The 288,358-nt window shown below is 35.2% G+C and overlaps 1 pseudogene; it reads right to left on the bottom strand.

Moving 5' to 3' along the window:
- Positions 1-65,362: 65,362 nt before the first annotated feature.
- Positions 65,363-259,482, bottom strand: LOC110197254 (uncharacterized; annotated as a pseudogene).
- Positions 259,483-288,358: the final 28,876 nt, after the last annotated feature.

Genomic DNA, 288,358 nt, shown 5'->3' with positions numbered 1-288,358 from the left:
TTATTATTCTTGACCTCTGTGTATACTCTGATACCATTAATCCCTACTGACACACTCTTTTCTCATCTCATGGTGCTGCTCTCTTCTAGTTTTCCTTCAATTCTCCTGATTACTTTTTTTCAATCTTCTCTGCTGGATGATAACATGGCTCCCACTAATTTCCTAAGTATCTATCATGTTCCATCTTTTCTCTTTCCTCTTTATTTTCTTTTTTGCCTTGTTATCTCATCATTATGCATATTTCTCCATCTCCATCTTTTTGGATAGACTACTGGGCCTGAAATCAGAAAGACCTAAGTTTAAATTGAGCCTCAGACACTTACTAGCTGTGTGACCCTAGACAAGTCACTTAAACCTGTTTGCCTCACTTTCCTCATCTGTAAAATGAGCTGGTGAAGGAAATGGCAAACCACTTAAGTACCTTTATCAAGGAAACCCCAAGTGGGGTTACAAATAGTAAGGCATGATTGAAATGACTGAATAACAACAACATCCTTTCTCTTTACTCCATTCTAATATGTATAATGATCTGCTGGACATTGTGAACTGGATATCTCTGAGATAATTTAAACTCATCATGTTTAAAACTGAACTCATAATCCTTTCCATTAAATTAATTCATTTTCATAATTTCCCTATTGCTTTCTAGGGCATCTTCATACTCCTAATCACTGGTTCACAACCTAAGTATCACCGTTGACTACTCACTACTTTTCACCCAACCCATATCCAGTTTATCCCCTAAAACCTGTCAATTCTACCTTTGTTATGTGCCTAATATATGCCCTATTCTTTTCTTTGACACTGCCATGACCTCACTGTAGGTGTTCATTACTTCACATCAAAACTGTTTCAGTAGTCTTCATGTTTGTCTCCCTCCCCGTTCCAGTAGTGATATTTCTAAAACACAAGCTTTGACCATGTCACCCTTTTGAGCACATCATCCTTTCACCACCACCCCCTCACTTCAACAAACGACAGTTGCTTTCTATTATTTCTTCCACAGAATATAAAATCATCTGTCTTTTATAGCTCTTCATAAACTTTCTCCTTTCTTTTTTCCCCAATGTACTTACACCTCGATCTCCTTCAAGTACTTTTCCATGCTATGACACTAGCCTCCTTGATGTGAAAATGACACTCCATCTTCCAACTCTGCACATTTTCATTGGCTGTCTCAGATGCCTGGGATTCACTTCCTTCTTATGTTTATCTTCTGGTTTCCCTGCTTTCTTCAAGTCTCAGGTAAAATACTATCTTCTGTAGGAAGTCTTTCCTATTCTTCTTAAATGATAGTGCCTTCCTTCTGAGATCATCTCCAATTTACTCTGTATGTATCTTATGTGTACATAATTAGTATGCATAAGTTTGTGTCTAGTTGTTTGCATATTATCTTCCCAACTAAACTATGCATTTTTTGAAAGCCTGGAATGATTGTACCTTTCTCTGTATCCCCAGTGCTGAGTGCATTGCCAGGTGCATAGCAGTTTCCTACCGAGTGTATATTGACTTGACTTGATTTCTGAGCTAGACTTTGAAAGACAAGATATATTCTGAAAGATGGAGGAGAGATGAGGTATTCTAAATAGAGGGAGAAGATTAGTATTCATACAAATCCAAAGACAAAGTATTTGGAAAGAGTTTCCAAGCATAAGTTATTCTCATTTCCACCAAATTATATGTATGTATACATGTTCATATATGTATGTGTGCATTATATATATATCTATACATATATATCTATATCTATATATATCTGTACATACATACATATACATATATATGTGCTCTGCTTTAAAACATTTGTCATCCATCATCTTAAAAGAATACCAAAATGAACCTTAAGCTAACTATAAATTCCTGACCTTGACAGTTGATAAAAATTCTGGTCTTGGAGTCAATAATAAAAATCTAAGAGTTGATTAGAAAGCCAGGTGAACTACTATGACCTATATCTGAACAGGAATTCATTATTTACCAGTATTCATATGGCCAACATAATGCAGAACTATACAATCCCTCAAGTTCTCACTAACTCTTAAATTTATATTCCCTCCTCTCACTGAAAGAGGAATTGGGTAACAAAGGTAGAGCGTCCTTTTGGGATCTAAAGTCTATCTAACCACTTGAGGACAATGGAGATGTATGGTGGGGGAATGAACCACACTGGAGAAGCAAGTTGGTTAGAGAATACGCAGGTGGCAGAAAGTCTGTCCAGAATACCCACTTAGTACTTCCTTAGCCATCAAAGATGGCACACAGTGACTCAGAACAGAGGGGCAAGAGGGCTATATGTGGAATGCAAGGAATATAAAGGAAGAGAAACTCAATGACTGCTGGAGACAAACCTGTCCTTCCAGAAGTTTTTAAATCACATCCCCCCCACTTCCTTTCCAACCTTATATGCATACTTTAAAGAAAATCTTTTTTGATATTAATAATCAGATGGATATCAAACACTATCTTTCCTGTTACATCTTCAAAAGAAATCTTATATGATCTTGATTTATGAATGGCAGACAACTTGTTGGAGAAAAACCTTTAATACTTTAATGGAACAGGTTGTTTTCATAAACTAAATGCCTCTTTATAATCATTGTACAATAAGTACCATGGTAACTTGTTTGCTCTATGCCTCTCAGTCAATTGGCTGAGTGTAAGATGTAGTTGTTGTAGATTTATTTTCAAAAGCCTATCTGTTCTCTTCTCACACTTCTCTCAAGGAAGCCTTCATTGTTGTTCAGTCATTTTTCAGTTGTGTCCAACTCTTTATGACTCTATTTGAGATTTTCTTTGCAAAGATACTGAATGGTTTGCCATTTTCTTCTCCAGCTCATGTTACAGATGAGGAACCAGAGTGAAACAGAATTAAATGATTTGCTTAGGGTCACACAGCTAGTAGGTGTCTGAGGCCAAATTTGAACTCAGAAGATGAGTACTCCTGACTCCAAGCCTGACACTCTATCCATTCAGCCAATTAGGTGCCCAATACATTCATAACATTTTCATAAACTTTGGTAGAGATGACAAAGTAGGCATATGGGTTGGTAATTAACAATTTTATTTGTCAGTTTGTGTGATTAATATAGTTATGTGGCTATGTGACTTCATTAAGAATATAAGAATTCATAATACAAGTTATGGAATGGACAATGGAGGGGCACATGTTGAATTTGAAGGAATTCATAAGAGATGGATGCCTGGAAAAGAAAGGTTGGTCTATGGTGGCAGAAAAGATAAGCAATAAAGAGCTTTCATGTTCCACTAATAACCATATATCAAATGACTTAGAGAAGTTAGAGCCTATGTAGTGGATTTATGGGAGGATATGGGCCAGAGACAGAGAAGATTAGGAAGCATGTATAGATCATGAACTGTTTCATTGGTAAAAATGAATTTTGATGGAAAGAACCAGTGGGGGGGGGTGGCAGGAAGGAAAGCCAGTTACAGCACATACTTGAGCTAAAACTTGAAGTGAGTTAGTTACCAAGTGGTGAGAAGATAGTAATCATAGGCATGGATACTGGAGATGGAATGAGGAGAGAAATGGCTCATTTACCTGGAAATTTTTGGAAAAGAAGCCATTGTATTTGGCCATTAGGAAATCATCACTCAATTTTGAGAAGAAGTTTCAGTAGAGATGTAAGGGCAGAAGCCAGATTTCAGACCAGATTCTAGGGAGCTGAAGAATAAGTTTGGTTGTTTGAAACTGAAAACATGTGTGCGGGTTTTTTATAATTAATTAATTTATTTTTAGTTTTCACAATTTTCACTTCCATAAGATTTTGAGTATTAAATTTTCTTCCCTTCCTCCCCCCAAGACACCATGCAATCTGATATAAGTTTTACTTATATATTCATATTAAGTATATTTTCCCATTAGTCATGATGTAATGAACAATTAGAACTAATGAGAAGAACCATAAGAATGAAGCAATAAAACAAAACAACAAAGGAAAAGGAGAGTAAATAGTATGCTTACACCTGCATTCAGACTCCATAGTTCTTTCTCTGGATGTGGATAGCAATTTACATAGTGAGTTTTTTGGGTTGTCTTATATCCTTGCATTCCTGTGAAGAGTCAAGTCTATCAAAGTCAGTCAAAGCACAATGTAGTTGTTATTGTGTATAATGTTCTCTTGGTTCTGCTCATTTCACTCTGCATCAGTTCACATAAGTCTTTCCAGGTTTTTTTGAAGTCTGACTGCTCATGATTTCTTACAGCACAATAGTATTCCATTACATTCATATCCTACAACTTGTTTAGCCATTCCCCAGTTGATGAGCATCCCTTCAATTTCCAATTCTTTTGCACCACAAAAACAGCTCCTACAAATATTTTTGTACATATGGGTCCTTTTCCCATTTGTATGATCTCTTTGGGATACAGCTTAGAAGTGTTATTGCTGCATCAAAGAGTATGCATAATTTTATAGCCCCTTGGGCATAGTTCCAAATTGCTCTCCAAAATAGTTGGATCAGTTCACAACTCCACCAGTACATTAGTGTTCCAAATTTCCCACATCTTCTGCAACATTTATCATTGTCTTGTTTTGTCATGTTAGGCAATCTGATAGGTGTGATGTGTTGCCTCAGAGTCATTTTGATTTGCATTTCTCTAACCAAAAGTGTTTTAGAACACTTTTATATGACTATAGATAGCTTTATTTTATTCCTCTGAAAACTGTCTGTTCATATCCTTTGACCATTTATCTATTGGGACCTGACTTGTATTCTTATAAATTTGACTCAGTTCTCTATATATTTTAGAAGAAGCCTTTGTCAGAGACAATGGTAATAAAAATGCATTCCCAGTTTTCTATTGCTCTCCTAATCTTGGATGCATTGGCTTTTTTGTGCAAAAACTTTTAAATTTAATGTAATCAAAATTATCCATTTTGAATTTCATAATGTTCTCTATCTCTTGTTTGGTCATGAATTCTTCCCTTCTTCATAGACCTCAAAGGTAAACTATTCCTTCCTTTTCTAGTTTGCTTATAGTATAAGTCTTTATATTTAAATCCTGTATCCATTTTGACTTTATCTTAATATAGGGTGTATGATGTTAGTCTATGCCCAGTTTCTGCCATATATTTTTCTGGTTTTCCCAGCAATTTTTGTTAAATAGTGATTTCTTAACCCAGAAGTTGGAGTCTTTGGACTTATCAAGTAGATAGTATAGATTAGTATAGCCATTGACTGTTCTCTCTTGAATACCTAACCAATCCCACTGATCCACCACTCTATTTCTTAGCCAGTACCAAGTAGTTTTGATGATTGCTACTTTATAATACAATTTAAGATCTTGGACAGCTAGGCCATCTTACCTTGCATTTCTTTTCATTAGTTCCCTTGATACTCTGGATATTTTGTTCTTCCAGATGAATTTTGTTATTGTTTTTTCTAGCTCTATAAATTAATTTTGGTAGTTTGATTGGTATGGCACTGAATAAGTAAATTAATTTAGGTAGAATTGTCATTTATTCTTTTTTTTTTAAATTGGCACTGAAAGGAAATAGATGGAATACTACACAACAAAGAATCAAGAATGAGAGGACATCTATAGTTTTAAGATAGAGACACATGCTTTCATGAAGGAAAGATGTTAAAAGATGCTTAGCAATATAAGGTCCAAGAAGAAGCATTTCACCATGAAATTAAAGAGAGAAGTAGATTCTTGGCACAGAAATGGGCCACCTTTTCCCCTTCTGAGTAAGTGTGAAAGGAAAATTTTCATGAATTATGATATTATTTTAATGAAGGGAAATTAAGGATGGATAGGTTAATAGTAGATGGTTTTAAAAGAAAAAGGCGGCTTTTAAAAGCTATTGGATTTAGAGAAAATGACTTCATTAATGATGTTTAGTAGAACAGTTGCAGTTGTTTGGACAGAGCTAAAAATAGATTGCAAGTAGATATAAGGGATGTGGAAGTAATGAGAAAGGACTACTCATTCTACATGTTTGGCAGTGAAAATAAGGAATGAGAACTATTGCAGGTAATATAATCAGGAGAGATAAGAGGACCATAGGTTAAGGATTGACAAGGAGCTTAGAAGCCATCTTATTCAACTTTTTTGTTTTAGACATGAAGAAACTGGTGATAAGACATCCACTTCTGGGAGCCAAGATGGCAGAGTGAAAAGGTAGTTGCTCTCACTCTCCCCTATCAACCTCTGAAAACCCAGAAAATATCACTCCAGAAAAAAACCCTTGACATTACAGGAAAAGACACAAAATCCTGCTACAGCGGGGGGGGGGCATTGTTTAAGCCTTACTTTCATCAGATTTGGCTAAAGAAGGGCATAACATAATCAGTTAGGTATAGAAATCAAACTTGCCCTATAGACAGTAGGAGGGAAAAGGGGAAAGAAAAGGGAGGGGGTAAAGAAGGGAGGGAAAAAGCAGTAAGAGTAAAGGGGAAGAAAAGGGAAAGGGATAATAAAAAGGAGGAGGGACTGAAGGAGGCAGTGGTCAAAAGCAAAACACTAGTGAAAGGGGGAAAGGAAAAAGAAAAAAGAAAAGCTTAAATGGGGGAAAAAAGGATGGAGAAAAAGACACAGATAGTAATTATCTGTGTGAATGTGAATGGGATGAACTCTCCCATAAAAGGGAAGCAGATTGCAGAATGGATTAAAAACCATAATCCTACAATATGTTGTTTACAGGAAACCCATTTGAAAAAGAGTGACACGTACAGGGTAAAGGTAAAAGGCTGGAGCAGAATATATTACACATCAGCTGAAGTAAAAAAACAGGGGTAGCAATCCTGATCTCAGACAAAGCAAAGAGATAAATAGATCTAATCAAAAGAGATAAGGAAGGAAACTACATCCTGCTAAAAAGGCACATAGACAATGAAGTAATATCATTACTAAACAATATGCACCAAATGGTATAGCATCCAAATTCTTAGAGAAAGTTCAGGGAGTTACAGGAAGAAATAGACAGCAAAACTATACTAGTGGGGGACCTGAACCTCCTCCTCTCTGCACTAGATAAATCTAACCACAAAATAAACAAGAAAGAAGTTAAGGAGGTGAATAGAACATTAGAAAAGTTAGGTATGATAGACCTCTGGAGAAAACTCAATGGAGATAGAAAGGAATATACTTTTTTCTCAGTACATGGCACATACACAAAAATTGACCATGTACTAGGGCATAATAAACTCACAGCCCAGTGCAGAAAGGCAGAAATATTAAATGCATCCTTTTTCAGATCATGATGCAATAAAAATTATATGTAATAAAGGGCCATGGAAAGATAGACTAAAAAATAATTGGAAACTAAATAATCTAATCCTAAAAAATGATTGGGTCAAACAACAAATCATAGAAACAATCAATAATTTCATTCAAGAGAATGACAATAATGAGACAACATACCAAAACCTATGGGATGCAGAAAGCAGTTCTTAGGGGAAGTTTTATATCTCTAAATGCTTACATAAATAAAATAGAAAAAGAGGAGATTAATGAATTGGGCATACAACTAAAAAAACTAGAAAAAGAACAATTAAAAATCCTCAACTAAACACCAAATTAGAAATATTGAAAACCAAAGGAAAAATTAATAAAATTGAAATTAAGAAAACTATTGAACTAATAAATAAACTAAGAGCTGGTTTTATGAAAAAACCAATAAAATAGATAAACCTTTGGTTAATTTAATTAAAAAAAAGAAAGAAGAAAACCAAATTACTAGTATCAAGAATGAAAAGGGAAGCTACCACCAAGGAAGAGGAAATTAAAACAATAATTAGGAATTATTTTGCCCAACTATATGCCAACAAATTTGACAATCTTAGTGAAATGGATACATATTTACGAAAATATAAATTGTCCAGATTAACCAAAGAGGAAGTAAAATACTTAAGTAACCCCATCTCAGAAAAAGAAATTGAACAAGCCATTGATGAACTCCCTAGGAAAAAATCTCCAGGGCCAGATGGATTTACATGGAATTCTATCAAACATTTAAAGAACAATTAATTCCAATACTATATAGACTATTTGGGAAAATAGGTGAAGAAGGAGTCTTACCAAATTCTTTTTATGATACAAATATGGTGTTGATACCTAAACCAGGAAGAGTCAAAATAGAGAAAGAAAATTATAGACCAATTTCTCTAATGAATATAGATGCAAAAATTTTAAACAAAATGCTAGCAAGTAGATTGAAGCAACTTATCACAAGAATAATACACTATGATAAGGTAGGATTTATACCAGGAATGCAGGGTTGGTTCAATATTAGGAAAACTATCAGCATCATTGAGCATATCAAACCAAAACCAACAGAAACCACATGATCATCTCAATAGATGCAGAAAAAGCTTTTGATAAAATACAACACCCATTCCTATTAAAAACACTAGAAAGCATAGGTATAAATGGAGTCTTCCTTAAAATAATAAATAGCATATATCTAAAACCTTCAGCAAGCATTATATGTAATGGGGACAGGCTAGAAGCATTTCCAATAAGATGGGGGTGAAACAAGGATGTCCATTATCACCACTGTTATTCAATATTGTACTGGAAATTAGCTTTAGCAATAAGAGAAGAAAAAGAAATTGAAGGCATTAGAATAGGCAAAGAAGAAACAAAGCTATCACTCTTTGCAGATGACATGATGATATACTTAGAGAATCCTAGAGAATCAAGTAAAAAACTACTTGAAATAATAAACAACTTTAGCAAAGTTGCAGGCTATAAAATAAACCCACATAAATCATCAGCATTTCTATATATTACCAACAAAGCCCAACAGCAAGAGATAGAAAGAGAAATCCCATTTAAACTTACTGTAGACATTATAAAATATTTAGGAGTCTACCTCCCCAACAAACCCAGGAACTCTATGAACACAATTACAAAACACTTTTCACACAAATAAAATCAGATCTAAATAATTGGAAAAACATCAGTTGCTCATGGGTAGGCCGAGCTAATATAATAAAAATGACAATCCTACCTAAGCTAATTTACTTATTCAGTGCCATACCAATCAAACTACCAAAAAATTATTTTATAGAGTTAGAAAAAATAATAACAAGATTCATTTGGAAAAAACAAAAGGTCCAGAATATCAAAGGAACTAATGAAAAGAATGCATGCAGGGGAGGAGGTGGCCTAGCAATTCCAGATCTTAAATTGTATTTTAAAGCAGCAATCATCAAAACTGCTTGGTACTGGCTAAGAAGAAATAGGGAGGGAGTGGATCAGTGGAATAGGTTAAATATGCAAGACACAGTAGTCAATGACCATAGTAATCCATTATTTAATAAACCCAAAGACCCCAGCTTCTGGGATAAGTACCCACTCTTTGAAAAAAAAAACTGCTGGGAAAACCGGAAAAGTGTATGGCAGAAACTAGGCATAGACCCAAATCTCATACCATATACCAAAATAAAGTCAAAATGGGTTCATGATTGGATATAAAGGCTGATACCATAAGTAAACTGGGAGAACAAGGAATAGTTTACCTATCAGATCTGTGCAGAACAGAATTCATGACCAAACAGGAGATAGAGAACATTATGAAAAGCAAAATGGATAATTTTGAATACATTAAATTGAAAAGTTTTTTTCACAAACAAAGCCAATGCAACTAAGATTAGAAGGAAGTTAGAAAATTGGGAAAGAATTTTTACAACCAGTCTCTCTGATAAAGGCCTCATTTCTAAAGTACAGAGAGAATTAAGACGAAATTTATAAGAACACAAGCCATTCCCCAATTGATAAATGGTCAAAGGATATGAACAGACAGTTCTCAGATGAAGAAATTAAAGCCATCTATAGTCATATGAAAAAAATGCTTTAAATCGTTACTGATTAGAGAAATGCAAATCAAAACAACTCTGAAGTACCATATCACCCCTATCACACGGGCCAACATGACAAAACAGGAAAATGATAAATGTTGGAGAAGATGTGGGAAAATTGGAACACTAATATGTTGTTGGTGGAATTGTGAAATCATCCAACCATTTTGGAGAACAATTTGGAACTATGCCCAAAGGGCTACAAAAATGTGCACATCCTTTGATCCAGCAATAGCTCTTCTAGGGCTATATCCCAAAGAGATCATACAAATGGGAAAAGAACCCACATGTACAAAAATATTCATAGCAGCTCTTTTTGTGGTGGCAAAGAACTGGAAATTGAGAGGATGCCCATGAATTGGGGAATGGCTTATCAAGTTTTGGTATATGAATGTAATGGAATACTATTGTGCTATAAGAAATGATGAACAGGTTGACTTCAGAAAAACCTGGAAAGACTTATGTGGTCTGATGCTGAATGAAGTGCGCAGAACCAAAAGGATTTTGTACACAATAACAGCCACATTATACGATGACTCATATTGTTAAACTGAACCCTTCTCAGCATTACGAGGATCTAAGACATCTCCAGAGGCCTCATGATGGAAAATGCTGTCCACAACCAAAGAAAGAACTATGGAAGTCTTATTGCTATCACTTATTTTTACCTTCTGTTGAGTTTTGTTTAATCTTTGTGATGGTTCCTCCTATTGGTTTTACTTTTTACTTACAACTTCACTAATGTGAAAATATGTTTAATAGGAATGTAAATGTAAAGTCTATATCAGATTGTGCGCCATCTTGGGGAGAGTCGGGGGGAGAAAAGGGGAGAAAAATTTTCAACTCAAAAGCATATGGAAGTGATTGTTGATAAATCAAAATGAATTAATAAAATTTTAAAAAAAAGAAATTGAGTCCAAGGAAGGTTAAATGATTTGCTCAACGTCACCAAGTAAGCATCATAGGTAGAACTTGAACCTAGGTCACATACACACATGTAAACACATATAGATTATGAGATATAGAGATAGATTTGGTATTAAAAGACCTTGCATATAGATATTAAAGGACCTTTACATGTTTGTAGCCATGCAGGAAGATGTTATTAGAGCGATAGAAATTGAAAATAAAGAAATTTAGGAGGGAGAAGAAGGGGGAGAGAAAGACAAAAACAGAGAGAGACAGAGACAGAAAGACAGAGACAGACAGAGACAGAAAGAGACAGATAGAGAGACAGAGACAAAGAGAGAGACAGAGAAAGAGACAGAGTGAAATACAGAGAGAGACAGAGATGGACAGGGGGGATTGAATGGAATAAGGTCTTAGAGGATGAAAGCATAGATAGAACAATTAACCTGGTTACTTAGGAGAGACAAAACATTTTCTGAGACTGAAGGAGAAGGGGAAGGAGAATGAAGATAAAAGAGAGATTTTGAGGCAAAATGGGGGTAAATTATTGTAGACCATGTCAGACTCATTTCCATCTAAATAGATAGCAAGGTCATCTGCTGAGTCATGTAAGGATTTTTTTAATGCGATTCACAAAAATAATGCTACCCATAATCTTGATAGTGAATATCCTACTCATTACTGCTATAAGTGAAATCAAAGTAACATTTTGAGGGAGAATCCCACCATCAATACCCTCTGTAGAGCAGGGAGGTGATGCCGTGTGTTTTTGTTGTCATTTATCCCTGTAGCATAAGGCACTTTTAGTGTCAGGGGCAGTTTTGTTCCAGGAAGGCCCATGTAGCATTGATAGCATACATTAGAATAAGAGGGGTCTTCACCTACATAACTGTAGAATGTGTTCTTTGGTTATAGGGTAGATTCAAGTTTGAACTAGGTAAATATTACTTACTCAGTTAAAAAAATGAAGAAAATTTACATAGAAGTAATAAGGAAATGAAAGACGAGTTCATGCTATTTGAAAAAAATTACTTTTGTTTGCTGAAAAAAGAAAAAAAACATGGAAATAAAATTGAGGCATTGAGGCTTTTGTACAAATACTTTCCTTTTAAAGAAGGAAATGAAGCAAGCACTATTTATGAGATGTAGGTCCTTTTCAATAAAATTTTGTCCTAATGATAATTACAATCATTATTTTTTCACCATGAGCATAATCATCATCAAAAGAAATTTTAAAAAGATATATCAGATAAATGTTGTAGTCTAGATTACCTATACTTGAGTGAAATATCTTAAAAGTTTCTTATATTATTATGGAAAAGATGGCTTGATACGGGTTAGCTTCCTTTCTTTGTTTCTTTGTCCTTCCTTTCTTTTAAAAAATTGCTGATTTAGTCAATGGTAATAATCACATGATTATCAAATTTGCAGATGACATAAAGCTGGGAGGGACAGTCAATATGATTAAGGAGTCCAAAGAGATCCAAAAAAGATGCTAATTGGCAAGCTCATTGGGCTGAAGCTAATAAGGTAAGGTTTAATAAGAATAAGTAAATATTACAATTAGATACAAAACCAATTCAAATTCATAATTGAAAAATGGGGAAGTCAAACTAGATAGTAATTTGTCTGAAAAAAGTTTTGGATATTTGAATGCATTATAAGTTTAATATTAAGACAATATAAGCAAGGTCAATATAAGTCATTATAAAAAGTAATCCAATTTTAGCATGCATTGAGAAGCAGTGTCCAGGACAAGAGAGGTCAAGGTCTTTCTGCATTTTGCAATGGTTAGGCCACATCTAGTATACATGCTCAGTTCTGGGTGCCACTTTTTAGAAGGAATATTGATAGAATGCAAGGTGTCCAGTACATGATGGAAATTTAAGCATATAAAAATTGATTTAGGAAATAAGGTTGTTTAATTTGGACAAGAGAAGTCTTAAGGGGAACATGATATCTTTAAGTGAGTATATGAAGGTATGCCATATAGAAAAAGAGATTAAATTTATTCTGCTTGGTCCTAAATGGTATAACTAACAACAATGGATGTAAGTTGCAGAGAGAGAGATTTAGGCTCAAGGATAAGCAAATGGATTAGAAATCAGAATCCAAAGGTGTTTTTCTGGGAAAAAAAAAAACATTTGAAACGTAAGGATTCATATAGGTTTAAAATTAGAGGCAAGAGCCAAAATGATTATACTTTAAGTGAACTAAAAAAAGTACTAATCTTGATTTTAGATAATTTATCATAAAATAAACATAAGAGGAAAGAAGCAAGGGAGTAACATTTTGCATAAGGCATCACTTAGTATAGATATACACAGGTAGACATCACAACTAAATACTTAAGGGAGAAGTTAGTTTAATTGTAGGAAGAAATAGTAGAAATTATAATAGGGGGAGTAGCCCTCAATATAGCCCTTTCAGATTTAGCAAATCTAATTAACAAAGATGAGTCATGCCTTACTATGTGTGAGGCATTATACCAAGCACTGGAAATAAAAAGAAAAGCAAAAGAATAGCCCATGCTTTTAAGGAGCTAATAGCCAAATCGGGAAGAATAACTTACTAACAACTATGTAAACAAAATATATGCAGGATAAATTGGAGATAATAGACCAAGGGAGGCTATTAACATTAATGGGGGAAAGGAAGGACTTCTTATAGCTTTAGCTTGAAGGAAGCCAGGGGGCATAAGGCAAAAATGAAGAGAGGATTCTATGCATGAGGGACAGCCAGGGAAAAGGCATGGAGTAAAGAGATAGACTGCCGTGTTCAAGGAATAACAAAAAGGCCAGATTCAGTAGCAGAGTACATGGTTATTTAGCAAATAGATTAACAAGAAAGAAAAGTTCTACTTCTTAGATCATCATGACACTGTTACAAAAATTGACTGTGAATTGGCGATAAGGTGAAACCTCAAAGAAAATTATAGAAAATCAATAATATTAAATATACCTTTATCGGACCACATTACAGTATAAAATATACTCAATAACAGGTCTTTGAAAAAGTACAAACAATAAATTTTAGGTTAGTAATTTAATTCTAAAAAACAACCCTGAGAAACAATATAAATTTTCATTAAAGAAAATAAAAACAATGAAACAACATACCAAAAATTTTGGGAGAAATTCAGTATTCAGGAGAAACTATTTCAGCTGTTTCAGTCATATCTGACTCTTTGTGACCTCATTTGGGGTTTTCTTGGCAAAAATACTGGAGTGGTTTGCCATTTCCTTCTCATTTTACAGATAAGGAAACTAAGGCAAACAGGATTAAATGATTTGCTTAAGGTCACAAAGCTGGTAAGTATCTGAGGCTGAATTTTAAGTCAGGTCTTCCTGACTCCAGGAGGTGCTTTATCCACTGTACCACCTAGTTACCTGAGAGAAAAGTATATGTGTATGTGTGTGCGTGTGTGTGTGTGTGTTGTGTGTGTGTGTGTGTGCACACGTGTGCTTACACATTCACATACACATATATGTACACACACACACATATATATATGTATACACACATTCAATAATGAGAGTAAAATGATGGATCACTGAATTGGAACTTCAACTTAAAAAAATAGAAATGTAATAAAACAAACACAACTAAGTGTGATAATAGAAATCTTGAAAAATTACAGATTAACAATACTGAAAGCAAAAAAGAAGTAAATACAAAAACCAAATACAGAATAAAAAAAACTAATTAAAAATTTGGATCCATTTTTGTTTTTAAAATGAATAAAATAGATAACAAATAGTCTGATTTTTAAATGAGAAAGGTGAAAATCAAATGGTTCACATTAAAAAGAAGCATTCAGAGCAACTAAAAATGAAATACAGGAAACTATTATACACTATTTTTCCAATAATATAAAATTAAACTAAAGAACTTAGATAAAAAGAATATTTACAGAAATATAAAATATAAAATTAACAAAAAAAGCACTGTATTATTTAAATAGCCCAATATCATTAAAAGAAATTGAATGATCCATATATAAACTCCAAAAAGAAAATGTAGAGGCAGGATACAGACAATATTATAAATGATTCCAGTGAACTTCAAATAGCAATTAACTTCAATATTAAAAAAACTGTGCAAAAATATGAAAAAAAATTATTCCAAATTCTTCATCTCTTTCTTTCTTTCTCTTTCTTTCTTTCTTCCTTCCTTTCTCTCTTTCTTCCTTCCTTCCTTTCTTTCTTTCTTTCTTTCTTTCTTCCTTCCTTCCTTCCTTCCTTCCTTCCTTCCTTCCTTCCTTCCTTCCTTCCTTCCTTCCTTCCTTCCTTCTTTCTTTCTTTCTTTCTTTCTTTCTTTCTTTCTTTCTTTCTTTCTTTCTTTCTTTCATTCTTTCTTGGCAGTTGGGGTTCAGTGCCTTGCCCAGAGTCACATGGCTAGTGAGTGTTATGTATCTAAGGCCAGATTTTAACTCAGGTCCTCCTGACTCCAGGGCTGGTACTCTATCCAGTGCGCCATCTAGCTGCCCTTCCAAATTCTTTCTATGAAAAAAATGGATCTAATTTTAAATCAAAGAGAGACTAAAGCAGAGAATTCAAACTACATATGAATAACCCTAATGAAGACTGACACAAAATATTAAATAAAACATTAGCACAGAGTCTGTAACAGCATATTTAAAAAAAACTATAAAATATATCCAGGATTGATTTATATTAAGAATGCAGGGATTGTTTAATGTAAGTAAAAAAATAAGCGTATTAATAACAACCATAATAAAAGCCACGTGACTATAGCAACAGATGCTGGGAAAGATTTCTTATTTTAAAAACATATTTTCTTTTGATCAGCCAAAATCACTTTCTCACCTACCCGCCCAATCCCCCCCCCAATGAGAACACAAAATCCATTATAAAGAAAAGGGGAAAAAAAGAAAAAAAAATCTATAGTTAATTAAAATAACTTTCTGCATTGGCTGTATCCAAAACATACTTTTATTATTCAACATTCTGAGTCCTCAATCTCTTTAACAAGAGGTAAGTAACATATTTCATCATCACTACTCAGTCCTCTGGAAGAATAATGGTTGGCCATTGTGAAAATAAGAGTTAAACACAATAATATACATACACATACATACATATATACATACATATGTACATATCCATATGTATGTGTGTGTATGTGTATGATTTGTCCAGACAAGTTTTTGAAAAAATATAGTGGTCATTTCCATTTAAAAAAAATTGGAAACCATAGGAACAAATTCACCTTTCCTTTGATATTTTAAAGTGTATTTATCTAAAATTAAGAAGCAACAGTATGTATAATGGAGAAAGGCTACAGGACTTTCCAATAAAACCAGGAGTAAAACAAAAATATGTTATCTTTTAGCATATTTCTAAAAATTTTACCTTTTCCAATTCCATTAAAAAAAGAACTAAGCATAGTCAAAACAAAAACAAACCTATCACTTCTTTGTGGATATAATATGTATCTAGAGTACACAAAAAAGTAAACTAGAAAAGTTGAAATAATATTCAATAAAGGTACAGGTTATAAAATTAGTTGGTATTTTATAGTAGAGTACAGTATGGTATAGCATAGAATAGCATAGCATAGTAAAAGTATTTATTGTTGTTCAGTCGTGTCTGACTCTTCATGACCCCATTTGGGGTTTTCTTGGCAAAAATACTGGAAGGTTTTGCCATTTCCTTTTCTAGTTCATTTCACAGATTAGGAACTGAGGCAAACAATGTTAAGTAATTTGCCCAGGGTTACACAGCTACTAAGTGTCTGAGGTAAGATTTGAACTCAGGTCTTTCTGACTCCAGGCCTGACTCTCTATCCATTGGACCTGCTAGTTGCCATGCTATGTTATGTTATGTTATATTATGTTACATTATGTTACATTATATTACATTATATTACATTATATTATATTATACTATGTTATGTTATATTGTTATGTTATATTATATTATATTATATTATATTATATTATATTATATTATATTATATTATATTATATTATATTATATTATATTACATTACATTACATTACATTACATTACATTACATTACATTACATTACATTACATTACATTACATTACATTACATTATATTATATTATATTATATTATATTATATTATATTATATTATATTATATTATATTATATTATATTATATTATATTATATTATATTATATTATATTATATTATATTATATTAATCATATTATATCATATTATATCATATTATATCATATTATATCATATCATATCATATCATATCATATCGTTATGTTATGTTATGTTATGTTGCATTGTATTTAACCTATAGTACTATACTACAGTATTTTTATACTATGAATTAGTATTTTGTGCTCCAAATAACTAGTATTTTTTCATGATTAACAAAAAAACTATAGAAAGATAAAGAATAATATACACAATCAGTTGAATATAGAAATCTATCTTTTCCAACAGGAAAGTAGTAAGGGAGGAGATCAAATAAAGGGGGGTTGGGGACTGACAGAAGTGAAGGCAGATTAGAGGAAGTGGTAGAAAAGTAAAACACCAGTAAGGAGAGAAAGAGTGAAAAGAGTGAGAGGGTAGACAGGAGGAAGAATAGGATCGAAGGAAATACACAGGTAGTAATCATAACTGTAATGTGCGTGGGATGAACTCTCCCTTAAAATGGAAGTGGTTAGTAGAGTAGATCAAAAAGGAGAATTCTACAATATGTTGTTTACAAGAAGCAAACTTGAATATTACTAACAAAGCCCAATAGCAAGGGATGGAAAGAGAAAATACATTTAAAGTTACTGTAGACATTATAAAATATCTGGAAGTCTACCTGCCAAGACAAACCCAAGAACTATATGAACACAATTACAAAACACTTTTCACACAAATAAATAAAGCAAGATCTAAGTAACTGAAAAAATATCAGTTGCTCATGGGTAGGCCCAGCTAATATTAATAAATATGACAATTCTGCTTAAATTAATGTACTTATTCAGTGCCATACCAATCGAACTACCCAAAATTATTTTATAGTTGTAGAAAAAAGTAATAAAATTCATCTGGAAGAACAAAAGGTTCAGAATATCAAGAAAATTAATGAAAAGAAATGCAAGGAAAGTTTGCTTAGCCATAACAGATCTTAAATTGTGTTATAAAGTAGCAATCATCAAAACTACTTGGTATTGGCTAAGAAATAGAATGGTGGATCAGTGGAATAGATTAGGTACACAAGACACAGTAGTCAATGACTACAGTAATCAACTGTTTGATAAACCCAGAGACTCCAACTTCTGGAATAAGAATTCACTATTTAACAAAAACTGCTGGGGAAACTGGAAAAATGTATGGCAGAAATTGGGCATAGACCAACATCTTACACAGCATACCAAGATAAAGTCAAAATGAGTATGCAATTTAGCTATAAAGGCTCATACTATAGGCAAAGTAGGAGAGCAAGAATCGTTTACCTGGCAAATTTATGGAAAAGGCAAAAATTTATGACCAAACAAGACCAAATTTATGACCATTATGTTACAAAATGCAAAATGGATTGTTTTGATTACATTAAATGGAAAAAGTTTTTGCACAAAGCCAATGCAACCAAGATTAGAAGGGAAGCAGAAAAATGGGAAACAATTTTTACAGCCAATGTCTCAGATAAAAGCTTCATTTCTAAAATATATAGAGAACTGAGTCAAATTTGTAAGAATACAAGTCATTCCCAATTGATAAATGGCCAAAGGATATGAACAGGCAGCTTTCAGATGAAGAAATTAGGGCTATCTATAGACATATGAAGAAGTACTTTAAATATTTTTTGACTAGAGAAATCCAAATTAAAACAACTCTCTATATAAACATATACATACATATAAACATACATGTACACATATATACATACGCATATACAATACATATATATGTACACATGTGTGCACATATGCATACATACACATGCATGTATACATACATATATACATATACATACATATATACATATATACATATATACATATATATATATATATACATATGTATGTATATATATGTGTGTGTACGTATATATATCTATATATATAGATATAGATATATATATGTACACACACACATATAAAACAACTCTACCATCTCACGTCTATCAGCTTGGCTAATATGACAGAAGAGGATAATACTAAATGTTGGAGAAGATGTGGGAAAATTGGAACACTAATGCTCTGTTAGTGGAGTTGTGAATTGATCCAACCATCCCGGAGTATAATTTGAAGCTATTTCCAAAGGGAAACCAAACTGTGCATACCTCTTGATCCAGAAATACCATTACTAGGTCTGTATCATAAAGAGATCATGAAAGAGAGAAAAGTACCCACATGTACAAAATATTTACAGCAGTCCTTTTTGTGGTGGCAAAATATTGGAAACTGAGGGGATATCTATCTATTGGGGAATGCTTGAACAAGTTGTGGAGTATGAATGTAATGGAAGACTATTGTTCCATAAGAAATGATGAACAGGCAGATTTCAGAAATAACTGGAAAGACTTGTATGAGCTAATGCAAAGTGAAATGAGCAGAACCAAGAAAACATTAGACACCGTATCAGCAGCACTGTGGGATGGTCAATTATAAATGGCTCAGCTCTTCTCAGCAACACAGTGACCTAAGACAAGTACAAAGGACTCACAAAGAAAAATGCTATCCACATCCAGATAAAGAACCAGTGCACTCTGAATCCAGATCAAAGCATATATTTTTAACTTACTTTATTCTTTCTCATGTTTTCCCCCCTTCGATTTGCTTTTTCTTTCATGACTAATATAGAAACATGTTCATGTGATAGTACATGTATAAACCATATAAAATTGCCTACCATTTTTCAGAAGAGGAGAGGAGAGGGAGAAAAAAATTGGAGCTCAAAATCTTATATAAATTAATGCTAAATTTTTTTTAAGATGTAACTAGGGAAAAAATGCTATTTAACAAATTATTATATGATACGACCCTTACAACCTTAGAAGGTAGGTGCTATTATTATCCTGTTTCATTTTAGGAAACTGAGGTAGATACAGGTCAAGTGACTTGCCAGGGTCATACAACTAGCAAGTATCATAGGCTGGATATAAACTCGGGTCTTTTGGACTCTAGGCTCAGAATTCTATGCATTGTGGCACCTAGCTGCTTGTAGTTAGATTGGTAGTTTGGTGGCCAAAGTACTAAAGAATTAATTTATGGAGCTAGAACAAATAATAAATTTCATCTCTAAGATTAAAAAGTCAAGAATGAAAGGGTTCTGGCAGTGCCAGATTTCAAACTCTACTGCAATGGATTAACCATTAAAATTATTCTGTATTGGTTAAAAAAGAGAGTGACCAATTGAATAGATATATATGGAAAGGGAGTAAATTTCCAAGAATAACAACAATTTTAAAATAGTAGTCAACTGTTATGAAAAGGTAGTTTCTAAAGGTGTTTATAATATTTGGTTGCTTAGTATCTTTTGACAATTAAGTAGCCAGATGTTATGAACAGGTAGTTTTCAAAAGGTAGACAGCTAGGTGGCTTGGCAGATAAGAGTCCTGGGCCTGCAGTCAGGAAGACTCATCTTCCTGAATTCAAATCTAAACTCAAACACTTACTCTCTGTGTGATTTTGGGCATGTCATTTAACCCCATTTGTCTCAGTTTCCTCATCTGTAAAAATAGCTGGAGAATTTGGCAAATCACTCCTGCATCTTTGCCAAGAAAACCCCGAATGGGTTCACAGCAAGTTGGACATGACTAAAAATGGCACTAATAACAAAAGAGTTCAAAGGAAGAAATCTAAGCTCAGAATAGCCATTTGATAAAAGCTCCAAATTCTTTTCAATTGAAACAAAAGTTAAAACAACTCTGAGTTTCCACCTCAAATTCATCAAATTTATAAAGATAACAAAAAATGTAGATGAAAGAAGAGGCTGTTGAAAGACACACATATCAATGCATTGTTGCTAGAACTGAGAATTGGCCCAGATGATCTGGAAGGCGATTTGAAACTATACCTAAAAAGTCAAGAAACTGTGCATATCCTTGATCCAGTGAAAGCTCTACCAGGCCTATATACAAAAATGATTGAAGAAGAGGGGAAATGATTCATGTGTTCAAAAATGTTTTAGTAGTCATCTTTGTAGTAATGAAGAACTTGTATCTAAGGAGGTACTCATCAGTTGAAGAACAGCTGAATTCAGGAATGCCTTGTGAATGTGATATAATATCATTACACCACAAAAAATGAAAAAAGAAATACTGATTTCAGGAAAACCTGGGAATATTTATGTGAACTGATGCTGAGTCACATGAACAGAAATAAAAGGATACATTATGTAATATCAACATAAAAACCCTCAAGATGCAGAACAAGATACATGTATTTGGATATGGCCAATGTGATAATTTATTTTACCTGGCTATACATGTTACAGTGGCTTTGTTTCCCTTTCAGTTTCTAATTTTGAGGGAAAGTAGAAGAGGAGGAGAGTGATAATGTAGAAAAAAGAGGAGTTTTGCTTCCAGAAGCCAAGATGGTGGAGTAAGAAGTAAAACACTTTCACCGTCCCTTATTAACCTCTGAAAGCCCAGAAAAAAAATCCCAGGAAAAACCCTGGAACATTTGAACCAGCAGAAGGATGGAGTGCAACAGTACTGTAGCCCAGGAAGCTTGAGGGATTAACAGGAAAGGTCCCTCTTGCCCTGGGGGAAGGGGAGCAGTACAGAATGGGAGATATCCTAGGAAGCTAGTGGAAAGCCCCCCCTCAGCATACCAGAAGGAGATCCTGAACCCCAGGTGGTGGAGGAGGTAAGCACCAGCACCAGTACCCTTGAGTGCCTCAGTACAGGCAGGGGAACCAGTGGAAACCAGCTCAGAAAGCCATCAGTTGCCATGGCATTCTCTGGCAGCCATATCCTGGTGCTCAGCAAAACTTTGGGAAGCACAGCTCCAAGGGGGAAAGCCCCAGGCAGAGAGACATATTTCAGCAGTGAAATATCCATCTGAGGAGCTGAGAAAAGCAAAAGGCTCAGGTGAGCAGGCAACCTCCAAGGGCCAGACTACCCACCCCAAACCCTAAAGTTCCAGTGTTGCTGATTCCAGCCCAACACCAGGTAAGCTGTCAGAATCCTATAGCTCCCAACTGCCAGCATTGGAGGCCCCATCACACAAAGCCAGTGAACAGGCCACTGGATCCCAGCATAAGAAAGTTGGGTCAGTGCCCTCTGCTCACCAGCAGGAGAGCTCAATATTTTTTTTGAAGGCCAGGAAATTGGCAAAAATCAAGAGCAAAAAGAAACATACCATAGATTCTTATTATGGGTACATTGAAGATCAAGGCAGAAATTCTGAAGAGGACAACATTGTCAACAAAACCACATCTGAACTCTCAGGAAGGAATCTGAACTGGTCTGAAGCCCAAAAAGCCTTCTTGAAAGAGATCAAGAAGGATTTTAAAAGTTGAATAAGAGAGGTAGAAGAAAAATTGGGAAAAGAAATTAGAGGTGTGAAAGAGAGAGTCTATAACTTGGAAAAGGAAAGACAAAAATTAACCATAGAAAACGAGTCCTTAAAAAATGCAATTGGCCAAATGAAAAGAAAAAGTACACCAAAGGAAACAACTCCTTAAAAATCAGAATTGGGATATACTTAGAGAATCCTAGAGAATTGAGTAAAAAACTACTTGAAATAATAAACAACTTTAGCAAAGTTGCAGGCTATAAAATAAACCCACATAAATCATCAGAATTTCTACATATTACCAACAAAGCCCAACAGCAAGAGATAGAAAGAGAAATCCCATTTAAACTTACTGTAGACATTATAAAATATTTAGAAGTCTACCTCCTGAAACAAACCCAGGAACTCTATGAACACAATTACAAAACACTTTTCACACAAATAAAATCAGATCTAAATAATTGGAAAAACATCAGTTGCTCATGGGTAGGCCGAGCTAATATAATAAAAATGACAATCCTACCTAAGCTAATTTACTTATTCAGTGCCATACCAATCAAACTACCAAAAAAATTATTTTATAGAGTTAGAAAAAATAATAACAAGATTCATTTGGAAAATGAAAGGTCCAGAATATCAAAGGAACTAATGAAAAGAAATGCAGGGGAAGGTAGCCTAGCAATTCCAGATCTTAAATTGTGTTATAAAGCAGAAATCATCAAAACTTCTTGGTACTGGCTAAGAAATAGGGAGGTGGATCATGGAATAGGTTAAATATGCAAGACACAGTAGTCAATGACCATAGTAATCTATTATTTGATAAACCCAAAGACCCCAGCTTCTGGGATAAGAACCCACTCTTTGAAAAAAACTGCTGGGAAAACTGGAAAAGAGTATGGCAGAAACTAGGCATAGACCCAAATCTCACACCATATACCAAAATAAAGTCAAAATGGGTTCATGACTTAGATATAAAGGCTGATACCATAAGTAAACTGGGAGAACAAGGAATAGTTTACCTATCAGATCTATGGAGAACAGAATTCATGACCAAACAGGAGATAGAGAACATTATGAAAAGCAAAATGGATAATTTTGATTACATTAAATTGAAAAGTTTTTTCACAAACAAAGCCAATGCAACTAAGATTAGAAGAAGTAGAAAATTGGAAAGAATTTTTACAACCAGTCTCTCTGATAAAGGCCTCATTTCTAAAGTATAGAGAGAATTAAGACAAATTTATAAGAACACAAGCCATTCCCCAATTGATAAATGGTCAAAGGATATGAACAGACAGTTTTCAGATGAAGAAATTAAAGCCATCTATAGTCATATGAAAAAATGCTCTAAATTGTTATTGATTAGAGAAATGCAAATCAAAACAACTCTGAAGTACCATATCACCCCTATCACACAGGCCAACATGACAAAACAGGAAAATGATAAATGTTGGAGAAGATGTGGGAAAATTAAACACTAATACATTGTTGGTGGAGTTGTGAAATGATCCAACCATTTTGGAGAACAATTTGGAACTATGCCCAAAGGGCTACAAAAATGTGCATACCCTTTGATCCAGCAATAGCACTTCTAGGGCTATATCCCAAAGAGATCAAACAAATGGGAAAAGGACCCACATGTACAAAAATATTCAGCAGCTCTTTTGTGGTGGCAAAGAACTGGAAATTGAGAGGATGCCCATGAATTGGGGAATGGCTGATCAAGTTTTGGTATATGAATGTAATGGAATACTATTGTGCTATAAGAAATGATGACTTCAGAAAAACCTGGAATGACTTATATGGTTTGATGCTGAGTGAAGTGAGCAGAACCAAGAGGACTTTGTACACAATAACAAGCACATTATACGATGACTAATGTTATTAAAGTGAACCCTTCTCAGCATTACAAGGATCTAAGATATCTCCAGAGGCCTTATGATGCAAAATGCTGTCCACAACCAAAGAAAGAACTGTGGAAGTTGAATCACTACCACTTATTTTTACCTTCTGTTGAGTTTTGTTTAATCTTTCTGATGGTTCCTCCTATTGGTTTTAATTTTTACTTCCAACTTCATTAATGTGAAAATATGTTTAAAAGGAATGTAAATGTGAAGACTATATCAGATTGTGCACCATCTTGGGGAGGGTCAGGGGGAGGAAAGGGGAGAAAAATTTTCAACTCAAAAGAATATTGAAGTGATTGTTGATAAATCAAAATAAATTAATAAAATAAAAAAAATCAGAAATGGCCAAACAGAAAAGAAAGCACAAAAACTCACTGAGGAGAACTCCTGAAAAAGTAAAATGTGCCAAATGGAGAAGAAGGTACAAAATCTAACAGAAGAAAATGATTTGTTAAAAATTAAAATTGGGCAAGTGGAAGGTAATGACTCTATGAGAGAGTGAGAATCAGTCAAACAGAAATAGAGGAACAAAAAAATAGATGAAAATGTAAAATACCACATTAGAAAAAACAACTCACCTGGAAAAATAGATCCAGGAGAGTCAATTTAAAAATTATTGGTGTACCTGAAAAGCATGATGGAAAAAAGAGCCTGGACAGTATCTTTCAGAAAACCATCAAGGAAAACTGCCCTGAGGTACTAGAACCAGATGGTAAAATAGCCATAGAAAAATTCCACCAATCACCTCCTGAAAGAGATCCTAAATTGAAAACCAAGTAATATAGTAGCCAAATTCCAAAATCACCAGGTCAAAGAGAAAATACTGCAAACAGCCAGAAAGAAACAGTTTATTTATCATGGAACAATAGTCACAATTACACAGGATCTTGCACCTTCTACATTAAATGATTGTAGGGTGTAGAACACAATATTCCATAAGGCAAAGGAGCTTGGATTGAACCAAGGATCAACTACCCAGCAAAAATGAGCATGATCTTTCAGGGGAGGAGATGGACATTCAATGAAATAGGGGACTTCCAAACTTTCTGATAAAAAGACCAGACCTCAACAGAAAATTTGATCTTCAAATATAAGACTCGAGAGACATAAAAATGTAAAAATGACAGAAAAAAACAATAACATATTATTAAGGGCAAACTGTTTACATCCTTTCAAGGGAAGATGACATTTGTAAGTCTTGAGAACTGTTTTGTCATTATATCATTTTAAAAGGGTATACATAGAGGAGGTGGGTATAAGCTGATTTTGATTTAATGCTTAAAAAAAAAATTAAGTGGGTTAAATGGATCTAACTAAGTGGATTAGTCTGACATAATTAAGGGATTGTACTGGGAGAAAAGGAAAGGAGGAGGCAGATGGAGGGTAAATTATGTTTTGTTTTTGTTTTGGGGGGGTTGATGTTTGGTTTTTTTTGGGGGGGGTTTGGTTTGGTTTTTTTTTTTTGTTCTTAGAATCTTTATTTCTTATTCTATTGATCATTCCCAAGGGAGATAAATACTTCCTATTCTTAACTCTTCATTTGCAAAAGGGATCCGGTTTTTTTCCCTTGACTTAAGTGGCTTCTTGGGTGATATGACTAACATACTGTTATGCTTTTTCCTTTTTGCTTATCTATACTATTTTGGTTTGAGAAAAAGGCTTTCATTTGAGCAAGGAAGGAGTGCTTGGGAAGTTACAGAAATTTTTAAAAGAGCTTCAACAAACATTTCACTTTAAAAAATGAATCAGCATAGCCTTTATCTAGAGAGGTGTCTACATACATACAAACACATATATATTTTATATCTATATAATCCAACATAAATTGCAAAACCTACAAGATTGGAGAGACCTGGCTTGTGTGAAAAACTCATCTCAACCTTGGAATTCCTCCAAAAGCTTTGGTTATCTTTTTTTTTTTTTAAGATTCATTAATTAATTAATTTTTAGTTTTCAACATTCATTTCCACAAGATTTTGAGTACCAAATTTTCTCCCCATCTCATCCTTCCCCCAACCCCAAGTCAGTGTGCATTCTGAATTCCCTTTCCCTAATCTTCCCTCTCTTCTATCCAACCCCCCTTCTATTATTCCATTCTTGTATTTTCCTGTAGGGCAGGATAGATTTCTATACTCCATTGCCTGTATATCTTATTTCCCAGTTGCATTTGAAAACAATTTTTTCACATTTATGTTTAAAACTTTGGGTTCCAAATTTTCTGCCTTCCTCCCATCCCAACCACCCTCATTGAGAAGGCAAGCAACTCGATACAGGTTATACATGTGTAGTCATGCAAAACACTTCCATAGTAGTCATGCTGTGGAAAACTAACTATATTTCCCTTCATCCTATCCTGTACCCCTCATTTATTCTGTTCTCTCTTTTGACCCTGTCCTTCCTCAGAAGTGTTTGCTTCAGATTACCCCCTCCCCCAATCTGCCCTCCCCTCTGTCGTCCCCCTGCTCTCTTCTCCCCTACTCCCCTATTTTCCTGTAGGGTAAGATAGCTTTCCATACCCAATTGACTGTATGTGTTATTCACTTCTTAAGCCAAATCTGATGAGAATAAGATTCACTCATTCCCTCTCACCTTTCCCCACTTCTTCACTGTAAAAGCCTTTTGTTGTCCATTTTATATGAGATGATTTACCACAGTCTACCTCTCCCTTTCTCTTTCTCCCAGTATAATACTCTTTCACCCCTTAATTTTATTCTCCAGATATCACCCCTTCATCTTCAACTCACCCTGTGCCCTCTATCTATCAATCTATCTATACAATTTTTTTCCCTCTAACTACCCTAATGCTGACAAAGGTCTCATGAGTTACAAACATTATCTTTCCATGTAGGAATGTAAACAGTTCAGTCTTAACAAGTCCCTTACAATTTGTCTTTCCTGTTTATCTTTTCATGTTTCTCTTGACTCTTGCATTTGAAAGTCAAATTTTCTAGTCATCTCTGGTCTTTTCATCAAGAATGCTTGAAAGTCCTCTATTTCACTGAATTTCCATTTTTCCCCCTGAAAGATTATACTGTTTTGCTGGGTAGGTGATTCTTGTCTGTAATCTTATTTCCTTTGCCCTCTAGAATATCATATTCCAAGCACTGTGGTTATTTAATGTAGAAGCTGCTAAATCTTGTGTTATCCTGATTGTGATCCACAATACTTGAATTGTTTCTTTTTGGCTGCTTGCAATATGTTGTTGTTGACCTGGGAATTCTGGAATTGGGCTACAATACTCCTAGGAGTTTTCCCTTGGTTATCTCTTTCAGGAGGTGATTGGGGGATGCTTTCAATGTCTATTCTGGTTCTAGAATATCAGAGCAGTTTTCCTTGATAATTTCTTGAAAGATGATAGGCTATTTTTTTTATCATGACTTTCAGATACTCCAATAATTTTTAAATGATCTCTCCTAGATCTATTTTCTAGGTCTTTTGTTTTTGTTTCTTGTTTGTTTGTTTGTTTGTTTGTTGTTGTTTTGGTATGAGGGCTTTGCAGAGCCATTTTTATTTTATTTATTTTTTTTAAATAATTGATTTTGATTTATCAACAATCACTTTCATATGCTTTTGAGTTTAAAATTTTTCTTCCCCTCCCTCCCCACCACCCTCCCCAAGATGGCATACAATCAGATATAGGCTATACATGTACATTGCATTAAACATATTTTCACATTACTCTTGTTGTAGGTCTTTTGTTTTTCCAATGAAATATTTCACATTGTTTTGTATTTTTTCATTCTTTTGGTTTTATTTTACAATTTCTTGATTTCTCATAAAGTCACTGGCTTCCAATTGCTCCATTCCAATTTTGGGGATGTATTTTCTTCATTGAGCTTTTGGACTTCCTTTTCCATTTAGCCAATTCTGCTTTTGAAAGCATTCTTCTCCTCATTGGCTTTTTGGACCTCTTTTGCCCTTTGGGTTAGGCTATTTTTTAAAGTGTTATTTTCTTCAGTATTTTTTGGGTCTCCTTTAGCAAGCTGTTGATTTGTTTTTCATGATTTTCTTGCATCACTCTCAGTTTTTCCTCTACTTCTCTTACTTGCTTCTCAAGATCCTTTTTGAGCTCTTCCATGGCCTGGGAGCAATTCATATTTTTCTTGGAGGCTTTGGATGTAGGAGCTTTGACCTTGTTGTCTTCTTCTAGTTGTATGTTTTAATCTTCTTTGTCATCAAAGTAAGATTCTATGGTCTGATTCTTTTTGAGCTGCTTGCTCATGATCCCAGCCAATTCCTTGAGTTATAAAATCTTTGTTGAGGTAGGGGTCTGCTTCCACTGTGAAGAATGTACTGTCTCAAGTTTCTGGGGTTTTCTGCAGCTGTTTTTAGAGATGCTTCTAGGAACCTGTAAATTTTCAGTTCTTCCAACATGCTATGATCAAGGGTGAGGTTTTTCCTGCTTTCCTGGCCTGTGCTCTGGTCTATGAGTGACCACAAGCACTCTTTTTTGCCTTGGAACTGTGAGGAGGATTTTATCTTTACAGCCACTACAAACTCTACCAAGCCAGCACTCCTCCTCGCCCCAGGACTGACACCCAGAACCGTGACCCAGATTCAAGTACGGGCAAAGCAAGAGAATCCTGTACCAGCAAAGAGATCCCTGCAATCCCCCTCTGATCAGCCACTTGATTCCCCCTCAGTTTATGATCCAAGAGCTTGGGAGGCCACTGCCACCCCAGGGCCATGCTCAGGGACTGGGCCTGGGACTGTGACCAAGCTTCTCTCTCACCCTCTCACTGAAGACACAGACTTTCCTACTGACTTTCTACATTGTCTTTGGTTTTCAGGGGTTAAGAAGTCAGGAAACAACCACAGCTACCTGTGATTCAGTCCTTTGAGGCCTGCTCCAGGTTTGCTGAGGCCTGCATACCCACACCAAACTGTGTTGTTCTCCGTCTGGTGCACCATACTGATCAACCATCCAGGCTGTCTTGGGCTGGAAATTTCTTTCACTCTGTCTTTTTGTAGATTCTGCTGCTTTAGAATTTATTTAGATCCATTTTTTACAGGTACTTGGAGGGGTTTGCTTAAGCAAGTCACTACTTTTACTCAGCCATCTTGGCTCAGCCTTCCAATAGCCATACTTTTCATGTGTTTTATTGGTGTAACTGAACAAAATATTTTCTAATGATTTTTTTGTTTCTTCCTCAGGAATTTTCATTCTACTTTTTCATTTTTGCTTTAGTTTTTCTCACTTTTAAAGACCAAATTGGAAGACAATATGTCTATTAGCCTTAAATAATAGCTCCTTGTTTTGTGAATTTAATGATTTTTAAATTTTCAATTTTGCTTATCCTGTGATTTTTGGAATTTCAATTTTGTTTTTGGTCTTTTTAAACATTGCTTTCTAGGATTTTTTAAATGTTGTTTGTCTAATTCATTGATTTGTTATATTTTGTAAATGAAGTTATTCAGAAGCATAAATTTTCTTTTAATGACTGTTTTGACCACATGCTTAAACTTTTGGTTTGCTGTGTCTTTGTTGTCATGTATTTGATGAAATTATCTATTATTTCTATAATTTTTATTCTTTAAGTCACATATTCTTTCTGGTTATGTTATTTATTTTTAATTAAATTTAAATATTTATTTTCAAATACCTTTTATTCACTGTTGCTTTCCTTATATTTGCCTAAGAAAGGATACATTTACTATCTCTGAATATATACACATACACAAACATTTGTTTATGAGGTTTTATGTCTCAACACATGGTTGTTTTGTAAATATCAAAGATGAGAAATGAGAAATATTTATCATCCTTTTAATTCCCCATTCAGTACAGAGTGAGATCTAGCATATCTTACTTGTTTAAATATCTATACAAATTCTTCACTTCTTTTTATTTTAATTTTTTTTATTTGAGTTATTTAAATTTAAAACAGGGACACTGGAGTCCCTGATTATTATAGTTTTGTAGTATATTTTTCTTCATTATGTGATTAGTATTTTTTTTCCCATTAAGTGTTTACATATCATGCCATTTGGGGTGTGTGCATGGTTGTGCGTGTATGCACACATATGTGAATTTTTTTATATATTCAAGCACATATATCCAATATTAATATTTTATTATCTATTAATTTTATATCCATAAAGCAATTTCCCTGTTTGTATCTTTTAGTTATACCTTTTAATATTATTTCTAAAATATTAGTATTTTTGCTTTTCTGAATTTAATCAATCAGTCAATATTTATTAAAAGCCTACTACTTATCAGGCACTATACTAAGCTCTGGGGATACAAGAGAGGGGAACAAAAGACAGACGTGCTCTCAAGGAGCTTACAATCTACTGAGGGGGACAACATACAAACACATATATGCAAAACAAGCTATATGCAGAATAACTAGGAAATAATTAACAGGGGGAAGGCACTGGGATTAAGAAGGGTTGAAAATGGCTTCCTATATGAAGGCAGGATTTAATTTGGGACTTGAAGGAAGCCAGGGAGGTTGGAGTGGAGGAGGGAGAAAATGCCCAAAACCAAGATATGAAATGTCTTTTTCATGAAATAGCCAGTGGAACAATGTCACTGGAATGAAGAATATAGGTTGGGGAATATGTTATGAGACTGGAAGGGTAGGAGGGTGCTTAATTATGAAGGACTTTGAATGCCAAACAGATAATTTTGTATTTAATCTTGAAAGCAATAGGGAGTCATTGGAGTTTATTGAGTAAGAGGGATGGGGTGTGTGTGACAAGATTGGACCTATGCTTTAGGATAATCACTTTAGTGGCTCAATGGAGAATGGATTGGAGTGGGGAGAGACTTGAGTCAGGCAGACCTATAAGTAGGCTACTGTAGTAATGCAATCCAGGTATGAAGTTATTAGGCCCTACACTAGAGTATTGGCAGTGTCAAAGTCTAGTGGATGTATAGGAGAGATGTTTTAAGGATGAAATCAACATATCATATTACTGGCAGAGGGATGAGGGATACTGAGGAATCCAGGGTGACTCCTTGGTTGTGAGCTTGAGGTATGGGAAAGATGTTATTATCCTCTGCAGTAATCAGGAAGGTAGGAAGGCAGGGAAAGGTTTAGGGGAATGATAATGAATTGTGTTTTGGACATACTGAGTTTAAGATGTCTCCTGGAATACAGTTTTAGATGTTTGAAATTCAGCTGGAGATGTGAATTTGAAGGTTAGCAAAGAGTTTTAGGTTAGATATGTAGATTTGAGAATGATCAACAATTTAATTAAGTTCACAGAAGCTGATGAGATCATCAGGTGAAGTAGAATAGAGGGAGAAGAGTTCCTATTATAGAACCTTTAGGGATACCTTAAGCAAAGGAGACAGAAAAGGAATGATAAGATAGGTAAGAGCAGAACCAGGAGAGACTTTTGACCTGAAAACCTAGAGAGGAAAAAGTTTCAAGAAGGACAGCATGATCAACATTGTCAAAGGCTGCAGAGAGGTCAAGGAAAATGAATTTACCTATTTTCTTGGCCTTGTCTGACTCAGGCCAGTCTCTGATTGTTTAGTTGATACTGTAACAAAATGAGACCCTTGTAAGCCATTCAATAATTAAACAAATATAGATTCACTTAGTTTTAGCAGGAGGATATTCAAGGTAGATAGACATTTGAAATACCATAATTTAGTTTAGCTAAGTAAAGCACTCTTGACTTAGTTAAACATTGTGATCACTCAGCTAAGCATCAGAGTGGCCCTTGACCTCCTGATAGCAACTTTATACTCATTCAACGAAGAAGTAATATCATCAATTCTAAGCCTTTAGTCCTGTGACCTAATTAAGTCTTGAGGAAGGTCATTATACCTTTTATGGAAAAAGGAGCTAACCTTGCATGGTATGGGGGTTAGGATATTATTCCTTACAAAAATTAAGCAATGATAAATTGTTCTCTAGTCCCTCAGTTTAAATTGGTATGAAAATTTATGTTTCAAGTGCGTTTATTTATTCATTCATTCATTTATTTATTCATTCATTCATTCATTCATTTATTTATTTATCTATTTATTTATTTATTTATTTTTAGGCAATTGGGGTTAAGTGACTCGCCAGGGTCACACAGCTAGTAAGTGTCAAGTGTTTGGTCTGAGGGCAGATTTGAACTTGGGTCCTCCTGACTTCAAGGCCAGTGCTCTATCCACTGGACCACCTAGCTGCCCCTCAAGTGCATTTATTGCAATAAGTAGATGGCATCCTCCATTTTATGGGTGAGTTCTACCCATTCATATTCACAATTACTGTTATTTACAAAAATATGTGTTATCTAACACATCTTATCATTTTCCCTCTTTTTCCTCCTCTATGCCTCTTAAAAAGAAAAAAATAAAATTAATATTATAAACACTTCTAATTTATAATTGAAGCCATCTGACCTTATTCTACACCTAATCTAAATCCCAAACACACATTTTAACATGTTTTTCAAATATCTATCCTTTTATTATTAACTCTCTGAAATTGTTTGTTTTAATTGTGATAATACTTCCCGTACTTCTAGCCTCTCCTACAGACTTTCTCTTTGCCCTTTTCTCTTTACTTATTTAATAAATACATTTCTACACCAACCTCTTCATGTATTTGTCCAATCCTTCTTTGCCAAGGTCAGCCGAAAGTGTGATCAATAATATGACCTTTCCTCCCTCTAGCTCCATATTTGTATATTCTTCTCATGCACACAAATATGAGAAATTATAAGCTCCTTTCTCTTCTTTCTTTCCCAGGATAATGAATTTTCCACTCTTTTCTTTCCCCTCTCAAAACCAACAAAAATGAACCATATAATAGTTTGACTGTGTGTTTGTTTTTCTTTACTCCTTCCGTGACCCTTGAAGAGAGTGAAGCCTCTAAAGCAGCATTTGTCACTTTTCCCCTTTTTGGAATGTAAGCACTTCATCATTATTTAGTACCTTCTAATTTCTCAAATATATTTACCTTTCAAAATATCTTTTTATTTTTGTGATTGGCAAAACTGAATTGTGAATACCGGAAACATAAAGTCAGAGCAGTGTCCCTATAAGCTGCCAAATACAGTGAATTAGGTTGAATCTCTGTTCTGTCAGTTTTAATATATATGACCTTGGGCAAGTCATTTAATTTCTCTGGGTCTCGTGTTCCTCATCTGCAAAATCAGGGGTTGTACTAGTTGACTTCTAAGGTCCCTGCCAGCTTGAAATCTATGATACTATCTTTTCTATTTTGGACATGTCATTTGTTGATGCTGCTTCCAAATAAATAGCTTTTCATCTTACACTAGGTTCCTGGCTTAAGCTCATGTCTCCCATGTTTGCATGCTGTGTTTTAGAGAGCTGTTCCTTAAAACAAGAAAGCCAGTACCTCTGAGAAAAGAAAGATTTAATGGGTTAAAAACTGTGTAAATGTTACTCTAGTTAAATTACAGCTTGTTGTTCAGATGAATACTCTCCACTTCTCATATCGCTTTAAATTATGGACAAATGCTTGCAATTGTGAACTCCCTACATTGTGGCTGCCTGTTCCCAGGCTTCATCAACCCTGGCTGTCCAATGGGATTACTGTAAGCTTTCACGGCAGCCTGCCAGCCACTGATGAGAAATTCATATCCCTGGATGTGAGATTGCTCTCTTTATTCCATCCTTGTGATAGCTGTGATTGCTGTCATGGTGTTAGGTTAGAAATTAGCATTTTGTGGCCCAAATTTTGCCATCCAGAACATAATCAGGGGGTAGAAATCAAAGTATAGTAATTTCATCTCTCAAAGAAGAAAATGCACTGTGACCATGGTACAGATGTCTCCAAAACTCAGGTCAGGAGATGTTGTGGTATGTAGGGTCCTATTTGGCCCATGCTTAGCCACTTGGTCCTTTTCTGGTATTGTAGACCCCAGTCTTGAGATTGAAGGTTTTCTAATGAAAAAAAAAACATTGATGAGATGGTAGTTGAGTTTCAGAAACTCTAAGATAAAAATGAAAAACATAAATAGTAGAATCTCTAGAAGATCTTTGAAAGGACATGCTAAATTAATCACAGGGGGCTGGTTAGTAGGAGATCAGAAAATGATTTCTTAGTATCATTTAAGAGTGATAGGGTAGCCTTTGTATTCTATGTTGTAATATCTCTTTTCTCATTTATTTGTCCTCCCCAGAAAAGAATGAATGCATATTTTATAGGATTGTTGAAAGGAAATACATTAGTAAATGTCAATAATTATAATGTATGCTTAAAGCATCATCTTTCATTAAATAATCAAAATTCTGCCTTGCTTCCTATCCCTGAACTATCAGTGTTCCTTAGGTATTCTCTATGTTTTAATGTTTCTCTCTGTTATATTTGCTTATACATCAGCTCATATTCAACAACTCAGTGGTAATCAGTGGTTTTCTCTGAGCTAGCCCTGTCATCTAAATAAGGTCTTATTTATTAATCGGCTACCTAAAGCATTCACTAGGGTTTCAGTGCCACCACATATTGAAAGCAATGATTTAAATTTTGGAATGAAAATAATAGAGGGCCTTAAAAGGTGCCTTCTGATTTCTTTCTAGGCTGTCCATAGACATGCTAATTTTTTCTGTCATTAGCAATGAGCAAGCTGGAAGTCTCCTGACATGTGAGGTGCACAGATTCTGTTTGGAGCCCTGATTTTTATCCACCCAAGCTTATCCGTCATCTTTAATCATGCAAAAAAGCAGGATTACTTAATCATTTCATTTTATTGAAAAGAAAAAGAAAGATTTACATTAAAATGATGACATGCAAGAAAAAATAAATTGAAAATGATTATGAAGAAAATGCAATGTGGAGCCTAAAGCTCCATTGGTTTTGTGATGCTCATTTAAGGCAATGATCGAGTAAAGGTAAGATATAAAAGTAATGATGATGGGAGCTGCTCAAGTATAACCAGCTTCTCTTTGCATTCTAACATGCACTCTGATGGCACGTTCTTAGTCAATTACATGGGCTTGCTAAGACAAAGACTAAAGGCCGACATCTCATGAGTACTTTGGTCCAGGGCTGAATGATGCTCTAATTAGAGTAATATAGAGATCCATAAGCACCAAGTTTAAGGAAAAGATTTGTAGAGGTGAATTTGCAATGTCACCTTTGTAAATATTCACTTCTGATATTATAAAAACACTATTCATTAAGAAAAGGAATTTGCAAGCTGTCTGGAGCATGATATCTAAAACATACAAATAATTGGAAAATAATAATTTTTAGAGTATATAGCACCATTGGACCTGTTTGTACAATTAAATGTTATTACTGAGTTGGTTTAGACATTGAAATGAATTATCTATTTGAACCACATTTATTTTCTCAAGTTCTTAAAATATTACTATTATGAGAAGGAACATAATAAGCAAATACCTTTCAGAACAAGAATGAAAGGGTTATAGGTCACTGAAGTCATCCTCTGGTAAGGAATGTGATTATTGCTTTTTCCAAGAAGATTCTTGTTTTCTAGACTATTGAAAGCACAGATGTTTTTAAAAGCACCTTTGAGGGTAACCAACAAGTGTTGATTTCTTTTGGAGCATAGAATACACCTTTTTTGGTTCCCAAAGGATTTTTAATTAGTCTTAAGTAAAATTGTGTTTGAAGTAGCCAGTAACATATTAAATCAAATTAGGCATTAATTATCCATCCAGTTGCAGAAAATTTATTAAAATAAAGTCTGTTCTTTTTTGAAAGACTATTCTAATTTCACATAGCAATTGTGTTTTCACCAAATTTGAAGCAATCTGAAAAATGCCCATAATTATGTAAGTATTCTGTATCATTAAGTTAATACAAACTTTCAACAGATTGGAATTTATTTGTAGAACCCAAAGGAATTGTCTCGAGTTTGAGAATAATGTAATTTTAGGTGATTTTGATGTGTTTATATTTTTTCCTCATGAAACCTTATAAAAATCAACAGAATAGTTAAATGTAATTGGATATAAAAGAAACCTGAAAGATTGAGTAACTTTGAAACTGTGATGATTACCTATGGTAAATGCAATTTTAAAAAGAATATATGCTATATAATTAAGTTTTACGAATATGTGGTTTTTGATTTCTTCCCTAAGGACTCAAGCATATTTTAAAAACTCAGCTAACTATCTTTTACTCTTCTGAAGTATTTTAAAACTACACACTGGGTAATTATCAAACTATATCAAGATTTTAGGGGGTGGGGGGGAGAGTTATGAAATAAATTGTGATCTCCACTTATTTGACTCTATTGAATTCTTTAGTGCCCCCACAAAGCTGGGAAGCTCACGAAGATTAAAAGACAAAAATGTTCAAAGAAAATGGCACATATCTTCACATGTTTAAATGTTCTCATAATTCATAGGAATACACTTACTTAAAATATAATAGAACATAAAACGATACAGTTAAAATATACATTACCTGGATATACTAGTATTTCAAAATAGAAGTATAATAGAAAAATTCTTATCCACTTATATGAAGTTGACAGGTATTTGCATAGAAAGAAGACATCAGCATACTGGGTTAACAGTAGGGTAAATTAATGTTTCTCATATTCTTCAAAATATTTGGGCTCGATATTAGATTTGTTTGTATTCCTATATGAAATAAATGTAGTTAATCTATTTCTACCTGTAAAACTAGAATGTAAATGCACAAAAATTAAAATAAAAAAAATCTGTTCACATAAATGTTAATCTATATATGTGTGTTGTCTTCTCAAATTAAATGCAAGGTCCTTGAAGGTGGGGATTGGTTCATTTTGGCCTTTATACACTCAGTTCGTGCAACAGGATCCAACACACAATGAGCCTAATAAAATATTGTTGATTAATTGATTATATTCAAGTGAATCAAAGAAGTTTGAGCTATATTAAGTAGTGCTTTGGGTGTTACATAAATTTTAACTATTGGTATGTTTCTTATTTGAATTAAGAAATGAAGATATAATGTCTTTAAGAAAAACATTTAGATTTTTCCAAATAATGTGTGTATATAATGCGTATAGTTGATACCTATTTCAAAGGGTTTTTAAGACACCTTTCCTGATTTAAATAACTTAAAATTTGAATTGAAAAGTATATTCCTGTCATTTGGACTTTAATGTGAAGCAATTTCCCTCAGTTTTCTATTGTTTATTTAATGATAAAAATGAAGCCACATTCCCCTGAAAATAGAGTCTACATAGAACTTATCACACTTAAAGCTTTCTCATAATTTCTACTTTCTTCATATATGTAGCTTATATTATAATGTAGTTTCTTTCCTTTAAACATTTTATTATGGTTTTTAAATATGTAACATGGGATCTTTAAATCAAGTGATCAGAAAATTTCGAAATATAGATCTATCATGTTAAAGAGAATTGGAATTGTCACAAATCAGGTTGCTATAACTTTATAGCAATAGGTGGCACTGTTACCTAAATACTCTTTGATTTGAATTAAGGGCAACAATACTATGTTTGTCTTGTACGTAATTATACAGACATGCAAGCACAAATTAACACTGAGACTGACAGTTTAGTAAAACTCCTACAAAAAGTTTTAAAAATCATGTTTACTAATAAAACCTTACACATATTAACTATACAGAATCTTTATATTCACAAAGATTATATACCTATCTTTATATTTAGATTTCCATATATAAATAGATAATATTGTAGGTAAGTCATAATAAACATACAGTAGTATTATTTATGAAAATATTCACTTTTTACATTCAAAGTTTGAGGTTCCCTTACCTCCTACCTGATAGGTGATAAACTTAAAATGCAGAAAGACATTTTCTCACATGGACACTGTGGGCTTCTATTTGATCCAGCTATTCATATCTATGATAAGAGTTTTTATTTGTTTAGTTTTGTTTATTTGGGAAGAAATGTACAAATGAATGAGCTAATAAATTTTTAAAAATTGCTCTACCACTTCCAATTTGAGGCTTAACCATTTAACTATTTATTCATTTGACCTTAGCAAGTTACTTCACTTTTCTGAAATGGTTTCTTTCTGTAACCTATGAATGTGTCCTAAATTTATTCCATGGCCAGGTCACCTCTCAGAGATTTCACACAGATCATATTTGATCCTGGGAGCCTGAATCCAAGAGGGTCACTTTCTCCTTGTGCCCTTACCCCAAAGTTTTGCTTCTCGTAAATCTCCAGAATAAGTGCTACATATAGCTCATGTCTACATTTCTCAAAGTGTGAGCAACAGGATCTCAAATTAACCCTGAGGAATTCGATGTCCTGAATGTATGTCAAGTATGGCTTTCCATTAAAAATGCGTAAAATACAAAGGATGCACAGAAGTCCGCAGATGAATGTTGAAACATAAACATTCTCATAAGACCTATTCTATTAAACCGCATCTACCAAGGTAAACACAATTTGGGGACTTCCTCTTTCCCGTCGACTTGCACTTTCTAATCAATTTATAACAGTAGCAGAGAAAGTTACAGGGTTTTACTCCTTGGGTGATGAGGTGATACTCTGTTGACAATACTCTTTTCTTCTGCAAGAATCACGGCTTTGAATCTTCTCCCTGTAATTGATCAGTGCCAGAACATTTTACCTTAGGACTACCCATGAAATAAAAATCAAGACAGGGAAGTCTACTCTGAGGAAGTGCACTCCAGGCACAATCTCAGGACAATTGAGATCTACTGAAATTAGCTTGCTTGAGAGACTCCCAGGAAATTCCTCCAGACACCTAAGGTTCAAAATAAAGATCTCACCTTATGGAAGTTACAGACACTCCCTCTGGATACCCAGGATCTGTTGGCATTTGCCTGTTCCTGCCTGGTGGAGTTTGGGGGGAGATTATGGTTCAGGCATTCTGTTCAACCACCCAGACTCCATAGAAGTCAACTTTTCAGCAGGCTCTACCCTTCCTCCCCTCCAAGTTTCTAGCTTTATGCAACTGCCTAATACCCTGAAACTACTCTACCAGGGTGAATTTTTATTGCTATTAATAATCTACTTAAAATCATTCATAAATGACTAACATGCTTCCACTCTGACATACACTTCCACATCCCATTGATTCTGAAACATCTCTATTAGCTATATTCCCTTATTCCCATTTTCTCAACCTAACCCGTCCCATTGTCCCACTCTAAAACTACCTATTCCTTCCACCATACACTGGAAGGCTGCTCTATAGGTAACACATTTGTCTTCATCTTAAGCCTTCCCTCTTCAAACATCTTCATGCACTCACTGAGACTTGATTTCCTGATTCCCCGATGGCACAACATCCCTAGTCACCCTTTCTGCACTTTCATCTTCACTTATATTCTACCTCCAACTAGCTGGTCCTAGTAGGGGAGTTGTAATAATCCTTGCTCTCCCAGCCACTTCCAGGCTCTCTGTCACCCTCTTATCCTTTGAAATTCAAATAATCCATATTTATCAATCAATCATGATTCTAGTAACTATTGTCTATAAACCTTTAAGGGATAATCTTTCCTTCCTCACTGAGTCTAGTGCTTGGTCCACCATATTTCTTTCCTCCTCAAATCCTGCCCCAATACTAGGGAACTTCAACATACATATTGATACTCTCTTTCTAATGCCCTAACCTCCTATCTCCTCAGCTTATTCATTTCCCATGACCTACTTTTCTATCCCATCTCAGCTACATACAAAGGTACTCATACTTTTCTCTTGCCATCACCCAAAAAGGCAACACTACCATGTTCATTAACTCCAAAATTCCTTTATCTAATCACAGTTTGTTATCATTCCATCTTCCTTCTGCCTTGCAACTGTAAACCTATTCTTTATCTTCATGATGACTTCTGATCCTTCCTCCCCATGGTTCTTTATCAGGCAATCATCATTGCACTGGCCACAGTCTGTTCCCTTCCCCATCTTGACTCCTTGGTCAGGTATAGCTTTATTCTGTCTTCTTCCCTTTAATCCCTTGACATCATATCCCTTTAACTGTCTTGTCCTTCCAAGCCTCACCCTTGTTTTACTGTCACTGTCTACCAACTTTACCCCAATAGATACTGCTGAACAAAGCTAGAAAAAATCATGAAGCTGGATCCACTAAAATTTTATGATACATAGTCTCAACCAGGTCTTCACTGTGGCAAGACAATCCTTTTATGCACTTTAATTAACTCACTATCCCAGTCACCACTGTGGTTTTCTTCACTGGTCCTTAAACCTCCATTTCACCTCCCCGTCTTCATTCTCTCAGCTAAGAAATTTCATATTTCACTGAAAAAAATCAAGACCATTAGCCAAAAGCCCATTCTTCTGCCCTTTTCCTCAATTAAAATCACTGAGATGTCTTCTGCCATTTTCTCCTTTCACATGAAGGGTGGCCCTTAACAAAGCTAACATCGCAACCTACAAAAGTAATCACATTCCATCCCATCTTCTTCAGTAGATTGTCCCCTTTACCATCCACACTCTCACTTATCTTGAATCTCTCCTTGTTTACTGGCTGCTTCCCTTGTGCCCACAAATAGTCCTTTGATTATGCCATCCACAAAAATCCTTCACACGATACATCCATTCCTACTAGCTGTCATCTTATCTTTATTTTCCTTTTTAGCTAAACTTCTAGAGAACACTATAATCAATTCCTTCACTTCCTTTCCTTTGAATCCTTAGGATTTATTTGAGAAGTCCTTAGAGTAGCAACAGTTTTTCTTGCAAAACATCCACTTAACTACCTATATGGCTAAGTGCTGAGGTAATATAATAGTGTAAGACACCCTTTTATTTTTTCATTGCTTTCATTTGAATATGGTTTATGTTGTTGTTCAGTTATTTTTCATTTGTGTCCAATTCTTTGTCACTCTACATGGGGTTTTCTTGGCAAAGATACTGGAGTGGTTTTTTATTTCCTTCTCCAATTCATTTTACAGATGAGCAAACAGGCAAACAGGGTTAAGTGACTTTCCCAGGGTCACAAAGCTAGTAAGTGTCTGAGTCTGGATTTGAACTGAGGAAGATGAGTCTTTCCTGACTCCAGGACTGGCATTCTATCTACTGTGAGACTTAGTTGCCCAAGCATGGTTTATAGTAAAGCAATATCATCTCTGTTGTTTTGCCTTCCTTCATATTCCATGGAGATATAGGATCTTATGGAAAGACAGCATATTGTAGCATATTGAGAAGTAGCCTGAGAGGGGCTGTTAGGTGGTGCAGTGGATAGAATACTGGCGCTGGATTCAGGAGGACCTGAGATCAAATCCAGCCTCAGACACTTAATACTTACTAGCTTGACCTTAGGAAAGTCACTTAACCCCATTGCCTAGCCAAAAAACAAACAAACAAATAAAAAAAAAAGAAGTAGCTTGAGAGATAGAAAGACTAAGGTTCTAGTCTTGCTTCTGTCATATACTTTGTATGTGATCTTGAGCAGTCATTCAATTCCCAAGTGCCACAGGCAACTAAGAGCTGAGACTCTGTCTACCTGCCTTGCTAGAGAAAGTTCCTCACCAGCACAAATAAAACTGAGTCCAATACCCAAACCAAGAACACATTTGGAGAAGATTAAATGCAAAAGCAATGAAATTGGCTACAAAGTAGAAACATTTATGAGACAAGTTTGGTAAAACCCCAAACTGACCCATAACTTGGGGTCAGTTGATCAAGAAAGAAAGAAACCTATTTAAAATTGTCCATTTTCAGTGCAGAATAGAATTAGTGGTATATTTTAAGGATCCCCTCAACTTTTGTTTAAGCAGAGGACTTTAATAGAAGAGAATGCTGGGAAAACTGCATAATAGTGCTATGTAAGAAATGAACTGCCTTATCATCAAAATCTTTATCAAATCATATAATTTCATTAGAGAAATGTTTCAATTTGTTTTAAGACCTATAATTTCAGAGTGCAAGAAATTGTGCACTTTCTATGACTTGCACAAAAACTTATATTATCACTATGAAGAGGACATCTCTGTGTGAAGTGAGGGTGATGTTAACCATAAGGCTTGCTGTTTTGAGGGTGACTTGCACACTTTGTATGTGGCCAGAACAAGGATAACCTTGGAAATATATTGCTTTAAATGTCAAGAAACCAAAAAGGACTCTATCATGTGTGTTATTAATATGTTGTATTATCAAAGGAATATTCCATTATGTAGCAGGAATGTCTCATTATGATAATTTTCTTATATCAAATGCATGCAGTTAGCAAGTACATTATGATAGTGAGTGGTCTAGAAGAAGAAAATTAGCTTTGTACTAAACTTCATGATGTACTAATGTACTAAAGTCCAACTGACTTTCAAAACAGATCCATATTTTAAAACTGTTTCCTTCCTACCCTTTGTTTAGTACTTCATTACCTTTAAATAATATGGCTGTGACTGCAGAACACAAAGTAAAAGAAAAATTGGGCTATTTTCCTTTTATTGGCATAACCAAAGTATTTGTTTCAGGACCCAAGGTAGTTTTTGAGGGGGTCTAAATTATTTCTTTTGGTTGTCTATGTCAATAGAATCAAAATTTGAGAATTGAGAGAAAAACCAGATTCACTAGTTTTCAAACCTCTTATCTTACAAATGAAGAAACTGAGGAAACAAAAGAATAAATGACTTTATAATAATCTCATTTCTGATCACTGGAAGAGTGAGAACTAAAAGCCAATTTTTTGTTATCCCTGCCCAGGTTACTATTATGTATCATATTGCATTTGCCTAGAAAGTACTTAAATTAATACCGTGAGAGCCAAGGTGGTGTAGCTGATAGAGAGTCAAGTTTTGAGTCTGAGGACTTGGTTCAAGTTCCATCTGTGTCACATATTGACAGTGTAACCCTGAGTGAGTCTCAACCTCTCAGTTTCTCAGGCAATCCTGCTAGTTTCAGAGTAACACTTCATCTGCATGTATTGACTGGAGATTTGTTACAGGCTTGGTAAAAAATAAATAAATATTATCTGAGTAATTTTGTGGAGTATTTTTGAGGAACTCAGCATCTTGGATAATATTGTATCATTGTAAGTAAAAAATTATGAATTTGTGTGAGAAAATGAATTATATTGTACATATTTAAATTATACTGGAGCCAGTTTTCTTTGGTTTTGATTCATAGTCTTTTGATTTTCATTAGCATAGACTTTCAGTGTATTATTTTTCCTTGACATGAGTTCCCACATGTCTTTCCAAGCTTCTATGGATTCTTCATTGTCATTATTTATTACAGTGTAACACTGTAATTGTTGCCCTCGAGGCCTTGACTTGCCCTGCAAAAGGCTTTGGCATGCAGATTGAGGGTGGATCAAAGACCCTATGCACAGTGATTGAATGAGAGACCAATATCAGTGGGTCAATAAGGCTAAGATGAGCATCAAACCCATTATAGAGTTATCATTTTTTGCAATATTGGCGAAATCATGGTCTCTGTCAATGGTGACAGGGCAGATAGAAGTGGAGGGCGAGGCAGAGACTTCATTGTCATCAGAAACAGTTGTCTTTGGAGGATGACATTGAATTGCAGCAAGCACATGCTTTTGTCATAGGTGGCCTCCAGTATCACTACCAATATCATCTGGCATGATGGAATGAGCACTCAGTGGTACCACTTTGATTTTGACAACTTTATATGTCTCTCTAAACACTTTCTCACTTTCCGGCCCCTGTATATCAAGAATAAGGTCAGTTATACCCAACTTTAAAAAGTGGCCAGTCTTACAGACAAAAGTGTACACTGAAGTAAGTAGATCATTCTTTTTTTCTGTTAGAACTTTCTCAGGAAATAAGTAATATTTTCTTTATGTTTTGGAATGCATAACAGTGGAGTAATGGAACCAGTTCATACCAACTTGCAAGAGCATTTTGTTATATTTTCAGTGTAAAAATTTGCACTTTGGAAATTGGCAAATGTTGAAGCTAGGGGTCACTTTACTGGTTGCTATTGTTGGTTGTTGTTGTTGTGGCTTTTGAAAATCCAGACTTAAGGAAGTGATAGAGAAAATGTTAAGAATGAAGACTAAATTTAAAAGTGTGCCGTGCATATATTATTTTTTTCAGAGCTGGTTGTTAAACATTTATCAGCATATCTTTGGCTATGAAGGGCATGTAGATGGATTTATTTCCTTAGAGCACATCAATCATATCACAGTATGTCTGTCTGTCTGTCTGTCTGTATGTTCCATCAGATTGGTCAGAATGCTTTTGATTACAACAGACTTTAACGGTGAGAACGATAATGAATGCACTAGTAATAAATCCATTGATGAACCCACAGGCAGCTAGGTGGCTCAGTGGATAAAGTGATAGACCTGGGGTTAGGAAGATCTGAGTTCAAATCCAGCCTGAGACACTTACTAGCTGTGTGACCTTGTGCTAGTCACTTAATGTCTGTTTACCTCAGTTCCTTATCTGTAAAAAGAGCTAGAGAAGGAAATGCAAAACTACTCCAGTATCTTTCAGAAAACTTTATAGACAGTATTGGCATGCCACATATGCTCCATGGGTCACAAAGAGTTGGACACAAGTGAATGACTGAACACCATCAACAAATAATGAATAGGTACTTGAAGAAATCAAAAAACTATTTCTGGGACAGTACTTCTTCAGAAGTAATAAAGAATGAGTAACATCATTTCCATAGCCCTTACAGATAAGTATCAGAGACTACCAACAGTGAATAGAAGGCCCATTATTCCATCTAGAGGCTGCTCTGTAAGAAACCCTTGAAGAACTTCTCTATCCCCACCCCAAGCACAAAACTTCTGTATTCATGATTCTAGGCATCTAAACATCAACAGTGGGTGGTGTTGTGGGTAGAGGAGCATGGACTTAGAAAGACCTGAATTTGAATACTGACTCAGACACTTACTAGCTGTATGACCTTGTGCAAGTTACTTAATATTTCAACTTCATTTTCCTCATCTGTAAAATGGGAATAATAATATTCTCTACCTCATTAGGTTGTTTTGAGGATCAAAGTAGATAATGTGTCTAAAGCACTTTTCAAAACTTAAAGCACTGCATACACATTATTCTTTTTATTGTTCATTTTATTGTTCTTAATTGTGTTAGTAATATTAAACTAGAGTCACTGAACAAAAAGGGGACACTTACCAAATACATTTTATTCATAGTAATATTTGCACTATACTTGCTGTCCCCTTCTTTCAGTCTGGGCTGAACACTAATAATGTTGTGTACATGAGCCTGATAATCCTCTCTAATGATTGGATAGATCTTGGGAAGATCTTGCCCGAAAAGCAGCCACTCCAAATTTCATAACTTGTGTGGGTCTGGAAGATAACTATGTTTTGTCTAATTATTAGCTCATCTCTGAGCTAGGGGGATTGGTGTATACCCAAGTATAATGAGATCTAGTTATAGTTGTTCATTTCCTCAAGTTTTATTACTTTTATCAAAATATTGCTTATTTTGCCTCTGCACACAGTCACCTTGTCATGTGCTACAATGGTATTACCATTCTGGAAGTATAAATAAAATGAGTAAAGTGAGTATTCACTAGGGTAGAATTCAAATATGGGTAGTCAGAGATAATTTTTTTACTTTGGAAGGTCAGAAGTTTGAATTTTGCCAGGAAGAAGTTGCATCAATTCCAGAATTAGGGTTAGTGATAATTAGGGTAAGTGTTCCAGGGACTAAGATTAGAGCCATCCAAGGAATAGTCCCAAGGACTAGCCAACACTTGTACTCTGACAATACCTTAATTTCTTTTCAAAATTGAAGCTAAAGGGAGTACTCAGAAAATGTCTTATTTAAGTTGTTACTGTGAAACTAAACCTGATTACCAGTCTCTCACCATTTCCCTTCTAGGATATATGCTTTGTAGAAAGAGCACTGAGTCTCAAACTCTTATGCATAATCCCTCTTAGATAAGGATCTGTCTAGTTCACAATTAAGGCATGTCCAGTTTCACATTTGCCTCAGAATTCATTCTCTTATATCACTAAATGTTCTTGTTGGAACTAGATATTCTTCTTCTTCTTCTTTCTAAGCTCCAACCTGACTCACTCCTCATGAATCACACTCCTTACTCTCTTTTGTCTTGGATAATTTCATATACCCTGGGACTGATTTCCTTGCCTTGATGAACACCAGATAAGAGTTGTCTTCATGCTTCTTAAATCATTCCACTGTGTTCCCTTGCCATTTCCAGTATACAACTACCATCACTGCTATCTGTAATAGGTATTCATTACCACTTGTTGGGACTATTGAAGTAGCCTCCTATTGTAAGAGGTACTTATGGGTCACATGACCAACTAAATGCAGGATTATACATTTTTTCCAGTCCTCAGGATCTCTCAGACCTCTCCAAAATTGAAATCATGTATAAGAGATAACAATTATGCTGAAGAGATGATGCAATTTAATCTATTTCCATGATCCAGGACACCAAGAATCCAAAAGAGATATCCATTCAAAAAACTAACAGCAGAAAAGGCTCACTATTAACTTCTAATGCATTCACTCAGCACCACAATACTCTGCACCACAGCTGCAAAACTAAAGCCAGGGACTTACAATAGAATTAACTGCTATACCCCACCCCACTTCCACCTTCTTCCCAATACAGTTACAAACAAAAGGCAGAAGATTGCTAAGGCTGGGACAGCAATGTGACAATGCTCTGTGCCACAACAGAGCTCAAGCAGACAACAGGGAGAACTGGGAAATGGAGTAGTATATGTGTATATGGCTGTGTGACACTCCATGAAGCCTAGGGGGAAAGTTCAGTATCCCACTAGAGACAATTCTGTTTCCCCAGCATTCTGTTGGAGCAGAGACTGAGTACAATGAACTGTTAATTTACAACTGTGGGAGGAGGCTTGGATGGCTTCAAGGTAGCCTTCATAGAAATCACACTCAAATGGGAAGAAGGCCAATAGTGAATGAGGAGGAGGTGGAGGTGGAGAAGGAGGAGGAAGAGGAGGAAGAGGAGGAGGAAGAAGAAGAAGAAGAAGAAAGACTGCAGTTGCCAAAGATCTCATAAGGTAGAAAACTCAATTTAAAATATTCAATATAAGTAGATGACCAAAAGGAGAAATATCCATAATAGAATATGCCTTCCATATCAGCCAAATAAGTCCAGAGATCTATGAATAAGTATTATGATATGAAGGAAAATGTATCAACATCTGATGAGAAAGAAGGCATAGAATCACAAGAGGGCGCTCCTGAAAGTTTTAAAAGAGAAATAACTATTATGAAAGCAAAATTTATAGCCTGCATGGCAGAGCTAATTGGCAGAATAAAAAATTTTGAATCCACGGTGATGAGCACAGTAAAGAAACAAAAGAGAATGACTGAGTATGAATTCATATATATGGAATAGAAGGGCAATCTGGAAGACAAGGAAAAAGTCATAACATTAAAAGCAAAGACTGTCTCCATACAAACCAAACATATTGATCTCAATGGACAGAATTCATGGAGACAACTTGATTTCTCCCAGAAGCGTACAGCAAGTAAAAAACAAAACAAAACAAAAACAAACAACAAAACAAAACAAAACAAAAACTTATAATGATTTAAGAAATAATACAAGAAAAATTTCCAGAACATTTGAATGCAGAAAGCAAATTACCAGTTGAAAGAATACACAGATTTTGTCCAGGAAAAAAAAAATTACTTTATGATTCAAATACCAAGGCATGCAGTGGTTAAATTCATTGGACTTTCAACAGCCCTTCTTTACCCTTCCCTTTTTCTCCTCCAAACCATAGTATGTGCATCACCAATTTTCTTAACTTTTTGTGTGAAATCTTGTCACATAATTCTTCTGCTATATCTATGAAATGAAAGTAATTATCTAATCAATAGACATCTACACTTTTCCTAGTAGTTTCCTACAATAAAAAGTATACCATAAATAATCTGATGAACTCTGTTTCTAGGCTTTTAGGCTGTTAGGTTATTTTTTTTCCCTTTCCTTTCCCAGGACCATGCATCTTTCTCAGCTAATGCCCAGACACGTTTATGTCATGATGCCAAAATTGTGGCTTCTCTCTTTCTAGTTCCCCATTATGGGTTGTCTTCCATCATTCGAATATAAACTCTTTGAGGGTAGAAATTGTCTTGCTTGTTTGTATTTGTATCCTAAGCACTTAGTACAGTGCTTTGGACTTGGAAACAATAAATGCTCTGATTTATCTACTGATCAATTAATCTATCTATGTATCCATATATGGCACTTCTTTCTATCTTTGCCCTCCTGAAGTAAACATCTAGCATTGTCTATAGATGCTTGAGTAACTTTTTAAAAAGTGCATAATTCCTAATTGCTATCTAAAGTTTGAACCAAATTCATAGTTCAACCAACATCTTAATGGAATGTGTGTCTTTCTACAACTCCTCCCAAGTTAATTATTTCTATTTTTATCTCTTCCTGTTTTCTGGATCTGGAAATGAGTACAAGTTGTCTTCATTTGGATTTCTCTTATTATTCATGACCTGATGTGATCATTCCTAGTTAATTATGATTTGCAATTCTTTTGAGAACTAATTTTTAAATTTTGAGTGGAGCACATCCATTGGTAATGGCTCTTAGTTATGCATATTTGCGTTTATTACCCATACATGTTGAATATAAGATCTTGATTAGACATATTTGAATCAATTTGTTTTGCCCAATAATTGCAGTTTCCCTTCTAGACTTAGTTTCATTGATTTTGTTCATGCAAAATCCTTTCAATTTCACGTAACTGAAGTAATCTTTTGTTTTCTTTTGTAATCCCCTTTCCCACTGTTCAGTTATGAATTCACCATCTAGTCATAGCTATGAGATGTATGTAACTTTGTTCTTCTGTGATTTCTTCAAATAAGGTGACTTTTTATATTTAGGTTACAGATCCTTTCCTTGTCATCTGTTTTACATTCATTTTCAAACCTTTGAACAGTTTCTATTTTGCAGCTTTCAATCTTATATGAATACTGGTAGCATATTGAGATTAAATGTATGGGTCTGTCTACTTTTAGCTACATACCATAAATTTCATTATGTTATATTATTTATTATATTAAAATGGTTATTCTCTGTTTTTGCTTTGTAGAGTTTTAGTTCGAATGCATGTTATTCTTTGTCAAAGTTTTTTTTTTCTTTGTGTTATTATGCGGTGCTTGGTATCTTTTTATTCTTAATATAATGAACTATGTTAATTGTTTTCTTAGTGTTGCATCTAAATTGGTCATATTGAATGCTTTTGGATAGAGTTCTGTGGGGTTTTTTTGATACAAATTTATCTAAAAATTTGCATCTTTTTTTGTTGATGTTTGTCTATTATCTTTTTTTCTTTTTACCTTGGCTGGTTCATATATCTGTCTCATGAAATTAATTTAATCTCATGCTTTCTTTCTCATTTTTAAGCATAGTTATAAATTGATCTTTAATGATTTGATATATTTAGTCTCTGTATATCTAGACCACACTTTTCTCACTCCTACTCCCACTTCTGCTTCTACTTTGGTAGTTCCTCTATATATTTTTCTATTTCATTTTTGAGATTGGATTGATACCTGTATTTTATGTTCTGGTAATGTTTTAATACATAATTTTATATATAATTCTCTATTTTTTAAAATTGCTAGCATATAATTGTATATAACAGGTATTGATAACTTTGGTCATGCTTCTTTGCTGTAATTCTCCCTTGCCATCTCTAATTTTGATATTTTGATTTTCTACTCTTTAAATCACTTTAACTAAACATTTATTTATCTTTTAAGCATTTTCAAAGAAACACATTTTTGCTTTGAATGTGATTTTCACAATATTTTTCTCTGATGATTGCATTAGTGACACCCAAGGAATTATGGAATGGTATTACATAAATTTTTATTTTTACTGTATTATGGTCTAAAAAGAATATATCTAACACATCAACATTTTTATATTTATTTAGAATGTCTATGTGCTCTAGCACATGTTCTATTGTAAAAGTACAATGGGGTCCTAATAAATATTTGTATTCTTTAATTTTTCCCTTTCAGATTACACAATAAATCTTTCAGATCTAACCTATGTAAATGTTTCTTCATTTCTCAATATTCTTCTCTTAAATTCATCTTTCTTTCAGATTTATCTATTTCTGAGAGAGGAACATGAAATGATCCTACAATTATTGTGTTATTATCATGTAAATGTGTTTTGCAAACTTATTTTTGCTTATTGATGTGCCATTTGGTGCACATATTTAATATTAGTAAAAGTTCCTTTTACTTCATTTCTTTGACAAAATATGGTTTCCCTATTTTACTTGTAGAAGAATGAATGTTGTTTTTTTAATCAGAGGACCTGGTTTCAAATCCTGGCTCTGTCACTTTCCACCTGTGTAAACTTGGTCCAGTCATTCAATCCATGTGGTCCTCAATTTCCTCACAGGTAAAATGATGGGGGTTAGACTGGTTCTACTCATAAGATCCTCTCCAACTTTAAATATACGACCTCTTCACATTTTAAAAATTACTAATCATTGTTTTGTTTGGTTGCAAGAGTATAACTAGGGCAGCCAAGTGACTCAATGGATAGTGTGCTAGTCTGAGAGTCAGGAACACTCAAGTTCTTGAGTTCAAATCTAACCTCAGAAACTTATTATCTGTGTTACACTGGGCAAGTCACTTAATCCTGTTTGCCTCAGTTCCTCACCTGTAAAATGAGCTAGAAAAGTAAATGTAAAACCACTCCCGTAAATTTGGCAAGAAGACCCAAATGGGTCAAAAAAATCAGACACAACTGAAAATGACAACAATGAAATAAGTACAACTATTGTCTTTTCTTTTTTAGAGTCACATGCATAATGAGGTCTTTTTTTCAGCCTCTCATTTTTATTCTGTCTTTATTTTTATGTGCTTTTAGTTTACAGGAGATGATTGAGTTTTCTTTTCCATTTTAATACGACTCATTTTGTTGCATCCTATCTATTCACCTTTAAACTTCTGATTTTTATGATTAGGTTTTCTCTTTCAACATATTTCACATTAATTTTGACCTTTCTTCTCTTTTAAGTAAGTACTTTGTCACCACAGACTTCATTCTTAAGATTGTTCACTTATTCTTAGTTATATGTTGCCCTTCCACTCTTTGAGCTATTTGCCTTCAGGGATTGAAACATCCATTCTTTTGGGCAGTTGATATTGTTACAGTCCTTTGTTAAAAAATACTTTATCCTAGTATGAAATTCCTTATAGGTGAAACTTACAATATCTGTCTTATAGAGAAAACATATAACTGTTTTCCCATGAGAATATTTTTTTTAGCAGAACATTTTCCTTTGTCTTGTTGAGGGAAAATTTTTCCTCTTTAACTCCCACATTCTAGGCCCTTTATCCATTGTTTTTATCTCCTTCTTTCATAGGCTCCACTTTTATTGAGAAAATAAATGAAATTATTAGTTAACCCTTCACGGTAAATATATGGCCTTGATAGGGGTACATCCCTGGGTCTCTTTTTTCTCTTACTCTCTACTCATAAAATTAATCATTTTTATGACCTCTTTCACAAAGGGCACTGATTCCTTTATAGAGGGTCATATGAAGGATTATTAAGACTTTCCTTCCTCATTTTTCCTTATTCTTTGAGTTTCTCTTAAATCTTTGGTCCATTAAATTCTTTTATTCCCTTGATGACTCCTCTTCATTCTTTTTCTCCTCAAATTAATCTCTTTTTAAAAAGTAGCTTATTTACCTTTCTTGTTTTTCTTTTGTTTCAATTCAGATAACCTGCTTACTTCTGACATTATAACTGCTTTTCAATAAAGCTAAAAAAATTATTTTATTTGTTTGAAACATCTTTTCCCATTGATGCTTAGGATCAGGCTTTTAAGGTGTTATTTTGCTTTATAATTTGAGTTTATTTCACCTTATGTCATTTACTAATTCATTATCTCCTCTGTTTCTTGACTGTAGAATATTCCTGGGTTATTCGAACAAATGCTATTTCACATCTGAAGATCTTTATAGTATCATATTATCATAGGCTTTGATCTGAAAATTGTCTTGAAGGTCAAATAATACAAGCTCCTCTTTTAAAGATAAGGAATGTGAGAAGCTCAGTGTTTAAGTGATTTACTCAAGGTGAAATAGATCAGTGACTGAATTCAAGTCTTCTAAGTCGTTTGAATCCATAACCAATAATCTTTCTAATATACTGTGCTTTCTTCTGGCTCCTTACAGAATTTGAAGTTGTGAAATTCAACCCCATTTACCTAGTAGTTTGAAACATATTTAGTTTTCTAGCAATGTATGAAATCAATCAATCAAAGCTTTGACTTCAGAATTCAAAGTTTTGGACTTTTTTCTGATTTTCCAAATTGTGGCTTTCAGAATTTTATATTTGTCTTTTTCTAGGAGATCTATGATCCTTAAGTTATTTCTTCACATGTTGCCTTCAAGGTTAATGACTTACATGGTAGTCACTAACCTTGAAGGTGGCATGTGCTTGCTGTAACCAGTCTGAGCATTATAAAATCTAGAATTTTTCCAGCCCTATATACTTGCCTGAATGAACTTCGTAGGGAAAGGATTGACCTGAGCTGTCTTTTCAGTAACTCTTCCTTCAGAGAATGATCCTTTTTTACCCACCCATGTTTTTCAGTGCCTTCTGACTTCCATTTCTCCTCAGTAACTCTCTTTTTTCTTCAGCTAGCTTAGGAGATGCAGCACCTGCCACCTCTTGTAATGTTTATGGCAGGTAGGTTAGAGGTGTTCAGGCTTAGTCATTGCCATCTAGAGTGTGGGTGTATACCCTTATAGTGTAATTTGAATTACAAGTATCCAAGCTTCCTTGAAGTCACTGTACCTGATATTTGAAAGATATTACAAGATGCAAAAGTGTTCTTTCATCTTCCACAATTATGAAATTCCTCTAGCTAATCAGAACTTCTTTTTCCTTCCAGCTAGCTCTGTACTTTCCCTCTCTAGCTTCATCATGATCTCCTGTCATACTCCACTTCTCCCTGCTTTCTTAAGTCATCACTCCTTACTTTGGTCTAACTTTTCTTTAAACATCTTGCTCTATAATTAGCCAGTTCAACTTTATAATATTCTCCTATTTCTGTTCATTTTTCTCTTGTTCATTATCCATTTAATATTCTTCAACAAAAACAAACACCACCATATAGAAAGGAGAAAAATATTGTTATAAAACCAGGGATTACTGTTGTATACAGTTTATTTATAAAGCATGTATGTAAAATAAAACATGGTAATAACAAAGAAAAATTTCCTATATGATTATCTCTCTCTGAAATTCTCCTAAATATATATATATATATATATATATATACATACATATATATATATATACACACACACATATATACATATATACACATATACATATATATATGTATGTACACATACACAAATATGAATTTGATGCTCTTCTCTTTCTTTTTTTGAATCTATCAATTATCAACTCTCTTCCCCTCAAATAGAAGTGCTCTTTAAAAAGAAAAACATAGTGAAGTCAAACAAAATCAGCACATTGGCCTTATCTGAAAATGTGTCTCATTCTGCACCTCTAGTTATTGCTCTGCCAAAAGCCAAGAGGTAGACTTTATCATCCACCTTATGATGTCATCATTAGCCACCAATTTACTGACCTCTGAAAACTTTCAAGGGGATTTTTCTTTACATTATCTTTTTTCCCCCCATCATTTAAATTGCTCTGGTCATGCCTATTTCACTCTGTCTCAGGTCCAACATATGTCTTTCCAAGATTTCATATTGGTGACTACAATTTGTCGAACCATTCTCAATCCAATCTAATTAACATTTATTAAGTTCTTACCATGTGCTAGGCACTGTGTTAAGTGCTGGGGATGTGGTTAATAAAAAAGAAAGACAGTCCCAGTCCTCAAGGACCTTTCAATTTAATGGAGGCAAACAATACACAGATGTAGGCAGAAAAGTAGAAGGAATGGAGGTGAGGGTATCAGGGGAAGGACACTAGCAGATACTCTATGCTGGGGCACTTTATTCCATGAAGTTGAAACCAGACAGAGCAGCAGATACAAAGTGGAATGATCTGAGAGTCTAGTATGAGCTCTTTATAAAGAAAGGCATTGGAAGGAATTTGGTACTTTATTCTTCAGCTGTCCAACTAGAGGGGAGACAAGACTGAGGTAGGTGGTGTCAATAGAGACTTAAGTTAGCAGAGATTAGAAGTGATGAACTTAACCTGGGAGGGTCTTGAGCAAACCATCATTAGGAGTAGCTGTGTCATATCTATATGCTGTGTAATAATCTGGAGTTTTGTATGCAAAGATAACTGTAGCACTGACAAAAGATCTTCCTATCAGGCTCCTTTACCGCCACTCTGTGCTGATTGGACATGTAGACTTACTACACCCTTGGTATGAGAAATGAACAATGTAATTCCCATTTTTGCTCTTAGTCCTATTTTTTCCATCTCTGGGAAACACATATGGGATTGTGATGTTAAAGTGCAACTGTAATACTTCTTTAATCCTTGATTGTGAATAAGTTTGTTAAAAAAAAAAAGACCTTAAAGATTATATCTTTCTTCTTTATTTTTCTGCCTCCATTTTTATCCTTAAATACTCATAGGATCAAATTATTTATTTTGGCTTCCTGCCAGGCCATTGTTGTTGTTGTGGTTGTGGTTGTGGTTGTGGTTGTTGTTGTTAATTGTGTTTAACTTCTAATTTTATCTACTTTGATGAGGCTAGGCTACTCATAATTTTTCAAATATCCCTTCTTACTAAAATTTCACAAATATTCCCATGTAAATAAATGTCTTTGGATGAAACTTTTCCCTTCTTCATAAGTAAGTCAAGTGTTGACTGAATGATGTGCTCTCTAGACCCTTTCAGTCTCCTTTTGTGCCAACTAATTTATAGCCATTAAACAGCTTTATGAAATTAGTATAATCAGTACCAAAGCCATTCTCATATATTCCTAACTTATTTGACTTGATTGGAATTGAGGTGTTTCAAATGAATGCATGCCCTTTTTCACTTTTATTCTTTATTTTAGCTTTGTGTTAATTGTGATCTTTGCTGTCTTTGGGTGCAAGATGAAACTGATGCTGCCAATACCTTTATGTTCCCCTCCATGGAATACCTGTCAACCATGTTTCCATTTAGCTACAACATTCTTCTTTTTGTGATATCCTTCATAGAAAGAATGTCAAGATTAATATGATCCAGTTCCTCCAGTAGTATGTCCACTCATTTATCACTAAACAAGAAGCTTACATTCTGAATACCAACAGGAAACTTAAAATTTATAGACAGTCTAATCAATCAATGAACAAGCATTTATTTATTTATAAAATGATTTCATTGCAAATTTAACAGCAATCAACACTAGCATTTCTGTATTCAAGGAAGAATAATAAATGTTTTCTAAAGCATTCCGACCTTCTGTAAAGCATATTTTAATGAAAGTGCATACATATATGTACATGTATATGTATATATGTATGTGAGTATATATAATTTAACAAGGTAATAAAACATTGCTCTATTTGTCTGCATACTATTCTATGGTTCTTTTCCATGTCTTTACAATGTATTTACAGGCATGTTTACACTGTTGTCTGTCATTAAAAAACTATTAAGTGCCTACAATATGCCAGACTTAGAAGTAGGCATTAGAGATACAAATACAATGAATGAAAAAAAACCTCTACTCATAAAGAATTTACATTCTATTTTTGGAGACAAGCACATGCAATTTATACAACAAAAATACAAAATGAATAAATAAAAATATAAACAAAGTAGTTAAGTACAAGCTAGTATGTGAGGGAGGACACTATGAGATAGATTTTGACTTTCTTTGTCTTCTCAGCACTTGGCACAATCCATGAAATATAGTAGGAGTATAATAAGTTCTTATTCACTGACTGACTGATTAACTGACTGTTTAGGTGGTAAGCAGAAAAGGCTTCATGCAGAAGGTGGTTCTTAAGTTTCATTGAAAGAGGGTTCTCTTTGGAGTGGATGTAAGGAGAGAGTTCCTTCTAGGAATTTCTGAGGAACAGTACAAAGGCACAGAGGTGGAGATTGATATTTGAGAAGAATTAGTATGTATGAGGAACAAAGAGAAGGCAAGTTTGGTTCTTTTACAGAATATAGGAGAAGGAATAATGTCTATTGACACTGGAAAGATAAGTTGGGATCAAATTGTGTAGGGATTTAAAAGTTAAACATAATTTATATTGTATCCCAGAGGCAATAGGAAGCCATCAGGGGCTGATCGAATAAGGTAGTTACATGGTCAAATCTGCATTTGAGGAAAAATACTTTGACAGCAATGTGTAGGTTGGACTGGATTGGGATAATATGAAGTAAGGTGACCAAATTGTTGAAATAATCTAGGTAAGAGGTGATGAAAGCCTGAATGAAGGTGGTAAATATGCAAGTAGAGAAAAGTCTTGGGATTTAAGAGATGTTGTGAATCTAGGAATGGCAAGATTTATCAAACTATTGGTGGGATAAGGGAGAGTGAAAAACCCATGATAATGAAAATATTATGACTTTAGAAAACTAGAAAGATGTTTCTTTAAAAACTATGGTTCTGTGGACACTTTTGCATATGTAATTTTATCACTTGAGCTAGCAAATTCATTTCTTTTCTACCAACAAGTATATTTTGACATTATCCACCATTTCTTCTTCATGGGATCATTCTAGGCTACATCAATGAAATTACATCCTTGAGCCCTTCTATAGTTAATCCACAAGATCATATTTGTCTCTTCCCCAATCTATTTTTGTATGTATGTATGTATATATGTATGTATGTATGTGCGTGTGTGTATGTGAGTTGCACATAAGTTAACTTTCAGGTTTTGATTCTTGACTATTTGTAAACTCCAAAATCCTATCGTTATTTCCAAAATTTCTTTCATTCCCAGTTCAACCACTTGTTTTCCTTATTTATTGCAATGAGAGAAAATGTTTTACTTCCTTTCTTTTTACAAAGATTAAATTATTAGAAATACATATCATGAATTTATCAGATATTCTGCTTTTATGAGAGAAAACCATCTGACAACTAGTCAGATAGCTTAAATCCCTTATCAAAACTTCATGGTATTATTAGGGATTCATTATGTGTTCCCTCCATTGAGACAAATGCAATTCACATTCAAAATAGCATTACTTTTGTTTTTCCCTTCTTTAACCCCCACCTCAATACTTTCCAATAATCTTCTTTCCTCAGATTCTTGGACCTCATAGCAGGTGAATACATTCTTGACATACAGGGTTATACTTATACCCCTTTATTTTCTTTTTCCTTTGGAAATTATTGTATCCTTGATTTTTTCCATTACAGACAGGAATCCAACTTAAGTAATTATCTGTGATACTGATAATGTCATTTAAGACTTCACATTCAACTGCATGGAGTTGAATAAAATTTTGGTCTTAGATTAATGCAGAATTGAATTCAAATTCTGCTGCAGACACTAACTAGATATATGACTCTAACTCAATGTCCTCTGTCAAATGGGGATAGCAAAAGCACCTAATTTAAGTTTTGTGGAGAGCAAATCAGGCAACATATGAAAACACTCTGTAAACCTTAAAACACCATATAAATAATAATAATAATAATTATTATTATTCTCATCATTGTTATTTTCCCATATTCTGTACAATAATGTATAAGAATCTGGCCTATTTTTCAGGGGTTTTTTTTTTTGGTCTGGAAAATACTAGCAACCTCTGATTTAGTAAATATATTTGGACATTTTTTACTTCTTTACTTCCACTCTCAGTTTAAAACCTCACTTTTCATAAAAGCAAGTGTCCTGGTCCTTGTTAGATGAAATCCATCCCTGAATGAGGGCTTATCAAATTTGCATATTTCATCATGGTTCAGCAATCCAATTGTCATTTTCCAATGCCATCCTCTTGGCAAACAGTTCATTTCCAATATTATTCTCTCTTTTTAAATTCCATGCCTTCATATGGAAATGTTAATGATAATACCACTTGTGCCCTGACGTCACTTAATTTCCTGCCTGGGACATTGCAATCTCTTGGGCTTTCCCCATCTCCCCCTCCCCAAGGTTTCTTCTAGTGGTATCATTACTCCCCACATGAATCATCAGAAATGGGTTAGTACTTGGCAGGCAAGAAAAGTCTCAGGGGGCTCTCTGTCAGGTCCCGGATACATGCCTTAGAAAGATAGAGCTTCTCTTGATTAATTATGTCAGAATGTCACATATAAATGCAACCATCTTTATATTCCTCAACCAAAAATCACTGAGGAGCATCTTATCTCTTTCCTAGTTTTGGGATTTTTTTTAACCCTGTGATGCCTATGATTTTTCTAATTATGCAATAAAGTATGGGTTGTTGCTAATTTCTCATAAAGCCCAAATTCATCCTTTGTGGGAAAGAGTCTGACCTACTAGGTAGCAAGCTTCAAAAAAAAATCAGTTTTTTCTACTTCACTTATTCCTCTATGTTATGTTATTTTACCTTCCAAGCCCTTGACAGTTGTTTAAATTCCCCTGAGGCTCTTGAGAGGTAAAGCCTTTAAAATACTTTCATGTCTCTCTCTCTTTTTTTAATAGTATTGTTTTTTCAATTACATATCAAGAAAAATTTTAGCATTCATTTTTACAATATTTTGAGTTCCAATTTTTTCTCCTTGATTCCCTCCCCTCCCCTCTTCTGAAAATGGTAGGCAATTTGATATAGGTCATACATGTGCTACCATGTAAAACATATTTCCATATTAGTCACAGTTGTGAAAGAAGAAACTGATCAAAAGGAAAAAAAATCATGAAAAAGAATAGTGTGAGTGAGAAAAATATGGTTACATCTGCATTCAGAGTCCATCAGTTCATTATCTAGATGTGGATAGCATTTTCCTTTTCAAGTCCTTTGTTCTTGTCTTGGATCATTGTGTTCCTGAGAAGAGCTGAGTCATGCATAGTTAGTTGATCATCACACAATGTAGCTGATACAGTGTATAATGTTTTCCTGGTTCTGCTTATTTCGCTTTACAACAGCTCATGCAAGTCTTTCCAGGTTTTTCTGAAATCTGCTTGTTCATTATTTCTTATGGAACAATAGTATTCCACTATATTCGTATACCACAACTTGTTTAGCCATTCCCCAATTGATGGGCATCCTTTCAATTTCTAATAATTCGACACCACAAAAAGGGCTGCTATAAATATTTTTGCCCATCTAGGTCCTGTTCCCTTTTCTATGATCTCTTTGGGATACAGACCTAGTAGTAGTATTGTTAGATCAAAGAATATATATGTACAATTTGGTTTCCCTTTGGGCATAGTTACAAATTGCTCTCCAGAATGGTTGGATCAGTTCACAACTCCACCTACAATGCATTAGTGTCTCAGTTCTCTTCAATATTTATCATTTTCCTTTTTTGTCATATTAGCCAATCTGATAGGTATGAGATGGTTATCTCAGAGTTGTTTTAATTTGCATTTCTCTAATCAAAAGTGATTCAGAACACTTTTTCATGTGCTTATAGATAGCTTTGATTTCTTCATCTGAAAACTGCCTGTTCATATCCTTTGGCCACTTGGGGAATGGTTTGTATTCTTATAAATTTGCCTCAGTTCTCTATTTTAGAAATGACGCCTTTTGCAAGATATTTGCTGTAAAAATTTTCCTGGCTTTCTGCTTTCCTTCTATTCTTGGTTGCATTGGTTTCATTTGTACAAATGAAAGAATATGTATATTAAAATTATATTAATTATATTAATTATATTAAATTAGTTATACTAAATATCATATAAAATTAGTTATATTAAAATAAAACATAAATTATTTTAAATTTTGTAATGTCTCTATCTCTTCTTTGGTTATGACTTCTTCCTTTCCCTATAGATCTGAGAAGTAGACTATTGCTTGCTCTTCTAATTTGCTTATGGTGTCAACCTTTATGTCTAAATCATGCACCTATTTGGATTTTGTCTTGGTATACATGTGAGATGTTGGTCTATACTTAGTTTGTATCCTATTGTTTTTCAGTTTTCTTAGCAGTTTTAGTAAAATAATAAGTTCTTATCTCCAAGACTGGGGTCTTTGGGTTTATCAAACACTAGGTTACTGTGGTCATTGACTACTCTGTCTTGTGTAACTAATCTATTCCACTTATCCACCACTCTATTTCATAGATAGTACCAAATATTTTTGATGATTACTGCTTTATAATGTAATTTGAGATCTGGTATTGCTAGGCCTCCTTCCTTTTTATTTATTTTTTATTAATTCGCTTGATATTCTTGACCTTTTGCTCTTTCAGATAAATTTTGTTATTTTTTCTAGTTGTACCAAACAATTTTTTGAAAATTTGATTGTTATGATGCTGAATAAGTACTTTGAACTTTCTTGTATTTTTTTTCATTCTTTTGAATTTGTCTGATTAATTCTTGATATCTCATAGAGTCATTAGCTTCCACCTGCCCAATTCTAAATTTTGAGGAGCGGTTTTCCTTAATTAGCTTTTACTCTTTCTTTCCAATTTGTCCAGTTGTGCTTTTTAAGGAGCTGCTTTCTTCAGTGTATTTTTGTATCTCCTTTTCCATTTGACCATTACTAGTTTTTAAGTAATTCTTTTCTTTTTCCAAGCTATTGACTCTTTTTTTTTATAAGTCTCTTCTGTCACTCCCATTTCATTTCTCACTTTTCTTCTACCTCTTTTATATGATTTTTTATCTCCTTTTTGACCTTTTCCTGACTTCTTTCTGGGCTTGAGACCACTTCTTGTTTTTCTTTTGGGATTTTACCCACACATGATTTGACATTGTTGTCCTCTTCTGAGTTTGTGTCTTGATCTTCCCTGTCACCATAGTATCTTTCTATGGTTCGATTTTTTGTTTTTGGTAGATTTTGCTCATTTTTCTTTCTTTTTTTTTTGGCCTTTTTCCATTTGTTTAAATTTGGCTCTGCCCCTGGGGTGAAAGGGACACCATCTCAGGCTTTTTGTATTGAAGTATTTAGGCCCTGACTATTTACCTAGTGCTGCACTGATAATGCCCTGTGGCCCATTGGGGACCCTCGTGCCTGATGCTTCTCTGAGGCATGAGGTGGGGGTGGTTGGTACTACTGGAGGCTGTATTAATCTGTTAGCTTACCTGGTGCTGAGCTGGGGTCCTTGTGGTGATATTTGGCATTTGCCGAGGACAGTGAGGTGTTTCTGCATTTCCCTGGGGATACAGTGAACTACCTGGTGGCCTGGCAGCTAGTGGTTGCCTGTTTGCCTGGGGCTATGCTGAAGCATGTGATTGGGCCTAGAGCTGGCAGCTGCCTGTTTGCTTAGAGGGTTTGTGTCTACCTGTTTGCTAAATTGAAGTTAGTGGATGTCTGGCTGATAGAGGTTGGCTATTTGTACAAGATTTCTCTGAATCATGTGACAGTTCTGAGATCTGGAGTCTGTCCATTCCCCTGGTGATGCTGGAGGGTCCTGGTGTTGGTCTTTGTTTGCTCCACCACACTGGGGCTCAGTATCTACCACTAGATTGCTGGGGTGGGGTTTACTGCTGGCTTTCTGGGATGCTTCCTTTCCTGGAGTACACTCTCCTTTTACCTGAGTGAAACAGACCTTTTCTACCAATCTTACAAGTTTCTTAGGCTCAAATATTTTTTCACTTTGTCTTTTTGCTGGTTCTGCTGTTCCAGGATTTGTTTAGGGGCAGTATTTTATGGTTATTTGGAGGTGAATATGGAAGAGTTATGGCAATTTACTGCTTATTCCTCTGTGTTGGCTCCTGGACCTTGTCTCTCTCTTAAGTCAATCTCTTCAAGGTTTAAAACACTCTTCTTTGGCTTTTATAATGAGTTCTTTGTTGGTTCTATTCAGGTTAGTATCTGATATGAGATCATGATTTTGATGTCCAGAAATTAAGAAAAGGGCCTGGAGACTGAAGGCAGGAGTAGACTGAGTCCTTCAACAACTTAGAGGTTTTCGAGGAATGCATCCAATGGAAAATGTGGAACAAGTCATGTGGAGAATTTCGAGAGCCCACAGAGGCCACAAAGAAAAAAAAATGATTAGACATGAGTTACAGAAAAGAAAAATTAAAAAAAATTGTACCTTTTACAAAATAAAATAAAATTTCATAACCTGTGGTAGAACAAGGAGTTTCCCATAACCAGATATTTTCAGGCAGAGTTTGAATGAACGTTCACCTGTTTGGTATATTTTCAGGAGATACTGGTTGAATGAGAAAACTTCTAAGGTCATCCGTCACATTATACTTTTGATTATATGAGTCTACATTTTAGGTTGTTATGATAACCGTCTCTAGCAACATGATGGGTCAGCATACAAGTTATTGGAAGCAACTGCTTATTCTATCTACTGAGAACTTAGGTGTATAAAACAGATCCATAATGGCAAGCAAGGAAATCTTTCTCAGCAATAAGAACTGTTAAACATCAAAGATCTTTAAAACAAACATAGCTACATACATGCTGAGAATCTGGATGCCATGCTACTAGTTGAGTTCCCTTCAATCTGAATTATTTTAGATGTTGCACTCCACTGATTATCAAAAGGATTTTTTTCCTTGAATGAAATGTCTAGCTAAATGCAGTACTCAAAATATTTTAAAAGGTCACCCCCAAAAATGAATCCCCCCAAAAACAAAATTCTCCCATGAACAATGGGAGAAATATATCTTTATGTAACAAAAGATAATGATATTTTGGAGGGGTTTACTTATATTTCAGCACATGTCATACTTGCCCACTTAAAAAAAATTCCTTTGGCCATATTTGCTATAAGCTAATGTGAAATTCAAATTAAATTAGAACCCAAAACAAATTATTCTTTCAAGCAACTTCCCACAGGCCACTTTGTAATGATGGGACAGAAAAAGGGAGTACTTTCTTAAATTATGCCCTTGAATTTTTAAGAAGATGTTTGCTTAGGGATATTATTTAATTATCTGAAAATAAAACAGGGCTTCTGGTAAATTGCAGTCTCTGCCATTTTCCTTTAAGTGGCAGTGAGTTTGCTGAAAGGTTTCCGAGTGATGGTGCAATGTTTTAAATTAAATATAGATTTGAGGTTCTGAGCCTGCTGAGTTGGGAGTGCTGAAAGCACGATAGGACCAATCAAAACAAACATAAGAGATGGTCATTGACTTGGTTGGCATTTGGTTATTTTGTAGATAAACAATTTGACTTTCTCTGTCTTAAACATGATGACTTTAGTTTTGTAAAGATCAATCTTTAACTTTGTCAGATTTTGTATTTAAAAAAAGGAAATTTTGGGTTGAATTAAAGTTACAATGAAACTTGCTGGTGGAAGGGGTTGGGGAGAGAGATTGATTGCCATTAATTGTACCTATGTGAATCTGTTCCACATCAAATTATTTTCCAGTTCTCATCTTGTGGTAATGAATGGACCCTCCATATCTCTAAGCCAAACCACAGTTGTCAGTCTATAGGGCTGTGTACCCACTCTATAAAATGGTCCCCAGTCACTTGCATATTGTCTTGGCTCTGTGTCTAAGAACCACAGATATCATTTTGTGCTCTGTCATGACCCATGATGGGCAGAAAAGGAATGCTCTGATGGTATACTGGAGTTGAGGTATAATTGCATGGCTGTGTATTACCAAAGACCTAATGAAGCCCATGGTAATGTCACCCACTCCTGCACTCATAGCACTTATCGTATTCAATTTTCTTGGCAATTTAGTCATATATTGCCTTACAGATTCTCTGATTTTATTCAATATTTGATGTATTTATGTCTTATCTCCAAATATGGATTTAAACTTCTAGATAACAGGTATGTATTATATATATATATATATATATATATATATATATTTTATATACATATACACATATATATGTATGTATGTATGTATATATGTATGTATATATACATACATATACACATATATATGTATGTATGTATGTATATATGTATGTATATATACACATACATATAATACAATATTATATTTTATATTTTTTATATATACATATGTATTCATATTACATTTTTGCATTTCACATTCACCAGACTGCAAGGATTTTTATAGAAACTAGACATTTTATACCTAGCTAATCATGGTATGAGATACTGAAACATTAGCAGTGATAAGAGATTGGCTAGTTGTGTTTGAAAGAATGGAGAAAAATGGGAATTGAAGGAAGGAATTTTGTTGTTCAGTCATTTCAATCATGTCCAACACTTTGTGATTCTATTTGGAATATTCTTAACAATGATAATAGAGTGTTTTGCCATTTCCTTCTCCGGATCATTTTATAGATGAAGAAACTGAGGCAAATAGGGTTTGGTGACTTGCTCAGGGTCACACAGCTATTAAGAGTCTGAGGCCAAATTTGAACTTAGGAAGATTAGACTTTCCTCACTCCAGGACCAGCACTCCATCCATTTCAGCAACTAGCTTCTCTAAAGGAAGAAAACAAACATATTTTAAAGTACTTACTGTGTCCCTGCTCTGTGCTAAAAATGCCATAAAAATAAACATGTTTCGTATCTTCAAGGAACTTACATTCTATTGGAGAAAGACACCATACAAAATGGAGTGAAGAAATTAGGTGGAGGGAGAAGAGATAGGTACCTGGTCTGAGACCATAATTTTTGAAGTCCAAAAGGTAGGAAAAGGGCCTTAGGAGTGAAGGCAGGAATGCCCTGAACCTTTCCACCAATTAGAGGCTCCAGAAGGAAAACAACAATGGGAAAATGTGGAGCAGGTCATATGTAGGAATATTCCAGGGTAGGAAAGCTACAGCATCATTACCATGTACTGCAAATAATAGAAGAGCCATAGGAGTCAGCCATAGGATTTGAGTTTGAATATCAGTTCTACCACTTACTGGTAGTTGACTTTGAGAAAGTCTCTTAATCTTTTTTGGGCCTCAGTTTCTTTATCTACAAAAAGAAGAGGTTGGATTTAGTGACTTCTAAGTTCTTATCAAAGTTTATCTGAGGTAACATGGATGAATCTCAATTATTAGCCTTTTGATTGAGTGGAATGTGTGCTGGATTTAAAATCAGAGGGCTTGAATTTAGATCCCAGTTCAACTTTATTCTACTTGTATGAACTAGTTGACTTTTTTTTTTTGTAGTAAAGAAGTGGTTTTGTCCTTGGGCTATGGCATTATAAACTTTGAACAACTCACAGACAAAAAGCTTAACCCAGCTCTGCAAAAAGTTTATATAACACATCCATCCAGTCAAAATCAACATAATCTTTCCCTTGAAATATAATCCAGGTTTTTCCAAAAAGACCTTTTGACTGCATGTTTGTCTTGAAATGTCCTCAGAAGGGTCTGTCAATGATTATATGGCAGGATAAAACCCCCAGGATCCATTGAAATAGCAGGGGAAAGGAGAATGGTACAGAAGCTATTCAAACTTGATTTTCTTTCCTTGTGGCCTGTTGTCTCCTCCTTCTCCTTGGCCTCCTCAGAAATCACCCAGACCTCCAAAGCCCCTCCTCACTCCTCTACTCCCTCCTTAATCTCCATGACCATCACTTCCATGACCACTACCACAATCTCTAAAGCCACTGAGCTAGTTCAAAGTTACTTTATTTCCATCAACCTCCTCTTCTTTCATGGTCTCTTTTGCAGTTTTAGCATGTTCTTCTGAGTTGAACTCCACAAAACTAAATCCCTGTCTTTCTACCTATCTCTCTGACTGTCTTGGCACAAACAGAGCTATCAAGCAAACTTTTCCATTTTTATTCTGTTGTGTCTTCAGACAGACTCTCAACAAACAAAGTTTTGTAGGACTGGCTTCTTGGTGCTGTGACTGTCTTCTCTCCCTTTAGCTCTAGCCTAGTAACTCTGCCTTCAAACATTACATTGTTACAAGAATTCAAAGCTCTTGCATTTTCTGAAGAGGCAACTCAACCAAGGTGGACCTTGGTTGATCCATGTCTCAAACACTTCCTGCAGACTTACTTCTGTGGTTCTACTGTCCAGGTTATTCAGCACCAGTGTCTTTGAGTCTTCCACATTGATGTCATTCCTACTCAAGGACTTATTCTTCCTACTTCTCCAATTCTCTAGTCCTTGACTTTTCTTTTCTGTGTAGTTCAGAATAATCACCCACCCATCAATCTTGGTTCCCTGGTTCTCTTCCAAGCATTTTTCATGCCTACTCCTATCTTAAATTCCATGTAGGCAATTTCTTTGGTTATCACATCCTTGGTTTAAACCAGTGTAACATCAGTAGCACCTTAAAGCACTTCTCTGAGCTCCTCCTGAGCTGCTTTGTAAGGCAGATTCTTGACAAAGAGCATGGTTGCGTCTCAATCCTTTTTTCCTTTTCTTTTTCTCTGATTCCTTGACTTTCTTAGCTTTCTTAGGGGCAGATTTCACAGAAGCAGCCTTTCTTTGGACAGGCATGATATCCATAGCTTCATCTTCAGAGTCATCCTCATATTCTTCATCCTCATTACTACTATCTTCCTCTTCATTCTCACAGTCTTGTTTGGCTGTATCTGCTCCCATATTTGGTGGCTTTGGTGGCTCAAATTCTTCATCCTCCTCATCTTCACTGTCTTCTTCAGATTCACTGTGCTCTTTATTGGCAGTCTTCCAATTTTTACTCCTTTATTGAGATGGGGTGCTGCTGCTTTAGGTAAGGTGGCTATTGTGTTAGTTGGAAAGACTCTTTTCTTGCCTAGTGTAATGAAAGCTTTGACTGAGGCAGCCATTTTCTTGGTAAGGGTCATAACTGCCTTCTTACCAGGAATCATGACTGCTTTCTTGGCAGGTCTGGTGGCAACAATGGCTTTTTTGGCTGGTGGTACCTTCTTTGCTGGTATAGCTACTGTCTTCTTGCCCTTCTTCTGAGGGACCAAAATTCTTCTCCATTGTTTTCTTCTTAATTTTATGACATGTCCTCACCCTCCTTGTCTTCTATTTCCTTTGGGCAAGAAGTCATTTTCTTGACTCACCATGATATTTAGCAGCCTCCTCAAGCTTCACTGCATTAGTGCTGGGTGGAGGGCACAGATTCTTTGGTAGACGTCCATCCAATATCAGTGGTGTTTTAACTTCCCTGAGCTTCTCTTAACTCATTGGTAACAAGGGAGGATCTCTAAACACTCATCTAGTATTACCATTAATCTTCTGATTCTCTGAAGTCAAAGCATTTTGTAGGTGGTAAGCACCACCTTTTGCAGTTCCTTCAAAGAAAAATGACAATAATATTGATATTTCATGGTCATCTGTAAAACCAATGTATCTCTTTGATTTATGATGACTCCAATTTATATCTGTGTTAGTGCTTCATCAGATAGGATTTGCTCAAACTATCTTTGATGGATCTTATAATACATTCATGGCATAAATTGACAAATTTCATAATACCAATAAAGTACTTCCAATTTCAATCAATTAACATTTATAAAGCACCTATTATGTGTCAAGCACTATCTTAAGTGCAGTTTTTAAATTGGTTTGTTATAAGTTTTTCGGTTTTGAAATTTCAAATTCCTACCTACTTGTTCTCTGTTGATAAAATAAAACCCATAATGATCTCTATAGCATCACTTGGTTATCAACTGGACAATGCTATTGATCTATGAAGAACTTTATATGCAGGATTTGGATATATTTCATTGACTGAAAATATTTAAATGTTCTATTCAGATTTTCTTTATTTTTTTCCAATACCTTGGGTGAGACTTGAGGTAATTTGCAAATTCTCCCCAATCTTCTGAATTTAAATATTGGCAAATCCCTTGTACAACTAGAGGTGTTGATGTAATCTCCCAAATAGAATAATCTGAGAAGTCTGTTTTGCTATTAATGAATTACAGAAGTGACTTGGAGAGAATTGAAGCACATAGAGACATTCTGTTCTTAGTTCTGGTATGCTAGCTACCAAAGTGTAAAATAAGCCCCTTTAATTGTATAATTGGTCAGGACTTAGGTCCATTCCAAAAGGCACTAGTCAGTAAGGACCAGTTCTCTTGTTGTGAGCTCTTTTCATACTTAGTCTCATTTGAAAAGGAAGACAAGCTGCTTATGTCAGGGGTCTTGGGCCCTCTGTCACATGGAAACTGCATGGAAAGCACACATCCTTGCCCTTGATTCTGTATTTGTTGAATCCATTCTTTCCTTCTTCTAGATGAAGGAGAAACAAGATGCTTATGTCTTCTTGAGCTTAAAAAGCTTAGGTGATCAAGCCATCAGGTGGTTTAGAGTGAAGTCCATGCAGGATTTTCTAGTTAGCCAATCTAGTGTTGAGCAATGACCTTCAAAAAGCTGTTAACAGTATCTGAGGGTAGAGATCCAGCAACAATACTGCATTTGGATATGGACTTAGTGAGCCTCAATTGTACATTGGAAACACTTTATGTCTAAGACCATATTTCCTAGATACCATGGCGGCATTCGTAAGAGACTGCCCTCTCCAGGACATTTGGAGGAAATGTTTATACTTCAGAGTTTCTTGCTATCTCTTCAAAGTAAATATCCCTCTATAAAGGCCAATCAATACAAATTGGTTAAATGCATCAAGAATATCAATTACTAGCATTTAAATATAAGGAGAATACAGAAGAATGGGGCCCAAGCCAATAACATTAGAGATACCTTCAATATCACAGGGGCATACCTGGAACTCTGAGAGGGACAGGTAGCAAGCATAGCTCTGGAAAGAGAAAAAACAGAGCCATTGCTACATGTGGCTGTTGCTTCTGTATTCATTTGAGTTCAAAATAATGAATGAAATGTCACTAATTTAAAATATTAACTAATTAATATTTCCCTATTTCAAAAGAGTGAGAATGCCCCTGTGTCATACACATTATAGAGGTAAGAAATCAATTCTGATAATATAAAAATTGTATTTTTGTATGACATGTGTTTGTTCATACTCCTTTCCAGTTTTAAGTCCAGACTGTAAAATCACAGAATAAACACTTCTAGTCTAGTGAAATAAAGGGGTAATATGTATGGAAGGGATGTTAAAAGGTGAGAAGGGATGTTTAAGCCCCCCAAAGCTCCTGTTTTGTTCACTATTAATCACTATTCTTATCAACATGTATCTCCTTTAAAAAGGAAACAGCACATTTGGAATGTCTTATATTGGATAACAGAAAACAGGCTACTTACTTAGTGGCCAAGAACACCCTGATGTTCTATGCTGCAAATTGAAAGTGAAGGTTACTTTCTTGTAGACTTTATCTTAAAGCAGCAAAACGGGTAGCTGCAGCTACAACTGCAAGTATTGATTTTGTAATTTCAGCAAATTAAGAACAAGACAGGAAACCTATTAAACCTTTCCACTGATTGCCAGGGTACTTTTTGGTGATTCTGGGGTTGACATTAAAATTACATACACCTGTCTTTTTAAAGCAAAACATATACATTTTATGGAAGATAGAACCAGTGGAAGAGGATCTTTGCAGGTCTGGGTAATTTCAGGTTTGAAAGTGGAAACTTCTGAAACTTGATGAGATGCATGTAAAACAGTATAGCTACTGTTCCCATAAACTATAGCAGTTATATGTACTTTTATATATTTTACTAAATTAAATTTTCATACATTCATGTGACTTTTGGAAGACCAGTAAGGAAAGCCCTAATAATATTATATCATATACATTATGAGCAATAGTTTTTACATTCATATTTATAATGACACATATATAAAGTATATCAAAAATTTAGTGTGGTTTTAATCTTTAAATAATATCTATGTATCTATAGAACTACATATAATGCTAAAAGACTAACTAGAAAGTAATCAAGTTATCATTCTCTTGTTCAACTGTAATCTAATATATTTTATTATTTGTCACTTATTTCTATTGTATGATAGACACCAAAATTGATTTATTTAAATTTATTTAAAATTTACATCAAGTAATAATAGTTGAACTGTATTTAGTGCTTTAAATTTTGCAAAGCACTTTACATTATTTGTCTCATTTGAGACTCACATAACTGTGAAGAAAGTAATACAGGTATAATGATCCATTTTTAGAGATGAAGAGACTGAGGTTCAGAGAAAGTATATGACTGGGTTCCAGAATTAATAAATATCAAAGTTGGATTTTGAACACACATCTCCCTGATGACAAGTACAATTTCATATCTCCTGTATGTTGTAGCTTCATAATTATTGACTGCTTGATGTTCTGAATCATTGATTTCAGTCAAAGGAAATTTAGATCTTACTAAAACTTTTTTTTCCCTATTAGGTGTTAAGTAATAATAGATCTTTTTTTTCTAAAGTGAGCACCTTTAGTGGTAATAGATAAATTGTTCCTTTATATGACTGCTATACGTTAACTATATATATTCATAAGACATAAATCTGCACCCCAACCCCAAGTGGGCTTAGTTTGAGAACAATTCATAGAATCAGAGTTGGAAGGGACCTTGCAGATCACCTCATTTGACAGGTGGTGACAAGATAGATAATATGCCACTTATGAAACCATTATTTAATGGTAGAACTATGGGAAACTATGGTATTGGATGTAATGGTCTGATTCTAGCTGAACCAATCGTCCACATGTTTAAAGCACGTAACAGCAGTATTTCAGTTGTTAATTTTATACCTATTCTATACATTATTAATGACTTTTCTAAAATGTGGCATCAAGTGAGGGAAGATAGCCTATCAGTGCCAGGTTTCAAACTACATTACAAAGTGGTAATCATGAAGTTCATTTGCTACTGACTAAGAAATAGAATGGTGGATCAGTGGAATAGATTAGATTGGTCGATTGGGTGTTGTCCTTTGTTCTCAAAGAGGATCAAAATGACATTACTATGTTGGAGGCAAGACTGTGGCTGTTCAGACTGGTATCAGCTTAAAAAGTCCAACTGCAGATTGGGCACAAAGAGTCCACGTGAGCCTTTGGAGTGGAGATGTCTCTAAATTTGTGTATCTCATATTTTTTTTTGAGCTACTGCAATTCTTCTTTGCATTGCACCTTCTTTGATGTGGGAACACTATGCTGGGTGCTCCTTTGCTAGTGTCTCCCATGTCATGCAACTAATTTCAAAGTTCTTCAGAGAGACCCTGAGAGAGTCCTTGTATGTTAATTTATTTTAATCTTAAACACTAAAACTTAAAAACAAAATAAGGGGGGGAAAGCATTGTCATGTGCACAGCAGAACGTAAAAGAGGAATCAAAATATATAGCAATCAATTTCCATTTCAAGCAAGCCTCTATCAAGGGTGGGGCATCTATGGCCTCAAGACCACATGTACCCCTCTAGGTTCTCCAGTGTAGTCCTTTGAATGAATCTAAACTTTACAGAACAAATTCCCTTAATAAAAGGATTTGTCCTGTAAAACTTGGACTCAGTAAAAAGGCTGTACCCAATGACCCAAAGTTACATGTGACCTCAAGGATGAAGGTTTCCCACCTGTAACTTATATAATAAACACTACACATTGTGTTCAGAGCTGTCCATATTTTCTTTGCTTCCTTTTAAGTTTTCTTTTGTTCTCTGCTGTGTACTCTTTCCCTTGTTCTTTTTTTTCCCTTTCCTCCCCCCACTCCAAGAAGGCTACAATTAAACACAAGAACAAACACATGTGCACACACACATATACATATACACATATGTGCACATATAAATATACATATATACATATATATTTACATACACATACATATAGTTCGATGTCTATAATGACACTCAAATAATATAAGACAATATTATACTTGTTTCTCCTCTGTTTCTCTGAGGGTAAAGATCTTCCTCCATAAGTCCAAGTCTTTCCATATTTTTTGAATTCCAACAACTCATCATTTCCTACATCACAGCAATATTCCAACCTTATACTGTCTAGTTATTTAAATAGTCTAAAACAATATTGATTAATATGGCTGACATATGCTATCGTTTACCTATTTTCCCCTTTTGATTGAATCTATTTTAGCTTTAACTTTGACTAAGATCATGATTACTACCCCTGTTTTTTTCCTAATAAATTCTACCCTTGATCTTTATTTTGTTTGTATCTCTTATTTCCTATCCCTCCTGACTCCTATACTTCTACCCACTACCTTGCCCTGCTATTACTTAAGCTCCTTTACTCCAAAGATCCCTCTCTTATCCTACATGCCATTCTTTCCTCTTACTCTCTTATTTCTATCTGAATTTAGAAGACTTTAATAGCCTTCTAAATAAACATATATATGTATATGAATGTGTGTATACATATACATATAAATACATATCACACACACTATATATATATGTATATACACACACACATACACACACACATATGTATACACACACACACACACACACACACACACACACACACACACATATATATATATATATATGTAGGATATTCTTCTAGGTTTTCCTCATAGGATCTCTTTCTGGTGGTGAGTGGTGGATTTTTTTCTGTATCTATTTTCCTCTATTGTCCTTCAGGACAATTTTCTTTAATTATTTCTTTTATTACTGCATCAAGATTCTGTTTTTGATCATGGATTTCAGGTAGTCAGATTATTCTTATGTTTCTCTTCTTGATCTGCTCTCCAGATCAGTTGTTTTTCTTATAGGAAATTTTACATTCTCTCCTATTTTTTTCATTCTTTGTATTTTGTTTTATTATTCCTTTTTCTCTTATAACTTCACTGGCTTCCACTTGCCCAATTCTAATTTTCAAGGAGTTGTTTTTTTCCTTAAGATTCTGGATCTCCTTTTGAGTTGATTGACTTTCTTTTCATAATCTTTTTTTCTTGGATTGCTCTTATTTTTAAAATAAATTCCCTCAATCTCTCTGATTTGGTTTTTAAAGTCTTTTTAAAGTTCTTCTATAAATTCCTTTTGGGCAGGTGACCACTTTACATTAACCTTTGGGGTAGGAGAGGCTTTTTTTGCTTCAGTATCCTCCTCTGAAGTTAAACCTCAGGCTTCTTTCTTCCCCTAGTAACTTGCTGTATTTGGGTTCTTTCTCCTTTGCCTGTTCATTTAAAAAAAATGTAGTGGCTTATTATTGTACTCACCTCTAGTCCTGGGATATAGAGGATGGTGCCTCTGGCTTCAGATCCTCCTTTCTTTCTCTCCTTTGGCCTGGAACTGAAACCAAGAACTCTACCATCCTGTAAGTGCCCACAGGCCCAGCAACCCTACCCCACTGCTTCTGCAGTTACCAGGTATGTGCTGGTTCCTTCTTGCCCAGGGTCTCATCTTGGCAGCACAGCTGAACCTTTTTGTCCCTTTTCAGCAGAGGTTCCTTCCCCTGCTCAGATGCCTGACTCTCTAAACCATCTAGGAGGTGAAAATTCCTGTGGCTGTGGCTGAGGCTACCCCCCAACCCAGCTGCTTGGTGTTTAAGTGGAAATAGACTGGAAGTATTTACACTTCACAGGGACCAAAGCTTGGTCTTGGGATTTTTCTTTGGATTTTCTCCAACTGTCTTAGGAGGACCACTGTTCTACCCCAACTCTTGCTTATTTTTACCACACTTTGTTTGCCCTGAGGCACTATTTTGTCTTGTTTGTGGGGGAAATCTGGAGTTTGACATTTTCTGACCTACTCTGCCATCTTCCTAGAAGCCTCTTGCCCTTGGCTCTTTCTGAAACCACAATGGCTTTCTGGTAGATGAATATCTTCCAGGTTAATGATAAACCTATTCAAGAAGACCCTGGCAAGAATCTTGCTAGCAATGACTAAGAGAGAGACTCTCCTCTCCCCATGATTGTCACAGGACCACCTATTCCCTTTCCATCATAGAGATAGACAATGAAGATATCTTTGAACTCCTGGATGATAATATCCTCTTGCCATATAATCCAGAAAATTTCAGTCAGATTTTTTTTATGAGCAGCGGGATCCCTGAATTGTAAATCTCAGCTGGAATAGAATCAGCACTGGACATTTTACCACATGCCAGGAGTCTCATTCAAAAACTCATCTTCAGTTGGAAGTTTGGCTAGAGAGGGATTAACTTCTACCTGAGGTATATGGTCATTGGCTTAAGCTTTGATTGGTGATGTTCTGTTTAGAACTCTGTAGAAGTATTCAGTCCATCTCTCCAGGATTAGGCTCTTACCACTAATCTATGTGGCTCCATCAGCACTGAGTAGTTAAAAAGCACTATGCATCTTTGGCCTACAAATAGCCTTCAGGGTATCATAAAAGCACTTAGGATAGTTATTATCAAAATAAAACTGAATTTTATCTGCCCTTTTACTGATCCAAGAATCCTGTATCTCTCTAAGCTTCACTTGCACTTTACTTTTGACAGAGTTAAAAAATGCCATCTAAGAAATAGGCACACTATCCAATTGGTAAACCCTGTGGAGTTCAAATTTTTTGTTTAGTGAATTCTGAATTTCCCAAATATTTTCATGAATCCAGTCTTGATGTTTGCAAGTGTTCTGGCCTCCATGAGTAAATGCAGTGCTCTATACCTAATCTCTGAAATTTGCCTTCTCCTTTTTTGCTTCACTGTTGCCAACCTTGTGTTAGCTCAGCTTTCCCTCCCAGTTAACAACGAACTATTGCTACTTGGAGAAAAACTCTAATTCGTTGACATTGTCTTGACAGTTGTCTTGCTTCAGGATCACTGCTTTTGTTAAATGCCAATATTTAGCTAGTGAGGATAAGTTTATAATCGGTCCAGCACTCTGCACCACACACTGTTATTGCCACTTTCATTTCCTGTCTTTTACCCTTACAATGATAATACATGTTAATTTTTCTCCCTTTCCTTCCCCACTTCCCTCCCCAAGATGGCATTCAATCTTATATAGGCTATACATATAAACCCCTATTAAACATATTTTCACATAAGTGATGTTGTAGGTGAGAATTAGAACCAATAAAAGGAACCACCAGAAAGATGAAACAAAACACAACAGAAAAAAAAATAGCAAATAGTATGCTTTGATCTGTTTTCAAACTCCATAGTTCTTTCTTTGGATGTGAATTACATTTTCCATCATGAGACTTTTGGAGATGTTTTAGATCTTTGCGTTGCTGAGAAGGATTAAGTTTATCAATGTTAGTTATCTCACTACGTGGCTATTACTGCATATGTTTTCTTGGTTCTGCTCACTTCACTCAGCAATAGTCCAATCAAGTCTTTCCAGGTTTTTCTGAAATCTGCTTGCTTATCATTTCTTATAGCACAATAGTATTCCATTACATTCATATACCACAACTTGTTCAGCCATTCCCCAATTGATGGGCATCTCCTCAATTTCCAGTTCTTTACCACCACAGAAAGAGTTGGTATAAATATTTTTTATACACGTGAGTCCTTTTCCCATTTTTATGATCTCTTTGGGATACAGCCCTAGAAGTGCGAGGTCAAAGGGTATGCACATTTTTATAGCTCTTTGAGCATAGTTCCAAATTGCCCTCCAAAATGTTTGGATCAGTTCACAATTCCACCAACAATGCATTAATGTTCCAATTTTCCCATATCTCTAACATTTACTCAACATTTCCTGTTTTGCTATGTTTTCCAATCTGATAGCTGTGATGTGGTACCTCAGAGTTGTTTTGATTTGCATTTCTCTAACCAATAGTGATTTAGAGCACTTTTTAAAATTATGACTATAGATGGCTTTAATTTCTTCATCTGAAAACTGCCTGTTCATATTCTTTGATCGTTTATCAATTGGGGAATGACTTGTATTCTTATATATTTGAGAAATGAGGCCTTTATCAAAGACACTGCTAGTAAAAATTCTTTCTTAGTTTTCCTCTCTTACATTCTGCTATGAACATGGCAATGCTTTTATTTCTTTTCTTATTTTGTATTTGTTTTAATATTTAGGTTTATAATATGTTTCTTTTTTCTTTTCTAATTGTGTACTTAACTTTTAGTATTTAAGTTTAAAATACATTAAAAAAGAAAAATGCAAATAAAACAACTCTGAGGTACCACCTTGCTTGTATCAGTTTGGCTAACATGAAAAAGAAGAAAATGGGAGCCAAGACGGTGGAGTAAAAAAGGTAGTTGCTCTCACCCTCCCCTATCAATCTCTGAAATCCCAAAAAATAATGCCCCAGAAAAAAAAAAAACCTGGAGCAGTTGAAAAAGAAGAAAGATGGGGAACAGCAGTGAAGCAGCCCAGCAAGCGGGTCTCCCAGTGCCTCAGAAAAAATAAAGGAAGCAGCACTACAAAGGGACCCAGGTGGATAAGCACCCTGCAGCATTCATCTGAAAGGAGCTGAAGAAAGCAACCTAGAGTCTTCCTAAAGTCCAGACCTTGCTGATTCCAACCCAACACCACCTAAGCTGTCAGAAACCTATAGCCTCCAACCGTTAACCAGTAGGAGATCCTGAAGCCAAGGTGGTAGAGCAGGCAAACATGAAAACCTGGACCTCTGAGTGCCTCAGTGAGGGAGAGGAACTGTGGAAACCAGCTCAGAAAAACACTAGGTGCCCCGGCACTCTACTGCAAAGGAATCTCCCAGTGCTTTCGCATAAATGAGGGAAGCAGCATTGCAAGGGACTCCAGGTAGATAAACACCCTGCGGCACCCATCTAAAAGGAGCTGAAGAAAGCCAAAGGAAAGGAAAAGCAGTCAACCTAGAATTGCCTGAAAGTTCCAGGCTTCCTGATTCCAGCCCAACATGAGGTAAGCTGCCAGAAACCTACAGCCTCCAATTGTCAACATAAGAGGCCCCAACAAACAAAGCCAGTGATCAAGACCTAGGCTCCCAACACAAGAAGCTTGGGTCAGTGCCCTCTGTTCCCCAGCAGGGGAGCTCAATCTCTTCAAAGGCCAGGGAATAAAGAAACCATGAGTAAAAAGAAACATACCATAGATTCATATTATGAGAAGAGTGAAGATCAAGACAGAAATTCTGAAAAGGACAACATTGTAAACAAACCCACATCTGCAACACAAAAGGGAATATGAACTGGTCTGAAGCCCAAAAAGCCTTCTTAGAAGAGCTCAAAAGGATTTTAAAGTCAAATGAGAGAGGTAGAAGAGTCCTTAAAAAATACAATTGGCCAATTGGAAAAAAATACACTGAAGAAACAAGTCCCTAAAAAACACAATTGGCAACTGGAAAAAAGTACACTGAAGAAAACAATCCCTAAAACACAATTGGCCAATTGAAGAAGGAAGTACAAAAACTAACAGAAGAAAACAATCTGTTAAAAACTAGAATTGGACAAATGGAAACTAATGTCTATGAGAGAGCAAGAATCAGTCAAACAGAAACAAAAAATGAAAAAATAGATGAAAAATAAAATACCTCATCGTAAAACAACCGACCTGGAAAATTCAGAGAGACAATTTAAAAATTATTGGACTACCTGAAAATCATGATGAAAAAAAGAGCCTGGACAGTATCTTTCAGGAAATCATAAAGGAAAACTGCCGAAGTCCTAGAACCAGAAGGAAAATAACCATAGAAAGAATCCACTGCACCACCTGAAAGAGATCCCAAATTGACAACACCAAGGAATATAATAGCAAAATTCCAAAATTACCAGATGAAAGAGAAGGTGCTGCAAGCAGCCAGAAAGAAACAATTTAAATACCATGGAACCACAGTCAGGATTACACAGGACCTTGCAGCTTCTACATTAAAAGACGCAGGGTGGAACATGATATTCCATAAGGCAAAGGAGCTTGGATGCAGCCAAGGATCAACTACCCAGCAAAAATGAGCATCTTTTCAAGGGAGGAGTGGATATTCAATGAAATAGGGACTTCCAAACTTTCCTGATAAAAAGACCAGATCTCAAAAAATTTGATCTTCAAGTACAGACTCAAGAAACATTAAAAGGTAAATGGGACAGAAAGATACAATATGTTGTTAATAAGGGGCTGTTTAATCCCTACAAGGGAAGATGACACTTGCAACCCTTGAGAACTGTATTGTTACTACACCATGTTAAAGGAGTATACATAAAGGGTATGGATATTAGTTGCTTTGATGTAATGATAAAAAAAAATCTAATCAAGTAAGTGGATTAGTCTGATCTTAGAAAATGTATTGAGAAAGGAGGAAGCAGACAAGGGTAAATTACATTACAGGAAAAGACAGAAAATCCTATTACAGCAGAGGGAAAGAAGGAGGGGGGAGCATTGTTTGAACCTTACTCTCATCAGATTTGGCTCAAGAAGGGCATAACATAATCAGTTAGGTATAGAAATCTAACTTGCCCTATAGGCAGTAGGAGGGAAAAGGGGAAAGAAAAGGAGGGGGGAAAGAAGGGAGGGAAAAGCAGTAAGGGTAAAGGAAGAAAGGGAAAGGGATAATAGAAGGGAGGAGGAAGTGAAGGAGGCAGTGGTCAAAAGCAAAACACTAGTGGGAAGGGAAAGGAGAAAGAAAAGCATAAAAGGGGGAAAAGGATGGAGAAAAAGACACAGATAGTAATCATAACTGTGAATGTGAATGAGATGAACTCTCCCATAAAAGGGAAGCAGGTAGCAGAATGGATAAAAAACCATAATCTTACAATATGTTGTTTACAGGAAACACATTTGAAAAAGAGTGACACATACAGGGTAAAAGTAAAAAGCTGGAGCAGAATATATTTTGCTTCAGCTGAAGTAAAAAAAGCTGGGGTAGCAATCCTGATCTCAGACAAAGCAAAAGCAAAAATAGATCTAATCAAAAGAGATAAGGAAGGAAACTACATCCTGCTAAAAGGCACCATAGACAATGAAGTAATATCATTACTAAACATATATGCACCAAATGATATAGCATACAGATTCTTAGAGGAAAAGTTCAGGGAGTTGCAGGAAGAAATAGACAGCAAAACTATACTAGATAAATCTAACCACAAAATAAACAAGAAAGAAGTTAAGGAGGTGAATAGAACATTAGAAAAGTTAGGTATGATAGACCTCTGGAGAAAACTGAATGGAGATAGAAAGGAATATACTTTTTTCTCGCAGTACATGGACACACAAAAATTGACCATGTACTAGGGCATAAAAACCTCACAATCCAATGCAGAAAGGCAGAAATATTAAATGCATCCTTTTCAGATCATGACAAAATAAAAATTATATGTACTAAAGGGCCATGGAAAGACTAAAAAATAATTGGAAACTAAATAATCTAATCCTAAAAAATGATTGGGTCAAACAACAAATCATAGAAACAATCAATAATTTCATTCAAGAGAATGACAATAATGAGACAACATACCAAAACTTATGGGATGCAGCGAAAGCAGTTCTTAGGGGAAGTTTTATATCTCTAAATGCTTACATAAATAAAATAGAAAAAGAGGAAATTAATGAATTGGGCATACAACTAAAAAAACTAGAAAAAGAACAAATTAAAAATCCTCAACTAAACAAAATTAGAAATATTGAAAACCAAAGGAAAAATTAAGAAAATTGAAATTAAGAAAACTATTGAACTAATAAATAAAACTAAGAGCTGGTTTTATGAAAAAAACAATAAAATAGATAAACCTTTGGTTAATTTAATTAAAAAAAAAGAAGAAAACAAAATTACTAGTATCAATGAAAAGGGAAAGCTACCACCAAGGAAGAGGAAATTAAAACAATAATTAGGAATTATTTTGCCCAACTATATGCCAACAAATTTGACAATCTTAGTGAAATGGATACATATTTACAAAAATATAAATTGCCCAGATTAAAGAAGAGGAAGTAAAATACTTAAATAACCCATCTCAGAAAAAGAAATTGAACAAGCCATTGATGAACTCCCTAGGAAAAAATCTCCAGGGCCAGATGGATTTACATGTGAATTCTATCAAACATTTAAAGAACAATTAATTCCAATACTATATAGACTATTTGGGAAAATAGGTGAAGAAGGAGTCTTACCAAATTCTTTTTATGATACAAATATGGTGTTGATACCTAAACCAGGAAGAGTCAAAATAGAGAAAGAAAATTATAGACCAATTTCTCTAATGAATATAGATGCAAAAATTTTAAACAAAATATTAGCAAATAGATTGCAGCAACTTATCACAAGAAAATACACTATGACCAGGTAGGATTTATACCAGGAATGCAGGGGTTCAATATTAGGAAAACTATCAGCATAATTGAGCATATCAACACCAAAACCAACAGAAACCACATGATCATCTCAATAGATGCAGAAAAAGCTTTTGAAAAATACAACACCATTCCTATTAAAAACACTAGAAAGCATAGGTATAAATGGAGTCTTCCTTAAAATAATAAATAGCATATCTAAAACCTTCAGCAAGCATTATATGTAATGGGGACAGGCTAGAAGCATTTCCAATAAGATGGGGTGAAACAAGGATGTCCATTATCACACTGTTATTCAATATTGTACTGGAAATTAGCTTTAGCAATAAGAGAAGAAAAAGAAATTGAAGGCATTAGAATAGGCAAAGAAGAAACAAAGCTATTACTCTTTGCAGATGACATGATGATATACTTAGAGGATCCTAGAGAATCAAGTAGAAAACTACTTGAAATAATAAACAACTTTAGCAAAGTTGCAGGCTATAAAATAAACCACATAAATCATCAGCATTTCTATATATTACAACAAAGCCCAACAGCAAGAGATAGAAAGAGAAATCCATTTAAACTTACTGTAGACATTATAAAATATTTAGGAGTCTACCTCCCAAAACAAACCCAGGAACTCTATGAACACAATTACAAAACAATTTTCACACAAATAAAATCAGATCTAAATAATTGGAAAAACATCAGTTGCTCAAGAGTAATAAAAATGACAATCCTACCTAAGCTAATTTACTTATTCAGTGCCATACCAATCAAACTACCAAAAATTATTTTATAGAGTTAGAAAAAAATAATAGATTCATTTGGAAAAACAAAAGGTCCAGAATATCAAAGGAACTAATGAAAAGAAATGCAGGGGAAGGTGGCCTAGCAATTCCAGATCTTAAATTGTATTATAAAGCAGCAATCATCAAAACTGCTTGGTACTGGCTAAGAAATAGAGGTGGATCAGTGGAATAGGTTAAATATGCAAGACACAGTAGTCAATGACTATAGTAATCTATTATTTGATAAACCCAAAGACCCCAGCTTCTGGGATAAGAACCCACTCTTTGAAAAAAACTGCTGGGAAAACTGGAAAAGAGTATGGCAGAAACTAGGCATAGACCCAAATCTCACATCATATACCAAAATAAAGTCAAAATGGGTTCATGACTTAGATATAAAGGCTGATACATAAGCAAACTGGGAGAACAAGAAATAGTTTAACTACCAGATCCATGGAGAACAGAAGAATTCATGACCAAACAGGAGATAGAGAACATTATGAAAAGCAAAATGGATAATTTTGATTACATTAAATTGAAAAGTTTTTGCACAAACAAAGCCAATGCAACTAAGATTAGAAGGGAAGTAGAAAACTGGGAAAGTATTTTTACAACCAGTCTTTCTGATAAAGGCCTCATTTCTAAAATATAGAGAGAATTAAGACAAATTTATAAGAACACAAGCCATTCCCCAATCGATAAATGGTCAAAGGATATGAACAGACAGCTCTCAGATGAAGAAATTAAAGCCATCTATAGTCATATGAAAAAATGCTCTAAATCATTATTGATTAGAAAAATGCAAATCAAAACAGCCCTGTGGTACCACATCACACTCATCAGATTTGCCAGCATGAAAAAACAGGAAAATGATAAATGTTGGAGAAGATGTGGGAAAATTGGAACATTAATGCATTGTTGGTGGAGTTGTGAAATGATCTAACCGTTTTGGAGAACAATTTGGAACTATGCCCAAAGAGCATAGTTTGACCCAGCAATAGCACTTCTAGGGCTATATCCCAAAGAGATCAAACAAATGGGAAAAGGACCCACATGCAAAAAAAAAAACATTCATAGCAGCTCTTTTTGTGGTGGAAAAGAATTGGAAATTGAGAGGATGCCCAAACAATTGGGGAATGGCTGAGCAAGTTGTGGTATATGAATGTAATGGAATACTATTGTGCTAGAAGAAATGATGAACAGACTGATTTCAGAAAAACCTAGAAAGACTTTTATGAACTGATGCTGAGTGAAGTGAGCAGATCCAAGAGAATTTTGTACACAATAACAGCCACAATGTGCGATGACTAATATTGATAAACTTAATCTTTCTCAGCAATACAAGGATCTAAGATATCTCCAGAGGCCTAGTGATGGAAAATGCTTTCCACATCCAAAGAAAAAACTATGGAAGTTGAATCACTATCTTTTTTTCCCCTCTTCTGTTGAGTTTTGTTTCCTCTTTCTGAGGGTTCTTCCTATTGGTTTTAATTTTTACTTACAACTTCACTAATGTGAAAATATGTTTAATAGGAATGTAAATGTAAAGCCTATATCAGATTGTGTGCCGTCTTGGGGGGGTGGGTAAGTGGGAGAAAAATTTTAAACTCAAAAGCATATGGAAGTGATTGTTGATAAATCAAAATAAATTAAGAAAAAAAGAAAAAGAAGAAAATCACAAATGTTGGAGGGAATGTGGAAAATTAGGACTCTAATGCATTGTTGGTAGAGTTGTGAACTGGTCCAACCATTCTGGAGAACGATTTGGAACTACACCCAGCAGGCTATAAAACTACATACCCTTTCACCCACCAATACTACTGCTAAGTGTGTATCTCAAAGAGATCAAAGACAAAGAAAAAGGACCAACATGTACCAAAATATTTAAAGCATCTCTTTTTGTAGTGGCAAAGAATTGAAAATGGAGGGGATGCCCATTAATTGGGGATGGCTGAACAATGTGGTATATGATTCTGATAGAATACTATCGTGTTTTAAGAAATGATGAGCAGGCTGGTTTGAAAAAAAAACTGGGAAGGTTTATATGAATTCATAAAAAGTGAAATGAGCAGAACCAGGAGATCATTAGACACAGTAACAGCAATATGGTAATGATCATTTGTGAGTGACTTAGCTATTCTGATCAACACATCAACACAATGACCTGAAACAATTCAGGACTTTCTTTTATTTTTGGGTGAGGCAATTGGGGTTAAGTGGCTTGCCCAGAGTCACACAGTTAGTGAGTGATATTTGTCTGAGGCCAGATTTGAATTCAGGTCTTCCTGACTCCAGGGCTAATATTCTATTCACTGTGCCACTTAGCTGCCCCTCTGAAAAACTTATGATTTAAAATGCTATCCACATTCAGGGAGAGAACTCATGGTGTCTAAGTGTAGATTGAAGCATACTATTTTCACTTTATTTTTATTGTTTTTCTTTTTTTGTGATATGGCCAATATGGAAATATGTTTTGCATGATTTCACATTTATAATTGATAACAAATTTCTTGTCTTCTTAATGGATGCAGAAGGTGTGAAAGGGAGGGACAGACTTTGAAACTCAAAATAAAAATAAAACAGCTTAGTAAAAATTAATAAATAATAAATTTGTTTTGGTTTTAAAGCCAATAAAATAAAATAAAATAAAATAAAATAAAATGCAGCATCAAGACCTGAAGAGAGTGCTTCAGATCTAATCTGAGCATCTTAAAGCATAGAAGGATTATTACTTCCTTATCCATGCCTATCATGGTTCTATCAATGTAGCCTAAGGTTGCAGTAGTTTTTCTTGATGCAATATTACACTATTTACTCATTTTACAATCCTGTAAAATGCTCAGATTTTTTTTGATAATTTTCTGTGTAGCCATGTTTTCTGCATTGTGAAGATGAAGTTGAAATTTTTAACAGAAACACAAAACATTATATTTGTCCCAATTCTAGTGGTAATAATCACAGGAGTTCCCTTTATGCCTTGAATCTGTCAAATTGGATCACCTCTCCAGGAGCTAACCATGTTCCCTAGCTGTTTCTGATATTTCTAAAGGAAATATGCAACTAGAGGTACAACACAACTCCATATGCTTAAACAGAAATTCAATGCACTTTCCTATGGGAAATATGTGGTTACAGTAAAGAGTCTTTACATGGCCCCAAGCGATCTCCGGGATTATTTTGCAAACAGGCAAGTTAAGTAGTCTCTGTACAACTTGTTATGAAGTAGACTTCCGTCAAACTGCAAATCTAGTTGTCCTCTGAATACTATGATTTCTCAGAACACTGTCTCTTTGTTGAAGGTCAGGACAATGAACTTGGAAATAAAAAATAATAATTCATATGTAAGATATGCATATTGATATAGTTAATTAATAGGTTAATGTAATGTTTTAAGATGCATATAATTTTAATAATATAATTTCATTGAATTCTGGGAAAGGAAGGAAATAAATTTTTTAATAAACATCTGTTATGTGACAAGGACTATGCTAAGTACTTTATAGATATCATCTCATTTGTTCCTCACAACAACTTTTGGAGACAAGTACTATTATTAGCCCATTTTAGAGTTGAGAAAACTGAGGCAGACAGAGGCAAGGCAGCTTGTCTGGTATTGAATAGCTAGTAAGTGTCTGAGGCTGAATTTAAACTCAGATCTTCCTGACTCCAGGACCAGTATTTGATCCATTGAGCCACTTAACTGCCTCACTTTGCATACAGCACTACTCAGGAGCACTTCATGGGGACATCTATGTGCTGACAATTGCTTGGGTTTGTATAGGGCAACAATGTTGCTCAAGTGAGACAGCTGACCAAACCTGGAAAAAATTGTTTTCCCATTTTTTATGTCATTGAAGCTTTGTGGGTTTCAAGCCAATCTGGCCTTTTTGAACTTCTGCTTTTCAGTCATTTCAATAATTTAAGCGTAAATGTGATCAATCAGTACATCAGCAATAGAAGTACACTACTTAAGGAAGTTGTGTTAATAACCACCAAGTTCTAGAAAAAGTCATTGGATAGACACCTAAGATGTTCTAGATGTGACCTATTCTGAAATATTTCCATTTCCTCTGTACCTGTGCTTACAGATGGCACAGGTGACCCAGATACTTGACAGTTTCTGCAGACCTGCTGCATGTCATCTGACAGCTTCAGATCATCTTCCTGTAATTAATTCAACACTTTTATCAGTATCGCCTCACATTAATCCAGTGTCTTCCCAAAGACAATGATTGCATCAAAGCATAGCAATAGTTCCAGGTAGTTCATGTCTTCACCCACTTTCTTCATCAGTCCTTGGGGCATACACTCAAACTAAGAAAATACAGATGGACAAATAAAACAGTGTTCTTGTGTTCTTTTACTACAGGAACCTGGTAGTAGCCATTAAATCAGTCTAATTCTAAGAACCACTGGCTATTGACTAATAGACCATCCAGCACACCTTGAATTCTTGCCACAGTGTACTATTTAATTTTACATATTATATATGTATGTGTGTATACACACACACACACACACACACACACACACATACACACACACACACACACACACTATAAGCTACTTTTTAAAGTCAGACACAGGAGCCAATTTTTAAAAGAGGGGATTTCTTAGGTCTTCCATGAGCTATAAAGAAACTTATACATGTTTGGGAGTCAGTGACCAGGAAACTGGATCAATCTGTCATTTGGCACATCACACATCTCATATCCTGCTCATGCAACAAGAACATCTTTGTCTTTTTCCCATGCTTCTACTTTGGGCAAGTCTTCTTTTCTGGCGGTGAAACATGACCAAAGTCAAGTATCCTGAGGTTTGAAGGCTGGCATTCTTGTGACATTCACTAATGTTACTTTATCTTCTGGTAGGTTTTTCCATAGACGGCATGGGTAGTAAAAATGTGGAGGTAAGCATAATGAATATATATACATACAAATATGTATATATATATATATATATATATATATATATACACACACACACACATATATGTATATATATGTACATATATATACATATATGTGTGTGTGTGTATATATATATACATACAAATATGTATATATATATATACACACACACACATATATGTATATATGTACATATATTTACAAATATATGTATATGCATGTATAACGGTGTAAATATATGTATACATATGTGTATTTATACATACATAATACATAGAATATTAATAATGATAATAATATAACAACAACAGCTTATATGTACATAGCACTTTATATTTGCAAAGGGTAGCTATTTGGTGCACTAGACAGAATACCAGGTGTGGTGTCAAGAAGACGGCCTGGCTTATCTTCCTGAGTTCAAATCTAGTCTCAGTCACTTAATAACATGTGACCCTAGGCAAGTAACTTACCTCTTTTTGCCTCAGTTTCTTCATCTGTAAAATGAGTTGGAAAAGGAACTGGCAAACCACTCCAGTATCTTTGCTAAGAAAAGCCCTAAATGGGGTCATAAAGTGTTGGACACTCCTGAAATGACCAAATAACAACAGCAAAAAACTTTGCAAAGTGTTTTTTTGTTTGTTTTTATTTTGTGAAGTGCAAATTTTATCTCATTTGATCCTTACAACATCTTATGAAAGTAGGTGATAAAATTTTCCACAATTTACAGATTGGGGAAACTGAGGCAATAAAAGTTAAATGATTTGCAAAATGTCACAAAGCTTGTAAATGCATAAGGCAGGATTCAAACTCAGCCTTTCCTGAATCTATGGCCAATGTTCTATCTATTAAGCTGCCTAGCTTCCACTTGGTCTACTTTGCTGCTTTCAGTTTCATCTAATAATTTTGAATAGATTGTGATTGGTTCTAATTGATAGTGATATCCCCAGAAGTGTCTGGTGGGTCACAACTATTTCTTTTATAAACCTGAAGATTACATACTGTTTTGTATCCCAGATATGGGGAGTCTGTCACAAAGTTCACCTAGTCTTTTATTATTTATATTTATATTTATCAGTCTTTTAGTAGGCTGCAACAAAATTGTCCTCAGGTATTTTTGACAGAATCATTGGACTATGGCGACATCTTAAAATGTACTTTCTAGCGTAGTAGTGAATCCCTTATTGTTTGCTGATCATGACTTTTTCTTCCAGACTGTTGTTTCTCCATTCTCCTTTTTCTTTCTCTTTTCAAGAGTAATTATTTATTCCATCTCCCTCTTGTGAGTTCTTTCTTTAAAATCTGTTTCTGTAAAGCAACATCTTTATTTAGCTTTCATGTCAAATATATGAGAATTTATTTCCCTAAAATTATTGGAGGTGAATTTTTGTAAGATTTTCTGTCTAGGATGCTCTAACCCAAATTCTCAAATGTTTTCACTTATTCTATCAATTTCTCATAAGTCTAAGGCTTTTTCTTGATAAAAATTATTTTGGATTACTCCTAAATTACATCAACCTCAATGTGTTTTTACCACTTTGGTCAATCTGTGCACATCTGCTCTTTCACTCTTTTTCCTACTAACCATGATAGACAATCCTACACATACATCTCAAAAATTTCAACAGCATTTCACCTTTGTCCTGAATGATATTGAAGAAGTTAATGAACCTAATCTCATCAGTTAGACTACAGATATAGAAGCAGTCAAGATTTTGCAGTTATTTGAAGTAGATCTGAAACTTCTCACACATCTTGCCTCACTCTTTCTTAGATGGTCCTGGTTGCACATAAGTTAGTGCTTACCCACTATAAAGGACAGCATTCATATTTTATTCCTGCACATGTGCTCAATTCAATGTATTGGAGAAGACTCCCCTTACTCTAGTCATTATAGAATAATATTGCTGAACCAATATTTTTGGTATGTAGTATAGTCCTTCAAGCAGCATAATTGCTTTCCAAACTTTTTTTACATCTCCTTTTCTTTTCTATTGGTTTTTTTCCCACTCTACCTTTAACATATAGACTTAATGAAATGATGAATTAAGAGCTCTATCCAGAACATAGTCATTTTTAGGGATATGATTTTAATATCGTGATTTGGTGCCAAAATATATCAAAAAGATAATTGACCAAGTAATACATTGGCATCAAGAAGTGTAAGTTAAAAGGGAAAGGTTTGAATCCGTCAATGTCACTGAGATAATAATGTAAAGCTCCTGAGATGTGCTTCAGGTGATTATAAGTAGTTATATTCAAGGTGAAAATAACTCTTGGATATCTGTGGAGAAAGACAAAAGTTGATAAGTTCCTTGATAAGAAGATTGTGCTAAATGGCAGGTGAGTAAGTATTGCATACTCTTGTACTAAGTAATGGTAACTCTGCTTTATGCAAGTTAAGACATAAAAAATATGTTGGATTTTCTAATAGAAGAGTGCCAGATGCAATCCACTGCAAACTTACAAAAGGGAAACAAATGGAAGTATCATTTCAATAAAACATTTTTGAAGTAGTTATTTCAAAAGGCATCAGCAAACCTGAAGAGAGAACTATGGCTCCGGTGACACTTGATGTCAACCTGTTCAACAAGGTCTTTATAGATATACGATTGAGGCAATCAGACAGAATTATATTCTCTTTGTCACTGAAAGGTACAGAAGATGTCTCTGTTTCTCATGAGACCATACGAGGAACTAAAGCATGGGGGTAATAAAGATGTTTTGACAGCCTACCTAACCCAGGTTTCATCTCTGTTACTAAACATGGTGCTTTTCCAAGGAACTAGAATATCTGGATTCTGATAACTGACATGAATGGGAAAGAAATGTACAGTTCAGAACCATGGCTGCACATTGGTCTATGACAAGACACTGTTCCTCAAGCCTATGTCATAACCAGATTCCTTCATCAGTCATATTTCCCTCCACTCTGAGGTTTGCATGACTGAGCAAAATTCTGATACAAAAGAACAAATGGTAAAATAATGATGTGGAAGTATCTACTTTTACTTCTTTATTGTATTTGGTATATGAATTTCCACTGCATTTTTAGGATTAAAATGTTAAGTTCAACATATGGAGTAACAAATATTATAGGGCATTTATAATCCTATCTCTGTATAGAAAGATGCAGTCATCCTCAAGGCCACTTCCAGTCTTATATTCTTTAACTTTTTTTAAGATGAATCTACTGTTCATGCATTTTTTTCTTTTTTTGTGACTATTTCAAACCCTTCTTACTCTGTTTATAACTTGCTTCTTTTATTAAGTTAATCTACTGCACTGGCAAAAAAAAATATTGATAAAGATTAAAACTGGCAGAAAAACATTTCTCCATTTGGAGAACAGCAGCCTTGTTTACTTTTAAAAGTTTAAAGCAAAATTCAATCTAATTGTACTATCATGAAACTGTCATTACCCCTTAAAAGAGATTCTTTCCAAATGGCAAGCAGCTAGTTGCAGAATTTCATAATTTGGGTTTCTGATAAAATAAGTTGCTACAATGGCATAAAAGGTAAATTTATGCTGAGGATAAAATTTGTGAAGTCAATACTCATGACTGCATCAGTTTTTGCACCCAGAAAATTATGAAGTAAAAATTGGCAGCTTTTCACAACTTTATCAAATTCTTTGTTATTATTATTTTCAACATTCAATAAATGGTGATTTGGAAATTTGACTCATCAGCTAGAAGTTCAATATTTGGAATATATAACATTTTGAGGACTCTCATCACTCTTCAGAAGTTTTTCAATTTTCTTTTTTTCCCTTTGTTTTCTTTTCCCAATTTATCTGAATCCTATTTTCTCCCCACTTAACATTCCCTTAATGCTTATTTTAGTTGCTGCATTTACTATGAAAAATAGTATCATCTAACTAAAAATTTTCCTTAAATTCTAATTTTGCCTTTATTTCCTGAACCTTTACCATCATTCTTGTGTAGATGTGATAGTCTTAAACGATGTGTTAAAAGATGCTATAAGATGAGTTAGTAGATGGTCTGGTTTGATCTGGGTTGCATGATTCTCTTAAACTGTGGGAGAAAAACAGACCTTATGATAGATGCTATATAATAGTCTACCCATGAATCTAGGGAATCCCCCCCCATGTAGATAATTACATAAATACGCACCTATAATGTCATATAATATATTATATATATTTAATATATGGTGTATGTGCATATGTTTTTGTGTACATACGTACACAAATAAGTCAAAATATTTTATTTCATATCCCTACATAGAATTAGACTAAATTAACAGCTTTGTTTTTGTCTCCATTTCTCATGTCCTTTGTTCTGAATTCATTGTGTAATTCTCTTCTTGGCATGAGTGCTGAGCATTTTAAATGGAAAAAAATGGTAGATCATCTAACAACTTCTGTAGAAATGGGTGTCTTTTAATGTTCATGTAGAAGAGTGATTCCATTGTATTCTCAGCAGAGTGATATTCTTTGAATCATTAGTTTCCATTCAATTTGAAGAAAATGACTTATGTAGAGCTCATTTTTTCCACTCAGCTCTTAAATATCCATGTCTTGTCCCTTTCTCAGCATCCTCCATTTTAAAAGGAAATTAGCATGATTCCTTTCTTCTGATCCCCTTTCATTCTTTGCCTCTCTGCTTAAGCATTAATTTCTGATAACTTAAGTGGAATCCTGGTGTTTTCTACAGCTTTAGAATGATCCCTAGTCAGGTTGTAACTGAAGAAGATATATTTGAATATAGAAAATATTTTTAAATTTCTTCCCATAGTTGATAATGATGCATATGTGTGCTGGTCATATGAACAGATAAAAATCCAATAAATCACTTTAAAATAATTACAGTATTACTAACTGCTCATGAGAAAAGTTGTTCTTACAAAATACATAGTTGAAAAGTACGTTGTGATAGTATTTTATAGAAATTCATGTTTAGAAAGAGATATTATGAGTTTTAAATTGAAAAAAAAACTTAAGCAGTTGCTTCTATGGCACTAAGTGAAGATCCAAGCATTTATTTATGAATTTCAGTAGTCAGAATAAATGGGCATTAAATGAGGCCAAAAGATTTTTGGAGATAGAGCACTCTGAGAAACAATCTCATTGCTAATGATGTTCCTTAGTTTTAAGGAATTTGTTGTTAAAGAAAGGGTTTTTTTCAGTATTTTTAAACCCTGCTTGAGATAAAAAAAGAAAATTTCCATTTAATAAGAATATTGAACTTGAAAAGGACACAAAATGGTTCTAGGCTCTTGTGTGGTTACATGACACAAAGCAATGGTAAGGCCATCAATTTTCCTGGCTATAAATGATCCAGACATGGGAACAGTATGCGTTCCCTATACGGTGGTCCAATAATTTATTTGTACTTTTTCATCTTATATCATTTTCAAATGAAAGATAAGGCTCTAAGAACCTTTCAAATATTTCATAGATTGATTGAATCTCAAAGTTGAAAGAAATCTCAGAGGTCATCCAGTTTTATCACAATCTGAACAAGATCCTCTTCTGAAACATTCACATCCAGTGGAATTCAGTTTTCCTTGGCTTCTAGAATGAAAAAGAAACTAGTATTTCTCAAGGCAGGGCATTTGACTGAGAAGCTCAAATTGTTAGGAAAATTTATCCTTTGAGCTATCTTATGATAAGGAGGAGGGAGAGAAGCATTTCTATGGTGTCTATAATGTTCTAGGTATTGTGTTAAGCAATTTTAAAACTAAATATTATCTCATTCAATATTCATAAAAGTCTTTAAGGAAGGTGCTTTCACCCCCATTTTACAGTTGAACAAACTGAGGAAAGTAGAGGTTAAGTGATTTGCTTAGGGTCCCACAGCTGGTAAGTCTATGGGACTAGATTTGAACTCATTTTCCTGACTCCAGACCCAGAGCTCTATCACTGTGCTACCACCAGCCTCTTGAAGAGGGAAGCATACTGGATAAATCACAACTCAGATGAAGTTCATGGGGAGAGATTTCTTTTTTCTTTTCTTTTTTTAAAATTTTATTAATTTATTTTGATTTATCAACAATCACTTCCATATGCTTTTGAGTTGAAAATTTTTCTCCCCTTTCCTCCCCCCCACCCTCCCCAAGATGGCACACAATCTGATATAGGCTTTACATTTACATACCCATTAAGCATATTTTCACATTAGTGAAATTGTAAGTAGAAATTAAAACCAAAAGGAGTAACCATCAGAAAGATGAAACAAAACTCAACAGAAGGTAAAAATAAGTGATAGCGATTCGACTTCCATAGTTCTTTCTTTGGATGTGGACAGCATTTTCCATCCCGAGGCCTCTAGAGATGTCTTAGATCTTCATAATGCTGAGAAGGGTTCAGTTTAACAATATTAGTCATTGCATAACCTGACTGTTATTGTGTACAAAGTCCTCTTCGTTCTGCTCACTTCACTCAGCACCAGACCATATCTTTCCAGGTTTTTCTGAGGTCAGCCTGCTCATCATTTCTTCTAGCACAATAGTATTCCATTACATTCATATACCACAACTTGTTCAGTCATTCCCCAATTGATGGACATCCCCTCAATTTCCAATTCTTTGCCACTACAGAAAGAGCTGCTATGAATATTTTTGTACATGTGGGTCCTATTCCCATTTCTATGATCTCTTTGGGATATACCCCTAGAAGTGCTATTGCTGGATCAAAGGGTATGCACATTTTTGTAGCCCTTTGGGCATAGTTCCAAACTGTTCTCCAAAATGGTTGGATCATTTCACAACTCCACCAACAATATATTAGTGTTCCAATTTTTCCACATCTTGGGAGAGATTTCTTGATAGCATAATCCATATGGGCTGAAAATTAATTGAACATCCCTAAGGAGAAGTAGATGAAGGCACTGTCAGAGATGGATGCAGGCTCAAAATTGGAGATTCACATCTAAAAGAATACTGAAGAATGCATCATCTGCTCAACAAAGCCCCTTTCAGCTAACGGACTCTTCATGTACTTATTGCCCCTTAGCCTCTGTGAGTATCATGGCACTCTAACTTTCATCACTTCCTGTAAGCTATGGCGCATTCCATTAATTCCATACTCCAAATTATCTATCAGGCAAGCCTGATTTTTTTTTTTTGTTATTTGGATACCTGAATCATTCTCCGTAGATATCTTATTTTTACATTAAGGAGCAGATCAGGAGAACCTGCTCAACTTGATGAGATATACACACATCCATCAGTAATGTACCTTAAAGGAGATAAGTCTTTTGGTTACTTTGAGTGCTACTCCCCATAGAAACCGTTAACGTGCATGTTAATTTTGAGTTTCTGTGGAACATCTCCTGAACCCAGATAATGGTGAAACACATTTACTCTGCTCAGAAGTGAATAGGTCTCAGTATTCAAGAATGATATGACTTGCTAAAACTATTTTATATCACAGCCACAACTTTGTTTTGGTCCTGTAAAAGAAAACATTTAGTCCTAGAGGTACAAATAATTACACTGTATTTGTGAATGAGCTAAATCTGATGGGTAGAGGTAGGGGAGAACACGGATGTTTATATGCATTGCTTTCTTCTTGGAGGTATGAGTGATGGGCTTGGAGAGACAGGGGCAGAAGTGTATTGAAATTGCATATGATCTAAACCATATTTACTATGAGATCTTGGTGAGAGGATGGAGCTGCATGACCAAGTTACCTCGAAGAAAAGGGAGTGCTTTGCTAGACAATGTCAAATAGCTAGTGAGTTTCTGAACCCAATAGAGAAGAAATGACTGTATAGTGCTACGATCTTGGAGAGAAGAGTATTGTGTACATATTTTTAAAGTTGAAAAAAACAGTAAGGGAAGGAGCCACAAAATGGACAAGAAAGTCTAAATTTTGTCCTTTTCAATAATAGAATACATATGATACTACAAATGGTTAATACAAGTTTGATTAGAAGATGGATGCCTTTCTAACAATCCCAATTTAATTTCATTAAGAGGGGAAATGGGAGGTGTTTTGACTATCAACCATAATATTTTAATACTGGAGGCCTGTATATGTCTTTGGGGGTAGAATTTGGGAAATATTAGGAAAGAGAAGAAAATTATACAGATTGTTTATCATTTACTACAACTCCTCTGTGCTATATTGCTTTTTCTTTTGGGGGAATTAAAAGTTGTTCTCTATCAGATATTCATTTTTGCCTTGTGAATTTGCAGGACAATATGGACGTTTTTATCTTAATCACTGGAGACAGAGAAAATGGCGTACACTATATTGTACGGTTCTAAGAGAAAACTTTGCATAGTAGAAAATGAGTCAAAACCATGTGATTTTGCAGAGGCCAATCCAAGATCATATGTAGTCTATATAATGCCAGAGTTTGGGGCTTTGGATGACAGATAATAATTAAAAGCCCTACAAGACATAAGATGATTTCAGATATTTAAAGGAACACAGAATTTGGAAAGAGGTTCTCATTCTGACTCTTCTACTTAATATCAGAATAATTTTGGGTATCACTTAACCTCTCTGTGCCTCATTCTTCTAATCTGAAAAAATAAGAATCTGAACTAGATGATCACAAATTTTCATTCCAGTTCTAAATCTAAAATCTTATAGTCTTGTAAACAGAGAATCTCTGAAGTTTTGTCTATCTCTAAATATATGATCCTATTATTACTTATATTTCTATTATGTGATCATATTTTTCCTTCTGTTCTCAGAGAATGGCTACAGGTTTATAAATATTGAAGAAGAAAACACAACAGAAAACCATTCAATTGCGGTAAAGTAAATTCTCACATAAGGAAACTCTGTTACAATTCCGATTGGCACACTCTCAGCAACTTATAGTCTTAGACAGCTGCTTGAAACACCAATTGTCAAGCTGAGTCAAGTCAACAAGCATTCATGAAGTGTCTACTTATGTGACAGGCACTTGCTCTGAGTCACACAATGTCCATCACAGAGACAAGACTTGATGTCAGGTTTTCATGACTTTGGACAGCTGTGTACCCACTCCACCCCATTTCTTCTTTAAGGAAGTGTGATACAATGGAAACATCACTAACTCTGGATTCAGGAAGGAAGGAAGAAAGGAAACAGGTATTTATTAAATGCTTACTGTGTGCCAGGTGTTGCATTGCACTGAGAACACAGATATGAGCAAAAAGAAAGACCTTTTCTACCCTCAAGGAGCTTACAATTTAATGGGAAAAAATAACCCGTAGAAGGGAGCTGAAAAGAAGGTTGGGGAAAGGTGTTAAAGGCGTGAGTCAGGAAAAAAGCATGGAGGAGAATAGAGACCAGTGTAACTTACAAAGGAATGTTTCTGGTAGAGAAGATTTTAGAGATAGTTGGATGCGCCAGGTTATGGAGGGTCCACAGATGAGAGAAGTTATATGATGAGATGACATTGCTTGGAAGTCTGTGTTCTAGAAATAGGGCTGGAAGTGGAATCAGAAGACCTATGATCAAATTATACCTCTCACACTTTCTACCCATGTGACTTTGGGTAAGTTATTTAAGTAGGGCTGGGCTGGGAAATGTCTAACAACTGGCTGTTCGAAAAAAAATGTACAAAGGACACATCTCTACATCTAATCTGAATTCTTAAGCCTAGACTATAAACAAAACAAATCATGTACTAATTTGTAGCATTTGCTTATATCTTAGTTGTCAATACTCATGCTGAAAATTTAACAGTTGACTCTTGAGAGTCAACATGAGCTGGCTCTAGTACAACTCTACAGTTAACCATCTTGGGCTTCAATTTTCTCATCTGTAAAATCATTGGGGAGGGAAAATTTATTTAATAGTCTCTGAAGGCTCTTTCAGATCTAAATCTATGAGTGATCACTTTATAATAGATCTATTTACACATCCCACAGTGTTTACAATTCTATAAAATTACCTTTAATTATTATTTAAATTGTTCTATTTTAAGTATACATACAGTAATTTTGCATATCAGATTTAATCCCAAAACAAATTTTGACACTCTCATATTTTACCTGATATGAGTAAATTAAAATCTCTTAGACACTAAACTAAAAATAATGCTCAACTATTTGCATGAACTCAAAATGCAAGTAATAAAAGAGTAAAATCAAGTAGAATATGTGATATTTTGGCGTGAATATTTAGGATATTGTGCAATTTAAAAAAGTAAACTATTACCTATATCTAAGCATTTAGATTAAAATGCTGAGATTATTTCAAATAAGAACTTCTTTCTAGCTTTTGGGAAACTTCTCCCAGTTTAGTTTCAGGTTAAGCATGTGTTGACTCACTTCATCCAATGCATTTGAAGACAAATGGTTCAATCCTATATCATCTGAAGCAATTTCAAAAAAAACTTTCTTAAGATCAGTCCTTTGGTCAGTGTTATGTTACATAGAGCTACTGTTTGAGTAGGAATGTAGATAGTGATAGCCTGAGATCTTTAGTATTAAACAGTGTTTAAGGAGAAAGAATTTTCACTAAATAGGATTAATGTCATTAATTTGGATTAGCATTTCCTCAGAAAAAGTCATAGTGAAGCAAACAAAGTAATGGAGGTTTTGACCCTTTAATTCTGTTAAAGGGTGGAAATTCTCCACAGGAATAATATTTAGTTAAAGCATAAAGTTATCCCCTAACTTTCTTTGAGTCAGGGGAACAACCTATTCAGTACAGCCCACATGTACTTTTAGATATTAGTCAAAAGGAGCTAGTTTCCTAATATCGCTATGCCCTGCTTTAGGTAGCGTGTACTCCTCATCCCATATACCTTTATATTTGTCTCAATTTTTTTGTTTGTTTTGTTTTGCCTAGTTGACCCCAAAGCAAAAATTCATAGTTATGTCTCTGAGGTACAGAAATTCATTCTTTGAAATAGTGGTCTTATCAGAGAAAATCTGAAATTTCTTTGCTGAGCTATACTTATAGACAATACACTTATATTGAAGATAAAGTTATATTTAACCCTTTTCATATCTGAAAGGCAGAATGTTGTAATAAAAAGAACACAAGATAAAATATTAAAAACAATTTGACCACAGATAAATTGCTTTAACTTCTTGAAACTAATTTTCTTTACAGGGATTCTTGTATTATATGCTTCAAAGAATAATAGTGCTATAGAAATTTAAATCCTGAGTGCATCTCTCCTTGGTTTGGGCAACAGAGTCATATTTATTTCACAGAAAGTATTTGTTAAGATGCCACATTTTTCTACTTTTGGAATGAATTTGTTATTTTGGAGATATGTATTCTTTGAAAGTTTGCCAGAATGCACTTCTGAATTCACTTGTATCTGGGTCTCCCCCCCACCCCCACCTCCTGCTTTGGGAGTTCATTTGTGGCTTGTTCAATTTATTTTATGAGACTGGCTTATTTAAATGATAGATTGCTTCTTCTACTAATCTATTATATATTTGCAAATATATATCAGGAAGCTAAGTGGCATAGTGGATAGAGTGCCAGGCCTGGAGTCAGGAAGACCTAAGTTTAAATCTTTCCTCTGACATTGAACAACTGTGTAACACTGGGCAAGTCATGTAATTGTTACTTCAGTTTCCTCATTTGTAAAATGAGCTGAAAAAGGAAATGGCAAACCACTCTAATATCTTTGGCAAGAAAACCCCCAAATGGGGTCATAGTCAGATACAACTGAAACAACTGAACAACAACACCAATAACAACAAATAAATATTAATTTAATTTAATTTAATTTAATTTATTATTTGTGTAGGGACAGCTATGTGGCATAATAGATAGAGTACTGGACCCAGAGTCAGGAAGATCTGAGTTAAAAATCTGTCCTCAAACACTTACTAGATTTGTGACCTCGGCAAGTCATTTAACTTCTATTTGCCTCAGTTTTCTCATTTACAAAACAGTGATAATAAAAGCATCTATCTGCCAGGGCTATTTTGAGGATCAAATGAGGTAATTATAAAGCATTTATCACAGTGTCTAGCACATAGTAAGCACTATATAAATGTTACTATTATCATTATTAATTTAATAAGTAGTAAAAATAGGCAAATATTGGAAATACTTTATTACATTTCTTCTTTATCTCTTGGGAGTCATTTTACTTTGGTAATTTGTGTTTCCTCTCTTTTTGGACTGATAATGGTTTGTCTATTTAATTTGTTTTTGCTTTCCATAAAAAGTCTTAATTTTATTTATCATCATTTTCAATTTTGTTTATTCATTCTTTGATTTTTAGAAATTCTTCTTTTGATTTCAATTGAATATTCTTAATTATTGCCTTTCTAGAATTTTTGAAATGAACATTCAATTCATTTATCTTTCTTTTATTGATGCAAATGTTAAATAAAAAAAAAAGCTTTTTACCCTAAAGACTCCTTTGACTACATCACCATTATTTTTGCATGTTATTTCATTGATGTCATTTTACTTAATAAAAATTTCAATTGTTTCTATGTTTTGTTTTTTGAATCATACATTTTCTTAACATTATGTAATTTAATCTTTAAGTTTGAAGTCTTTCTTTCAATGCCTTTTATGATTATAATTGCCTTTAGATCATGGTAAAAAAAAGATGTGTTTAATGTATCTGTTTTGCTATAATTGTCTAAGATATTTTTATGCTCTAATACAAAATAAATAATTTGAAACATGCCGGACAAAGATGAGAAATATTCCATTGGCTTCCAGTTATCTCTCAGTAGTGTCCAGTGAGCTATCATATTTAATATTTCTAAAACTCTCATTAGGACCTAAATTTCTTTCTTTTTTGTTATTTGGTAAGATTTATCTAGTTTTGAAAGGGGAATATTATATTCCTTATCAATTTTTCTTTCTCTGTTTCTCCTTGTAGTTTATATTTAATTCCATTTAGTGCATATTGAAGTTTTATGGTGACTTTAATCCTAACGTAGCTTCTTTTTTTATCTTTTTAACTATATCCACTTTTAGAATTGCTTTGTCTAAGAATCTGATTGCCTAAGACATATTCACCTGAAGTATATTTCAATTTTTCATTTAAACATATGTGAATGTTTATGTTTCAAGTGTTTTTGTAAAAATAAACTACATATTATTTAATTTTGCTTTATAAGCTATTTGGGTATTAGCCTCCATTTCTTATGGGTAAATTTTCATTCACATTTATGGTAATTGCTAATGATTATTTAGTTTTTTTTTCTTTTCATTATATTCTCTTTTAATTTTTTCTTTGTCTTTTACAAAGAAAAGGAGGCGAGGAAAGAAAGTAGTGTCAACATTAATAATCTATATTTGAAGTGGTTTGATTCTGGTCACCTTTCCCAACTTCTGCTTCTCTGAAAGGGCCAGACTATGATCACTGGTTCTTTTACTTCCATTCCTTCTTTTAAATCTGCCATTTATGATTTCTCCTCAAATAGCTGGTTTGTTTTGCTTTGTGACTATGCCCTTTCCAACTCTATTTTCTTGAAACCATGACTTCTCATTCCTCCATTGTACCTACCCAGTGACTATGCCCTTTCCAACTCTATTTTCTTGAAACCATGACTTCTCATTCCTCCATTGTACCTACCTAATTTCCTGGCCCATGTTTTTCTACACCAAACTCTTGTATGTACGTCTTTGTATTCCATGGTTAAGATAGATACCTGCTCTCTCAACTTCCTTCCTCAATGTCCATGTATAGGCTCCTGTTGAGATGCTGCTCATTTATGAGAAACACTAAGTTTTTACCCAATTCAAGTAATCTAGAAAATAATGTGGAATGAATCAAAATAAAGTTACTAAACAATGCATACCATCTGACATAGGGATATTGCTACAAAGTGTATTCCCTAAAAACATTAAAGATAGAAGGGAATAATTCATATTTATTAAAATGCTAATACTTTTTTTGTAGTAGCAAAGTACTAGAAATAAAGTAAGTACCCAACAATTGGGAAATTTCTTAACAAATTATGGAAATAAATATAATAGAGTGCTACTGTGCTATAATTAACAATGAAAACAAATTCAAAGAGAGTTGAGAAGAGCTGTATGGACAAATGCAGAGCAAAGTGACCAGAACCAAGAGAACATATACAATGACTACAACAGTAAAATGAAGAAAAAAAAACTCTTCTGTACAGTGACTTCAGGAGATTGATGACATGGCCTAGTCCTCAAATATTGGCAGAGATGTGATAATATTTTCAGACGTGGCCAATATGTATCTTTCTTTTGATTGACTACCTATATTTGTTATAAGGAAGGACTTTTTTGTGAGGCAATTGGGGTTAAGTGACTTGCCCAGAGTCACACAGCTAGTAGGTGTCAAGTATCTGGTCTGGAACTGAATTTGAACTCAGGTCCTCCTGACTCCAGAGCCAATGCTCTATCTACTGTGCCACCTAGCTGCCCGTAGGAAGGACTTCTTTTATTTTGTGATGGAGGAATTGTGTAAGTGAAGTCATTATAAAAATGAAAACAAAAAAAAAAAGAAAAGGAAATATCAATTAAAACAAAATAGATTTAAAAGAACACAAAGAAGTTCAGAAGAAAACACAGAGTAGGATACTTAGAGTAAATATTCACTTAAAAGCAAACTGCTTATAATAGAAATTCAGTTTCTTATGCAGCATCTATTTTTCCATATTAACATTTCATCTTTGTTCTTATCAAGTTCAAAATAAAACTAAATTTTAAACAAAAAAATGAGCTTTGTAAAGTGCTATAAATTAATCAACCAGTAAGCATTTATTTAGTTCCTACAATGTTCCAGGGACTATGCTAAGTATTGGGCTTACAAAGACAAAAAAATAAAGGTCCTAACCCTAAAAGATCTTATATTCTGCGCAATATGCTTATATTCTATGTACTCACATAAGTACATGTATGTACATATGTATCTATACATATACACACATATAAAAAACATGTATGCACATATGTGTAATTTTGAGGATTATTCATACATCAGAGAAGGTCTTATACAGTGTTTGATAGTATTACTATACTTTTTTTGTGCTCATAATCTGATACATTATTATGAGTTTTTCTCATTATGTAGGTAGTTTTATGCTATTTTTGTTCATATCTTTCCATAAATCTCCTATAACAGATCTATTCAGTCTTCTTGAGTTTGGGAAATAATACCATGATTATGGAATAGGGACACCCTTGCTGGTTAGACTCTTTTTACTAATGAAAGTCAATAACCCTTTGGTAACTTATTTTATGGAGTTACTTAGAGCCCTCAGAGCATAACACAGTATGGTCAGTAACTGGGTAACACCCAGAAGTTGGACTTGAAAGCAGATCTTGCTGAGTTTGGGGACATTTCTGTATCCATGGATCCATTTGCATTTCTTAGTCATTTTTTAGTCATGTCCAACTTTTCCTGACCCCTTTTGGGATGTTCTTGGCAAAGATACTGTAGTGGTTCATCATTCTCTTCTTCAACTCATTTTACAGTTGAACAAACAGAGGCAAACAGAGTCAAGTGACTTAAACCAGGATCAAAGAGCTAGTAACTGTCTGAAGCCAGATTTGAACTCAGTAAGATGAATCTCCCTGATTCTAGAGAGATAGCACTCTAAATATTGTGCCGTCTAACTGCCCCTCATTGGTCCATGCTGCCTCTCTTAGCGTGATCATAAGAACTTATTACTGTAAAAGTAGTTTTTATTAGGATTTTTTGTGCTTGTCTTGATATTTTAAAGAATTGAATTTTGAATAATTCAGAAATGAACTAAAGTATAAGTCATTCATTGCTGGATCTCATGGATGCGACTTTTTTTTTTTTAGTGAGGAAATTGGGGTTAAGTGACTTGCCCAGAGCCACAGAGCTAGGAAGTATTATGTGTTTGAGGCCAGATTTGAACTCATGTCCTCCTGACTCTAGGGCCAGTGCTCTATCCACTGTGCCACCTAGCTGCCCCAATGGATGGCACTTTCAAAGGAAGACCAACAACCTCTGTGGGAAATAGTGCCATGTTGTTATCCCCATTTTATGGATGAGGACATTGAGGATCAGAGAATTAAAGCAACAAATATATTGCAGCATTATATATATTTTTTCTTTTAAAATGTCCTTAAAGGACAAAACACATTGCCTTCATTTTAATAAATTACCATTGCTAGTTTTTAGTCTATCATAGTGATGAACTAGACTTAGGATCAAATTCTGGGTTCTCTCCTTACTCTCAATATGACTTGAGGCAAATTGTCTCTTTTCTCTTGGTCTCAGTTTCCTCATTTCCTGAAATAAGCAAATTAGGCTAGATGATCTTTAGTCACATAATAACCCTTTAGGTTATTAAATCATAATGCATTTTGGAAAAAATTCTTAATTATCAGTCAAGTAATATCTTCTTATGTCAAGATTAAGCACATAAAAAGATCATCACAGTATTACAATATCAAGAATCATAGCTGGAAGGGGCCTTAGAGGCCATCTAGTTCAACCCTCTCATTCTGCATACTGACATGTAGGGAAGTGACATGACTTACCCAAGATTACACAGGTTCTTAGCATTGGAGGTTGAATTTATGCTCAGGTCCTCTGACAGCTAAAGCCTATGGTTTTTCACAATGCCACAACAAACATTCTTCGAAAACTCAATTTTTAACAATTAAATAAATTGAAGCAAGGTAATATTTTGTATTTTCTTCTCCTTACAAAAAAACTGAAACTACAAAAATTCGTAAAAAAGAAAAAAAAAGATTTAAACCTGGAGGATACTGACAAAAGAAGATGAGTTGATATTAAAACTATTTCAGATTCATCCATTTATATCTATTTGGCATACACTAAGATGTAGAGTATATACCATCTATTATATATGTAGAATATAATTTTATATACTCCATGCTCTCCTGTGTGTGTGTGTGCACATCTCAATAGGTTGTAAATAGCTGTTATCACTTGTTAGGATAACTTAATTAAACTTGCTTATTAAAAACCTTTAATTCGTTAGTGATAAAATCTTGATTAGTACATTTTCCTACTAGGTGACCTTCTAATTTAATAGAAAATGAATTTTTAAATGGGGAAAAATGCCTGTGGCAGAGATTTTGTGCAAGTGAATAGAGTTTATAATACACACAGGGATATATTCAAGCCTAATTAGCAAGGGTGCAAATGAATTTTATTTCATACACCAGAAGTGTCATTGATGAGCCATAGTGAAGAGCTTGAAATGCATTCAGATTGGCAGTGTGGGACTGAAGTCTGTGGGAAAATCACAAACTAATTCATTGATTGCCCCTTGGAAATTACCGCTGTTAATTGTAAGGTAATTAATATGGAGCTGCAATTATATTGGCCTTAGGGGGTGATTAATGTTTCAACATGTCACATTAGCAGCAGTTTGGATTTTAAAAGCTTTTCTTTTCATATGGTTTAAGAGACAGATGGTATATTGTCTACGGAAAATTGTTTTGTCTTTCACTAAAGTTTACAATGAGACCAAGTGCAGTTTTTCTTTTTTTTTTTCCCCCACAAGCTTCTTTTTATAGGTTTGAATTTTAACACCACAGTCTGATGAATTTTATGAAATAATATTATTTGCTAATAATATTCTGGAAGACATCTACCTAAAATATCTATTTAAAAGTGAAAAGTTATTTTAATTTTATTTATCGGTGTACAATCAAAGCAGTTCTGAAATTGAAGAGTTGGCATTTTCCTTTATGACAGTCTTTAAATTATTTAGTGATGGTAAGAAGAAAAGGAATTGCACAATATCATATTTATTGCAATCAATATAATTTAAGCAGAAACCAAATAAACCATCCTGAACAAATGCATTTAGTAACAGTATTATAGAGTAGATTAATATCATTGCCCTTCAGTATTTCACTACCTCTGTCACTTTTATTCTTAAAGCCTTGTTCTTTGTACTCTTCAAAACATTCAATTTAACACTGATCATGTCAAAATGTACTCATTGGAACATTATGCTGAATCTAGCATAATCATCAGGACAATATTTGGCCTTAGGTGAAAAGGAATGGGCTAGAGATGTGTAGAGCCATAACTAACAATGTTTGAACCTATGGCTAGAAGCACAAAATGAACCCAGGGCCTTCAAATGAGCAATTTTAAAAGTTGAGAAACTGGGGCCACAGTGAGCGGGGGCAGGGGGAATGAGACAGACAGAGGCTTTCAGGACCTTAGCCATCATAAGTGATAAAGACCTAAGGACACCAACAGGTCACTACAGGAGAAATAGAACAGGATGAAGTTAGGAAGAAGCCAGACTGGAGTGTAGTCAGGTGGGAAGAAGGTATGATTGCTAGAGTGGGAGCTGTGCTAGCTTCCTATTTGCAATAATTATTCTTCTTAACTAGGTGCTAAGTTCAGTTATTTCTATAGCTGCTGAAGGAGTCCAAGTGCTGTCAGCACCTATTAAATTTCAGTGCCCTTGGGCAAATCCCTAGTTGTGTGGTTGATTATGTTCCAAAATGATGTCATGCCAAGTCAACCCTATATATCGAAGTTAGTCTGAGCTTATGGTCTCATAACCAGAAAGCTTTTCACTGTATTTTAGCATTGTAAGGCCCAGTATCCTTGGCTTTGTCTAATCAATCGCTGAAGTTGGTATGGCACCTGCTTTTGTACCAAAAAGTAGATACAGAACATCATATCCTAAACAAAAGTTAGAATAATGAACACATATTTGGGCAAGAATAATTAATTTATGTGACCATTTAGCTCTTATCAATTTTTGAGCTTAGATTTCTAGGTAGATACTTTAAAAATTCAGATTATCTGTTTTCAGTTGTAACTCATTTCTGGTGAATTAAAAAATACTTCATAAGTATTCTAAGTTTAATATACTTCATTATGACATATTACCTCCCATGAAAATATATAGACCTGTAGTACTTGCCAAAAATTCTCAGTCTCTAGGGTATGATTTTTTTAAAAATCCAATTAAAGCACATTATCTAAAAGGTAGAATGGACTCCTAGCAGTTCAAAGAGCAGACTCTTTTATAAAACATTACATTTTTTTTTTCTTGTTCTGAAAATCTAAGATATCTTTCTTGGTAGCCCCATACTGAGGCCTTTGTTATGACTCTAGTCACTTGCTTTAATATCGATTGTAACACTTCAGCAAATGACAGAAACCTTTATTATCTACAGCCTAGATGGCTATTAACTTTTAATGTCCATTAAAACAGAAAAATTGTGAAAGGAAGTCAGTTCTTACAATTGAGCTTTTAAAATACAGAAGTACAGAAATCTTGGTTTCATATAGTCCTATAGTGAGATCTCTGTACATTTCTTTTACATGCAAAATTGTTCATAATTCTTCAAATTAAGATTTCATTGTCAGTCTGACATTTCACTGAACTCCCTTTTTCTTTGTTCATTATATGTTCATAAAGTAGCTTTCTACTACGGAAATATTGGTTTTTGCAATTGAAGTATAAATGAAGAACAGAATTTTTTTTTATCAGAAGACAAGACTTCTCAACAAGTGCCCCTTTCTTGTGATAATTTCCTAATGACCTTGAACCAATGCAATCTATAATTTTAGATTATAAGGAATAAATATAAATGCACCTGAGAAAGTAGTCAAAGGAAACTGAATGGGATTTGCCTAACTAGTCATTAGGTGTCACTCTTGTTCCATTAAAATAAGATTGCAAATCTACTTTTATCCACAAATTAGGTTATTCTTAAAGGTTACCATTTATAGAAGGAATAAAAGGCACCCACAAATCATCAAAGGGAAGGAATGCCCCACAATAACACCCAAATAAAAATAAATTGCTAGAATTGGGAAAAGAATCACATACTGTTTTTTGCATTTATATTTTAGTATTGAATTAATACTAGTGATAGTATTACTTTGAATTTGTTTTGAACATTTCATTTAGCTTTAAGTTTTATGTATCTACCAAGCAATGGTGTTTTAATTACCTGAGCTGTGACATGATACAAATCCAAGGCTTTGAAAAATCAATCCAATTTGGCAACTTGCCATGGGCCTCAATGCAATCGGCATACAGTGAAACATTTCACCATTGGCTAAAACCATATGGTTTTAACACAAGTGTAGTGTACCTTTTACTTGATATTCACTTGATATCTTTTTACTTGATATATTTGGAGACTTTTCTTAGTTAGAAGACCTAACTTGAGATCTATCATAACTAGATGATGTAAAAGTAGCATGACTTTTTAAAAACATATTATTATACCTAATGTATGCTTTACTATGATATGTTCAGTTGGTATCCTAAAATGAAGAATTTCCAACTGTTTACTGAAAAAGGAAGGAAAATTGTCCATTTAATAGCAATTTTTAAGTGGGGAATTTTGAGAAAGCCCGGGCCTAACCCGTACTGAATCATTATATAGCCATGCTGTCTTTTTGGTGTCTTGCTATATTAAATTCTTGTATTGTACCTTAGTCACACCCACATGTGCACGCATTTGAGCACATATACATACATGGGCTCTGTGGATGGTTTTCATTATTGTCAAATATGATGAAGCTAAATTCAGCTATTAACTGCTAAAAGTAGCTAAAAGATGATCAAGCAACATTGTCCTTCCCATCTGTTATTATTAATGGTAATGATATCTTAGTTTTTACTTAGTTTTTAATTGTTCAAAATGTTTTCACAAACATTTATGTATAACTGAACACAAATCTAGGAATGCATGCATATACATTTATGTATACATGTACCGTGTGTGTATACATGCAGGTACACACACATGTATGTACATATATACATATTTACATGCATGCATATTCCTACACACACACACACACACACACACACACACACACACACACACACACACACACAACCCTACATACCCATCCCTACTGCCTGGGAAGAGAAAACAGAGTTGGAAACAATTGAACATAGGCTGCCATAAACAAACAAACAAACAAAAATCTCTAAGGATTCCTCCAGGTCACTGCAGGAGTGCCTAAAGGGATGCAGAATGGGGTAAGATCAGAAAAGAACTGAACTTAAGTGTGGTCAAGGGAGAGAAAGGTGTGACAGTAAATACATATGAAAACTATGTTTTTGGTATGAGGCTGGATCTGCTATTTACTAAATATGTGATCCTGGGCAAGTCACTTAATCTATTTTTTCCTCAGTTTCTTCATCTATAAGACCGGGACTAAAACAACACCTACCTTGCAAGGTTGTAATGAGGATAAAATGAAATACTAATTGTGAAGCACTTAGAACATTGCCTGACATACAGTAAGCAATATATAAATGGATGATGATGATCATCATAATGATGATGATATTTGAGATTCTTTTTGATTAGATTAGATGGGATTAGCAAGATATTAAAGGAAAAAATATTAAAAACAAAGATTCAGTTTGGAAAGAACATAAACCAGATTTTATTGTAGGAATAAAATCATATTTAGGACCAGTTATATCAGTTTGGTATTGGGGTAACGTAGATAAAGATCAGTAAAATAACTTCTACACAAGGATTAAAGCCAAATAATGTGAAAATTAGTTAAATTATTAAAGCCTAAACCTTCTATTTAATCTGAATATTATATGTATGTATGTATGTATGTATATATACACATATATACATATACATACATTGTATATATTATATATATGTGTGTGTGAATGTGTGTGTGTGTGTGTGTGTGTGTGTGTATTAGGATCCCAGAATCCAAAGCTAGATCAATTAAACAGAGCAACATTCTTATTTTAAAGATGAGGAAATTAAAGCTCAGATAGAAAATATGTTATGCCCAAATAACATGGAAGTAGTTAGTAGGGAACCTGGATCCTTTGAAGAGAGATCTAATATTCACTATACCACCTGGCTTCCCCAGTCAAACACTTCTTCAGATCTTCATTAATTAATTTCCTATTTTCCTTAGTTCATGTTAGTTGTACATAATTTATCCATGTGTATTTCTCACCCAACATGGTCTAGTTTATTGATTGCCAAAGAAATATTTAACGTCTTAATGAATTTCTTAAAATTAGTTCTAATTGTGTCTTCACACACACACACACACACAAAAACTGTAAGATTATTTGGTTACTAAGAAGAGAGAATTTATTCAGTTGTTCATTCTTGCATTTTTTTGAATAAGCATTTTTCATTATAGCAAAGGACTTGGAAAAAATAATAACCTGGACATGTCAAAATAAGAACTTAAAAATTAAAGAGCTGTCAGAATAGGCTATTTTTTTTTTAGACCTGCCAACTTTGAGAGAGTCTTTTTAAATGCTTTCTCTGGCCCCTGTTTGTATTTCTTTACCTCTGATTTATGTGCAGGCATTGGGCCTAAATAAGACTTTCTAGTCCCATAACTAAAACACTTCTCTTGGCTCCAGCATTTCAACCATTTCTAACAATCCTGTACTTAACTTTTCTCTCCTACTCCTATTGTTGACAATATATCTCTTACTATTGAGCCTCATTGCCGATTCCCTAAACCTCTTCTTCAAAATAAATCCTCTGACCTTCTATTTCTAATGTCTAATGACCAAAACAGGCTCCTCACCAGCTCTCTGAGTAATCTTATCTTTTCTGTCACTGACTGTATAAATCTACTTCTGCCACAGGCAAACTGACTTCAGTCATGTTCTCTGAATACTTACCACAGAGCCAGCTATCAATGTATCTTTTTATAGAATTTCCTGTATAATGTTGTTCAATTTGTCCCCCTTTTCCCTTTCTATCCAAACCTTCCCTGACTTCTGTCAACATTAGACTGCAATACATTTTTTCAGTATTTGAAAGGCTTATATGAAAACATCTTTTTTTTTTTCTACTTGGTCAATGGTATGTTTTAAGTAACCCTTTCTTTTTGATTGTCTTTCTTTACTCTCTCCTCCAAAATGGTTTAAAAATAATTATAAGGAAGATTATCAGAAATTGCAAGTTTTAAACCATCATTTCTCCATTTAGCATTGATTGTTCAAATTTTGTCACTATGAAATGGTAAACTTTTTGGCAGAAGTCTTTATATACAACTGGAAAAATAATGAGGGCTACTTATGGTAAGTTTCTGGAGACTTATGTTCTACATTAATAAAAATTCATTCTGGGACAACCAGTGACCTCAGGGATGTGTTTGTAGAAGTGGGTCATGATTGTTAAAAAAAAAAAAAGAAACTTCCTTGATTGTAAAAAGATTCTAAAGCTAGTTCACAGAATCCACTCGAGAAGACTGGTTTGATTATGAGCTTATTCTTAAAATTAAGAAAAAAAACTTCTCATGAACCATTGCTAGAAGATTGGAATGCTTTTGATTTGCCCTGTAAGCAAATGTCACTTTGCTGAAGTTAGGCAAAGGACTTGTTTAGGTTCTGGGTTCTTGAAATTCACTACCCTTTATGACCTTAGTTCTACCTCAGAAACTTGCCTGATTCTAATAAATATCTCGCCAGATCTTGCCAAATGGTTTCAGACCTCTTTGGCCTGTCAGACTTTACTCTTGGAGAAAAATGGTCAGCTCCTCCAGTAGTAAGCCTAAAGGCTTGTGGTCCATCAGACCAATGGCCATTCACTATAATAGTTGGTCCAATGGAACAGAGTTTTTCCGTAATGCATAATAATCATATATGTTTGATGCTTTGTGCAAAAGATATTAACTAAATTTAAATTAAAGTCATATGGGTTGCATAATTGATAAACTGCTAGACCAGGAATCAGGTAGTTCTGAGTTTAAAACCAGCCTTACATGCTTACTAGCTATGTGACACTAGAGACCCTTGATCTCCTAATTCCGGGCATTTCCACTGACAGTACCTCATGCCTACTACTCACTCTTTCTCAGTTATCACCATCTAGCTTCCCTGGCTTCTTTCAAGTCCTAGTTAAAATTCCACTTTCTAAAGGAAGCCTTTGCCATTTTCCCACAATTCTAGTGCCCCCACTGTATTTATTATCTCTAATTAATGTCGCATACAGCTTGTTCATGCATAGTTGTTTGTTCAGTGTCTTCCCCATTAGACTATGAATTCCTTGAGAGCAGTGACTATCTTTTATCTTCCTTTGTATTCATATCACTTAACATAGGGCCTTGTATGTAGTAGGCACTTAATTAATGTTTACTGAATGAATTAACTTCTATTTGTTTTCTCATATGTAATACTGGAATAATAATTGCACCCACTTCTCATGGCTGTTGTGAGGATCAAATGAGATAATAATTGTGAAGCTTTTTGCTAACCTTAAAGTACCACATAAATACTGGCTATTATCATTATTTTTAAAAATATTACAGAAGTTTGTTCTTCCACTGATTACTGACAGTCTCCAAAGAATAGTTCTGTTACTCATAATAAAGACCAGTCATTTCCTTACATAAAATATTTGTATGGCATTCATATATATGCACATGTGCAAATTGTTTTAAAAATTCTGCATAGTAAAGTTTAATCAAAACCTTTATGTTTGTTAAGTATAGAATGTTAACAATTCTAAGAGAGTTAAGGGAGGGGAAGCATGGCAGGAGTTCAGACACTATGTTGGTTAATCTGCAAATGAAATTGAAGAAGCATGCAGTCTTTCGTTGACCAAGATAGCTCACCATCAAAAAAATAGTGTGTTTAATTGTCTTCCAACAAAGGTGATGAATTTATGCTGTTCTAGGCATGTCCTCTTGCCCAATTCCTTTTTTTTTTTTTGACAAATGGCATAAATTTCTAAAACATCTATTCTCAAGGGAATGGTCTCTGGTCCAAGAGACAAAGAGATGTCAGCTGGCACATACAGGGAGAGCTGCCATAACCTTGGCAATATTTACACTATATCTACAAAGCTGAACAACCAGAGAACTACTTATCTCCTCAAAGGAATTTGCTAGCATTCACTAGAGTGATTTTTACTGGGCTAGGAAAGGGTACAAGGAAAGCATTTTTTTTTTCAGGCTTCAGCTTTAGCTACCTTGGTCATGCTCATAGATGGCAGCTGAAGCTTCAATTTCTAAAGTCAGTGAAATCATTCAAACAAATACTAGCAATGGAAATAATTCTGGTAAATACTACTGATGAAAAGACTTCAAAAGGTCAAGGCCGTCATCATTACTATTGCTATTTGTTGAGTGCCTGTTGAGCTCAACCCTTTATAAGACATATTGAAGGACATGGTCCCTGCCCTAGAGGCTTACAGATTAAATTAGACAGACAAGCACAATTGCATCAGCCAAGCAGGTGGTTAGCCCTAAGAGCTGAAGATTCCCAAACACTGATATTTGGTTTTATTTATTTTTTTTTACTCCTCATCTTTGTTTCTTATGCCTTACCTTTTCAGAATGACCTTCACTGGATCTATGGAAAATTTGATTTTGTGAAGAGTATTTTGTGAAAGGAAAGAATAATCTGAAAGTGGAAAAAAAGTAGGAAAAGAGATTATAACATGTATGACTAGAAACATGAAATCACAGAATCTTTGAATTTCATAGTCTGAAGGGATTCTTACAGGTGACCTAGTATAAGTCCTACTGCTCCCCAGCTCTAAAGCATCTCCATTACAATAAGCACAACAAATATCTTCAGAAGGAAGAAAATACATAGTTGGAATGAGAAGTAAGTGATTCACAGAAAAACAACAGTCTCAGCTGGAGAGTAGGGAATAAAAACTAATTTAATGAAGATATTTGCAACATGTAAAAGTTAGTTTTCTGTGAAAATAAACCTTTCTCAGTTCAAAAATTTTTTCAGGGACATCCCTGTGGATTCATGCAATCCATTTTATGGCAATAGCAAGTCTCTAAAGGAATGTTTTATTGAAGATATTACCTAGAGTTTTCTTCTTCCATAATCTTCTATTCTCCAACTTTCTTATAAAAATGAACATGTCCTAAAACCTGTAGTATCAAAAAAAAAATTAACTGGGTTTTCCTGCCCTGATATCATTTCTATAAATTTTTATTGAATAGAATAAGTATGCAAATTTAGGCCTCAGGTTGAAAAAAATACACAACTTAATTACACTTTCAAATTAAATTTAGCTTTTTCCATATTAATGCTTTTGTAAAAGATATTGACATTTCTTTGTTATGTATGCCAGGTGGAGTTTTCTAAAAATATTAAATTTCACATATATTAAAATGTTTTTTCCTTAATTACTTAAAACAAAGATTGAAAATACCCCCAACCAAGATGATAACAAATCAGAATCCTGGATTACACAAATATGTATTAGGAGAGTAAGAAATCACTGAGACAAAACTAATCATCATTTAGATTATCAGCAGAAGATGATTAATAAACAAAGGATAGGGTAACAAGGTCTGTGGAAGCTATATTTGGGTAGCCAAATGTTTAAGCTTTCACAAATGAAAAAAAAAAAAGGTCTAAGCAGCTTAGGGAGAGAAAAAATAATCATTCAAATTACAAATTCAAGAATTTCAAATTATATACTTCATCAAGTGTAGTCCATTACAACTTATTTAGTAGATTTGATATAGCAGAATGAAATAATGATTTGATGGTCTGTATAATGGGAATCCCTTTCCTGGGCTTCTAGGATATTGTCTGCACAAATTTTAGGTGGCTTACTGAAGTGCTATGGTTAAGTTAGTTGAGACACTTTCTTGGGTTCATAGTAACAAAAACATATGCCTCTCAATATTTGAAATTATGTCTATCCCTAAAATTAGAATTATTACACAAGAATTTCTGTTGTGAGGAAAAATCTGTTTGAAATGATTAATAGGTTCTGTTCTTCAGGAAGTCATTTTTGAAAAGAAAATCTGGGAAAGGAGAAGAGTCATATCTCTTTGTTTATCCTTTCTTATAAGCAGGAAAGAGAAATAGCCTCCAAAATATCTTCAAAGTCTAAATACTATGCAACTTCATTGAGAAGACCACTAAATTCCTGAAGAGATTTTTTCAGAACCATTTTTTTCAAGTATTTATTATATTCCTTGTTTAGGATGTTCATTGATATTGAGTGGCCGTCTCTGACAGACCTTCAAAATGCATTTGAAACTGGCACTTCACAAATCCTTTGGTAGTATTCCAGAACTGAGGCAGTCACAGTGGACACTATCATGTGATTCAGAAGCTTCTCCAGTTGCTAGTAACAAGTCTCCACTCATTTGCTCTATATGTCTTCACTCAATTTTTATGAGCACATTCTTTAGACTGCAATCATGACTGTGTCCTGTGCAGATCAACTGAAAGCAGCTAGTAAGTTATAGTTTCCTTGAACTTCAGAATTGTACTTACATACCAATAGGTTTCATTGTAAAAATGCCATTGTTTTTTGGGGCCCACTGTTCTTCATTCTCATAAAAAGTTTCCTGAAACTTCAATGAATATATTCAAAATAAGTGACATGTTTCTAGTCATCCCTATTTCTTAGACTTATTATATCATGAACTTCATTTATGTGATAATGTTAATGAAGTCTAAATTTTGATTCAGTAATAATCTCCCACCAAAGGATAAATATTGAACCAAAGCCTCAGCATCACTTTTTGTTAGTGGGAGACTAATGTCAAGGCATAACCACAGATTCCATTAACATTATTGCTATTACCCAAATGTAAAAATCTTGCATTAAATTAGGAGGGGAGGGGCTGGTCCTAGCATTAAAATATTAGTGAAACAAATTGGAGAAGAATAATGATGACTAAATAATGAAGAGAGGAGCTATTGTTTTTTAATATCAAATGTCCTAAATTAAATGAAAGTAAATCCATTTAAATTGTGTGGCTAGAATCTCTGATCTCAATAGCTAAGAGATGGTCAGAGTGAATTTCAGACTAATCCTGATAATTTATCCTTTTTTTTTACATTTTAAAATGTGCATTGTGGATTCTCATATAATTATCTTCATTTTGCTATTTAAAGATAGAATCCTCCCTCTTGACTTTAACAATATAAAATCCTTTGCCATTCAAAGCCTTTTACAACCTGGCCAGTTCTTATCTTTCTAGTTTTCTAATTCACTTGCCCCATGTACTCTTTGATCCCAGTGACACTGGAGCTCTTTCTTATTCCTCTCACAAAGAACTCCCTCATCCAAGTCCAGATAGTTTGACTGGCTATACCCCATGCCAGGAATTCTTTCCTTCCTCGTCTCTGCCATCACGCTTCTCTTTTTTACTTTAAGTTCCAACTAAAACTGCATGTTTTACTAGAAGTCTTTCCTCATCTCCCTTAATACTAATGCCTTGCCCAATATTTCCTATAAATATCTTGATTGCACATAATTGTTTTCCTCTTCACTCATTTGACCTAGTAGGTGTTTAATAATTGCTTATTGGTGAACTGACTCTACCTTGTTTAAGAAAGGTGGGGAATTATTTGTTACGTAAAATGACTTGGCTGAAGCAGAGCCAAGATAGATAAGTAAAGGCAAGGACTCACCTGAGCTCTCCCAAATTCCCTTCCAAACCAAGTTAAAATAATGTCTCAAAATGAATTCTGAAGTGGCAGAACCAGCAAAAGGATGACATGAAACAATTTTTCAGCTCAAGAAAACTTAGAAGCTCAGCAGGAAAGGTCTGTCTCATTAGGATGAAAGTGGAGCATAGTATAGTGCTTGTTTTGTGCCAGTACAAGGCACATGCCATGTTGGCATGAGGATTTGGGGGAGACTGAGTCTGTGGCAGCAGTTCCCAAAGCTCTCAGCCCACAGAAAGTCAGGGGGTCAGATAACTGGTCAAAAGGAAATTACAGGGGATCTTTTGCTGGCACTGGGAGCAGGAATCTGTTTCATTGTCCATACATGATTCTGGGTTACAGTCTTAGAATGAGGAAGAGCTCTAGCAGGACCACTGAAAAAGGGGAAGAGAGAGGTAGAATAGAGCAAATTATCTCGCATAAGAGAGGCACAAAAAAGCTTTTACTGGGTTAGGGGAAGATGAGGGGGCAACCTTTAAACCTTACTCTCATTGGAATTGGCTCAACAAGGAATAACATACACACTCAGGTGAGTATGGAAATCTTTTTTGCCCTACAGAAATGTAGGGGAAAAGAGAGATAAGAGAAAGGAGAGAATGATAAAAGAAAGGGCAGATAGAATAGTTAGTGGTCAGAAGCAAAAAACTTGTGGAGGGAGAGAGTGAAAGAGAGAGAGAGAAGGAGGATAAACAGAGGACAAAAGTAGGATAGAAAAAAATACATAGTTAGTAATCATAACTATGAATGTGAATGGGATCAACTCACCCATAAAACAGAAGCAGATAGCAGAGTGGATTACATAAGGGAGACATAAAGGGTGATACCACAAGTAAATTAGGGGATCATGTAATAGTTTACCTGTCCAGTGTATGGATAAGGATAGAATTTATGACCAGACAAGAGATGAAGAGCAGTAGGAGATGTAAAATGGATAATTTTGATTCCATTGAATTAAGAAGGTTTTGAACAAATAAAACCAATGCAGCCAAGACTAAAAGGAAAGCAGAAAACCAAGAAAAAAACATTTTGTAGCAAGTTTCACAGACAAAAGCCTCATTTCATACACACACACACACACACACACAGAGAAGAGACAGATAGAGAAGACAGACAGAGACAGAGAAGTTAGCCAAATTTACAGAATATGTCACTTGGAGCTCAATTTTAAAAATGAATATAAATTTTGTTTTTACATGTAATTGGAAAAAAATTTTAAAATATTGAAATGGTTCTCTGGGAGCACTTGGGAGAATGAAATGCAGGAGAAAACTTAAAGGATGTATGAACAATATATATTAATAAAATTAATTTTGTTAAGAAGATATATAGTCATATAAAAATGCTCTAAATTATTATTGTTTAAAAATACAGATTAAAACAACCTTGAGATATCATTTTACATCAATCAGATTGGCTCAATTATTGAAGGGGAAAGGAACAAATGTTGGAGGAGATGTGAAAAATTGGGAAGCTAATTTATTTTTGGTGGACTTGCAGACTAATCCAACCATTTTGGAGAGCAAAATGGAATTGTGCCCAAAGATTTATCAAATAGCATATAAATTTGGACCAGCAATATCACTACCAGGTCTATTTCCAAAGATAATTAGAGATAAAGGAAAAGAACCTATGTGTTCTAAAATATTTATAGCATCTCTCTTTGTGGGAGCAATGGACTGGAAATTGTGGGGGTGCCTGTGAATTGGGAAATGGCTAATAAGTTTTGGTATATGATTATGATAGAATACTATTGTGCTATAAGAAATGAAGAGCTCATTGATCTTAGAAAAGCATGGATAGACTTGCACAAAATAACGAAGGATGAAATGAGCAGAACCAAAACAATGTTGTATATGGTAACAGGAAATTTTTAAGAACAATTTGATTGAATAAGTCATTTTGACTATTATAAATACACAAATTAAATACAAAAGATATGTAATGAAGATTCTATCTGCATCCAGAGAAAGAACTGATAAATAGAATGTATAGAATGATTATATATATATATACACACACATATACACACACATACATACACGTATATTTTGTATGGTAGCTATCTCTAAGGGGGAGTAAAGAAAAAAGGGAAAAATTTTATAACTTTATTATTACATATTTAAAAATAAAAGCAAATGGTATTACAGTTTCATATGCTATCATCTTTTTATTATACTGTTATGGAAATAGTTATTTTATTCTATAAAATAAAAATAAAAAAATTAAAATATACTGCAAAAATATGAAAAAAGATAATTGGAGATGAACCCATGATCGATTTTTCTAAGCATTTGGGAGAAAAAATTGACAGTAAAATATATTTATATTTATTTTGTTTGGCTTGATATTTTCACAAGAATTAAGGCAAAAAAAGGGAGATGTATTATTGCCATATATTCCTTCCTCATTACACACTACTGCTAAGTTTTACTTTTTCAATTCAGTTTAATCAACATGTATTTATTTATGAAGTCTTATTTTGTAAAAATCTGAATTCCCTCTACTGAATGAATTTACTCCCTTGAATTTTTCCTTTAACATTTTCTTTTGAAATTTCAAGCATTGAGATCCAGGTAAGGGGAAGGAGGAAGGGAGAGAATTTGGAACTAAAAGTTTTATAGATAAATGTTAAAATTGTTTTTACATCTAACTGGGGAAAAATAAAATGCTAAATAAAAAAAGAGAAAAAAGAGCTAGATAATGTACACATTACTGCACAGTCAATTAATACTGCTTTATGATGATTTTGGAAAGACTGCTTTAAGAGTTGACACTAGACACATTAGACCTATCAGTTTAGAAACAGGGCTTTGGCAGGTTATGAGTCAAACCCTTAAATAATAAAGTTTATATACAGGGCACATCACTATTTATTTACCACATGCTGGAATGCAATAGCTATGGGTTTTCCCCTTTAACCTAGAAAGAGTTCAATATAAGACAAACACAAATACGTCTTACACTGGAGGGAGAACAGAAAAGACCATACCCAAAGAGCTGGTATTCATGACCAGCTTAAATAGGTAGAAGGAAGGATGAATAAATTCATGGATAATTATTGAATCACCCACTTTTCAACTATTTGTTACTTTGAGAACAGTTTGATATTAGTTGCTATAGACACAAACAATGCTAAATAACTTAACAAGGAATTTTGAATTTACTCATAATACTGCAAATATTTGTGGGGAGAGAGTGAAAGAAAGAGAGGAGGAGGGCGAACACATAAGAAAAGTAGAATAGAAGAAAATACACAAATAGTAATCATAACTATGAATGTGAATGGGATCAACTCACCCATAAAACAGAAGTAGATAGCAGAATGGATTACATGATGCAGACATAAAGGGTGATACTATAAGCAAATTAGGGAAGCTAATTAGTAAACGTTAATTCTGAGAGCCTCTCTTACTTGGCTTTTTACCTATCATTTTTCCTTAACCCCTTACAAACACTCATTCAATCAACAAGCATTTCTAGTATGAAAATCCTACTATATGCAGGGTACTGTATTAAGCTTTGGGAATAAAAAACATGTAAGTGAAAATTGTCCATAGTCTCAAGGAGTTTTAATTGTTCTAGAGGAAAACCACTGATCTACCCTGGTATTAAACACACACATATATGTGTTTGTTTTATTTATATTTCTGTTTATGTATACACAAACATTTTACATACATATGTATAATGCATATGTATATCTAATATTTTTCACATTGTATATATACATGTCTATATTTATACATATACAAATGTGATTGTATATATCTGTGCACATGCCTACATATACACGTATTATGTGTGTATATGTGTGTATAATAAGCATAACTATAGCTTATTTTGCTAACTAGAAAGATCCTATGAATTTGTCAAAGCAGTAAAATGTCCACAGTGGCAAAGAAGCCATCACTTTCAGGTACTCTCCTTAACAGAGAAGAAAATAGCCTAAGGAAGAAAAAAATTAAGATGCATTCTATATGTTCATTTTAGCATGAATTTTTAATTATACATTCAGGCTTTCCCCACTCCAATCTATCTTTCATGCTCTTGGCAGAGTCATTTTTCTAAAATGAAATACTTTCCATCTCACCCATCATGCCCTATCACTCCAGACCCTTCCCCCTCCCAACAACAAACACAGCTCAATAAATTTCAGTGGCTCCCTATTACTTCTAGGATCAAACAGAAACTTCTTAGTTTTGCATTTAAGTTCACAACCTGGCCCGTTCCTACTTTTCTAGCTTTCTTAAACATTAGTAGTCTCTATATATTTTATCTGAACATTACAGTTTATTTACTGTTGCACACAACTTAATCTATTTCCTTCCTTTGTGCCTTTGCCTTGACTGTTCCTAATGCCTAGAATACACTCCTTTGTCACCTCTACCTATTAGAACCCATCTTCTATTTGAAACTCTTACCTTGTATTCACTTTGAATGTGTGTATCTGTATCTTTATCTGTATATGTATATGCATATACATATGTATATGTTTGTGTATATATTTGTGTGTTCATATGTGTGTGTTTGTATGTAGAAATGTGTATACATGTATGTGAGGACACCTAGGTGGTATAGTGGCTAGAGTGCTGGGCCTAGAGTCAGGGAGACTCCTCTTCCTGAATTCTAATCTAGCCTCAGACAGTTACTATTTCTATGACCCTGGGCAAGTCACTTAACCCTGGTTCATTCAGTTTTATTATCTGTAAAGTGAGCTAAAGAAAAAAACGGCAAACCATTCCAGCATCTTTGCCAAGAATCTTTAAATGGAGTCAGAGAGTTAGACATGACTAAAAAATGACTGAATAGCATACACATACATACATGCATAATACGTGTATATGTAGGCATGTGCACAGATATATGCATCCCCACAAGTGTATATGTGTAGATACATACATGTCTATATACAATGTACAAAATATTACACATGCATATGCATTATATATGCATGCACATAATGTATGTATATACATATACACAAATATAAACAAAACAAACGTGTGTGTGTGTGTGTGTGTGTGTGTGTGTGTGTGTGTGTGTTTATTACCAGGGTAGATAAGTGGTTTTCCCCTAGAAGAATTAAAACTCTTTGAGACTATGGACTATTTTCACTTGTATATTTTTTTATTCCCAAAGCTTAATACAGTATCTGGCACATATTAAGATTTTAATACTAGACATGCTTATTGATTGAATGATTGATTGTAAGGGGCTAAGGATAAATGATAGGTAAAAGATCAAGTAAGAAAAGCTCTCAGACTTAATGTCTATTAAGTGACATCAAAAAAAATAAAAGAGAATTCTACCTTATTAGAGAACCATCTCCAAAAATAGTGGTTGTCTCTCAAAATGGAAGCCAGTTCTGTCAGTATGCACATAGAACTAGAAAGGGCTGCCAGATTTGCTTGTACACATGTTATTTGTTGGCTTTTGGAAAAGTAATTTTTTAGACTTTTCTACTCCAGAATAGAGTTGATCCCATTGTCAATGCTGTTGGCCTTCTAAATTGACAAATAGAAACACTTCTGTGGCCAAAACCACGCTAAAGAACTGTTTTCACTCAGGGCTGGAATCTTTCAAAGACTTGGTTGCATGACTCAGAAAACAAATAGAGATGTGAGGGGTTAGGTCAGAGTTGAGGTGGAAGTAATTTTTTCCAGAACTGTGTTCCAAAGAAATTACTACTGTACACTCCCAGAATATGTATGTCAGGAACTTTATAGCTTTTAGATTACTCCCTAAAATACTCAATTTGTGTCATTTCATGAATATGACACTGATTTTTTTGCTTTTGTCTCAGATGGTTTTTGTTTTTGCTGATTTTGTTGAAATTTGCTAGCATTCTTTATCAATATTTTTGTCATGACCATCAAGTAATATGATCTGATTCATTTGAATCATTCTTATTTTTCTTGATTTATTCCTACAGATGTTATACTGTTATATAACCCAGATTGCAGAGTTACAATTATTTTTTGCATTATTCTTATTTATCTGGTCTCTCATATTGAAAGCTGGAGTCAATTGCTTCCCTATCTCTAATATTGCATCATTTTCAAGTTTTATCAATTATACCTTGGCAACATCTATTCTATTTTTCCACTTCTCTCTGTTCCAAACTCCACTCCCGCCACCAACTACTACCATAGCACAGGCCCTGGTTATCGCCCTCTTAGACCATGACAGTTACATCTTCCCAGGTGTTTTAAATCAGTTCAACATGCAGGTAAGTTCTATCCTAGACACTAAAGTTACAGAGACAACAATAACAATACAAGATCGGCCCTTACATCTGCTGGGTGCCAATAATGTATACACAGAAAAGCAAACACACATACAGTAGGCATGTAGCTATAGAGACACATATATACATACAAAAGTACACAAAGCAGTTTTAGTGGAAATAACTGAAGGGATTGGACAGAGCTTTGCAGGGGGTGGGGTAGCACGTGACTTGAATCTTGAAGGATGCTAAGGACTCCCTGCTAAAAAAATAGTCCTCCTGCATAGATCTAGTCATGTCACACTATTCCTCAAAAGTCTTCAAAGGTTCTTCCCTATTGCCTATTTTGGAAATTTCAAATTCATTGGCTTTGTATTCAAGGCTTTGATTCTAATTTACCTTTCCAACCTTATCTTACGTTATTCTAGAAGTCTCACCTCTTTTCCACATCTGAATTTTTGTTCACACTTTTCCACATATGTAGACCAATCTCTCTCTCTCTCTCTCTCTCTCTCTCTCTCTCTCTCTCTCTCTCTCTCTCTCTCTCTCTCTCCCTCCCTCCCTCTCTCTTCTTGTCAATCTGTTGCCATTCTGTAAAGACTACCTTAAATGTTACTTTCTATTTTATGATGCTTCCCTCAACCCCTTTTCAATAACGACCTTCACTGTCAGACTTCATACAGAATTTTATTTTGTAACTCACTAATGCACTTTTTATGTGATTTCATATATAATAGTTGTCAGTATTTGTGTCCTGTCTCTGTACTAGATTATATGATATACAAGAGCAAGAACTATGCCTTAGCTAAACTTGTTTTTATCCCCAGCAAATATTCTGTATGTAAAAGTCAAACCAAGTCAACAGCATTTATTAAGCCCCTATTGTATTCTAGGAACCACGCTAAGTGCTGTAGATACTATGTAAAAAGTAATTAATTAGTGCATACTGAATTATTGAATGCTTGCTATTGTTATCATTGCCACTAATGATAATAGTACTAAGATTTTTTTGAGAGCCAGGAGCAGGGCAATTGCATGGCACTTGTTCTTGGATGTTTTGTTGGCACCTCAAACTCAAGTTGCTTAAACACATTCAATAGGCTATGGAAATCTGTCTTACCCTACAGGTAAATAGGAGGAGAAGGAGACCAGAGAGCAGGGGCATGATAGAGAGGAGGGCAGATTGGGAAAGGGAGTAATCAGAAGTAAATACTTCTGAGGAAGGACAGGGTCAAAAGAAAGAATAGAATAAATGGGAGGGCAGGATAGGATTAAGGGAAATAGAGTTAGTTTTTCACAACATGTCTACTATGGGCGTGTTTTGCATAACTGCACATGTACAACCTATACTGAGTTGCTTGCCTTTTCAATGAGGGTGGGTAGGGAGGGAGGAAGAGAGAAAATTTGAAACCTAAAGTTTTAAAAACACATGTTTAAAAAAATGTTTTCACATGCTACTGGGAAATAAGAAATACAGGAAATGGGGTACAGAAGTCTATCCTGCCCTACAGGGAAATAGAAGGGGAAGGGGATAAGAGAAGGGGAGAGAAATAGAAGAGAGGACAGACTAGGGGAAGGGATATTCAGATTGCATGCCATCTTGGGGTGGGAGGAGGGGGAGATGGGGTACAAGTTTGGAATTCAAAAAGTTGTGGGAGTGAATGTTGAAAGCTAAAAATAAATAAATTTATATTAAAAAAGAAAAAAAGAAGAAAAAGAAAAAAAAACTCAAGTTGCTTAAAGTTGAAATGTAAATTTATTTCCTGATTTCCCTATTTCTATTCATGGTACTAGCATTCTCTTAACTACTTAGGTTGGACACCTCGGGAACCATATTGGGCTCCTTACTGTCTCTCTTCCCAGATCCAATCAGTTGTGACATCTTCTGGATTTTTACTTCATAATCAGTCTCCTAATCTCCATTCCCATTACCTTCATTAGTTAGTCAAACATCTATTAAACTCTTATTATATATGCCAAGTGCTAAACTAAACAGTAGAAACTCATTATTTCACACACAAACTATTGCACCAAGTTCTTGTCTAATCTTTCTACAGTTTTTCTCCCAGGCCTACTTCTTCTCAAGAGACATAAGATTGATAAGCTTAAAGCATTTTTCCATACTGTTGCTCTCCTCCTCAGGAACTTCCATTGATTCCCAGTTGTTTACTGAATAAAATCTACCTCACCATCCTGACATTTTAAAATACCATCCACAGTTTGGTCTAACTGTACCCATCCAACCTTTTTCCTACTACTCCCTACATGATCCATCTACTCCAGCCATATTCATATGTTTGGTCTCTGTTTCTCCAATGTTTCCATCTGTGATTTTAATCCCTCTTGGACCCTGAAGCTATCACTTGCCTCTTCAATGATTCCTTTTCTACTGGCTCTTTTACTGTAGCATAAAGAAAAGTTCAAGTGTCTTCAATACTTAAAAAGCAAAACTTTCCATGAATCCTAAATTATCCTAATCCTCTGAGTAGAGTACCATCTCCTTATTTTCTTTCACTTCTTCATTTTTAAGAGAAATTAACATATACTCCCCTTGTTTCCTCATCACTGATTCACTTTTAACTCCTTATAATCTGACTTCTTTCCTTAACATGCCACCAAAACTACTTTTCTAAATGTCCAATGGTGTCCTTAATTGCCAGATTCAAATATTCTTAGCTCACATCCTTCTTGAATTATTTTCAGCATTTGACACTTGTGAGATACTCTCTTCCTTTGGATTCTATAGAACTGCCTTTAGTGACAATGACTACTTGACTATTGCATTTGTATCCATAGCACTTTACACAAAATTCATCATAGTTTAAGTTTTTGATGAAAGACTCAATTTTTAGAATGTTTTTCCCCTATCTCCTTCTATGTTTCCTTTGTCTCCTTCAAAGACACCTCTTTGATACCTCCAAGGTGTAGGATTCCCTCAATTAGCTATCCAGGGTCCTATCATATTTTCTCTGTATACACTTCATCAGCTATCTCCTCTACTTTCATGTCTTCAACACACATCTTATGTTAGTGACTTCCTAACCTACACATTTAACCTCAAGCTCTATTCCAAGTTATAAACCAACATTTCCAATTATCTACCCCACATTTCTACCAATAAATCTTAATGCCATCTCAAACTTATATTTCCCCAACTGATACTACCTTCAATTTATTGCCACCACTTCTCCACACAGCAAAATAGATCCACTTTGCAGTATCATTCATTTATTCATTCATTCATAAAGCATTTATTGAATTTCTACTACCTGGGGGCCATTATGATCAGCATTGGAGAAAAAGAGACAAAAATTAAACCATTTCTGCCCCCAAGAGACTTATGTCCTATTGTGGGAACCAATATGTACACATAGGGAGCAGCTAGGTGGGGCAGTAGATAGAGCACCAGCCCTGAAGTCAGGAAGACCTGAGTTCAAATGTGGCCTCAGACCAAACACATGACACTTAGTAGCTGTGTGACCCTGGGCAAGTCACTTAACCCCAATTGCCTAAAAAAATGTACACATAGAAAGAAATGCAATACATACACAAAACCAAAGTAATTTCAAGTTACAACTAAAGTAGAAGGTGGGAGTGTTGGAGGTAGACTTCTCTACTGGCTCCCCAAACTTAACAAGTTCAAAACTGAACACAGTTTGGGTACCATGTTTCCCACTAAAATGCAATTGATAGAAAGTTAAGCTAGAATTCTTTGACTCACTACATCTATGCAGACCTTGACAGAGTATAGATTCAAAGTGCTTTAGACAGGTCAGTAGAGCCAGAGTGCTGACTTCACTGATGATTTCCTCTATTTTCTTCCTGCTAAATGATTTTCATATTGATTAGCTAAGGACAAAGCTCTTTTTTTGTTCACATGAACTCCAGAATTCCTGCTTTACAGATCGGGAAAGTGACTTTCAAAGAAGTGAATTGAGAAAATTATATAAGTTATTAGTGACTGAGCCAAAACCAAATACTAGACTATGGGACTCAGGAGAGTTTTTCCACTATACCAAGTTGCTTCTCTGTTTTCAGTTACTTAAGTCCTCTAATGTCTAAAAACAGGTGACTATGATATTGTATAGTGTGTAGAATATAGGGAAGTCAACATTACTAGAACTAGGGATAGAATACATCAGTAAATCTGCAGATGAGATGCCTATCTGAAACTGTTGAGGTGAACCTTGAAAATGTCATTGCCTAGTGAAGCTCCAGTCTCTTGTGAAATAAGAAAGAATCAAGAGTGAACTTTGTTAATCTCTGCCGTTTTCTGAGACCCTCAGAGGTTAAGATGTCCACCAGGAGTATCAGAAACAAAACTATATTAAGTGTTCTCAAGGCTTGTTGAACTACATAGCTCTCACAAGTAATGAACCTTTAATCATAGTTCTCATAGACGTTGTAGTTCTGTGCCTATTAATAATCATTTTTTTTAACATTGCTTACATTAATACATTGCTTACAACTAGAGAATGGTGCAAAAACATCCAAATCTGCATGATAATTAGCAATAGGTGGGCACATAGAGTCCCACTTAGTGTAAAATGTTGTGTGAATGCTGCCTTCTTTAAGATACTTGGCAGGCTGAAACCCTGATGGCTCCAAGGTGATAGAGCCTTTCCTGTCTATTAATGCTTGTTTCCATCCTATTCATAGAAGCCTGTGGAGGAATTACTTGGCATTTTAATAAGTGTTTAGAGTCTGATGAGATGAAAAAGATTTCGTGGATGATAAGAGCTATGTTTCTGTAAAGTAGAATAAAATAGCTTCTAAAGCCTAACACTATTTCGGTGCCTTTTTCCCCACCATAGTGCTAGTAAGAAGTTAACAATGTGCTCTATGATTGACTACACTTACACAGCCCTTACCAGAGCACTGCCCTGTCAAGAATTTCAAGCTTTTGGACATACCACCAAAGCCAGAGAGTTGGTCTAGATCATGGTTTTCTCAACTTTCCTTCTGAGAAGTGCTTTTAAAATTCATCAGCTCAAACCTTTCCTGTGTTGATATGAACTTCATCATTCCAGGTTGGCTTTCAATTTGTCCTCTGGTTTGCCTGTAATTAAATAGTTTAATAACTTAATCACCTGCTCTGGCTTGATATGTGTTTCATCTGCCTTTCCTGAGATATGCAAATGTATGTCTGTTTGCCAATATCTTTTCTCTATCCTCTTTTCTGAAAACTGATGCAAAGAAGTCATTAAAATTGATAGCAATATCTACTTTTCAGTGAATAAATTACACTTCTCATTTCATAGAGGTCCTATTATCTCTCTCACTGACCTCTTCTTACCTATGTACTTGAAAGAATTCTGATTTATCTCAAACTCTTGTGTAATCTTCCTTTCATTTTCTACCCTTAATTTTCTTATCATTTTTTTGCACTTTTTACTTCATTCTGTAATCTTGCCAGTGCTTCTCTCTACCTCATGTTTTATACTGTACATTTCCTTCTTCCACGGCTTTGATTAGTTTTGGGACTTCTCTGCTCATCCACATTGACTTTTTTACTCCTACTACTGCCTATTTATTTCTAGATGACATACATAACCCTTGAATTGGCATTAATTTACCTTTCAGCACATTTCATTTACCATTTCGCAAAGTCTTTCAACTTCTCCCCCTTTCCTTTCCATTTAGTGTTCTCCCCTCCCTCTTTCTTTCTCTCTTTTTTCTCTCCCTCCCTCCTTTCTGCATCCCCTCCATTTAAGTATATGGAAGACCTAACTCAAAGTCCAAATTTATCACTCTCATATTTTTATCTGTCATTTTTTATCTTTGTGAATATCCTCTGTTCCTTAAACTACTTTTGGATTTACAATGAAACACATTTTCTTGGTTCTCTGGGAAATGATGGAAGAAAAGTACTTCTAGGAGAAGGGAAGTAAATGTAAGAAGTTTAGGCTTGGTGGAATCTTTGTTGGAACTTTCAGCATTGAACTTCATACACAAGAAACAACTAAATCCTCAAATAATGGAACCAGTTTCATTGTACTTCCTTTGCTGTACTGTCATCATGGTTGATCTGTCCCTATAGAATTAAGGAGTGCAGTACCATCTGAGAAATTACTTAATTTATTGCTCTGGTATCCAAGAGTTCCACAATTGTCTGGGTTCAACAACCTATATAGTTCTTGCCAGCTTAAATGGCTTTGTATCTCTTGCTTTATATTTGGAAACTACTGCAAATGCCATAATGCTAGAACATTGTGGTTCAGAGAAAAATTGTAGAAAAGTAATCAAAAGGATCCATAAAAATATCAGAGAAAGTCATCTCAAGTAACATCTGATCAGAAGGTCCTGGGAACAATTGCAACATTTTACAGTTGAAAGACATGGTGCATGCTCCAACTTGCTGCAAATACAGTGTTTGTTAGAGCCAGATGACAATAATTAGCACATAAGTAGATGTTCCTTCCATTATGAAATACATTATTTTAGACAGGAAAAAGTGCCTGGTTTAATGGCATCTGGTGACAGCTTCTATTTACTGGAAGACAGTACTACCTCATGTATTTTCTTATATTGAAACTTCCTACCACTTAAATGATGACATTCATTTCCAAAGACAAAATTCATTTACATTAATAATCACATATCCCATTTCAGTCAGACAATAAACATTTACTATGCATCTACTATGTACCATGCTCTGTGTTAAGTACTGGGCATACAAAGAAAGGTAAAACATATTAGCCACTCTTGAGGAGTTCACAATATAATAATGATCTAATAATCATCATGCAAATGAAATATGCTTATTAAGTGTAATTCATATCCTTTGATCCTGAAAAGAAGGTAAGAAGACCACAGAGTTGGTGTTGCAGGTATTCTTGACCCCATTTGACAGATTGGGAAGCTGTTGTTCAGATATAGGAAGTGATTTGCTCAAGGTCATACATCTGGGATATGGAAAAGTGAGAATTCAGATTTAAGCATTATAAATCCGAACTCAATACATAGTCATTTCATTTTAGTATTTTAAAAAATCTGTGTTTCAAGGACAAATTGGGAGAGATATGGCTAGATAGCAGTTCATCTGGGAAAGTTAATAGGCTTTCATTGCTCTGCAAACCAATGTATGCATAGTGGCATAGAACAGCCAAGGAAAGCCAAATCAATCTTATGACACGTTATTGGAAGCAGTGTACATGTCTGGAGAAGTGACAGTCCCCCTGCCCCACCCCCCTACTGATCACATGGGAAGCATTGTGTTTAATTCTAGGTATATCAGGTTTAAAAGAACATTGAAAAGTTAGAGTATGTCTGAAATAGGGCAAAAAGTACAATGAAGAGTGAATATGTGTCAGTTGTGAAGGAATTGTAGATATTTATATTGGAAAAGAGAACATATAGAAGAATATATGCTATTAAGCTGCAAATATTTAAAGGTCTGTGACATGGAATTAGACTTGCTCTTTAATGTACTTTGTAAGTGAAGGGTTTTTTTTTTTAATCTTTTAGGCTGGGATTTTGCTACCTATGGTGGAAAGGTATTGGACATTTAGACTTTAAGAGGTCTAGATTTGGTTCTTAGTTATAATAGTTTTTAATTATGTGACCATAGACAAATTACTAATTTGTACTAACTACAAATTACTACAAATCACTCTGAACCTCAGCTTTTTCATTTGTCAGTGCCAGCTAGGTGGTGCAGTGGATAAGCACTGGGCCTGGAGTCAAAAAGACTTGAGTTTCAATCTTGCCTCAGATATTTATTAGTAGTGTTATCCTGGGCAAATCACTTAATCTGTGTTTGCCTACCCTGGGTTGTTGTGAGGATCAAATGAGATAATAATTTTAAAATGTTTACCACAGTTTCTGGCATATAGTTGTTATTTTGTCCTTTATTTCAAAGAGGGCCAATGTCATCATGGGGTGATGCTTTGACTCATGCAGGAATTGGATTTAATTGAGGCCAAATTGCACAAACTAAACAGCCTTACTCTCTCTTCTAGTGTCACTGAAGTCCAGTGGAAGGATAAAAATCAAGATGACTCATGACGGCCCAAGATGAAATTGATGATTTTGGCATCTTTGATGCCTGATGAAGCTCTAAGTACTCCACAGCACCTATTTCAACTGCCTTCATGGCCACTGGAAAAAAAAATTGTTTTCAACCATCCATTTCACTGGAGAAAATCTTCATGTGCTTAGAGTTGACACCCCCCCCCCACAACTCACCTATGGGTTTGAGGCCTTTTGGCAAGTACTATATAAATGTTGTTATTATTGTTGTTGTTGTTGTTGCTGTGTTGAGAATAATCACTCTACCTAATTCACAGGGTTATGGGAAGAGGTTTTTTATTTTTATTTTTTTTGTAAACCTTAAAGAGCTAAATAAAGATACAAAAAATGATGGACCTGTACCTCATTGGTATAGGGAACTCCTAGAGGAGGAATTTCCTTCTGCAAATGAAGATGTACACTTTCTCAATTTAGTTGTCTTAGAGAGTTACCTAGATTACTGGCAGGTTAAATGTAAGTTATTAATATTGTTCTATTTCAATTATTTCTATAATTGTTAGTAATATACGGTATCAAGCAGAATCAGCTCTCTATGAGCTGACTTTAGTGGTAGATGCATTAAAAAGAAAAAAAGTAATAGTTACTGTTTTAAGCTGAGATTTTTTTTAACAAATGAGGTCTTACCATTTTTCATGCATTGCCCTTCTTTGGTATTCTGATGAATCCTGTGGACACCTTTTCAGCGAGATGTTTTTAAATGTCTAATATAAAATGTATCAGATTACAAAGGAAACCAATTATGTTGAAACAGTTATCAAAATAAAAACAAGAATAACAATAATTTTGGTACCTAGCTTCATTGTAACTGAACCAATCAACTTACTTAAGATTATATTTCAAACTCATCATAATGGAAAACATAGCTGATGATGGGTACAAAAGGTATGAGGCCTAGTGAAGAATTTGAAAATAATAATGAGAAGATGAACTACTCTTATGGATATAGGTTATGATAAGAAATATTACATTTCTAAGTTTTAACCACCATCACAACTAGTTAAAAATTTAAATATCAAATATCAAGTCATATATATGTATATATACATATATATACATATATATACATACATGTGTGTATATATGTACACATACACATATATAATTCATTTAATAACCATTAAAAAAATCTGTTTGGAAAAATACGCAAGGTACTGGGAGAAATGCAAATTAAGAGATGGTCCTGGTGCCCATTGAACTGAAAAAATTCGCCAAGGACATGGACATGATATGTATAAAATCATTATATCATATAATTATTACATAATAAATATAACCTAAACTATAGTGCATGATATAATTAGAGAAGGCTGTAAGTTATACCAAATGTTACATGAGGTTGAAGAACATAATTTGATCCCCACAATAACCCCATGACATAGAAATATTGAAAATCATTGCTTCCATTTTATAGAGGAAGAAAATTAATTCTTAAGAAGCTGTGACTTACTCATGGTGACTAAAGTAGTAAGGCTGATGTTTGAGCTTAGGTTTTCTGTATAGAGTCCAGTACTCTTTTGATTGCCCCACAATATAGGAAATGTATATCATCAAATGAATTAATTAACTCTTACAATTACTATGCCCCCCAAATCAACAAAATATTAAATTATGGAAGATCACAAAGTCAGTATTAACTGGGTCCTTTAATAGTATTCATTCCTACCCATTCACAGGAAACAGGGTAACTGACTTGTCTAAAATCTTACACAAAGGAAACAACAAACATAAGATTGAAACCCAGTTCCTTTGAACCTACAGTCATGGTTCATGTTACTGTACCTTATCCATAAGTAACATAGTCCTCTATTTGATAAAAATAAGTGGAATCAATTAATATGGTTGTGCCTCTTATGAGATATATTGCAAAAACCTGTGATCCAAACCATAAACTAATATGTAGCTCTGTCAGAAACACTAAAGCAAATGGGCTGAGAATAATAAAAATAGACCCCATTATTTTTCAACTAGGCAATTAAGACAATGTCACATGCACATAGTGGACAAATCAAAAATAAGGTCAGGAGGTTCTGGATGTGGTGAACTACAGATGCTGATCAATGAAAAACAAAACAAAACAATAAATTGACTTTACTTGAATGGATAGGAGGTAGGGATGGTTACTTAAGTGAGAACCATTTCTGACTCAGCTGTCTGAATATAACCAGTACAAGGTATTATTAGGGAAAATATAAAAATCAACACCAAATTAGAGGACAGTGAAAAAGTGAGATAATATATTCTACAGTTGAAACAATTCCAATCTGACCCATTTAAAAAGGCTATTAACAATAAAAATTGGTATCAAATATTAGCACAAACTATTACTATTTCATAAGGAGTTTTAATTTATACAAATCAATTGCCCCGAAAGAGGAGCAAAAACTAGCCTAGAAATCATTTCAGCTAACAAAAATAGACATGTTGCCAAAGAGAGAGATGTAAAATCCAATGGAAACATTTGTGTAGGTTGTAGAAAAGGAAGAAAGAGAATCCTGGGAAAATTTATGAAATGAGCATTAACCTACGGCACAGCTACCCATACGCTACCTAAAATAAGCAAGAGAAATAGTGAAAATGAAGCAAAGCATACATTTATTTAAATATACTAGCAGAAGGTAATTCTTGAAGAAATAATAAATTAGCTCCATTTCACCAGTGCATCACTCCAGACACTGCTTAGAAAACAAAACAAAACAAACAAAAAACAAACAAAAAATAAAAAACCTCATACCTTGCCTATCTGAGAGACATCAAGAAGGAAAGTGGTAATGGGATAAAAATAAAAAACCATGAGATTTAAAGGCACTAATCAGAAGGAGAGTAGGAGAAAAAAAGTAAATAAATATATCAAGATAAAAAAATACCATTCTTTACTTAATAAATCATTGGTCATATTATACAGAGGAACTCCTTTAGGTGGGGGAGAAATGCAGTGAGGAATAGGTGGCCCCAGGAATATACTGCTCAGAACTTAAGAGGAATATTGAAGAGAATTCTTCCAATTTTCTTTCCAAGTCTTTTGGGATGATGGGAGAATAGAAGATTGGATGTTGAGGGGAGGGACAGATAACAGAGAAATGACTGGAAGATGCGTGTTACCATCAAGAAGAGAATAATCTGGCAACAATTTGAAGCAGAAGCTGGAGAAGGAGAAAATAGAAAGTAGGCAATTTAGTAGAGAACAGTTTCTCTACACCAAGGTTATATTTCTCAGTACTAGCTTCCGCTAGGAGACTTCTTATTAAGAAGAAGACTAAGACAGAAAAAAAAATATATGCAGCCAATTCTCCTTTCCTGACAGCCCCTCCCACCTTGCCAGCGTTGTTCCAGGTCCTTACCTATTTTCAAGGAAATCTGTTGGAGGAAGACAATGCACAAAAGAAAGCTGAAAATGATTTTTTTTGTGAGTTGGAAGGAATAATACCCAGTATTAGAAGTGGTGGAGAAATTTTAAAAAAATACAAAATGAGTGTCACCAGAGATTTCAGACAGGTCCAAAATGAATGTAGCAGGTGGAAAATTATAAGCATAAGAAGTGATAGTATAAAATATTATGAAGAAAAGGGATGGTGAAGAAATGAAGGTCTCAGGCTTACACAATTTTATGAATAGGCAGTGTATCTATAATGTTTGGGAAGACCTTAGTTCAAGTGTCATTATCCTTGTGACTGGGCCTTAGTGCCTGCAAACCACTTTCCAAGTAGATAAATTGCAGGGCAATTCCTTATCTGTCTTGATAGAGAAGGATTTCCTCACTAGGAAGAAATTACATGCATAGGTCAAAATAAAATATAATTATATCCATTAAGGGGATGAGAGATGGAATGATAGTTGGATGAGGTAAGAGGTTCAAAGAAAAACTCTGAACTGCAGAGAACTGAGGGGATACTTAGGGAGTGGGAAGGAATCAAGGGAATGGGAGAAATTGAAGTTGAGTGTGAAGGAAACAGTGATTGTATAGTAGTTCCAGCAAGATTCTGGAAGAGTCCAAAGCCAATAGGATTGAGAATGTGAGTAAAGGACAAGGAAATGGCACTTGGGTAGGTAGAAAATAGGAATACTTTATACTCTGAGCTAGCAAGAATGTGGAACTTTTAAGGTGTGAGCTAATGAAGTTAAGTCAAATGGCCACAGTCTTACTGAAATCAGAAGCAAGTCCACCTGCTCCAAGAGTTTGTGAATAGACAGAGGGGATACAGTGGATAGTCAAGGTGGAGTATATCAGATGAGAAGTAGGGCTTTGGAAAAGTGCTATGTGTAATGAGACAGAGATTCCATTGGAATAGAGTTTAAGAATTACTAAGAAACCGTACGCACCAAGAAGAGTTTACAAGCCAAAAACGTATTGCATTTTCTGGTCATAGAAATAGAGGCAATGAATCCTTAAAACAGTCGGAGATTGGCAACAGCATATTAAGGTCTTATCTCAAAAACCTACAGAGGTAGACAAAATTTCTGGCTAACTTTTTATGTGAACTTCGACCTTTTTTGTAGTAATACTCTTCATTTTATTCAGGTTTTTTTTTTGAATGGTGATTTTTATTTCAAATCAAAACAAAAGAAAACTCCAAACTTTGGACTTGATATTTATTTGTAAAAGTGTTCCACTATGCCAATAATGCACATTGGAAGGGTTAATTCATACTATGTCTCAGCAACAGTATAAAGGGATATCATATAGATGAAGAGGAAACTGTATTACTTTACCTCATTTCTAATTTAACTCTTAGGTTCCTCCATTTTTTATTGTCTGACCAATAGGAAGAAAAGATATAACAATTACTTAACATCGCCGGTATGATTTTTTTTTCCTGCCTGAGAGAAATGGTAAGTATTCAGCAACCAGGGCATAATCTTTCAGCACAGCATGAGCAGATGAACCCATACTGAAGAGGACGATCCCAAGAAAATGACATCTGAAGCTCTACTTTTGGAAATTGGACTCAAGAACTATGGAGCCAGAAACAAAGCTATATGAAGCGGGAGAAACTAAATGAAACCCTGTAGTGCTACTCAGCACAAATTGGAAAGAGAGGATGAATAAGAAGGAAAGAAAAGCTATTCATCGAAGCTCAGCACCTCAAGGGACAAATGATTCTTATGCTTGAAGTAGATTTAACTCTCCCCAAACAGCAATCTCACTCTTACACAGGAAATGAAAATAAAAGCAACCAACCAACCAGGCAGGAAAAAGTCACCACCTTCTGAGTCTGGCCACCTGAGAACTGGGAAAATGTGGAATTCTGTAGGTTGCATGCAATTATAAAAACATCTGAATGGATCTATATGTCTGTTGCTTTTTGGAAATAACTTTTTTGAACTTTATTATTTTTATCAAATTCATTTTTTCTGACTCCCATAGGTAAGTCATAGCTTAAATGTTGCAGGCTGGACTTTCAGCAGTGGATTTTGTACTTAACATGATTTTATGATTTATACATTGAAAGGTTTCACTAAACTTCATTGACCCGAAGAACTATAACAATCATCATTTAGGTTGTGACCTGACAATCTGTAGCTAGAATTGTTAGAATTTGAAACTCGTTCAGATTCTGAGGTTCAGTAGTGTTATTTTTTTTGTAGTCTTTTGTTCATGCTTCATGGATGTACTTTAATTATATGCATTACTTCCCTAAGGGTTACATTCTTCTGGAAACATTTACCAAATTCTAGTACAATTGGTATTACTATAGCAATATTACATAGTATATATTATGTTTTGAAAATTAATTCCTGTCAGGTGTGGTGTTCTACATCTGAGATTCCAGCTCTTGGGGAGTCTGAGGCTGATGGATTGTTTATGTTGGGGAGCTATGAGCTTCAGTCAGGCTAAAGCTGGTCAGGTGCCTACACTAATTCTAGAAACAATAGCACAAGTTCTCAAGTGTAGGGGAGAGGGACACCAGGCTGCCTAAGGGAGAGTGAACTAGTTGGAAATCAAGCAGATCAAAACTTTCCTACTCATTGGCAGTAGGATTAGGTTTCTGAAGTATAGGTAACTATACTTCTAGCCTGAGTAAGATAAGAAGACTCAGTCTCAATAAAATAAAATAATTTAAAATAAAACAGGAAGGAAGGAAAGAAGGAAAAAAGGAAAGAATGAAGGAAGAGAAATAAGAGAAAAATAGTCACTTGGGTAGGCATTGAAGTACCCTTTCTAGCCCTATCAATTTTCCCATGAACTATTCTACAGGTTTAACAGATATGAAGTCCATATAATTTCATGTGTAGGTTTCAAGTAAGTTTCCAAAGAGTTTTCAGAATTCATGCATTATTTCTTAATCTCATTGGTAGGGAATAATTTTCTCTGTCCATGCTTAATTTATCATTCTGACTCCTTAAAAGATCTCTAATTTCATAAGTGTGGAGATCTCCACTATGAATGCAGCACCCAACACATCTATATTGTTTCAGGAGTTGTGATAGGTAAAACAGTTCTTCAGTTCACTAAATCACATCCAGAATTCTGTTAATCCTATCTGGACTTACGTTAATTTTGCACAACAGATACATAGTCCTTTGCTAGCTAGGTCTGTATCTAAAGCTTTTCCAGCATTGAAGAACCTAGAAGAACTTGTATGTCATAGTTATCTATTTTCATATTCTATGTCTTCTGTGAATGAATGAATGAATGAATGCATAAGAAAATATTGAATACCTACTATGTGTCATGAACTTTGTAGGTGATGGTCATAAAACTGGAAAAGATAGTCCTTGTCCTCTAGGTACTTATTTTATAATAAACAGACATAATATCAATAAGAAAATGAGAGTCAAGGAAAGTAGTTTTGATCTGCATTGTCTCAGCATTGTGAATGGAGTCATGGGGTGGTAGAATGTCTTGCCCTTTCTAGTAGCAATGATATTGATTTTCTTACTGTTCCAAAGCAAGAGGAAGATACATCACTTAATGGTGGAGGAAAGGATATAAATACTTACAATAATAGGGAAGATAGCAGGAGACTTACAGTGGGTAGGCCTTAGTATATTGGTGGATGCCTGGATTGGATATATAAAACATGGATCTGGGACCAGTCAGATATAGTTGGTTATGTAATTTTTTCACTCACTAATTCACCACTAATGATAACTCAGACCCAGAATGGAGTGTCAGGTAAAGTTGTACATACACCCCCAGGGAAATTTGAATATATAGGGTGGAGGGGTGCTTATCTCTGAAGGCTCAGGTCTACTGAGTCTCTGTTTCCATTGGAGGAAAGAAGGGAACAGGAGAAAATATGGCAAAATGATTGTGGTACACAGATCTTGGTTTCCTGATGGATGGCTACATGGGGAAAAAAAACTATATTGTAGGCTAATTGAGAGTGGAGTGTTATTATTTTTTTATCCCTCATGAATAACTTGAACACTTTTATTTCATTATTTTGGGGTTCTATTATTTCATTTGTTGACTTCATTGGTATGGTTACATTCTATACAGATGCAGATTAAAACCCTTCCATACCTTAGCAGACAGTCTTTGTAGAGTGACATGACTGAAAAATTTGACCCAGTGATAAACCTCTGGTAATGGGCTTCTTTGACCTTAGGCTAGTCTTCAAAAGACAGATATATTATCAACCGCTGGACATACTTGAAACCTTCCTATCATGGTGTGGTGGAGGGAAAGAACCTGACAATAAATCCTAGCTCTGCTATTTACTGCCTTTGTGACCTTAGGAAATTCACTTAATTTCTTGGGACTTCACCTTCTTCATCTGTAAAATAACATGTTTAGACTAGCTGATCTTCAAGAGTCTTTCTAGCACTAAATCTCACATCTTATCCTGACTTGTCAATCAGTCAATAAGTCAAAAGATCAAACATTTCTTAAGCACCTGCTATGTAAACCACTGTGCCTACAGTAGTTATAAAAGGAAAATAATGAAATTGTCCATGTCTCCAAGAAGCTTATATTCTATCAGAGATATGTAAACATATTAAGTATATTTTTTAAAAGTCTGAAGTTATGATTTTATCAGACCTATAAATAATGCTGATTAACTGTTTTGCCACTTATTTAGCCTTAGAGAGTGACTTGGGGCTCTGAAAGGTTAAGTTACTTGCTGAAGATTACATAGTAAATTTCATCAGAATTTGGACTTGAATCCAAACCTTCCTGACTGAGATTCTTTATCCACTATGCCACATTGGTTTATACACATACACATATATACATACATATATCCCGTCCTTTCTGATAGAATATTTATAAAGGAGGATGTATGTAAAGTAAACACAAAATGTTTGGGGCTGTGGGACAGCAGCAGCTGAGGGATTTAGGAAGGGTTTCATTTTAAGGGGGTACTTGAACTGAACATTGTAGAAAGTTAAAATATTTTACTGAACATGGCCTTTAAGAACTGGAGCTACACCAAATCATTATAAAACATTAGATTAATATTTCAGTAACCAGTTTATCATTTTTTTTCCTAGATGATACATTTCCCTTTATAATTCTTGGTATAAATTCTTCAGTACATCTGAAAATAAATTTTTATTTATATGAACTCTGACAAGTAATTTATGGCTAAATTAACATATATAAATGGGATAACAACATTTTTAGCATCACAAAAAAGGCATTTTTCCACAAGGGAATGAGATCTTCATCTCAATATAGTAGTAGTCACCCTTTCTTTGTAGTTAAATGTTGTAAATCAATAGGCAGTTCCTCCATGACTTCTTTTATTAGAAACTTTGGACAACCATTTTATCTTGTCAGTGATGCTTTCCCAAGTTCTGCAGCCTTGCTTGAAACCTTACTGAGAAGTGGTATTGAGTGCCTGTCAATATCAAACAAAAAGATTGTCTTCTCAAACACTCATTATAGATCTCACTTCCAGGGCAGATCTAAGCAATAATTACAGAGGCCTGATATTGTGGGATTAGAATTTTTAAAATCTACTTTTTTATTTTATTTTCTGGATTGCTGAGTGTGCTTGGGTCTTCTGTTCTATATATAATGACATATTCTGTCGAGGGAGTTTCCTCATCAAGTTTCTTAAGCCAATCTGGACCAAAGATTAAATAGACTGGTGATTTTTTTTTTTTTGTATTTACAGTCCTACAGTCCTGAAGGTATAAAAAGCTCATCTTCACTTCCAGGTATTGTTAAGTAGCTGGTAGCCCTGCAAAACAGAAACAACTCAGATAAATAAATGACAGTTATGCCAAACAAAGGATGAAAAGGAAGGGTAACTGAATGCAGGTATAAACAGGGACAAGGAAGTGGTAGCCAGTTTCTTCCTCCTCACCTTATTGTACAGAGTAGAGAGGGTCATGAGTTGATTGAAAAAAAAGCTACTAAGAGGAAAACACACAGGTCTCTCCTTCCCTAACAGCTAACACCAGGGCTCACCTGGGTGGGTTATAAGACAATGGGGTCTGAAAGACAAATTGCATAGAAAGATGGTCATGGAGCTCAGCCAAATGTGAAACAAATACCCAGGCTTCCAGCAGGCAGAGGCATGATTCTGCAGTATGGTAGAGTGGAAAGGGTACTGGATTCAGAGGAACTTGGTTCAAATACTGCCTCTGTTACTATCTGTATGACCAAAAATAAATAATTTAGGTTAGATTCTGTGGACTTCAGTTTCCATATCTGTAAAATAATGAGTGGATTAGATGAGCTTCTATCTCTATGGCTATGATTCTATAAATTTCCTCCTGGCTCCTATAGTTCAACACTATACTAACAATCTGATTACCAAAGAAGAAATCCAGGATAAGATACTCAGAGGTGTCAGAAAGCTACCCATCTTTGTACCTGTTGGTACAAGTGAGGTCCATCTCTGACCCCTCAGGGTAGAATAATATACCAAGATTCTTTGTCATCATCTTGGTATAGATGGAATCATTGGGCTTCCAGTCAACATTTTTATTAGTGACTAAGGTGAAGGTCTAGATAATAACCAAATACTGCCAATACAAATGCAGCTGATACAAAACATGGAAGGATAGCTAATTAGCAGGCATCTTCTCTGTGCCACTTAGTATTTTAGGTACTGAGAGTAAAATATAAAAAAATGAAACAATCACTGTTCCCTAGGAACTTACAATCTAATAATGGGAGACAGTAAATACATGCATGAGTATACGCAAAATAAGTATGCAGGTAAACTCAAATACATACATGGTTGATAAATACAATGAAGTTAAACATTGGGTAGTTTGGGAGGGAGTATATCTGTAATAAAGAGAATCAGTAAGGGCTTCATTTAGAAATATGTTGCCAGGTAGTGCAGTAGATGCTAAGTGGTATAGAACCTGTGATCAGGAAGACATGAATTAAAATCCAGCCTCAGACACATGCTATGTGACCCTGGGCAAGTCACTTAACCTCCATTTGCCTCAGTATCCTTATCTATAAAATGGGGCAATAATAGCGCATAGCCTCTCAAGATCATTGTGAGGATCAAGTGATATAATAATTGGAAAGTGCTTGAAATAGTGACTAGAACATGGTAAGTACTACATGGTTATAGAGTTAGCTATTATCATAATTAATATTAGCTAACCTGGAAGGGAGTGATAGATTCAATGAGGTAGAGGTGAAAAGGAGTTAATTCCAAATATAGGGGACAGCCATTGTAACAGCATGGAGTTGAAAGATTGATTGTTGTGTGTGAGTTACAGAAAGAAGGGTAATTGGGTAGGATCAAAGAGTGTAGGAAGAATGAGTAATATCACATGATCCAGGAAAGATAATTTGGGGCAAGGTTGTAAAAGGTTTTAAAAGCTAAATAGAGGAGTTTATATTTAATCCTAGAGGTAATAGGGAGTCATGGGTTGAAACGGTCAGATCTGTGCCTAAAGAAAACCACTTTGGAGTCGCTGCCTCTCCTTCTCCTGATGCTGTTCACTCTCACCAAGGAATCAGGAAGCCACTCTACCACCATGGCATTCAAAGACATTAGCAAGACACTTGTGGAGCTTGAAGTGGCCACTCACCAGAGCCAGATCACCCTCACCAGCCACAATGTGAAATCCCTCGAGAAAGTGTGTGCTGAGGAGTCAAAGAAAAGAACTTGAAAGTGAAGGAACCGTAGACTGAGGGGGAATCCAGTGGCTGATCAGAGAGGGATTGCAGTGATCTCTTTGCCAGTGCTGAGGCAGGAATCTCTTGCTTCGCTGTTTTTGGATCTGGGTCACAGTTCTAGGCGACGGTGCTGGGGTGAGGAGGAGCACTGGAATGGTGGAGCTTGTAGTGGCTGTGGAGGGGAACCCCTCCTCACAGTTACAGGAAAGAAAAGAGTACTTGTGGTCACAGACCAGGAAAGGAGTAAACACCTCGCCCCTTATCATACCACCTTGGAAAACTGAAAATTTACAGGTCCCTACAAGTATCTCTGAAAACAGCTCATACAAACCCCTGAAGCTTGGGACAGTACATTCTCCACATTGGAAGCAGACTCTTACCTCAACAAAGAGTTTAAAACTCAAGTAATTGGCTGGGATCATGAGAAAGCAGCGCAAAAAGAGTCAGACTATATTATCTTACTTTGGTGAAAAAGAAGATCAAAATATACAACCAGAAGAAGACAACAAAGTCAAAGCTCCTATATCCAAAGCCTCCAAGAAAAATATGAATCAGTCCTAGGCTTTGGAAGAGCTCAAAAAGGATTTTGAGAAGCAAGTAAGGGAAGTAGAGGAAAATCTGGGAAGAGAAATGAGAGTGATGCAAGAAAATCATGAAAAACAAGTCAACAGCTTGCTAAAGGAGACCCAAAAAAATACTGAAGAAAATAACACCTTAAAAAAGCCTAACCCAAATGGCAAAAGAGGTCCAAAAAGCCAATGAGGAGAAAAATGCCCTAAAAAGAAAAAGTGGCCAAATGGAAAAGGAAGTCCAAAAGATTATTGAAGAAAATACTTCCTTAAAAATTAGAATAGAGCAATTGGAAGCTAGTGACTTTATGAGAAATCAAGACACTGTAAAACAAATCCAAAAGAATGAAAAATTAGAAAACAATGTGAAATATCTCATTGGAAAAACAACTGACCTGGAAAACAGATCCAGGAGAGAGAATTTAAAAATTATTGGACTATCTGAAAGCCATGATCAAAAAAAGAGCCTAGACATCATCTTTCAAGAAATTATCAAGGAAAACTGCCTGATATATTGAACCAGAGGGCAAAATAGAAATTGAAAGAATCCACAGATCTCCTCCTGAAAGAGATCCCAAAGGAAAACTCCTAGGAATATTATAGCCAAATTCCAGAGTTCCCAGGTCAAGGAGAAAATATTACAAGCTGCCAGAAGGAAACAATTCAAGTACTGTGGAAACACAATCAGGATAACACAAGATTTAGCAGCTTCTACATTAAAGGATGGCAGGGCATGGAATATAATATTCCAGAGGACAAAGGAGATAGGATTACAACCAAGAATCACCTACCCAGCAAAACTGAGTATAATCCTTCAGGGGAAAAAGTGGTCATTCAGTGAAATAGAGGACTTTCAAGCATTCTGATGAAAAGACAGAGCTGAATAGAAAATTTGACTTTCAAATACAGGACTCAAGTGGAACATGAAGAGGTAAACAGGAAAGAGAAATCATAAGAGACTTATTAAGATTGAACTGTTTACATTCCTGCATGGAAAGATGATATTTATAACTCATGAGACCTTGATCAGTATTAGGGTAGTTGAAGGGAAAAAAAAATTATATGTATATATATAGATAGAAAGAAGGATAGATAGATAGAAAGATAGATAGATAGATAGATAGATAGATAGATAGATAGATAGATAGAGGGCACAGGGTGAGTTGAAGATTAAGGGGTCATATCTGGAGAATAAAATTAAGGGATGAGAGAGGATGATACTCAGAGAAGAAGAAAGGAGAGGTAGAATGGAGTAAATTATCTCACAAAAAAACAGAAAAGTGTCTTATAGTGGAGGGGAAGCAGGGGAAGGTGAGAGGGAATGAGTGAATCTTATTCTCATAGGATTTGGCTTAACGAGAGAATAACATACACATTCAATTGGGTATGGAAATCTGTCTTACCCTACAGGAAAGTAGGGGGAGAAGGGGACAAGAGAGCAGGGGGATGATAGAGAGGAGGGCAGATTGGGAAAGGGGGTATTCAGAAGCAAATACTTCTGAGGAGGGACAGGGTCAAAAGAAAGAATAGAATAAATGGGAGGGCAGAATAGGATTAAGGGAAACAGAGTTAGTTTTTCACCACATGTCTACTATGGAAGTGTTTGCATAACTGCACATGTATAACCTATGTTGAGTTGTTTGCCTTTTCAATGAGGGTGGGTGGGGAGGGAGAAGAGAGAAAATTTGAAACCTAAAGTTTTAAAAAACATATGTTTAAAAAAAGGTTTTCACATGCTACTGGGAAATAAGAAATACAGGAGATGGGGTATAGAAGTCTATCCTGCCCTACAGGAAAATAGAAGGGGAAGGGGATAAGAGAAGGGGGGAAAGATAGAAGAGAGAACAGACGAGGGGAAAGGATATTCAGAATGCATGCCATATTGGGGTGAGGGGAGGGGTGAGATGGGATGAAAATTTGTAACTCAAAAACTTGTGGAAGTGAATAAATTTATATTAAATAAATAAATTTATATTAAAAAAATGGAAAAAAAGAAAAACAATTAATAGGAGCCATTCAGTACAGAAACAGTATCTGATAACGTATACAACGCCTAGTCTTAGTAGTCTTCCTCTCATGTGCCACAAGGGAAGAGGGTTAAATAATTTGTTTTTAAATCAAAAGAAAAGCTTTTGTTTAGTGTTTCTGTTAAAGTTACACAAATGATTGGATGTCCTGGGCTTAGTTATATTACCATAAAAATGTTTTTTGATATTGCTTTAAAAAAAAGTGAAGGAACCTGTTCAAATGTCAGCTAAGACATTTTGAATCACAACTAGAAAAACTCCTTGCCATGAAGGTTCAAAGATTTGGGATCAGTTCCAGATGAGAATCCACAAATGCCTTATTGATTTGCATAGTCCTTAGGAAATTGTTAAACAGATCGCTTCCATCAGCATTGAACCAGGTGCAGAAGTTGAAGTCATCATTGCAGATGCCTGATTAATCATCTCTTTTAATTAATTGTTTGCAACTAAAAAAAAAAAAGAAAAGAACAAAAAAAGAAAACCACTTTGGCATCACCATGGGGTCCAAAGTAGAGGGGAGTGGGAGACACTCAAGGCAGTGAGACCAATTAGGATGTCGTTTCAAAGTCACCAGGTTAGACGTGATGAGAGTCTGCCCCAAGAAGATGACTAGGTTAGTGGAGAGAAGGGATCAAATTTGAGAGAAGCTCTTAAGGTAAACATGGCAAGATTTGTAATTACTTGGTCATGTAGTATGAGTTAATTGTCATATGACAGGAGTCAAGAGGTCAACAGGACCAGATCTAATGTGATGGAAGTTAATGGGGATAATTGTCATATCTATCACATTTTAGGAAGGATGACTGGTAAACTGGAGCATGTCAGAAGTGGGTGGTTAGAGAGCTACAGACCATACTTTGTAAATATTGGTTGATAGAATTGTGAATGTTTAACCTGGAGGGGAGAAGTCTTAGTGAAGATAGCTGTCTTCAAGCTATAATATAGAAGAAGCATTAGACTTGAGTAATTTTCCCCAGAGGGAAAAACTAGGCACAATCAGTAGAAGTTCAAGTCATTTTCCTGTCATTAACTATCTATATGAACTTGGGCAAGATACTTAATTTTTTTAGCCATCAGCTTCCTGCTATATAAAAAGAAGGGATGGGAAAGGATGACCTCCAGTGGCCCTTTGGTCAATTCTATTCCAGATAAGACCTTCCTCAGGCCAGTGCACTGATTCAGGACAAAGATGAAATGCAATGAAACACTGCGTCATAAAATAAAGTAAGAACTTTATCTATCAAAAGATTTAAAAGGATACAGTTCCTAGTTGCTAATTCATATAAAATGTCATTCCCCTGCATCTCTGCATTTCCAAAGAATGGTAATGCTGGATCAGAAAGTATCCCCACAGGACAATGGAGATTTATCTAAACCTCCTGAATGTTGGCTCCACATAAGCTGAAGATTTTATACCCTTTGTCCTATGTACCAATCTAGTTCTGCCTCCTTGCCGCCTTAGAGACACAGCATATGAACCTGTCTAAAATACTGATCTTAGGAAAAGCTCTAACTTTATGACCCTATGACCCCAAGTTACATGGAAAGAAAGTTGGGTTTTATATAAAGGCAAACTTCCTAACAACTAGAGCTTCACAAAAGTGGAGTAGTATGCTTCAGCAGGTAGTGAGTTCCTTGCTGAAAAGAATTTAAAACTGAGTCCATTGGCAATTTGTTGAAGATTTTGTGGACTGGATTCCTATTCAAGTTTGAATAAAGCCTTCTAAGATCACCTGAAACCTCAGTTTCTGTGCCTCCCTATGACTCATATTTAGTTCATTAGGGCCCTTGACATGATTCTTAAGAGACTATATCATACTTTTGTATTAGAACTGCCAAACTATGGTCCCTTCCTTTTTGTGATCTTCTTGCCCTTAAAAGAGCTAAAAAAAAAACACCAAAAAGAAATCCTTTATCATTCATCACAAAGCCTTCATGTTCCTGACATCCTAACCTGAGGACCTACTCATTCATATTCACAATTCATCACCATCAATTAATTTTCCATTCCTCTATCATTTGAATGTACTTCATATTCAAATGCTCAAATTTCCTTATTATCTCATTCTGCCAGCAATGCAAATTACAAGCCATATGAACTTACCCAGCCCTGGCAACTCTCACTCATTTCCTCCCATAAGTTTGCCACAGCAGGTCCACCCAACCTATTAGAAGCTCTATGTACATTCTTCCAATATTTCAAGGATACCAGTGCAGCATGTGCCTTTCTATTGCCTGCTGTGTGATACTCATATTTATTATGGATCTTTTAAAAATATGAGTTGATTGGCCTCTTTAAACAACTACCCTCTTGTCCTTCCTAATTAAAATAATCAGAATTTTATTCTTAGAAACATACCATTCCTCTCTCCATGTGCAATAAACTCTCAATTACCTCAAAATTGGAAACTCTTACTGATTCTCTCATACTTATCTCTTGATTTCCATTAAATTGTTTCATGACTTATTATGACCTTTATCACATAGAAGAGAGAAGAGCTAAAAAAATAAACCCTATGGATCACTTATAAAAATTTCATTTCTATATTTTCTTTCTTTTAAAGCTTTTTTAACTACACTTCTAAAATTACAGGTAAAGTAGCTATGAAAAATAAAAAAGTAAAGGGAGGTGTAATTGAATGAAAAGCCTTCTAATATGATAGAACAACCCAGAAACTTCCAATAGTACCTAAGGAAAGACGCTGCCTAAAATGATAGCTCTTCAATGGAGAAACATCACAGTTTCAAAATTTCAAGCTAAAAAGTAAGCTTAATTTTGTTTGGTGAGAACCATCTTTTCCAAAAGGTAAGTATTAAGACAGTAAACATTGAACATTTTTGTACCCACTAAGCATGGGGTTTATACAGAGGATTGTAGTAGACACTAGTGGAAACAGGAGTTTAGATCTTACAATGCCATGCTTTTAAGTAGCTTAAAATCTAATAGAAGCATATAACAAACACACAAAACATATAGTGCAAAATAATAAATGATATGCACATAAGAGAAGTGTAAACAAAGTGGTAATGTCACAAAGAGGAAATGTGTATTTATGACTTCATAGAGGATGTGGTATTTGGATTGGATTTTACAGGTGGGGCAGGAATTCAGTAGGAGGAAGAAGGCCATTCAGGAATTAAAACAGCATGAGCTAAAACCCGAGGCAAAAAAGTATGAGAATTATATGAGAGAGGGTGAGGAATTCAGACTAGCTAAAACAGGTAACATTAAGGGGAAAAACATGAAATAAAACAGAAAATAAAGTGTTGCTAGATTGTAGAAGGCTAGGCTATGGAGCCCTTTTCCGTGGGCTATACCGTAGGGAGATATGGAAAGGTTTTGAGCATAGAAGCAAAATGAACAGATCTGTGGATTGGAAAGGAAGGAAAACAGAAATGGAAAACCAGCTGGGAGGCTATTGAAATAATCCTAGTTGGTGATAATATGAATCTGCAGGCATTGGCAGCAGAACATATAGAAAAGATGTATACAGGAGCTGTTATTCACCCTTGGTTTTCAAAAGGGACCAGTGACATCATTGGGTGATATCTTGACTTATGTGGGAATTGGATTTAAGAGGCAGAGTTGTACAAAGTCATCAGCTTCACTATCCTCCAGAACCATCTAAGTTCAATGACAACACAAAAGTCAAGAAGACTGATCATGGCCTAGGATTCAGTGGATCACTTTGGCATCTTTCAAGGTCTGTGTAAACTCAAAGCTCTCCACAGCACCTGCTTCAGCTGCCTTCACAGTCATTGGAACCAATTGTTCTCATATGACCATTCAGCTGGGGGAAATCTTCACATGCTTGGGGTAGACATCCCTCTAACTCACCAATGGGTTTGAGGCTTGTTGGTTACCATCACAATAATAAAATAGAAAGAGTCATGGATTTTATATCAGAATGCCTCAATTTAAATCCTATCTCTTTTACTTGCTACCTATGTGACCTAAAACAAGTCAGATTCTCAGGGCCTTGATTTCTTTGTTTGTAAAATAAGTAGGCTTTATTATATGATCTCTAAGGTTACATTCAATTTCAAATCTCTAAAGTTCCCATACAATATAACTAGGACTTGGTAAATAGTTGGACATGAAAATTGAGGGAGGAGGATAAATAAGGAATTAACTGCATGAAAACTATATCTTAACAAGGATGTTTCTCAAGAATTTAGTTACTTTCTTGAAGAAAATTTCATGCCTGATTCACTAGACTCATAGATAAGTATGAACTCATTTAATATATCTATATCCATGTCCACATCGATATCCATATTCATATCTAGATTTATAAATACAATATCTATCTATCTATCTATCTATCTATCTATCTATCTATCTATCATCTATCAATCCATCTATCTGGAAACAGGACCAATAATCTGGGGAGGAGCTTATTTCTAGGGCTTTTTGGCCACAGGTGGTCTTTGGTCAGTGGGTGTAGTCGGTAGGCCCCTTTTACACAAAGCTTGTTACCCTTAATAATGACTGAGGGGAAGTAAATAGCACTGTCAAACATTGCAAATGGACTTTTTCTAGAAAGGGGGCAGATTAAGACAGAAAAAAATATATGCAGCCAGTTCTCCTTTACTGACACCCCCTCTTACCTTGCCAGTATTGTGCCACATCCTTATCTATTTCCAAGAAAGGAGTGTATCAGACATAAGATATATGAAATCTTTCCAGATAGACTTCATTTCCAAAACAAGACTCCAGAAGAGGGCTTGAGAGGAAATGGGAAGGAATTCAGCTGAAGGTCTAATAGGAGAGTGTTTTAAGTGAAAAAAAGTAAGCCAGGGTTGGGTAAGGGGTAGACAAGTAATAGACAAAGGAAATATAGCATATACTCAAGAGTAGAAACTTTCTTTCACACTTAAGAGTCAGCCTTATCTTTTTCCACTAAGCCTAAATTAAGTCTACCACTACTTGGCAGTTTTTAAGGGTAGATCCCTTTTTTACAGTCCTAGAGCTCACAACCATTAAAATGTTCCGGGATAGAGATGACAAGGTTAATGACTCTGGTTCTGTTCCCCATTGTGCTCAGTGAATTTGGTGTTCGAGTGAACTTCTTAACTCTAAGTGCACATCAAGTTTAGAAGAGAATATAAAAAATATTATTTTTATTATTGGTTTATACTATAAAAATGAATGTAATAGGTAAAAATATATAGTCAGCAGTCTGGCACCATTTTGTAGCGCCCAATGCTTTGCATTCTTATAAATTAAGAAAATGAGATGTCATATTCTTCAAATTGCCATTCAGAGAACAATTTTAAGAAAATTATAATACACTTCTTTCAATTATAGCTTGGGATGTTTAAAAAAAGAACAACCTTTGGACAATTAGAGCAAGTCCTGTGAAAGGAATGGGAATCTTTGTTGTACATGATAACACAGACAGAATTAAGAATCATGAGAATTGCAGGCATCATCTACTTTTAATGAATTCATCATCTGTTCTTATTGCTTAAAGCTGCAAGTACACATGCATTTTAATTTCATTGTGAATGGATTCATTTGCATAGCCCTGACAGCAGAGAGAGAAAGTCTGGGCTGTCAGGGACAGAAACCACAATGACTGCAGCTGAGTGTGCAGCAGCCCGTTTTGCATGAGGAGGCCAGAATTTTCTTGGACAGTCAAGTTCCAAGTAGAGTGGGTTCACAATAATTAGTATCCTGCACAACTCAAGAGATGGTTGTAGACACAGCTGTTGTTGTTTAAGGTAGCAGACACATCAATGGTAAGGCAGTGGGTATTGATTTGCTCAGTGACATCCTTCTAGCGATGTCATCTGAGTGAAAGAAGCCCCAAATTAACCAATAATAAAGTGTTAGAAGTTGTAGTAGCTGCCTCATGGGACTTGTTCTAGGGGAGGAGAGGTACTCCTCCCCCACCATAGCCATCAATCCTCTTGAAGGACTCCTTGTGGCACTAAATTGACCAAAAAGACATTGTCAGGACCACAAGAATGTAGCATGTCATCTGTTAACTTTTCTTTACTCCTGGAAAGAATCACATCCTGATAGTAAACATTACCAATGTAGAAATAAAACATTTGGAAGAGTAATTGTCAACCATACTGACAACTTTTATTAACACACACATGGCATTATGTTTATGTCTATTTGAAAGAAAGCTCCAAAGTGTAGTGATATTTCTATTAGAAGCAAATGTCAGATATTATTAGTTTTAATTTAATATTTATTTCTCTGATTGTGTATTCCATTTTTAACAAAGGCATGGGCTATATAGTGCATCAGATGAGAATATGTATCACTGGTGACAGAATAAAAGCATTGAAGTGAGAGCAGCAAGGCCAGTTAACATAATACAAATCCATGTTTTTTCTTGGTATCATAATCATTATCATTGTAATTCCAACTAATAAAATACAGTGAATAACATATTTATGGTATGCTTTACAGTTTACAAAGCACTTTCCTTACAGCAAATCTGTGAGGTAGAGATTATCACCAGCCAGTAGTAGTCCAGCTTCATAGATGGAGAAAAGGAAGCTAGGAAAGTCTGTGACTCACTCATTATAATAAGACACATTAGTGACAGAGGCAAGATTAGACTCCCTCTAACTCCACTCCAAATGTTTTAGTTATATCACAATGTAATATTTATTTTGGGTTAAGAACCAAATGAAATTTTTTTTCTCATTATATTGGTAAAAAAATCAGAGTGGGTTCTCTTTTCCCTGGTGCTAAACACAAACCTTCTGTGTTCTTTTTCATCCTGTGTGAGTCTTATGCATGTCTTTCCAAAATTGTTTTATGTAAAATATGTCCTACATGTTGGAAATTGCCCTCAGGATATTATGATACTCCTTGAGGTGTCCATTTCTGGTTCATCATTTTTGTTATTTGAACTCCCAACCTCCTCTTTCAGGCATAAATGTCTTTTATGGTATTTTTTAAAAAAACAACCAGCTATATTGATTAAGAATTACCTATTCATCAAGAGCAGTAGTAGGCCCTGGAGATACAAAGATAAGACAAAAACATTTACCATGCTAAAAGTGGGTATATTATAGAATTTTTAAGAATATAATGTAGCAGGGTGTTATAAAACTCAAAGTAGATAATGAGTATAAAGCATTTTGAAAAACTTAAAACACTATGTAAATGCCAGGTATTGATATTATTGTCAATAATATTATCATTATTAGTCTCCGGTTACCAGGCTTCAGTCTTAGGATGGCTGCATTCCCTGAGTCTTCTCCTGTAGTTCTACTGAGCTCAAGTGGTGTTTGTAGGGCAAAATAAGGGTATGCTGATGAATGTTTAAGGGGAGAAATGTATGCACGTACACTTTTATGCTTAATCTTCATTATTAACCCTTTCTGAAATCTACACAATCAACAGAAGAATAATGCCCTGATTTGTAACAGTTGGTGATTTCTGATTTGTAATTGTTCACACTGAAAATTTAACAATGAGTTCACACAAGGAGGTTAGAGCTAGCCTTAGTGAACTACTACATGAAGCCTACCTAGGTGTCTAATCTGACTTTCCGTTGCCTCCTACCAGGGTTGGGCCTCAAAGCTTTGTCTCGGTCTCTCTTCTCTTTTCTCTCCAACTTGTCTCAGTATTGGTGATCTCATTATTTCTCTTGAATTGAAAGATTTTCTTTATGAAGATGATAGTGTTTCACTCCCCTGAGGCCCAGTATCACATGACCCTGCCTATTGGGCATTTCAAGTTGGACAACCCAGAAACATCTCAAACTCATTATGTCGAAAGTAGAACTGTATATATCCCCTCCCAGACTCTCCCCTCTAATGAACTTTGCTTTTTCCATTGAAGTATTCCATTCTTCCATGCTCATAGGTTCAGGAACTCAACATTACTCTTGACTTCATTATCTCTCATCTACATACTAAATCACTTGACAGATCTCTCCATTTCTATTTCTACAACTTTTCTCACATTGAATTAGTTCTTTTTCCTCACAAATTTTGGCCCTCATCACTTCTAGCCCAGCCTTTCCCAACACCCTCCAAATTGTTCTTCCTACCTCAAATCTCTTCCCACTCCCACACAATATACCCTCTACATAGCTGCCAACATGATTTTATTTAAGAGAAGATTTGACCATTTCACTGCCCTATTCAATAAACTCCAGTGACTGTTTATTGCCTGTAAGATAAAACACATCCTCCTGTTTAGCTTTCAAAACTCTTCTCAGTCTAGCCCCAACCCATTTACTAATCCTCATTGGAAATTATTTCCCTTTTCGTACTATGTGATCCAGCCAAACTCTCTCTTTTTTCTGTTTCTCATGCAAAATATTCTTTTCTTTGTTTCTGGGACTTTGTACTAATTGTTCTCCATGTCTAGAAAGCAGTTTCTCCTCACCTCTCTTTCTTAAAATTCTTCATTTTTCCTCAAGACTCAGCTCAAGCTAAATTCTTGTCTTCCACACCAGTAGTATCAAACTCAGATAGAAACAGGGACCTATAAACCATACATAAGGATTCCTATTAATGCATATTGATTAGAAAAACACATATTAACATTATTTATAATTTGTTGTATTTTATTTTGTTAAATATTTCTCAATTACATTTTAATCTGGTTGGGCAACCCTGGAAATTATTGTGAGCCACATGCAGCCCAATGGTGGTATCTCTGACACCTCTGTCTGCACCTGATCCTTCCCAAGTCTTCTTAGTGAGGGAGAGTTCTCCCTCCCTATTCTTTGTATTTAATGCCTTTTTTTTAAAAAAAATTGCATATGTGCACATACATGTTTACATACACATACACATGCATACATGCATCCATAAGTGTAACCTCCTCCTTTTGGAAGCTCCCTATGAGAAAGGATTATTTTTTTTCTTCATTTTTCTTTTTTTGATATTTTTATCCCCAGAACTTAGCATGGTGATTGACACATAGTAGGTACTTAGTGTTTGTTAATTGATTACCCCGAGGGAATATTAAATCTTTTCTTAGATGGTAGTATCATATGGAAAAAGTGATATACCATCACTGGGAGAATAATTTATGTCCAAGAGACAGGATTTTATGGCCGCAAATGTTTTGATAATGTTGAAAATAATTTTTTTTGAAATGTAACCCAGTCCCAACTATCCGATCTCAATTCTGGGACTACCTCAAGAGTTACCCATGAAACATAGACAGAATATGTACTATTTTTTAAACAGGTTCCTTCATGCCATTCTCTTCTGTCAGGGAAAAGACAAAGTTAAAATGCAAAAAGAGAAACACATATTTAGATATAGCCAATGTCAAATTTTTTTTCCAGAATATTTGTTTAAGTGTTGAAAGTTTTATCTTATTAAAAAATATGGCAGTGATTTAAAATAATCTGTTTCTTATAATTGAATTTTAAATTATTTTAAGAGTACTTAAAATGATCACTTGATCCTTACTTAAACTATGGAAAATATTGACACAGGAAAGAGCTAAAATGTTGTTGTTGTTAACTGTTTTCACTCTTCTTTCAATGGCTAAAATGATCACTATTTCCATACTGGTTTAGACTCATGGTCCGCCACCCAACTTCTGATCGTGAGTCAGAATTAGGTATAGTTTATGAAAAGGCATGGTTGCCCTTTATGCTCCCAAAATTTAAAAGTAGATCCTTGCATCAAAAATTCCAATTTTCTCAGTGCAATTTGTATGTACAATAAAAAGACATTTAAAAATTAAACTCACATGTACAAATATTCATTAAGCACATCATATACATAAATTATCATTAGAAATGCAAGAATGACAAATAAGCCAGCCCCTTTCTGCTAGCTGATTTCAGTCTAATAAGTTAATTGAATCCATTTTCATTCTGGATGACTTTTTAAAGTTTCTGTGGGTCCCCTCAAGCCCTTTAGGAGTATATAAGGGCAAAATTATTGTCAAAATGATACTAGGATATTATTTGCCTATTAAATTATCTTCCTTTTTGTCAGCGAGTCAATAAATATTTATTAAGTACCTACTGTGTGCCAGGCACTGTACTAAGTACTGGTGATAGTATTTTCCAAGATTGATTATTTGATTGTTATATAGTTGATTATTTCCCATTTATCCTGTATATAGCTTGTGTACATGTAATTTTTTTTGCTTGTTGTCTCCTTCATGACACCATGAGCAAAGGTTGTCTAGCCTTTCTTTACATCACCAGCACCTAACACAGTGGTTGACACATTATGGTCATTTAAAAAATGTTTATTGCCTGACTGCCAGTAAATAAATAGTTGTTTGCCTTTGCATCAGTAACTTAAACATTCACCTACAAAAAATTAAGCAGTTGGATTAGTGGATCTTTAAGTTCCCTTACTATTTTAAATTTTAATGCCTCTGTTGTTATTTATTTATTTTTCAATTGTGTTCAACTCTTCGTGAACCCTTTTGGGGTTTTCTTGGAAAAGATACTTTCCCATTTCCTTCTCTAGCTCATTTTAGAGATGAGGAAACTGAGGCAAACAGAGTAATATGACTTGCCTAGAGTCACACAGCTAGTAAGTGTCTGAGGCCTGATTTGAACTCACAAATATGAGTCTTCCTGACTCCAGACCTGGTGCTTTATCCATTACACCACCTGGCTCCAGCATGCTCAAAGTTTCTACCAGCATGTAGTATAAGTTCTAGAAGCTACAACTAAGCTTAGAAAACTTCAAGTGTGATACCAGGTGCATACTGTAGGTCTGTGAGACTAACCTCATCTGGAGCCATATGTTCCATTATAGACATCACAATTTAAGAAGGACATTGATAAACTGGAGGGCATCTAGAGAAAGGCAACAAGGATGGTAACAGGCTTTGAGTCCATTTTATATAAAATTTTTGTGAATGGAAGAAACATGTTTAACCTGAAAGGAGAAAACTCGGAGGGAACATGCTAGCTGCGTTCAAGTATTTGAGAGACTATCAAGGTGGAGAAGTAATTAGACTTTCTATTTGGTTGCTATGGGCAGAAGCAGCACCAATGAATGGCAAGTTACAAAGAGGATAATTTAGGCTGGATGTACAGAGACACTTCTTATAAGAACCTATCTGTGTGTATTTTTCACAATGATATTGACATTTGATAGAACACTGGACTTGAAGTCGGTGAAGTCCTTAACTTCAGTCAGTAAACTAGCATTTATTAAGTATCACTATTTTTTAGGCCTTGTACTAAGTTATGAGATTCAAAGAAAGACACAAAAAGTCTCTGCTCTCAAGTTGCTGACACTCTAGTGGGGGAAAAACATGAAAATTACTATGTAAAGAAAATATACTTAGGAGAAATTAGGGATAATCTCAGAAAGAAGGCACTAAGATTAAAAAGGACTAGGAATGGTTTCTCAAAAAAAGTGGGATTTTTATTGAGACTTGATTGAAGCCAAGGAAGCCAAAAGAAAGAGATAAGGAGGCATGAGAGACAGTTGGTGAAAATATTTTAAGTAAAAAAAAAATAGTGTTATGTGTGAGGAATAGCAAAGAGGCTGGTGGTGCTGTACAACAGTGTATATGGAGAGGTGTAAGTTGTAAGAAGACTGGAAGGGAGGAAGGTGTTGGGTTATGCAGGGCTTTAAAAGAAAAATATAGATTTGTTCTTTCATCCTAGAGGTAATAGGGAGATGCTCCAGTTACTGAACACAGGTGGGGAAGAATGTGTGATATGGTTGGATCTGAGTTTCAGGAAGATGAATTTGACAGGCAAGTGGAGGTTGTAGTGGAACAATTCCATGGGCTATGAGTGAAGTAAGACTAATGGGAATTCTATACCTTATGTCATTACTTCACTTGAAAAAAAAAACAACAAATGTAATTTCATCCATGTGAGTACTACATCCATTGAAGCAGATCCCAACCCCTCCATGCCTCAGTAGATGGTTTCAGGAGTTTCTGTGGCTAAATATTATCATATAACAGCTAGTTTTCTGATAATAAACTTCTTGGAACTTAGATGAGTCCATCCTTGGATGACACGAGAGCTGAGTTTTTTTTTCAACATCAGCAAGATTTGTCAGAACTTGTACCCCATGGACATAGGCTTAGAGGACCCCAAATCATTTCATTCTGCTATAAAGAAGTAGTAATTAACATTGGTATGCTGTCTCAAAACATGTTTATATATTTTGTGCAGTCTGAATACTATGAACAATTTTATGCAAATTGGCTACTCCTGTTGAATTTAAAAACATGGTTATCTGTGATTAGTCTCCTTGCTGAAAATCTAACCTCACTTTAACAGAAATAATTCAGGCTATGGATGAAGCATTACAGCAGGAATCATTAATAGGTAGACCATGGAATCCCCAGAGTCTAGACTACATTTTAATTGTCTGGAATAGTTATAGCTCCTGGTGATTCTTTTTGAGATGGGATAGGACACATAACCCCTAAAGGCTTACTGTGCCAATATCACTCACCACTGGTATTCCACACCCATCCTGGACATTTTCACAATATTACAGCAACAATTGGGTTACTATGGCATTGACAATGATACCACATGGACATGCATGTGAACATATTAATAGCACTGTAATGGTAGATATTCAGTCTAATTGCCATCACGTACTATATTTCCTGCCCTAGAATAAAAATAATGGAAAACAAGGATCTAAGAAAGACTTATCTATCTCATTATAATCCCTTTAAAAGCTTTGGGGTACAACTTACAAGAATGACTGTCTTTCCAACTTTTGACCTCTAGAAGTCTAGGTAGCTAGGGGCAATCCTAGTCTGGTATAAGCAGTACTAGGAGCACAAAGGCACACAGCACATTAAACTAATAAAAGTGATTGTAAAACACTTGGTAAACATGAAGTGCCATATAGACGCTTATTAATAACCACTTCTTGTTCCATATACATTTATTTCCATTCAGAGATACCTCTTTAAGAATGCATTATGGCTTATTTTGTATAATGCCCTTGATACAAATTGTATTCAGAACATTTTATGAAGTTAAATATAAGGCTGTATGTGGCATAAATTATAGAAGGACACTTTGGATGGTAAATGAATTAGTGCATTCAGTCATAAGGGCAGAGAAAAATGGGTTGTGTAAGCATCTAATTTGAAGTATCTAGACTCCCTGGAACCAACACTTTAAATCCCAAAAGGACTGGCTCAGGTCTTCGTCCTTTGGAAATAGGGGTTTCATTCAGTTTACTGTCTGCTGATCTTTTGAATGATCCCATGAAACGCAGATCATGTCTACTTTGTGTGAGCATGCCACAAAGTCAGAATAAGAGAAAATAATGTCATGCGGAAAAATCAAAGCTGAGGTAGACTTGAGGCATTAGCAATATGTGAGTGATAGTATGATGGTAGATGGTCTCAAGCCGCAGTGTGAGTCCATGCTATAGGATCTGATCGAAATGAAACAAAGATAACCCTTAGTACGCATTTTTCTTTGAAGCTGTTGACCCCCAAGGCTGACTTGAAGTACAAGGAAAATTTACCTAAGTGCATTTGCAGACTTTATAACAGTATTAAGTAAGAATACATTGTATATTTGACATCTCAAATTTATCATTATTTTTATTAACCAATAATCAGAAACCATCTAGGGAAATATTTTTAACCCTTGTGAAAACTTAGTATCCAAAGTTCAGTGTGTGAGAGACAGAAGAGCAAGGTCATATCATTGAATAGGGAATAATGTGAAATGATTTTAATTATGGTTATATTAGTATCTAGGTATGGGGCTTCTACATGTTATTTTTCAGGCTCCTCATCTTTTGAAAGTTGCAGGATTGCCAATCATTAAATTTAAGAGAAAGAGAAATTGGAAGAAAATAAGACAGGGATCCCAGTCTTTTCTTTATATGAAACTATTTTGATTTCCACATATCATCACAAATTGGTAGGGCAAGGGTAAGGTTTGTCAAATGAGTGGGTTAGGAAGGTACTTAGGAGTGTAAACCAGAGATAGGAAAGGGACAGATAGTTATGTAGCTCCACTCTTTCTTGAAACCCACCTCTACAATGGATTTCTCCTAACAAAAATCAAATAATCAAAGATCAAATAAATTAGGTGTCAAAATTGTGATTTTAGTAAACCAACATCATCACTCCAGGACTATGCCTGGCTAAAAGAATCCAGATAAAATGTGGCATGTGGTACAAAGCCATACATAGTCTGTCTTGTCTGAAAAGAATGGAAGCATACTTACTCTTTATGGAAACCTTTTGTGAAGGTCTATTCTGCTAAAAAGCTATGTATTTACACAAAATCGTCTTCAGAAGAGTAAACCTGGTTCGGTTAAATGGGCAATTTGAATGATATGAGAAGACCTAGGTTCAAAGCAGGCCACTGATACTTATTATCTGTGTGACCTAGGGAGAGACTCTTGACCTTCTTGGGACCCAGTATGTTTATTGATAAATTGAGCAGATTAAACTGAATGTCCTCAGAGATCCCTATCGGCTCTTCTTGTGCCTATGTATATCCTGTTATAGAAATGGTAGGATCTGAATCAGCACCAAAATCTTACATGCTTAGTTCTTCTGAATAACATAATTCTATTGCTACTTTGTGACCTTCTAACCTTATGGAACAGGGCAACTAAAGAAAAAAACAAACCCTCCCTCCTGTAGCTCCCACCACAACAATACTTCTCTGAAAGAGAAATAGAAATGGGTCATGTGAGGCAAATTTTAGAAGGCAAATCTTCTATTGTTAAATCAGGCTTGACCCTCAGGTCTCCATATTTCTCTTAATAATGGCATACCTTGTGTTATCGTGATTTGCTTTATTGTGCTTAGCAGATACTGCATTTTTTACAAATTGAAGGTTTATGGCAAGTCTGTTGTGGTTTTTCCAACAGTTCATGCTCACTTTGTTTCTCTGTGCCACTTTTATAATTCTTGCAGTATTTTGAACTTTTTCATTATTTCATTATCTGTTATGGTGATCTATGATCAGTGATCTTTTATCTTACTATTCTTATTGTTTTGGTGCACGTTGAACCATGCCCATAGAAGATGACAAACTTAATCAACAAATATTGTGTGTATTTTAGCTGTGCCACAAACCAGCTGTTTCCTGTCTTTCTCCCTTTCCTTAGGCTTCACTTTTCCTTGAGACACAAATGATATTGAAATTAGGCCAGTTAACAACTCTATAATATCCTTTAAGTATTCAAGTGAAAGAAAGAGTCAATGGATGCAGCAAATTTCACTTATTTAATTTTTAGAAATTACCACAGCCACCCTAATCTTTAGCAAGCAACACCCTAATTAGTCAGCAGTAATCAACATTGAGGCAAGACCCTCCAAAAGCAAAAGATTGCTACTTGCTGAAGGCTCAGATGATGTTTGGCACTTTTTAGAAATAAAATATTTTTAAATTAAAGTATAAGCATTTTTTAAGACATAATACTATGCCACACTTAATAAACCAAAGCATAGTGTAAATGTAACTTCTATATGCACTGGGAAATTAAAACATTCATGTGACTTGCTTTATTCTAATACTCACTTTATTACGATGGTCTGGAACTGAACCTGCAATATCTCCAAAGAATGTTTGCATAGTCTAGGTGAAAGACTAGGAAGCGATGAGTTGAAGAGGAGGCTTTTAAGGGAGACATTGATAAACTGGAAAGTATTCAGAAGGAAGATCAGTATGGTAATCACAATGATACAGATCATTCTGTAGTAGTACCCCCCACCCCCATATTACCTTGTATCTATTTCATATATACATGTATGTTTCATAATAAACATATCATGAGACATAAAACAGGAAGATAGACGAGATATATTACCAAATTGTGGTTGAAGATGGATTGCTTGTATACGGTGAGGTCCTCAAGATGCTCTTGTTTGATGATGACATTGTCTTGATCACATCCATTGCCCAGATACTGCAAGAGATGGAAGAGATCTGTAATACCTCAAATGAGTTTTGCTCATCTATACACAAGAAATACCATAAAGTGGAAGAATGTCGATTGCCCAGATTTTGCCATGAATTTGAATGGATATCCTAAGAGCTTGTTTAATAATAGTGTGAGTATCTCCAACAGACTTTGTAGATGGGTAATGAGCTGGACCCAGAATTGAAAGGGAAAAAGTAGAGTGGCTTACTTTCTAGAAATTGCAAAAAAGTTTTATTGACCCCAAGTTTCCCATAACAGTAATGGTCTTTTATCAATACATTTTCCCACTTTGATATATAGCAGATTTGAAATACCACTGACTCATAAGAATTAAAGATGAACATCACAGAGTGAGCAATGAAAAGGGCAATGTTAAGTATGAAGCTGTAACCTGTAACCAATGAAAACAAGAGGAAAGTGTGCCATCAAGGGATGCTATTAAATAACTAAGCAAAGAAGATTTTCATTCATCATAGAATAATTGAGAAAATTACACTATGCCATAAGAAATGATGAATGTGAGGAAATCAGATAAGCATAGGAAGATGTATGAATTGAGGCAAAATGAAATAAATAGAGCTACCACATTAAAAATAACAAAAACTAATTAAATGCTATATAATTTTAATGACTAAGTTTTAGCCTGAAGAAGAGATGAAAAAGATGAAAAGTACAGTTCCTTCTCTCTAGGGGCCCACAGTCTATTGGGAAAAACAGCATGAAAACAACTATATACAAATAAAATATATACAGTATAAATTGAAGACAATAAGGACAAATGTGGACTACAGCATATATTGTCAGCCACTTGCTTTGTTGACTAGTTTTGCTAAAGTGCTTTTAAAAAAATCTCTTTATTATTGTTTGCTACAGCAAGGGATCTCTCGGGGAAGGAGTGTATTTGGAAAAGAAAATATTATTAAAAACAAATCAATTCAAAATTTACCAAAAAAGATAGAAGAAAAGAAGTGTGAAATAAGAATAAAACCCTTCAATTTCATATGATCAGTGGAATCAAATAAAATCAAGAACATTGGAAAATAATTTTATCTTTAAATAATAAAGATAATGCCAGATTTCCAGGAGTCAAGATGGTGTAGTAAGCAGTAAATCACTGTAACTCTCCCATATTCACATCCAAACAACTATAAAATAGTACCCCAAAACAAATCTTAGAACTGGAGAACTAGCAAAAAAACAAAACAAAACACAGTCTTTTAGCCCAAGAAACTTGGAAGATCAGCAAGAAAGTTCTGTCTCACTTCTGGTAAAAGGGAAGCATAGTCCAGGACACCAGGACAGGAAGCATCTCAACTAGCCAGCAGCAAGCTCCACCTTAACAAACCAGCCAGAGATCCTGAGCCCCAGTGTGGTGGAGCACACAAACACCAATACCAGAACTCCCCATCTGTCTCAGCATAGCCAAGGGAATGGGCAGACTCCAGCTCTGAGAACCATCACATACTCCAGCATAACCCCTCTGTTTTGGCCAGAAACTCTGAGGGTCCTTGCTTCATAGACTGATTCTTTCATGAAGGCAAACTAGGCCATCTTTTCCCTCAGTTCTTAACTAGCCTTTAACTACTGAATGGGTGTTGCCTCAGATGAACTGGGACCTGGGAAAGACTTTAGTTTAAAAAGGTCAAGGTCTCCCACTGCATCCAGGGCCATCACTGGTCATCCTGACTTATGTCTTACCACCGGACTCCGATGACTAGAAGAGGGAGTGAGGCTGATGTCTTTGCATAGCTCTGCCTCACTTATATCCTGTTCACTGGCATGTCGTGGCATCATTTCTTTGATGTCATGGTCCCCTTCAAGAATAAAGGGCAAACAACAAGAACAGGCAAACAGGCAACCTCCAATGGCCAGCCCTCCACATGTTTCAGCACAGCCCTGGGCAAACAGGTAGACACCAGCCCTATGGGTGCCTAAACAAAAAGGCAGCTACCAGCTCCGGCCCGCCACATGCTTTAGCATAGTCCCAGGCAAACAGGCAGCCTCCAGCAGCCAGATTTCCATGTGCTTCAGTGTAGCCCCTGGGAAATGCAGAAATTCCCCACTGACTTCAGCATATGCCAGATACCACCACCAGCACCTTGGCTCAGCTTCAGGTAAGCTGAAAGACCCTTATGGCCAGCCATCCCCAGGATATATCCCCTTAGTGCAGCACCAGACACAAGATGTCTGCATGGCAACACCAGTGAAGCCAGGGCCTGCAGCTGCTGGCATAAGAACCCTCAGAAAATGTCACTTCCACCATGGGGAGAAGAGCTCAAACTTAAAAGAAAGGGGAAAAAAAGCGAAAAATATGAGCACAACAAAACAAAAGAAAACAAAACAAAAAGAATCTGACCATAGAAAGTTATTATGGTGATAGGGAAGATCAAGACACAAACTCAGAAGGGGACAACAATGTCAAAACACCTTTGGGTGAAATCCCAAAAGAAAATAGGAAGTGGTCTCAAGCCCAGAAATAACTCTTGGAAGAGCTCACAAAGGAGCTTAAAATCATATAAGAGAGGGAGAAGAAAAAGTGGGAAGAGAAATTAGAGTGAAACAAAAGAATTATGAAAAAAAAAAGAGCCAACACCTTGGAAAAAGAAAACAACTCTTAAAAAGTAGAATTGGCCAAATGGAAAAGGAGGTATGAAAGCTAAATAAGGAAAACAACTCCTTAAAAATTACTGTTAGGCAAGTGGAAGCTAATGACTCTACAAAACATCAAGAATCCATAAAACAAATTCAAAAGAATGAAAAAAATAGTAGAAAATACAACATACTTCTTTGGAAAACCAACTGATGAGGAAAACAAAGCTGGTAGAGACAATGTCAGAATCACTGGACTACCTGAAAGCCATAATCAAAATGAGGTCCTGAACAGCATTTTTCAAGAAATTATTAAGGACAAATGTCTTTATTTATATCTATCCATATATGTAAATATATGTAAACATTTATGCATATATGTATATGTGTATGCATGTGTATATATACACATATGTGTGTGTCTATATATATATATATATATATATATATATATATATATATATATATATATATAGACACACACACATATGCATTGAAGGAATTAACTGATCACTTCAGGAAAGAGTTTAAAAAATATAAATTTTAAGGAATATTAGCCGAATTATGGAATTATCAGGTCAAGGAAAAAAAATACTGCAAGTGGCTAGAAATAAACAATTCAAATATAAGGAATCCACAATTGGAATTACACAGGACTTAGCAGTTGCAACATTAAAGGATCAGAGATCATGCAACATGATATTCCAGAAGGCAAAGGAGGTAGGACTACAACCAAGAATCACCTAGCTGGCAAAATTAAGCATAATACTTCAAGGGGAAAAAAAGTGCTCATTCGAAGAAATAGGATTTCAGGCTTCTATAAGAAGACCAGAATTGAACAAAAAATTTGATCTCCAATGTAAAGACTCAAGAGAAGCCTAAAAATGTAAAAGTGGAAAAGAAAACATAAGGGATTCAATAGATGGACTGGGACTGTTTACATCCCTACATGGGAAGATGATAATTGTAATTCTTAAAAACTGCACCACTAATAGTACAACTAAAAGTAACATGCATAGACAGAAGGTACAGATATATGGTGAATTTGAAGGAATGAAATTGAAAACAATTAGGGGATGTAAAAGAGGAATACACTGGGTACAAAAGGAAGGGGAAGGTAGAATGAGATAAATTATTTCTTATGAAGAAACCTGAAAACCTAGTATAGTGGAAGGAAAGATGGGAGGGTGGGTGATGAGTGTCGCTTAAATCTTATTCTCATCAGTATTGGCTCAAAGAGGGAACAATATGCACAATCAGTTGAATATAGAAATCTATCTTATCTGACAGGAAAGGAGGGGAGATTAAGTAAAGGTGTATGTGGGGGAACTGACAGAAAAGAAGCAGTAGGCAGAAGTAAAGTATTGCCAAGGAGGGAAAGGGTAAACGGAGAGAGAGGACAAATAGGAGGAAAAATAGGGTGGAGGGAAATACACAGTTAGTAATCATAACTGTGAATGTGAATGGGATGAAATCTCCCATAAAATGGAAGCAGATAGCAGAATGAATCAAAAAACAGAATCCTGCAATATGTTATTTACAAACACACATGAAGCAAGGAGACACATACAGAGGAAACATAAGGGGCTGGAGCAAGCTGTATTCAGCTGAAGTAAAAAAAAAAAAAAGAAACAAAAAAAAAAGCAGGGATGGCTATCTTGATCTCAGAAAATGTGAAAGCAAAAATAGACCTTATAAAAGAGATGAGGAATAAAACATCTTGCTAAAAGGTACCATAAACAATGAAGCAATATCAATTCTAAACATATATGCACCAAGTAGTATAACAGTATAGAAGTTAAGTGACTAAAGAAGAGATAGAGAGCATTCTGAAATATAAAAGAGATAATTTAGTTTATATTTTAAAAGGCTTTTGCACAAGCAAAACCAATGCAACCAAGAGTAGAAGGAAAGCTGAGGAACAATCTTTACAGTAAGTTGCTCTAATAAAGGTCTCATTTCTCAAATATATAGAGAACTGAGTCAAATTTATAAGAATACAAGCCATCCCCCAATGGATAAATGGCCAAAGGATGTGAGGAGGAAGTTTTCAGATGAAGAAATCAGAGTTATCTATAGGCATATGAAGAAGTGCACTAAATCACTTTTGATGAGAGAAATGTAAATTAAAACAACTCTGAGGTACTACCATACACCTATCAGATTGGTTAGTATGACAAAAAAGGAAAATGATAAATATTGGAGAGGATGTGGGAAAATTGGGACACTAAGGCACTGTTGGTGGAGCTGTGAACTTATCCAATCATTCAATTAGGAACTATTCCCAAAGGACAACCAAACTATGAATACCCTTTGATCTAGCAATATCTCTACTGGGTCTGTATCCCAAAGAGATCATCAAAAGAGGGAAAAGGACCTACATGTGCAAAAATATTTATAGCAGCCACTTTTGTGGTGGCAAAATATTGGAAACTGAGGGTATACATATCAACTGGGGACTACTTGAACAAGTTGTGGTATATGAATGTAATGGAATATTATCGTACATGATGGACAGGCAGATTTCAGAAAATCCTTTAAAGACTTGTACGAACTGATGCAAAATGAAATGAACAGAACCAGAAAACATTGTATGCAGTGTCAGCAACATTGTGTGATGATAAGTTATGAATGACTCAGCTCTTCTCATCAACACAATCAACAAGTACAAAGGCTTCACACAAAATAAAAAATTCTATCAACGTCCAGATAAACAACTGACGAACTCTGAATGCAGACTGAAGGATATTTTTTTCAACAACTGTATTCTTTTTTCTGTTTTTTTCCACTTTTGATCTATTTCTTCTTTCACAAATGTTACTAATATGGAAATATGTTTACATGATACCACATTTATAACCTATATCAAGTTGCCTACCGTTTTAGGAAGAGAGGAGGCAAGGGAGGGAGGGAGAAAAATTTGGAACTCAAAATCTTGTAAAACTGAATGATAAAAATTGTCTTGAAATGTAATTGGGGGGAAAATAAAACATTATTAAAAAGATAATGTCATTAACACAACTCTTAGGAGAAAGGAATAGAAATGAGAACCAAGCTCTGTCTTTGAAGAGCTAGTTATTTACTTAGGGAAACAGGTTATAAATTAAATATGTTAAGGGAATGTTGCATTATAACATCCTTAGAAGTAACAAGTACAACAAACACAATGTAGGCAGTATATACTGAGTCCCAAAGACCCTGAAAAGAGAAACAAGAGATTCTAGATATCTTCTACTTACTATAAGACCAATAACAAGTCATTTCTCTCTTGGCCTTAGTTTCTTCATATGTAAAGTGGATGTGAAATAGATCTAGATGATCTATAAGAACTCTTGCAGCTCAGAATCTAATAATAGCTAGCATTTTTATAACACCTACTATGTGCCATGTACTATGCTAATCACTTTACAAATATTTTATAATTTAACTCTCAAAACAACCCAGGGAGGTAGGTGCTATTATGATCTCTATTTTACACATGAAGAAACTGAGGCAGACATGTAAAGTGACTTTTCTAGGATAACAGAACTAGTAAGTGTTTGAGTCTGAATTTAAACTTAGATCTTCTTGACTGGAACTTAAATTTTCCTGACATTCTATAATCGTGAATATTAAAGTTTTACCCATATTACCTCTCTGATAGACAAGGTACAGTGGAAAGAGTGTGAGCTTTGCTGTCAGGGAAGAAGTCACAGAAGCTGGAAAAATTAAAAGAGTGTGAAATTTGAAGTCAGAAAGGAAGGCGGAGATGTTAGATTTGAATGCAGAGCAGATGGATTTGAACTCAATTCTTCCTGAATTCTTATAATCTTGGAAATTAAGGCTTTTATGCATTTTACCTCTCTGCCAGCTAAAGAAGGTACAGTGGAAAGAATGAGACTTGAAGTTAGAGAGGAATTAACTTTAAATTCAAGCTCCGCTACCTATCAGTGTTATCCTTGTCAAGTGAAAGTCCATTTTCCTGGGTCTCTGTTTTCGCATTTGTAAAATGGTCCCTTCCAGCTCCAAATGTCTATGATCTTGTAATTAAAATTTTTAACCCAAACCAATAATAGTCAAATCCCAATTTTCTTTTTTTAAAAAAGGTGTTTGTTTCTAGAAGGCTCATAGAATCTCTAAATAATGACATTTATTTTCTTGTTTTTAAATAGCTTAATTGACTTTAATTGATAGGTTGTTTATGCAGTTGACAATAAGCAAAACTTAGAGTGAGGAAGACTTGGTTTCAAATTAGGCCTTTGATCCATCCAAAGTTGTCACTCCCTTAACTTCTGTGTGCTTGAAGTGCTGGTTATTGGATTGTGATGATTCTATGTAAGGAAGAAATTACACGAAGAAAATTTCAAACCTTTTGTTTAAGGCTCCTAATAAAAATAATCTTTTAAAAGTACCTTTTGTGAAAATTGAAATCTAAGGTAAGGTTTATTCTTTCTTGATTAAAGATTTTTCTTCAAAATGACCATTCTTGACAATGGCTTCTACAATTGTTAAATTTAACACAATAAAATGTGATAGTTTTGCATTCTGACATTGGACTTATATTGTTCTGAATGTCTAATAAACATCAGACGTTTTTCATTTCAAGGGGTGCCATTTTGCAGTCTGGTACATTAAAACAATGGTAACCACAAAATCCCAGTTTTTTAACTGTTGATACTAAGTGCACAGCATACATTCCAATTACATGAATATGTATGTGATTTGGGAAGACTTCTTTCATACATTCAATGCTATTCAACCGGATAATTATGCAAAGATAGTTTCACTTAAAATTACAAACGCAGTATTTTATTTTGTATTCAACAGTTCTAATGCACATTGATAATAGAAGGAAAACAACTTCTATTTAAAGACAATGCATTTCAGCTGGAGAATTGCCGCCACAGCATATTTTATGACACTAAAATGTCTGGAAATTGTGTTAGGATAACAGCAAACAAAGGTCCAAATTCAGACTAATGTTTGGAAAATAAGGTATAATTGCCTCTTTTGATGGGAATACAAATATGTTTGAAAACTCTGCTATATAAGCTTAATGGCCTGGCTATTAAAGTTTACCCTGTCTACAGAGTCGAATTTGATGTATACCTACCAGTGTGTGATTGAGGAGATAGAATAGAGGTCATCGTGAGTCAATATCAGGGTAAATTTATCTAAAAATAGATAACTGAATGTGTTATGGCTTTTTAGATATTGAAACATTTTTCATTTACAGTTTGTGAAATCTATCTTATTATTTTTACTACTATTCTAAGTCAGTTCCTTGGTAAAGATACACATGCACCCATATACACACACACACACATGCACACACACATATATATATATGTATGTACATATGTATAGATGTCTATACACAGAGACAGGTATGTCCATACATACATACAAAGATATATATATAGATATATATATATGTATATACATACACACACACACACACACACACACACATATTTTTGTTATTTAGTGGTTCAATTGTGTCTGACTCCTCTTGACCCCATAAACCATACTGTCCATGAGGTTTTACTTGGTAAGACTACTGGAGTAGTTTGCCACTTCCTTCTCCAGGGGATTAAAGCAAATGGAGGTGAATTGACTTACCCAGGGTCAAATAGCTAGTAAGTGTCTGAAGCCAGATTTGAACTCAGGTTTTCCTAAGTACAGGCCAAGCTGCCTATCCACTGAGCCACCTAGCTACCTCCTAGGCAAACAGAGGTAAAGCAAGTTGCCCAAGGTCACACAGCTAGTAAGTGTCTAAAGCTGGATTGAACTTAGGTCTTCCTGACTCAGGGCCCAGCTCTTCACACATTGAGTCATCTAGCTGTCTCAATAAACACATGTGTATAAATATGATACAAATATAACAAATATTTATAATGCATATAATATATAGTATATTATATAATTTATTTATTTATTTTTGTGGGAGGCAATCAGAGTTAAATGACTTGCCCAGGGTCACAGCTAGTGAGTGTCTCCGGCCATATTTGAACTCAGGTCCTCCAGGGCCAGTGCTCTATCCACTGTACCATCTAGCTACCCCATACCAAGCATAATATATGCTAAACATGCAATATATACTTAAATATAGAGTATATATACTATATATAATAGACACATATATGCTATTATACACACACACACATGCACACACATACATACTCACATTTGGAGCAGGAATGTGGGCAGGAATACTACTAGACAAGGGAAATAAGATGACATTGTCCCAAAGGCTTAGTGTTTTTCTCCATGTTTCCCTATATGATTGTGTATGAACACTCATTTGAGTATAAGATTAAAAAGAATTTTGAAGTAAAAACAAAACAAAACAAAACAAAAAACTGGAAGCCACAAGTAATTTCTAATCCTAAGCCAAAGTGAAGCTTCTGGTAGGCACTTTGTCATAGTTACCAGGAAACTGATTTTCAAAGATAGATTTAACCTTAACATGGTAGTAGTTAGCTGGGCAAAGCCTGGCACCAGAGGGATTTTCTTATAGACAGAAACCTCAGAGGGTTTTCTTTTTTCTCCTACTCTAATTAATGAGTGAATTAGAGATTTGCTTTTATAAAATAGCTATCTTAAAAATCTCTGAGTTTTAAACTGAATAAAAGAATGGTAGCCCACTCCTACTTTTATGATAAATTAGTCATAATGCATTGGAGCCCACCAGTGGAATCCAGACACTACAATGAAGAGATATTCCATAAACTTTGTATCCAGTAGAACCATGTCACTACCATTGCACTGGGGAAGCATCCCACTGAGTGGTCATTACAGACCAGGATGGAGAAACATCTGGTGAGGAATCACTTTTTCAGTGTCTGACAGATAACATGTACTCAACGTGGACTGCATGCCACACAGGGTCGGCAAGGAGTCTAGAGAATCATAGAAGAGAGTTATCCCTCCACATATGCACCCTGGCTAGATTGCAAGTGTCTCCTATTTGTATACTGCTCTTTGCACATGCCTTGAACACACTTATTTCTGATGTCACTTTCCACACATGGTACCTATTTGTGTCTATTCTTCCAACTCATATTTGTTAAGTGTGCCCCAGATTTGTGGGGAAACTTTTATGACTACTTTCCTTATGTAAAGGAGAGGAGTTGATTAAGTAAATGAACCATTTTACCCTATTCCATCCAAAGAAGTGATAAAATGCTATGATACCTTATCCACATAGCAACATATCTAAAGAGAAACAAATAATTCAATGACATTCCAAATCTCTTGATCAATTTTGGTATCTCTAAGAAGCCACTGGATGAACTTGCATGATATCTCACAGAGATATTTTTTTGGTTCAATTGAGGAAAGGTCATCATGTTCCACGTATCTTTTATACAGACCAGTACAAAATGGAGACTTGGAGATTCCAGTGAGGAGGGGAAAAGGAGATGAGGAGTCAGTCTTCCAGCTAAATACTCTGAGTAGTTTCTTGTGTAAGGACTGGAGGGAGACTATAGCAGCGGTTTTGATCTCTTCCCTTTTGATCACCTTTGACCAAAAGAGGACTTCATGAATTTGAGAGGTCAGGAGGAGATTCCATCTTCTCATCATCACATTAACATCATAGTAGTGTCCCTGAAACACTTGAAGTCTATGTTTGCATCTGTAGTCATGGATAGACTGAACATAGATCCATAATTCTATTCAGAGACTAACAGAAAACTACCACATACTTAAGAGGAATATTTTGATGATCTCAGGTAAAGGAATTCCAGTTGATGTGAATTATCCAACTTGCCATAAGTCTTCTTTAAGCTCACTTTCTCATGTACTCTATGTGTACTAGTGAGAGAATGTCAGACTTTTGGGGGTATATTTTATACCAACTCTTCTTACAGTACCACTTTTATATATAACCTTTTCTGGAAGCTAATTGAATCTGGCTGACTGAATGATATCAACTGAGAATTGCAGTGGACAGTGAAGAAGGGAAAAGAGAGCATACCAATGTGAGCTTGAGCTGATAGCATTAGAGAAGAACTTCCCCAAGGTCTCAGGACTACCTTTAAAACATGAGGGATGACATAACAGCCTTGCTATGGAGATCTGACTCATTAGTGAGAATAAATAGGAGGGCTCTAACATTAAGGGAATTCAGAAAGGCTTCCACAATGAATGATCAATAAATGTTTATTGATTGATGGATTAGATTATATTTATGCAAATAATTGTATCAGTTTCTAAGTGAGTCATACCTCACTTTGAGAAGCTTAAAACTGAAGGCAAACAATACCTTTGACAACACAAAGGACAATTATATATATTTTTTATTTTTAAGAATTATTTCTGTTTTATTCAAGACAAAATAAATATAGTGGAAGAAAAATAAAGAAAATCAAATGAGCTGTATATTGAGTGAGAGATATGCCAAAGGAAAGTATCAATAAGGACTTTATTGCAATAATGATGGTATGATGTCAGGATGAAATGTTGCATCATTTAAAAAAAAAGAGTGAATGAAACACACTGAAGTGGGGGAGGCAAAAGTTATAACTTGGCAGTGGGGAAGTTTTGAGAGTGACTTAAGATGACAAGGTGAGTGTTGACTATTTAGAAGCTCAGTGAGTGGAGAAAATGACTAGGGGGATAGAAAGGGGAAAAAATAGAAATGAAATTGTCAGCGGTTCTCTGATAAAGGACTTGGAGGACAAAAATCTGGTATAAAGAATACTGACTCAGTAAATTTGTCACACTATTTCCATGAAAAAGTGTAAGGTAGTAAATTGGAATCAGTGACTCTGAAGGATTAAAAAAGTAATTGTTCTCTCTTTTAAAAATATAAAGAAACAAGAAAAGGTTCTGAGAAAGGCCACAGAGATAATGTTAATTGCATGGAAAACAGGCATAATGAAAACAGGTTAAATTAACTCAACTGGTTTAATCTAAAAGAAGGCTTGGGGCAGCTAGGTGATGCAGTGGATAGAGCACCGGCCCTGAAGTCAGGAGTACCTGAGTTCAAATCCGGCCTCACATCAAACACTTGACACTTACTAGCTGTGTGACCCTGGGCAAGTCACTTAATCCCAACTGCCTAAAAAAAAAACCCACAAAAAAATAAAAAAAAAGAAGGCTAAATGGTGGCTTGATTACCATCAGCAAGTCAATGAAGAGTGTTTAGGAGAAGAGTGTTTATGTTGAGCAATGTTTCTCTGTTTTAAAAGAAAAAAGATCAAGAAGAAATCATCATAAAGTGGAGAAATCTAAATTGTATTTAAAGAGTAACTTTTTAATTTTTTGGATCAATATTATCAAGGATTTAAATCTACTATTAAGTGAGTTTATAGATACTTTAATCATGAGGATCTTAAAGATTAGACAGAACAAGCAGAAGTCTTAGGTGGCTTGCCATTTATAAGCCTAAAGATAAGATAAAAGACTATGCAAGATATTTTCCAGAAAATCTTTTTTCACATTATGATTTGATGATTTCTTTAATTGCATCTTCTTGTATACTCAATAGCTTCAAATTTGCGTATTTTTTTCTAGAGCTATAGTTACTATAACTCTGAAATTGTTTCTTTTGCACAAGTACCAATATAAATAGATAACTTCAATAAAATGTATTTAATTCTTTTTCTACATTTTTAAGTGAAAAGAAAAGTCACCAAGAAACTTGATTCTTATTTCAATAGCACAATCAAAAACTCATGTCAAAATAAAAAGGATCATAGAATACAATTAGAAATATTATGGAAGAAAACTAAGGGGGAAATATTTGCACTGGCCTGGAACTAATTATCATATTTCACATAATTATAACACCACATAGAGCGAATTCAAATATATGTGACCACATCAGGGAATTCATCATTTGCACCAATCAGGGCCTAGATGAAGTCATTCTACATATTAACATCTTCACATACATATACCCATATATGAAGATATTTGTGTATAAACATATACATATGTTTTTAATGTTTTGTTATCAGAGGATAGGATCCATTTCTCTCCTCCACCTCTCTGAAAGATAGGAGACATGAGAGACTTTGCACAGAGCTTGAGATTTCTCAGCGTGGGTTGAAGAAGGAAGAACTTCCTTGCAGGGAGGCATATTGTATAGGATAACACATTCTACTGTTGAAATTCGAAAGCACACCACCATAGCTCAGTAAAGCTGAGAGAACTGTCACGAAGAGGAGACTATTCAGTCAAGTTAGCTAATTGATTTGAAGATTTCTCATTTCAATAATGACCTTGAAGCCAATGGTGCCTGGAATGCCCCAGACCATGTCATGGGTCCTCTAGTAAAGATCTATCTTCAGATCAATTACAAAAAGCAATGGAACATCTGATCCTACCCTTGAAATTAACCAGGGAAAGTAGGTCAGTGCACCTTCAACTGACACAATGAATTATTATGTTCCCAATGACCCAGGAAGGAAAGCACAAGTGATTGATGGGAAGCGGTATTTAAATGAGAAAGTTGAAGCATTCCAGGCTTAAACATGTAGCAATGATCAAGAAAACTGTCACACACTAAAAACACTTTAAATAACAGTTATTTCATCACATCAGTATGTGATTGTCTTCTTTCCTCATCCTATGATCCTATTCCCATTTACAAAAATAAGGTACTGTTTTTGTTTCTTTTTCATTCTCAGGAAATTACTTTTATGGCTTTAAAATATGAAAAAATCATCCATGAAAACAAAATGATTGCTTCATCCCACACAGTTCATGAATGAGAGGGAATAGTACCCTTTCCTGTAGAGGGTTGTCACAGGGTAAATAACATCCCTTGCTTTCAAAGACAGAAATGCAAGTGAGAAAGGGTAGAAGAAATTGATCAGTGAATACTGATCTGATAATATGATTCTATTTGCAAAACTGGACAATGAAATTATACCCATACTGCCCTGTTCTCTAAGTGTCAAAAGCTAACTGCTTAATCTTTAAACAATATGGATGGAGTCAAATCTGACTAAGGTTTGTAAGTAGTTAATATGTTTACTTATATGACTTCAATTTATTTCAACTTCAGTGACCCGTAATCTGAACTCTGTAATTAAAAACACATCTGTCATGAAACTGTTATAATTTAGACCAAATAGAATTTTTTTCTTCTAGCTACCATAAAATGACTTTAAATGTACATATATTAAACATAAATGAATCCTAGGTTGTTTAAAACACATACACACACACCTATTTAGTAAAGGTAGGCTTACTTTGAAGATGGAATTATTTTCTCCAAACCTCCACTGAACTTGATACATCATCCATCTAGATATATATGTTTGGCAAAAGGAGAATTTTTAACAATTTGGAGGATAATAACATCAATGTTTCAAAATATTGATGAGTCAAAAAAAATATCGATGAGTCCTTCATTGTACATATTCCTTTCATTGATGCATATTGCATCCCCCTTATGTCTTAGCAAGCAGTGTTCTTGAAATGTTTAGTTAGTTGTGAAATAATTTATCACCTGATCAATTTCCTCTTGATAAGCTACGCCCATCTTAGCTAGGATTGTCCTTGAATGACAGATGAAAACACTAGCCTCTGTGAATACTCAAAGCCTCTCTAGAATCAGAGAATAGAAAAATCATCCCACTTAGAGATGGAAGGGATCTTGTTGTCCATCTAGTCCAACCAAATCCAAACAGTTCCTGTTTAAGATTTCAGAAGAGAGAGACCTGACAATATTTAATGGGGATCTTTCCTACTTTGATAATCTCTGATGGCTAACAAATGTTTCTTGACCTCAAGCCTAAATTTGCCTCTTTGCAATGTTTTCCCCTTTGCTGCCGGTTCTACCTTCTGGGCCCAAGTAGTCAATAAACAATAGTCAATAAGCATTTATTAAGTGCCTATCTTGCACCAAGAATTGTGTGTAGCACTAGGGCAGACCTGCACAACTTGAGAGTGTGTAAGGGCCAAAATTAAATAGGCTAAACTTCTTCAGGCTGCAGATAGCTAGCTTTACAAGTAAAAGTATAATTATAAACTATTTTGCAAATAATATTAAAAAAGTGAAAATTCAATTAATACAAATTAAATTAAAAGTAATTAAATAAATGAGTAAAATTAATTAATTTACTTATTTACTTAAGATTTTTATTTATCATTAAATCACATTAATGTTAAAAAAATTACTTTGCTGAGTGGGACATAATTCAGAAACTGCAATCAGCAAACAGTTCTTTATGAAGTCACTTTCTTTTTTTCCTCCTTTTTTAAAAAATTTTGTTAATTTATTTTGATTTATCAGCAATCACTTCCATATGCTTTTGAGTTGAAAATTTTTCTCCCCCTTCCTTCCCTCCACCCTCCCCAAGATGGCACACAATCTGATATAGGCTTTACATTTACATTCCTATTAAACATATTTTCAAATCAGTGAAGTTGTAAGTAAACATTAAAACCAATAGGAGGAACCATCCGAAAGATGAAACAAAACTCAATAGAAGGTAAAAATAAGTGATAGCGATTCGATTTCCACAGTTCTTTCTTTGGATGTGGACAGCATTTTCCATCCTGAGGCCTCTGGAGATGTCTTAGATCCTTGTAATGCTGAGAAAGGTTCAGTTTAACGTAGCTGTTATTGTATACAAAGTCCTCTTGGTTATGAAGTCACTTTCAGTAAAAGACTTCCCAGCAGCAACAATTTCTTTAGAAGTCTGAAAACTAACTTTAGTACCTGCCTCATTTCCTGAGTTTACTTTCTTGAAAAACCATTGTTCCCCACTGAGATTTTTCAACAATTTAGATGCTTTAATTTGTTTTTCATTGGTGTACAATTTGCTTAAGTCAGAATGTTTTGATTTGAAATGGTGATGAAGATTGTGTTCCTACAGAACAGCTATTATTTCTTGGCAAACAAATCACAATATTTTGTCTCTCATGTAAGTAAACAACTATCTATTTGTCCACTCTAAATTAAACGCTCTACGTTCTAATTTGATCTTCTGTTTCTTTTTATCACCCATTTTACAAAGTCACCCCAAAAACTTTAATGTTAGAACAAAAAAATCTCCACAGCAACTGCTCACATATAAAGAAATATTGACCTGAGTATATGACCTTGGAAATGGCTCTAGACACTCACGTAAGTTGGAGGGCAACCACACAGTTAGGAAAGGGAAGAAGCCCCCCTGTTGCTGCCACTTATCTCATGTAGGGTGTCAGCTGCACTGGCCTGTGGCTGCACTTGCTTTGTCTCTGTTCAAAGTAAGTAATGACCAAAAACACAGTGAAAAAATACTACTCTCCCTCCTGTCAGACTGATGATGGTTGGTTGTTCTGGGTCATGAGACAAATAGGAGAGAATGCATAATGGCAACCCACCAGCCAAGTTACATGATAGGCACAATAGTGACTAGTGGAAGATGAGTTAAAGAGGCATAGGCAAAGCACTCATTACGTCTTTACTTTTTTTTTACAACCTCTTCATTTTTCGTGGGGTGCCCAAAATCTTTTGGCAGGCTGCAAGAGGCCCACAGGCCATATGTTGTGCAGACCTGCACTAAGGGTTCAAATTCAAATAAAAATAAAGACAGTTCCTGCCCTCAAGGAGCTTATATCTAATGCAGGAAAACAATCCACCAAAGGAAGCTGGAAATGGGGTTGATGATGGAGAGTTCTAGAGAAGTTCAAAAGCAGAGTAGCTGGTAGGAAATGGAAAGTGGTGGGGGGACTGTGCTGAGCCCTCTCTTTAAACAGAGGTCCTGGAACTTATAGCCCTGTCCTCCAGTAACAGCCAAACACAGGCATACCTCATCTTATTGTGCTTTGTTTTATTGAATTTTGTGGGTATTGAGAGTTTTAGGTTAGCTTGATTGTTTTACAAATTGAATGTTTGTGGCAACCCCAGTCAAGTAAGTCTATCTGAGTCATTTGTCCAACAGCATGCTCTCATATAATGTCTCTGCACATTTTGGTAATTATCACAATATTTCAAATATTATTATTATTATATCTATCATGGTGATCTGTGATCAGTGATCTTTGATGTTACTATTATTTTCAGACACCACGAAGCATGCCCATATAGGATGGCAAACAGAACAAATGTTCTTTCTAGCTGGTCTACCAACCAGCCCATTCTCTGTCTCTTTCTCTCTCCTCGGGCCTCCCTACTCTCTGAGACACAACGTTATTGAAACGAGGCCAATTCATAACCCTACAATGACCTCTAAGTGTTCAAATGAAAGTAAGAATCAATCTATGCAGCAAACTTCATTGTTGTCTTATTTTAAGAGATAGCCCCAGCCACCCCAACCTTCAGCAAATGCCACCCTTATCAGACAGCAGCAATCAACATCAAGGCAGAAGCCACCAACACCAAAAATGTTACTACTTCCGAAAGGCTCAGATGATGGTTAACATTTTTTAGAAATATATATTTTTTAATTAAAGTATAGGCATTATTTATTTTTAGACCCAACACCATTGAACTTTTAATAGACTACAGTGTAGTGTAAACATAACTTGTAGTTGCCCTGGGGAAAAATCGTATGACTCACTTTATTGCAATATTAACTTTATTGTAGTGGTTTGGAACTGAATCTACAATATCTCCAATGTATTCCTATAGAATACATTTTGTTCCTCTTTCCCATAACAGCCCCATAATGCCTAATCTCCCACTTCTGGTCTTCTATTCTCTGGGCTGTGTTCTCAGTTCCAGAAAATAATCTTTATATCACTCAATGCCTGTAACCATTTTGGTGGTTTACCTTTGAATGATCTCCTAGAGATCAATTAGCAAGAATTAAAGTTTCCATTTTGTGCCAGACGCAGGACAAACACAAGCACTAAAGAATCCCTGGCCTCAAGAACCTTACCTTCTATTTGAGGAAACGATTTGTACAAATAAGTTAATACAAAAGATACATAAGGTAGGTGAAAGGTGACAGAGGGTAAGAGACTAGCAGCTAGTCAGGAAAGCTCTTACATAAAAGGAGGCAGCAGGCTTGAGCTTTGAAGGAACCTTAGGATGCTAAGAATCAATTTCAGGAAGGAATGAACTTATTTCAGACATGGGAGAAAACTTCTGCAAAAACAGTGGGGGAAAAAACTGGCAAAGTGTGTATGTTTAATGCAATTACATAACTTTGATTTGACTGTGCACTGTGGTTTAAAGAGGAGTAATGTCTAAGGTCTTGAAAGGAAGACTGGATTCTGTTTGTGAAGAACTTTCAATGATGAACAAGATTTTTCATTTTATCCCAGAAGCAACAGAGAACCACATGATCAGATCTATGCTTTGGTGGTTAAGTGGAAGATGAGTCAGAACAGGGAAAAACTTGAGTCAGAGAGATCGACTAGTAAATTCTTATGATTACCCAGATACGAGCTAATAAGGTTTTAGAGGGTTAGAAATATAAGTGCAGAGAAAAGGTTGCATGTGAGAGATGTTTAGGAGACATAATTGGCAATACTTACCAACTGATTATATGTAATTGGTAAGGGAGAATAAGTGTAGAAGATGATTCTAAACTTGTGAAAAGTGGGTGGTTGGAAGGACAATGTATCCTCTACAGGAATGGGGAAGTTAGAAAGAGAGAAGCAGTTCCTGTACCACCTTTTATCATGAAGCCTTTCTTGATTCAACGGTTAGTGCCTTCCTTCCCTACCTCTTTAACTGAATTTAACTCTCATTTATTTCATGTTTATTCTCAGTGTGTGTATATCTATGTTTATATACATATACAGTTATTCATATACACACGTATATATTCCATATATATACACACAGAAGCAAATAAACACACAAATATTATGTATATATACATGCATATGCATCTACATAGACATATGTACATATATTCTGTATGCTCACCTACCAGTCTGTTATCTTTGTATTCACAGCAGTTAGCATACAATTTAGTACACAGTGGCACTTAATAAATGATTGTTGATTGATAGAATGCTTCATGTACACAAACCGGTGGAATAGCTTTATAGATTGTCTCTCCAACTGCATTTTGTAACTTGAGCCATATGCATTCTTAATTTATTTGGGCTTTCCTGAGTGGGTGGTAAGGTTAAAATCTTTTGAGTGGTAATAAATCTCTTCCAGGAACTTATACAATATTCTAGGACTTTTTTTTAACAACCTTTTAAAAAAATATTATTCAAAAATAGGAAAATCTTGAGCATTATATATTAGTAAATATTCAGTTAAACTGGAGTCGTCCCCTAATGATTTCAGTGTCCTAAATAATTATGAGTATTGAAAACTGGTGGCATTATTCTGATCAAGACAATGACCAAAAACAATTCCAAAATACTCATGATGACAAACGCTATATACCTCGAGAGAGAGAATTGATGAATTCTGAGTGCACATTGAAGTATACTTTTTTAACTTAATTTTTCTTGTGTGTGTATGTGTGTTTCTTTCTGTAACATGGCTAATATAGAAATATGTTTTGTATAACCTCACATGTATAATAATTATCGTATTGCTTGTCTTCCTAAGAGGTAAAAGAGGGGTAGGAAGGAAGGACAAAATTTGGACCTCAAATTTTTTTTAAAAGTTTAAAAATTTTAAAATGTAATTGGTGAGTATTAAGTGAAATAAAATATTTAAAATAAAAACAGTGGTAGCACTATAAATAAAATTCCTTAGTCCCCTGATTTTTCAGAATTTGTGTATGTTAGTATCTCCTTGAAACTCTGGCTTTGTGGAAAGAACCCTGGATTTCATGGCAGAGAACCTGTTACTACTATTATGCTTTTGACTTCAGGCAAATCACTTATCCTCCCTGAGTCTAAGTTCCCCAATTTGTGAAATGAGGATCAGGCTAGAATACCTTCCAGTCCCCTTTTATCTTTCATTTTAGGATACTGTGCTACAGAGTGATAGCTAATTAGTACAAAATATGTGAAACTATAGAAATATTTACCCACTGAACATTAGGGAACTATTGTCTTTGAAGAGCACCTGCAAAGAAGACCACATGTTTAGAGTAACAATTTTTCTTTACTATGTTACTGTAATTTGAATCTATATTAAGTGATGGAGAACTGTACAGTACAGCAGCAATTCCCAAATTATGGCCAGATTGATTTATTACATGATTGTGGAAAATAAAACCCTCAATAAAAATTGGTTTCCAAGAGGTTTGGGAAATCAAGATCCACATGTAGAAGTCTCACAATAAGGAGACAAACTTTAAAGAAAGGTCTTTCTTTTAAGCTTTCTTTAGGAAAATAGAACCATGGAACAGGGGACTAACATTTCCTTTCTCAGCTCAGGTCAATGATCAGTTTCCCAATTTCAAGAGATGAATGCTACTGGAATATGTTAGGAAATAGGAGACCGTGGAGCCCATCCACCAACAGAGTCATCATCTTGCCTTTTCTCATTTATGAATACTCCACACCTTGAATATGTTTCCCAACAATTTTGATTGAAGTTCTACCTTTCCTTAATGGCCCAATTCACGTATCACTTCTTTCTTTTCCCAAGAACTTGCCACTACCTTCTCTCAATTTAAGGTGAAAGTGATTTGCTGTTACTTCAGTTTCTCAAAACATGTTCAATGGTCCTTCACTTTTTACTTATCTCGTGGATCATAGTTACTTGCATAGTTGTCCTTGCTCCCTCTAAATTGCAAGTACCTCAAGACCAGGGCCCATGTCATATCTATTTTTGTATCCTTGGCCCAGATTAGGAACTTAGCACATATTTCTTGAATTTAATTGAGTAGAATCATTTTTTTTCTGGAATAATTCTAGTTCTGTCTAGAATTGAAAGTATAAATAAGACTGGTGGTTCTTGAGATTACATATTTCAATGTCCAGGTAGGTCAAGAAGTAATTACCAGTGAGATAATAGAGATTAGAACTGAAAAACTCAGAACTATGGTAGATACATCACTTATGGCCATTTATCTCTATGTCTGGTTATCACCTGTTCAATACAAAACACCATACACAACTTAACCCTTATTATTCTGGTTCAGTGGATAGAATACTGGTTCTAGAGTCAGAAAGACTCATCTTCCTGAGTTCAAATATAGCTTCAGAGACTTACTAGCTGTGTGACTCTGGATAAGTCACTAAATGCTATTTGCTTCCATTTCCTCATTTGTAAAATAAACTGGTAAAGGAAATGGCAGACTACACCAGTATCTTTGATAGGAAAATCTTAAAAAGAGTACCAAAGAATTGGATTTGACCATAAAATTACTGAACAAAAATTCCCCATTTTCTTCCATTCTCAAATACCCCAACATGTTAAAACATAAATTAATCAAAAGCAAGTGTCTAATATGTGCCAGGGAATATGCTAGAAACTGGAGATACAAATATAAATAATTAAATGATCCCTCCTCTCTAAGGCCTTGCATTCTAATAGGGAGCTAACAAACACCTCTCTCTCTCTCTCTCTCTCTCTCTCTCTCTCTCTCTCTCTCTCTCTGTCTCTCTGTCTCTCTCTCTCTCTCTCTCTCTCTCTCTCTCTGTCTCTCTCTCCTTCCAGATTTTATTTATTTATTTTTAGTTTTCAACATTCACTTCCACAAGATTTTGAGTTCCAAATTTCCTCCTCAACTCATCCCTCCCCCATCCCCAAGATGGCATGCATTCTGAATACCTCGTCCTCTAATCTGCCCTCCCTTCTATCTCTCCTCACCTTCTCTTATCCCCTTCCCCTCCAATTTTCCTGTAGGGCAGGATAGATTTCTATACCCCATTGGCTGTATATCTTATTTCCCAGTTATATGTGAAAACAATTTTTAATGTGTGTTTTTAAAACTTTGGTTTCCAAATTTTCCCCCTTCTTCCCTCCCACCTACTCTCATTGAGAAGATAAGCAACTTGATACTGGTTATACACGTGTAGTCAAGCAAAACACTTCCATAGTGGTCCTATTGTGAAAAACTAAGCATATTTACCTTAATCCTATCCCTTCTCCCATTTATTCTATTCTTTCTTTTGACCCTGTCCCTCCTTAGAAGTGTTTGCTTCTGATTACCTCCTCCCCTAGTCTGCCCTCCTCTCTATCATCCCCCTGTTCTCTTGTCCCCTTCCCCTCTTATTTTCCTGTAGGGTAAGATAGATTTCCATGCCCAATTGAGTGTGTATGTTATTCCCCCTTAAGCCAAATCTGATAAGAATAAGATTCACTCATTCCCTTTCACCTTTCCCCATTTCTCCTCCATTGTAAAGGCCTTTTCTTGTCTGTTTTATGTGAGATAATTTACTCCATTCTACCTCTCCCTTTCTCCATCTCCCAGTATAATCTTCATTCACCCCTTAATTTTATTCTCCCGATATCACCCCTCCATCTTCAACTCACTCTGTGCCCTCTATTTATCTAATTATCTATACATACATACATATATATACACATTATATATATATATATAATATAATATATATAATTTTTTCCCTACAACCACCCTGATACTGACAAAGGTCTCATGAGTTATAAATATCAACATTCCATGCAGGAATATAAATAGTTCAACCTCAATAAGTCCCTTATGATTTCTTTTTCCTATTTACCTCTTCATGTTTCTCTTGAGTCTTGTACTTGAAAGTCAAATTTTCTATTCATCTCTGGTCTTTTCATCAGGAATGCTTGAAAGTCCTCTATTTCACTGAATATTCATTTTTCCCCTGAAGGATTATACTCAGTTTTGCTGGGTAGATGATTCTTGGTTGTAATCCTATCTCCTTTGACTTCCAGAATATTACATTCCAAGCACTGTGGTCCCTTAATGTAGAAGCTGCTAAATCTTGTGCTTTCTTGATTGTGTTTTCACAATACCTGAATTGTTTCTTTCTGACTACTTGCAATATTTTCTCCTTCACATGGGAACCCTGGAATTTGGCTACAATATTCCTAGGAGTTTTCCTTTGGGGGTTTCTTTTAGGAGGTGATAGGTGGTTTCTTTCAATTTCTATTTTACCCTGTGGTTCTATAATATCAGGGCAGTTTTCCTTGATAATTCCTTGAAAAATGATGTATAGGCTCTTTTTTTTTTGATCATGGCTTTCAGATAGTCCAATAATTTTTAAATTCTCTCTCCTGGATCTATTTTGCAGGTCAGTTGTTTTTCCAATGAGATATTTCACATTGTTTTCTATTTCTTTTTCCTTCTTTTGGTTTTTTTACAATGTCTTGATTTCTCATAAAGTCGCTAGCTTCTAATTGATCCATTCTAATTTTTAAGGAAATATTTTCTTCAGTGAGCTTTTGGTCTTTCCTTTCCATTTGGTCAGTTCTGCTTTTGAAGGCATTCTTCTCCTCATTGACTTTTTGGAGCTCTTTTGCCATTTGGGTTAGGCTATTTTTTTAAGGTGTTATTTTCTTCAGTATTTTTTGGGGTCTTCTTTGAGATAGCTGTTGACTTGTTTTTCACAATTTTCTTGTATCACTCTCAGTTTTTCCTCTACTTCTCTTACTTGCTTTTCAAAATCCTTTTTGAGCTCTTCTATGGCCTGGGACCAATTCATATTTTTCTTGGAGGCTTTGGATGTAGGAGCTATGACTTTCTTGTCTTCTTCTGGTTGTATGTTTTGATCTTCTTTGTCACCAAAGTAAGATTCTATAGTCTATTTTTGTGTTGCTTGCTCATGATCCCAGCCAATTACTTGAGTTATAAACTCTTTGTTAAGGCAGGGGTCTGTTTCCAGTGTGGAGAATGTACTGTCCCAAGCTTTGAGGGTTTTATGCAGCTGTTTTCAAAGATACTTCCAAGGACCTATACATTTTCAGTTCTTCCAAAGTGCTATTATCAAGAGTGAGGTGTTTACTTCTTTACTAGCCTGTGCTCTGGTCTATGAGTGACCACAAGCACTTTTTTCTATCTTGGAACTGTGAGGAGGATTCTCTCTACATTGCCACTACAAGCTCTACTATGCCAGTGCTCCTCCTCCCCCAGGACAGCCACCCAGAAATGTGACCCAGATCCAAGCACAGGCAAAGCAAGAGAATCCTGCCTCAGCACCAGCAAAGAGATCCCTGAAATCCCCCTCTGATTGATTTCCCCTCAGTCAGTGGTCTGGAAGCTCGAGAAGCAACCTACCCCTTGGGGCTGCACTGGGCACTGGGGCTGGGAACATGCTTCTCTCTCACCACAGTCACAGACTTTTCCTATTGACTTCTTTGGTGTTTGTGGATTAAGAAGTCTGGAAATCACAACAGCTGCTGGCAATTCAGTCCCTTGAGGCCTGTTCCAGGTTTGCTGAGGCCTGTTTTGCCTGTGTGCCCATGCTGAACTGTGTTCCTCTCCCTGCCCAGTGAAATACACCTTTTCAAGCAACCATCTATTGGCTGTAAATTTGTTTCATTCTGTCTTTTTGTGGGTTCTGTTGCTTTAGAATTTGTTTAGAACCATTTTTTACAGGTGTTTGGAGGGGTTTGGGGGACAGCTCAAGGAAGTCACTGCTTTTACTCTGCCATCTTGGCTCTTCATCTCTCTCTCTCTGTATATGCATGTGTATCTATATCTATGTGTATATGTGTACATATGTATATGTGTGTGTGTGTATATATATATATATATATATACATATATATATATATATATACACACACACATATTATGTGTGTGTGTGTACATGTGTGTGTGTTTGTATCACAGGGATTTAGGGATTGGAACTGTGATCTATCTTGATATAGAAAACAACCGGATGAAGAAAATCCCTCTCCTAATTCACCATCTTCGCTACAGTTTTTCATTGCAGAAAGTCGTATCAGGCAATAAGAAAGTAAGTGATTTACTGAGGCTGACACAAATAGTATGTCTGAAGTTGGACATGAACCCCCATCTTTCTTATACCAAGTCTAGCTCGATATGCATCATACCACACTATGCCTCAGAAAGAGAGATTACAAAGTGGATAATTACAATATAATTAGAGAAGAAAGGCCCTCACAATTTGAGGATCAGCAAGGTATTCATACACAAGGTGGCTTTTGACTGGTGTTTTGAAAGAAGAGAGGTAGAAGTGAGGAAGGAATACATTCATTCTGGGCATGGGGTATGGACAATTCAAAGACATGAAGGTGGGAGATAGAGTGCTACGTGCTGGGAACAGAAAGAAGGCAAGTTTGGCTGGATCACAACACATAGGGAATGGAGTGGAGAGTAATGTATAGTGAGGCTAGAAAGATAGATTGGGGCCAGGTTGTAAAGAACTTTAAGAGATAAATAGTTTAATTCATCTGGGACTCAGTGTCTAATTTGTAAAATGAAAGAGTTGGACCAGATGATTTTTAAAAGCGCTACTAGCTGTACAGTTTGACAAGTCTACTCTAAACATCTTTGGTAATAGCTTTTGTCCCTATGTGCACATTTTGAGTTTAAGATTCAACCTACTCATCAATGTAGTAAGACATCAATTTCTGACGTCTATTCTAATTCTAGGATTTTGTGAATAACAGAGAATTCTAGTACTGTACTTCATTTAATTCTATCCACACCCCATGATGATAAAGTGACAAATATTTATTTCAGTCCTATGGAAGGTAGAATGGAGGAGTGGAAAAAGAAGAAAGAGAATATGATTATCCCCTCTACACAAATATCAATTGGATATACTAATTTATAACTATGGTAACCCATTATACCCTCCTATCATAAAAAATTCAGGCTTATAAAAAGCATCAAGTGTGCATCTTAAATTGGTAGTAAAGCTCATAACCAGACAGGTCCAGGATATAGGAAAATAATACTATGCATCATTGATGAATGGTGGGGTTAACCTGGTGACACAGTATGGTCTTTATACAGAATGTTTGATTAAAAAAATATTGTTGAGGTAATGTACTGTTTTATATGCCATACTAGAGTTAACATAAAAAAGATGCCATGCATTTCATATCATGCTGTTGTTGTGATTCACAAGAATATAGTATTTATGATGAGGAGAGTATACATGTATTTTTAAATTATGTGCTATTTCAATAACCACATTGTAATTAAGAATGGTATGTTTGAAGTACTGGTTAATTTCAGGTAAAGATTTTCTAGTCACTAGAGACACAGGGCAGTTTTTACTATAATTAGATTTTGAATGCCAAGGTCATGATCAATAGGAGTTAAAAGACCATTTGTGAAAGCTTTATTTATAGAATTTATATAGATGATTAGAAAAAATGTCAAATGGTTATATTTAAGAAATTTATTCCTGATGGAATTCTTTGTTAATACTATCATATATTAATTATTTGATGAGACAAAAGAAAGGGACTTTGACATTACATCCATAAGGAAGACTGTTTGGATTTAGTTTGGCAGGTGCCAATTTAATTAATAATCAACCAAATGACATCACAGATTTGCTTCAGACGGAAGTTCAATGTCTGCCATTGATTTTATATTATTGGACTGGATATTGTCATCATTATTACTGTGTGGCATGCTTCAGGCAGGGTTTGAATTAACCAATGTCACTTAAGTACAGACATTTTTTCCCCTTTTTTGTATTGAATTTAGTTGACTCATTTTTGAATGAGCTAAAACTTCACGAAGTCATGGTGAATAATTTGAAAAAAAAAACATTTTTAAATTGCCTCTCACCTAATATTCCTAACTTGTTTCCCTGTCTCTATTCTAGTGTACTCCCTCCCCCGATTATTATATGCATTCTCAGGGAGAAGCAACACATTAAAGGCTCATTCCTTTAATCTTGTACTAGGTTTTCCTTAAAAGGTACTGAAATTAGCCTCCATATTTAACTGCATCAGAGGATTTAGTCCAGGGCTGTTAATATGGCTTCATGCTTGCCTGACTACAAAAAGCCAGAAGACGATCCAGCTGGACTTTGATGCTTGACCTACAAGCTACCACATGCATTACAGAGGCAGGGGAGTTACTCTTAGCAGAATCAACATAGTGTACCCACCCCCACAAGCCATCGCTCCCTACAACAAAACCCCAGTGCTTTGTTTAACAAGAATATCTGTCTCTCTCTCTATCTATTCTATTCTATGTATCTGTTTATCTACCTGTCTTTCTATCTACCTCTCTTTTCGATTCTAGTGAGCATTACGTGTGGATAGATAGATAAATATAATGAGCCCTGGTAGTTCTGATCTCTCTTCTCATAACAGGGGGAAATGAATGTTGTGGTTCCACCTTTGTCCCTATCACATCACCATCATATAATTTGGCACAGTCAGCAGCCTTTGCTTGAAAGACTGAGAAGCAAAATTGTAGAGGTGTTGCAGGTCAAAACTCAGGTACAATTACAGTGTATTACCTATCAATCATCTCAACTAATGTTATCATTCCTTCAAGTTTAGAAGTGCTGCATTCCTTTCCTTATCAGAACTAAGAATATAATTTGTTAAATCAGTCCAAAGATATTCAGGAGTATTTTTTTAATAAAAGGGAATGCAGTTTATTTAAGTAGTACTTCTATAATTTTCTAAATTCAATTTGTTTACTTGAAGCAATTCTTCACATATATTTTTAAATTTGTAGCAGGAGAAAGAGTGTTGGATTTTGAATTAAATTGTGTTGGGTCAAATCCTAGTTCTATTACTTTATATTTTCTATCTGTGCGACCTTGGGCAAATTGCTTAACTGCTCTGTGATTCAGTTTCCTCTTCTGTCAAATGATGGCCTTGGAGTAAATGATCTTTATTTGCCCTTCTAACTTTAATTCTCTATACTATGATACTGTCAAATGGGGTGTTAAAATATTTCCATAATTAAATTTTCTATAAAAAAAATGTCAAATTCATGTTAGATTTGCCCTGTTTTTGTTTGTTTCTCGAACATCTATTTTATTGGCATTATGAAAGGTGTGACACCAATGGGGTATCTTTCATTCATACATGTCAATCATGCAAGATTCTTTAATAAATACAAAAATAAATTTATTATTCCTCTGTTTGTCGATAATAAGTAGAGCATAAAAGAGGGAAGCGTATGATTACTGAAATGGTTTGCTGCTCTTATGGAGGATGGAACAATCAGAGTCCAAATAGAAAAGAGATTGCCCATAGATGACCAGGTATTCCATGTTATCCTCTTTATACACAATGTTGTATTGATAGCATAAAGCCTCAGAAGATCATAGAGGCTCCTTTATGAGCTCTACAACCATTCAAGACAGTTTGACCTCTATCTGTAAAAGAAAAACTAGAAATAAAGAGAAAAAGGGAATTAAAGACTGCATTCTATTTAGACCATGGTTTGCATTTATATGAATAGATACTGAAGAAGGAGGATAACCTTGGTTTCAAATTCAATAGAAAATGATGATTACAGGATCAAGATGTGACTGTCTATTCTATTCCCAAAACTGAGAAACATTTTGGATCTTTTTTTCTTATTTCTGTTCTAAAATTATGACAATTTTGTAGACTTTTTCATTAGTACAATCTGCAGTAAGGTTGTTTTCTTTTTTGCTAGAAACACATTAAAACCATAGAATCATAGAATATAGAGCTAAAAGCAATATTAGGATCATCTGCATCATCTGCTCTAACTTCCTTATTTTATACTGCTTTTTTAAGTCTGACAGCCAGAGATGAAAAAAAAAAAGTTGTAAAGAAAAGAATCAACATTCCAATCCAGATCCTCTGATAGCAAAACCAGTTCATTTTGTCTTTGCCAAAAATCATACAAGTTATTTGGAAAGATGAAACAATGGGGATAACTTTATTCAATTAACTTCTGATTATTAATATAAAATGAGATGATTTAAACAACTAAGATGTTGGGATAGGAAGGAGCAGTACTGCCTAGCCTTTTTTAACAACTGTTCTAACAAAAATCTACAAAAATCATTAGACCAAATAAAGATTAAGATATCTTATTAGGACATATCTGCAGAAACGGGCCAGAATCTATCTGGAAGGGCACGGTATGGAGCCTTATAGAACTCAGGAATTTAATCAAAGCCTGCGGCTGTGTATTAGGGCAAAAAGAAGTTCCAGGTCTATCAGGAGCCGGCCTGAAACAGTTAAGGGAGCAGAAACATTCATTAACCGTCATGTCTGTTACCCTTACCGTGGATCTGAGTCAGAGATGCTGCATGCACTGAGGAGGAAATCTTTGCCTAAGGGTCGCTGAACTATGCCTGCATCTGGCACAGGAAAAGTCATGGGCCTGAGGCTGTGGCAAGGAGAAAGAACATAAGGAATCAATCAACAGCTTTGTGATTTTACCCCCGGAGTAAAATACTGGATTCAGCTTTCATCTCTTGCAGAGACCAGGTGCTGAGTGACCAGTGACTTCTCAAAAGAAGGAGACTCATGCAGTTTTGTTCCTCTGAACCTGTGGGGGCTTCCAGACACCTGAAAGGGAGCTGAATCCAGAAGTAGTCTACTGAATATATAACCAATAGTTATGTTGCCTAGACAGAAACCCAGGTCAGGAGTCTACAAATCTCAGACCACACAGAGAGCAGACCCCACCCTAGATATTATTGCTCTGTGGTAATTTATTGCTTTGAAAGCTTGAAAGTTCCCAGTCTGTGCCTCCCCCAAGATCTTTGAAAAAAAAAAGAATTCAATATGAAGTGAAAGCAGGAGCAAGACCCAAGGGAACACGAAAAAGGAACGAGAAAAAATTGATCAATCAACATTTCTTAAGCACCTACCATATGCCAGGCACTGTGCTAAGCACTGGGGATACAAAAAAGAAGACAAAAGTCAGTCCCTTCCCTCAAGAAGCTCTCTAGCTAAAGGAGGAGAAAGCATGCAAATGATACAAGCTATCTAAAATATAAATATGACATGATTAACAAAGGGAAGATAATAGAATTAAGATGGATCTGGCAAAAAGATGGGATTTTAACTAAGCCAACCAAGTCTATAGGCAGAACTGAGAGGTAGAGCATTGCAGGCCTGGAGGACAGCCAGAGAGAATGCTGTAAGCATGGAGATGGAACGTCTTATTCATGGAACAGCCAGGAGGCCAATGTCATTGAATTGAAGAACAGCTGTAAGAAATAAGCTGTAAGAAAATGGGAAAGAAAAGAGGGGTCTAGGCTGTAAAGGGCTTTGAATGCCAAACAGAGTATTTTATATTTGTTCCCGTATGCAATAGGGAACCACTGGAATTTATTGAGTGTGAAAGTGAGAGAGGAGTATGAGGAGATCTGTGGTTTAGGAAAATTACTTTTTTGGAATGGAGGTGGGAATGGGAAGAAACTTGCCAGACTTACGAGTAGATTACTACAGTAAACCAGATTGTGAAGTGATGAGACCCTGCACCAGTGTATTGGTAGTTTTAGAGAAGAAAAGGAGGTGTGCCTGAGAGATGTTGTAAAGGGAAAATTGATAGGCCTTGGCAACAGAATGGAAATTGGGAGGGGGAGGAGTGAGAGATACTGAGGAGTCCAGGATGATTTCTAGGTTATGAGTAGAAGGGTTTGGGAGGATGGTGTTGACCTCTATTGTAATAGGCAAAGTAGGAGGTGAGGAGAGTTTAGGAGGAAAGATAATGAGTTAGTTTATGAACATGCTGATTTTAAAATGTTTTCTGGACATCCAATTTGAGATATCTATAAGGCAGTTGCAGATGTGATTGGAGGTCAGAAGTGAATTGGGGTCAATATAGGTAAATTTGAGAATTAGCAGCATTATATGAGTAGTTTGAAAATTAGGAAAAGAAGATTGTCCTGCAAAATTCCTATTATTATATAAATATGGTCTTGCTAGCTATAGCTGGGAGAGTCAAAAAAGATAAAAGAAATTATTGCCCAGTATTCTTAAAGAACATTGATGCAAAAAATGAAGTAAAATATTAGCAAGGAGACCAGAACAACATATCACAAATACTGCATATTATTTTTAAATTGTATTGATAATAAAATAATTTATATAAAAATCAATGCCTGGTTAAAATTGGAAAAAAAACTATCATCTATATTTTCACAAGAATAATAAAGGTCATACTATCATATAAATATATGAAGAAAAAAGTTTTGAAAAGATATAAAACCCATTCCTATGAAAAACAGAATGAAACAAAAGAATTAAGGGATCTCTACTTAATATGAAAAGTGGTATCAATTTTACTATATAGTCAGAAAGCTAGTGAACTTTCAAGTACAATCAGTGGCAAAACAAAGATATATATCATCACCACTACTAATTGGCATAGTGCTGTAAATGCTATCTTCAATAAGAAAAGAAAAATAAAGTGAACAAATGAGCATAAGCTGAGGGGAAAACTATCACTTTTTGCTGATAATATGATGGTTTTTAAAGAACTTTAAAGAATCAACTAAAATCAATTGATCAATTAAATTCAACAAAGTCACAAGATATAAAACAAACCCACATAAGTCATCAATATTTATAGACATTACCAGCAAAACCCAGCAGGAAGAGTAGAGAAATATTAATGAATATGAATAGCCCTACAACATCCAGAAAATTTGGAGAAGAGCTTCAGCAGTTTTAGTGGAATGGTTTTGTGGTGAATTTATAGGAAGACATGGAGAAAAGTGGCACAGGATGAGCAGTTAGATATGGGTTATGGTTTGTACCATAAGGAAAGGTCTATATCAATAAGATCAGGGAACTACTTCAGTATTGACTTCACAGGGTCGTTTTGAGGATCCAATGTTATAATGTAGGTAGAGGATTTGCAAAACTGAATCACTATATTAATACTCACAATTATTTTATTATCAACATATGAATCTCACTACTATAATGGTCTTTAGAAATGTTTCTCTAGCAACGTGGTGTACAACACCTCAGTTCATTGCCATGCTCAAGCTTATGTAGAACATTAACTCCAAGAGACTAGGAATTATTGAATAGTATAGCTTCATTCCAATGTATTTCTACCAACTATCAAACACCAGTGTTTTTGTAACTATTAATGTTCCACTTAGATAAAACAGAAGGTGTATATCCAAAAATATTTATTTTTTGTGCTAATGGGCCAGTTAGCTTTGCCTGAATGGATGTAGAGAATGCATTGACCAGGAAAACAGCTTTTAAATAAATCTGTTTGTCATGAGAACTTGAAATTATGCCTATTTGGGATAAATAAAAAGAAACAAAATAAAGCACTAGAAAGTGGGGCATTCTGGCTTTTAGAAGGGTTTTTAAATATAGGAGAAAGAGAAGAACTCGGTATCTCTTGGCCAATAATCTTTTCCCCTTTTCTTCAAACGATAAAACCAAGAGCTCTAATCTAATGGTCCATGGAGTCCCAAAAGTTTTCTCTATTTGGCTGGATGTTATGTACAAAGTGACCAGTTTCCAAATATGTACTAGTTCTATCTTTCTAGATTATTTAAGAAAACTCTATCACATCTCTGTCTATACAAATGAACTTTGCTCCAGCTGTTTGCAAAATTTTAAATATACTTTTTCCCTTAAACCAAATCTTGGTCTACTCTTGTACACAGGTTGGTATTTATTGGAAATTTGAAGAGAGAAGGATGGCTCATTTTTTAATGTTTGAATTTTTTTTAACACTCTTTGCATAAAGGTTCTGTATGAAATACTCTTTTCATATGGTATAGGTTGTATACCATACATCTCAAGCTATATTATAATTTGTTCTAGGCTTTCAAAATTGAAACACTTAAAAGCACACAACTGAAATAACAATACATAGTCATTTAGAGATATCGGACTGCTTTGAATTTTATAAGCTCTTAAATTTGGAGGTGATAAGGGTTTGGAGCTTGAATTGTAAAGGATACTTTAACATTATTGAAACACTTCACATATTTTTAAAGCCACTTCACTGGGGGAAATGATGGGGTTCTGGAAATGGCTGCATAGAAGGGTGTCAAATTATTCAAGAGCTGAAGTGTTTCAGTGTGACAGCGTTGGAGATCCTTTACTTGCCCATTGTAGAACAATTGAAATTACTGAAGTGCTTCAAGTGGTTCATGTTTTTAAAAGAGTTTTTCATCTTTCCTACCCAAGCTCTTTAAAATTTTGAATGTCTCCAATCATTTCATAATGTTGCATCTGTACCAGGGATCCTGATTGTTAATGTAGGGTTTTAATGCAAATATTGAACTTCTCTGTGGAGGAGAAACAAATGAGAAGTATTTGGAGCTTCTTAATTACAAGCAGTCACTAAAAACCAAGACATATAAATAAAGCATTTGGAAGCCAAGTCCTCCCAAAGAAATCAAAATGGAAAATTCATAGAAATATTCAAATAATTGTGGTAACAGTACCTGTTTCAATTCTCATTATTGTTAATAAGGACCTGAAGACAATATAATTTTCTTATGGGTGAGTTGGAGGAAAAAGGAGGCAAAGGAATAATAAAGAGTAGCTCAAATACTTAGGGAAATATTTTTTGTATTGCATTGGCATAGGATTAGAAAACTTATATAACAGAATTTCAGAGTTGAAATTTTGATACTCATTTTCTAATTTTGGGCAAGCCCCAGATCAACAGGAATCTTTGATCGCATATACTTGACAGATTCTCATCTTCATTCTTTTTGCAAACCCCCACTACTGGGTAACTCAGGTTGCCTATTCCAGTTTGGCCATTGTTGGGAGTTTTTCCCTATTACTAAGCCTGAATCTGATTCCATTGTAACTTCTTCTTATTACTCTTATCTCTCACCTGTTTTGACAAGCAAAATGATATGTCACCCTCTTCTTCATGATAACCATTCAGATACTTAACCATTATCATTACATTCCACCTCTGTTTCCTTTTTACAGTATCTACACCTCTAGTTCCTTCATTGAATTGACAGTAAGACAGCTTAGGTAAAGATATTGAATCATAAGATCCTATGTGTAAAGATAGAAGTGAGTTTAGACAACATTTAGTCCAATAACCTAAGTTTAGAGATGAGGACCTGAGACTTAGGGATGTTAAGTGAATTAAACAAAGTCACACATGTGCTAAGTGATAGAATAAAGATTCAAATCCAGTTCTTTGATTCTGACCTTGACTCTCTGTCAAATGAAGATAGGTTGAAGAAAATTGGAAAATGTTAGACAATGGAAGAACTTGATATTGGAAAGTTAGAGCTCATCCAGAAGCCATCTAGGATAATGAAAAGAATAGAGACCTTGACATATGCAAAGACATATTTAAAGTCTGTTAACTTCTTTTTGGATGCTGATTTTTGCCATTCAACAGGTCATCCCTCTAGATTTTGTGTCATCTGAAAACTATTAAACATTCCATTTCTGTCTTTATTCAACTCACAGTTGACAATGGGACAAGAACCAATCCTTGGGGCTCTCCACTAGAGTCTGCCTTCAAGATTTACATTGATTGATGTATTACTCACCAATCTTTGGGTTCTAGCATTCAAGTGTCCCAAATCAAAAGTACGATCATTCAACATATATATCTTCATCTTGTCACAATATTATGGTGAGACACAGAAGTACCATATGCCTTCATAAAATCCAGATACGTGATGTCTATGGGATTCATAAAAGTATGATTATTCAAAAAAATTTTTTCTGAAAGTTAAAAAAGATTTCACTTCCGTAAAATGCATTTTAATTGTAATCTCATAAATACAGATCATTTAAAATTCTTTAAAACTCATATTTGACTGAGTCATGGAAGAAAACATTGGTTCTTATTCATAGTACCTAAAGAAAATAAAGCAACAAGTCAAGATAATAACTGAATACTCTTCTTCTGATTCTGTTTTTATGTTGTCATTGCTTTTTGCTTTGCTAAAAAAAAGTGTTTTAGCAAAAGAAAGTATTTAGGAGGAGTGAAGAAAAGAATTAGTTGATGAGGACTAATAGGAAGAGGAAGGTGGCCAGCTCAGAATGGATAACATTTACTCAGATCACAAATGAAAGCTATTTGGGGCAGATTTATAAGCTGCAGAGAATCATAGGTTTCCCACTAGGATATGTTTGAAGTGAGGGCAGTTAGTGAAGAGGATTGTAAACTGCAGGCATTATTAAAAGCTTTATTCAGAATGTACTGATTTTTCAAGAAAGTTATTTATGTATTATAAAGAACTGTTTTGACATGCTTTTAAAATAATTTAATTTGTCCCCAAAGAATATTTTTCATTTTTAAAAAAAAATATCCTTAAATGGGGCAGCTAGGTGGTGCGGTAGATAGAGCACCAGCCCTGAAGTCACGAGGACCTGAGTTCAAATGTGACCTCAGACCAAACACGTGATACTTACTATCTGTGTGACCTTGGGCAAGTCACTTAACCCTAACTGCCAAAATAATTTGTTTTAAATATCCTTAAGAAAGCATCTGATCCTTATTTCTCTAAATTTTCCTTGTCCCCAGTACCCAATGTGGTTTTGTTGTCTAATAGCATAAGTTTAGCCCTTATTCCTCATTTTAAATTAGGCATTTTCTTAAAAAATTGCTCTACTTTACTGCAATAAAACAACATTTAAAATATGCAGATCAGATTTCCCCCCCTTTACTCCAAGACGATAGCGTTAATACTCTGTTAATGTAGTTAATATATTCCCTATTCTAAGATAAAACCAGATTTTGAAGGCCATATTTTTAACTGCATTGACATTAGAGATCTGGCCTTCAGAAAGCAAATCATATTTTCTAAGGGATTTTAATGTGTAATCTGTTAAGAGATAATCATTAATTTGTAAAGTGGTTTGGTACTTAAAATATTTTTCTTTTTTATTGAAATAGTTTAAAACATCCTCTCCTTGCATTTTCTGTGGACTACTGGTACTAGAAAGAAAATCACACATAAATAATTTATCATAGTTTTAAATGTTTTTTATGTATAATTACACTCATTTTAAAATAAATTAATCATCTTCCCAAGCCTTAAAGCTTCAGAAATAAAAGCTAGAGATATAGATGGCAGAAAATCTGGTGACACAAACATATATACATATAGGTATCCAACTTATGTTTCACAAACATGAAAAAAGCATGCTTGGTGGTTATGAGCTATTCTATTATTAAAAGATATTTGATATTCAACTTCTGAAATTAAATAGGATTTTCAGTCTGAGAAATTTAGTCTTCTAAATTATATCCACATATTCTTTTTCTTAAAAACTTTTCAATACTTTGTTAGATTAATATATTTAAAATTGATGCATATATATGTATATATGTGTGTGTGTGTGTGTGTGTGTGTGTGTGTGTGTGTGTGTATATATATATATATATATACTGAAAAAAAGCAACAAAATAACCAATAGACTTCTTCAAGAATTGTAATGAATGGGAAAAGCACCATGACATAAAGGTAGAGAATAAGCCTAAAAGTTAGGAAGAACTTGTTTTTATTCCTGCTTCTAACATATAATGATTATACGACATTGAGCATACCATTTTACCTCTCAGTGTCCCAAGAAAATGTCTAAGTTACACTCATGAAATCAAAGATCTAATCACACACACACACACAACATGTTAAATGAGTGAATAGCTAAAACTATTGTACATAAATATAAAATAATGTTGCTAGTGTGCAATTAAGAAATGATGAATTTATAGTACTCTGATAAATCTTTATCTATGCATTTTTGCTACATTTTCACCTAGTTCTTATTTGATTTAGTCATTTGAGTTTCATCCTTTTTATATTTAATATAGTTTGTTTTCCCATAAGAAAAAGAAATGATGAATAAAATGAATATAGAAAAACACAAAAAGATCAACATAACTAATGGAAAGTGAAATAAATATAACTAAAATATACTTAGTAACTACAAACATTTCAACAGAAAGAACAAAAAAATTGTGAATGTTGCAAAATTACAAAGAGCAAGCCTTACTTGAAAGAAGAAATATAAAAAGACCTTCCTACTCAACCCCTTTGCAGAATAGAGGAGGACTGCAAGTATTTTACATTTCTGATGTGTTTATAATTATGTTGATTTCCCCTCTTATTTTTTCTTAAAAATGCCATTTGTTACATAGGATGGTTTTCTTGGGTGAGGTGAGGAAGAGATTCTGAGGGAAAATATGGCAAGGTACAGTAACAAAAACATCAATAAAATTAATTTTAAAATGTGAAATTGAAAGATGTGTTCAATAAATGGTGTCAACAATAGCATATTCAATGTAAAGATTGCATTTTAAAATATCAGTTGTGTTTATTGAATATATACATGTCTTTTAAATTTAATTTCTAACTGAATGCTGATATAGGAAGAGCCAAAACAGAAAAAAGAAAATTATAGACTAATTTTCCTAATGAATATTGATGCAAAATTTTTAAATAAAATACTGGCAAGGAGATTACAGCAACATATGACAGGGATCATATAATATGACCAGGTGGGATTTAGATCAAGAATGCAGGGCTGGTTCAATATTAGGAAAACTATTAGCCTAACTGACCATATCAATAGCAAAAACAACAGAAAGCGTATGATTATCTCAATAAATGAAGAAAAAGCCTTTGAGAAAATACAGGACCTATTCCTATTGAAAAACACAAGAGAGCATAAGAATGAATGGAGCTTACCTTAAAGTTACAGGTAATATTTATCTAAAACTATAAGTGAGCATTATCTGTAATGGGAATAAGTTAGAAGCCTTCCCAATACAATCAGGGTTGAAGCATGAATACCCATTACCACCACTGGGTTTTTTTTTTGGAGTGAAAGAAGAGATACCTTTATTGTCAGTTCTCTAGAGAAATGGATGTATGCTCCCTCAAAGGACACACACACATACAGAAGCAGAGCAAGGGATTATACAGGTTTATTTGGCTTTAACCCCACCTTATCCCACCCTTCCTTTCATCCATTGGGCAGGACCATCTCTCTTCCTGGACTGCCCTTTACATGTTACTCCTTGATATGTTTCTCCTCCCTTGTCATGTGACCAATGTCCAAAAATGGCGGCTGTCTCCTCCAATGGGGTATGTGAGTTAATATGCATGAGGCTAATTAAGCGTGCGTGTTAGTGAAATGTCAGTGACCATCCCTTGTCCCTGACCTGTTTGGGTTGGTTTCAGCCTGGGTCCCCTTCAAGAGGAACTTATAGAATTCTTCTGGCTATATGATTGGATAGGGTCCTTCTGCCCTTCCTCCCCTCATCCTGTTTTGCACATTAGTGCATGTCCTATGTACCATCTGTTTTTGTAATTTTCATTGTTCCTATAGAGTCTGTGGACACCAAACCATTAGCATTTCTCACAATTCCCCCATTTTCTTTTAATAAGGATTTGGTTTCCATACCTTTCCAGCTGCCCCTTCCTCAAACCATTTCAACATCAATTCACATTCCTTATCACTAATAAAATCACTAGTTTTTTCTGCCCTATGTTGTTGACGGATTCTTGCATTATTCAAGTTATTAACCAAATAATACAAGGGGGACACATAAGTAGCAAGATTACTCCACTCAAAACCAACAACATGACTCCCAACAATTGTTTCCACCAAGATCCAGTGAACCAACCTATCCAGGATGTGCCAGAGGGACTCATCCCGATTGGAACAGGGACATGGGCTAGTTTTCTAATATCCTTAGTTATTTCTTTTACCACTTTTCCATTATCATCAATCCTTATGCAACAGTTTGACAGCTTCAGTTTACCGAACACTCCTCCTCCTTCTGCCGGCAAATAGTCTAACACTAATGGATGCTGAACAAATGCTTCTCTTGTTTGAGTGTCCTGATCAGCTAACAGTTCTAAAGCTCTGACAGTTTGGTTGGTAATGATCTCTGAAGTCTTATGAGCCTGTTTGGTTGGTAATGATCTCTGAAGTCTTATGAGCCTGTTTAGTATGTCAATTGGAGTCCTGTAACCCCAACTCCCATCTTGTGCCCAGGTGGCTGGCCCATAAGTCTTAATTATTCTCTCTGGGGGCCAAGTATCTCCCCAACCCTTAGCATCACCAGTACTAGTTAATTAGGTATCAATGCTCCTTTTATCTCGGTTCAGATCATCATATAATTGTTTTCCCAGATGACTTCCTCCCTCTCCAGGGAGGAAGAATTTAGGTCTGATCAGCCCAATATAACAGTTCCCTGACCAGTCTTTGGGTAAGTGGGTATATGCTGTTAACCCACATATCCAGTAATGTCCCTTCAGAGCTGGTTGTTCTTTTAAAAATATAGTGTCCCTATTTCCAGTAAACGGATAATACTGCCTATCTTTATCTCCAAGGGGTCCTCCTTTATAAACCGTATCTTTGTTACTATAATAAGTGCACCTCCAGAGTTGTTGTTTTCTTTTCCACTGACAAGAATCTGTGGATGGCTCATTAGACTATCTTCCTTACTCCAGAATTGATCAAAATAGATTCCAGAAGTCGTCCCATTAGACCACCCGCAGCTATAGAAGAAATGACTAGTGACATTCTTTTGGTTATGCTTTTTGCAAGTAGCTATTGCAACATCTCCCTTGCAAGTCTGTGTTTTATCCATCCAACCTGACACTAGCTTAAAATAACAACTGTCCTTTTGAAGTCTCCCAATTTGTGAATCCTGACACAGAACCCAGGTACAGTCACTACACTGTATATGTGTCCTGTTCCATTTCTCTCTGTAGGTTGTACAATCCTGAGTATGTAGGCTCTGCTACCTTGTGTAATTCCACTCACATTCACTCTCTCCTAGATAATTTCCTGGCCCCACCTGGTTCAGGCAATACCTGCCCCGAACTGACTCTGTCAAATGCCACTGGTGTCTTTCCGCGTCAGACCAAAGCCCCATGCCATTATGTACCTCTGATTGGTTACTGAGAATCCAGGCCAGACTCAGAGGCACTGGCACCCAGGGCCATTTCTCAAGCTGTTGTGGACCACAAATCAAGCAATTGGTCACATTAAAAGACTGGGCAATGACTTCCATCAGTTGAATGTACTTATTCTCCTCTCCCCATGGAGCTGCATGACCAAATACTACCAGACTGGCTAGGATAATTATAGAAGAGGCATGCATTATTCCTGCAAATCTTTCCTTCACTTGCAAATATGTTCACACAGTAAGACTATCCCCCCAATAATAAAAAGTAAACAGAGACAAATTCCCAGTACCCACTGATGATAGTCTTCATGAGTCATGAGTCATGTGTCATCAAGTCTCTTTCCGAAGAGTAACCTTTAGGGTCAATGGATTAGTTGGTGTAACTCTCCATACTCAAGGTTCCTCCACCAGTCTTTTTACCTTGGTACAAAGAGTCCAACCCCTCTCAGTGGTTCTCACAGCAGTCTCTGTGGTTAGCAGTATCCCATAGGGTCCGTCCCAGTTAGGGCATAGTTTCTCCTCTCTCCAAGTCTCTATGAGTACCCAGTCACCAGGTTTGAGGGATGAATAGCAAACTCGAGGGGTGGGATTTGTGCCAGCAGGCCTTTGTGGTGGAGTCCTCCAGCCTGAGTGAGGAAGGCTTGCCCTATCTAGAATATGGCCTAGTCAACTTCTGATTCTCTTAGGTCCTCAACAGCCAACAGGAAAGCTTCTTTTAAGAACATGGAGTCAAAATTCTTTTCCCAAGCACCCTTCCAACTAGAGGCCCACAAGCAGTAAAAGAGTCAGCAGCCTGTTATCCCAGTGGCCAGGAGAATATCAGTAGAGTCAAATTAATATTTGAACTCTCAGGTTTCGGCACCATTTTATGTTGAGATTTAGAGTTGGGAGAACTGGTTCAGGTGTGAAAGAATTTACTTAGACCTTCTTTGTAACCATTAGGAGTTTTATTGCTGCAAAAGCAGTGGGCTAGTTCTGGAAAGAGAATTAGCAACTTAAAGAGGGACAGGAACAGTTTTATGAAGGCAAGGTGAGGAAGATGGTTGCTTACAAGACAGTTTTAGAGGTTTTGAAGAGGTCTAGGGGTTTTGGGGTGCTGGGACCCCAAGATCATGGTACCAGGCCCTGCTGAATGAATTCAATTCAAATCTTCTTCAGTCAGAGGAAAAGTTTATTAATGATAAATCACATTGACTAGGTGATGCCCATAAAGACGAGCGGGCATGAGAGGTTCTCAGCTTTTTGAGCATGAGATTCTCAGTCACCACCACTGTTTTTTAATACTGTACTGAAAATGCTAGCTAAAGCAATAAGCAGAAAAAGAAATTGAAGGAATTAGAATAGGCAATGAGGAAACAAAACTATCACTCTTCGCAGATGATATGATAATATACTTAAAGAATCCTAGAGAATCACTTAAAAATGACTTGAAATGATTAACAACATTAGCAAATTTGCATGATACAAAATAAATACACATAAACTACCAGCATTTCTATATATAACCAATTAAGTCCAACAGCAAGAGATAGAAAGAGAAATTCCATTTCTCTAAAGAGAAATTTAGAAAGATAACATAAAATACTTAAGAGTTTACCTGCCAAAACAAATCCAGGAACTATATAAACACAATTATAAATCACTTTTCACACAAATAAAGGCAGATCTAAACAATTTGAAAAATATTAATTGCTAATAGATAGTCTGAACAACTATAATGAAACTTACAATGCTATCTAAATTAGTGTTTATTCAGTGCCATACCAAATATATAAAAAATATATATATTTTATGGAACTAGAAAAAATAATAACTAAATTCATCTGGAAGAACAGAAGGTCAAGATCATTAATGGGATCAGTGGGAGACAAATGAAGGAAGGTGGCCTGGCAATGCCAGATCTCAAACTGCATTATAAAGTGGTAACTATCAAAAAAAAATCTGGTACTGGCTAAGAAATAGAATGGTGGATTAGTGGAGTACATTAGATACACAATACATTATAGTAAATTACCATAGTAATCTAGTATATAATAAACCCAAAGATGCAAATTGTTGGCACAAAATCTCATTATTTGACAAAAGTGTTGGGAAAACTGGAAAACAATAAGCAGAAACTAGGCATAGAACAATATCTCACACTGTACAGCAAGATAAGGTCAAAATGTGTATATGACTTACACATAAAGGGTGATACCATAAGCAAAGTAAGAGAACATGGAATAGTTTACCTGTCAGATCTATGGATAAGGGAAGAATTTAGGACAACACAAGATATAGTAAGCATTATGAAATGTAAAATAGGTAATTTTGGTTACATGAAATTAAAACATTTTTGCAAAAACAAAACTGAATATAACAACATACAACCAAAATAAGGAAAGCAGAAAACTGGGGGAATTTTTGCAGCAAGAATCTGTGATAAAGGTCTGATTTCTCAAATATATTGAGAACGGAGTCAAATTTATAAGAATACAAGTCATTCTCTTATTGATAACTGGTCAAAGAAAATGAACAAGCAGTTTTGAGTAAAGGAATCAAAGCTACATATAGTCATATAACAATATTCCAAATCATTATGGATTAGAAAAATGCAAATTAAAACAACTCTGAAGTAGTGCCTCACATATTTCAGATTGCCTAACATGACAAAAATGAAAAACTGGGACACTAATGCATTTTTGGAGTTGTGAAGTGATTCAACCATTCTAGAGAATAATTTGGAATTATATCCCAAAGGCTAAAAATCTGTGCATATCTTTTGATCTAGGAATAACACTGCTAGGTCTATATCTCAAAGAGATAAAAAAAAGGGGGTGGGGAGGGCCTATTTGTAAAAAATATATATGTTTATAGCAGCTCTTTTTTTGGTGGCTAAGAATTGGAAAATGAGGGGATGGCCATCAATTGGACAATGGCTGAAATAGTTGTGGCACATGATTGTGAAGGGATATTACTGTGCTATAAGAAATGACTAGCAGGATGATTTCAGAAAAACCTGGAAAGACTTACATGAACTGATGCAAAATTAAGTGAGCAGAAGCAGGAGAATGTTATACACAATAACAGCAATATTGCAAGAGAATCAACTGTGAATATTTTAGGTATTCTCACCAATACAATAATCCAAGACAATCCCAATGGATTCATGATAAAACTTGCTATCAAACTCCAGAGAAAGAACTCATACTAACTCAATACAGACTAAAACAATAACAACAAACAACAATCTCTGTGAAAGAGGTCATTCTCTGCCTCATTACTACCTAACCTAAATCATTAAATGGGCCTTGCCTTGGTCAGACTGAGACCCTGTTAAAGACCTTGGCTTAAAAAGGCAAAGGTCTCCCACTACATCCAAGGCCATCTCAGTTGTTCTGATGTGTATCTGCCCATTGCACCCAGATGGCTCTGGAGGAGAAAGTGAGCCCTCCCTCACTTAGATCCAATTAATTTGCGTGGCCTGGCATCACCTTCCTGATGTCATGGTCCTCTTCAAGAATGAAGGACAAATAACAACAACAAACTGAAACATACTATTTTCTCTTTCTTTTTTCTTTCTTTCTTTCTTCCTTCCTTCCTTGCTTCCTTCCTTCCTTCCTTCCTTCCTTCCTTTCATTATTTTTTTCTTCAAGTCTTCTTGTAGGGGCAGCTAGGTGGCACAGTGGATGGAGCACTGGCCTTGAAGTCAGGAGGACCTGAGTTCAAATCTGGCCTCAAACCAAACACTTGCCACTTACTAAGTGTGACCCTAGGCAAGTCACTTAATCCCAACTGCCTCACCAAAAAAACAAAAAACAAAAAACAAGTATTCTTGTACAAAATGATTAATATGGAAACATTTTACCTAATTGCACAATTATAACCAGTTTCAGATTGCTTACCTTCTCAGGAGGAGGTAAGGTAAGCAAGCAAGGGAAGGATAAAATTTGGAGCTCAAAACAAAAAAAAAGTGTTAAGAAGTGTTTTAACATGTAATTGGGGGGAACATTACTGTTTAAAAAAGAATTCATTTTGTTTTGATACAACTTTTTCAAACAAACATCAACAAACTTTTAAATATTAGATTAGCAAAAATGTTATTGATTTAGTTAAACTCAGTGTAAAATACTTTTGATTTTTCAATGTTTTGAGAGAAATTATTCTTCCTCTGAGGAAATTTTTAACTACATGCCAAAAGATTTTGTATATCGTCTAATCGCTATCATCTTTTCTCTAATTCATGCTTTTCTTTGAACTTTATTTTTTCAACCAGATAAAGTGTCTCTTTTCTCCTTCCTCTTCCCCATTTGAGAATGAAAGGAAAACAAAACCCATTACAAACATGTATATTTTTTTTATTTAGTATTTTATTTCCCCTAGTTACATGTAAAAAAATTGAAAATTCGTTTTTAAAATTTTGAGTTCCAAATTCTCTCCCCTTTCCCTCCCCCCCCCATTGAGAAGACAAGCAATTTGATGTGGGTTATACATGTGTAATCAAGGAAAACACTTCCATTATAGTCAGGTTGTGAAAGAAAGCAGACCAAAAGAATAAAAAAAGTTAAGAAAGTTTAAAAAAAAGTATGCATCAATCTGTATTTAAACACCATTATTTCTTTGGCTGAGTATGGATAACATTTTTCATCATAAGTTTTTCAGAATTGTCTTGGATTATTATATTACTGAGCATAGCCGATCATCCTACAGCATTGCACTTACTTTATATACAGTACATTTCACTTTGCATCAACTTATATAAGTCTTTCCAGGTTTTGCTTAAAGCATCCTGCTCATCATTTTCTATACTACAGCAGTATTCCATCATAATCACATACTACAATTTGTTCAGCCATTCCCCAATTGATGGGCATCCCCTCAATTTCTAATTCTTTGCCTTCAGAAAAGAACTGCTATAGATATTTTTGTACATATAGATCATTTTCCTTTTTTTATCTCTTTTGGGATACAGACCAAGTAGTGGTATTGCTAGGTCAAAGGGTGCGCATGATTTTTATAACTGTTGGGCATACATCCAAATTGCTCTATAGAATGGTTGAATTAGTTCACAACTCCAATAACAATGCATTCATGTCTCATTTTCCCCAAATCTCTTCCAGCATTTGTCATTTACCTTTGTTGTCCTATTAGCCAATCTAATCAGTATGATGAAGCACCTCAGAATTATTTTAATTTGCATTTATCTAATTGATAGTGAGAGTAGTTTTTTGTATGGCTATAGATAGCTTTGATTACTTCATCTGAAAACTAATCATATATTTTGATCACTTATCAATTATGGAAAGCCTCTCATTTTTATAAATTTGACTCAATTATCAATATATTTGAGAAATGAGGCCTTTATCACAGAAAATTATTTCAAATTTTTTTCTCAGTTACTATTGCAAACTGTATTTCCCTTGATCCTATTCCCCTCATTAATTCTATTTTCTCTCTCCTTTCACCTTCTCCCTCCTCAAAAGCGTTTTGCTTCTGACTACCCCCTCGCCAATCTGCCGTCCCTTCTATCAACCACCCCCCTCCCATATTCCTTCCCCCCAACTTTTCTGTAGGGCAAGATTTCTATTCCCAATTAAGTGTGTATGTTATTCTCTATTTTAGTCACTTCTGATGAAAGTAAGTTTCTACTCACTCATCCTCACTTCCCCCTCTTCTCCTCCATTGTAAATGATTTTTCTTGTCTTTTGTATGTGAGATAATCTATCCCCATTCTACCTCTCCCTTTCTCTTTTTTCCAGCACACTTCACTCTTACCCCTTAATTTTATTTTTTAGATATCATCCCTTCATATTCAACTCACACCTGTGCTATCTGTCTGTATATACTTCTAACTACCCTAATAATGAGAAAGATTTTATGAGTTACAAATATCACATTCCCATGTAGGAATATAAACAGTTTAATAAGTTTCTCTTCATTTCTCTTTCCTGTCTACCTTTTTATGCTTCTCTCAAGTCTTGTATTTGAAAGTCTTATTTTCTATTTAGCTCTGGTCTTTTCTCAAGAATGCTTATAATTCTTCTATCTCATTGAATATCCTTTTTTCCCCTGAAGGATTATACTCATTTTGCTGGGTAGGTGATTCTTGGTTGTAATATTAGCTCCTTTGCCCTCTGGAATATTATTCCAATCCCTCTGATCTTTTAATTTAGAACGTTTTAACACTAAATCTTGTGTTACCCTGATTGTGGCCCCCCAGTACTCGAATTGTTTCTTTCTGGCTGCTTGCAATATTTTCTCCTTGACCTGGGAACTCTGGAATTTGGCTATAATATTCCTGGGAGTTTCCATATAGGGATCTCTTTTAGTTGGAATCTCTCAGTTTCTATTTTACCCTCTGGTTCTAGAATATCAGGGTAGTTTTCCTTGATAATTTCTTGAAAGATGATGTCTAGGCTTTTTTTTTTATCATGGATTTCAGGTAGTCCAATTATTTTTAAGTTATCTCTCCTGAATCTATTTTCGAGGTCAGTTGTTTTTCCAATGAGATATTTCATATTGGTTTCTATTTTTTTCATTCTTTTGGGTTTTTTATTGTTCCTTGATTTCTCATAAAGTCATTAGTTTTTATTTGCTCCACTCTAGTTTTTAAGGAATTGTTTTCTTCACTAAGCTTTTGGATTTCCATTTGGCCAATTCTGCTTTTTAAAGCATTCTTCTCATTGGTTTTTTTGAACCTCTTTTACCATTTGGCCTAGTCTGTTTTTTAAAGTGTTATTTTCTTTCTTCTTTTTCTTCTTCTTCTTCTTTCTTTTTTTTTTTTTGGTGAGGCAGTTGAGGTTAAGTGACTTGACCAGAGTCACACAGCTAGTGAGTGTAATGTGTCTGAGGTCGGTTTTGGACTCAGGTCCTCCTGAATCCAAGGTTGGCTGTCTATCCATTGCACCAACTAGCTGCCCAAGGTGTTATTTTCTTCAGTATTTTTTGTGTCTCCTTTACCAAGCTGTTGACTTGTTTTTCATCATTTTCTTGCATCACTCTCATTTCTCTTCCCAATTTTTCCTCTATTTCTCTTACTTGATTTTCAAAATAATTTTTTGTGCTCTTACATAGCCTAAGACCAAATTATATTCTTCTTGGGCACTTTGGATATAGGAGCTTCGATTTTATTGTTTCCTTTTGAGCATGTATTTTGATCTTCCTTATTACCATGATAGCTTTTTATAGTCAGAGTCTTTTCCATTGTTTGCTCTTTTCACCAGCCAATTACTTGACTTTTAAACTCTTTTTTATGGTAGGGCTCTACTTCCAGGGTGGAAAGTGAAATATCTCAAGCTTCAGGAGTTTTGTGCAACTGTTTTCAGAGATACTTCAAGGGATCTATAAATTTTCAGTTCTTCCAAGGTGGTATGATCTAAGGAGAGGTATTTGCTACTCTGATGGCTTGTGCTCTGGTCTGTGTGCACCACAAGCACTCTTTTCTGCCCTGAAACCTCCTTCACTGTGGCCACAAGTTCTGCTGTGCTAGGGCTCCTCCTCATCCTTGGATGGCTACCCAGAACTGGGACTGGATCCAAGTATGGGCAAAGCAACAGAGTCCTGCCTCAGTGCTAGCAAAAAAGACCTTAGTAATCCCCTTCTGACCAGTTGTTTGATCCCTTTAACATCTATGGGCTGAGTGCTCTGGAAGTAGCTGCTGCCAGTGCTTCTGATTCAGTCACTACCAAGTCCTGCTCCTGTTTTGTTGTGGTTGAGGTTCTGCTGGCATAGCCTGCATTGTACCATGCTCCACTCTCATCCAGGTGCAACAGACCTTTCCTGCTGACCTTCTAAGTTGTCTATGACATCTGTGGACTGAGGAGTCTGGAAACCACCACTGTTGCCAGTGATTCAATTGCCTCAAGGCCTGCTCCAGGTTTACTGTGGCCTGGTCTGCACTGGTGCAGATTATGTTCCTCATTGACCCTGGTGCAACAGACCTTTTCTGCCAATCTTCCAAGGTGTCTTGGGCTGGAAATTTGTTTCATTACATCCTTTTGTGGGTCCTGCTGCTCTAGAATTTTTTTAGAGTAATCCTTTAAATGTATTTGGGAGGGGTTAGGGTAGCACTTAGTCAAGTCCCTGCCTTTACTTTACCATCTTGGTTCTGCCCCTGCCCCCTCCCCCAAACTGAGGCAAACATGTTAAACAAGACAAATGTCCAAAAGAAAATGCACACACGTACATAAATATGTATGTCATCTCATATGTACATATATAAATATGTAAATATGGATGTATATATATTTGTATGATTTTTTTTTCCTGATACTGCTCACTTCACTCTGCATCAGTTCATAAAAGTCTTCCCAGGTTTCTCTGAAATCATCCTCTTCAACATTTTTTTTTATTGCACAATGGTCTTTTATCACATTCTGATACTACAACTTGTTCAGCAATTCCACCATTGATGATTACCCCTTTCACATTCTCTGTCACCTTAAGAAACTAAAAATGTTTTTGTCTGTACTTGGAGTTTGTTTGGCTCAGGACTAATCTCTCAATTTGCCCTTCCTCCATTTCCTCCTTTCTCCCTTTATCCTCCTATTTCTCTGTTGAATGAAAGGTATTATAGTATCAAACTCTGTATGTATTCTTCCTTCCTTTAAACAGTTAAAATAATAGTGAGGTTCAAGTGTCAGCCACATTACCTCCACTCCTTAATTGCCATTTGTATAAACTTCTATTTGTACATACCCTCTATGTGAGATAATTTTCCCTAACCTTCTTTTCCCTCCCACTTCCCAGGGAGAAAATTGCTCTTTTCCTTCCTTTCCCATTCTTTTTTAAAGATCATCAAGTTTCAAAAGGAAAAGTACCTGTATGTGCAAAAATATAGCAGCTGTTTTTTTTCTTTTTAATTTTTTTCAACATTATTTTATGTTTTCTAATTACGTGTAAAGATAGTTTTCAACATTCATTTTTGTAAAATTTTGAGTTCCTATTTTTTTCTCCCTCCCTCCCTCCCTTCCTTCCTTCTCTTCTTCCCCCTCCCCAAGACAGCAAGTAATCTGATATAGGTTGCACATGTACAATCTTGTTAAACATATTTCCACATTAGTCTTGTTTTGAAAGAAGAATCAGAACAAAAAATGACAAAGAATAAACAAAAAAGTGAAAATAGTTATGTTTTGATCTGTGTTTAGACTCCTTAGTTCTTTCTTTGGATGTGTTTAGGATTTTCCATCATGAGTCTATTGGAACTGTCTTGGATTGCATTGTTTGCATTGCTGAGAAGAGCTAAGTCTATCATAGTTAATCATTGCACAATTTTAGCAGCTCTTTTCTGATAGCAAAAAATTGGAAATTGAGGGGATGTCCATGGGTTAGAGAATGACTGAACAAGCTATGGCATATGGTTGTGATGGAATCCCTTTGTGCTCTAATAAATTATGAGCTAGATGCTCTCAGAAAAAACCTGGAAAGACTTACATGAAATGATGCAAAATGAAATGAGTAGAACCCGGAGAACATTGTACATAGCAACAGGTAAACGGTAAGATGATCAATTGAAAATGATTTAACCATTCTCAACTATACAAAGTTCCAAAAAAACTTTAATGGACTTATGTATGAAAAATGCTATCCATCCCCAGAGAAAGAACTGATGGAGTCTGAGTATAGATTGGAACATCCTTTTTCTACTTTATTTTTAGGGAGTTTTTATTTTGGTCTATGTTTTCTTTTACAACTTGACTAATAGGGAAGTATGTTTTGCATGATTACACATATGTTACCAATATCAAATTCTTTATCTTTTCAATGTTATTGGTGGAGAGGGAGGTAGAGAATTTGAAACTCCATTTTAAAAATTAACATTGAAAATTGTTTTTAACTTGTAATTGGGGAAAAATGAAATACTAAAAGTAATAAAGATGATTAAGTCATAATAGAATGATTTCAAGGACTTTTGCCTAATTAGATTTCCTCTACTATCCTTGATGGTGATAGTATTAAGAGGGGGAAATTTTTTTTTCACATATTAGAATATAAACAACTTATCCTTATTCACTCCCTTATGATTATTTATCTGTGTTAAACTTCCTAAGTTTCTCTTAACTACTTTGTTTGAATTTCAAAGGTTGTATGAAGCTCAGGTCTTATTTAGAATTCTTGGAAGTCCACTATTTCACTTCGGGTCTATTTTTCCTCATACATGTTTATACTCAGTTTAGTTGAGTAACCGATTTTTCACATGTTTTGCATTCTGGAATATTGTATTCATAATTCTTCTTTCCTATATTGTGGTAGCCATGAAAGAAAGAATTCAGGTACTGAGGAACCATAGTCTCTTTCTTTTTAGCTGCTTGTAGTATTTTTTTTGACCTAGAAACTCAGGGTTTTTGCTAAGATATTCCTGTGAGTTTTCATTTTTTTTAATCTCTTAAAGTTTTTATTTAAAAAAAAATATTTTGTTGATATCTTTGTTTTAACATTACATTCATTTTCAAATATATCTCTCTACCCTTCTATACCTAGCAGGCTATTTCTTACTACAAAACTTTTGAAAATAAAGAGAAAAAAAGTAGATAACCAAAACTAACCAGAACATTGACAATATCTGACAATGTATTAAGTATTACATATCTATGTCTCCTACCACTGCTTCGTGACATTTTAGAGGAGAAATGCTGTGCTATTTTCAGATCACAAATGTAGTCTGAACTCTCAGTCTAGATCTCTTTTTAGTATAGGATACTACCACTCTTCAAAAATGTCCAGTCCAACCCCTTTGAAAAGTATTACTGGTCTAATGATGGATTTCTATGCTGAATATGAGTAAGAGGAAAACTCATGCTTACAAAATGACAATAAAAGACAAGTTCTCAATCCAGGAGTTTTCATTTTAGGTTTTCTTTCAGGAAGTGATTGGTGGATTCTTTATCTTTCTACTTTGGCCTTGGCTTCTAAAAGATCTAGGAGGTTTTCTTTCAAAGTTCTTAAAATATGAAGTCTAGTCTCTAGTTTTGGACATGAGTTTTAGGTAGTGCAATGATTCTTATATTTTTTTTCTCCTCAATATGTTTTCCAGGTATAAGATACCTTACAGTCCCTTCTATTTTTTTCAATATTTTTACTTTGTTTTTAATATTTCTTATTTTCCCTTAAGGTCATGTCTTTGATTTGATTCATTATAATTTTTGGAGAATTTGTTGCTTCTTCAATTTTTTTTATTACCTATTTGGCCAAGCTGTTAATTTCCTTTCCAATTCTTTCATAGTTTTCATTTGTTTTCTATTTTTTCTCCCACACTCTCATTTATTTAAAAAATCTTTGAAAAATAATCGCTTCATATCTTCTAGAAAGCTTATGGATGAAGTTTTCAAGAAACATGTTTATGTTTATCATTCAATTTTTAATTATTATGTTTATCATTCAATTATTCCTTCATGCACTCAATTTTCCACACAATCTATCTTACTTCTTCTTACTCATATGTGGTGTTCCATACTCTTTCTTAGGGATGTCAAACTCAGATAGAAACAGAGGCCACCAAACTGTACATGAGGATCCCTAAAGACTGCATGTGTTGATTTAATTTTAAAATATATTAGCCATGTTTTATTGTATTTTTATGCTTTTGTTAAATATTTCCCAATTACATTTTAATCTTGTTCAGGCCTTGTGGTCACATGCAGCCCACAGATGGGTGTGTTTAACGTCTCTGCTTTATCTATGCACCTTTGCCAGGGTTGATCCCCCATGCTTGGAATGTATTCCCTCCTCACTTCCACTTCTTAGAACCTCTAATTTCCTTCAAGTGTCACCTCATGTTCCTTTTCTGACAATATGCCTTTCCTGATTCCCATAGATGTTACTGATCTTTGTTTTCCCCAAATTATGATTTGTATCTGCTTATAGAATGCAAGGTGCTTGAGTACAAGAACTCCATTTTGTTTAATCTTTATAATTACTAGTACCTAATCTAGTGGTTTGCATATATTTGGTGCTTAATAGGCATATATTGGATTAAACTGGATTAAAATGGAAAGATAAATATACCTCTTTTAAAAACTCATCCTTAACCGTTTTTTCTTACTATTTTCTTAAAATTGATTGTGGATTGATGGATACTAAATTAGATGCTCAACATATTGTGTTATGCTTAACAACCTGTCTTGAAACCATACCTGAGGGTACAGTGTAGAGGTTAATGCCTCTTTTCTTCAATCTGTCACTTTGCTCATCATCTGCATATGGTCCATTGACAGTTGACATACCCTTTGCTTATTAGACCATATTGTCCATTGACAGTTAACAGCTGCCAGGCAGACCTCTTCAACAATGACAAGATCGGCACAAAGGCAAGAAAGAAAGTGCAGATCAAGATCAAATTTTAGCTGTATGGATTAAATTTGTTGACTGAATATCTTCCTTTAATATAATAAAATTGCTTATATGCATCATTTCAAATTAGATCTTTCCCCTTTTCATCAAATGTATCTAGAATTATTATTAAAAACAACTACTTCATCCTACATGAGCTTAAGATCTTGTCCCCTAAAAGTGGCAGTTTAATTTTATTCCAGCACAAGGTGACAGTAGTGGTTATATATCAAACATGTTTCAAAGATCCAATAGAGTTTTCCTCTACATAGGAATTCATCTACATGGTATATTTTAGATAAGAAATCCATTTAAGTAAAAAATTATAAATTTTTGGTAAAAATATTTTTATCTATTTGATATTTGTTCAATTGTTATTTATTTTGCTTTTTATAATTTCACACATACAATATACTTCCTTAATGTTAACATAATCTTACAGTGACAAAGATATTACATGGATCCCTTGCTTAACTAATTATACCTTGCTGCAACAGACAATATCTGTCACCTACCAAATTTATCTATTCGCTTATAAAATAAACGGCTATTCTATATTTTACATTTCATGTGTATATAAATGTATGATACATTAAGTTATTAAAATATTTATAACTTGTGTGCATATAAAACATTAATAATGGGGTAATTATATTTATATGCATATGTGTGTGTGTGTGTGTGTGTGTGTGTGTGTGTGTGTGATATCTTCATGGATGTATTCCTTGTAAAAATGTAGCTCAAAACCTGTCCATACCTTCTCATCTTATGGAAAATTTGTACGTGTACTCTTGCAATCATCCCTAAGTGCTATGAACTTTCTTCTAATTCTCTTGATATTATATGGATAACAATTGAATATGGATGTTGTCCATTAGCTATCCTTACTCATATTACATCAATTGCTTTTCTTTTCATGTATTTTTGTTAATTTTTTCCTTTATTTTCTATCTTTATGATTCTTATCTAGTAATATTATATAGCCAACTTATGTTTAGCATGCAGTTCTCCATTAGACTTTCCATGATTAAAAATGCTATTTTTCACAGACTATTATTTTGCATAATAAGAAGAATAACCATGTCAAAATGAGTGGGGTTTCTTACAGGGTAAAATTTAGGATCATTAAGGTCTTTGAAAATTTTTCCACATTTAATCAAACCCACTCATCAAATTTTGTTCAATGAAAGGTTCTACTCATAGACAAGACACAGTATTTCTTCGAATTAAATGTGTTGATGTGTTAACTCTATGAGTTGTTCATTGAAATCCATATAGTTTTCCAGGCAGTATGTATCCTTCATCCATTTATTTTTCCATGTGTGAATTTCATTCTATCTCTTTCTAGTAATTATGAATTTTATTTAGCAGGTTTAAAAGTCTTCTCAGTCTTAATGTTAGCAGCAAATCATATCCATAAAACAGATCCTGGAGGCTATCACAATGTAAAGAATATCTGTTGTTGATTTAGACTTTATACTGGATATATCACTGACTCAAAAACTAAAAACAGAATTTTAAAGTTGAAAGGGAACCAAGTGCTCATCTAATCCAGGCCATACCCCAAAAAGCCACCTCCGCTATAAACATACCTGGTAAATGCAAATCAAGCTTTTGTTTAAAGGCCTTCAATGAAGGGAGATCCACTATTTCCTGAGTCAATCAATACCTCTTTTGTACAATACCCAACATTAGGAAGAAATCTCTGCCTGTTTCTTCCCTCAGGACCCAAATAGAATAGGTCAAATCCACCTTCCACATAATGGCCTTATAATAGTTGAATGCAATCATCATAGTATCAACAACCACATTTTATAAGCTAAATACACTTGGCACCTTCAAAGAACCATTATCTGATATACACTTAAGACTCCTCATGATCCTTACTCTGACTCAACATTTCCTCTTCCGTTTCCTACCAACATAATGAGATCATCTTACATTTCTCCTCTATCAAACACTTAAAAAATGTCTATAATCATAGCTCTGCTAGTCTTCTTGCTCTTTCTTTACCCTTTTATAATTTGGCATCTGACCCTCTCATTCAACTCAAAATACTCTCTCCAAAATTACCAGTGATCTCCTCGTTGTCAGATCTGATGACCTTTTTTTTTTTCTTAGTCCACATCCTTCCTGTGTTAGATACTGTCTGTGTTAGATACTGTCATTAGACGTTATACTCTCTCCTCTTTGGATTTTCATGACACTATGCTCATTCCTGCCCCACTAACTGAAATTGTTTCTTGATACTCCATTCTCTTCTCTTTCTACACACTTTCTTTTTCTAACCTCATCACCTTCCATGGGCTTAATTACAGTATCTCTGCAGATGACTCAGAACTAAATAACCAGCTCCAGTTATCTCCCCAAGCTTCTCTCCTAGAGCATTTCTTGACTTTTAGACATTGCAAACTGGATATTACAGGGTCATCTCAAATTCAACATATCCAAAGGAAAGCTCATTAATGTCCCTCTCCCATCAAAAAAACCCCAAAAACCTTTCTCCAAAATTCTATATTTTTGTCAAAGATATCATTTCAATCAATAAAATTCCTGATCTAAGATTTATCCTCAGTTCTTCATTCTTCCTCACCCAATATTTCCAATCTACATCACAGCATCTTTTATGTATGATCCCTTCTCTTTACTCATCCAACTATCATCCTAACTCAGGCACTTGGAAACCCATGCCTAAACTGTTGAAATTGCTTCCTTAAATTGTCTTCTTGCTTAAAGAAAAGAGAAAACCCAAACAAGCTTTTTGGCAAGTTTACACATCAAAACAATAACCTACAATAGCCAAAATATTTTAGCTATAACCAAATTATAAAAAGTTGCTTGACATAACTGATACAAAATGTTCACCAATTTGAAACTTGAAATGGACCAATTACCAGTCAGGTGACTTCAATTTTGTTAAATGCATTTCTAAATTACTTTACACAGAGAATCAATATCTATCATTAACAGTTAAAACTACAATGTTAAAAGAGCACGCTTACCCAAGTTCAGAGGCTAGCTTCTTTACTTTTAGCAGGATGTGTTGAACCTGTGACACTTCCAGGCAAAGGTTACCCCAGGGTCCAAGGCCATTGCCAGTGGGGCCTATGCTGTAGAGGGCAAATTCAGAGAAGGGGGTGGGGAGGGTGAAACTCTCTTCTCCTGTGAGAAGGATTAACAGTTACTTTCTTGACTAAAGGGAAGGGAGTAGGAGAAGGGAGTGATTAGGGTTGTAAGGAGGTGTTTCAAAATTCCTTAATGATCAAGCACAAAACTTCTAGATTCTGCTGAGATGTTTTTAGATGTTCTAACTTTTCCCTGTAACCTCCATGAAGGAGGATTCAGGAGTGTAGAGGGAAAAGAGTAAGTAAGCCTCAAGGAACCAAAAAGCACCTGCAGTTTTCCCAATTTCCTAGCACTGACAGAATTGACAGAATTGGGCATATGCTTCCAGATAGGGTCTTCATCCTCGTCCTCAATGCTGCTGAGGTGTACCCAGGTCCATGGCCTCGAACTGCATCAGTGGATCAACAGCCTGAGAGCATCAGTCTTGTAACTGTCTCCCCTGAAAAGCACCTTTGAGCCATGGTATTTGGAGAGCAATCCCAATTGCGGGGCAATAACCTGGGGTGGGGGGAGGCTTACATACTTTCCAGTCTTGGCTGGAGAATAGCTTGGGGTTGGGCAGCTTCCCTGTATGGGCCACCAAAATGTTGAGGTTTAGGGGCTTAGGGGTGCTGAGACCCCAAAATCATGACATACGAATCCTGTCCAAATGAATTTGACCCAAACCTTTCAGCCAAAGACAAGATTTATTAGAACATCCATCATATTGGAAAGACTCTTATAGAATCTGAGCATTTGTATCATTAATGCAAGTGGGCCAGATCTTAAGAATCTGAGGAGTGGCTAGATTTTAAGAATCTGGGCCTAAATGTTTTTTAGAATTTAGAATTCACTTGAACATCTATTTGAAGCAGGTTTTTGTCTGCTTTGGTAATTCATTTAAAGTTTGCTCAATTTATCTCCCCGAGATTAGATTAATCAATGTCTTTTTTAATTTAGTTTTGTTATATTAAGATGAGTATTTTATGTTTTTTTGCAGAGACTCATCAACTTCCTTTGACTTCTTAGTTTTTCCAGCATATAATTCTTTTCTTTTCTTTTTTGTGTGTGTGAATTCACCTTATACCTTTCTTACTGAGGCAATTTTAAGTCCATCTTAATTTTTGTGTACAGGTTGGCTAAAGATCAAGGTCATTCTTCTTTTCAACAAACCCATTTTTCTTTTTTGTTTTAGGCAATGGGGTTAAGTGACTTGCCCAGGGTCACACAGCTAGTAAGTGTTATGTGTCTGAGGCCGGATTTGAACTTAGATTTTCCTGACTCCAAGCCTGGTACTCTATGCAGTTCACCACCTAGGTGCCCTGATTCATTGTTTTACCTTCTCATTTTTCCTGGATGCTATTTCTTTGTCTTAGACAGCTAGTTATCAATTTCTATCTCAACTTACATTCTAGATGTTGACCACATTCAAGAATCTGACCCTTGGGGTATAATGCAATGGCAAGCAGGACACTTCCTTGAAGAAGATGGCTTCTTATGGTACCTATTTTCCCCCAAACAAAACTTATTATGGAGCCTACATTACTTCTCCCTTATCCCATGGGATCATGTTTTAATGGTCACCCATCATTCTCCTCTCTAGGTCAAGAATGGCCTTCTATTCTTTCCTACTTTAGTCCTCTAATTTAAAAGAAAACCCTTCTATCTTTTCACCCAAAATGAAAGGAGATATATATATATATATTTTTTCTTCCTCTTTCTTCATATTTCTCCCTTAGAGCAAAATATCTTTGTATTATAACCCCACTACCAAAAAAATTACTTGTAGGGAAATGAATGCTTCAAGAAGAAGATGTAAGGGAATTGTACATTCCAAGTAGAGTATGAAGTCAATTAAAAGGTAAAGATAAAGGACTTAACAAATTTAGAGAATAGTTTGTAGTGCAATTTGACTGCTGTACCTCAAATTCCTCCCCTCTTCAATCCATCATCTACTTAGTTACCAAAATGATTTTCCCAAGACCTAAGTTTCCTTTAAGACCTAAGTTTGATCATTAACTCCCTTATCCACAAATTCCACTGTCTCCTTGTTGACTCTAGGGTCATTTTTTTTTTCTCTCTCATGTTTATCAAACATTTTAAGAAATGTGTTTAAAATTTGAAAATATATTTTGCATAAATTTTTTGATATGTATACTTATTACTAAATACTTGTATATAAATTATAAGTTAGTAAATATAATTGTGTGGTGTGTACTCATATATATCACATGTGTATATAATATATGAAGTATATATATAAATATAAATTTATGTATATGGGTATATATACATATATGTATATGTGTGTGTACATGTATATACATATACACACATGCATATATTCTTAAAATATTTGGATACCCTTTCTCAAGACTAGAGGTCTCTAAATTATGGCCTGCAGCCTCATGGCAAGCCATGGCAAGACTCCAAGGATATTAATCAGAAACTTGAAATATCAGTCACACACAATCCTCTATAGGAGAGTCAATCATGTGTTCATCTTCTATAAAATTACTGCCTATTTCAATCTTTATAAATGAACATTTTTTTCCCTTCAATAAACTCTCATAGTTCCCTAGTGACCACAGAATAAAATACTGTTTCATTTTTAACTAGACCTTTTAGCATATATTTTATGTTAGTTTTATAACATATGTAATTATAAATGTATTAGTAGATATAGGTGTGGTTTATAGGTGATTAAGTATAAACACACATAGGTGTGCATAGGTATGTCTGTACACACACACACACACACACACATATATATATATATACACATATATATATGTATATATATATATATACATATACATATATATATATATACATATATATGTATATATATGTATATATATATGTATATATATACATATACATATATATGTATGTATATATATGTATATGTATATATATATATATATACATATATATATATATACATACTCAGTGTTTTTAATCAATGGGAGATATAATCAAAAAAAGTATGGAGAACAATAATCAAGCTACTCCCCTTTGGAAATGGTATTTTGCTGACTGAATCAAATTTGTAGAGTTTATATTAAGAACCCTTGGATTAAATGATCTATAAGTACATGTTTAAATTCTATGATCTTTGATCTGGACAATAGACCCCTGCACCTATAGGCTATCCTAACAACACTGCCTCCGAGATTTATTCTGAAGCTTTATTGCCACAAAGGAAGTCACTATGTATTTTCCAAGGTGACCCTAGCAAAGTATAGTCTCCGATTGTCATACTCAACTGAAAAGATTTTGAGTCTCCACCTGGTAACCAATTGTGTTTCTATCAGCACCGGTCTGGCTTATTTTATAGAGGCTCATCAAGGGAAGATGTATGATGAAAGGATAATTTTTAGGGGGGGCATAGTAACTTGTAAAGCTATCTACCAAGGAACAGGCTGGGAACCTGTGGCCTTGAGGCCACATATGGCCCTCTAGGTCCTCAACTGTGGCCCTTTGATTGAATCCAAACTTCAGTTGTTCAGTAAAGTGAATGCAGTGGATGACCTTGACATCTTTTATGTCTAATAAAGCTCTAAGCTCTCCACAGTGCCTGCTTCAGCTGTCTTCACGGCCATTGGAACAAGTTTTTTTTCATTCCACCCATTCTACCAGGGGAAGTATTCACATGCTTTGGGTAGACATCCTCCTAACTCACTGATAGGTTTGAGAACCCATGGTTACCCTCAGCCTGGTTTAGCCTGTCTGTTTAAATGGTTTGCCAAAGTGTGGCTGCTGTACATGCTGCAGCTTCTTGGAAACACAGGTGAGAGTCAGGTGCATCAAATGGACACTAAAGGTGGAAAGTAGCCCTGACAGGCTTGGCAGCCCTCACACTGGGACTAATAGTCTTCCCTGAACACATGCTATAGCTTAGTCAAAATGGAAGGTATTTTTTTTAAAAGAAGGCATTTATAATAGGTGTGGGGTGACCAGAAAAGAGAATATAATGGAGTATTATTGTGTTGTAAATAGTCCTGTGAGGTAGATTCTCTGAGTAACATACTCTTCTTTTTACAGATGATAAACCAGGCTTGTGCAGTTTAAGTGGTGGTCACATAGATAAGAAGTATATGAAGTAATATTTTGAAGCCCACGTTTTCCTAACTAGAGGTCCAACACACTGCCCACTGTACCATGCTGCCTATCCAAAATATAGCTGAATGCTAAAATGATGGCTTTAACATTGGACCAGAACCTGCATTTTTACATGTCAATAAATACCCAAAAGCCACCAATGAAAACTGGCAGTCATTTGTAATCTGGCCGTGCATGAGGGTTGAGCTAGATATATGGAAGGAATTACTTATTCCTGGGGCTGCTTAGTTATGCTAATTTTTGCATGTGTACACTAGAAACGAACATATAAGAGCCCTCACTTGTAGCATGACTCTGGACATATCCTCTCAAAACATATATGTATTAGCACACCAGGTTCCTAAATCTCAGAAAAGCGACTTCTTTAGGATTCTAAGGGTACCACTGGGGGGATGAATAGTATCTTTTAATATTATTGGCTCAATCATCTTTTGGGACAAGAACTCACTTTTTGACAAAAACTTCCGGGAAAACTGTTAAATAGTATGGCAGTAACCAGCTACAGACCAACATCTTATACCATATACCAAGGTAAGATCAAAATGGGGACATAATTTATACACCAATAGTGATACCATAAGCAAATTAGAAGAGCAAGGAATAGTTTACCTGTCTGATCTATGGAGAAGGGAAGAGAACAACACTGTGTATAAAACAGACAATTTTGATTATATTAAATTGAAAAGCTTTTGCACAAACAAAACAAGTGCAACTGAGATAAGAAGGAGAGCAAAAAGCTAGGAAACAATTGTTATAGCAAATGTCTTAAGAAAGGCCTCATTTCTCAAATATATGGAGAAGTTATTCCAATTTATAACAATACAAGTCATTCCCCAGCTGATAAATAGTCAAAGGATATGAAAGGAGAGTTTTCAAATGAAATCAAAACTATCTATAGTCATATGAAAAACGCTCTAAATCATTATTGGTTAGAGAACTGCAAACCAAAACAACCCTGAAGTACTACCTCACACTGATCAGGTTGGCTAATATGACCAAAAACAGGGAAAAATAATAAATGTTGGAGGGGATGTGGGAAAATTGGAACATTAATGCACTGTTGGTGGAGGTTTGAACTGATCCAACCATTCTAGAGAGCAATTTGTAATTATACCCAAAGGGCAATCAAACTCTGTATGTCCTTTGATCCGGTAATATCACCACTAGGTCTGTATTCCAAAGGGGTTTTAAAAAAGAAGAGAACCTACTAATATAAAAACATTTATTGTAGCTCTTTTTGTGGTGGTAATGACTTAGAAATTGGAATGCCCATCAGGAAACGGCTGAACAAGTTGTGGTATATGATTGTAATGGAATGCTACTGTTGTATAAGAAATGAGCATGCTGATTTTAGAAAAACCTGGAAAGACTTATATGAACTAATACAAAGTGAAGTGAGCAGAACTCGGGGATCATTGCACACAGTAACAGCAATACTGTATGATGATCAATAGCTATTCTCAGCAATGCAATGATCTAAGACAATTACAAAGGACTCATGATGAAAAATGCTATCTACCTCCAGAGAAAGAATTGATGGAATCTGAATTCAGATTGAAACATACTATTTTTCACTTTCTCTATTTTTTTCTTATCATATTTCCCCCTTTTGGGTTTATGTCTTCCTTCACAATATGAATAATATGGCAATATGTTTTGCATGATTGAATAGTTTAACCCATATAAAGTCGCTTACTGTCTCAGGAAGGAGAATTGAAGGAGGAAGAGTGAAAATTTGAAACTCACTTTTTTTTCAGCCAAAGGCAAGGTTTATTAGAACATCCATCATATTGGCAGACTCTTAAGGAGTCTGAACATTAGTAAGCTATTGTCTAGATTATAAGAAGCTGATCAGTGGCTAGATTATAAGAATCCCAGCCATGGCTAGATTATAAGAATCTAAGCATCTTAATGGAGACAAGATGGACCTTATATACAGAAAGCCTGTGAGAGGGATCTAGGCGTGGCCAAGTAGTTTATGAGGTAATAGCCAGGGAAATTGAGCCTAGATAGGAGCAAGGGTGGGAAGTGGCCACCCTTGTGGCAACCCGAGTTCAGAGGCCAGCTTCTTTACCTTGAGTAGGATGTGCTGAACCTGGGTAATGCTTCCAGGCAAATGTTGCCCTAGGGCACAATGTCATTGCCAGGGGGGCCCATGCTGTAGCTGCTGCCCTTCCCCACCTTCCTTTCCCAGATGGGTGAAGGTAAAATCAGAGGTGAGGGGTAAAAAGGGGTAACTCTCTTCTCCTATGAGAGGGGTTAAAAGATACCCTCTTAACTCAAGGGAAGGGAGTGGAAGAAAAGAGTGACCATGGTTGTAAGGAGGAATTTCAAAACTTCTTAATGATCAATCACAAAACCTCCAGAATCTGCCAAGATATTCTTAGCTGTTCTAACTTTCCCTGTAACCTCCATGAAGGAGGATTCAGAGGTGCAGAGGGAAGAGAGTAAGTAAGCCCAAGGGAACCCAAAAGCAGCTGCAGTTTTCACCAATTCCCTTGCACTGAGAGAGTTAACAGATTTGAGCATACATTTCCAGATAGGGTATCCATTCTCATCCTCTATGCTGCAGAAGGTGTACCCAGGTCCATGGCCTTGAATTGACCCAGTGGACTGAGAGCCTGAGAGCTTCAGGCCAACTGAGAGACAGTCTCATAACTGTCTGCCCAAAAAGCAGCTGCAAGCCTTGGTGCTTGGAGAGCAACCCTAACTGCAGAGCAAGAAAGGAGGGGCTGGGGAAGGCTTATATAAATTCCAGTCTTGGCTGAAGAAGAGCTTGGGGTTAGGCATTTTCCCCCTATGGGCCACCAAAATGATATGGTTTAGGGGTTCGGGGGTCCTGGGACCCCAAAATAATCACATGTGGGTCCTGCCAAAAAGAATTTGACCCAAGCCTTCTTTCAGCCAAAGACAAGGTTTATGGGAACATCCGTCATATTGGGCAGACTCTTAAGGAGTTTGAACATTAGTAAGCTATTGGCTAGATTATAAGAATCTGACTAGTGGCTAGATTATAAGAATCCCAGCCATTGCTAGATCATAAGAATCTAAGCTTAAACTCACTTTTTAAATTAATTATAAAAAATTTTTCTTTACACGAAACTGGGGAAAAATAAAATATTATTTTTAAAATATCATTGGTTTAAGCCTTTTTCCAGTGTGTTCTCCCAATATCAATCAGAACAGCTAAGCAGAGCAGTTGATACAGTGCTAGATCTGTAGTCAGAAAGACCCAAGTTCAACTTGCTGTGTGACCTTAGGAAACTCATTAAAAAAATTGTTTTCCTCAGTTACCTCATTTGCAAAATGTGGACAATAATGGCACTTATATCCCAGGGTTTTTGGGGGAATCAAAGGAGATAATAATTGTAAAACACTCAGCACAGCATACGATATATAATAAGTGCTATATAAATGTTAGCTATTTTAATTAACTATTATCCAGAAAGTTAGCATCTTCCCTATCTAACCAATATCAGTAATTAGTGCTCCAATATAATCTAACATCAACTTTTTCAATAGGGTAGTTAATGAAAAGATAAAGCAATAACCAAAATACAAAAACACCTTCCCAACCCACAGGCAAAGTCTTCTTTCTACTGCCTTAATCACAGGGTAGAGTGGGCTCAAACATAAAGCTATTGCCACAAAACAATAACCTAGCCAAATTGGTTTTTTGAATGTGCCATAACATTCAGAGTTCCTCCCTTGCAGAAAAGCACAGTGTCAGCTGTAGCATCAATTTGCTGCTCTGTTGGGTCAAGCACATTATTCCCTATGGTGTTTATATGTCTAAGTCTTTTTTCCTACTCAAAGGCTTCTTACTGCATTGCATCCTCAACCCAAATATGACAAAGGAGAGACAGTGAGTTGGGTGATTAATACTTTTTGTGTACATACCCAGTTCCTTTTCAGCATCCAAACACATTCATCCATCATGCAGTAAGCAGACTGGGAACAATCAGAGGATACCAGTTCAAGCTTTGAAATGAAGAGCTGGGCCCTACCATGCCACATCATAATGAACTTCCAGAAGCAGATTCATCACTTCTTTCCACATAAAAGATTTCATCAGGCAGAGTATTCTGCACATGTTTCTAAAGACTGGCCAGTTCCCTTATTACACATGGATGTAATGAACAACCTGTAGAAGACTTCAAAACACAAAGATTTTTGCTTTTTAAAGAAAATTAATGTGACTTGAGTTTTAAAAATGCTAAATATGTTCTCAGCTTTTCATAGCAGAGAGACCACAACATTTTTTTTAAATTTAATCATCTATTAAATTAGAATATTCTAGCATATTAAAAGATGAAAGTAGGACAAACTGTTGCATTATCTACATGATTTCAGAAATTGCCCGGAATCCACCGGCTTTGTTAGTGAACAATAACTTTACTTATTACAAGATATTTGGCTTCCATTCACCCTTAGATTTTGAAATGCTAATGATAATGTAGAAAGAGACTTCTTTGCTTATATTTCATGGTGTGCATATGATGCTAAGAAAAGTTTCTCAAAGTGTAAACATTTATAACTCTCCACTGCGCCACCCTAAGAACAGCTGTGGTTTTGATTTTGGAGGCTGGGAAATAGAGCTGATTTTAGTAAACTGGCCAACACTACTTCAGCAATAATAAAACTATGTAGCTGCCTCCTGTTCTTCAGCATAGAAAACATTCTTGATTGAAGAATCCCTGAGCCCCAGGCTTTTCACTCTTCTTTGGCCAGGGAAGGATTCAAAGATTCAACTATGGAAAGCAATCTAACAATCAGTGAACTCACATTTGTCCCTCTCAGGCAATATGTTTGACAGCAAGAGCACAATGTCACTATGTGATTGTTCCATTGTTACTGTTAATGGGGGAACTTCTTTAGCTGATTTTTAAATTATGAGAATTTAATATTGAAAGATGAGAAGCATCTTTAAGTAACAAAATAAAGGAAAACTCATGTAATTCCCTACATGTCCCTTGACAATGTTAATTGTACAAAAGACCTTACTCACATTCTTTCCTGCTGTAATATGTTCTCATTCACTGCATATAATTTTCTTTGTGGTATCTTTCATAAAGCTAAGAATTATTGCAATGGAAATGATTCTGTTTGGGAATAACGTAAGACATTTCTTCCTAAGAGCTTTCAGAGCTTTAGGAATGAGGTCATGGCATGGGCACACAAAGCATTTTTTTTGATTGCCATTCACCTCATTGAACTGAACCACAACAGTCTAGTGATATTACATGGTAGGTAAAATAAGGCAGAAAGTAGGAAATATCTTTCCACCTTGGGGAGAAATAAACATTTTAAAAATAACAAAGTAAACTATTAAGATTGATATGCTATTTCACTTGCTTAATGTATTCCAGAATCATCACCCTACCTCAAAAAAAATAACAAATTGTAACTATAATCCATGAAGTTTGACTAGCATTAAGTCCAGTGTTTAAAACATTATTTTCATAGGTAATTAAAGATCAGGAGATAGAGTGTTTTTTCCAAGAAAATCAAGGAGGTCAGTGTCACCAGATGCAGAGTTAATGGGGGTGGGGGTGGGTAGAGTGTGATATATAAGAAGAATGTAAACGTGGAGGGGGAAGATTATGAAGGTTTTGATGGCTCAACTGAGCATTTTAAATTTGATCCTTGAAATGATAGAGAGACACTAGAGTCTTTTTTGTTTTGTTTTGTTTTTTGGCTAGGCAATGGGGTTAAGTGACTTGCCCAAGGTCACACAGCTAGTAAGTGTTTAGTCTGAGGCTGGATTTGAACTCAGGTCCTCCTGACTCTAAGGCCATTGCTCTATCCACTATATCACTTAGCTGCCCTGAAACTAGAGTTTTTTGAGTTGGTGGGTGGCGGTATGTGTGACATGGTCAGATCTACATTTTAGGAAAATCACTTTGACAGTTGAGTAGAGGATGTACTGGAATGGAAAGACACTTGTGGTAAGGAGACCCACCAGCAGTCTAGGGTAGGTACAATAGAGTGATGTTAGCATCTGATCCAAGCCCCTCATCTTACAAAGGAGGAAATCAACCTTCACACTAAGAACATATGACTTCCTCTCATTTAGAAAGTTATTGGATTTCAAATTTTGAACCTGGGTATTTTCCTCCAAATATTTTATACTATGAGTGTACTGAGCTAAATATTATCATATTAATTAAATTATATAATTCTACTACAATACATGATAAACAATACAATATAAGAAATATTTATTGTATTATTTTATGTTCATTTACATTTAATTTTTGATTTGTTATGCTAACAATTAAGCTTTTGCCAGATAGCTGTTGCTCTAAACATGTGTCTAATAGTCACTAGTTTCCTTTCACATTTAGTTCTATAGTTTTTAATCACACTCAAAATTCTTGCAGTGGTTATAAAAAAATTATATGTATTTTCATAATGTGTATTACCCAGAACTATGATGATCCATTGTCTTTTTAACAATAGCAGAGATGGTTTAATTGATTTAGAAATGAGTAGTATATTAAGGTTTGGATTTGCTCCTAGCATTGTTTAATAGAATGGAACAAATTTTTAATGATACAAAATAAATGTAAGTTTTATTGGAAGACATATAAAATTTAAACATTTGTGGGTACACTTCTATAAGCAGATAATTGGAAAGGAGTTTTGAAAATTTTGTTGTTTACTTGTTCAGTCATTGTGTGATTCTTCATCACCCCATGGACCTTCCAGGCCCTTCTATCTTCCACTATCTCCTTAAGACTGTTCAACCTCATGTTCATTTCTTCTGTGACACTATCTATTCATTTCATCCTCTGTCATCCCCTTCTCCTTTTGCCTCCAAACTTTCTCAACATCAAGGTCTTTTCCAATGAGTCCTGTCCTCTCATTATGTGGCCAAAGTATTTAAGATTTATCTTCAGTATTTGATCTTTCAGTGAGTAGTCTGAATTAACCTAAGTAATGACTGATTTGATGTCTTTACTGTCCAAGGGACTCTCAAAAGTCTTCTTCAGTACAGAAATTGGAAAGCAGTGATTCCTCCATTCTACAGTGCTCAGCTTTCCATATAATGCAACCTCCCAACCACATATTGCTACTGAAAAAAAACATAACTTTGTCTTATATCGATCTTTGTCAGTGAGATGATGTCTCTGAATTTCAGTATGGTGTTCAGATTTGCCATAGTTTTCCTTCCAAGAAATAATCATCTTTTAATTTCATAGCTGCAATTGCTTTCTGCAGCGATCTTTGAATCTAAGAAGCTTCAATTTATTTTCCTTCTATTTGCCAAGAAGTGGTGGGACTAGTTGCCAAAATCTTTTTATATTTTTACTTTATTTGTATATTAAGCTTCAAGCCAGCTTTTTCACCCTCATCAAAAGGCTTCTTGATTTTTTTTTTTTACTTTGTGCCATCAAAGTTGTGTTTTGTGCATATTTGAGATTGCTGATATTTCCCCTGGCAACCTTAATTCTGGCTTTTGATTCATCCAGCCTGGCATTTCACATGATGTATAAATAAACAAGGTAAAAACATACAGCTTTATCATACTCCTTTTCCAATTTTAAAACAATTAGTTATTCATGTTAAGTTCTACCTGTTGCTTTTTGGACTGCACATAGGTTCCTCAAGATACAAGTAAGAAAATCTGATATTACCATCTCTGTGTGGACTTGACACATTTTGTCATGATCCACACAGTTAAAAGCTTCAGTATTGTCAATGAAATATAAGTAGGTTTTTTTTTTTTTCTGGAACTCCTTTGCTTTCTCCAGAATCCAATGAATGCTGGAAAGTTGGTCTCTAGTTCCTCTGCCTCTTTGAAAATCAGCCTGCTCTTCTGGTAATTATTGGTTCACATGTTGCTTAAACTTAGCATGCAGAATATTGGTCTGCTTACTGGGGCAGGTGGGAATCCCAACCTGTAGTAAAAAAAAATGTACAAAACTTTTGTAAAGAGGATTCTATTCACCATTAGTATATGGAATCTGTGCATGTTTATGGAAAACATGAAATCCAGTAGAACTGAAAGACAAACAACTGTTGCTGTGAGAGAACTCTGCAGGTATTGAATCCAATTAGCAGTCCTGAGTGAAACAATGCTGGCAAATGAAGGCCAGTTTGCTAAACTCAGAGCTGAAAACATTTTAGTTGAGTGGACTCAGTGGTAGGGAGAACCTTGAAACATGAGCAGGTTTTGCACAAGCTTATAAGTCTACCAAAGGAATGAAATAAATAACACACTCATGCCCATGTGATTGCTACTTGTAGGAAAACACCATGCCAGCATCAAAACTGCATATAATCTCACCATGATAAATTCTTGTGTTGAAGAAAAAAAAATATGAAGACCTGGCAGCCTTCATCATTAATGTGCTAAAAGACAAGCTTATAAATCTGGGTGACCAATGCAAGAATAGGTACAGACTACCAGGCATGGCAGGGAGTCCTTGGGAGGAATGGAGTAGGAAACAGTAACAGCAGCAGTCACTTATTACTAAAAACTTATCTATCTCATGACCTTCTCATCACCAACACTGTCTTCTCTTTACCTAAATGCAATAAAACTTCATGGATGCACCCTTGCAATAAACATTGGCATTTAATAATGTGTTATTGTAACAAGAGACAGAGAGGATATGAGAGTGAAGAAGGCAATGTTTGGCACATGATGCTGGACCAGTCCTAGATTTATAATCTCCAGGATAAGCCTATATATTCAATGAAAGTGGCAGCTCCAGGGAAAGACAACTACCAGAAGACTTAATGTCAATAGATTAAAATTCTTCTCCTTATGTGAACAGTTTGTTGCTAATTGGGAGGGAAAGCTGAGTTAATGCATGGTTGGCAACAGTGGAGCAGAAAAGGAGTGGGTAGATTTCAGAAATTTGGTGTAGAACACAGCATTTACTCATCTGGGCCAGAATACTTGCAAACACCAAAGACTGGTTGGACAAAAATGATGGGAAAATTCAGAAACTCTTAATGAAAAATTGGAACTCTCCAGGTTTTACCAGCAGTATGGTTCATCCTTCTTTAAAAAAGCAGCATTTAACTCCATCAAAACTAAAGTGCAATGAAGCTTAGAGTGATGCAGGTTTCTTGGCTTATTAAAAAACAACAACCTGAAATTCAGTTTATTCTTATATGAACAACCCAAAGCACGTTTATGATGCCCTAAAGGCTATTTATGGGCAAAAGACCTATGGTACATCTGAACTACTCAGTGCTGATGGAGCCACATTGATTGCTGATGAAGACATGATCCTGGGGAGATAAGCTGAACATTTCCATAGAGTTCTCAATGTACCATCATCAATCAATGCTGAAACCAATGACTTTATACCTTACGTTGAAGTAAATCACTCTCTATCCAAATTTCTAACTGAAGAACAATTTTTTAAGAAGGGGGTCCACTGCTCTTACAAAAGCTGACTGAAATTTTCTGCATTATATGCCAAAGGGAGATTATCCCTCAGGAGTTCAAGGGTGCCTCCATTGTCCATCTCTATTAAGGAAAAGGAAATAGCTTGTCCTGTGACAATCACAGGAGGGTCTCTCAGTCATTTCTGGTAAGAATCTTGACAGAGTCCTCCTGAATATGCCTATCTTTCACCTGGAAAATTATCATCTACCTGAGAGACAGTGTGGCTTCATGAGGGGCCGAGGAATGATAGACACAGTGTTTGATACTCAGAAACTCTTGAAGAAATGCCAGGAGCAGAACAGAGATCTCTGCACAATGTTTGTTACTGTGACCAAGGCCTTAGATACTGTCAGTCATGAGGGTTTTGTGGAAGATGATGGCAAAATTTGGGTGCCCAGAGAAATTTATTAGTATTGTATGCCAGATTCACAATGACCTGCTTTCACGGATTATGGATAATGGATGATACTCCTGCTCTTTTCCCATAAGCAATGGAGTAAAGCAAGGCTGTGTGCTTGCCCTCATGCTTTTTAGCATGATGTTTTCAGCTATGTTGTCAGATGCCTTCGATGATGCTGAAAATGGTAGCAAGGTTAGCTACCACAGTGATGGTAAGTTATTTAACTTGAAAAGTCAACAAGCCAAGACCAAAGTGCAGGGAGAGTTGACACACAACATTTTGTTCTCAAATGATTGTGCCCTCAATGCAGCCTCTGAGACTGAGATGCAATAGAGTATGGAACTATTTTCTGCCACTTATGCTAATTTTGGCCTGACAATTAACACCAAGAAAACAGAGTTTCTCCAATAGCTAGCCATGTGGGGAACCATTTGTTATAGCAAAGGGAGAGATTCTTTTAGTGCTTTGGATAAGTTTATTTATCTTGACAGAATACTTTCCAGGGAAGTGCACATAGATGATGAGGTTGACACATGCATTACTAGAACTAGTTCAGTGTTTGGGAGGTTCCAAAGGAAAGTGTGAGATAAAGCATGCATTAGGTTGTCTATCAAACTGTAGGTCTACAGAACTATTCTGCTGACCTCCTGGACAGTCTACCAGTGCCATGCCAGGAAACTGAATCACTTCCATTTGAATTATCTTAGAAAGATACTAAAATCACCTGGCAAGTTAAAGTACCAGAAACTGAGGCCCTTTCTCAAGTCCAACTGCCAAGCTATCAAACTTTACCGTGGAGAGCACTACTCAGATGGTTAGGCCACATTGTTTGAATGCCAAATGCATGTTTGCCTTAAGGATTATTTAATGAAGTCATAGAAGGCAAGCCCTCACATGGCAGTGAGAAGAAGTGATACAAGAATACTCTCAATGTCTCTTTGTAGAATTTTAGCATTGACTGTGAGATACTGAAGGCACTGGCACATGGTGTGTCCACATCAAAGAAATTGTTATGCTTTCAGAGCAAAGTGGAATTATAGTAGCTCAAAAGAAACATGAGAGGTGCACATTTACAGATATCTCCACTTCAAATTTCATAAGACTGTGCCTTACTTGTGATAGAACCTTCTGAGCTTGTATTGGTCTGAGTAGCCACAGTCAGACACACTGTACCTTGACCCCAACATAGCAATGTCTTTTTTGTGCTCTTTGTGCATAAAATACAACAATCAACCACTTTTGTCTTTTATTATGCCCATTTTCGAGCAAATTATTCCCTTGATATATCTAATTTTCCTGAGATCTCTTATCTTTCCCATTCTATTGTTTTCTTCTATTTCTTTGCATTGCTCATTTAAGAAAACCTTCTTATATCTTTTTGCTATTCTCTGAAATTCTACATTCAGTTTAGTATATCTTTCCCTTTCTTTTGCTTTCTTTCTTTTATCTTTTGCTTTACTTCTTTCCTCAGCTATTTGTAAAACCTCATCAGACAACCATTTTGCTTTCTTGCTCTTTTTCTCCTTTGGAATTCTGTTGTTGTTGTTGCTACTGCTGCTGCCTCCTGTACAATATTGAAATCCTCTGCTCATAGTTCTTCAGACACTCTATCCACCAGATCTAATCACTTAAATTTATTCATTAGTTCTACTTCATATTCATAAGGGATATTATTTAGGTTATTCCTATAGGGTGTGATGGTTTCCCTACTTTCTTCAATTTAAGTTTGAATTTTGCAATAAGAAACTTATGATCTGAGCCACAGTTAGCTCCAGTTCTTGATTTAACTGACTCTATAAAGCTTCTTCACCTTTACCTGAAAAGTATTTAATCAATCTGGTTTTGATATTGACTATTTAGTGGTATCCAACTTTTGGGGTTGTTGAAAAAGAGTGTTTGTTATGGCCAACCTGTTATTTTGACAAAACTATATTAACTGTGCTGCCTCATTTTGTTTTCCAAGGCCTCATATTTCAATTATATTTTGATATCCTATTTTAGCAATATCTTTGTTTTTTTTTTCTTTTGGTGTTACTTCCAGAAGCTATTCAAAGAAGTGATCAACTTTGATTTCATTGGCATCAGTGAGCGATTGGAGCATAGACGTGTGTTACTTTGATCTTGAATGGTTTGCCTTGGATTCCAAAAGACATCACTCTGTCATTTTTGCGATCACACTACAGTACTTCTTTTCTTATCCTTATTGACTATGAGAGATACTCTATTTCTTCAAAGGGATTCTTGCCCCCAGTAGTAAATGTAGCAATCACCTGAATTAAAATCACCCATTCCTGTCCACTTAAGTTCATAGACACCCAAGATGTTGATGTTTAGTCATTCTATCTCTGGTTGTTATGCCTCAGCTGATATTTCTTTTTATAGGTTAATTGTATCCATTTATGTTTGTAGCTACATCTTTTAAGATATCTTGAGTTGCATATGGGAGATACCTTGTGAAAGGTGGCATTTTGTTCTAAGGAATAAATTTCTTTTAATCAACCAATAATAATTACAATGGGGTAGTAAATTATCTCCATTGTGTAGATAATTAATACTTTAATTTCCTGAATTTCCCAAGGGAAAAAATGAAGAAGGTTTAGAGATGAACACTGTGGAGGGAGCTTAGGAAACATGCATGTCCATACTTAGGAAGTAGAGGAGGGAAAAAAAGCAACATTGGTAATCAAGAAGACTAGGTGAGCAGAAGCATAGTACAGTGGGAACAAACATTGGTTTTGGGGTCCTTAAAAGACCAGGTTTCAAATTCTAACTTCCTATCTCTTACCACCTTAACATTGGAAAACTTGTTTAACTTGAAATTTAGTTTCCTTGTCTGTAAAATGGTAGAGTGGCACTAGATAGCTTATAAGATCCTTTATAACCCTATATTGTTGGTGACAATGGTGACAATGGTGGTTCTGGGAATAATGTCACAGAAACCTTGGCATGAGGGAGAATTATAAAGTAGAGGGTGGTTAGCCCTATCAAATGAGTAGGAGGGTCTAAAGATATAAATGTAGGAAATAGAGTTTGTAATTGAGGTCACTGATGACCACAGTCTTAAGAGTCATGATGGGACTGGCAATAATATTTATTTTGTTTTATCTTGTTTTCTGAAGAAAGGAGAATTGTAATAATATACTTTCAAAGGGTCCTGAAAAGACTTTCAATGCCCTGAACTATTGCAATGTCTTCATAACTAGATTTGGAACCTAAAGTTTTTACCTTCATCCATCTGACTAAAATGTAGCCAGAAAAATCTTAAGCCATAGATCTGACCATAGTAGTCACAAGCTGAAATAACCAATTCATTTGATCACAAGAATCCTTTTTGTGTAGTCTAGAACAAGTGTTGAGGACCTTTAATCCCCAATTTGATTTCAGCCAGCACCTTGGATAAACACCAAGAAGCAATTCGATTAAAGCTCATTTGTTCAAAAGCACAGATTTGTTTTAAAGGTCCTGTACCCTAAAACAATATAAAATAGGGATTATGCTTCATGAACATGAAAATAGGCCCTCTACTTTCTTTTTGTTACTCAAATGGAATGTGATATGCTCAACTTGTCTAGGGGAAGAAGGAATGGGGAAAGGTAGAGGTTTTCCTTGTTGAACATAAGGAAAAAAAGTTATTTTAAAAGCTCTTCTACTACTAAAATATTTTTAAATGAAAAATTATGGCAGCCATCAAAAGGAGTATTTTTCTTATCTAATTAACTCCTTAAAGAGCAATATATTTTGCCCTTGTATCTCAAAGTTTTGATATATTTAAAAATTTTACCTTTTTCCTTCCCTTCTTTCTCTCTAACCCATCATACTGTGTTTTAAAATAGAACTAAGATATATAAATTTAATTGATTTATTTGTTGAATGGAGTTTTAGGCTCCCTCTTAATTTAGAATGAAAAAGAATGAAATGTTTTCTATTTCTCCTGAACTTTCAACGAAAAATGACTAAATGTAGCTGTCCTTTTTTACATCATATCTTGCATGGAAGGGCATTTATTTGTGTGATTCATTTTATAAGTAACCATTGATAGAAAAACAAAGTCATTACAGGTATAGAGACATGAGCCACAAATTAGGAGTCTGCATTTTAAGTTGTGAAAACTACTGCTCTCCCTATACCGTAAGAAAATCTTCTTGGCATCATTCCCTCTACACCTCTTCCTTATCTTTGATATAATGTGATACAAATCCAAATAGATTCCCAAACTCAATTAGACAAATAAGAGAACACATAGGATAATGTGTTTAGGCAGCTAAATGATGTAGTGGTCAGAGCAAAGTTAAAATCCAGTCTCTGATACTTACTAGCTGCATGAATCTAGGCAAGTCATCTAACTTCTATGCTCAGCTGTAAGTAGGGATAATGATGACACCTATTTCTCAAGGTTGTTATGAGGTTCAAATGAGATAACACTTATAAAACACTGTGCAAATTGTAAAGAACTGTATAAATGCTCATTATTATTACTAATGTGTGATTGAAGCAGTATGGTATCTTCAAAAGAGTTAATGTGCTAGCAGGTATAAGATTTTGTTTCTAAGCCATGCGTCTGCTGCTGGCTAAACATGTGAACTTGGACAAATCACTCAAATGTCCTTCCTTTTGACTCAGGTTCCTCATCTGTAATAAATAAAAATAAATAATAAATAATACATAGGAATTGCATTCTGCTCTCTGTGATAATCAAATGAAATAAATTTGTGACATTGGTGAATAAATTATAAGGCACTATGTAAATGGGATTTTAAAAATTTTAACTCATGACATCGTCAAAACTGTGAATTCCCTCTTCTCCTGCAGATCAACTTGACTACAACTTCTGGTCTTACAGAGGTGCATGAGGCACAGAGAGATGTCACATATTAGACGTAAGATCCAAGCCCAAATATGACTGACTTCAAGGCCAGGCCACAATCCACAGCACCATCTTGTTTCTTCGGCACTACATGAATGACCTATATTAGGGAATGACTGGGAGCCAACATGATTATTGTGCCATATTAAATTGACTTCTGTTGTGTCATCTCTTTTCCTGCCATTCATTTTTTTCTTATTTTTGTTGCTTTTCCTAACCTCACTTTACTTCCTTTACTACCTTTCTTGTCTTTTCCTTCTTGATTCTTAGATTCTTCTTTTCTCCCCTCCTTCCTCAGCACTCATGAATATCGATTTCCTAATATTGCCTCCTTTGAAAGGGCAAATGACATCTCTTTATCAGGTGCAGTCAGTTTGGACTAAAGGATGGACATAGTACATTTGTAGAGTACACAAGTGTTTTCATATCATAATACACACACACACACACGTGATGAAAGTAAGAAAGTAAGCTAAGAAGATATTTATGATTTTGGGTTACAAGTATATTTTAAACCTTCTATTTCAAATCTTGACAAGTAGTTTGATTTGTGTCCAGTGAATGAAAGCATGCCTGAAGGTAGCAAGTTTATAGAAATACTATCCTTGCTAGGAAATATTGCAAAATGAATTTTACCTCTGTAATGTTTGTGATTTCTTGCATGTGACTCCATTGTTTTGTCACTTCTGTCACTTTTTCTACTATGCAAGGTGGCTCAATGATATTTTCTTTCTGTGTTTTAATGTTACTTGTATAGAATGTATTTAGCAACTCATGCTGCTGTCTGATTTCTGGGTTCCCTTCCAAGTCACTCCCTGAACATTCCTTCCCTGTTCCCCTTGTACCAGGTAGATTTGCAATTCTTCCAGCTTTGAGCTACCTGTTGTTAGGCTGAGTTACTTGAGGTTGATATTGTTTATGTTTTTGTTGCTGCTGAGGTTTTTTTTTTTGGTGCCTGTCACCTTTTTGAAGCTCTTTTCATATATTTTTGTAAGCACAATTTTAATTTAAATATATAGCTACATAACTATGGTAATGCATTTCTCAAAAAAAACATGCTTGTGTTCCACAAAATGATTATTCGGTTTCTCCAAATTCATTTTGATGAATTCTATTTTAATTATTGGAATATTTACATATGTGAAATGTGAAGAATTGTCAGGTAGCTCAAGATTTAGCTGTTTTGATTCATTTCAATATTAGGATAATTTAAATTTTCAAACATAATCCTTTGAGATTTCTTCAGTCCACTTAATTTCAAAGTTACTACACACTTTGTATGATTCTCATAGAGACAAAAAATTCTCTTCAAATATGGCTATGTTATAGTACCGTACCCTGCTTATCTCATATCCTAATAGTTTGCCCACTGATACCTTTCATGCTATGGGATCTGGGCTCATATGGAGACTTCAATGAATAAATGCAGCAACACACATCTCTTAGGGTTATTGCATTTGAGGATTGTTACACAGCTCCTCCTCCAAGGACAGTGTCATACATCATAGTCAAGATGGTCACATTGTCAGAAATATTGGTGATTTGGGTAAATGCCTAATTGTCCTCTGACACAGCCTAATTTCAGTTACCTTTAAAGGTACTTGACTGGTGAAAGGCTTGTTCTGTGTCTTGGAGATATTGAGAGATATAGGATCTCCAGGTAATCCCTTTTTTCAGGTGGGAACTGGGATAGGAACTTGCTATTTCAAAATTTAAGTACATATCATTGTGTCCATAGAAAATTAGTAAAAATGAAATCAAGTTCCATATCAGTTTTCAAAATTTAAGTGAATTCTTGCCAATACACAAAATCCTTTTGAGTCAAAAACAATTTTTCATCATTCAAAGATTTTCATTTGAATGCAAAACAGGAAAGCACAGATGTGTTTCAAACTGCTCTTAAAGAGTCCCTTATGTGACTTTCCCCCCAAAGAAAATTCTTAGGCTTACCCCTTGGAACACAAGAAATAATAATGCTTTACCTCTCAGAAGGCACGGTAACATAGCACATTAGTGCATTAAACACATGGTCTTCTACTCTTACTAAGTGAAGAGACCAGAGTCTAAGAGTTAGTAATGGGTTGCCAAGAAGTTGTGAGTGAAGTGTGACCTTCAGACCATTCCTGGTAATAATCATGGCTATAAACACTGAGTTGATTATCATTGATTACATAATGACCAGCATTCTACTTTGTGAGCATTTTAATTAATTATGTACAAGGGAGGAGTTTTCTCCCCTTGTCTGCTCAAAAGGACTTGCCCAGGCTTTATCTTTTCTCACTGGTGTCAGAGAACACATTAGACATGATTAGCTATAGGTATCCATGCCTGATGATATCCAAGTAAAGTCCATATATATATAAAATACATATATTTCATCTTATAATTGTATTTGCAAGTTAATGTTTGAAGTGCCAGTCTTTGTGAAATTAGCTCATCTTGTTATGATTTCAAGCTTTGATGTGAGTGAAAGGCTTCAATTGCGATGCATAGTCACATCTGAGAGTAAACTGCATAGACAAAGAGACTTACAAGACCAGTAAATCAAATACTCTGAACTGTCTATGTGGATTATGAGATACTATTTGCATAACTTTGAAGTATTTATACTGATGAAATTACAATAATTAAAATCATTGCTGTGTCAATTGCTCGATGCCACAAGGCATAGCAATTACTAGCATGCAAATCAGACTTTGTGTAAGCATTTTAAAGAATAATTACCTTATTTGATTCAGATGTGCCTGAAAGGCATTAGGAATCATTTGAGCTATTTTGCCTTCAACAATTTTTAGTTTTGAAGGCAATATTCTTGTTGTTGTTTTTGTCAATGATTTACTTTCGTGTATCAGTTTTCCAGGCTTAGAGATGATGCTGAATGCCATTGATTTAAAAACAAAGCAAACAACCAAACCAAAAACAAACAAAATGAAACAAAACATTTACTATGTGACCTGGAGTGATTTATAATATTGCAGTTGAATCTATTTCCAGGAAAAGTGTTGGGCTACCATAATTTTTATTTGTATGGGCCTTATTTTGCAATCTCATCAGTTTTATGGTAAGTGGAAGCCTATACTATACATCTACATTTCCACAATTAAAGATTAGGGCTCTTACATTACTGGCATAAGAAAGGGCAGACCATAAAGGATCACGAAATCTCTCCTTACAAAATGCACCTGACATAAATAGTCCATGCCAGTCACTTAGGTAACTGAAAGATTTATTCTTCAAATTGGAGGCGTTTTGTTCTTGAACTTCACCATCAGCCTCCAAAAGCTTAACTACCAATAGTGACTTTTTTAGGTACCATATTTTAGGAACAATTTAATATTTCACAGAAAATTTTAACTGAAGTCATGGCTTAAACACGGATTTTCTTTATAAGATTATGTTACATGAATAACAGCTTCCAATACTGACCTGCCTTTTTTTTTCTTTTTGATCTAGGGTACAAGTAATCTAAAACTCAGGGAAATTTTTTCTACTAGCTGTTCCATGCAAAGTAAATGAGTTTTGGACTTCTGATGCAAGGCATTATAATCTTGCATCTAGGAATGACAGAGAGCCTGATTTTAAGAGCCTAATACAGTAGGAAAAGCATCAGCTTTTGAATCACAGTGCCTCAGGTCAAATCAGAGTTGTGTTATTTCATACCCATGTAACATTGAGCAAGTCACTTAGCTTTTCTGGGTTATCATTTTCTTCATTTGTTGAATGAGAGAGTAATAAATGACCTGAAAAGGCTCTTCAAACTCTAAATCAATTATGCTAAGATTTTTGGAGTCCTTTTCATCTCTAAATCTGTGTTCCTAAGAGCCCATGACCTGTAATTTCTTTCCTCCTTTGAGTTTTTTTAATCTGAATTTCTTGGTTTATTCTTTTAATATAAGTTTTTTTTTCCCTGCTAAACTGTATGTAACTTTGTTCTTAGATTTCCATTGAGAAGCTACTTTTCCTGAAGCTTAAATATCTTCTCATCAAATGACAAAGTATCATTTATGGTTCACAAATAAAAAGGTATAGAGCCTGTTAAGTCCAACCCACTCATTTGCAGATGAGGAGAGTGTGCCTGAGTGAGGTTAGGTGATTTATCCATGGCCACACAGTTAGGAAGTATCTGAGGATATATTTGAACTTAGCACAGTGTATCTTTAAATCATGGCAAGAATCTTTTATATTTTTAGTTGCAATGAACTTGCTGAACACTAAAAGGGTGCTGAGATGTCTTCTAAATTGTATTAGATCATATTTCTAAAATATAAAATCTATTTAGCAATTAATCCTAGTAATTAAAATTCTCTCAAAGTTTCAATAAATCTGCTTTCCTTTGGGTCATAGAATTAAATACAATAAACACATCTTCCGTAGATATTTATTATTTTCAAAGCATTTGTGATCGAAACTCTTTCTCTCTCTCTCTCTCTCTCTCTCTCTCTCTATATATATATATATATATACATATATATATATATACATATACATATATAGTCTATGGTGTATGAATATGAGTATTAATTAATGCAAAAAATGTCTATTCTGGATTTTATCCTTTTTAGAAAGAACTCAATGTGCTCTTATAATTGGATCACCTGAAAAAATGTAAATGAACCAATTGTTTTAGCTTTAAATCTTTGCCAGGAAAATATTTTCTTTGAAGGCTAAGAAAAGAATGGAATCTTGGAAATTTAAAGGCACTAGCCTAGGTTTTGTTTTACTAGTTCAATGATATAGGGCAATTACTTTTTTATTCTTTAAAATCATTATACAAATAAAATGTCTTTCCTTCGCTTCATAAGAATGCTATGACATATAAACAAAAAGAAAGGAATTACTTAGGCCATAGAAACTTTTGAGAAATGTTTCATGATTTTAGGGAATATGAATTTCTCTATTTTGGCAATTTTATTTCCATGGACCTTCAGATCTCAAAGTTTCCCTAACACATGCCATGCAATCTTTCCAGTCTTCTTCCATAAATCCCACATAGAAGACCCAATCAATGCTTCAGAGGCCTTCTTGTTTGTAGCACTATAACTCATAAGTTGTACAATCGTGGATTAAGAGATGAAATAGACCTTAGATGTCAATGAGATCAACCCCCTCATTTTACTGATGAGGAAACTGAGGGCCACAAAGCTGAAATGGGTTGTCCCAAATTACAATGGCAGAGGAGAGATTTGAATCTAGGTCCTCTGACTTTAAATGCAGTGCTTTCCATGTCCCCCATCCCCACTTCTCTTAGTCAAGACTTAGTACCTTTTGAGATAACTAACTAGTCAAACTATCTATCTCTACAGACTTTTATTGTCACTACTTAATAACCCTATATCCTTTTTCAATCATACATATACTATGCAAATAGCTGGTCACTTTCCTTCTCCCAGGTTCTGTTTCTCCACTTCTTAATACATTGGTGTCCAGCATAGTTACCTTGGAATTATGTTATAGCTAGTTTTATTCCCCAAAGTGTTGAACGCTGAACTGAGCACATATGGGCATGATTTTATGAAACAATAATGTTTCCATAAGACTGTGACAAATCCCAGCATCTGTAGGTAATAAGAAAAAATTACAGATGCTCCATTGCAATATGTTTATGAGTCCAAACTTTAGTATTCTCTTCCCTTTTCTGGTAGGTGATAGAATTTGGCTCTGTCTTTTTCCTTTCTCAAATTTTATTTTAAGCAAAATTCTATGCCATCAATATGCTTCCCACAACTCTTGCCTCCCTTGGAAAGATGGGAGATGGATGGAAAATAGGGCTACACTAAGGGTTCTTAATTACTTTTGTTTATAGCAACAGTTTATGAGACTAGTTACCTACAGGGCTGTTTAAACAGATAATAGCAAAAGTTATAGCCCTGTAATAAAGTAAAAAGTATTCCTTTTTTCCCTTAGGCAAAACACATTGATCATTAATTAGCCCTCTGGAGGTGGTAAGTCAGGCAACAGGAAAGTCCTCACCTTCAGAATGTGAATTTATTCACAACTTTAGCCTGCTAGGCTATCTCTTTAATAAAGTACATTTGTCTTCAATCACAAAGGAATGTATTTTCTCTTCAGATTTTTCTAGGTGACATGAATTCAACAGGTTTTCTTTATTTCATAGAGACTGCCTGAAATGGCATCATATGACCCATTTACCTATTTAAGATTGTTTTTTTTTTTTAGTTTGGTTCTTTACTTACTGTAAAGTACAAATTGAGTATTGGCAATGTTTGAAAGAATGATGTCTGCAAACTATCTTTGCCTAAAATTATTAATTTGATCTTCCATATATATTAGTAAAGAGGCAACATGGCATAATCTATAAAATAAAATAAAATAAAAACAAAAATTTATAAAAATCTATTAAAAAAAACTTCAGAGTTATGAAGTCCTGGGTTCAAGGTACTGGTTTGGAAACACAACTGTCTTATGACTGATCAACTCACTTAACCTCTCAGTGTCCTTTATAAATTTCTAAAATTACAGAACACTTGATGCACTGTGTTGTTAGAGGGCATTTCCTAATTGGATGGCCCTCATACCTGTGATATCCTCCTCATTGCAACCTCTTATCTTCCTGATAGAATACAGGCTCCATGAGGACAAGGCTGCTTTATGTTTGTTTTCATATCCCCAGGGTTTTGCATAGTGGCTGACCTCTATTAGACATTTAATAAATACTTGTTCATTGATTGGTTGTTCGCTCACCAATGAAATTGGAAGTCTGGATAAACAACAACAAAACATATATTCACATCATATGTTAAATTTAATATGATATTCTGGCATTTGTTTCAATTATATTAATTTGTCAATAAATATGGCCTAGAATTCCCTTGCTTTGTGACTTTTGCTAAATATTTACTCTTAGAATAATTTTCACTTCTAGAAATTAAATATATAAAATTAGCTTCTATGGCTTTTGTGATGTGAGGCATGATTGTGAATAGTCGCTACTAAGATGAATAGATGCATTGACAAACCTTACCATGTACTCCTATGATTTTGAAAAAAAAAATATCAGAATTTGACAGTCATTTGAAAAGTGCTGAGTCAGAAGTAGAAAGGAATGAAGAAATAAGGGAAGTAGGAAGAGAATTAGAAAAGTGCATTTGAGTGAGTTCCTTTCTCAGGGAGACAGTGAATATAAGATCTGCAGACAAAAAGATCTAGGTTCATATCTGACCTCTTCCCACCTCATTGCTTGGTGTCCCTAGGCAATTCACTTAGCTTCTTAGCATACTATGCACTTAAGATTATCAGTGTGCAGAGAGTGAGTTGACTTGCAGTGGCAGAAGGAGTTTCTTTATCGGGAAGTTCTCTATGTAAAATAAATCCCAGATCTGGAGCCTATATCAATGCCTGTACTCCACAGTACTTTGTGATTAATGGAACATTTGAAATTTGCATCTCCTGTTTCCAGAATGGGAATGTGTGCCTCACACCGAGTTATTGCTCTTTCCATAGAAGGATTCAATGAATGCTGAAGGTTCAATTTCAACTAGTTATTCTCATATTGAACTGTTTTATCTAGAAAATAAGGAAGATTGACTACATGACATCTCAAATTCTTTCCATATCTCAATTACCTGATATTTCTATGATTAATCAATCATTGAGGGTGAAGTGCTATAGTGGGATGAGGTTCTGATGAGGTCTTATATCTGCAGTTACATTATTTTCAGTGTCTGACACCCAGCCAGTCAACAAGAATTTATTAAATAGGTATTATGCATGCAGAACTATGCTGCTGGTAATACAATTAAAAACAAAACTAGTCTCTGCCTTTGAGAAGTTTATCTGATCCAATCCTAGAAGTATATGAAAGAAAACCTATTAATCTCTTTCAATTTGAGAAACTGAAGTATATACTGGCTCAAATGAAATGTTATATGTAAAGTGCTCTGCCTATCATAACATTATATATACATGCCCACTATCCCTCCCTCAATATCATTACTATTATTTTTATCATTATTCCTTTGCATCTGATCCATATCCATGGACAACTCCAGACTGGCCTTTTGGGACCATGTTTAACAGTTTTAAAGTGTCTGAAATCAAATACCTGGAATAAGTCAAGGCCAACTTTTAGGAGTAAAGTGGGCAAACTCTTGCCTTGCAGCATCTTTAATGCCATAGAATTTGTAATACTTTCATGCACATCCTTAACTGAGACATGGCCAAAGAGCAGTGATCCATAAAACTAATCTCATTACATCTTCATAATGCTATGTATTGTTATAAATGTTGAAAATGAGGATTTATTTAAAGTTACAGAAAATATACTATAAATAGGTATTCATGTAATTTCATATATGACTGTGACCTCAAAAACCACCTATTCTAATATTATGTTAAAAAAATGAAGGAAGCAAATTATAGAATGGTTGAAAATCACACAGTGGTAGCTGGGAAAGAAGTTGGACCTGTGATTTTTCACTGGTATAGGAAATGACAGGTGAGGGAATTCTTGGGAGTAGTAAAGCACTTCTACATCATCTCTCATACTTATAATCTGAGATAGCTGTGCTTCTTAAAAGGTTGTGAGAGGGGAAAAAAAGTTTAAGAAGCCATGAATTTCATGATTTTCTTGCATACTTTCATTTATCTCCCCAGTTTAATAATATTCTGGAGGTCAAAGGAGATAGGATTATAGCTAAAAATCACTTAACCAGAAAACTGAGTATAATCCTTTGGGAGGGAAGATGGACATTCAGTGAAATAGAGGACTTTCAAGCATTCTTGATGAAAAGACCAGAGCTGAACAGAAAGTTCAACTTTCAAATACTAGACTCAAGAGAAGCATGAAGAGGTAAATAAGAAAGAGAAACCATAAGGGACTTGTTAAGGTTGAACTGTTTATACTCCTGTATGAAAAGATAATATTTGTAACTCATGAGACCTTTGTTAGTTTTAAGATAGTTAGAGGGAAAAATTATATGTGTGTATACATATATGTGTGTGTGTGTGTGTATGTATATATATATATATATATATATATATATATATATATATATATATACATGTATATATATATACACACACACACATATATGTGTGTATACATATATGTGTGTATATTATATACACACACACATATATATGTATATCTATATGTCTATATACATATATATGTGTATATATGTATGTATGTATGTATGTATAGATGATAGATAGATGATAGAGGGCAAAGGATGAGTTGAAGATGAAGAGATGATATCTGAAGAATAAAATTAAGGGGTGAGAGAGGATTATACTGGGAGAAGGGGAAAGGGAAAGGTAGAATGGGGTAACTTATCTCGCATAAAATAGACAAGAAAAGGCTTTGACAGTGGAGGGAAAGTGAAGGCAGGTGAGGGGGAATGAGTGAATCTTATTCTCATAGGATTTGACTAAAGGAGGGAATAATATACACATTCAATTGGATATGGAAATCTGTCTTACCATATAGAAAAATAAAGGGGAAGGGGATAAGAGAGGGGGGAATGACATAAGGGAGGGAAGATTGGGGGAGGGGTAATCAGAGCAAACACTTCTGAGGAGGGACAGGGTCAAAAGAGAGAATAGAATAAATGGGGGATGGGATAGGATTAGACGACATATACTTGGTTTTTCACAACATGGCTGCTATGGAAGTGTTTTGTATGACTACACATGCATAACCTGTATTGAGTTGCTTGCCTTCTCAATGAGGGTAGGTGAGGAGGGAAGAAGGGAGAAAATTTGGAAACTAAAGTTTTAAAAACACATGTTAAAAATTGTTTCACGTGCAACTGGGAAATAAACTATACAGGCAATGGGGTATAGAAATCTATCCTGTCCTACAGGAAAATAGAAGAGGAAGAGGATAAGAGAAGGTGAGGAGAGATAGAAGGGAGGGCAGATTAGGGGAAAGGGTATTTGGAATGTATACCGTCTTGGGGTGGTGTGAGATGGGAAGATAATTTGGAACTCAAAGTCTTGTGGAAGTGAATGTTGAAAACTAAAAATATGTAAAATAAAATATATATAAATATATATAAATAAATATATATATATAAAACAAGCCCTGGATTACTGAGAGATTAAGTGATCTGCTCAGTTTCACAAAGCTTTTGTATATGAGAAGCAAGATTTGAACCCAAGTCTTTCTAACTTTTAGTCTGACTTTCTACCTACTTCACTAAATTGCTTATCAACCATAGACTAAATTACACTTAAAGATCAGGTCTATTCATTCCTATGCCAGTGTTTTCAATTATGCCACAAAGTAGTTAGCAAGTTAGAAGAATATTTGGTATATTTCAAATAATAACATGGAAGTTGTCCAGCTCATTCACATATCATTGAAAATCCATTACAACATATCTGAGGAATGGTTATCCAAGCATCAGTTGAAGATCTTGAGAGCCCATTTTCTCCAAAGATGGACCATTCCTCTTTTGGACAGTTCTCATTAGGAAGGGTTTTTTTTTTTCCATATAACTTGCCAAAATCTTCAGCCTTTACACAATCTGCCCTCTTTCTTCTCAGGCCAAGAACAAGGCTAATCCCTAATCTACATAGCAACCCTTGAAATACTTGTGGATAGCTATCAAGAACTCTTTTAATTTTTTATGGAGATTCAAGTGAGTGAATTTAGGTTACTATTGTTTAATGATTTGTAAACACGACTCACATTTTAGTAGTGAAGAAATGGAGTTGGAATTCACTTACTATGAAAAAGTATTAAACACATTTCGTTCAATATAAAAGGTAATGGTTTCTTAGAAAATACTATAGAAAAGGACCAAGACAAATTATAGAATTATAGAGCTGGAGCTCAAATGGACTTTAGTAAGTCAGAGTCCAATTCCCTTATTTTAAAGATGTGAGACTGAGACTCATAGCAGTTAAGAAACTGGCCCAAGCTCAAATAGGTAGAATTTGTCAAAAAGGGGTTTGAAACCACCTTCGGACTCCAGAGCCAGTGTTCTTTCTGTTGGACAATATTTGTTTCTTTTAAGACTTTTTAAAAACTTCTCAAAAGAACAATATTAAGACAATAGTTAAGGTTTTAGTATATGTTCTTACTTGTATCAGTGTCATTGTAGCATCAGAAAATGAATACTTTCTTTTTAACTACTCTTTATAAACATTATGATAAGATATGGAGAAAAACATAAATCCCCTAATAATTATTTAATAGCCTTCTCCAGAAATCAGTTTCTATATTTGGGGGTCCCATGCATATTTTTCAGCTGAAGGAACAGCTGAGCTACTTGCTTGTTTTTCTTTACCAGGAACTTCACTAATAAAAGATGCTTCCACCCACCTACCAGGTTCCTTTGCCCTTGACTTGAGTCCTCTATAACTCACAGGCCAAAGAGCCCAGAAGAAGGACAAGATCCCACCACGAACCTTCAGCTTGCAGGACCTCAGGTGTCTTCTCTAATGACAATTACCAAGATTCCCCTACTTCTGGTTCTTCAGGACTTTGTTCAGTGCAGGCAAGGCAAGCACAACAAGAGTCTGTGTGGTATTCACGTTTATTCATGCTTCAGCCTGCTGTGAAGTAGACCTTCCAGTTCTCACAGAACACATGAGGTTGAACCTCTAATCTTAGCTTCCATCTCCTTCATTCCCATTCATCTGTTGGTAAAAGGATCTGAAAAAAATAAAGCTCTGGTGCTCTGATTCACTACAAATTTATGTTCAAGACAATTATTTTACCCCTCCCTAATTGTTTCAACTTCCCAGTTGCAGTGGTTATCCCAAAGCTTCGCATCTTCCCTCAAACCTCACACGGCATCTTCTTTCCCCACCTTCTCTGCTGAGAATGTTGTCATCTTATATTTCACTGAAAAAACTGAGGTCATTTGCTGAAATCTCCCTTTTATCCTCTCATTCTCCTCTCATTCTCATCTCATCTCATCTCATCTCACCTCACCTCAACTCATTTCATGTAGATATCTTCCCCTAACACTTCCTTCACTTCGGTCGCAGATAAAGAGGAGGCTTCTTTCTCTCTGAAAATACAAGGCCTCTATGTGAACCCATAATCCCATCTTCTATGGACTTTACCAGGAGATTTTCCCCCATCATCATCCCTTCTGTTTCTTCTTCAGTTTTGCCCTATTTATTTGATCTTTTCTTGCTGACCACAAATACTCTTACCTCTGTTGTCCTTTCTAACTTCAAAATTACTATTGCAGCCACCACCATCCTTCCATTTACCCAAATCAAATTCTCACTTTTACTTCCCTATATACCTTACAATCCACTGACAAATATTGATGTTTTACTTTCACAACATAGCTTGTATAAATCTAACTTTCTCTAGTCTCACAGCAACCATCATAATAAAGACACTCAGCCATCTCTCACCTGAGCTATTATTGCAAGAGTCTCCCAATAAGGCACTCTACCTCAAATGTCTCCTTACCCCAATCATTCGCACAGAACTATGAACTACATATTATCTCCAGGATTAAATATAAAGACCTCTGTTTGGCATTTAAAACTTCATGATTTGGCAACTTCGTACTTTTTCAATCTCCTTATGTTTTATTCCCTTCCATTGTAACCTATAAGACAGCTGGACTGGGCTACCTGTTTCTCTCAAATGATGTCCTATCTCCCATCTCCACATTTTTGCATTCATTATTACTGTTGCCTGGAATTCTCTCCTTTTCTACAGCTCCAGCCTTCTCTAGTTTTCTTCAAGGCTCAACTCAAATGCCATCTTCTTTAGGAGGCCATTCCTTATACATTTCAACCTCTCACTAGTTCCTTCCCTTCTTAAATTAAATTCAATCCACTTTGTACACATTTTGTATATACCTAATTATTTTTCTACACATCTCTCAGATTAAAATGTATTTCTTGTCAGCAGGGATATTTTCTTTTTTTTTCTTTTAGCCGTTTTAAGTGCTTAACACAGTGCTTATCCCATTTTAAGTACTTAATGAATGTTTTTATTTATTGATTGATTGAGTGAGTGGAGTATAGTAGTGGTATTTCTTGAAAATTACATGAGGATGCATAATTGTTAACATGTCCAACACTCTCCATGCATTCTAAAATAAAGCATGTACTCAAAAATGGTCACATTATTAGGTTAGAGAAACAGTTACTGATTTATTGGTTCATATTACACTTAAATAAGAAATCATCAGTTCAACACAGACTTTATAACACTTAAAACTTTTGGGTCTATGGAATTAGCTCTTGCAGTTTTCATTAACCCATTCCTCACAAGCACATATAATCACTTGCAGAAAATCAGCAAGTTTTAGAGAAAGAATAGAATAATGGTTTATTATAGAATTTTTTAAAAAAACTATAGGCTATTAGTGATTTTGTGGTCATTTATAATCACCAAACACATAAGACAGAAAGAGAAAAAAAGCAAAACCAAAATGAAACACAAACTGCTTTTATCACACTATTTTGAAATGGAGATTAAAATGAGAATCATAGTCTAACAAAGAAGATCACATGGGCTGGTGGGTACTGAACTTGAAGTGAGAGAACAACTTCTCAGTTTTACTATGGATGAATTCAGTGATCAGAGACTATTTTGATTCATTATGCCTCAGTTTCTTAAGCTGAAAGAGATTAATAGGTTTTTCTTTGCTCATTTAGGAGAAAAACTAATATGATTTCTTATGTCCTTCAGAGTTTTGTTGAGAAAATGTAGAAATCATTTGGAAAAATGCATGTGCCTCATATCTGGCAAATATAAGTACAATGGATTATTATTTTCTTTATATAATATTAATCATTCTACCAAACTTAAATGTATTTAATGTGCCTTCCTCAGGGTATACTATTTGTTATTCTATCCTTGGTGTACTGCCAGCTAAAAGAACATAAAAGCATAAAGTATTGTTTTCGCATGAGTTTCCAAATGACTAATATTTTGTGTCTTGGCTGATGTGCTATAAATCTGGCCCAAAAAGGGAAATTTTACCTCCTTCTATGAGTAGCAGATGAGTCCCATTTAAATTAGAAAATAAAAAGTGACCAACAAATAGCTGACCATTACTATTTTAATGAAATGTAGCTGATACTTCTAAGTTTTCATTCTTTAACAAAATAAATCAAACCCAACAAAAGAGATTGCCAATGACAAAAATTAAAATCTCTAAAAATATTGTAAAAAAAGGATTTCTTGATTGTTATTATATTTTCCTGTTTCAAATAACTTATTACATGAGAAAAGTAATGAAGAAAATAGTTCTACTTATTTCAAACATTTTAAGGTCACATACTGAATGTAATCACCACAAACAGCAAGAATATGAACAACAAATATTTATTGAGTAATTCTCAAAAAGCTTTATGGTTCAAAGATTGGGTTAAAGGGAGGAAATAAACCAACTCAAAGCCTCTATCATGGGTGTAGAAGATTATCTAAGTAGGACGTCATCCAAAAATAGTGAGATTCCATTAATGAGTAAGAAGGAAACTACTTTTTTTTTCTTCACCTTTCATAAAACATCCTGAAAGTCAAGAAGCTGTACTTGACTAAAAGCCTAAACTTCTACAGGAAAAGAGAATGAAAATAAGGGCGCCAATGAATATTTTAGTGATGTCTGAAGTGAATTCCATAGAAAACAACATGGTTTATTTTTATTTTTAAATGAAATTCAGGTAATTATTTTATAATAAATCTGGTTGAATATGCCTCTTAATTGACTTAAATATCTAATATTGTCATATTTCTAATGTAAGCAAAAAGTTAATAGATGTACATATTTTCCCCCGTGACTTTGTTATATTGAATATTCCACACATTTTCTATAATATTTCAACCTACATAGCACTCCAGAAAAAATAAATTGAAAACCATAGAAAGAGGCCTCTTTTTGTTCATTGTATGTATTTTTGACAACTTTAAATTTTTCAGTATGAAATGTAGGCTGGATCTATTTACTTCAAACAGGCCTTGAAATGCACTCAAGAAGCTCCACAATTCTAAGGGACATGACTGCATGTGTCCATTGCAAGAAAAAAATAGAACAGCTTGGCAGACTGAAATATATGTGAAATACATATTTACATCTTATCATGCATGGGAAATAAGTGAATAAAAAATTCCTAACTTTCTTTTCATTTTCTTTTTTATTAGGAACTAAAATATCAACAAACATAAACATTTCCTTATGTAAGCAATAGGAAAAAATATATGAAACTATAAAATTATTATATCCTGCTTTTAAAAATTAAAGTACACATTATACTTAATATGATGGTACAAACATTGCCATGCTTTTCTGTATTAATGTTCATTTCTTTTTCTTCTGTTTATTTTGAAATATTTTTGACATTCTTTTCAATCCTTTCTTTTTTAAAAATTTGTCCTTTTTTACCCACTCATTTCCTTCCCAATTCCCCTATTCTATGCCCATGCTAAATAAATAAATAGATAGATAGATGAATTAATGAATAAATTAATTAATAGATAAATAAATGAAACTTTTCCCTTTTCAACAACCAAGTATAGTCAAGCAAAACAAATGTAAATTGTCATTTTTTTTTTTGAAAATGGATCTCATTTGGTATCTCTAGTCCACTATTTATTTACCAAAAGATTGTTAACAAGTTGCATTATCAGCATACCAGAATGGTGATTGGTCATTGCATTGATCATAGTTCTTAAGTTTTTCAGTTATTTTCCTTTACTTTATTGGAACCATTGTATGTTGCTTCCCTGTTTTTGTTCACTTCGCTCTATATCAGTTCAGATAAGTTTTTCCAGGTTTCTCTGAATTGACCCCTCTTGTCATTTCTTACAAAATAATAATATCCTGTTACTTGTTTATATGGGGGGGGAGGGAAGAAACATATATTAAGTACCTACTATATTCCACGCTGTCAAAATATTCTCTTATTTTATTCTCACAATAAGCTTTTGTTATCCCCCATTTTACAGTTGAAGAAACTGAGACGGAAAGAGGTTATGTTACTTGTCCAGGGTCATACAGCTAGTAAATGTCTGAAGACAGATTTGAGCTCAGCTCTTTCTGGCTCCATGTCCAGTGTTTTAGCCCTATGCAACCCAGATGCCTTTAATGTGCCATTAATTCATTCAACCATTCCTGAATTCATGGGCATCCAATTTCCTTCCAGTTTTTTACTACAACCAAAATACTTTTACAAAGTTTTCTTTTTTTTTTGTAATACAGAGCCTTTCCATTTTCTTTTACCTCTCTAAGTTAAAGATCTAGTAATGAAATCACTTTTTCAAAGAGCTTGTTAAAATTAGGGATTTTGAGAATATAGTTCCAAACTGTTTTCTAGAATGCTTGAACCAATCCACAACTCTACCAAAAGAAAAAAATGCCTAGCTTCTCATGCCACCCCAACAATCATCACTTTCTTATTTCTGTCATTTTTGACAATCTGATGGATGTGAACATGAAATACAGTTATTTTAATTTGCATTTCCTTTATTATTAAGGATTTTGGGCATTTATTTGCAAAACAATCTGTTTTATTTTTATGATTATCCTTTGTTCAAGAACTTCTCTCTTGTAGTTGTGAATTATATCTTCTCTTTTCTTTTAATTTATTTACGATATAATCTTTTATATATAGTGTATGTAACCTTTTGGAGGAGCAGCTAGGTGGCACAGTGAATAGAGTGCAGGCCCAGAGTCAGGAAGATCTGAGTTCAAATTTGGCCTTAGACACTTACCAGCTGTGTGACTCTGGGCAAGTCATTTCACCCTGCTTGTCTCCGTTTCCTCATCTATAAAATAAGCTGGAGAAGGAAATGGCAAACCATTCCAGTATCTTTGCAAAAAAAAAAAAAAACCCAAACAGGTTGTATAAGAGTCAGGCATGACTAAAATGACTGAACAACAACATCCATTCAAAGCTTACTCAGGGTTATGGTGTGAGCTATTGATCTAAACCTGATTTTTGTTTGACTGCTTTTCTGTTCTTTTGTTGTTATTGTTGTTTTTTCACATTTGTTTTGAATAGTGAATTTGTACAACATGAAGCTACTGCACTAAATTTCTTCTTAGGATTAAATGACTAATTTGTTCCATTGACCACATTTTGTATTTTTAGTCAGTATCAAATAATTTGAATGATTACTGTTTTGTCCTATAGTTAAAGATCAGTTACTGTTAGCTACTCCACCATTCCTTCCCAATTTTTTCACTACTTATTTCCCCTGAGATTTTTTTATCTTTTGTTGCTTGCAATGAATTTTAATAATGTTTTGTCTAGTTCTATAAAATAATCCTTTGGCAATTTGATTGGTATGGCACTGAATCTATAAACTAATTTAGGTAGTATAGTCATTTTTATTATATTAGCTTTATTTCACTATGAAAAATTTATATTTAGCTAATTATTTGTCTTTCATTTTTGTAAGGTATATTTTGTAATTCTATTAATATAATTACTTTTTGTATCTTAATAGGCGGATCCCAGATATTTTATTCATTCTATAGTACTTTTATTTTCAATGGATTTTTTCCTAACCCATCATGCTGGTTCTGTTAGTAATATATAGAGATGCTGATTACATGTGTGGGTTTATTTTATATCTTTCTCATTTACTGAAATCGTTCATTTTCAGTTTTAGTTGAGTCTATAGATTTCCTAATTAAAATATCACTTCATCTGTAAAAAATATACTTTTGCTCCTTCCTTTATTATACTTAGTCCCCCAATATGTTTAATTATCTTGTCACTATAACAAATACAGCTAAAAGTGTGTCAAATAATAATTGTGAAAATGAACATTTTATCCCCTGATTTTAATGTAGATACCTATAGCATTTCTCCATTGCGTATAATGCCAGCTCTTGATTTGGAGAGTACAATATTAAAGAAATGTTTTTAAAAAGTCTTTTTTTTGTAGTGTTTCATTGAAAATATGTTACATTTTCCAAAAACATCTTGAGGAACTTTTGCAATTATCAGATGACACAGTATTTGTAAAAAGAAAATAAGTTAACAAGCAGGTGGTATATAAATGTTTATTCTCTTCCTTTCTTCCTCTCTCTCTCTCTGTCTCCCTCCCTGTCTCTCCTTTTCTCCCTTTCTCACAAAATCTCTACTTTGCCATCCCCATTAACTCTTTCAAATCATAGGCAATGAAACCTCCCAAATCCTCTCTAACTCCTAAAAGAAAGGCAGTTAAATAATACAAGATTCATTGCTTCCCATAGCTATAGTAACAATATCTACATAGTCTGTGGAACAGGTTAATAAAACTTATTATTTTAAATATTTTCCATGTCAGTTTTATAATAAATACTCAATTCTATTTTTTTGTCTTTTGATTTTGTTCTGTTTCTTGTTGTTTTGTTGAATCACTGAATTCTTTTCTTTCCATTCACTTTTTTTTTCAGGGCATCATCTACTTGGGTGAAGTTTCCCACCTTTTCTTGTAGGCTATTTTATTTTCCTTCCATTTCTTTCTCTTCAATAACTTTATTTTTTTTATCTTTTGCTTCATTTCTTCCACCCATTTTAGGGGGATCTTATAACCACATTAATGTCTTCTCCAAAAGAAAGGAAAAGGAATAAATATTTATTAATCATTTAATATGCACTAGACACTATATTAAGCACTTTACAAATATCTCATTTATTCCTCACAAAATCCCTAGGAGACAGGTGCTATATTGTCTCCCTTGTAAGGCTGAGGAAACTGAGGCAGAGGATAAGTGATTTTCCCAGGGTCATGCAGTTGGGAAGTATATGAGGTAGACTTTGAACTCAGGTTTTACTGAAGCAACCTGTTATAGGCAATAAGGTATAATAATTTGGATTGGTCAGAATAAAGTTGACTATTTCTCCAGTATACACAATGAGTAAGAGAGATAGTATAGGTTTAAATAGTCATATAAACACAGAACCTCAGAGTTAGAAGACACCGAATGGGGTCACCTAATCCAACAAAATATTGGAACAAGATTCCCTTTTATGATTTACACATCAGGAAGCTATATAACCATTGCCCAAAAATCTCCAGCTGGGGTGAAGTTTGCGTACACTTAATTGAAAAATTACTTTTTAATTTGGGGAAACTTTATTTCTTCAAAATTTTTCCTCTCTTCCTGTAACTATGCTCTTTGCTCCTAAATCTGTCCTCTTAATAAACACAAAATAAGTCTAATCCCTTCCACATGACATTCCTTCAACTAATCAAAAATAGTTAATTTACCATATCCAAGTCTTTTCTTCTCCCTGCCAAATATCCTCAGCATTTTACATCTATCTACCTACCTATCTATATAGTTTACTGTCTTCAGTTTTCACGAGTTTTGAAGAACTTCTCTTCATATCCCACACATATACCTCGATAAGACAGACTTTTTATTGCCTATGTAAGTTTAGCAGATATTTATCATTGTGTCCCTCATCAGAGAGTAATCAGTCAGTACTCATAAGATTGGGAAAGTAGTATGATTGCAGTGACAGGAGTTCTAGATTTGAAATCAGAAGACCTGAATTACCTTGCAAGCTTTACCATATACTAAGTGATAACCACTCTTATTCATATTTAAAATTATGATGTTGGACTAGATCCAATTCAATAATAACATAAGCATCTATTATATGCACAAAACTGCAGTAGGTTTGGGTATTAAAAGACAAAAAGACAATCTGATTTCAACAATGAATTTGTATTAGAGTTTGCTTGTAAGGTTCTTTCTACTTTGATTTTATTTATGATACCATAATTTCTTCCAACTTTGAATATTTGGCCAACCACTCTCATGGCATTCCAGTGTCTGGATTTGTAGCCAGTGCAAGATTAATACTCCAAAGAGCAAACTGTTTGGGACCTCGACCCAGCAAGAGCTGATATGGGGACTTATCTGGCAGCAATTCCACCTTTGGACCTGAACTTGGAAGGACAAGAGAATGTAAAAATGCAGATAAGTAGATGTATACTTAGGTATATAGAAATAGACTGTGTGTGGGCATTTGTGTATGTATGCATGCATACACACACACACACACACACACACACACACATATACACAAAGACATATGTGCAAACACACATATACCTGTATATTTCTATATACACACATACATGGATACATGCTTGTAGGTATGTGGTGCATGCATGTGCATGTACCTGTGTATACACATGTATGCACACATGTGTATTCACATGTGTGTGTGTGTGTGTGTGTGTGTATATATATATATATATATATATATATATATACATGTGTGTGTGTATACACTTCTTATTTCTGTTACTACACTATAAGTTCCTCAAGGGAAAGATTTTGCCTTATTTATGTTTGTGTTTCCCTTGGACAACTGACATTGTGACTTGCATGTTATAGGCACTCTATAAAATAAATAAATTAGTACATAGAGCTAATTAATAGCATAATTTAATTTGCGCTACCTATATTTAATCTTCCTCCTTGGGGAGGAAAAGTGGAAGAGATTTTGCATCTTCTCCTTTTTGACATAAGTGACTCCATTTTAGGCAGAGCAATCAGTCACATACAATTCTTTCTCCAACCCTACACCCTCTACTGCTCCCTCCTGAGGCCAGCAGTTTGCCCTGTTCCATTTGCAAGGCTGACCACTGAGAGAAACAAGTTGCCCTGTCTCACTTGTAAGGCAAGTTGCAGACAATTTTGAAAATAACAAGTTGTTTTTCTCAGGATATAAAAAGCCTGCTATATCCTCAGTTCAGGAGAAATAGGCTTTTTACATTCTGCCATAGCTATCTATTCCAGAATCAGCTTCTTATGATTTTTACCCTAATCTGCGATCTTGGGATATTTTTCCATGAAAGATATTTTAAAATCATACATTCACTATTCTCATATAAATAATGCCCAATATGTCACATTTTATATTAAAATATGTACTTCAAGTCAAAACCTGAGAAGTGGAAAAAAACTTGCTTTATTCATTAAATTAACAAAATATTATTAATAGTCTGATGTTTACGGAGCAATATTTTAGATCTTGGGAGAGATACTAAATTAAAATAACAGATGATCTCTGCCCCCATTGAGCTTATAGTCTAATTCTAGGATAAAAATCTGGCAAGAGCTAATGATTGATTTTTGTCACATTATGTGCTTGGAAGTAACACAACTGCATTTCTTTCAAAGTATTGTCTAGTTCAGTTATTTCATTGACTCAACCTTCTAAGTTTCTGCAAATTAGCAATATATAATACAGTAACTAGTTTTACATATGCCTAATGGAATAAAAAAATTTTAAAAAATGCATATAGGGCAATTTACAATAATGCATTTTGTTGAGATGATTTAATCCTGTGGATTTTGAACCAATATGCTATAGATGCATACAATTATTAATCAACAATTTAATTGTCATTGTTGTTTTTCTTATGTGCATCATTACTATCTTTGATACTGACATTAATTATGAGAACCAGTGTTTTAACTTGATAATTCCTTTTAGTAATCTCAGTATTTCTGATCATATAAGTCTATTAAATAATGATGTTTGATTACTAGTAGCAACATGTTCTTATGATGTGCTTTTTATATGTTGCATTTTCATGTAGAATAGATACTTATTGTATTTTACTGCCAAAATAACTGTCTTGAAATAGTAAAACAGCAGGGGAATACTGACTGAGCTATTAATAAAACACACCAGCTTTTAGCTGGCAAAGCAGCCTTCTTTCCATCAAATATGTCTCAGCCTTTAATAAAGAAACTCAAGTGGAGTAGGTGAAAAATTACTTTTCTCACCCGGTCATCTGTCTGTCATGTATTATTCAGGTCACCAATGTTTGTCCTGAACTGTATCATTCTGTAGTTGTGTCAGGTATGAGATATGTTCAGTGTAATTCCATCAGACTTCACGAAGTTGATTAGAACAGATCACCTTTCGGCATGGGCACAAGTTATCTCAGCAGATTGAGTGAAAAAGACTTATTTATCTTTGCCTTATAATAAAGAAAGAGATGAGCAAATTTATCCATTAACTTGAATAGAGGCACATATTTGGTGTGAAAACAAACTGTAGTCTGTAATTCTATTGAAAATTCTATAGTACATGGATGTTTCTTTGGGGAAAAAAGCTTGCATTGAAGTCTTACATCTGAACACATAAAATATTAAACCAAAGCACACACATTTTATTATGGTCTTTAAAATGGTAAACATTTTTCCCTCAACTAAAATGATAGGCGGTAATAAAATATGCTATATGTTTGATAGTTTGCATTGATTTTTCCCTGGGATTTTTGCAAAATAATGCATGGGACTTGGGAGCACACTGAATGATTTTAGGATTGAAAAAATGGATGCTCCAAAGAGCATCTAACCTTCTTTCTAAGCTTTTTCCCTTTGTTCTAATTCAAGGTTTTCAATAATTAATTTAAAAAAGTATTTAACTGGATGCTTTCTGAGAGTCTTTCACAAACCAAAATATGTCTAGAGACTTTATGACACAATAGATAAAATCTAGCACTATTAGTCATGAGATTTGGGTTCAAGTCCTTGTTCTCTATTGACTAAGTATAGATTTGTGGTTCTGCTACTCAGAATTCTGTAGCACTTTTAAAGTTTCAAAGTAATTTGGTCCCTATGATTCTGTGAAGATCGATATTATACAATATTATCTCTATAGCATTTTTATAGATGAGGAAACTGAGGCTCAGGGAAGTGAAATAACTTGCCTAGGGTAACAAATATCATAAGTGTCAAAGCCAAAGTTCACCCCAGGTCTCTTGATTCCAAGTCTAATACACTACTTCCTCTGTATGATGGCTGAAGAAACTGAGACTCAGAGATGGAAAATGCTTTCCCTAACTCCATTCTACCACTCAAGTCCTGTGTGGATGGACCACAGTTTCCACATCTGTAAAATGAAGGGGTTAACCTAAATAATCTCTAAAATTCCTTCTAGTTCCATGGGTCTATGAATTCCTTAATGTTATGATACTGAGTTGAGAAAATGTAGACTACAAAAATTCTACAGGATGTGAATGTTTCTTTGTGGAGGGGAGGATGGAAGAAAAGCTTGCATTGATTTTTTTTTCCTTTGAACACATAGAATATTAAACCAAAGCACACAGTCTATTAAATGATATACATATATATATATATATATATATATATGTATGTATATACTTTATGTAAGCATATTAGGAAACCCTCTACAAAACTCCCTCTCAACATTTCATCATGTTATGCAGTTTCTGTGGCCCTGGATTCTTGAAGGCTTTGCAACGGACTAAATGTTCTTGAAGTTTCTATCATGCCAGAACAGAAATGTGGCATTTCAAAAAGGAAAAGGAAATGGGAATGCATTCCAGGAAAGGGGGATAGCCAGTGCAAAAACATAAATATGGGAGATGGAGACTTGTGTATGCATAACAAAGAGTGGGTAAATAAGATTGGATTTTGTTATACTGCTTGTTTCTACAGAATGATGGAGTGAGGGCTTGGACTTGTTACGCTGAAAAGAGACAATGGCAGAAGCTCTTAGGTGAGTTTGTGTTGTCCTTGGGCCCTGGTAAAGGAAGAGGTCATGGGTATGTATGTTAGGGATTAGAGGTTAGCCTGCTATGGTTTAATTCATCTGTTGTAATGTTAGATGTCTTGGTGCCTTGGTCTGTGGAGACAGCTGCAATCAATTTACTTCTTTCTCATACTTTTTACTTTGGGGAATTTGTGGAGTTCAAGGGGATCAGAGAATATGATGGATCTTCCATTGCTTTTGGTCATTTGACTCCCTACTCTCTATTTCAATTTGATTTCACAAACATTTATTGAATGCATACTATGTGCAAGCCTAAGTATGAAAAGTTAAAAATGAAACAGTTCTTGATCTCCAGTTGCTTACATTCTACTGGAGAAAATTCAACAAATAGTTAATGGAAGAACTTAATCCATGACAATTTATTAGTAGATGGTAAGGACCTGGTCAGGTATGTATCCTAGGTAACAAGTGTGATTTTAACATAAACTTCTAGAAATACAAAATGTTTACACACTAAAATCATTCAAATTATGAAAATGTGAGGATGACTTTTTTGTTGTAGAATATATTTGGGAGCTCAGGAGGATTACTGTCATGTTCACCCTGAATATTCCCTTGTTTACTTGCTTGAACTGATCCTTAACCAGAATATTCTCTACTACTGCCAGCATCCTTGTCACCTTCTTATGGATGCACTCTGGCTTATCAGTAGCTCTCTGCCATGTTACACTCAGATCTGAATGCAGTATTACACGTACAGTTTGGCCAGGGTGTAGTAAAGGTGATATAAAATCTTCTTTGTTACCAATGTCTTCTGTTTCTCAATTCAGCCTAAGACCACATTAAGGTTTTCTTTTCTTTTTTCTTTTTTTTTTGCTCCTGCATCACAGTGTTGACTTATTAATTCAATCTCCACTAAAACCACCTGTAACTTTTTTCCACATAAACCATTGTCTAGGCATGGCTGTTATCCTGTCTGACCTCTGATGCTAGTTATATGACCCTGGTCAAATCATTTAACCTCTGTCAACCTCAGTTTATTCAACTGTAAAATGGGGGAAATAACAGTGCGTACCTCAAAGGGTTGACGTGAGGATCAAGTGACATGCTATTTTTAAAGGATGTAACACAATGCCTGGCACATAGTAGGTGTTTAATAGAGACCTGTTCCCCCCCACCTCCACCTTTTCTTTGCTCAGAGAATAGAGTACAGCAAAGTAGTTTGAAAATATGATGGAAAGGTAAGTTGATCCTTGGATTCCTATTTGAGCACTTCAGATTTTATTAATTAAGAAATGGAAACTATTGAAGGTTTTTAAGCAGGGTTAAGCAACTTACTCAGGGTCACACAGTAAAATCAGAACTGTGAATGAAATACATCACTGCGGCAGAAAAAGTATGAACTAAGGAGTGAAGGCTGGATAAATAGAGATAGTGAGCTATTGCTACAGACAACATAAGAAGTGATAAATGTTAGAACTAGGGAAGTGACAAAAGGAAAAGAGAGAGGAAATGGTTGCAGAAGATATTGCAGAATGAAAATTTAAAAGATGCAGTTGAGTCAATGTGAGAATGGGAAATGTAGGAATGGGAGATGGTATGGAAATTTTGAGGCAAGATGTTTAGGGAAAGGGTGGTACTGTTGGAACAAATAGGAAATGAAAAAATGAAGGATTTGGAGGAAGAGATTATGGATTTTGGGGGCGGTTTGCTAAGTTTTATATAAAATAGAAGAGCCTGGTAGAGAAGAAATCCTAGTAGGAATTTCTCCATTGTATTAGCAAGATACAATTCAACTCTAAGAATCCTTCTGGAACTATTCCAAAAGCAGAGAATGGGACAAAATCTTGGCTTGTCTTAACGATCATTTTTATCATTCAAATGATGAAAAACAGAAAAAGGGGAACTGTTACTCTCAACAAGACCAGAGCTAAACAAATTGTTACTGAAGAATAAATTACAGGAATCTTTAGAAGCAAATGAACACTTGATCATAAAATTCATGATAGAAAAGGGGGAAAATCATATTTTAAAGGCGCCCTGGATTTGAGAATAACTAGGATTCAATGGTTAATTTTATATAGAGGAATTTGACACCAAGAACAGTGGGAGAATCTCAAAAAAAGTTAGTTCTAAAGAGATTGTTATTGTTGTTGTTGTTGTGTCATTCGGTTGTGTCCAACTCTTTGTGATTTCATGGATACCAGTCCCTTCAACCTTTCATTATCTCTCGAAGTCTGTCCAAGTTCATGTTAATTGCTTCCATGTCCATCCATCTCATCATTTGCCATCCCCTTCTCTTTTTGCTTTCAATCTTTCCCAACATCAGGGTTTTTTTTTCCCAATGAGTCCTGTTTTCTCATTATATGACCAATAGTATTTAAGCTTCAGCTTAAGTAATTGACCTTCCAATGAACAGCCTGAACTAATTTCTTTAAATATTGACTGATTTGAACTCCTTAACACCCAAAGGATTCTCAAAAGTCTTCACCAGCACCATAATTTGGAAGTGTTGATTCTGTAGTAATTACCTTTCCTTATAGTTCATCTCTGAACAGATAGGGATAAATAATCTAAATAGGAAAGAAAATTGTGCACAGCCCAAACAGTCTTATGTAGCAGCACAGGGAACTCACTAATCAATTTAGACACTTAAGAACCATGTATGGTAAGGTACATGATGATGAAAATAAAAGAATAGAACATTCTTTTTGTCAGGAGTGCTAAAAAGAGGAAATGAACTGGGACTCTCAATAAATGATAAAGACCTTTTAAAAAAAGCTTTTTTAAAAGTTGTTTTAGAAAAATAGGGGAGTGTCAAATAAGAGTTGAACCATACTAATTGTTGCGGGTGGGTATGAACAGATTAGATGAGAAGATGATAACAAAAACAAAAAAGCTCATTTGGGAGATCATTTTTGGGTTTTTTCCTACTTTTTAATGATCTTTGTGCTGGGAAGAACAAAAATTAACGAACAGTGATTTGAATAGAAATATAAGTGAGGTGAGAGCAAGTTATTCTTATTGAATTGTAGCCCCATGGGATTTACATCCTAGATTAGTGAAAGAATTAATGTGATTGCTGATTTTGGAATGGTGATCATATGAGACAATGCATATAAAGCATTTTTGCAAAACACAAGAACCATATAAATGCCAGCTATTTTGTTACTGGTTGGTTGTTGTCCTTCATTCTCAAAGAGAACCAACATAATATCACTATGCTAGAGTCAAGTTTCAGTGTGTCCAACTGTGACTGATCAGACCAATATGAGCTCAGAATATTCTACCACATGTTGGGCACAAATAGTCCATGTAAACATTTAAGCTAGATTCTCTAATTTCATGCACTTTGCATTTCCTTTGAGCTACTTCAATTCTGCTTTGCTCATAGAATGCATCACCTTCTCTGATAAGGGCATGCCATGCTGAATGGTCCTGTGCCAGTGTCTCCCATGTAATGTAATCAATTCCCAAGTTCTTAAGAGAAACTTTGAAAGTGTCCTTGTATCGCTTCTTCTGACCACCTCGTGAATGCTTGCTCTGTATGAGTTCTCCATAAAATAGTTTTTTCGGTAACAACATAGACAGCCCATTGGAGTTACACTCTCTGTGGTAGAGTTTGAATGCTTAGAAGTTTAGTTCAGACCTCAGGATCTGGTATCTTATCCTACCAGGTGATCTTCAGAATCTTTCTAACACAATTCAAATGGAAGCAACTCAGTTTCCTGGCATGGCACTGCTCTACTGTCCAGGTTTCACAGGAATACGATGAGGTCAGCACAGTGTCTCTGTAGACCTTCAGTTTGGTAATCTGTCTAATACCTCTTCTCACCCACACTCTCCTTCAGAGACTCCCAAACACTGAGCTAGCTTTGGCAATGCTTGTGTCAATGTGCTCATTATCAATGTGCATATCCCTGGAAAGTACATTACCAAGGTAAGTGAACTTATCCACAGTGTTCAAAACTTCTCCATTTGCTGTAACCAATAATTCCACATACGGATGGTGTGGTACTGGCTGGTAGAGTACTATGTTTTCTTGGTGTTAATTGTTAGGCAAAATTAGCACAAGCAGCAGAGAATCAAGCCTTACTTTGTTGCATTTCACCTTAAGAGAAGGCATTGAGAGCAGTCATCTACAAACAGAAAATCATGCACCAACACTCCCTCCACTTTGGTCTTGGGTTGCTGCATTTTTGGGTTAAAGAATTTACCATCAGTGTGGTAGCTGACCCTGATACTGTGTTCTTTATTGAAGGCATTTGAAAACATGGCTGAAAACATCATACTAAAAAGCATGGGAGCAAGTAGACAGCCTTGTTTCATTCCACTGGTGACTGGGAAAGCACAAGAGTATTGTCCATTTTCCAGAACCCAAGAAAGTATGTCATTATAAAATTGACCTGCAATGTTTATGAACTTCTCCCAAATTTTGGCATAATTTTCCATAATCTTTCATGACAGCCAGTATCAAATGCATTGATCAGTTCTACAAATACTATGTACAGACCTCTGTTCTACTCCTGGCATTTCTCTCAGAGTTATCAGGAACCATATTGACCATTCCTCAGCCCTTTCTGAAGCCACACTTGCTCTCAAGTAGATGACCATTTTCCAGGTGAAATATCAGCCTATTAAGGAGGTTTCTGACAAGAATCTTCCCATCAATAACTACGAAAGAGACCCCCTCTGGGGTTGTCACAGGACAATCCATTTCCTTTACCTTAATAAAGATGAACAATGCAGACATCCATAAACTCCTGGTGGATAACCTCCTCTTGCTGTACAACCTGGAAAATTTCAGTCAGCTTTGGTATGAGCAATGGACTGCCAACCTTGTAAACCTCAGGTGGAATAGAATCAGCACCAGGTGCTTTGCCATGCAAAAAGAACCAAATGGTATTCAAATACCCTTCAGCTGGAACTTTAGCTAGGAAGGGATGGACTTCAACCTGAGGTAAACTGTCAGCGGCTTCAGTATTAATTGATGATCGCCTGTTGAGAACACTATGTAAATGTTCAGCCATCTTTCAATCATTTCCTTATCACTAATCAATGGGTTCCATAAGCACTGAGTGGTTGAGATTTGCCATAGGTCTTTGGCCCATAATAGCCTTCAGGGCATTGTAAAAGTGCTTTAGATTGTTACTATCAGCATAAAACTGAATTTTATCTTCCTTTTTAATGAGTCAAGAATCCTGCATCTCTCTAAACTCCACTTGTACTTTACTTTTGATGGAATTAAATGTTGCCTTCTTAGAGATAGATGAACTATCCCACTGGTAAACCCTGTGGAGTTCTCATTTTTCATTTAGTAGCTTCTGAATTCCCCCATCATTTTCATCACACCAGGCTTGATGTTTATGAGTGTTTTGATCCAGGTGAGCAAATGCAGTGTTATACACCAAATCTCTGAAAGGTACCCACTCCTTTTCTGCTCCACTGTTTCCAACTATGCATTGTCTAAACTTTCCCTCCAAGTCAGCAATAAACTGTTCTGATTCACAGAAAAGATCTAATCTGTTGACATTCTTTTGGTAGTCATTTTGCTGTGGGGCTGCTGCTTTTGTTGAATGTAAATATTTAGCTTGGAGAGGATAAGTATATGATCAGTCCAGCACTCTGCACCACACATTGCCTTCTTCACTCTCACATCCTGTCTCTTCTCCTTATAATCACATAGTCTATTAAATGCCAATGTTTACTCAGAGGGTGCATCCATGAAGTTTTACTGCATTTAGGTAAGTGGAAGACAGTGTTGGTGATGAGAAAGTCATGAGATGCACAAGTCTTGAGTAGTAAGTGACTATTGCTATCTCCAAAACCATTCCTCCCTCAGATTTCCTGACTTGTCTGGTAGTCTGAGCCCACTCTAGCATTGAAGTTACCCAGAATTATAAGCTTGTGCTCTTTTAGCACATTGATGATAATTCTCTACAATTCTTTGTAAAATTTTTCTTTGACCTCATTAGGGTTTGTTGTGGTAAGAATATGGACACTGATGACGGTGGTGTGATGTTTTCCTGCAAGTGGCAATCACAATGTCACAAGTCTATCTCTCACTGTTTTTGGTAAACATGTAAGCTTATTGGCTAGATTAGTTTTGATTGCAAAATCTACACCAGCTACACCTATTGCCATGCCAGAAAAATATGTATCCAGCTCCAATTTCAGTAAACTGGTCTTCATTTGCCAGCCTTATTTCACTCAGGGTTGCTATTTAGATGTGACACCTGCTGAGTTCTCTTGAAATAAGAGCTGTTGGGGCAGCTAGGTGGCACAGGGGATTGAGCACTGGCCCTGGATTCTGGAAAACCTGAATTCAAATCCGTTCTCAGACACATAACACTTACTACTACTGTGTGGCCCTGGGTAAGTCACTTAACCCCATTGCCTAGCCAAAATAAAGAAACAAACAAACAAATAAATAAGTAAATGAATGAATAGATAAATGAGTAAATAAATAAGTGTATGAATGAATAAGTAAATAAATGAATGAATGAACGAACAAACAAATAAATAAATAAACAAAAAACAAGCAAATAAGTAAATGAATAAGTCAATAAATAAATGAATGAATAAATAAATAAAAATTTAAAAAAAGAAGCAAGAGCTATTTGTCTTTCAGGTCTACTGGATTTTATGTTGTCTATAAGTGTGCATGCATTTCATGTACTGATGGTGAGTAGAATCATCTTTGCAAATGTTTTTGTACATTTTTTTGTGTTTCAACGGCAGGATGACATCTCTGTCTGTCACAGTGATCAGGCTAGGATTAAGTAAGCAGACAATTATTAGGGCACCTTTTCTAGCCCTTTCTTCACACCAGGAAGTGAACAGTGTGATCATTGAAAGGTTGCTCAGACACCAAGGGGGCTGTCAAATCCTACTGCTGCTTCCTCTGAGAAGATGACCTCATGGCCTGGGTTGGCTGTGTTCAGGGTTGTGACCACAGCTGCCAATGTATCCACACCTGCTGCTTCATCACTTGCCTGTCACCATAAGACTTTGAGATAGGTAAAAAAGGTAAAATGGCATGGGTGATGTCTTTTGATTTATGCGTAAATTGGATTTAAGTGAGGCAGAGTTGCACAAAGTCTTCTTCCTTACTCTTTCCTCCAGAGTGATCACAGTCATTATGGCTCAAGATACAGTTGATGACCTTGGAGTCTTTGATGTCTAAGTTGTAAGTGTTCCAGAGTGGTTGCTTCAGCTGCATTCATAGCCATTGGACCAAATTGTTCTCATCCACCCATTCCACCAGTGGAAGTTTTCACATGCTTGGGGCAGACACCCCTTGAACCCACCTATGGGTTTGAGTTACCCTAGGTTACCCTATAAGTTAGCTGATCTGCTGAAATGGTTTCCCAGGGTGTGGCTGCTGCTCATGGTACAGCTTCTTGGAGCCACAGTGAAAGTTAGATAGAACAAGTGGGCTCCAAAGGTGGAAAGCAGTGATGAAAAGTACTCAGCATACCTCACACCAGAGTTACTAGTTTTCCCTGAACACACTACACCCCTATTGTGTTAATAAATCTTTGAGAATAGAAGTGCTACTAGATTGGAAAATAAATGAAATGCTTTACTGATTTTCACACACACACACACACACACACACACACACACACACCTCTCCATATACACACATATGTGCACACATGCATGCCCACACAAACAAGGATATCAGCAAACTTGCAAAGCAGCACCAGTGTTTCTTACTTTAATTTCTGACAAAAATTCTGGCAAAAATTAATGAAATGGTGATTTATTAACATTTAGGAATGAAAATAATAATCACTAAAAGGAAATGTGACTTCAATAACAAATAATGGTACTCTAGTCTAAATTTATTTACTTACTGGGTGACTAGAACAGTAGATGATAGAGCATAACTAGATTTTAGCAATATATGTGACAGTCTCTTTGTGATACATAAGGACAAGTTAGGGATGCAGCATAAACCAGGACTTCATAAACTTTTTCCATTCATGACCCCTTCAGTGCTTCTTAAACTGTGGGTAGTGACCCCAAGTAGGGTCACTACCCACAGTTTAAGAAGTGTTTGTAAATAACAATACAATTAGATAGATTTATCATTTATTGAATGAACAGAATTTAATCATTAATTCCACAATGTCAGTTTGGAGAGAAGTATGTAGCAGAACCTCAGGGATCTTTGCTTTTCTCATTGTCTAGATGAAGGTATTGAATCATATTTGCAAAATTTGTAAATTTCCTCAAGTTGGGAAGCATAGTTAAAATGTTGAATGACAGAGTCATCATCCAAGATACCAATAGGCAAGAATCTTCAGGTGAATCTAATAAAATAAAATTTAATTGGGATAATAATAGCTAGAATTTATGTAGTTTTACATGTGTAATCTATTTTGGCTCTCACAACCACCTAACAAGGACGTGTTATTATCATTCCCATGTTACAGATCAGAAACTGAACTTTAGAGAGTTGAAGTCAATTGCCTAAGGGCACTCATTTAGCAAGCATCTAAGGGTGAATTCATAGTTCATCCTAAATTTGGTTCCAACACCCTATGCCCTTGAACATATAGCTGTCTACAAAAGTAAAAGTAAAAATAAAACTGCCTAAGTTTAAAATAAAATCACTTTCATTAAGAAAGAATGCATAGAGCATTTGTGAGGGAAAAAAAAATATTTGATAGTTGAGTGCCATAACATTAATATAATCAATAGTATGACAGCACATTAAAACAAGAGTTTTTCCTGTTCTAAGCTATATTAAGAGAGCTTTAGAGTTTAGGACAATGGAAATGATCATTCCACTCTGCTCTGGTGAGACCATATTTGCCCTTCCATTTTTAGTTCTGGGTGCCACATACCATGAAAGACAAAGACCAGATGGAATATGTCCAAAACATTAGATCATACATAGATTTAGAAGGGGAAAGAGCTCCAGAATCCATTCTATTACAACTGTTTCATTTTACTGCTGAGGAAACTGAGACTCAAAGGAGTTGTTACTTACACCGACTTTCTTCTGAAATTAACACCCATTTACACTGTATATGTCTTGTATGTGCATAGTAGAATTCATATTGTCTCCCCCATTATAACATGATCTCCTAGAGGGCAAGGACTGCATATTTACCCTTATTTTGTATGGCCAAAGCTCAACATAGTACCTGGAATAAAGATAGCTCTCAATAAATGTTTACTGACACTGACTGGTAGGCAGCATTCAATATGGCAGAGAGGTAAATGAGGCTAAAGTTTGTGAAAAAACCAATAGAGTTGACAATTAAGAGGTTACTGGGACCTTTAGAAAGTAGCTTTAGTGTCATGGTGGGAAGAGAAAGCATACTGCAAGGATTTGTGGAATTATGTGGGTGCTGAGGGAATGGAGTCAGTAAATAATATCAACTGTATTTTCAAGAATTTTGTCATCGAAAAGGGGGATACATTTGAAGGAACAGTTGAGAGTGGTAGCCAGTCAGAGGAAATTGTTCAAGGAAAATGTTGAACTGGCCATGTTTGTTAACATGTGGAAAAGATACAATGGAGAAGGAAATGAAAAGGTATGGGTTAAAAAAGGATAATTGGTGAGGAAATGTGTGGGAGATACAGGAAGATAATATTAAGCTGAAATATTTACCTTGGATTTCTTCATCTGAGTAAAGACTAAAGGAGATCTATAATGATACCATAGGTTTCTGTGATGGGGAATAAGGGAGGTAAGAGAACATGTAAGAGATGGCATCAGTTGGAAGGTCAACTGCTGAATTTGAGGAGTATAGTGGGAATATGACTGAGCAGAGTTAAAAATATGAAACAGCTATTGTCAAGAGTGGAAAAATAAGTTGATAAGAAAATATTCTTTTTAAATTGATGAATGGAAGTGCTGACTAAGCTATACTTACATAACATTAACTTATTGTGAATAAAATTACTATGATCACATGATTCTTTCAATCACTGATACTAATCCTAGGAGAAGTGGTGAAAAAGTACTATAAAGGTTACCCATGAGTGAAGATTAAAAAGATGCTAATGGGTGTCAAGAAGGTAAAAGATCTAAAATAACAGGTTCTTAGTTAAATGGTTATCATCTACATAGACTTAGATGCATGATTTTGTCTCCAGATGTTAATTTCAGGTTTTATTTAACAAAAGTTAAAGTTAGGTAAAACATTTTACTCATTGTCTTTTCATTTCCTTCTGGAATTTCAATTGGCCACTTTCATGGTCAACAGAGCTGCTCTCTCCACAATGATTTTGCAATTCTTAAAAGTAATCTTGTGAGCAAACTGCACATTAAGATGTGTTGTATATCTGAAACATAACCTGCTCTTTGTTATTGTATGTCAGAATTTCCCTGAATCCACTGGGTATTATGTGTTTTGTTTTCTCATTGCTTCCATGACCAATGTTGATATCAATACCTGTCTCTGAATCTCCTTTACACACTGTGGTCAATTCTGTTAATGTTATCAGAGATGAGGAGCTCACAGATTCAAAGGAAAAGATAGAAGAGAGCCAAGAGTGCCTAAGTGAGGAAGATGATCCAGGTAAGAATTATGTAGATTCTCAGTCTCCATCTCACAGGATTGCTGAGCGGAGCTGGAGCCTGAATGGGGGAGCAATAGCAGCAGCTCTTCCGTGGAGGAATTTGAAGCAGGAATGACAGGGCCATACTCACTTCCTCAAAGAAAAAAACCTGTTCCCACTTGCTTTGAGAATGAAGACAATAGGAAACAGCTCCCATCAGAAGAGTTGTCTCAGGATATTGAAAACCCAGCCTCCCAACTTTTGAGTTGGTGATTGAAGCCTTACCCTTGGACACAGTGCCCTCACCTGAGAATATGGACCTCCCTTCTCCCAAGAAGTGCTCAGTACCTCCCCTCCCCACCAGCCTCCTAGAGAATTGAGGGGGCACAATTACCTCTATTTCATTCAATGACAGGGTGTCTCCTAATACCTTGAGCCTCCCTGAAGAAGTCTTAGAAAGAAGACATGGCAGAAACAGAACTAACTCATTGAGGTGCAAGCTACAGATGAACAAGAGAATGGAAAAGGTGTCACTTCTCCAGAGTTCCCTCTCCCTTGTCTTCTTCCCTGATTCCAATTGCTGACTCTTCCACTTGAGCAGATTCACCCAGCCATGGCTTGGTCACCAGGTCTAGGTGTAGCCCTCCACCATCCATGCCCCCCACCCCCCAGACCACAGGTCCCAAGCCTGCAGCTGGTTAGATGAGTGTGCTTTTTATTTAAAAAAAAACCCTTTTTATAAAAAATATCCATAATCAAGCAAACTAGATTGCCATATTGGCCATGTGAAAAAATGCTTCATCCTGCTTTAGGAAATCCCCTCTCTGTCAAGATGTGAGAATCTTGCTTCATTATTGCTCTTCTAGAATCATTGGCCATTGCCTTGAACAAAGTTCTTAAGGCTTTAAAATGTGCTTGTGTACAATGTTGTAATATAAATTGTTCTCCTGGTTCTTTTTACTTCACATTAAAACAATTAATAATAATATAATGATGATTACAATGATAATACCAGTAATAACAATTTATTAAGACATTTATATACCAGATGCAAAAAAATGTTTAACAAAAGCTGCCAACACATTAACAGTGTCTGACAACAAACTCAACCACCTGATTTCATAGTGCCCCTGTTCATCTCTTTTGTAGTTCTCATGGAAAAAGTATGAAATACTGAATTTCATTTCATTGTTCCTTCTCTTCACATTTTTGTAGTCATGCAGATTATTTTCTTGTTTCTGCTTACTTCACATAAGTTCAAATGAATCTTCTACTGCTTCTTTAAATTTATTATATTCATTTTTTTCTTAAGGTAGAGTAATATTCCATTAAATTTATTGACCTTAATTTGTTTAGTCATTGCTTAATCAATTATCTCATTCTCTACTATTGACTGATATATTCAAATAGATTTAGCTGACCTTACCTATCCCCACCTTTTCATAACAATCATTGAACTTAAAATATTTTTCACTTTAACTTGGTGGGTCTTACCAAGGCTGTAGAATTTCTCTAAGTCCTCATATTCTATAATTGAAATTGACACATTAGCTATATTATTTTAATGATTAACTTTTCATATGTCTACTATAATTTAAGATGACCAACTGTCTCATGGAGCTTCATGGGGCTTTTGGATATAAAATAAAACTGTAATTCTACCAATGCCAATTTGTTTTCCCAGGGATAATCCTGGAATCATCATTTCATTTTACTACAAATTATAGTTCTTTTTTTATGGTGAGAACATCAATATTGATTTAATCCAGTTATTGATTAGTTTGTCCACTCACTTAGCATCAGCTAAATGTCTCTTGTTTAAAGTACAATTAGCTATATTAATCTTTATAGACAACTTAAAAACTGATTATTAAGACAAGTTTTTCTTTTGTTTCCAAGGCAAAACATGTTTATCACCAAGCGGCCAGCCTATGGTTCTTAGAAGGAGTCATATTGTCTTTTACAAAGAATGGATTCATTGCTCTCTCAGGAGCTGGGTAGTATTCTTCATCATTGATTCTATGGAGCTACGGATTATGGAGAAGCATTCATAAGTATTTCAAACTGATTTTTTCTTTACAATTTTGTAGTCACTATATAAATTGTTCCCCTTGTTCTGCTCATTTTATTCCATAGTATATTTCTCTGAATCTATCCCATTTGTCATTTCTTATAGCACAATAATATTCCATTACATTCCTGTATAATTTGTTCAGCCATTCCTCAATTTCAGGGCATCCTGTTATTTCTGATTCTTTGCAACAACAAAAATGATGCTATAAATATTTTTGTATAAATGGCTCTTTTGTTCGGTGTTTGATATCTTTGGAGTATAAGACTGAAAGAGGTATAACTGGATCAAAGAGTATTCATGGTTTACTGACTCTCTGGGCATAATTCTAAATTGCTTTCCAGAGTAGCTGCCAGAGCTAGACCACTTCACAATTCCACCAACACTCCACTAGAATACCTACCTGTCCTTCCACAACCCCTTCAATAATTGTCATTTAACTTTTTGTTATCCTTACCAATTTTATGGGTATGAGATAGAACTTCAAATTTGGAATTATCTTATGAATAGTAACTTTTTGATAGGTTATTGATAGCTTAGATTTCATCCCTTGAGAATTAAATGTTATATAATTTCATAACATTATATATTAGAAAATTGCTTGAATACTTACATGCATCTGTTCCCTATATATCTTAAATGTCAGATTTTTATCAGAAAAGTTGCTTCAAATGTTCCTTCCATTTCTCATCTGATTTTTCCTACATGGATTTGCATTTGTTAAAAGCGTTGTAATTTTATGTAATCCAAACTCTTTATTTTATCTTTCATGATCTATACCTTGTTTACTCAAGAATTCTACTATAATATATAGGCATTAAATAAATATTTTCCCTTATTCTTTATATTGTATGACTTTTTATTTCTAAGTCATCTATTTATTTGGAGCCTATTGTAGTATGTGGTGTAAGATTTTGATTTAAACTTAATTTCTGCCAGACTGCTTATACATTTCCAAACATTTTAAATTTTTATTTCAGTAGTTAGAGGCAGTTAGGTGGTATAGTATTGCTCTTGGAGTACACAATACTTAAGTGTGAATCTTGTCTCAAACACTTATTAGCTATGGGACTCTGGCTAAGTCACTTAGACTCCTTTAGGCTCTGTTTTTTTATTTGAAAAATAGGAAAGATAACAGCATTGTTCCATGGAGTTGTTGTGAGGATCAAATGAAGTAATATCTATTAAATAGCTTGTTAACTTTAAAGCATTATGTGAATGTTAGTTAATAATATTAATAGATGGGTTCTTTGGGTTTATTGAACATTGATGCTATTGGATTCTAAGTTTTTCTACTTGACCAACTTTTTTATTTTTTTAACCATATCAAAAATTTTTGTTGATGAAAGCTTTGGAGAATAGTTGAAGATGTGGTAGTGGTAAGCCCTCTTTCTTCTTATTAAAAAAATCTTTTTAAAAATCCTACTTGAGCTCTTCCAAGAAGGCTTTTTGGGCTTGAGACCAGTTCATATTCCCCTTTGAGGTTTCAGATGTGGCTATATTGACAATGCTGTCCTCTTCTAAATTTGTGTTTTGATCTTCCCTTTCCCCTTAGTAAGAATTTATGGTCTTTGTTTTTCTATGTTGCTTTTTATCCATGGTGTTTGCCTTTCTCCTTGCTTTTAAAGTTGATCTCAGTTTCTGGGGAACTGTCCCATACTTCTTGTGCTGAGGGCTAGGGGCTTTGTGTGCTGGGGCCTCAGGTTCTGGCAGCTAGAGGCTGTAGAGGCTATTTCTTACCTGGCACTGAGCTGGAGCTGGTGGTGTTGGCTGATGTATGCCAAGGCCAGGTGGGTTTTTTTGTGTTTCTCCAGGGTTACTTGTGGTGTTGGGTGTAGGCATGGGGTCATCTGGCCACTGGAGGTTGCCTCCTCACCCAGGACAGCGCTAGAACACAGGTAGACTCAGCTGCTGGTGGATGCCCATCTGCCTCACAATAGGTGGTTTTCTGTGCTGATTTCTGCCAGTTCCCCTAGCTATGCCAAGGCAACCAGGGGCAGGGTTAGGATCTCCTACTGGTTTGCTGAGCTGGGACTTTCCACTGGTTTGCTGGGATGCCTCCCATCCTGTACTGGTCCCCTTCAGCCACAGCAAAAGGGACCTTTCCATCTTTCTGCTGGCTCCACTGTTACAGGATTTTTCCTGGAGTAGTATTTTCTGGTTTTTCAAGGTCAATAAGGGAGACTGATAGTGACTTACTGCTTACTTTACCATCTTGGTTCTTGGAAGTCCTATGTATGTCTTGACATTTTGTATAATCTGGAAGTATTTCAACAAAATGTTAGTCTCTTTTTGCTCAATTGCTGGAACAGAGTAAGCACTTAAATGCTTCTTGGCTAATACACAACAATGTTGATGAGGTGTATTTATTTTATACCTAATAACTTTGATTAAATTATAAATTTGTTTCAATTAGTTTTTAGTTGATACTTTTGGTTCTCTAAATAAACCATCTTCTGCAAAAATTACAAAGGTTTTTTTTCTTCTCTGCTTATGATTACTTCCCCTTCTTTGTCATTCTAGAACTACATCAACTGATAGTTGTAATAAAGATAATAGTGGTAATGAGTGAAAATTTTGCTTCATTCTTGGTTTTATTCAAAACTTTCTAGAATTTCTCTGTTGCATGTAATGTTGCCTATTGATTTGAGAAAGATAATGATTAGCACCATAAGGAAGGATACCTTTTATTACTATGCTTTTTAGAGATTTAAAAAGAAATTGCTATTGTATTTTCCAAAAGTGTTTTCAATGTCTTTCACTAATATGTTATTTTTATTGTTTTTTCATTAATAGGACCTATTTTTACAGTTTCCTTATGTCAAATTAAACCTGTTTTCCTGGTATAAATCCAACTTGGTAATAGTTTATAAGCATTTTAGATTCTTTCCTATTATTTTATTTAATATTATATTTTCATATTTGTTAGTTTTGTTAGAGATATTCTATTTTTGGGTCCTTTATCTCTAGTTGGTTTTGGTATCATAATAATCTTTGCATTATGGAGGGAGTTTATTAGGATCCCTTTATTTCTTACTGATATAGTTTACACAATGTTGAAATTAATTTCTCTTTAAATATTTAATAGAAGTTACTTTTAAATCCACCATCCATTAAGTCTTGTGCCATTCTACTCTTGAGGACAAATTCACTTATTGTCTGTTCAATTACTTTTTTTTTGAGATTGGATTATTTAAGTTATCTATTGTGTAGCTCTTTTATGTTTCAAGTTTGTTCTATTTTCAAATCCATTTAGAAACTATTCCATTTTATTTTAAAAAATCATTCTATTAACATTAAGATTTTCCAATGTACTGTTTTTAAAAAATCAGCACAAGCTATTAGGTGGATTTTTTTAAAGCAAACATTCTAGGATCTGCTTTCTCATTTAGACATCATTCCTTTGCCTGACTAGCATAGACTGTGATTTTTGGTTTCTAATCTAATAGAATCATTTATGGTTCCTTCATAGCTCAGGCCAAAGACAAATTGAGTTTGGTGGCCTCTCTCCTGATCTTCCCCTTTCTTGTTCAATTAATATTATTTTAGCATATCAGTTCTGCAAGAGAAACACTAACATTGCCTCTTACATCCCTTCACCCCATCTTTTCTCAAATAAAATTGACTTTCTAAGAAACGAGTATTAGTATTAGTAGCAATTAGTGTTATAGGTATGGTTATCAAAGATTATACAAAACCATAGAGGGATTTTGATTGAGGAAATGATTGAGTGCTGTTATCTTGTTGAAGAACTATATTTTCTCATAAAAAGTATGCTCATTCTTCCAGCACAAGTTCTTTTGGAAAATAAGCCCATCTCATTATCATTCATTTAAAATCCTGAAGTATAAAATAGAGCCTTCTTGATATATAAGCTATAATATTCATTTTCATATTGAAGCTCTAAAAATAAGTGAATATAATTTTGGAATTAAAATTTGGATTCCCCTTTGTTAGAATACTATAGAGTCTACTTATTTGCATTTTGTCCTCCATTTATAATACTTTTGAGCAATTCTCTGCTATAATTTCCTATAATTTAATATTTAAGCTCATTCTTTTATTGCTTTTATCTCAGAGACTTCAAATTAGGTTGTCTCAATGAGCTTTTACTTTGAATCAACATTTTAGTTGTTCAGATTTTAGATTTTTCCCAATCTTTCTGTCTTTTTAGTTTGCAGTAGTATTTGTCCTTTCCTCCTCACATTTTTTCAACTATTTGCTTTTTTCAGAGTACCACTGTGTTATTGTTTTGTAAAAATAATCTACTCTAATCTTTTGATTCTCTTGTTTGTATTTTAACATTCTTATTTAAGAGATATTTTTCAAACTTATATTTTCCTTTAATCTTTTCAGTTAGACATCTGAACTCTTTGGACAGTCCTCATTGTTCCATTGCTCTTTTGGGGATATAATTGTTATCATTGTACTTTTCTTTACACCTTATGAAGTCTCTTCTTTTTCCTCATACCTTTTACCCAATTTTTGGGAAGAGAGGGTAGAATTCCCTTAGATTTTTTTCTTCAATATTTATTTTTCTTTCTTAGAGTACTTGTTTGGTTCTTTAACCTACTTTAGGTTTGCTCTTTTAAACTATTTGTTACATGTATTTTTATTTTGAGGTGAAAAAAAGGTTGCAAGTGGTGTTTTTATGCATGACCACTCACTCAGCTATTTTCTGGATGGGATATATTTAGAATTTTATGACTTTTTTTTATAAAATAGAGATAAATCTTACTGGTATTCACATTGTCATTGTGCTTTCTTCTGTTTATTATAGTCTTTTACTGCATAGATATTCTCATTTCCCTCCTCATCTTCCCTTTTTCTATTTTTTGGGGGATAATTTCTACTAAGCTTGGTGTCTAGCCAATTCAAGTGACTGATTGTCTGCAAGATCCTAGAGATTGAAGAATTTCTGGCAGTAACTCAGTTTGTGATATCCAAATTCATTTTATTCCAATGCTACCAGCTCCCATTATAACAGATACCACAATAACCCACAAAGGTTTTTAATGACTGAACAATTACATTTCTTATTATCTCTAGAATTGAATATTATGATTAGCTTTTGTGATGACAGTATGGTCAGAGACACCAAGAAATCTTCAGTGTGGAAAAATGCAACTTTTTTTTGTTTTAAGTTCCTTGACATACTGTTAGTAATTGTAGTAGAAAATGCATAATTGCTCCATGATGGGTGGGGAAAGGAAAGACAAACTTTCTAAACCACATAAGAATTAAAATAATGCAGCGTGAACATAATGGAATATTACGAAATTGCAGACCTGGCACCTCCAATGGTGAATTCTATTTTTAGCCAAATTATAAGGTAAATGAAATGATGAACTAACCATAACTGGCAAAAATCCTCCCCAAGAATTTAAAAGGACCAGGAAGATTAATTCTAATATATATATATATATATATATATATATATATACCTAAAAACACTATTGATAAAAAACAAGCCTTGACCTAGGAGCCTTGAGGTACTAGCTCATGCTATTTCAGAACCCTTTTCAAATTCTCTCTCTTAACATACATTCACACTTACAGGTTGATAATTATAGTGCCACTTTCTATTTTTGAGATTCTGTGGATATTTCTCAGGGGCTTGGTGTTTAGTACTGTAGCGGGTATAGTCTTAGTAACGAGTGAGGCCATTTCATCATGTGAGACAGGTTTGAAAGAGGAGATAGTGGCAAAAAGCATCTGAGTAAAAAGAGATTAAGGAAGAGGGAACAAAAGGGAGCTCATGCTAAACAGCCACAACATTTTCTATAAAATATAAGATAGTGTATTTAGCTAAGAGGGTAAGGAGAAGGGGAGATGTGAAAGGTTTGGGCATAGTTTAAAAGGTTTAGAAGAACTATTATGGAGAATGGGATAGTGAGTTGAAGAAGGAAAGTATAGAAAGATTGCCTAGCAACAATGATGGCCCAGTTTAGGATGTGTAACATCAATTTTTAGTGGACCTAGTCACAATGGTTATATGATTTTTTCCACCTTCATTCAGCAGTATATGTGTAGAAACAAAGGAGGTGAGTGATGGGAGTGATCCAAGGCTCATGTTTGATAGAGAGTAATCAAAGAAATGATAAATGGTCTAGGAATTCAAGACAGTAAAGTGTAGAATTGAATTGGGTCTCTAACAGATCAAGAGGAGGAAAATAAGAGAAAATGGCTAGTGTGGGGAAAATGACCTGTAAGAGAATTGAGGGGTCAGGCGGTTAGTAGTCATAGTTCAGATGAAGCATAGGGTTTTCTAAAGGAAGGCAAAGGAAGAAGTAAAAAGTTAAGATATTATGATCAGATAAGAGAATTTCTGAATTCTTGAACATCGAAGTAGTACATTTGTGGCTGATGGAAAGGTTGAGGGTGTTATAATCTTTGTGTGTGACTGAGGTGGGATGGAAGAGTAGATCATGGGAAGTGAATAGGTTGAGGAACTGAGTGGTTAGAGTATTTGTTTTGGGATCTCTTTCCTGAGGTGACTGTTGGACTCTTTCAAAGTCTTTTTTGCCCTTTGCTTCCAGAGCATCAGGCTGATTTCCCTTGATAATTTCTTCAAATATGCTGTCCAGATCCTCCTTTTGATTATGGCTTTCAGGTAGTCCAATGATTTTGATACTGTCTCTCTTGAATCTATTTTCCAGGTCAGTTGCTTTTCCCATGAGATATTTTACACTTTTTCGTTCTTTTGAATTTGTTTGATTGATACTTGATGTCTCAGAGCCATTAACTTCCACTTGCCCAATTCAAACCTTGAAGGTGTTATTTTCCTCAGTTAGATTTTGTACTTTCTTTTCCATTTGGCCAATTACACTTTTTAAGCAGTTTTCCAATCTGTTGACTTTTCATAATTCATTTCCATCACTCTCATGTCTTTTCCCCATTTTTCTTTCACATTTGTTATATGACTTTTAATCTCCTGTTTTAGCTCTCCCATGAGTTCTTTTTTTAAATATACATATATTTATTTTTAGTTTTCAATATTCACTTCCACAAGTTTTTAAGTTCCAAATTTCTCCCCCCTCCCCCCACCCCAAGATGGCATGCATTCTGATTACCCCTTCACCTGGTCTGCCTTCTCTTCTATCTCTGCCCCCTCCCTTCTCTTATCCCCTTCCCCTTCTATTTTCCTGTAGAGCAGGATAGACTTCTGTACCCCATTTCCTGTATTTCTTATTTCCCAGTTGCATGTGAAAACATTTTTTTTTAAATATGTGTTTTTAAAACTTTGAGTTCCTAATTTTCTCCCTTCCTCCCTCCCCACCCACCCTCATTGAAAAGGCAAGCAACTCAATATAGGTTATACATGTGCAGTTATGCAAAACACTTCCATAGTAGACGTGTTCTGAAAAACTAACTCTATTTCCCTTAATCCTATCCTGCTCTCCCATTTATTCTATTCTTTCTTTTGACCCTGTCCCTCCTCAGAAGTATTTGCTTCTGATTACCCTCTTTCCCAATCTGCCCTCCTCTCTATCACCCCCTGCTCTCTTGTCCCCTTCTCCCCCTATTTTCCTGTAGGGTAAGACAGATTTCCATACCCAATTGAATGTGTATGTTATTCTCTCCTTAAGCCAAATCCTATGAGAATAAGATTCCTCATTCCCTCTCACCTTCCCCTGTTTCCCCACTGTGAGAGACTTTTCTTTTCTGTTTTTTTTGTGAGATAGTTTACCCCATTCTACCTCTCCCTTTCTTCTCCGAGTATCATCCTCTCTCATCCCTTAATTTTATTCTCCAGATATGACCCCTTAATCTTCAACTCACCCTGTGCCCTCTATCTATCTATCTCTATATACATACATACAATTTTTTTTCCTTCAACTACCCTAATACTGACAAAGTTCTCATGAGTTACAAACATCATCTTTCCATGCAGGAATGTAAACAGTTCAATGTTAATAAGTCTCTTATGATTTCTCTTTCCTGTTTACCTCTTCATGTTCCACTGGAGTCCCGTATTTGAAAGTCAAATTTTCTATTTAGCTCTGGTCTTTTCATCAGGAATGCTTGAAAGTCCTCTATTTCACTGAATGACCATTTTTTCCCCTGAAGGATTATACTCAGTTTTGCTGGGTAAGTGATTCTTGGTTGTAATCCTATCTCCTTTGCCCTCCGGAATGTTATATTCCATGCCCTGCGGTCCTTTAATGTAGAAGCTGCTAAATCTTGTGTTATCCTCATTTGTTTCCTTCTGGCAGCTTGTAATGTTTTCTCCTTGACCTGGGAACTCTGGAATTTGGCTGCAACATTCCTAGGAGTTTTTCTTTGGGGATCTCTTTCAGGAGAAGATCTGTGGATTCTTTCAATTTCTATTTTGCCCTCTGGTTCTATATATCAGGGCAGTTTTCCTTGATAATTTCTTGAAAGATGATGTCTAGGCTCTTTTTTTGATCATGGCTTTCAGATAGTCCAATAATTTTTAAATTCTCTCTCCTGGATCTATTTTCCAGGTCAGTTGTTTTTCCAATGAGATATTTCACATTGTTTTCTAATTTTTCATTCTTTTGGATTTGTTTTACAGTGTCTTGATTTCTCATAAAGTCACTATCTTCCAATTGCTCTATTCTAATTTTTAAGGAAGTATTTTCTTCAGTAATCTTTTGGACTTCCTTTTCCATTTGGCCAATTTTTCTTTTTAGGGCATTTTTCTCCTCATTGGCTTTTTGGACCTCTTTTGCCATTTGGGTTAGGCTATTTTTTAAGGTGTTATTTTCTTCAGTATTTTTTTGGGTCTCCTTTAGCAAACTGTTGACTTTTTTCATGATTTTCTTGCATCACTCTCCTTTCTCTTCCCAGTTTTCCTCCACTTCCCTTACTTGCTTCTCAAAATCCCCTTTTGAGCTGTTCCAGGGCTGGGACTGATTCATTATTTTTCTTGGAGGCTTTGGATGTAGGAGCTTTGATTTTGTTGTCTTCTTCTGGTTGTATATTTTGATCTTCTTTGTCACCAAAGTAAGATAATATGGTCTGACTCTTTTTGCGCTGCTTGCTCATGATCCCAGCCAATTACTTGAGTTTTAAACTCTTTGTTAAGGTAAGAGTCTGTTTCCAATGTGGAGTGTACTGTCCCAAGCTTCAGGGGTTTGTGTAGCTGTTTTCAGAGATACTTGTAGGGACCTGTAAATTTTCAGTTCTACCAAGGTGGTATGATAAGGGGTGAGGTGTTTACTCCTTTCCTGGCCTGTGGCCACAGGTATTCCTTTCTGTCCCATAACTGTGAGGAGGGGTTCCCCTCCACAACCACTACAAGCTCCACCACGCCAGTGCTCCTCCTCACCCCAGCACTGCTGCCCAGAACTGTGACCCAGATCCACACACGGGCAAAGCAAGAGATTCCTGCCTCAGCACTGGCAAAGAGATCCCTGCAATCCCTCTCTGATCAGCCACTGGATTCCCCCTCAGTCTGTGGGCCAGAAGCTCGAGAAGTAACTGCCCCACCTAGGGCCACACTCTTGGGGAATGGAGCTGAAACCCCGCCTTCCTCTCTGACTACGTACAGAAACAGACTTTTCCCACTGACCTTCTAAGTTGTCTTTGGCATTCATGGATTGAGGAGTCTGGAAACCTCCACAGCTGCCCAGGATTCAGTCCTCTGAGGCCTGCTCCAGGTTTGCTGCAGCCTGTGTGCCCATGCTGCACTTCGCTGTGCTCCCAGCCCGGCACTATACACCTTTCTGATCAATCATCCAGGTTTTCTTGGGCTGGAAATTTGTTTCACTCTGTCTTTTTGTGGGTTCTGCTGCTTCAGAATTTGTTTAGAGCCATTTTTTAATGAGTATTTGGAGGGATTTGGGAGAGAGCTCAAGCAAGTCACTGCTTTCACTCTGCCATCTTGGCTCCGCCCCCCTCCCATGAGTTCTTTCTGGGCTTGATATGACTTTCCATTTTTCTTTTGACTTTTACCCATAAGTGTTTTGACATTGTTGTCCTCTTCTGAGTTTCTCTTGATGTTCTCTATCACCATGATAAATTTCTATTGCTAGATTTTTGTTGTTGTTTTTGCTCATCTTTTTTAAACATTGTTTTTCCTTTCTTTTAAGTTTGAGCTCTGCACTTGGGGTAGAAGGAGCACTGTCTCAAGCTCCTTGTGCCAAGGGCTGCAGGCCCTAGTTGTTTACCAAGTGCTACATTGATGGGCTACACTGCTACACTGAAGGCCCACAGGTGACCCTACTGCCTGGTGCTGCCCTGAGGGGATGGGGAGGAGGGTTGGCTGGCACTGCTGGAGGCTGGAGGCATCTGCCAGCTTACCTGGTGCTGAGCTGGGGTCCTAGTGGTGGTTTCTGGCATGTTCTGAAGCCTGGTGGGCCTCATTTCCCCTGAGGCATTGCCCCAGAGCTACACTGAAGCACATGCTCGTCTGACCTCTGAAGCCTATTTGCCCAGGGTTATGCTTAAGCACTTGGCAATTCTCAGAGCTGGAGTCTGACAATTCCTCCGGCTATGTTACTGCATGTGGGGGGTCCCAGTGTTGGTGTTTGCCTGCTCTACACTGGGGCTCATGATCTGCTGAGTTGGGGTTTGCTGCTGACTTGTTAAGATGTTGCCTTTTCTAGACTGTGCACACCTTTTACCCAAGTGGGACAGACCTTTCTTGTTGATGTTCCAAGTTCCTTGGACTAAAAGATTATTTCACCCTATCTTTTTGCTGGTTCTGCTGTTCCAGGATTTAGTTTGGGGTACTATTTCATGGTTGTTTGGAGGTGAATATGGGAGAGTGACAGTGATTTGCTGCTCACTCTGCCATCTTGACTCCTGAAAATTGTTCTGGTGGTTAGAATATTTGAGGGAGAGTCAATATGTATGTTGAAGTCTCCTGGTATGAGGGCAGCAGTTTACAAGGAGAGGAAAATTTTGAGTCATGTACCAAATTCATTGAGGAAGCAAGAAGAATGGCCTGGAAGTTTGTAGGCAACAGTTACCAGGATTTTAATTTGTTGGTAGATATGAATACCACAAAATTCAAAGAAGGAGACGTTACTGATTGATGGAGGCAGAGAGAGAACTTGGAATGCACAGTATGAAGCAAGAGCACTCCAATTCTTCTACCTTTACCAGTGATCAAAAATGAATGAGTGAAAGTCCAGCCAGTACTAGAAAAGGCCACCACAGAGACTATCATCATGGGGGACAGAGTAAGTTTTAGTAATAGCTAGTAGATGGAAGTAATTAAAGAGAAAAAGATTTGGGATGAAAAGGAGCTTTTTGTCTATGGAAAAGACATTTTACAGGGCACAGTAGTAGGGCTGGGTGGTATTTGGTTGAAACTTTGGGGCAAGAAGGTTGAGGGAATAGTAATAAGGAATCAGGAGGTGAGAGATGGAGAATGGCATTTGGAAGATCACCAACAGGTTCTTGTGATTTAATTACTATAGCCAGTGATGTTTCTTCTACTTAGATTAGCATATCATTATGAGCATATTTTTAGCTATGATATCCATTAAAATCAATTGTCAAAATAAATTGAATCAGATGTTTAAATCTCTAAATAAGAAAGTGCTAAGCCAAGATTTTCAAAACATAATGAAGCATAGTTAATTATATCACTCCCACTAAAAATCATATTCCTCTTAGTAAAATCTGATTGTTAATAAGATTTAAATGAGAAGGAAAATGTTTTGTGCAATTAATAAAATAATGCTACTTGTAAAAATTAATTCTTTCATCATCTCATCCTTCTAAAATTTCTACTTTTGTTCACCTTTTATGTTATATATTATTAGTATAATAGTACACAAATATAACATAGACATATACAAATTAAGAAATTATATATACATACTGAGAAATACACATATATTGTGTGCTCATTTAAAAAAAAAAACATTGCTTATGGGATGAATGGTCAAAAAAGTTTGGAGGCCAGTGTTCTAGATGAATAAAGACTTCTAAGAAAGTTGCTAAGGAATATTAGACAAATGGTTGTAAAAACAAGTTATTATACGACAACTTATTTTAGATGAGGTAATATTGCTTCTTGATTTGATGGATTTGCCAACTCTGAAGCCAAATTCTCTTTCACGATAAAAGAATACGAGAGAGTGATAAAGAGAATGGAAAAATACAACTGGTGCATCCATGTTAGAAATTGTGCCTTCTTTTCCCAGGTTGGTGGTTAGCAGTAGTAAGGTAATTAGTTGTCACTATTCTAGTTGTCTCTATTCTAGAAGTCCAAATAAAGGAATATCCATAGATAAATATCATCTTTCAATAAGTCAATGATTTTGCAGAAAACCCATCAATAATCTGTTGGCCTGAGTTCACATTACCAGAAAAAATAAACTTGTGAAGGGAAAAACACATTCTATAATTCATTCCTAACATGAACAGAATGACAGATGTCTCAAAATATTGGGGAATGGTAAATGTCTTAATTTTTTTCAAAGGAATATGAATGAAATCTACAACGTTGACTTCAATTCATGTCAAAGTTCAATATTTTATAATTAAAGGGATGATTGAGGAATATGCTGGAAAGGAAGCAAGCCATAAAGAGTTTGCATAGCTTTATAAAACATAAGGCCATACTAAATTAGCATGATTTTCTTTTATGACAAGATTACTAAATACATAGATTGGTTGAATGATGTAAATATAATTTACCTGAATTATATAAAAGCTTTGGATTAAATCATTCATATTATTTGCGCTGAAAATTTAGAGAAGTATATTAGATGATAATACATTTTTAAGTAGTTGTAGAAATGATTGATTAGCCACATCCAAAATCGGTTTGCTGTTAACTGAAAGGAAGTCTTTGTTGACTGTCACTGGTAGCTGGTATGTGTATTCAGCCTTGATGCATTTAACATCTTCATCTGTGATTTAGATAAAAGCATATATGATATATTTAATAAACAATTTATAGAAAATACAAAACTTAGAGGAAAGCTAAAAAAGGAAATAGAAAAAAAAATAAAGATTTTAACATTAGGCTGAATTGAAAATAGGAAATTCTACAGGAAATGTAAGGACTTAAATTTCAAAAAAATTGCCTCAGCAAATTAAAGATGGAGAGGGGGTGATTGTTAGAAAGCAGTTTACCTTTAAAAAAAAAGATTTGGAGATTTCAGTGAACTGCAAACATGATGTGAGTCAGCAGTAGGGTATACCAACAAAAGTATTGTTAAGGTAAATTTCTAGACAGAGAGTCTAGGAATGGGAAGGCCTTCTTCTACTCTGTCTTCTAGTCTGTTTTCTACTCTGTACTGGTCAAGTCATATCTGGAGCACTGTGCCCAGTTCTTAACATTTACATTTGAGGAAAGTCATTGATAAAGTAGATAGTGTACAGAGAAAGAGAACCAGGAGAATAAAGGGTCTCAGATACATGCCATATGAGAATTGGTTGAAGAGACTTGGGATGTTTAACATAGAGAAGTCTCACAAAGGGAACATGATAATTGTCTTCAAGTATTTGAAAAGCTTATATCTTATTGCATGGATTTCAGAATCCATATTTCACATTAGATGAACATAAACAAGAACATTTTAAAAAATAATATTTATGCTTTTCCTTATGCCTACATCAGTATTCTTCATGAAGAAATACACTATAAATTGCAATTTGAAGGACTTTCAGTGAACACCTAATTCAACTGTATTCTACCCCCCCAAAAAAGAATTGCTGCTATACTATAATTAACAAATGCTTATTCAGTCTTTGTTGGAAGATATTCTAGTGTGCTTGAGGTTACCTTTTTGCCTTAATTTTTATAAAAGGCTTTCCTCAATCCAAAGGCAATAAAGAACATCAAACTTCATTTTTATCGTGAAAACCAGGTCCCTACAGAGATTCCCACAGGGATTAGGTTTATTGGATCAATTTGAAAATGTCCCCCTTCACCCTCAGGTAAGAGACCAAACCTTTCTTGAATGATACTTATTCTATGAGACCATTTTGCATAGAGGATAGTCCAACTATGGATCTGGACAAAATAGGTCTGTTATCATACACAAGGTACATCAAATGTTTCTAAGAATCCATTTCATACATAAAGCCATTCAATTGCAAGTACAAATATAAATTCCCTCTGGGTTTGCATAGTATAAGATACCACAAATTTTCCCAATATTCCCTGCCAATGCAATAGGTTGATCCAAATGGAGTTCCTAATTCACCTTTCACCAGAACAAGTAGCCTAACTTAAAAGGAAAAGAAACCCCAAAAGCCATAGGGTTCTCAGAAGAGAACTTAAAACTTGGGGTTGGTTAATTGAGATCTTTATATGAGAAGCTAATGTTTCTACAAATTTTCCCTTAAATGTCTGTCTCTTTGATATTGACCATATCTGTATTTTAAAAGCTGCAATACCTCCCAAAGGTATTATAAAATTCATTGGTAAGATAAATTGCCTAAATGAACAAGAACAACTATGTCATTCTCTTAGCAATTTAGTGTGACCCTGAAGCTTATTGGACTTTAGGTGTTCTTTGGAAACTGTAGAAAAACAGAGCACAAAAACACCAAGATATGATGAGTAGATACATCATCTCATTAAAAAAGATATTCCACAATCATTCACTTTCATCCTGTATAACTCTTATCTTTGTAAATAATTCCTAGGAAATGTGCCCCAAAACACTGGAGACCTTGCTGTCTCTCACAATATTTTACATAGACCAATTAGGCATTTTGACTCTCTGTTTCTCATTCTCAAGGCATGACAGGCTCACTGCATTTTGCTGATCATACATGACCTTGTCCATATCCTTTATGCTATCCTGTGAATACATTCTTGTTAATGGACCATCTTGCCCTTGGGGCCACCCAAAATTTCCTTGATCAATATACATGGTAAATTTTTTAGATTCAATAAACATTAAGTTTCTAAGATATCTAAAACCTTAAATTCAATTAATTATAAATTCATTTTACAGATATAAAATGCAAAATTGATGCTTAATTCTAAGTGTTAATAATAATGCAGGATGAAAAAGACAAAGCATAGAGCCAGGCAAAACATAGAATTTGCATGTGAACATTTCAGATCAAAGATGTTTATATGGGTATTTCTGTAGCAGCCTAATTTTCTTTCTTCTCCAAACTTCTTTTTCATTGCACATATTCCACAAAAAGTGAGAGAAATGTGATTTATTAATTCTTATTATCCCAATTTTACAGATAACAAACTTGTCTGGAAGAGCTTTCATAGATTACATTGCTAGTAATAGCCAAACTGAACTCAGTTTATTTTATTTCGAGTTTTTTTTCTACAAAGAATGAGCTTCAGACTAGGAAATATGGAACTAAAATAGTTGGCAGGTAATTTAGAGAAATATAGTCATTTTAAACTGCCCTCAGTGTGTTTAAGATACTAAACTTAGACAACCATACATCACAAATTTGTTAAGGAACTTTCAAGTCTGATTTCTGAAGCACTCTGGGTAACATTTGAAAAACTGAATTGGATAGGTACCAGTTGAATGGAGATTCAGCAATGTTGTTTTGATTGCACAAAGGGCTATAAGATAGGGTTTTCAAATTATGAGTTCTTGGACTTCAATTAATGGAAATAAATTATAAAAGATAGCATTTAAGAGACATTTTGTGAACAATTAGAAAGGAAATGACTAAGATTTAGCATAGGGGCCTCAACTACAGACCTCATTTCCTTTTTTTTTTAGAACTACTGCTGTTAGACAAGGAGAAGCTACAAGTCAGCAAGCATTTATTGAGTCCTTACTATATGCCAGAAACTGTGTGAAGTACCTACAAAGGCCATAATAGTTCCTGCCCTCAAAGAACTAACATTGTAATGTGAATCGCAGCATGTAATCAACCATGGACTATAAATTGGAGATCAACTGGAGATAACCTCAGAAGGAAGACATTAGTAGTGTGTATATGAGAAGGAAGGAAGTGAAGGAGGAAAATAACCAGAAAAGACTTCTTTTTCAAAAATTAATTAATTTGTTTTTAGTTTTCAGCTTTCATTTCCACAATATTTTGAGTTCCAAATTTTCTCCCCATCTCACCCCTGCCTCCCAAGATGGCATGCATTCTGGATACACTTTCCCCCAATCTACCCTCCCTTCTATGGCTCCCTTTCTCTTATCCTCTTCCCCTTCTATTTTCCTGTATGGCAGGATAGATTTCCATACCCCATTGCCTGTATATCGTATTTCCCAGTTGCATAAAAAAAATTTTAACATTTATTTTTAAAGCTTTGGTTTACAAATTCTCTCCCTTCCTCCCTCCCCACACACCCTTATTGAGATGGCAATGAATTTGATACAGGTTCTACATGTGTAGTCATGCAAAATACTTCAATAGTAGGCATGGTGTGAAAAACTAACTATATTTCCCTTCATTCTATCCCATCTCTCCCTTTTGTTCTATTCTCTCTTTTGACCCTGTACCTTCTCAGAAGTGTTTGCTTCTGATTACCTCCTCCCCCCAATCTGCCCTGCCTTCTATCAATCCCCCTCTAATTCCCTTCCTCCCTATTTTCCTGTAGGGTAAGATAAATTTCCATACCCAATTGAGTGTGTATGTAATTCCCTCCTTAAGCCAAATCCCAAAAGAATAAGATTCACTCATTCCCTCTCACCTTCCCCCACTTCCCCTCCACTGCATACGGTTTTTCTTGTCTGTTTTATGTGAGATAATTCATCTCTTTTTACCTCTCCCTTTTTCCTTCTCCCAGTATAATCCTCTTTCACCCCTTAATTTTATTTTTAGATATCACTCCTTCATCTTCAAATCATTCTGTGCCATCTATCTATCTATCTATCTATCTATCTATCTATCTATCTATCTATCTATCTATCTGTCTGTCTGTCTGTCTGTCTGTCTGTCTGTCTGTCTATCTATCTATCTATACATATATGTTCCCCTCCAACTGCCCTAATACTGACAAAGTTCTCATGAGCTACAAATATCATCTTTTGTAGGAATGTAAAGAGTTCAACTTTAATAAGTCCCTTATGATTTCCTGTTTACCTTTCATGCTTCTCTTGAGTCTTGCATTTGAAAGTCAAATTTTCTGTTCAGCTCTGGTCTTTCAGTATCTTTTTTGGGGGGGGCAATTGGGGTTAAGTGACTTGCCCAGGGTCACACAGCTAGTAAATGTCAAGTGTTTGATCTGAGGCCAGGTTTGAACTCAGGTACTCCTGACTTCAGGTCCTTTGCTCTATCCACTGCACCACCTAGCTGCCCCCCAGCTCTGGTCTTTCCATCAAGAATGCTTGAAAGTCCTCTATTTCACTGAATGCCCATTTTCCCTGAAGGATTATACTCAGTTTTGCTGGGTAGGTGATCCTACTCTTTTACCCTCTTGAATATCATGTTCCAGGTCCTCCAATCCCTTAATGTAGAAGATGCTAAATCTTGCATTATCTTGATTGTGTTTCCACAATACTTGAATTGTTTCTTTCTGGCTGCTTATAATATTTTCTTCTTCACCAGGGAACTCTGGAATTTGACTATAATATTCCTAGGAATTTTCCTTTTGGGGATCTCTTTTAGAAGGTGATCAGGGGATTCTTTCCATTTCAATTTTCCCTTCTGGTTCTAGAATATCAGGGAAGTTTTCCTTGATAATTTCTCGAAAAATGATGTCTAGGCTCTTTTTTTTTAGTTGACTTTCAGGTAGTTCAATAATTTTTAAATTATCCCTCCTGGATCTATTTTCCAGGTCAGTTGTTTTTCCAATGAGATATTTCACATTGTTTTCTAATTTTTCATTCTTTTGGATTTGTTTCACAGTGTCTTGATTTCTCATAAAGTCACTGCCTTCCAATTGCTCTATTCTAATTTTTAAGGAAGTATTTTCTTCAGTGAGCTTTTGGACTTCCTTTTCCATTTGTCCAATTTTTCTTTTTAGGGCATTTTTCTCCTCATTGGCTTTTTGGACCTCTTTAGCCATTTGGGTTAGGCTGTTTTTTAAGGTGTTATTTTCTTCAGTATTTTTTTGGGTCTCCTTTAGCAAACTGTTGACTTTTTTCATGATTTTCTTGCATCACTCTCCTTTCTCTTCCCAGTTTTTCCTCCACTTCCCTTACTTGCTTCTCAAAATCCCTTTTGAGCTGTTCCAAGGCCTGGGACTGATTAGTATTTTTCTTGGAGGTTTTGGATATAGGAGCTTTGACTTTGTTGTCTTCTTCTGGTTGTAAGTTTTGATCTTCTTTGTCACCAAAGTAAGATTGTATGGTCTGACTTCTTGTGCTGTTTGCTCATAATTCCAGCCAATTATTTGACTTTTAAACTCTTTGTTAAGGTAAGGGTCTACTTCCAGTGTGGAGAATGTATTGTCCCAAGGTTCAGGGGTTTTGTGAAACTGTTTTCAGAGATACTTCTAGGGACCTGTAAATTTTCCATTCTTCCAAGGTGGTATGATCAAGGGCGAGGTGTTTACTCCTTTTCTGGCCTATGCTGTGGTCTATGAGTGACCATAAGCACTTTTTTCTGGCTTAGAACTGTGAGGAGGCTTCACTCTTCACTGCCACCCCCCAGCTCCACCATGACAGCCCTCCTCCTCACCTCAGGACTGCCACCCAGAACTGTGACCCAGATCCAAAAACGGGCTAAGCAAGAGAATCCTGCCTCAGCACCAGCAAAGAAATCCCTGCAATCCCCTTCTGATCAGCTGCTTGATCCACCTGCTGTCTATGGGCTGAGAGCTCTGGAAGCAGCTGCTGCCCTGGGACTATGCTGGGACTGAGGCCAGACTGACTCCTCTCTCACTGTTCTCTGACAGACCTTTCTCACTGATCTTCTAAGTTGTCTTTGGCATTTGTGGGTTCAGAAGTCTAGAAACAGCTGTCCCTGATTGAGTATCCTGAGTCCTGGTCTTTGCCTGTGGGCCTCACAATGCACTGAGCTCCTCCCCCAGCCTGGTACAAGAGATCTTTCCAATCAATCATCCAGGTTATCTTGGGCTGGAAATTTGTTTCACTCTGTCTTTCTGTGGGTTCTGCTGCTCTAGAATTTGTTTAGAGCCATTTTTACAGGTATTTGGAAGGGTTTGGGGAAAAGCTCAAGAAAGTCCCTGCTTTTACTCTACTATCTTGGTTCTACCCAGAAAAGACTTCTTACAGAAGCTAGAGAGTGAGTTGTACCTTGAAGGAAGCCAGGAGTTGGGGGAGAGACCATTGTATTCTTAGGAAACAGCCTTTGAAAAGCACTGAGGCAGGAGATGGAATGTTATCTGTGAGAGACATCAAGAAGGCCAGTGTTTGGGTCACAGAACATGTGTATGGCAAGATAGTGTAAGAAGACTGGAAAGCTAAAAGTGGGGCAGTTTTGAAAGGCATTGGAAGACACACAGAGGATTTTAGATTTGATCCTGGTTATAACAGAGATCCATAAGAGCACACTGAAGGGTCAGATATGGATTTTAAGATTGTTTTGGCAACTGAGTGGAGGATAGAATGAAATGGGGAGAGACTTCAATGGGAAGATGAACAAGAAAGTTATTGCAACAGTTTTGGCAATGGGAGGCTCTACCAGAGTGGTAGCTATGTCATAGGAGAGAAGAGGACATATATGGGAGATGCTGGAAAGGAAATAGTGATAGGCTACGGCAACAGAGTAGATATGAGGGATGAGAGAGAGTAGAGGATGACACATAGGTTGTAAGCCTGAGTTACTGGGAGAATGAAGGTGCCCTTAAGGTAGTTCAGAAGAGGGGAGGGTTTGGCCACTTATGCAACATACCTATACTTACATAATACAATTTACGTATTCTCTGAAATCTGTAGAAAAGTAGAAAGTAGAAAAAGTAGAAAGAAAAAAGGTTAACTAGATGATAGTACACTTGGTGTGACAGTACAATGAATCAGATCAAAGAACTTTGATCAATGCATTTATTGCATTGATAATATTGACTAATGTAAATTTGAGAAAGACCTCTAGTGAAGAGTTCATTTATTCTTGGCACAATTCTAAGCGACCTTTTTATCAATGACTCAAATAAAGTCAGAGACAAATCACATTAGTCTCTTGACTGATCAAGGTTGACTTTGATGACTCTGGAAGAGAGAGTGAGGCTGATGCAATTCTGCCTCGTTTAAATCCAATTCAAGTGCAAGTCTTTTTGAAGCTGAAAGATGAACAGCAACAACAATAACAAATTTGTAAATGAGGAGAGGGCTAAAAGGGCTAGGTTCTACATGTAATTAAAATACAAAAGAAACCTAACAATAAGCTAATATAAATAATTCATACGATATTGCCCTTACTGGTTTGCAAGCAGGAGTGTGCTGCTTAATGTTTAACAACAATCTCAAAAAAAGTTCATCTGACATACTTTTAAGTTTGGTCTGCATTACTAATACTTTCTTAAGTATAGATAATCAATAAAATAATAAACTAGGCCCTAATTTGGAGCCTTTGCAGATTTCTGAGGTGTAAATATTCATAAAGAAAATTTGCACATGGCTCAGGAGCACATTCTAGTACACTCCTCAAACTCCTGTAAAGTTTGTAAACAAAAACCCAGTGAAGTAGCTCTACTTGACAAAAAGAAAAAAACAAACAACAAATAAAAGGTCATGTGATTTATCCATGGGGACAACACTATAAAATCAAACATTCTCCTTATAATGTTCTTTGCCTTACAACTCATAGATCTATTAATATTTACTAATCACTTACTCTGGTCTTAGCACTATGCTAGGTGCTAAAGATACAATGACAAAAAAAATGCATCCATCCATCCATGCTCTCAAGGAGTTTGTAGTTTATCTCACTGCTTATCTATGCTGCCTTGGATATCACAAGTTTATTACAATTTATCAGATCTAATAAGATTCTATTTCTTAGGGATACATGTAAACTTTATCACATGTATTTAAAAAATCAGTTATAAAAAAGCATTATACAAATCAGCTAAAGCAATATTGGTTGCCTACACAGTCTGTTCCTGCCCAGAGTATTGCCCCTCCTGACCCCTCAGAATCCCTAGATTCTTTCAAGGCTCAGCTCAGGTGCTTCCTCCTATGCAGAGCCTTTCCTTATTTCCCCACATGTTAGTAGTCTTCTCTCGTACCTCATATTACTATATCTTGTATTTACTTCTCTATGTCTATGTTGAATCTCCCAATGTAATGTAAGTTACTTGAGGGCTATAACTATCATGGGTTTGTTTTTTGTACCAATGACCTAGCATAAGTTAGGTGGCACAGCAGAGTGCCAGGACTGGATTCAGAAAGACTTTTTCCTGAGTTCTAATCTGGCCTCAGACATTTTTATCACTATGACCCTGGGCAAGTCATTTAACCCTGTTTACCTTAATTACCCATCTATAAAATGAGCTAGAGAAGGAAATTATAAACCTCTCTTTTCGAAGA

The sequence above is a fragment of the Phascolarctos cinereus genome, unplaced genomic scaffold (genome assembly GCF_003287225.1).
Source record: "Phascolarctos cinereus isolate Bilbo 61053 unplaced genomic scaffold, phaCin_HiC Scaffold_4;HRSCAF=312, whole genome shotgun sequence".
Lineage (NCBI taxonomy): Eukaryota > Metazoa > Chordata > Mammalia > Diprotodontia > Phascolarctidae > Phascolarctos > Phascolarctos cinereus.
The sequence above is the reverse complement of the archived record's forward strand: the minus strand, read 5'-3'. Positions and strand labels throughout refer to the sequence as shown.